The sequence below is a fragment of the Leptosomus discolor genome, chromosome 8 (assembly GCF_034619465.1).
Source record: "Leptosomus discolor isolate bLepDis1 chromosome 8, bLepDis1.hap2, whole genome shotgun sequence".
NCBI lineage: Eukaryota > Metazoa > Chordata > Aves > Leptosomiformes > Leptosomidae > Leptosomus > Leptosomus discolor.
Window position 1 is genome coordinate 19,269,268 of NC_141398.1, and position 266,278 is coordinate 19,535,545.

The 266,278-nt window shown below is 40.8% G+C and overlaps 2 protein-coding genes across 2 annotated transcripts; one reads left to right on the top strand and one right to left on the bottom strand.

Moving 5' to 3' along the window:
- Window positions 1-32,004: 32,004 nt before the first annotated feature.
- On the top strand, window positions 32,005-170,271 carry FBXL7 (F-box and leucine rich repeat protein 7). The gene is made up of 3 exons (XM_086469440.1): window positions 32,005-32,086; window positions 164,092-164,703; window positions 169,535-170,271. The coding sequence occupies exons 2-3, from the start codon at window positions 164,106-164,108 to the stop codon at window positions 170,269-170,271; spliced, it is 1,335 nt and encodes a 444-aa protein (XP_086325566.1). The 5' UTR covers window positions 32,005-32,086; window positions 164,092-164,105.
- Window positions 170,272-201,596: 31,325 nt separating this feature from the next.
- On the bottom strand, window positions 201,597-235,521 carry MARCHF11 (membrane associated ring-CH-type finger 11). The gene is made up of 4 exons (XM_086469432.1): window positions 235,216-235,521; window positions 233,850-234,005; window positions 208,862-209,054; window positions 201,597-201,919 (listed from the first exon to the last, which is right to left on the bottom strand). The coding sequence occupies exons 1-4, from the start codon at window positions 235,519-235,521 to the stop codon at window positions 201,597-201,599; spliced, it is 978 nt and encodes a 325-aa protein (XP_086325558.1).
- Window positions 235,522-266,278: the final 30,757 nt, after the last annotated feature.

The following is a 266,278-nucleotide window of genomic DNA, read 5'->3' on the forward strand; positions in this document are numbered from 1 at the left end:
AGTAGGAATTGGAAGAAAAGGGCTGTATGGGCAAGATTGTTCTCTCTAGAGAAGTTCCTGGAAATACCTTTGCACAGAGCCTGAAATACATGTGCTGGCTGAAACAAGAGAGCCCTGTAGCCCTCCGCAGTACAGTAATCCCTAGTGAATCTCGAAAGAATATTTTAATTGAATCACATGAAGAGTTATGTGACACCTGTAAGCTAGAATTGTTTTTAGGGGTGTTACTGATATCTGAAGCAGGAATGAGAGACATGGGTGTGCTTTTCTTGTTAGGTCTTCACTGTTTCTTATTTGAAAAATGACAATGCTACTGACAATGGTAGTCAGTAGAAGTGAAAAGCTGTAGTCATATTTTGTTTAAAAATTAAATCCTGCAAATTGTGATCATGGATCACTACAGTTATCTGAAAATGTCTGTTTCTGACACCTTGTGGTTGAGCTCCAGAGCAGCAGCAATATGAGAAATCTCACTAGAGAGGGTGAGCCTGTTTATTCCTTGCTGTATAATGCTGATTTTCTAGCTCCACACCAAAAGTGCAGCCTTGTATGTGACAATGCATTAACCTAGTTGTGTGAAAAACTACTCTCAAGACGATAAAATTAACTGAAGCTCCATGAATTTTTGTTGAACTATGAAGGACTGTTCTAGGGTTCTGGAAATTCAGTTTTGTCACAGGTATAGTACATCCTTAACTACTGGATTTATGGACCAGAAGAAATAAAGCTGCCTTTTTCCAAGCTTTTTATTTTTCCTGCATAAGCTTTTTTATTGTTCATCTGTTTTCAATAGCTCTCAATAAGGGATGGGTTTTATAAAACATTTTTACAGTAAAAGCTTTGAAGCATATCGTTGTTTGAGTTGATCTTACCCTGAAATAGCTTTTTCTTAAATACTTTGCATGTATCACATGGGAGTGCTGTAGCTCCAAGTCCTGGCGTGGACTTGATGGGTCTAACTGGGACAACTTTCACTGAGAGCGACTCTCTCTGCAAATCTAAGCCTCTGTTTGCATGCAGAAGGTATGCATGTTCTTCTGGGAGTCTTTACTTCAGAACAATGGGGTCTACCTTTAAAACTTGGGGTAAACACATAGTGAGAGCTAATCTACCAGCTAGGTATAGCTGTAAGCTCTCTTAGTTTAGTTTGGCTTATACAGGGAAAAGAGCATTTTCAAACGTAGTCTATGATGGTTTCCTCAGATCAGGTGAAGTACCGTTGGGGAATCCATTTATTGCTGGTATAATTGTCTAAACTGAGATCCTCATCCATGTAGAAGCTTTGCATGGGAAGAAATGCTGTTGATAATGGACGCTGCTTCTTCAGCAAAAGCTTCTTGAGTTGATTTGGTCTGTGAATTTCAAATAACTTGTGCAGAATTCCTTTATGGATTTGAAGCCATTCCAGGGGTTTAAGAATAGGATTGTAGGGTCTACATTTCCTCCTTGGGTAAGGATAGAAGACAGACAAATGGACACATTTACTATCTGTGATTATTGGCCAAGTCCTACAAAAAGCAGATTTTGTAGCTTGATAACAGCTCTGACTCGAAGCTGCGTAACTTGCATGTCTCTGTTTGTAATTATCTAATCCTGCTTAGGCTTGCTTTTCCTGAATACTGTTTTTTGTATAGTGAGTATTTCCTGCAATACAGGACTTTGGTTCTTTCTCATCACAAGGTAGGATACTCCGTATCTAAACAAATGTCTGGTAGTAACAGCTTAATTTTTTCTGACTTACTCTGTAGACCTAATGAGGACTATTGCTTTCTCTTAAAAAGGATCGTAGAATAGTTTGGGTTGGAAGGGACCTTAAAGATCATCTAGTTCCAACCCCTCTGCCATGGGCAGGAACACCTTCCACTAGACCAGAATGCTCAAAGCCCCATCCAACCTGGCCTTGAACACTGCCAAAGAGGGGGCAGCCACGGCTTCTCAAGGCAACCTGTGCCGGTGTCTCACCACCCTCACAGTGAAGAACTTCTTCCTGATATCTAATCTCAATCTCCCCTCTTTCAGTTGAAACCCTTACCCTTCATCCTGTCACTGCACTCCCTGATGAAGAGTCCCTCCCCACCTTTCCTGTAGGCTCCCTTTAAGTACTGGAAGGCTGCTATGAGATCTCCCTGGAGCCTTCTCTTCTCCAGGCTGAACAACCCCAACTCTCTCAGCCTGTCCTCAGAAGGCAGGTGCTCCAGCCCCCTGATCATCTTTATGGCCCTCCTCTGGACCCGCTTGAACAGGTCCATGTCTGTCTTGTGCTGGGGGCCCCAGAGCTGAACACAGCACTGCAGGTGGGGTCTCATGAGAGCGGGGTAGAGGGGGAGAATTGCCTCCCTTGAGTTGCTGGTCACACTTCTCTTGATCCAGCCCAGAAAGCCAATTGCATCCTGGGCTGCAGAGTGCACATTGCTGGCTCATTCAGTTTTTCATCCACCAACACCCCCAAGTCCTCCTCAGCCGGGCTGCTCTCAATCCACTCATTGCCCAGCCTGTATTTGTGCTTGGGATTGCCCTGACACAGCTGCAGGACCTTGTACTTGGCCTTGTTGAACTTAATGAGGTTGCATGAGCCCACCTCTCCAGCCTGTCAAGGTCCCTCTGGGTGGCATCCCTTCCCTCCTGCGTGCTGACATCACACAGCTTGGTGTCATCAGTGAACATGCTGAGGGTGCACTCAGTCCCACTGTCCATGTTGCCAACAAAGATGTTCAACAGTGCTGATTGCAATACCAACCCCTGAGGAACGCCACTGGTCACCACTCAGACATGAAGCTGTTGACCACAACTCGTTGAGTGTGATCATCCAGCCAATTCCGTATCTATGGAGTGGTTCATCTGTCAAATCCATGTCTCTCCAATTTAGAGACAAGGATGTCATGCAGGTCAGTGTCAAATGCTTTGCACAAGTCCAGGTAGATGACATCAGTTGCTCTTCCCTTATCCACCAACACTGTAACTTCTTCATAGAAGGCCACCAAATTTGTCAGGCACATTTTGCCATTAGTGAAGCAGAGTTGGCTTCACTCATTGTTTCCCATGTGCCCTAGCATAGTTTCCAGGAGGATCTGCTCCATGATCTTGCCAGGCACAGAGGTGAGACAGATTGGCCTGTAGTTTGCTGGGTCTTCCTTTTTTCCCTTTTTACAAATGGGGATTATGTTTCCTTTTTTCCAGTCAGTAGGAACTTCACCAGGCTGCTATGACTTCTCATATGATGGATAGCGGTTTAGCCACTTCATGTGCCAGTTCCCTCAGGACCTGCAGATGCATGTCATCAGATCCCGTGGACTTGTGCACCTTCAAGTTCCTTGGATGGTCTCGAACCTGATCTTCTTCAGTAGGTGGTTAAAAGAATGCAAAGTACTTGAAATATTTTAGGCATTTTACTAAAAGCCAAATACTGTCAGTGTCTACTGCTCTTCTCCAAGGAGTGTTCTTGTACTGGCCCATTTATTCATGTTTTATGTCTACTGGCAGTAACAGCTTCTTGTAGCTGGATGTCAGATACCCGCAGGCGTGTCATCAGGGCTCTGCTTCCCATGTTGGGGAATCTGTGTTAACGCTCTGGATTAAACAGAGCAACTAGGACCTGGAAACACTGACTGTTCTGCATGCCATGGACCTCCCCATCTTAAATTAGCAAACAGCTGTGAAAGGTGATTCCAACTGGGGGAAGCCCACTTCAGGGAAACTTGTTCTGCAGTTTCCTAGGCCTGAGGAATTTTTTGATCTACATGTGTTGAATTTTAGGTATGCTGTTGATTATGTAATCCTGGAAAAACATAAGCAATCCAGTACTTTTTAGTTAAATGTCAGGTCTTTATTAAAAGCTAAAGTAGTTGCATCATTTACCATTCATTAATTGAGTAATATAAAAAAAAAAGTTTTAATAAAAAACACTCCAAAAATGTAATAGTAAGATGTGGTTCTCCCTTCATACACAAATCCAAATTATTAAGAAACATATGGAAAATGACAGCTTAAGTAGGTATAACAGTGTGCTCCAAGTGTGGCTAGGTCTTCAGAAATTTTTCTGAGCAGGCATTCAGACTTCCTGCCATGAGAAATTCAAGGTAAATATTTTGCTTGTTTTTAACAGCAATTCATATATTCTTTGTGTGTTATGCTCAGTTATGCCTTCTGTTAGGGGCTCCATGCATTGAGGTTTGCATTTGTCATAAGTTTTCTGCTTCTGTTCATATTCTTTTCCAAATCGTCTGCAACAGGCACAGGACCCAGAAGCTTAAGCAGTCTGTCTAGGCTGTTTTAAGACCCTTACTATTTGAGCTAACAGCAGTCTGTGTTAAGCTCTGATAAGTTGTTGGTATTCCCAGGGATTTGCTTATTCAGTTGCACAATTGAACAACGCATCAAATATTGTCTAGTAGTCATGGCTGCCTCTCTTTTTTTCATAGAGTTTTGCCCAAAGATCAGGATGGTGATAAGGGTAACTACTATTGACCCCAGTATTTACAAATATGACAGAGAGCTCTATCTTAGTATACATTTTTCTGAAGCAGGTCTGCTAGGCAGTCAAAGTAGTTTACAGGGAACATTTAGCATTCATTGCAACAGTTTTCACTTCTATGCGGGTATTCTTGGGTAGCTTTTAATGTGAATGTTGTTGCAGAGCTCCTAAAGGCTATGTGGACTGTGAAGCATTTGTAATACTAATTCTCACAGTAATTGGCATATGGTAACCCGGTTATGGTTTAGAAAGGTCTGGTTAAAAATTGCTGTCCTTTTATGAAGCTATTGGAACTTTTGACATGAAAGAAAAATAAGCATATAGATTCTTTATGTTAAAAACAAAATCTGACAATGGAATGCAAAGAGCAACTGTGACTGCTTGAGTGAGTTTGGAAGCCAAGTGGGGAATGCCTGACATTAAGCATATATGGTAACCCATTATGAAGTCAAATTGTAGTTAGATCTTTCAATGTTTCTTTGAGAATCCTGACTCAAATGTAAGTACTAATCAAAAGAATATAGATATATTGTGAGGTACCCAACCAATGCGTATCATTTACCAGTACATACTTTTTTGATGAAAGGAGGTTGAGAGGAGGAACTTTCTGAGATGACATCTGACACCTCTACCTTGCTTGGCCCTAAGTGGCATAAGTTTTTGAATAAGCGAATGTGTTTCTTTGTTTTAATTCAGCTGTGCTCTGTTTTGCCTCCCTGCCACAGTACTTCCCTCTACTCTAGACGTAGCAAGTTAGTAGTGGTCTTTGGTAGAAACACATTCCAGAAGCCTCATCTAAAATGTGGGTGTAGAGAAAGAGGTGTTTGCTCAAGGTCATCAGGACTCCCACTGCCTCCTGCTTGGGTAGAATGGAAATTGCTGGCCTAGTCGTAGCCATGACCCAGGAAATACAGTTAGTATTGGTTTCAAACAGATAGAGAAAAATAATCTGCTGTTATTAGTCTTGACAGTAGAAATTGCATTCACAATGCATACCAGCTTTCAAGGTGTCTTTAATTGTGTTTTGAAATCACTGTAGTCATATGAATTTTGACAGCCTTTAGGCAGCTGGATTTTTGTGGAGAATTTTAGCCTCCATTTTTAAAAAATGTTTGTCTGTTCAGAGCTAAAATGACTACACATACAAGAACTTAAAATCTGATATGTCATATGGGATTAAATTTGAAATTTAGTGTTTGCTACTATAGAAATCCAATCTTGGTATGAGAACAGTTTATCATACCATGCTGCAGCTATACAGTAGAGAAACTTTTAAAAGGTTCCAAATTCCTGTAAATTTTTGTTTCAACATGCAATGTGCTTGTAAAGACTGTCCAACCTCACATCTTCCTTGTAAGATACTCTGTGTGGAAACTGCTCAATTTAATGAGTTCTCATGCTCAAACATACAAAGTTTTCCATACATTTGGAGCACTACAGTGTTTGTATACCAAGATCAGGTATTCTTGAAAACATGGGTTAGACTTAAAGCAAGTAGCTTCACTTTCATAGCATTTCATTTGTTTTAGCTGCAGGTATTATTGCTGTCATTGGCTTGTTGGTGGGTTTTTTTTTTTGTTGATTTTGTTTGTTTGTTTTTGTGGGAGGTTAGCTTTCAATTTTTACATATGCAAGTATGAATCTTAGTTGACTAACTTAGAAGTCCAAGTTCATTTTTATGGTGTTTGACCATAAATCAGCCCTATGAGTCTTCACTTGACCTTGGTGGCAACTGTTACATTTTTTTTGTTTGTTTTTTAGATTGAATAGACTGAAGTTTGGCAAAGGGCGATGAGACCTTTGAATGGGTTGGTCATATATTCAGTGTCTTATTCTTCCTTTTCTCTCCAAATGCTATCAAAGTTTAATGATTAATAGCTCACAGATTGGAAACTGTAACATTTTTGTAATGCTTGTGGTAATGGTTATCATTATGTTGAACATGATGTTTCTAGGTTATATATTCAACTTGTCTTTTTGTCAAGCTGAATTTTAGTGTAAAATTGTATCAAAACCAAACCTATGTCAGTTTTAGTTCCTTAACAAAAGGAAGCTCTGCCTTAGGTTATGTTTAATGCTTACTTCAGAAAGGGCACGCATCTTCCAAAGGACAGTGTCTTTTCTACTGGCCAGTACCTACAGGGTGACTGCAGCTTGTTGCAACCTCGTCTCCTTTTCCCCTACCACCAGAGGTCCTTGCAAACCTGTCCCCTGAGATGAGGCGTTAGCCTCTGAGCATGCAAGTAGTCCGAATTTTCCCAAGTAGGGAGGCCAGCCCGTGCAGATCCTGCCTGTTACAGCCCTTTCAAGGGCTTAAGGAAACAAAATTCACATGCAGTGTAACCCTTCAGCCCTCTTTCAGAATCCCCTTCCTGCCTGGGGTGGTAATCCCCTGTTATAGAGGGCCAAAGATTTCTTTACAACTGCAAAGAAAGCAAAACTGTACAGCAGCAGTTTTCTGGTAGCTTATTAGGTTGGGAAGCAGATGGTGGTGATTTGAGTGGAGAAGGGAGAAATTAAGTATTCGGTGGGAAATAATTGATTCAGGTAGTTGGCCTGATATTCATCTTCTCCAATTCTAGGAATTTTTGAAACAGAGATCAAGCACAAGATTAAATGTGAACTAGGACGAGAGATGCTATCTTGGCAAAGATGGGTTGTTTCTAGTTGAAATGTAAGACGATTGATTACATCTACTGCATTAGCCTTGCCTGTGTAGGTTTAATTAAATCCTTTGATATAGCTTACTGTTGGGGAAAAAAAAAGGGGATTGAAATGAGACTTGGTTTTAAGTGAACAAAAGCTTGGCTGATGGGAAGAGTATAAGAAGTTGTTTTCAAGAGGGAGTTACCACAATGGAGATGTTACTGGTGCTGTTCCCTCAGAGCCCTGTCTTGACTAACATTTTCATAACTGACTTTGAACTAGATGAGCTCCAGCAATTTTTGAGTAACAATGGGAGACATCCCTACTGCAAAAGGCCTAGAACATACTACAGTGACAGAACTTTGTGAAGTGGGAAAAGTAGAGATGGCATGAACTCAGTGGTACAAAATGCTGAGGAGGAGACCATTACAGTAAAAATTTTAATAGGCACCTTGTTGTTTGGAGGCAGCTCAGGGGACAGATCAAGAATGTATTGCTTGAGTCTTAACTGACTGTGTGTTGTCAGCATAGCATATAGCTGGAGGCAGGGCAATGGCTACTGTACATCACAGAAAGTATTTTTGATAAAAGTATACTAGAACCTGTGTAAAAGATCCTATTTAGAGGACCAGAATGACAATATTGATTTAAACCAGAACATCTGCAGGAAATTGCTATTAGAGTGCTTGGAGAAAGTGGGAACTCTACCTTCCATGTAGACTTTCTTTAAGACTGTTATGTTCAGGACTGTGAAACTAGAAACAGGTCCCAGAGGTGGAACAGATGTTCTAGGTGGATGTGCTTACTCACTGTGTGCTTCTGGGGAGTCATCCTTGGTTCCTCTACAAATGTTCAGAGCGATATAAATCAGTCATGGGGAAAAAAAAGGCTGAAACTAGAACTTGTAATGCTTCATCACAGGAATTAAAATTATCTTTCAGACGTGGCAGCAGGGCTAGGGATTCTATGTTAAAGCAAAATATTTTTAAACTGTTACAATGGTGCTGGCCTTTCTCTGCAAGATGGGGAAAAAGTCACTTTCTAGGTAAAAATACGTAAAAAAAGTCCTGTCAGGCTTCCTATTTTGTTATCTTCCCGTTAGGCCTGTCTAGGGAAATGTGGTGGCGTGGCTACTCTGCGGACCTTTTCTCACAGGAGAAGGCAATTTGGAAGGACCCAGACCACGTTTTCCTAATACTGGCTGTACAGCTTTCATTTGCCTGGAGTCAGTCAACAATGGTTTTCACTGTTCTCAGAAGATCTGTAGCTTTTGTACTCCTGGGTGTAGACCATCCACTTTAGCCTGATTTTAGGCACCCAGTGATCCGAAATGTTATATTCCTAGTAGAACAGGACTGCTCACAAAGTTGGTACTGGGCCATAGGGAAAGAGCTGCTATGAGGCACATCATCAGGCCTCTGTGTCTCTTGGTCTGCCCTACTGTGGGCTTTGCTTCAAAAAACAGCTGTTCAGTTAAATACCAGGACTCTTGCCAAGTTCCAGCATGATGTAATTAAAACATTCTCCACAGGCAAACTGACTGAGCAGTCAGTGTTGATCGGAAACCTGATGCACCCTGGGGATCATGCTCTTCAGAGGGTGTTCTTCCAGTCTGAACAGAGACTGAAAGGGGATGAACAGATGGGGAGCAACCAGGCTTATCTGCAGTACTGTAAAGTTTTCAGTGAACTGAATCTTTTCTTTCTGCCTGTGCAGAAGTAGTAAGTAGCCATTTGCAAGCACACAGCTCGGTCATCTGTCAGTTACCGATACTTTTGTAGATTTTGACAATGATGTCGTGAAAGTCAGCCTAGTTCAGTGCACTGTATCAGTGCAGAGTTGTTAGATGAAGAGAGTGACATGACCACCTACTTTTATCCTCTGATTTTTACAACTTTTTTAAAGGAATAAATCATTGTGGAAGATAGTGTGTGTCATGACCCTGCATTCCTTTGCAGGGATCCTGTTATATGTCACTTGGCAGTTTGTTTTACCCACTGTGGTGGGTACTTGATCAAATTGCAGAGAAGTTTTTATCCGCTGCTGTTCTTTTCAGTGAAAATTAGAAGATTAACTGCTTGTCCTTGCCAGCAATAAGAGAAAAAGCTTTCCCTCGACTCTTCTAGAATTGAAGTGTTGGTTGGATTGGTTGTTTCTGCTGCTGGAGTGCAGCAATAGAATAGAATTCCAGTCCTCCAGAGTGTTATCTTGTGAGTTGGATATAGAAAGACAGATTTAAGCAAACAAATAGTATTTAATACTAGTTGGTTTAGTAGATATTTGCCTACCTCCTGGCTGACTGTTCAAGTTATGGAGAACTTCAGCTGAGAGACTCAAAAGGGGGAGGTAGCTATAAAGAGATTTGATGAGCTGGAAGGGCACCTTGGGAAAGTGCCTGTGGATGTCACTATGGAGTTGAAGGCTGTGAAGGAAAAGCAGTTTGGCTGGTTTGTTTCAGTTGACCAACAGGCAGGGATGGGTACAGTAAACTGTGAATAAGTCTGAATCAACCAGTTGTATTGTCCCTTGTGTGAGGTAGTGCCTGGGGATAGTTTTCGTTGTGTTGATTTTTAAAGTGAACAACACATGCAATGTGAGTTCTTGCCCTAAGATGTTTTTTACCACTGGTGCCTATTTTGGAAAAGGATACTGCCAAAATGCTTAAGAAAGGTTATTCTGCACTATTGTAGAACAGTGGAGTGGGGTAATCAAAGTTGAGGCTGAAATTTATCCCTCTAAAATAGGGATAGGTTTATGTATTGAAAGGTTGCCTGGTGACAGATCGAGTTTTACTTAATGGATTCCTCAAAAAAGGTTCCTTTTCAAACAGGTATTTACTAATGGCTGTTACATGGTTTTATGGTAAGAGAAAATAACAAGGGCATGATAGTAGTCCTTTCTGAGAGGTGTGCTTTTCTTCAGAGTCAGATATGATAACTGTGCCAAAAAGGCGTCTGCTGTCTGGCATTGTCAGCCAGAGCTTGGAGACAGATCAACCTTTCTGTCTGACCCACTCCAGTGGACACATGCCCAGTATTCATCTTTTCCTTTGTGTGCCAAAAACAGTTTGGCGAAGGATCTTCAGTAGTTATGTACATTTTTAAATGCTTTAGATATTAGATTCAAAATGTATTCGGTCATTTGTGAGTGGACTTACTTACTAAAGATGTTTGTCATTAATAGATGCCTCTGTCTAGAGCTTCAGATTTTATAGTGATGCTTTCTGAAGTTAGATTTTACTACTGTAGCTCAAATTAGACTGTTTTTCACGTCAACAAAGTGTGCTGTATTGCAAAGGAAAAAGTCAAGGAGTGCTGCATCTTAAGTAGTAATCTGTGAGGAAGCTTACTGTGAGGTGTTCACTGACATCTGAAATACAAATCATGAATTTCAGAGTAATGCTGGTGAAGTTGTTGCATTGTACAACTTCAGTTTCTGAAGTGATCTTAAAAATGGAAGCACTATTACATTTCTTATTGATTTTATTCGTCTCTGTGTGTGCATTTATATGCAGAAGTAAAGTCCCTTGCTGGGTTTTCAAGTCATGTGGGTGTTCAAATAGCATTTATTCTTTGGTTTAGCTATGAATTACTAGTTGTGCCATGCTGATCGGTTGCAGCAGGAATCTTTCTTGAAAAGAAACAGTGGTGTTTTACTGTCTAAAACTCTTATTTTCCTATGGCAACTTCCTTTTGGGTAGGTTTTGATTTTTATTTCGGAGGTGTAGTATGATCATTCCATTAGTACAAACGTTTGTTCCACACTGCTGGAGGCATACAAGGCTTTTTAGAAGATATCATTTATATCACCTCACCTCTGCTATGCAACATTTTACATACATTCCTACTTGTTTTATGACACAGGCATAGGATAATTTCACTTCCTTCCTTCCCCTACAGACTGTCATTGCTTATGTTTGAGCAAGTAACATTTAATAAAGTTTTCTGCTTCTTTTCACAAAGGCTATGACAGACAGTGGAAAAACAGGTGTGATGGTTTTATGTATTCTTCTCAGGTCCTCTGGTAACGCATTTATGATGAATGCGCAATTATTGGTGCAAGTGGAAAAATCAGCCTGTTTGGTTTAAAATGCCTCTGGAGCTGCCTTGAGCTAATATAGCAGATTTTTGCACTGAGGCACATACTGTGCAAGAATGTGATCTGCTCCACTTACGTTGCAAGCGTTGCTTACCACCGGTGTGGGTGAGGCAATAGCTGAAGGGAGGGTAATCATAATACGGACTGCTGCTGCACTGGGACCTGGTGTGCTCCCTGAACAGAGTTAGTGGGCTTGATTGTTCCAGTCTGGCGTAGGACTGTGAAGGTCTTCCTGATGCTGTAGGGCTTGTACCAATGTTTAGAAAAATGTCAGCCTTAGATTTCTGTTGATGAAAATAAGGACTACCCCAGGAAATACTCTCATAATGTTTAACTGAGAAATTAGTTTCAATATGTTGCATAGTTTTGGAGGAGTTACCTGTAGTAAATGAGTGCTTGTATTTCAATATTAATACATATCTCATTGGCAATTATTCCCTGATACATGGAATTATTTTTGCATTTCAAATTGATGCACTACATACTAATGAACTGGTAGAAGAGTATCTCAAAACCTTCTGAAGGCCCTCTCTTTCTTAGGGCAGTGGTTTAGCTCATAGACTTTTCCCTGAATGTAGCATGACTGCTCGCCGGAGAATGAGATAAATCAGCAAAACTTCTAACTGGGCTGGACAACCAGTATTGCTCCTTGTTGTAACAGTACAGATGGTTTCTGAAGACTACATTTTAAGAGGAGTAAGTCAGGTTCTTGGCATGGCATACAGCGTTTCTCAAACTGTAATTTTATAGTGGCATTTAGTTAAAACATGTGTTATGGAAAAAAAAAAAATTGTATGAGCAGTTAGCAGCTCTCCTAAGTGTAGTTAGCAAAGTATAAGCTGTCCTTTTAAAAGGATATTGTGGAAATGAGCACCAGAGCAAGCTTCCTGCACCTGTGTCTCTTTGACATCAGCTATGTTTTGATCTGATATGCAGCCATGGGCATACCGAGACCAGAGAGATGCAGGTGTTTCCCTCCGGCTTGTGTAAACTATATGCTTCCCTGGAAATTAAATGCAGCTTGCTGTTGCCTACAACTACAAAAGTAGATGCTTACTAGTTAAGGAAGTGCTTAGGTATAAAAGGTGCCAAATAGCATTACACAAGATTTTTTTCAAAAAGAAGGGAGTGGGAGGAAATGCACAATTGTTGTCAGTTCCCAGGATATAACTTCTCTGCTCCACGCTCTGCTTTTGCATACAAAAGCCCAGACTTGCTCTGTCTGCTAGCAAAAACTTACTAGCATGATTGTAAATTTTATTAAGCTTAGTTGCTAGAAATCATCAGACAGGTTGGAGCAAATACAGGAAGATGCAAAGTAAATCCCAAATGGCTAAATCGTCAGACATCTCTACTCCGCACTTGAAAGTTGCTTTGAGAATGTTTCTTGTCAGACAGATTGTGGTCAAAGAGTTGGAGTAGTTCTCACAGAAATGAGTTAGCAGTGATGACTGCTTTCAGCAAAATGGAGCTAACCAGAAGACTGAATGGAAAAAGTTGAGTTGTATTTTGTTCAATGACAAAAGTATTCACTTAAGTTTGGATTCTCTGGCCTAACAGGTTTGCCATAAAGGCTGCTGTTCTGGACTCTACTTAATTTCATTTGTTTCATCAGGTCGCATCTGTTGAAGTAACTAAGAATAAGGTGCTAACCCTTAAGTAGAGCCAGTTGGGCTATCTCCTTTCATTGCACTGCATAGTAGCATAGTTGGTTTCAGGATGATGCAAAACCCATTAAAATGAATAATTGAGTGGAAGTTTATGCAAGGAAGGAGCTCATAGATAGTGTGCTTGGACCTTAGCCTGTTGACCACAGAGCCTGGTCTGTGTTTTCCGTTAGCCTCAGACTAGTTGACAGCCCCGTTTGGATTTCTGGTTTCATTCCCATGTTACCAACCCAATTCTTGACAGCATTTTTTGAGATAATGAACTGTTTCTTCTGTAATTGTTGCAGTTGCATTGCTATAGGCAATTGTGCCACTTTATATGCCCTCTCTGTACTTGTAACACTCCCTCAGTTATTACAAAGCTTAGCAAGTTTATTGATGGATCATTTTAGAGTTTTTTTTCATATTTTTTTGGTGTGGCTTCTGTTTGTTTTTACCAGTACTGCTTAATTAAAATACATGCATTAAAGTGAGATCAAGAAGCAGAGATGATTTACTGAGGTTACACTGAGTGTTTCATGGTGCTTACATGACATAGTAAGTGTGGTGAAGATCTGGTGTCAAATGACAGAATATTAATGCAAGCATAGTGTCCTCCTCTGTCCCCACTCCTGCTCATCACCTGTACTGGGTCAGAGGAAGAAACTTAGCATTAATAAATGAACATTGCAAGGATCAGTGTGGTGCAGGGCAGGGTGGTGAGGAGCTGGAGACCAACCCTGCTGCAGCGTTGCTGAGGCAGGGAGTGATGGCCCTGGGGGGCCTGAAATGAGGTCCTGGCCTGTGGGCAGTTGGAGGGAGGCCCAAGGGTGGGGTGAGTGGGCATGGACAGACAGGGCTAACAGTGTCCTCCAGGCCATTAAGTCACTAGACTTTCCCCTGGTATGCTTTTTGGTTCCCAGAAACCATCCAGACAAGACCATCTTGAGCAAGAGATTGTTTGGACTGTCATATGTAATGGTCACCAATCTATACCCACTGTGTGTAAAGTTGGTTAACCCCTTTGGCTTCCACTGTCCCGGGCCAACTCGTTCTACACCTTTGCCAAAGGCTCTTCTGATTTTAGAGACCTGATCAATTTCTCGTTATCTTTTCTGCTTTTGTCTTAAATGCAAGAAGTCTAGGCTGGTTAAAGTTGAACTGTATGAGCTACTCTGGCTGTGCCGAACTAAGGTTAAGCAGTTGCTGTCCTTATCCTTCTTCCAGCTGCTTATCTTGGCTCTGGCTATTAGTGGCTGTCCTGTTGTTTCTGCTCTACTTCTGCTGCAGATGTATTCTAGTTTCAATATTTTCTTCTTCTAATGAAGTGCTAATACTGAATACTGCAAGTATGATTTATCATACCTAAGAACAGAATTATTTCTTGTCTGTACTGTGGGAAAGAGGACTGAAGCATGTCTTTTCACAATGATATTGGATAAAACGCTTTTGAAAGCAGTGCCATTCTGAAATTCTTTCATAATTACTCAGTTCAACCTAAGCTTCACAGATACACTTCAGAAATGGGTTTTTTTTTTTAATCCACAAACTATAACCAAACAATCTTTATGCCAGTGGCACACATACTACTAAATAGTGAGAATGAAAAAATTTCAAAATGAATTGCTGATTGATCAACAGGGTAGATATTAGTTGCCTTGATTTTTGCCTGAATGTGTGCTTCGCCCACTAAGTACCTGTGTGGGTTATAAATAACAGGGCCCTGGTGAAAGTCATAGGGCAAGCTAAAAAGTTTCCTTTTGATGCTAGTCTGTTGGGATACCTTGGAGTATGCTGTGCTTAAAAAAGATGGGGAAATTCTAATATCTTGTTGCTGAAGCATTTATATTTAACTCTTCTGAGAGTTTCCATGCCATGTTTCCGTGTCCTCCGAGAGGAAGGTTTACATGCAAGACAGCTGAAATGTAGATACTGCTGCAGAAGAAACAAAAATGCTGAATTGGCACTGAAAGCCACATTATTTCTATGAAGAATTACTATCCTGCTCATATTCTGGAGATAGATGAGCCTCTGTGGTGTGTTGGATAAGCATCTATTCCCAGTGTTCAGGCAGTGACTGCAGCAGCAAATTGTAGTGTGCACAGTCTCTGTACAGAGTTAAGACCAGAAGACAATTAAGTTATGCAATTGAAACTACAGAGTGTGTTCAACAGGTATAATAGAATTATTTATATTATAATAAAATGATTGGTTAAAACTGTGGGTTTTTTTTTTTTTAAAAAACAACAACCAAACAGGCAGATACTGGGGTTTTTTAATTTTATTTTATTTATTTTGCTTGCTAACATTGCCAGATATCTGTGGTTAGTGCAGCATTAGAGCTTTACTTTAGATTTCTTCCTCCTTTTTCTCTGAATTCGGTGAAATTCAGAGTTGGTTGTCAAATGTACAGTGTGAAGCCTTAATTTGATTAATTTTTCTTTTGTAAGCATAGCTTCTTTCATACTCTTAATTGTTTTTAATTTGGTTGTGTGCTGATGAGTTTGGTTTCTGAAACTGCTAGTACGTGACTTGTAACTTTGCCAAACTTGATGGTCAATAGAAAAAAGAGACAGATTTCTCAAGTGTGCAGGTTATCTTATTTTAATTGCCTTTAAGATACCACTTTGTATCACTATATGCCTTTTTCACAAATTTGTTTTATTTAGTTTTTGTAATCCCACAATTTTTTAAAGCCTCCTTTTACTTGCATCCTTGAGTCAGCCACTTCCCTTTCCCCCTCTCCCCCTCCCTGTATCCATCAGTGAAGAAAAGCTGGAAGTGACTGTGCTTATCTAAAGGAGTAAAGTGATCCTTGTCTGTTTTTCCTTAGCTGTCAGATTCCTTTGTTCTTCTTTATTTAAAAAAGTCATCTTAGGCTTTCAGATCTGTACTGTCATCTGAAAGATTTTCACATCGCTTTTCACAGTGTACATTGATACCAGAGTACTTTGTGCGCTGTCTTGATAAAGGTATTTCACTTCCTCACCTCTTTACTGTGAACTCTGGCTTAATCAGCTGTCAACATTCAAATTGAAAATTTGGGGGCTATTGTGAGGTTGGTTATTGTGGTGTTACTATGTACTATGCCAAAAGAGCTGCCTCCTGCCCCCCAGCAGTGCCACAGCAGCCACCTCGAGCTGTGGATTCCTTCTGCTTCCACTGCACCTGACTTAGCAGTCATGCAGTTATGGGAATTACCTGTTTAGTTTGCTGATCCAGCTCAGGACTGATATAGAGGAAAGAGGAATTACTTTTTTTAATCAGATTTGGAACCTATGCTATACCTTGTTGTGCCAATTTTGTATCAGACAGGAAAGTAAAACACCTTTAGTAGAAACTTCTGTGTGAATATTTTCAGCATGGTACCCAAACCGTATTAGATTTCAGATAATAGTATCAAAAGTAGGCTGTGGGAATACTGATACCATGGGAGAGGTTTTGGAGTTCTATTACCTGACTTAAGCACATGCAGAAGCTCCTATTTGGGTGGAAAGACTTCTATAAAAATCTAGCCTTCAGACAAGCTTGGCAGAGGTCATACCAATTGCCTTATGCTTTGTGCTGCTGCTGTGTTTGTTTTGGTAGGCTGAGAATTTGCCTTCAGTTGTCAACCTTTCCCAAGTGGTGTTCTGCAAACTAGTCATGCTAAGAACCAAGTCCACAAGGGAGGCTAAGAGCAGTGCAAAGAGCAGGTGAAAGCTTAGCCAGCCAGGGAGAGCTCTGGTGAAGTTAACAAAGAGTAATGTGTAGTAAGGTTTCAGTAAAGGAGATAAAAGTCAGCTATTGGAAATGGGTTGAGAGCTGGGAAGTGGATGGGGACCAAGACTTGCTTTGGGTCCCCCTCACAGATGAGTGAGTGGAGTTGTGCAGCCAGACTGACTGAGTGACTGTGCTTTTAGACTTCCTTTTGGATGGAGAGATGAGGCATGACTGGGGACTAAACACTGTATTCAAGAAAGGGTTCTGCATGCACTGTAGTTACATCTTTAAGTGATGATTAAAACACCATCTGTGAGATCGGTGATGGCTTCTAAGCTATAAGTAGGGTAGATGGGCCTTGATACCAGAACTTTCACAACTACTTTTGACTGTGAGCACAGGGCGTTTGTTCATGCAGGCACTTTGCATTTTGGTGCACGTATTGGATGCAGTTCTAATAAATGAATGAAAATTGTCATTGAAAATATCGTAACTTTTGTGCTTTAAGTGAAATGAGAAGTAAAACTGATAGTTTAATAAGTTTAATATTTTAAGTAAGTTTAATATTAACCTTTTGTGTTCAGATGCTAGGGCTAGTTGTTTGTGAAAATCTAAATACAGACTTCAAGTGTTAATAGTATTGTTGTGGAAGACAAACATATATTTGGTGGCTTTGATTCTGGTCTTCTGAACAGTATTTTAATACCTAATGAAATTCAGACCTATAGCAAATACCTGATGCGTTCCAGTGCAATGGTAGGTTCTGCAGCTGTTTCAGAATCTATATTGGAGTTTGTCCTCTCGGGCTGCCTCCCCTCACTGGCATGTCTCATGCTAACATGCAAATGAAGCCTCTACCAATTTATTTTGTATTGAACTGAATAGCCGTTGCCTTTTCTGAATATAAAGGATTAGAATTTTGTTTAAATTATAGTGGAGTTGGGGAAAACCAAATTTGAATCAGCCATTAGTGGAGAACTTGGCTCAGAAATAGTATAAAGCCATAAAAAGGATTTTGTTTAGTTCTGACACAGTTGTGTTTATTAATTTCTTGTGGTGGTTTAATAATTATTTTTGGCTGTTGGATTAAAATAGCAAAGGTTAGGTAGTATATACTAAGAAAGCGTTGTTTCTAACTAAAGTTTGGAACATCATATCTTGAGTAAATACCCCTCTTAAAACACATTGGTGGTTGGAAGACAATTTATAAATAAAAGCCCAATATTGAATGAATGTAACAGTTTCTTAGAAACTTCTATGATTAGTAGGAAGGCCAAAGTTTTATTTCCCTGTTTCTGTGGCTCCGAGTAAGAACCACTTTTGGAGTACAAGCTAAGCCATTTCAGTGAAAGGTAGTTTTTAAGATGCAGTCGTGAGATGTGCTAGTCCTGTTAAGTAATAAAAAGAGGATGTTACAGATTTCTCATCTTGTTTTCTCACTTCGAGTTCAAGTAAAAGACATACTTGCATTCTTTCCTTCTTGGACAGCATTACTTAAATAATATTTGCCTCCTAGACTAAATTGTTCATGGGCTTTTACCAGTGTTTGAAATGTAGAGCCCAACACTTGGAGTGGGTGCAAAGTTTGGCTGCAAATTAGCATTACCTTCTGGCGTGCAGGCTGCGTAGTAGGCTTTGAAGAGGAGCCTTGTACCAGAGTAGTTTATAACACATTATTACTTCTTTATAAACGCAGCAGTAGTATGTGCTCTTCATCACTCTGTATTGTGAAATGCTTTTATAAGCAGACGTGTACTATCTTAAAAAATGATGGCGACTTCAGTAGTCCCACTTAGCAGTGCTTAGTTAACCAGCCTCATCAGTGAGTGGTGAAATTCTCTGGAAAAGGGATCAGGATCATCAGCCATTACATGGGGGAGGCAAAGGAACAGGCATGACACAGGTTACTTGAGAAAACTAAAATATGTGCCCTACTTCTTTTTTAGTCATTAGGTTAGATGAGTCCACTTGAAGTCTTCGTTAAATAAAGTCTTCAGCCATTCTGAAATCTTAGTGAGTTATTGGGAGGCAAGATATGAGTTAAGGATGTCACGACTACAAAGGCAGCAGGCTTCCAGCATGGCACAGCAAGCAGAGGCTGTGTCTGTACAATCTTACTTAAGCTTTACGTTTTTAAGCCAGCCTTTCTGAATGAGCTTGCCTTGCTGGCAATAAACGTCATTCTGCTAAACAGCTCTGAAAATTTCAATCCCACGTGTGCGGTTTTATGTAAGTTTTTCAAGCGTGTTGCGTTATAGTGGATTGCATTGTGTCTTACTAGCTGCAGAACTTCCACAGTTGTATTTACATCAGATTTAAATCAGTCCATATGGCCCTCGGTATTACAGCATCACCTCGCAAGTGGTTTGTTGGGTCTTGTTGTATTGCTGATTAACCAGTGGCAAGCCAGTGGTTGAGATAATCACAGAGTCCCTGACGTATGACAGTCTCCGTAATCTGCACAAAGACATTGTATGGCGGGGGTGTGAGGCTTTTACAACCTGGTTACTTCAGGTCTGGGACCTTATGAGTACAGGTGTGCAACTGGATGGCAGTGAGGCAAGGAATTTCGGACCCTTGACTCAGGACTGAGATGTCAATCAGGTATTTGTAAGGGAGGCAGGGACCCTTTCCCTCTGGGAGCGGCTTTTAATGAGTGTGAGAGAGAGGTTTGTCCACAGAGAGAGAATGCAGGAGCACCATCACAGAATGCGCTGGAAGACCCTTGAGGAAGGGATCCAACAGCTGAGAGAAGTGGCAGTATTGGAGGTACTCTTTGGGAGGGATGGACAGCATGGTAATGACCCTGACAAAGGTGCACAGGGCAAATGTTGTGGAATCTGGCAACTCTAGGGCCATCTCAATACGCCACCTTCATTGCAATGATTAATGCGGATAACGACCGAGAGACAGTGGGTTCTGTCACGAGCAAGCTTAGAAATTTTGAAAGCATGATCAATGGCCCAATGCAGGCTAACGTCTCTGCTGTGATTAAGAGCCTACAAGAGGAGATGAGGGAAATAAAGGAGGAGGTGAGCAGGAGCAGTTCCCATTTGGCACTGGTACAAGTCACAGGCCCCAAAGCCGGAGCCCAACGTCCCCCAGCTAGAGGGCGAGGGTATACCCCACGAGCTGAGCTATGGTACTTCCTACGTGACCATGGGGAAGACATGGGAAGGTGGGATGGGAAACCCCCTTCTGTCCTGGCAGCACGGGTGCGTCAACTCAAGGAGGGAAACACTAACCGGGGGAGTAACACTAAAGCGAAGGTAGCCTCAACCTCCCAGGACCGAGCTGCCAGATATTACAGAAGGGAGGATGATCTGACAGATCCCCTTGAAGGAACCTCTAGAATGTATGTCCAGGAAGGAAATGATAACCAGATCTAGAGGGGCCCTGCCTCTAGCCAGGGAGAGGCACAGGAAAACCGGATATTTTAGACGGTGTGGATCCGATGGCCTGGCACATCAGAGCCACAAAAATACAAAGCGTTAGTTGATACTGGTGCGCAGTGTACCCTAATGCCATCGGGACATGTGGGGGCAGAACCTGTTTCCATTGCCGGGGTAACGGGGGGATCGCAGCAATTGACTCTGTTGGAAGCCGAGGTGAGCCTTACTGGGAAGGAATGGCAGAAACGTCCAATTGTGACTGGCCCAGAGGCCTTGTGTATTCTGGGCATAGACTTCCTCCGAAACGGCTATTACAAGGACCCAAAAGGTCTCAGGTGGGCATTTGGGATAGCTGCTGTGGAGGCAGAGGGCATTAGGCAATTGAACACCTTGCCTGGACTATCAGTAAACCCATCTGCAGTAGGACTCCTGAAGGTGGAAGAGCAACAAGTGCAAATTGCCACCTCGACAGTGCACCGCCGGCAGTATCGGACGAATCGAGATGCCGTGATCCCCATCCACAAAATGATCCGCGAGCTGGAGAGTCAAGGGGTGGTCAGCAAGACCCACTCACCCTTCAACAGCCCCATTTGGCCTGTGTGTAAGTCTGACAGAGAATGGAGATTGACTGTGGACTATCGTGGCTTGAATGAAGTGACTCCACCATTGAGCGCTGCCGTGCCGGACATGCTGGAACTCCAGTACGAGCTGGAGTCCAAGGCAGCAAAGTGGTATGCCACTATTGACATTGCCAATGCTTTTTTCTCCATTCCTCTGGCAGCAGAATGCAGGCCTCAGTTTGCCTTCACCTGGAGGGGCGTACAGTACACCTGGAACCGACTGCCTCAGGGGTGGAAGCACAGTCCCACCATCTGCCATGGACTGATCCAGGCTGCACTGGAAAAGGGTGAAGCTCCGGAACATCTGCAGTACATCGATGACATCATTGTGAGGGGGAACACGGCAATGGAAGTATTTGGGAAAGGAGAGCAGATCATCCAGATTCTCCTGGAAGCTGGTTTTGCCATCAAGAAGAGCAAAGTCAAGGGACCTGCCCGAGAGATCCAGTTCCTGGGGGTAAAGTGGCAAGACGGACGGCGTCAGATCCCCACCGAGGTCATCAATAAGATCACCGCGATGTCTTCACCAACCAGCAAGAAGGAAACACAGGCTTTCCTATGCGCCATAGGTTTTTGGAGAATGCACATTCCAGATTGTGAGCCCTCTGTACCTGGTTACCCGAAGGAAGAACGATTTCCACTGGGACCCTGAACAGCAACAAGCCTTTGCCCAAATCAAGCAGGAGATCGCTCATGCGCTAGCCCTTGGCTCAGCCAGGACGGGACCAGAGGTGAGGAATGTGCTCTACTCTGCAGCCGGGAACAATGGTTTGTCCTGGAGCCTTTGGCAGAAGGTGCCTGGAGAGACTTGTGGCCGACCACTGGGATTCTGGAGTCGATGTTATAGAGGGTCTGAGGCCAACTACACTCCCACAGAGAAGGAAATCCTAGCAGTCTATGAAGAAGTCCAAGCCGCCTCGGAAGTGATTGGCACGGAAGCACAACTCCTCCTGGCACCCCGACTACCGGTGCTGGGGTGGATGTTTAAAGGAAAGGTTCTCTCTACCCACCACGCCACCGACACCACGTGGAGCAAATGGATTGCCCTCATCACACAGCGTGCCCGTATTGGAAACCCAAATCGCCCTGGGATTTTGGAGATAATTACGAACTGGCCAGAAGGTGAAGACTTTGGCCTCACTGATGAAGAGGAGCAGGAACAAGTGACGCGGGCTGAAAAAGCTCCACCGTACAACCAACTACCAGCAGAGGAAACACGATATGCTCTTTTCACTGATGGTTCCTGTCTCATCGTAGGGATGAACCGGAAGTGGAAAGCAGCCGTATGGAGCCCCACACGGCAGGTCGCACAAGCTACTGAAAGAGAAGGTAGATCAAGTCAACTTGCTGAACTCAAAGCCGTTCAACTGGCCCTGGACATTGCTGAAAGAGAGAAGTGGCCAAAGCTCTACCTTTATACTGATTCGCGGATGGTAGCCAATGCTCTGTGGGGCTGGCTGGAAAGGTGGAAAAAGGCCAACTGGCAGCGTAGGGGAAAACCAATCTGGGCTGCTGATGAGTGGAAAGATATTGCCACTCGGGTAAAGAAGCTACCTGTGAGGGTCAGTCATGTAGATGCTCATGTCCCCAGGAGTCGGGCTAATGAAGAACATCGTAACAACGAACAGGTAGATCAGGCTGCAAAAATAGAGGTGTCCCAGATAGACTTAGATTGGCAACATAAAGGAGAGTTGTTCTTAGCTCGATGGGCCCATGATGCCTCAGGCCATCAAGGCAGAGAGGCCACTTATAAATGGGCACGGGACCGAGGGGTGGATCTAACCATGAACAGTATCTCCCAGGTTATCCAAGACTGCGAGACCTGCGCTGCAATCAAGCAGGCCAAGCAGGTGGAGACTCTGTGGTACGGTGGACGATGGTCGAAGTACAGGTATGGGGAAGCCTGGCAAATTGGCTACATCACTCTTCCCCAAACCCCCAAGGCAAGCGCTACGTGCTGACCGTGGTGGAAGCAACCACTGGGTGGCTGGAGACCTACCCTGTGCCTCATGCTACTGCCAGGAACACCATTTTGGGCCTGGAAAAGCAAGTTCTTTGGAGACATGGCACCCCTGAGAGAATAGAGTCAGACAACGGGACACATTTCAAGAACAGCCTCATAAGCACTTGGGCCAGAGAACATGGAATCGAATGGATATATCCTATCCCTTATCATGCACCAGCTGCCAGGAAAGTTGAACGGTGCAACGGGCTACTTAAGACGACCCTAAAAGCACTTGGAGGGGGGACTTTCAAAAATTGGGAACTGAACTTAGCAAAGGCCACCTGGATGGTCAATACCTGAGGGTCCATCAATCGAGCTGGTCCCGCCCAGTCTGGACCCTTGCACACAGCGGATGGAGATAAAGTCCCTGTGGTACACACGAGAGGTATGTTAGGAAAGACTGTTTGGATTAATCCCACGTCAGGCAAAGGCACACCCCCCCGTGGGGTTGTTTTTGCTCAAGGACCTGGTTACACTTGGTGGGTAATGCAGAAAAATGGGGAAACCCGTTGTGTACCACAAGGAGACCTAATTTTAAGTGAGAACTCTGTGTAAGGTTTCACTGTGTATATATGTATATATGTATCTGTAAGGGGGCGTTGAGTTGGGTATGGTGTAGATGGTAGTAGAATAAGGAGTGGATTATGTCCTAGGTTACAGTGTAAAATGTGCCCAAAAAAGTATTCTATTACCATCTTCAGGAGCTGTTGAGATCAGATGGGGCGGTGCTCCCTGCCTCCCCCCTCTGGACTATCTCCTGTTCATGGGCACAACAATGCCTTATCGCCTGACCCATCCATAACTCGCTCCTGGGCTATCTCCTGTTAACGGCCCATCAAGGAACTGCCTCACGACTCCCCATCCCATTGTGAGATGCTCTGCCCGGGGGAAGGAGCCAAGCAGTCCATGCTAAATAAAAACTGAGATCTCGAACACCCTAGCAGCCTTCTTCCACTGGATTCCCAGAGGAGTTTCCCGCCCCGCACCCCCCCCCCCCCCCCCCCTCCTCCCCCCGCTGGAGTTCCAAAGGACAAGAGCTACCTACCTACCACTGGACCTTCAGAGGAAGACCAGACCCTTTTACAAGATCGCTGCTTCAACAGAACTACATCCATCGCTTCAGGAGGACTGCAGCCACCATCTTACCCAACTGCTACTGCCACCCTAACAGGGTGTCAGGTTGTATTTCTGACTCTGTCAGTGTAAACCAGTGGGTTGGGTTTTTTTTTCTGCCTGGTGTTATATATATATATACATATATATATATATATATTAGTAAAGAACTGTTATTCCTGTTCCCCATATCTTTGCCTGAAGGCCCCTTAATTTCAAAATTATAATAATTTGGAGGGAAGGGGGTTGCATTTCCCCTTTCAAGGGAGGCTCCTGCCTTCCTCAGCAGACACCTGTCTTTCAAACCAAGACAAACTTACAGAACTGCTGCAGAAATAAGTATGCTATTTCATAGCTAAGTTTATGCCAAATTTCCCAGCCAAATTAAGTGGTCCTGGAAGTTTGAGTTACGATTTAAAAACTAATGTAATAAACGCTTGTAGAGATTGTATTCTGGAGAGTTTTAAGAAATATTGTCCTGAAGTGCCAGTGCTACCTCATATCTGCGAGCTCTTCAATCTTCAGTATGCTTCCTGTGAAACGCTCGGGTTTTTTTCCTTTCTACAGGGTTGGAGTTTGTGCAGATTACTGTTTGTTTTATCATATCATGACAAATGTTGGGTGGAGTGAAATTTGGAGCCTGTGTGTGTTGTGTTGGTACATGTTTTAATTTGATTTGAAATAAAAAAAAAAAAATCTTGAGAACCCTACTCCTAAGATTCTAGGGGAGGACAACATGTATTTGTAAATTAATGTATAACCCATCCTGAAAGCAGTTCAATGAGCGACACCACCTGTAGATAGGTATCTTCAATGTTAAATCAGTGGTAGTTTGCTCAGCAGTTAAGAGTTAACAAATGGAAACCAGTTGTATGACATATAATTTCTATTGGTAGAAATGTAAAGTCCAAGGAGAATGATTGTCCAAAGTGTGTAGTCCAACTTTGCTTTTACTTTGGATAAATGAGTTGATATATTGCATCTTTAAAGGATGCCATATATCCTCAAAGCCCAAGTATCGCAGTGGGCTGCTGACTTCCATGGGTATACTTAAAAACATACGAGGAGTCTGTGGTCTCTGGAGGTGCAGATTGTAAAGAGATGCATTTGAGGTTTTGGAGACTTGGACCAGCATAATGTGTGTCGTGGAAACAGGAGAAGGAAAAGAGGTTTTTCTTTCCTCTTGGATGATCTTTGATGCTTTGAGGTTTGGATTGTTTTCTTTCTGGATCTCTTCTTGATGTAGTTGGCATATATTTGATTAAAAAAAATCTTGTCTGAAGATATAAAAGAGAAAGTAATGATCATCTGGCAGAAAAGCCATATATGCGTATGGCCTTTCATGTTGAGAAGCTGAATTTGACTAGTGTAATTTGTATAAGAATTGATGGCTTAAGTACACAAATTTTTCAGACTTTACATCGAAGTCATAAAAATATAATGCTTTTGGACAATTAAAAAGATTAATGGCTCTTATTATTCTGGGCTTTACTACTTTTTTCTCTTTTTTTTTTTTTGGAAGTACTATTTGTTTTTCTGTTTTGGCATTTTGTCTAATGATTCACTTCAGCATGGCAAATGTGGATTTGATGTGGATTTGGCCCTACTGTCCGTTTAACTCCTGAGGTAACTGTCACTGCTTGCTGAAGGCAGGTGTCATTGGATTAAAACTTGATGTCACGAGTAATACTGCTGTTACTTTCCAGGGTAGCTTATAAGAAGTCAGCCTGTTTGTATGAGATTTTAGAAGGGCATGTAAAATACAGCACAAAAATGCCCGTACATCAGAATCCAAGAGCAAATGTGCTGCAAAAGAACCTAGTAAAACTATTCCAGAGCAGAGTGAAAGGGACTCGCTGCCAGGACACACCTTAATCTATCACATAGGTCAATAAGCCTTTAGTGTCTTATGATTTGCATCATACAATTCAAGCAGCCTTTGTTTATGCTGGCTGGATGTGCAGTAACAATGAGGAAAATAATAAAATTCAACAAAAGAGGTGGCAGTCATACAGTCAGAAACACTGTCCATAATAGGATAGGCTTTGCATATGTGCTTCTGAAAATGGTTTTTCAGTCTTGGATAGTTATAGACTGTACTTTCCTGGGTGAGTTTAAATTGTACTGCTTTTGTCCTGACTTGTGATGTCTTTGACACTTTTCAGCAGTGAGTGTGACTGGCAGAATCCAAAGTTTGCTTTTCACCAGTTCATGCAATTTCCTTTCCAGGGTTTATCAAATGCTTCCGTTTGGCTATGATGCCTTGTGTGTGTTTAGTCTTACTTCTGTCCTGCAAGTTTTTGACTGGAATACATTGGTAGAGGTGTTTGGCACTCTAATCAGTATGCTTTTGGAAAAAAGATTATAACTAGCTATACAAGCAGCAGGGAAAAGCTATTGCTTTTTTTGCAACAATATTGAAATATGGAGTAAGACCACCCAGTTCCATGCACAACCTTCTAGTAGTGTTTCACTGAATAGTCTGTAGCATCTCTCTTATTAATATAGGTATTTATTCTGTTCTGATAGCAAAGCTGAAGATGCTGACACTTTTATAAAACAAACAAACCTAGTGTTTTAGTCAGTATAGCTATCTGTGATAAAAAGAAAATGGAACACATTATTTTAAGAGCCATGACTCAAAAAGACACCAGGTAGATTTAACAGGGCTATAGGGCTATTGAGTACAAAGACATCTATGACTAAAAAAAATTCCTTGGGCTACAAAGAGCTGGAGGCAGAGACAATGTTGAGGGGAAGAATCTGTTATATGCTTACCTTATTCTACTTTCCAGCAGGATCAAAATAAAATGTGTAGGAAATAGCATACTAGGTTAGGTGGCTGGAACTTGTTCCTATGACTATTGTAAGACTTTGGCACTAGTAGATGGAAAAAAATATCCATACTCTTGCTTCTTCAGAAGCAGGTCAGAGACGTGATTTGAATTGCAAGTGTGTAGCAGTGTGATTCTTTGCAGGTGTCGTGAAGTCCATGCTACCTTCACTCCTGGTGGGAATTATATAGTATTGTAGGAACATTGCTTTCTTCTACCATATCTACCCTGAGAAAAGCACTGCAGAAGAACCTTGCCTCAGATGGGCTCAGGTGAGCGTGTGGCCTGAGAATTTATGCTACTTGCTCAATGTTTGGCAGCACCAGTCCCGTACACTAAATCATAATTTGCCTTTTTCATTTGCCTTGCAACATATTTCTTGGAAGGAGTATGTGAGCATCAAATATCGCATGGCAAAAGGCTTCTCTATTGAGTCGGGTGTTTTCTGACTTGAGGACTAGGTGATGTCTCCTCTAACACAGAACTTCGACTTCAAAAATCGTTACTGAAAAGTTCCCAATTGTAACAGACCCTTCTTGATGTGGTTTGCAGAGAATGAGCCCTGGATGATGGGCCTACTTTCGTTCATGTTTGTTTAGTTTTGAGTGTTTAACTTAGTGTATGTTGAGTATCATAGAAGGTGTCTACTACTTTTGCTATTATTCATTACTAGTGCAGCTGCCTACGGATCTTTGTTAAAGAACTTGATTAAGATAAGCTGTATAAGACAAAAAAGGCTATTTTTGCAGCTATTTTGGATATATATTTGCTGGATATATGTTTGTAGTGAGTTGCATAGTAAGACCTCATACTTTAATATTAAGTTGCTACTAATAAATGTAAAAAAATGAAGTATGGTAAAACCTGGTGTACTCAGTTAGAAAGGCATATGTGTAGTTGTCCTGGTTTGGGCTAAATCAGAACTAATTCTGTTTTAGTGCTTTAACTTTTCAGTTAAGTCTCCTCTAACTAACTGCACTTTCTGAAACAGCAGCATGTTTTTCCAGACAGTGACTGCTCCTAGCAGTGATAAGGTCTGATGTTTATAGTTCGTACCAAGGAATGGGATGCAGGGAGGCCCTTGCTTATACTTGTTCTTATGGCGACCAAGGTCACTGCTAAATCTTGTACTCCATGTTGGGGTGCCAGAAGTGAAAAGGGTCGCACCTACAGGGACGAGCGAACTGGACAGGTGACCCAAACCTGACCAACAGAGTGTTCCATCCCCTACACGTCATATTCAGTATAAAGCTGAGAGATCACAAGGGTCAACCTCTCTCTTCTTTGATGGCCGACATCTGAGGAGGACTCTGTTCTTCTGCCGTCGATCCCGATCCGTGCATCCCTGAATCCAGTGCCTGAGTCCAGCTCCTGCATCCCGTCCCTGTCTGCTGCCGAGTCCAGCCTGGGACTGCCCCAGTGCCAGCCCTGCAGTGTGGTGGTGACGTATCGTCATCAGGGTGGGGGGAGTTGGGTTCGGTATTGGTTTTGTATATATTTGTACATATTGCATATATTTCATTATTTCCTTATTCTTATTATTATCTTTTCTTTTACTGTTATTGTTTCATTAAAGCTGCTTTAGTTTTCTTTTCCAAACCGTAAAGTGTCTCTCCCTTGTTCTCTCTCCTTTTCCCTTTTGGGAGGGGAGAGGGGTTGACAGAGAACGTCTGTCACTTGTTAGTGGCCGGCCCAGCCTCAAACCATGGCAGTAATTTTCATAGAGGTGCTGAAATCATGGGATGATTAACACAGCTTACTGGTCTACAAAATGCTGCCCTCGCAGAGGTACCTGAATTATAAAATTACAGAATTGTTGAAGTGGAAAGGGACCTCTGGATCATCTGGTTCAACCTCGATGCTCAAAGCAGGGTCAACTAAAACAGGCTACTCATGGCCATGTCCATTTGGGTTTTCAGTATTTCCAAGGATGGAGACTCCATAGCCTCTCTGTGCACCCTGTTCCAGTGTTTGGCCTTCATCACAGTAAAATAAATAAACAACTAAATAAATCTTAGGTTTAAATATAATTTCTTATATTTTGATTTGTGCCCATTGCGTCTTGTCCTGTCACTGGGCACCACTGAAAAGAGCCTGGCTCCCTTCTCTTTGCATTCTTCCTTCAAGTATTTATATACATTGGTAAGATCCCCCTGGAGCCTTCGCTTCTTCAGGCTGAATGATCCCAGATCTCTCAGCCTTTCCTCTTAGGAGAGATGCTCCAGTCCCTTCATCTTCATGGCCCTTCTCTGGAATCTCTTCAGTATGTCCCTATTTATCCTGTACTGGGGAGCCTAGAACTGGACCGGCACTCCAGATGTGTCTGAGCAGAGGTGGGGAAGGATCACCTCACTCACCTGCTGGCTATATTACTCCTAATGCAGCCCATGGTGCTGTTTGGCTGCCTTTACCAGAAGTGCCCATCACTGGCTCATGTTCAACTTAGTGTCCACCTGGGTTGCCAGGTCTTTCTCTGTCAAGATGCTTTCCAGCTGGTGAATCCTCAGCATGCACTGGTGCGTGGGCTTGGTTATTCCTCCCCAGATGCAGGACTTGGCATTTCCTACTGTTGAACTAACTTCCTGAGATTCTTGTTGGTCCAGTTTTCTCAGCCTGATGATGTCCATCTGAATGGCAGCAACCTCTTGATGTATCAACCATTCCTCCATGTTTTGTATCATCTGGGAATTTGTTGAGGGTGCGCTCTCTAGCATTATCAAACCCAAGTTGTTTGGAGGATACTTAGATACTCTTACATGTTAGCTCTTGCAAGTGTATATGAGTCTGCAGTAGCCTATTAGAAGTGAATGGTTTTGTTTTACGTGAAAAGAATAGTTGTAGTGTCTTCTAGTTTACTTTCTAGTAAAATTTCAGTGTTTTTTAAGTATCTTCTGCTTCCCTCCATCTGAATGGAGAGTTTCAGAGTGAACAGTGAGGAAGAAGGCTTGTTTCGGGGCCATATACAGGAAGAGAAGACTAACAGTATCATAAAATACTAAAAGTATAACTGAAGGAAGAACTGGAATCCAACCAAAGCACTAACCACTATGGAGTCTTTTTTCTTAGTTTCTAATTTTAACTTCTCATGAGTTAAAATGTTTTAAAGCTCAAGTAGATTTAAATGGTAAGTATCTAGACTTATATCTAGCATTTTGCAGTTCCTACAGAAGTGTGCAATTGTAAATAATATGCTGCTATTGGATGTACTGGCAATCAGCACCCTACAGCGGGTAAAACATTTCTGTAGTGCTCTTGGAGGCTTGCTTGTATGTGATGTAAACAGAAATTTTATTGATATTAATGGGGGAGATATATAGCTGCAGGAAGCATTCACTTTGTGAAAACAACCTATGCCACAGATGACCAGCTAGCAACTCTGCAGTTGTGTGGTATCACTGACTTCCTTTTCCCCAAAAAAGATTGGTTGGGGGTTTTTTTGTGGGGTTTTTTTGTTTGTTTGTTTTTTGTTTTGTTTTGTTTTAGAGGAAATCCTGTTTATTTGCTTTGAGGAAATAAATTTTTCCACTTGGGCTTTTTTGTTTTGGTTGGGTGTTTTCTTTCTATTAATCTGTTAAGGAATGCTGACACTCCTTGGAAGTTTGTTTTCTGCCTCTGCAGTTGCAGCGCTTGGTACATGAGAAGTTGCTGGTAGTGGCACTACCATCTAAACACCTTTCTTGTTGTTAATGATTTGATTATCGGCTATTGCAGGTGTTTCAAATTCTCTGGCCTCTTCCCGGAAAAAAAGCGTTTTACATTTATCCTTCTCTTTTCTCATCTAGCTTTCTTCTACCACAGCCCTAGTTGCCTAGCTGGAGAGCTATTTTGGGACAGTCATTCCTATAAAGACCGTAGTCCATTACTCCAGCTCATGTCACAGCTTGAGCAACTGAAGTGGTATTCTAGAGGCACTGCTTTTTGGGTTTGCTTAACTTCTTAAAGGAATGTGAAAAGCAGTTAATGAATCACTGAAAATACACTTTTTCTTTTTCTCTTCACCATGCTCAACTACTAGCCTTAGCCCTTTCTTTTTTTCTTCCTTTTGGCCTTTTTAATATCCTTTCAGTCCACAATCATCTCTCAAATCTGAGCATGTTAACTTAAGCAACTTCATGCGGAGAATGATTCTCTAGGGCTGGCTGACAGATTAAGTGGCAGTACCTTGGTTGTGAAGCAACCTACGTTTGCACATTCTCCAGTCGTTTCCTATTAAAACTTAAATCCTTGTTCTGTTGTGGCACCTTTAAAAAGCAGGCCTCCTCCTTACATCTCAATGTTATGAAAACCAGGCATACTGTAACCCAGAACCCCAAGGAACGCTTGATTGAAATAACAGATCAGAAAAGTCTCTTTCTAACATTCCTATGATTATAGGTTTACTCAAGTGACAGAAACATGGTGTCTGCTAGCTTTCTGCATACAGCCTAATTTTGGTCCAAAAACCAACATAGCTCTTAAAGGCCTCACTGATGCAGTGTTTGTGGGGATAGATAAGTTCTTAAAGTGTAACAGTATTCCTTACTTTCCTCTCTCTAGAATTATCTCATGTATTGCTGATTGGGTGTTGGTCTGGTTCCTGCTGCAGAGCAAGAGTGTATTTGCTGCTAGTAGTTACTGAGATTGAGTATAGTGAGTGAAGGGTAACAGAAGTGACTCGTTCTTAGATCCTCACAAGTAAACAAAAAGACAACTTTGTTTTAGCTCCCTCTGCTCCTCTGTGGTAACTGTCTCAGTTAATTTTTTCTTTGTATTTGGATTTCTTCTGTTGGTAACTTGTACCTGATTTGACATCATGCATATAGGTCTGAGGGATTGATGCAGGAAATGCAGGAAGAAGTCTTAAGAAAGAAAATAGGAGTAGAAACATCGGTTGGTTCTGATTTACAGTTAAAAAGTTAAAGGTGAAGAACAGCAACTGTGGAAGTTAGTTTAAAAATGGTGTATTACATTAAGCAGTGAGCATGGCACAGGAGGAAACAGCAGATACCTTGCATCCATTTCCACTTGACCAAGTGACTTGAATACATGATATGAACATGTAAAACAGAAATCTAACCTCATTTAACACATTTTTGAGTTTAACCCTTCATGCTGATGAGGGTCAGTGTCCGTTTGTCCTGATCTGTTAGAGGAATTTGAATTATAAAACTGATTGTTAAAGTTCTCCTAAAGTTGTTAATCACAAACTTTTAATTTACGATGTAGCTTAGCAAGTATGTAATGAGAACCCCTGTGACACAGGAGGCTGTTTGCAGCCTTAGTATGTGTAAAGATGCACATGCTGTAAGTTACAATGCAGTTAACTCCTAGCTCGGTGTGTACAAAATGAACATCAGCTGCTTTAAACTTAGTTTAAAGCTTCCTGGAATTGTTCCAGGTTCTGGTATGGAAGGTCTTTCTGTTTTGCTGTTAATACTCATATTTGGTCTCTCTCCCTCCCACTCTCTCCACCTCTTTCTCCCTTTGCAGGCAAAGGCAGCTCAAGCATCTCATCCGACGTGAGTTCAAGTACAGATCACACACCCACCAAAGCCCAGAAGAATGCAGCTACCAGTGAAGGTAGGCAGCTGGTACTCATTACCCCGGTCAGGCCCCGCAACTTAAGCCTAGCAGTTTTCAGACTTCTGTGGACAGTACCATTGGTGTACTAGAAATTAAAAAGCAGTTCTTCCTGTATACAGTTTCTACTCCTACTTGCTGTAATTTCTGATTTAAGCTTGTGATAAAGGGTTTAAGATACTTCTGCAGAACAAAAATGTAGAGGGTTTTGAGTAATTTTGCATGTTACTTTTTCAGCAAAGGCTTTTATACTCAAGATTTGATGCAGTCTGATTTTGAACTACTTTTTGAAGAATATACTTAATGGAAGGTTTTTGGCACATGTTCTAGGTTAAACCAGAACCGCTTATTTTCATACTATGAACACCATGAAAATGTGAGCTGTTCGTGCCAAGTTTTCAAAAGTGTAGCTATGGACATGAAAAGCTGACAAGGATTTGATTAGATTGACACGCCTCACCTACAGTTACTTGAGTGTGTGATCATCTGGGACTAGATATTTAATGTCTAAGGGAAGGAGATGTCTCATGTGTCAGTATTAATACAGTGTTGTACTAACTGGCCTATGAATGGAGAAATGCTGATCCTTCCCTGCTGCCTTCTTATATGTGAGTAGGTGTGCTCAGTTAAATGAAAATATATTGGCCCTAGTTTTTACAAGAGTGTCTTTGAAGGCTGAGAGGAAGTAATTAAATCTATATGTAGTTTAATGATGTAAGCTGAAAGGATTTTTTCAATGATAAATTTATGTACCTTAACTAGCATTTCTGCTCAACTCTGTTGTAATAAGTTGATTGTACTTGGTAATTATCAAATAATAATTCTGATTTCTTACACTTCTGTCATTATAAATTGAGTTACAAGGTCTGGTTGCTCTCTGGCTTTATTCCTCATGGTTAAAAGAAAGCATAGACTTCGAATAGTTCTAGTTTGGTAGGTCTGACTGTAGAATCTGTACAGTAAAAGCAGTACATGTAAGTGATAAATGACCATATAAATCACAAGAGTTTATTGTTAGGCATGCATAATCCCATATCAAGAATGAAGATCTGGCACCTGTGAATCATGAGAGATACTGGTTTAGAATCTCTGCTTTTTAGTCTGGGTGATAACTTTAACAGTAAATTAATAAATGGTTAATGAAGTTAAGTTGAATAGTAGATTTCATGTTCCTCTAAGCCTTAGATTCAAAAGTTTTGAGATACCTCAAGGAAGTGACTTGGCAAGACACGGAATAAATTTAGGAAACGTATAAAAGCATTTTAACTTCTCCATATGACAGCCAGGGAAAAAAAATAAAAAAATGAAACCGCAAAGGAATAGTGGAAACTCTGAAGTCAGTACTTAAAAATTGCTTTAAATTTCTGTTTTACTTCAGTAAAGCATTTTTTTCCCTTATTTTCAAATCAGATAATGCAAAATAATCCTTTACTAATCTGTAAGTCTTATGTTCTTAATCTAGCTTGTTGTAGAGCCAGTGAATACCAATGTTGACTGTGAAATCTTCACTAGTGGTTTGCAGCTGATTAATTCATTAGTGAGGGAGACTTAAATGCAGGCCAGCAGATGCTGTAGTAGAGATATATTTTTGAGTTCTTGTGCAGATCCAGAAAATGTTCAGAGCAGTGGAATTATGTATTCTATACTTGTAGGCAATTTCAGATTGGAGCCTAGTTTTTCTGTGCCCTAGAAGAGTGTGGTTTGACAAACACTTACTTTGACAACAGCAGAAGTAGTCTCTTCCTCAGCCTGTGTTACTACTATTTTCTTACCAAGTTTTTCTGCTGAGATGTTACTAATGTGGATCAGGTTAATATAAATTGTCTTACTGTGGATTGCTGTATAGTCTGGCAGATATTTTGGATGTCGTAACCAGGGAGCATAAGAGTTCCATGAACGCAAGTGAGCACAAAGACCTGGAAGTGGTGTTGGGGAAAAACACGGACTGTTGAAACCAGTGCTGTTACTGGAAGGCGCATTTATCAACCGATGTGCGTCTGGATTTCTTACTAATGCTGCCTCTTTTCCCCATGTACAGTAGACCTATGCTGTAGGAGGATTCAAGTGAACAGAAAGACATACCTTCTGCAAGACAAGTAGAGTTGCGTACTTACAGGACTGAATGCTTTTATGCTGTTCAGTTACAGAGTAGTGTCTAGGGACTAGCTAAGAACAGGAGCCTGATTGTGTTAGGTGCTGTCCAAACAGTGGCAGTTATGTCTTTTCATTGGAGTGTTTACATAACATTTTATGACTGTTAGTTAAATTTACCTTCATACTTCGTAGCACTCCATGCTCTAGTATTTGCTTGCCATGATACAGTAGTACCTGCCCACCCGAGAAATTGGTAAATGTATTTTGCTCTTCACCGTGAGACTGGTTTATCACAGGGACAGAATACTCCAATTCTGCCCTTTGCTTTAGCCTTGTATTGTAAATTCATAGCACTGTGTGCTGTCCTATGAATGAGCCACTGTGTGTGGTGAGATGTATGCATCCTAGGTGTGGAGTGGGTAGGACTATGAAGCTCTACAAGTGAACTCTTCTTCCCCTTCACTGGCATGTGAAATGATCTTGATTGAACAAGAAGCAGACAGCTTCTTTGCATCCCTTGAATTTCTGTTGGCAGCTGAATTCCTGAGTGCCCAGCTCTGTGAAGAGCGTAGAGTTTGTGTTTAAGGCTGGAGGCCTATATAGCTCCTGCTTCAAGCTTTGCAAACAGACCTAATTCTTTCCAGTTCTGCACAGCATGTCTTCTCTTCTGTTTCTGTAAGACAGTTGACACAACGCTTGTTGGAGTTGAATCAATGAAATGGCTTGAAACAATGAGAAAGGAAATCTGTGGGACTGATTCACACAAGCTCTGTGATACTCTACAGCAGAGCAGCAGTACATCTTAGATGGGTATGGATTCCCAAGGGCTGCAGAAAGGTGTCAAGCAGGGCTCTTGCTTGAAAGAGCAAACCATCTTGGGAAGTATCTGACAGCAGATGTTATCTTGCCATCAGTCTGAACAACCAAATGAACCACACTCTTCATCTTGTTTACTGCAACCATTGTATTTGTCAAGTTTCAGTGTCATGATGTTTCTCTATAGTACGGATACCAGAAATGGGTAACAAGCTGCTTGAAATGGCTTATGCGGTGTTCCAGTCCTAGATATGCTGTTAAGGCAACATCAGTTAAATCTCTTGATGGGAATGGGAGATGCCGTTATGGCCAAAATACAGTACCCACCCTCATGTTGTGGATTATGAACATCTGTAGAGTTGTGGAAGGAGATCCTATGTTTCAAAGAGACAAAACTCTTGTCATGTTATTAAATGTGCCTGGGTGAACTGCACATCCTCTGTCAGTGAAGAACAGACAGTATGTGTAAGTAGCCTCAGTCAAACCAGCTTCGCTCAGGTCTATACTGGGGAGGTAACTACTACCCAGTTTCTGTTGTGTAGAGGAATGCAGGCATAAGTGGCAGACAACGCAACTTCCTAAATTCAAACTTGAGATACCAGTGATGCATCTGAGAGGGATGCAGAGGTGGGGCTGTACTGGTGCAGAAACTGAAGTCCCGTTGCTTTTATTGTGGCTTTCACTTTATGTACTTCGGTAAAGGGCAGGTGGCAAAAAATAGCTGTCTGGTCCTCTTTGAAAATCAGAGAGTATGCTGTAACAACTGTTTGGCTACAACTTGGCTCAGAAAGAAGCATGGTAGACTGTGGATATACATGCACAGTGATGCCTCCACACTGTCTCCTTTTCTGAGGATACAATTTTCTTTAGCTTTGAATATACACTGCCTTTTACTTCTTTTCCAGTCAGACATTGTCTGCAATTCTTTACTCCATCAATCAATTACAGTTAGAAACTTGAGAACACATGAGTTTTTGCTGCCCCCCATTGCTCTTCTGGCAAGTGAAAGACTAAATAGATTTTTGTGGACCATTTAAATGCAATTTGCTAGACATAGTCTCAGCTGGAATATTATTATCTAAAACTTGATTTAGAAGATTAGGCTGAATGTTTTTGTATGGGCTTACCTTGATCAGGGAGCTTTCTTCTAACACTTACCTGCAGAGCATGGAATGTTATGACCAGGCTGGATGCTTCATATTAGCTTGACTGTTTTTCAAATAAAAAAATCAATACTGTTTGCACTTCATGTGTATGGCTGTTAAGCAGTAATCCAGAGGCAGCTTTAAACTGAGAGCTCATGTGTGAGCTCCATGTGTGAGTTCTAATTTATTTCTCAATTTCTATAAAATCAAATTGAAGGATTGTGTCTAAAGCAAAGCACTGTTTTAGCAGAGGGGCTCAGTGCTGAAATATCTCTGAATATATCCTGTTAAATGTTTGTATTTTGAATTTTGTGGAAAAAGAGTTAATTCAGCTGCTGTATTCTGCAGAAGTTAAAATTACATCTGCTTTCAGTGATGTTGACTTTTAGGTACCTTCAAAAATCAAGTATTTAACTTTATTTTTCGTTCTGCAGTACTCTGAGAATTCTAGTCTGACTTCCTCATATGATGTTCATGTACCTTAAGTGTACTTAAAAAAGACCGTGTTTGGAAAACAGACAAGAGAACACAGCTTTTCACCCATTAGAGCTGTAATCTGTTTAGTGTGGAAATCAAATGCATTTGTTTTGGCAGTACCTATTTGTATGCATCTTAACAGAAGAGGTATTTCTTCTGAAGATTAGGTGTGTACTAGAAAAGTCCCCTATTCTCATATCATATCCTCCTTTCTTTTTTTATTTGGGCTTTTTTAGTGTTTCTGGTGGACAAAAAAAAAAAAAAGGCAATGAACAAACAAACAAACAAAAAACAACCCAAAACCCCAAGACAATCAGACAATCACCCCCCCCCCCAAAAACAGACAAAAAAAAACAAACCACAAAACCAAAACCAACCAAAGACAAATAAACTAATCCACCAAAACCCAAACAATACTACCCCCAACCCCCCAAAACCAAACCCCACCACCCCAAAAAACCCCAAAACCTGGAGCTAAGAGTTACAGCTGGTGGCAAGTTTCATGAATTTTGGAGTTCTCAGAGGACTTCTGCTATTCTGAATATAGAAGTACAGATGTTCACTCAAGTTTTCTTTAATTATAAAAATACCGTAGCTGAAACTGGATTTATCTCCAGTTTTACATAAAAAAAAAATAAAACCCAACCAAAGTTGGGTAAGCTTTTCTAAGACAAGTTAGCCTCTATTCATGTAATAATAGCGAAAGTCCTTCATGCATTTGCTGTAGTCTTTTAATAATGTCTTAAGAAAATAACTTTAAAAACCACTGGAATTTGACTACTACTACTGCATCGCTTTATTCTACAAATTGTAAGTGAATTAATGTGTAATTAATATCTATTGAAGAAAGCAGGTACAGGGTGTTCAGCCACACCATTCTTTCTTTGACACTTAGCATATTAAAGTAATTTTAGAAAACTACAGTGAATAGTGAAACGAGCAGATACTTTTGAAACTTTTTTTTAAGTGAACTATGGAAAGGCACCTTGAGCTTTATTAATACGTGAAATCTCTCAAAACAGTCATTTTCCTCTCTGATTTTCTGTGTCTAAGAATGATAGACACTTTTGACCCTGGCTTTCATACTCAGAAGTATAGAAAATTAGTGATAACTTGGCTCTCTATATAGAAAAATTTATTTTCCAGAAAAATTTGAGCTCTATATCCGAAAATGTTTGTCACTCTTCTACATGGGAATATATTGTGACATCTCTTGAACACAGAAAGATTTATTTGCGTTGTGTGCCTTTCACTTCACCTTACAAGTGAGAGAACAAAGTACACATTATAGGATATTTTCAGGCAGGATGTCACTCAGTTAATTTCTCTTGGCTTCATAATCACTTTCTTTCAAAAGGCTGGTTGTCTTTTGGATCTCCAAATAATTCTTAATTTATTCAGTAAATTTAAGAGGAGGGGTCCTGGCGTTGTGCATGATGGACACACGAAAAATTTAGAAAGATGGAACGGGTCCTTTGCTACCGAATGCTTTTGGTAAAGATGCTGTTTTCCACCCAGTTCTTCTTGATGATCCTTTTGGCAGAAAGAGCTCTTTTGGTCCCTTCCTACGTCTGATACTTGTTAAGAAATCTTTTTTAACTTTGGTTCTTTAATATTTTTCCTTTAATTTTCTCTTTAGAATTAGAAACTTACTAACCCCGTATCAGAATTGAAAACCTTATATATGTTCTTTCTGGACTCATGCATATGCATAACTCCTAGTTCTTTTGGTGGCCGTTCTCTTCCTCTTTATCTCTGTCCTTGTGTCTTTGCAGTGTCTCTTACTGGGAATTTGGGCTCTTGGTTCTACTGTTGAAGTACTATCTAAGCAGACTTTCTGTGCACCAAATGATTTCTGAATTTGATATGAATGCCTGAATTTGCCCCTGCTCACTTGGAACTGGGCTGAGATTCAATTGGCTTTGAGTGAACTGTGGCTGTTTTGAGTTGGTAGTGAAACTAGAGACCAGGTGAGTTTCCTAGGGTTTTGTGTTACTTTTCTAGCAGTGGAGTTTTCTAGAAAAGCAAAATGTTGCATTACTGAATGTGCCAAAACAGATTTATTCGAAGCCAAACAACTGGGGAAGAATAAGAGGGGGTGTGTGTGGGGGGGAGGCGTGACAGTTAATAAATCCAAAAATATAAACACTTTGGCAGAATAAACATAGCTCACTATTTAAATTCCTTTAACCAACATATCTGAATGCATACACAAATATAATCACCTCAGGCAGTATGTGGAGGTACAACATAGTATAGAGGTTGTTCTTGGGCACCATTTTTTTGTGTTTAACCACATCTTGTTATGCTTTTGCTATCTAATAGGCAGTGTTCCTGCAAAGCTGTTCTGCTAATTATAACAATACCATTGCAATCAGCATTTAAATCAGAGTTCAAATACAAGGCAAAAGTAGTTGGGACATTGGCAAGGTTAGAGCTGCAAATTGAAACCTTACGTTATTCTGGCTAATTTGTACTGAAATGCTATAGCCAAATGTTTAAAACTTGCCCAAACAATTCTAGGAACAAATTGGAAAGGTGCATAAAACTGCAGTCTTATTTGATCTGCTGCCTGAAATGTGAGACCTACCAGAGCAAATGCACTTACAGTACAGTTAAAGAGAAATGATCCCAATTTAAATACCTGGCATTGGCTTTTCCAAAGTAAGGTCTGATGTTTGGTAGGAGTGATTACGGTTTATTCAATTACCTGTAAATCTGATTTTAAGGAATCCAAGATCCCAAATGTAATTCTTTCTGTAAAATGCTGTGCCGAACTACTTAAATACTGTTATCACAGGGAGGTTCTGACACTAAATTGTTCCTTGTCTCTTATTGCCTATGCTAGCTACTTGAAGTAATTTCCTTCTCTGAAAAGTGAAGAGACATCTTGAACTATCTAATGATAGCCCAACATTTGCTAGTCTAAAAAACATCTTTCTTGAATGGTAGACTGTCTCCTAAGACTGCTTGAAGAATATATACAACCTGATAATGCATTTTTAAGTATGTTGGGCTTAGCCATTTTCCAGAATTTATGAACCAACACTAGCAAGTTCCTCCAGATTAATTCTAGTACTTGATTGAAATAATGAAATAAAATTGGAACAGCAAGTTTTTGCCTTTAACTTGACAATCCCTGTTAAGATGCTGTAGTTTAAATTTTTTGCACAAAATATCCTGCCTTATTTTCCTGTATCTTATCTTTTTATGTCAGCTTGTCAAATGACTGTATAATTTTTAAGACTGATACTGCCAACAGTGCCAGAACTAGCAGCATGCTTGAGAAATATCCACTTAGAGTGCTGACTCATTCTGTTGTTCTTTTCTGACTGTTGTACCGTAGTGCCTGCTACTGTGTCTTTCTCAAGTTACTGAAGCTGGCATCTCCTTGTTTCTGCCAGCATTCCTCAGATTTCCCTTGAGCAGTATGTACTGAGATTGGCTGATGAAAATGGCAGTTTAAGAATGGATGATGGTAATTCTTATGTTCTTGTTAATTCTGACTGCTGGATCAGCATTGGTTTAGGCAGTTACAGTAGACTAGGCTGGAAGTATAAGCAGAAGTTATAAGCATGAGTGTAATCTGGTGATTAGCTGTCTACGTATTCCTCTAGCCTTAATCAGCCACACCAGAACATATAACTTGTGGTGTTGTGTCTGCTGCATGTTTACCAACTGTCCATTGTGATGTTTCCTTTCATATTTAAGGCCAGTTTTCACCTTGAACTGTGATGATGGATCAGGAATTTGTATCTCTTGGACCTCAAAGTATAATTGCTGTTTTAATGGTTTAAATAAAAGAATTCAAGTGGCCAAGCAGCCTATCAGCTACACTGAGCTAGGAGACATACTCACCTACTCTGGCCTCGTGTGTACTTAGGCTTGCTGGAAGGAGGCAGGATTTCTTCAGAGATGCATTCTAAATGCTTGTTTGTAAGATTTGGTCGTCAATTTAGATCAGCTAGTTTGAGTTAACCTCCAACAAAGTGAAGTACAGAGACTTCTCATAGGCATGTAGCCTACCTGTGATGTATTTATGCTGCTTTACAGGTGTGAATCCATGAGTGGGAAGAAGCTTGTTGGCTTTACTGGATGAGTGTAACCTGTCATGCTGCTTGCAATGGCTCAGATATATCATAAATCTTCATTGTAAATCATTATCGGAGTCACGATAGCGGAATTTCAGTTTGTACTAGTGCCTGATCTAATCTATAGTGCTTTCCCTAACATAAAGTCCATTTCCATCTTGTATATCCAAGAGAGTGAAATTATGCAGCACTATCAGGCATTCATTGTTTGTGGGAAGCCTTTTACTTGTTGATAGCAGGAAAATAGTGCTGGGTGAGAATCTCTGAGAGGTAAACATTAATGTTATGAGGTCTCAGGGATGTGAGTAGTAGGAACAAATTCTTCCCAGAAACAGAGGCCCTATTTCTTCAAATTTTGAAAGAGTTCAGTCAACGATTCAGGAGGTCGTGGAGCCTCACAGATATATCCCGTTGAGAACTTTCCTTAATCACTGAAGTATTTGACTGCTTGAGCCATTTTTGAAAGAACTGATTTGCACTGGAATAGGGGTCTTACAGATTTAAAAATGCACCCATCTTCTTAAGAAGTTGTTACTGCACTGAAATAACTCATCAAAAAGTTATTCCTTAAAGGGATGTAGAAAAATAATATCCCTAGAGCTAGTATACAAAGCCTCTATAAAAACAAAATAGCTGAAACTTGCGTGAAAATCTGACGCATGTTTCTCAGCTGCTTTTAACCTCAGGACTAAGGTCATGTTTGGTATGAAATGGACAGCCATCAATGATACTGGTCTCCATTTATGTCCTGACATATTTCTCTCTAGCAATAAAGATATGTGTATTTTAGGTGCTAAGGTGCTATTTGTGTTGGGTTTTTTTATTTATTTGTGTTTACATTCATTTGCTTGTGTCCAGGAAACTAAATTCAAGATTCGGATGAGCTTCAACTTTTCCCATCTGTGCGTGTATTGGAATTTTCAAGAAACTTGACATGGGAGGATGCTCAACCAGAAACATGTCACCAGTCCTAACCTCTTTACACACTCTATTGCAGTAGTTTGCTATGTGTGTTTAGTCATTAGAAAAGCTAGAATAGTTTGTTGCCTTGGTTGCTTCTTGAAAATTAAACAAGTAACATCAATTCTTTATGACTTTATTTTAATATTAATGTGATTCAAATATCAACTGAAAGAATTTCTTTCTCCTTGGACTGTAATCTTGTCAATTCTCACCCAGTTTTGTGGGCACTCTTGTCATGGTCTGTAAATAACTTGCTCAGCTCAGAATTAGATCTTCTACCAGGCTTGGAAGTCTTTAGGTGCCTGTGCTGTTTTATTGACATAGTAGCTTAACTTCCTCATTTGTACATCATGTCTTTGTTAATTTGGTCCAAGTGAAGGACACTCTTGCTCCCAGTTTTTTGGAGCATCATACACAGAACTCTGAAAGTGTGACGTGATGCCTTTGCTCACTAAGTCAGATAGATTTAGGATGATTCATCTTAATGTGGATGTACAGATTAGCTGAAGCTTTTGAAGCTTCAGGTATCCTGGTCAGAGCTGTTGCCATTTGACATCTGGAAATAGTAGAAAAATCAGCATTTTCTCTTTTTGCTCAAGGAAAGAATTGTAGGGTGACAGAACAAGGCCAGGGAAAAAAACAGATGTTTGACTGTGTTGCATCATCTTCTAAATGCTGTTGTCTTAAACACCCAGAGTATGATAGTCTTCAGATACAGGTATTCAAACCAGGAATCACTTGATGACAAATGTTTAAAAGGGAAAAAAAAATATATATAGGTCTTCATACACTTGGTCTGATTCTCAGTGTTTGAACATTGCATGTTGTATCTTGGGCCCGGGTGAAAATCCATGTGGGAAACTTAAACACTGATTTGTAATGGTTTTTATTCCCATCTGCCCCCTGCCTTTTTTTTTCAAGAGTGAACTTTTGACTGTGGAGTTGAATCAGATAACTCATGTTCTTTTGTGTCTAATTTTTGTTTCAGGTTTCATATGTAGGAGTAACACACTGCTAAGCAGTGGTGACAGACTTTAAGGCAGATATAGGCCATTGCATTCCTGTTCTTGTGTCCCTTTACAGAAAGCTTCTGGTGGAAGAACCAACATAATCTTGATAAACTAATATAGAGGTCTAATAAAAGGAACCTTGCCAATTCTAGGTGAATGGAAATCTGGAAATGCTGGAAGACTAGTACACTGCTGAAACAGTAATAGCTTGTGATGTTGGGTAATTTTGAGTTTGTACTCACTGAAGTATCCTTATGTGATGGGCAATCCTTGAAACAAGGTGGTGTCAGGGTGATTGGATTGTTTTTCTTCTTCGTGCACTGGTTAGAGCTTATGGCTGTAGGTATGTACCACTGAACTCAGCTGAGCAAATGCATTTCAGCTATGAAAAATGGCATGATTGAGCTAAAAATCCTTGTGTTTACTTGGAATGAAGTAGAAGGTCTTTTCTGTTGTGTATAGAACATTACTGGTTCAGTGTTATAATCATAATTTTATGATTACATAGAATGGAATGTTATATACATAGAATAGCATATTACACATGTTTTTAGCTTCTTTGTGAAGGACAACTGATGGAGTAACAGTTGAGACTGAAATATGTGATGTTTAACTGAAGTTTGCATTGGAAATGGTGCAGTTCGGAGTTTCTCTCATTGGCAAATCTTATAGAAAATGCTTAATATCTTCTGTAATCTAGCATAATGCTCAAACATGTAAGTCAGACCAGCAAAATCCTTTTGTTTCTGTCTGCTTTCCTGTGGCAACAATATCTATTCGCATCGCCCTGGTTTTACCATTGCTCTGGCAAGCTTTGGAAGACATCAGTAACTAATATACTAGAAACCTGTTGGATGATGGAAAGGCCAAGGGTTGAGAGACCTGTATGCCTGCTGCCACCTCCTCTGTCATCATCAAAGCTTGTTTTGCTGGGCGCTGTGTTTCATTGGTCACGTGGATGATACTGGATATCATCCCTCTTAAGTCCAGCTCCTGGAAATGTCTTGCTGTTTCTTATGCCTACACCAGTCTTCCACTTTCTAAATGTGAGATGAAGCTGTCCTTGCTGCCAGCCTGTTGTTTTCCTAAATATGCAGGCTAGGCTGAGATGATATACATCATATTACAGGCTGCTTGCTGCCAGATTTTAGGCATATATATATATATTGCTCAAGCTGCAAACCTCCAAAGCAAACACAGAGAGGAAATCGAAATTAAATTAATCCTCTCCAAGGATGTATAAAGTATGGCTGCACTGAGGTTTACAAGTTGAGAGTGAGAGGGACCATTGGTCGTGTGGGAGTCGGAAGCCGCTGGTATGCACGACCCCTTTCTATTGCATTTCTTGCCTGGGCTGGAGTTACTTAACATGAAGACCTTAAGGTGTTTTTTAATGATAGGTAGACAAATGACTTTGCAAACCCATGGTTAACTATAGAACCATAGGGCATTCTTGGCAGCTTAAATTCTCAGGGTTAAAGGCAAATGAGTCACCAGTTTCTCTGGAGCCCTCAGAGCTGTGTGTTTGCTTCACGTAATGCAGACAAAGCATCTTAGCGGAGACTGAACAAAGCTCTGGAGTCTTCACTTTTGGACATGGTATGAGGGTTAAGTTGGAGGCCTACTTTCTGTTCTTGGTTGAGAGGACTGGTTTAGGGACTAACAACTTAGTTCTGTTGTACGGCTGCTTTCCTTCTTAATGTTGGGTTTGGGCTTGCCAGCAGGAGGAGTAAGTGTCTCATGAAGACTTTGATACCAGCTATCTCTCAGATGGCATGAGGGGCAGAGGTGTGAAATAGTGGCTGATGCCTTTCATGAAACACCTGATGCCTATACCTGGTCCATTTTCATGTGGAAAACATGGATGAAAGGTGTGAGTACTGCCTGCAGGAGATGAAAATTAAATGGAATTGCATGGCAGAACTTTGTGCAATTGCAAAGTAGACTTGAATGCTGTTTCATCCAGAAAAATGTTATGGGGCTTTTGTTTGGCTTTTTGGGGTGTGTTTTTGTTTGTTTATTTGTTTTATTTGGGTTTTTTTTATTTATTTTTTTTTTTCCTGGAGTTGCAGGCTTTGGATTTTGATAATCTCACCTGAAATGAAATTATATCCCATATTTTATAGTTATTCAGAAAAAAATGCTTTAACAAGCAATGGCAGTCGTAAAGTAATTAATCTCCTTCCACAAGCAGAATAATAGGCTTGATTGCTGAGGTGACAATCACGACTATTCTTCACCAAATATTGCGCACAGGAAGAAGGAAATAAAAACCTTGCCTGTTTTTTCTATAAGCTTAAAAGGGCTTCATGATTGAAACTCAATATAGAATGTCATCACTGATCACAGTGACCTACCTGCTGCTTGCTCTGAAGTTTATTAAATTATTTGGAGCAGTTAAACTGTTGTCTTGGATAATGGGGGGGTGGACATGACGACACTTTGAAAATGAACACAACTGAAGTAGGCGAGTTCAAGGGTTGAAAATATGCCCTGTTTATCCTGCTAATGCAGAGGAAAACGTCTGCTTGCAGTCTTGCGATATTATCTGTTACTGAGACTTTGCTACTACTCCCTGTTGTTCAAAATGGGACTTGCAGAGAATAGTAAAGCTTTTCCAGAGACTTTGCTACTACTCCCTGTTGTTCAAAATGGGACTTGCAGAGAATAGTAAAGCTTTTCCAGAAGAGCTTCTGTGATGGTAAGGTAGTGCTGCAAATTATCTGTCACATCTTTCATAAACTTAATCTTTACACAAATCCTGTATGATTTATTTCTATTAATGGGCCAACAATTTTCCATGGCATCCCTGCTAAACATGTTGATTTAGGTTACTGGTGAAACTTGGATGTCACTACTCGAGCACATAGTGTAGACCTAGAAGGAAGAGTGTAAACTTCTTGATGACTGTACAGAGATTGACAGCTTCCCAAAATGGTTAATAGAATTGAAGTAATGTACTGTAAATGGTAGCTTCTTGATGTGCAGACCTCAAAATTTTTCCATGGAGTACAGAGTGCAATTGTGAACTTAAGCTTGCTGACAACAGGTTTGCTTTTTTTTTTTTTTAAGTAATTAATAGTAAAAGTTCTGAACCCTCAGGGAGAAACTTCTGATGTAATGAGATCTCTGCTGAAAATGGAGCTGTTCTGGGGAGAATCGAGGAACTTGTATGTCTTGCATGTCTCTTGAAGCTCTCATTTATCATTTCAGTGGTATATAGAGAGAGATATATAGATATAGATATAGATATAAAATCATTTATCCATTTCCTCATCACAAATGAAGCAGGGCACCTATCTGCCATTGAAGGCAAACTTCAACAAGATGTAAAAAGCTGGTTGTTTTGGCTTTTTTAAAATGGTGAATTTTAAGTTATCTTACTGACTCATTTACCTACACTTTGTTTTGTCTTATGTGTAATAAAATAGTTTCTAATTTGAATAAACAGGTATTAAGTATCCATCAGTTTGATATTTGATGTCTCCGAATCAAGTTAAGGTTCTGATTTGAATTGTATTATGTAGCAAAAGTTTGGAGCACAAGACTGATTTAGAGTATGTACTCTACTTTATTGTTAGCTGTGTAGCACAGCAGAAAGTACGGTAGGAAGAGTGGCATGTATCTTGCAGTAGTACTTAAAAATGCTCAACGGATTTGGCAAAGTTGCTTTGGCAATTGCACGATCGTAAGAATAGAGTTTCTTCTTTAAAGGTCTGTAAACTACACCATTAAAATTATTGCAAGATATGTTCATCAATGGAGAAAAATTTTAAGATTAAAAATGTCATGCCAGTGGGCAGTGCTTTCTCAGTGCTTTTATATTCTTGCTCTTGCCATGTTGTAGGTATGAGCTTCTGCCAAACTAGACTGGTTTGTAGAAGTCAAATGCATACCCTACTAAAAAGGAATTGTGTAATTTTAGGTAGTATATTTTTCATGATCCGTTAACTTAATTAAAACTGATTGGGACTTAGTTGTGGTTTACTGAAATGCCTGAGAATAAAATGGAAGCTGAATTTCATCTGAGTTAAATTCTCAAACAGAATAAGGATTTTGCTTTGATTTTTTCAAGTTCAATGAATGACAGTGGTTAGCCATTTTTTTTTTTTTCTCTAAGCTGTTATACAATTTTTTCTGCAACTGGAAAGCTGTTCTTTATATGAATAGATACGCAAGTGTGCATATTTGATGATTGTTTTCTGGTAGTATCTAAAGGAAGCTTTGGTATTGTAAAAAAGAAGCTTCCCTTGAAAGACTGTAAAATGAAGCATAGCATTTTAATCACTGTACCTTTGCTTAAAACACAGAGTAATTTTATATTCCTGTTTAGTGGAATTGTGCTGGTTATATAGTATACATTTATTTATAGCATAATTTATAACCATTTTATTAATATATAAATAAAAATGTACATGACTGGAAGCTCTTAGGTCTTACAAGAAGTGCTAGCAACTGCTTAGACAGTTGTAGTAAAGCCCTTAAACTATGGAAAATAAGCATATTTCTCTTTTATAGCTTAACTGAAAATTATTCAGAGATATTATTTTTGTATGATGACTTTTTCACAAAACCAGGTTTCCATGTTTAGCTAACATTGTCTTATGTTAAGTAGCATGGCTTGAAAAGTAGTCTTTTGAGTCTTCAGATTTCAAATATTTTTTTTCCCCTGTCTGCCTTCCACTTTTGTCCTGCATACATAGAACTACAGTGACAAAATTGTTAACAGTATTGAATTGCATTACTTTTTCCTCTTTTTCTCCCTGTCTTATTTTAGAGGCCAACTTAATGCTCCATCTAGGTAGACTTGATAAATGGAATTGTTCCAAGTCCTGTGTGTGAAAACAAGGCAAGGATAGACTAGGGAGTTGAAAATCTGCCAAAACAAACTTGAGTGGAATTAGCTTAGTTTGTCTGGTGCTGCACTTTCTAACACCATGGGGCTTTTTAAAGGTATTTCCGTTCTCAGATATATGTGGTCCATAGGGTGTCGCGAGAGTCAAGTGCCTCTGTAATGAATGAAGTCCGTGTCCTGCAGCACTGCGGTGGGATTTCAGTCATCTTGGTAAGGAAGAAGGGACTGAGCTAGGCCCAGCCATACTGTTTGATGCCATAAAAGATTGAGGTATTTGAAGCAAAAACTGCTATCATGTATATAGGTGGCAACGAGTACTACAGGGCCTTAAGAGAAGGCAAGCTAATGTAAATGAAGTTCTTCCGGAGTTCTTTCATGTTGGCCTTTCAAATGCCTTCCTTCAGCTTGCGAAGCACTAAATTAGAATAGATGAGCTTCTCTTTACACTGAATTGGAAATACTTTGCATTTAAAGCTGCGTGCTTGTTTTTGAGAAGCATCTTGGTAGTTGATTTGACGGTTTATGAGTGTATTTCATTAGAAGTGTAATGATTAGAATAAGTTCAACAGAAAATAAGAATGAACGGAAGTCCAGAAAACCTGAGTGATTAGGGAGATCACTGAAAAATCTGTATTTCCTTGGTCTAGGATAAGGTTGGGAAGGGAGAAGGAAGTGTGTCTTTGAATACAGAAAAAATTATTGCAAAGAAGAAAAGATTAAGATCTTGTCCACACTTGCTATGGATGAGAGAATTAGATTTTAATATCAGATCAAGCTTTCCTATGTGCGTTGAACTAGACCGTGGTAAGTTCTGGTCTCTTTGCTGAGATGTGAAGGAGAGAAAGATTGGCCTAGATATTTGTAGGACTTACGCTAACAGCTAGTGCTGCTGTGAAATAGAAGAACTAAAGATCAAAAGGGACTATTGATGACCTTTTGCTGACTCTGTCCCTTATCTGCCATCATGTTGGGCTTGTTCAAAAATGACCATTTTCCTTATAATACTACTAGTTTTACCCTGTAAATTGGAAACGGGTTGTCATTTATGAATTAAGAGTGTATTCACACTGTGGACAGGCTCTGCCTGCCTATGTGAAAGATAACAACCTTCCAGCTTTACTACAAAATTCTGGATTGTCCCATTAGAGAATACTAGCCTAAAGAAAACAGGGATTTGAATTGCCTCACAGGCTGGAAAAGCATCACTGACAATGTCACTGACAACTGGGAGGTTATTCTCCCCCTCTGCTCTGCCGTGGTGAGGCCACATCTGGAGTGCTGTGTCCAGTTCTGGGCCCCCCAGTTCAAGAGGGACAGGGAACTACTGGAGAGAGTTCAGCAGAGGGCTACAAAGATGATGAGGGGGCTGGAGCATCTCTCTGATAAGGAAAGGCTGAGCGACCTGGGGCTCTTTAGCCTGGAGAAGAGCAGGCTGAGAGGGGACCTTATCAATGCTTATAAATATCTAAAGGGCGGGTGTCAAGAGGATGGGGCCAGGCTCTTTTCAGTGGTGCCCAGCGACAGGACAAGGGGCAATGGGCACAAACTGGAGCACAGGAAGTTTCGCCTCAACATGAGGAAAAATCTCTTTATTCTGAGGGTGACAGAGCACTGGAACAGGCTGCCCAGGAAGGTTGTGGAGTCTCCTGCTCTCGAGATATTCAAAACCCGCCTGGATTCAGTCCTGTGTGACCTACTCCAGGTGAACCTGCTTTGGCAGGGGGGGGTTGGACTAGATGATCTGCAGAGGTCCCTCCCAACGCCTGCCATTCTGTGATTCTGTAACTGCCAAGGTAGTTTTTCTTGGAAATGGCTGAGGGTTTTGTAAAGGGTCTCCAAGAAGCCTTCAGTACTTTTGATCTACCTGTTCTGATGTTGGATCAACTTTTATAGGCATTAAAACTATAGTAAAATCTAGCAGGAGGGCACACAGGGAAAAAAATTATTTGGCCTCTCTCTTCCTAGAAATAAGTGAGATAAAACAGAACTTAGATGTTCTGCTGTGCATGGGAAGGAGTGCAGTATACAAAACTGTGTTTAGGGAGTTCATTGAAAGCATGATGTATGGTAAATGAATAAATTATTTTGCTAGAGCAAAGACGTGTAAATAAAAGCGATGACTATTTGCTATAGATGTGAAGGTCATGAGGTACCCTGTTATATTCTCCACTTCAGGTAATAAAATGTGCTTAGCTGCTGCATCAAAGCTCGTAGGCTCTGACTAAAATAGAGTATGTCTTGGGACATTAACCTCACTGTAAACTTTGATAGAGTTAGAATTTACTTCCAAATTCTAGATGCTGAATGTCATAATTTCTTTCTCTATTACATTAAACTCCTTCCTTAAACCTTGGGATGAGAGGATAATCGATGTAGGAAGGGACAACAGGAGGTTGCCTTTGGTTTCTTGTATAATTCTCTTGGCTTTTTTTTACATGATACTTGCTATCTCATAGTAGCTTTTTTCAAAGCATATCGGTTCACTAAGAAAACTGATAAGACTGTAGGCTTAGAGTATTTTTTAGAGGTGAAATTTTCCTCCAAATCCCTTCTCCAGCTTGGACGTAACATGTATATATGTGGATTCACACTGATGCTATATGCACATGACAGTGAGTATGATTAGCAGGTAGGGCTGAAAAGTGTCTTTCCTGAAAGTGAAATCAGTCAGCACTGCAGCGTATGAATAGTAAATATGGAAGATCCCTGAAGGTAAACAGAACAAGCTTACTTTGAGGAGAAAAATAGGTAATAAAAACCATAGAGATGTCCTTCTATTTTTCAGTCTAGAGAAATGTTTAATAATTTTACGAAGTTTACTTCTTGCAAAAGTATAGCTCTGTTGTCTAATTTTGAGACTGCTAGGCCTGCTAGAAACCAAGAAGAGGTTTGATATGAAAAAGTAAAATAATAGATGAAATTAAACTTGATTTTCTTATGGGAAAGCACTAAGTGTTTTTGAAATATTTCAGGTACAAAATAATACGGTGCTGTTCAAAAAAACCTTTTTTTAATATTTGGTGATCTTATAACAAAATAAAATATAATTCGTTTTAGCAAATAATTTTGGGCCTTTTAAGAGGAACAGTTAAGTTTCTTACAGTTTGAAGCAGCGCTCTCTAATGTGCATTGAAGCTGTTCACCCATTAAGGTAACTTGCACAACACTTTTACAAAAGGATGGCAGAAGTTAAATCACATCATTTCTTGGTGTGTGTGTCTGCGGTATGGGCGGTTGATCTTCAACTTTTTTAGCCTTTTTCATTGCAGCAGATTAACTGTTTCTGTGAAGGTTAATTGGGAAAAATAGTTTGTAATCATATTATGATGTTTGCTGGAGTTTTATTGTTTATTTCTCTAGCTGTGGAATACAGAGTTCCTGGTTTGAGTTAAGGTTGTGTTTGTCAGAAGTATGTACACTTGGGGTGCCTGATCTAAATTACGTTGAGTTACAAACCCTGGAACATTCAGTTTGTCTGTGTTTAATGAGACTTGTTAGAGCTTAGCCTTTAAAACCTTAGGTGTCACCATGAACATGACCTGGGATCATTTGCACAGGTACTAAAGCTGATAAATAAACTGCTTCCTAATTCACCAGAATCATCCGTCTGCTGCTTGTACAGATGCTGTGGTTTGGACTGAGAAAGCAGAGAAAGAAAAAAAGCAAGGGTGAGCAACTTGTGAAAAACAAACAAACCCCCACCCTCCCCACATTCACAGGCCAAACCTCCAAACCCTAGAAATTAGGGGAGACACAGGATGAGGAAGTGTTTGTGTTTTCCAGCCATCTGTGAAAAGGAAGCTGGACAGGTATCTAAAGGGGTAAGGAAGGTAAGTATAAAAGTCTGAACGATAAGAATCCTTGCCTGGTCAGGAAGAGTGGAACAGGGTAGGAAACCTCCAAAGTACATGGCTACTTAGTGTCTTCTGTTTGTAAATGCCTATGAAACCCATTGGTCACCTCACAGTTCAATCTGCTGCCCTCCACAGTGATATATGACAATTGCTATTTTTAAGTCTCTGCTTACTTGAATACTCGAGGTTTGTGAGATGAGAAGGAGATCAACAGTTGTTGAAACAAGCAGGTTTCAATGCAAGACTGCAACATAAAATTTTATTTTAGGTTAGATTTCTTAAAATACTCTTAGAAGTGGTATATGACCTATATGACCTAAGTTCAAACTAGTCAGAGCTTTGAACTCAAGCACTTTATAATTAGGGAATTCCGTAAAACTTTAACTGACCTTCGTCCTGCTTATGAATTCTAACAATCTGCATTTCAGAGCTTTTCTGCCTCAATTGATATTAAGACTAGAGGGTGCTTGTTCGATGGCTACTGTTCATATTTTGCGGTCATTCTAACTGTGGTACCAGTATTTCAGGTATAGCCCTCAGAATACTTTGGATAGAGTGGTATTTGCCTATCTTTCTGATGTATCAAGAAAGCTTTGGGGAGGGTTGTGTGAGTTCTTGGGGCCACAGTGATGACCTGTCTAACAACTAAGTAATTTTTGTCATTGTCAAGTATCTTACATTTTAACCTTAAATTTTACCTTACATGCAAGAATATGTGAAAGCACATTCCATGTGTGAAAAATGATGGCCCACAGCTTTAGGGACTTTGTTAGGGGGATATCTAGAGTCCTGGTATTGGAATACTGAGCATCACAACAGCAAACTCCTATTGTGGATTTTGCTGTGAATAAAATAGCCCATAAATAATCTTACCACATAGTTCTTTTTGGGCAGTCTGCCTTATGCATGTCATGTGTGGGCTTCTCTCTTGAATGAAGAGTGAAAAAAAAAAAATAGTATTTTGTCTTGTAAGTGATTACTGTATAGTATATGCCCACACAGTTAAAAAAAGAGGAAAAACTGATAGGGCTCTTTATTTCCCAAGTCTGGAGTGCTTGACTTTACAACCTTACTAGTATTTTTAAATGCAAAAAAAGAAAGTGTATGATTCCAGTATTGTTCAGTCCAGTTGCACAGGCAACTGAATAGAAGAGTTAAACCCAAACTTCTGGCATCTAGATTCAGCTCTCAGTTTTGCTTCAGAGTAATTCATGTTGCTTGATTTCTGTGACTCTTCCCAGTTTTCACGTGGTTACAGGCTTAGGTTTTTGAACTAACTCTTAATGTACTTTTAAAAAATACATATATTCTGGGTTTCTTAAATGCTACATTTAAAAATTTTTTGGCTACCAGAACCTCTGTGTCATATGAGTTCCTATGACGATTAGGTGCTAGTGTGTGTGAATGCATTCTTATGCTGTTGTAAACAAACAGAACACAAAGTTTATCTGTAAGCTTTCACAGCTATCTTCCTTCCAGTTAGCTATGATTTCCGTAAACCTAGGATCCCATTTGGTGTGACCTCTCTAGGTAAGAGAAAAAGTTCGTAGTTTGCCTTGCTACTGAACTCAGGCCAAATAGTGACTAATGAACATAGCAGATGTTTCTACTTTTGAAGGCTTTTATTGGGAAAGAACTTTATTAACCAATTTATCCTTCCTCCCAGGAGATAACAGGACAGCAGTGTAGCTGAGATCTGACAATTCATTACATAAGTGAAGAAAATATTAATGTTGACCCTTGCTATGTTGACAGTAGAATTTGAACCTAACCTTCTGCTCTTTGTGCTCAGAAAAACACATCCAAGTAGAGTTTTCTTCCAGTCTTTCAGCTACTGTGCTATGTTGTGATGTCAGACACATTTTTAGCAATTTGGAATATAACGAGCCAGATTTTGTGTGCAAATCCAGGGTAGCTGTATTGACTTAATAGCATTACTTCAGATATTTATTCTTCTTACTGTGAGATTGTAATTTGACCTCTGTCTTTGATGAACAAACAGCCCATGTTTGATTTGGTTTGCCATTGGGATAGGAGGGCTGTGGAGCTGAGAGGTTATATGAAGTTCCTTCTCCCCCTTTGTTGATCTCTCAGAGGCGTTCATCTGTAGTCAATTATGTTATGCATGAGAGAGGATGGCTGCATCAAAGTTTCTTACTAGAAAGTGCAAGGAACTTTTTGCAGGCAACCACATTTCTAAAGTTCTTTTTGTGCTTTGGTGGGTGTTCTCCTACCTACCCTTCCTGGCAGGAAGGTAAAGGTAGCGGCTGTGAGGGCCTCTGTGCTAGGTAGCTGGTGAACAGGAGATGGTTGTAGTTGCTTTAGTCATTTTTAGTAGTAGTGTAAGTTATGCAAGATCAGGAAAAAGAGAATACAAGCATGGATATATCCTCATAGTCTTCATTCCTTGCAGCTCTGCCCAGGGACTCCCTCTCTGGCTGAAAGGAATCTCTGCTCCTTTAGTACCTGGTCCTGCTGGGCCCAGGGGAGTGAGTGGCAGCTTCTGCAGACAGAGTAGGGTTTTGCGTGGTTCTTCTCCCTCCATTTCTCTCCATTATCTGCAACCATTCCCCTAATGCCCAGCACCCAGCTCTTACTCCAAACCACTTCAGTTACCTCATCCTGCACTCAAGAGTTCAGGGTGCAAAGATATTTTGAACACCTCATGCAGGTGGTCTGTGTGTCAAGAACTTATGACCTTGAAAACTGGTTTCCTTTGATCATCCTCTGTTCCATTGTTCTGGAATTATGTTTAACTATAAGGGGTGAAGTCAGGAATGATGTAGTCATTATCGAGCCATTAATCAGTACAGTCACTGTGCTTTTCCAGGTGGAAAATACTAACAACAGTTAGTTATGCTCACATCTGCATAAAGTATGTACAATAAGTTATGCACAAAATCAAATGTCTTCTGAGTGAGCAGCATTATTTAGGGCATGCTTCCAGAAATCAGAAAAACCAAACCCACTCGATAAGCAGGTGGTTGCATCATTCCTACTGATTGCTTGCAGATTTCTGCTGAGGCAAAAGACTGGAGCCATGTGGGTTCACAAACCAGTTTGTTCTCCTGAGCCACCCAGTTAATGTAAGAATAGTCTCATTGGAAAGCCTTTTTCTGTGTGTATGTACATCATGATCTCTCTAGCTCGTTCATTTCACTTACAAGATTCAGGAGATGTTAAGCTTAAAGGTTAGTAACTGTTTAGTGCTGATTTCTCAGTTTCAGCAAATCCCATGCTGAGATGAATGTAGGAATTGAATGCGAGCATGAGCTATGCTTAAATTTCTTCTGAACATCAATTTTTAAACGATAGGCTCACACTTATAAAGAGACATTTTAGACCAAAAAGAGGCTGTTCTTGATGTTCAGGTAAATCAGATTTAGTCCATACAATCTATCCATATCTCTGTGAAGCAGTGTGGATTTCAGGTCAGTTGGAAAAAACACTAGGGCACTTAAACTTCATTTCTAAGCAACAAGGGCTGCTTTGCTTTTGTAACTGGACATGTGCTATCCTGTAGTAACATCCCTGTAATGATTTGTGTGTGTGGTGACTGGTCCCATACACAATGTGGGCCAAAGTACTTTCTAGCTGAAAATTCAGGAGTTTCCATCATACCTCATTGTTCTTACATGCAGTGTAGAAGCTTCTTACAGAGCTGATATGTGCCCTGCATAGGCTTGTGGAAGGGCAGAGACAGTCCTTTTAATCTTCTGTTTCTGTGCCAGGATGCTCTGGCTCTGAGCTGGAGAGGGGAAGAACAGAACCAGACCTGGCAAAAACTGAATCTGGTGTTTCAGTCTGTAGTCATTGTAAATAGAGGCTGTTTCAGTTTAATACCTTATGCAATTGGACAGCATATCTAAAAGTGAGATTTTTTTTTTTCCTCATGTTTAAACTTGTTTTGTTCCAGAATATGGTGTCTGCTTATAGGTGGTCTAATAGTAAGATTTAACTGTGGTGCTTCTTTCTTCTTGCTCATACATTGGACTGAGTGTTTATATCAGAGTGTTAAACTGTAATTCTGAGCACCTCCAGTCTGATATGGGCCTTATTTTATGAGCTAGTATATGTATGGGCCACATAGTGATAACTTAGCGTGAAGAGTTTTTGAGCTGCTGCTATTCTTGTGTGGCCTTGGTTTGTTTCATGTGACTTAAGGTGGGAAGGAGGCTCTTGACCTAAATACTGTATCAATATTTCACTTGTCATCTTGGTAGATGTTTTCATGAGGTTGTAAGCATACTAGAAGACAAGAAGCTTAAAGATGAGTTCTGAAGTTGTTTAGATGAACTTGGAATATCTTCCTTGGAGCAAGACAGAGAAGGAAAGAATAGTGGGAAAAAAGCAGCAACTGAAGGGGGGAAAAGCTGGATGGGTTTTACAACCATAAATGGTAAAAGTAACCTTGCTCTGCTGCCAGCAAGCAGAACGATGGAATAAGGTTTTGATTTACAGGAACAGCTCAGCAAGGGCCTTGTAGAGTGCTTCATGCCTGCTATAAAAATGTGATTAGCTATAAAATGGGAGAGATTTAACAAGAGAATTTAAGCATCATCAACAGCGCTGTTTCACGCAGAATGTGGATGCCTGCTTTTAGAGTTCTGGGAATACAAGCTAGTTTGGAAAATGTGAAGTTTTCCAAGAGAGAATGTGGATCATTTTGACTTACTACCTGAACATGTTAGATTTTGGTTCTTTGCCCATTCATCATGAGGTCTCTAAAATTAAGCAACACTTATCCTTGTAATTCTTTCTTCAGATAATTGTCTCCCAGGAGCTAGGCTTACAGTAAGCTGCCTAACGACATACAGGTAGCTGTGAAATGCTTTCCTTTATTTCCATATTCTGTCTTGTTACATAGCCTGTACGGTCTCTCCCTGTCTGTATATTGCAACTTTATTCAAGAAGGTAAATTTGTCAGCTTTAAGCTCATGTGATCAGTTGACCAGTAAAACTTTGCAGTTGTGAACAGCAAAAGCCTCTCCCCACTTTGCTATTCCCCAGCTTCCAGCCCTGGAGTGATGGAAGCTCAATGTTTAAGGTTTCTTAACAGAAGGCTCGTGAGCAAATGACTTATCACCAAATGCACCAAGTGATGTTTGAGGAATGTAGCGGGGGGGAACAGTAGCATTTTTCAATGCCCAGTTCATTCCTTGTGAGGACTCCATTGCAGGGGAGAAGAGAGGAAATGGGAATTTCTTTCTCAAAAGTGAAGCATCAAGTTGACTGAAGAATTAGCTGTCCCTGTTAAAATCTGAGGCCAAATGTTTCCTTTAAAGGACTTGCTTTTAGTCCAGGAGAAGGGGGGGATTCAGCTGCGTATGACTGTATGACTTACGCTGAAACTGAATACTGAGGTTATCTATCACTCTTGATTAAGCCAAGTTAAGCCTTCATAATTTGTTTTAATTGCATCTCAGTGGTATTTCAGATAGTTCAGAAAAAAGTGATGTAAGAATAAACATATCCCTGAAAGTGTGCAAGAAGGAGGATTAAATTATTAATGCCAATTATTTTCTTTATGTTAAATTGGGAAGCAACTCAAAGAACACCAGTGTAATAGAATGTATAGTTGCCTATAAACTTGTGGGTATCTTAAGGTATTATTTAGTTTCTTTTTAAATCTAATAGGAGCTTGCTTGACATCTAATGAAAAGCAAAAGAGGTTTTTATCTTGGTTGTTTGTATGACTTGTCTGAAGACCGTTGATATGAATGCCATATCTTGATAGAAACTTCAAAGATGATTTGAATTTTCATTTTTGTGGTTGGAGGTATCAGAATTACACAGCTGAAAAATTTGATTTAATCTGCCATGCATAAATTCAAAACATCAATGTGCTTTCTAAGTGTGTATAACTGCAAGCTAATAAATACACTAATTTAAACTTAAACATACAGTTTGTGCAACTATTGATATGGTTCTGCCAGTATTTCAATTCTAAACTCTTCCATTTCAAGGTTTTGAAACTCTGCACAGTAGTAAAACTGTGTTCCAAACTGTCTGGAGGACATTATCCTCCAGAGGTCAGGGATAAAAGCCCAGTACTAGAACTATTGACTTTTTAAGTTTTGAAGTATGCACAAAAAACAAATTCAGAGATCCTGAATGCGATCATAGAATCATTTAGGTTGGAAAAGACCTTTAAGATTGAATCCAACTGTAAATGTAACGCAGCCAAGTCCACCACTAAACCATGTCCCTAAGCACCACATCTATGTGTCTTAAATACCTCCAGGGGTGGTGACTCCACCACTTCCCTGGGCAGCTTGTTCTAATGATTGACAACACTTTCAGTGAAGAAATTTTCCTAATATTCAATATAAACCTCCCCTGGTGCAACCTGAGGCCATTTCATCTTGTCCTGTCGCTTGTTACTTGGGAGAAGAAACCAACCCCCATCTCACTACAGCCTCCTCTTTGGTAGTTGCAGAGAGTGATGAGGTCTCCCCTCAGCCTCCTTTTCTCCAGACTAAACAACCCCAGTTCCCTCAGCTGCTCCTCACAAGACCTGTTTTCCAGACCCTTCACCAGCTTTGTTGCCCTTCTCTGGACACGCTCCAGCACCTCAAGGTCTTTCTTGTAGTTAGGAGCCCAAAACTGCACACAGTACTCGAGGTGCGGCCTCACCAGTGCTGAGTTCATGGGAGCAATTACTTCCCTGCTCCTGCTGGCCACCTATTTCTGATAGTGTGATATTACACGTTCTACTAATTTGATTGGAAGAATATTTGCTTAATAAAAATAAAATGGTTTAAAACTTACTTTTCAATATATCCTTAAGAAAAAAATACCTCCACTTTGCACGAGCAATGTCCATTAGAAAACTCCACTAATGAATAAATGAATAGAATAAAAAGAAAAAGTCACAAATGTCAGGCTCCAAATTGACCTAAAATCCCAGAGTCAAACTGCAGATTTTAGTTGGTAATCCACCACAAGAGAGAGTCTCATCATTTTCATTAGTAATATTATCTGGAGAGGGATTTGAGAGAGAACTGATGACTTCCAGACCACAAAGCACTTGACTCCCAAGAACCCACTATTCTGTCAAATCTCTTAGTCTCCTCTAGGAAAGATGCAAGAGCAGAATAGCTTATTGTTCCATGTCAGAGCTGCTCAGAATTTTTACTTTTCCTGGCATGTGTATTTCCTGCTTAGTTACACTCATGGATCTGAGTCTAATCTGAATGGGAAGCACAACTCAAGCTGACAATGTAATTGCTTAATTATTGCAGCCTGCTCACCTTCCAAAACAAACTAGTACAGAAGAAATTAGAGAAAAACAGAAAGCAACTTACTGTATATCTCGTGAGCCAGAGAATGGAAAACAGTGGAATAACACAAATAGGATAACGATCAAAATAAATTTTTATTATAATATCAACCAGTGCCATAGAATTCATCAAAAGTTAGAAGAAACTTTCAGATTAGTATTTCATAGTTTGTGCTCATGTCTTCATTTCCCTCCCCCATCTTGCTCTGTGGCAATGATCATCTGGTTAAGCTTTAGCAACCATAGATGTTATTATTCACCCTTTAAAACTAATAGCGAAAATACAACGTTAATAGTCAGTGCTGTTCTCCTGCAAGTCCTTGACCACAGGAGAACACATCAGGAGTGGTATCTTTAGCTCCATCCTGAAAGAGAAACATTACAGCTACTCACCATTTTTGGCCAATAGGAATGCAAGCTAAGTTTGAACTGCTGTTTTAAAGAAAGAGTAAAAAAAAAAAAAAAAAAGGCAGTAGCTTTCACCATTTCTTCAATTCATGTTAAACAAGGAACGTAAGCCCTAAAATTAAAAACTAGACTCCTTATGCTTTAATATGCAGGACCATACTGTGCAATGTATCTTGCTTCTTTCTTTCTTCTCCCAGGATGTGGAGGGCATTGCTTGTAATAATATTCTTTTGAAGTGCTGTTGTTTACTGAACCATTCTCATTTAACATTTTATTCAAGTTTCTGAAAAATGAAACCATGCTGAGTAATGCCCCATTCTCTTATCACTCACATAGGTTTAAGCTTTTCAAACAGTCAACTCTGCACACTAAACCTGCTTGGACATGAAACTACATTTGGTTTTTATTGTACATCACCTTCAGGAATGGCCAAGGAAGCTAACATTATGCTCTGAGTACTACTTCTGCAACTCCTTTGAAAGCAATAGTAGTTGGCTATATTAAATACATTTCTGTAGAAAATTCTTCCTTTGGCTAGTATAATTAAAAAAAAAAACCTGCTAGCATATATCTGATTAAAGCATCTTTCACTAAGCTGTACTTTGGCATGAGACTTAAGTTATGTTTGAAAAACACGCTATGGTCTTTCTTTAGAGCAAAGCCACTACCAACACCACCCAGCAACCGGGAGATGGCATAACACCTGCTTGTTCAGTTTCAAAACAGCCTGTTCGTTAAGACATTTCCATCCTTGTTGCCCGAAATGATCACAAAACCAGTGTAACACTGGACCTTCTTGCTTGAAGCCCATCCTCCCATGCAGGATAGCAGATTTCCACACTGCAGTTGGAGGAACCAGCAGGTAACACTGCTTTTGGAGCAAGGCACTCAGCAGAGGTCTCAGACTGAGTTGGAGCCACTTCTGTGGGGGGTAGAGGAATTTGATGAAACCAGGCAAATGGTTCTGTGGCCTTTGCTCTTAAAGAAAATAGAGAAAACCCACAGAGGCCTGAAATTCTCACTGGGTGGCACATGTAGCCCCTTTACACAAAGCTTTGTTTTTCTGCTTCAGTAACACTTGAATGGTCAGAGAAAGCAACATGCCAGCAAGGTTTATTGTCCAGCTATCTGATACCCCACACTCACTGAGCCTTCCACTGCGATTACCAAGTCGCATTTTGTTGAGTCTGTAAGATATCTGACTCTACTTGGAAAAAAGCCTCAACAGCGGTTGTTCTTGTCATAGAGAAAAGGTACCATGAATAAATGCCAGGCTGCTTTTTAGGGAAAGTGAGAGATATGAAATGAACCTGATTGGCAGTGTTTTGAAACATCACATCTTCCAATAGACTGGCAGTTCTCACTCAAACACTCTCCAAGCACTCCGCAGTTAGCCAGCCCTGAGATAATTATTCCTGCTAGCTTATGTCAGTGCAACCAGTAAAATAACTTTATTTGAGGCTTCTGTTTACATACAGCCCCTAAGGTATTTTCTTTTACGAATAGGTTGCTCAAAAAGGGCATCGGCACAGCTTCAGCATTAAGAGCTCCTTTTTCAAGCAGGGCTTCTCTGACCTGACCTAATGAAATAACTCATCCAAAAATGCAAGCAGTTTTTATGGAATTCCTGTGTGATCCTAACACAAGAGTCATTTTTCCGTATTTGTAAAACAGAATTTATATTTATTTTAAATGCTTAAATGTATCCTCCCTCCCTCTTCTTTTTGTTTGCAGGAAAAGCCTGTTATTTTCACAGCTGAAAGCAATAAATTCTAAATGGGAAAACATTTCCAAATGAGAAACTTCTGATTATCATTGAGATGCTCAACTTACTTTTGTTTGGGTTTTGTTTGTTCCCCTCCCCCCTTCCCCAAACAACCATCTGCAAAGAGGATGAAATTTAAGGGTGGGTGAGGACACACATTTACAGGAAAGTAGCTCTTCAAAGAGTTTATGGTCTGTCCAAAAAGCACCATTATTACAGTTCACATTTGACACCTCTTCTAAGCATGCTCTTCTAAGCCTAGGACAGAAAAAGCACTTTCCTCCTAGCACTTTCAAAGTCTTATCTGCCGTGTAATAGTGACAATCATACAGTTCTTAATAAAAGTCACAAATCAGAGGCTAGTTTCTGCAAGAACAATCTTTCCCCTAAATGTTCTTAAAAGCTGAATTCTGTTAACTGAAAAGAGTAGTACTGGTTTTACATAGGCTTTTCTCCTCTGCTTATCCCAAAGCCATTCTTAAGCAACCACCAAGCAGCAACCATACAGTTAAAGATTACCTTCAATAAACCAAATTTCTGTTGACAATACTTGTGCCTATACAGATGTAAATATTCTGAACCCCATTCATATTGGAGCAATTGCAAAAGATTCTTGCATTAGTCTAATACTGAAAAGCTTGAATAACTTGGACAACGGGTATCAGAGGGAAAGACTCGAATATAGATCAGTTAATATCATGGGGAAAGCAGAATACATGCAGCTTTCCAGCAAATAATCAGGAGATTACATTAACTACAGTCCTCTTCTCTCCTTGGCATTTCACCACAAAGCAATGACTGCTTTTTCAACTGCTAGTAGGACTTAAATTACATTTCCCTAAATTCAACAGAATGCTAGCAAACTGAATTCAGGTAACAGCCTACATAATCAAAAAGTGTTGGTTTTCCACTAGATATCAGGGAAGAACACAATCCCATTTTCAAAAAAAGATGTTCCAGGCATGGCTTTCCAGATGCAAAGCCTGGAAGGTGGAAAAGTAGAAAACCAGGATGGGCTGTTACTCCCTCCTTTCTAGGAGCATTTGAAGGAAAGAGTTCAAGGATTCCTCCAGCAGAAAGCCAAATTAGAACCATTGTGGTGAGGTAACACTATACTTGTTCTTTTGCTGAGAAATCTGGCTTTACGTAGCTTCACAAATTCCTGCACAAAAAGAAAAATGGATGGAGAGAGGCAAGGAGTAAGAATGGTACAGGGGAAAGACTCCCTCTGCTCGAGTACCAGCAGTGACTAAACTTTGACTTTAAAAGTTAAAAAGCAATCTTTTTGAATGTTAGATCACAGTTAACTGTTTAAATGTCTGTTAAAGGAGGGTTGGTTTTGGGGGGTAGAGGGGATTGGGTGGCAGGGAGTAATAGTTACGGGGATTAAGCCCTCTCTACTTTGTAAATTTTCCCAAAGCCTCACAGCAAAGGATAATCAGAAACAGCACAAAGTTGCAGATTGGGGGAAGGAAAAAAAAAGGGGGGGAAGGTAGGTATGCACAGGAAATTAAATTAATTTCTATAGGTATAAAATGGAATGCAGACAAGAATAAATAAAGTTTGGAGTTTTAAGGATCCAAAAGGGCACAACTAAGTACAGTAAGCATATGAGCTTTAAGGGAGGGAGAAATACAGACAAAGGACATGAAGACAGAGAGAGCAATGTTACATTCTACTTCTCAACACCAAGCTTAAATACCTGAAAGCAAGGGTATGCTTGCCAGAGAGAACGTTTGGTGGTGATGTGAACGACACGGGAAAGGAAATTCAGCATGTGGAACCACTCAGTAGTTTTTACACGGTTAGTAACAGTTTTCTCCACCCTAAGTACTCTGTGCAGGTTCCAGTGGAATTAATTCCAATGTATTTAGAAGCAGGTTACTAGCCAGAGGACACATCTTAACTGGGTTAGGATAAAAGCTGGACTTTGGGAGAATTACCAGCAAGTCTCCCCCAGTCTGTCCTGTAACAAATTCTCTGTAGGGTTTTGGAGCTCTGCAGAAGCAGCTCCATTCACTTCAGGTTCATATTCCTGGGTCCTGAGGATGATCATCACTCCTTTTCTCTCCCTGCATACTAAACAGGAAAACAGGTTTGCTAGTGGGTACCTAGCCATACATTTTGTGGCCCAATTATAGTGGTACAGTTACACACACAACAGCAAAGTAACTGCTTTCAGTAGACAAGAGTGTTGATGGACTATCCCCCACCCTGAGATGTAGCCATAAAATGGGACATTCCTTACACAACTGTTGACCCTCATATCACTGACTAGGTTTGATTAAACCTATGACAGAAAATCTGTATTTTACACTGAGCCAAGTCCTGTGCCTGCAAATAAGTTGGTACCAGTGCTTTTTGCACTTCCTCCTAAACCCATGTAGGAAAGTAAAGAACATGTTCTCAGGAAGGACAAGTACTTTAGCTGCAAATGAGGCACTGACCCGCTACTACCTACCAATGGGACCTCCTTCAGACTGGAAAATGTGGAAATTCTTTTTTTAACCCAAATGGTTGAACTCGATGATCTCAAAAGTCTTTTCCAACCTGAATGATTCTATGATTCTATATATGTATATGTGTATACGCACCCAGTCCACCCCTCTTCTCAAACACAAAGCCATCCTCAGGTGGTTTCTTCAGATCCTAATGGCATCAAAATACAAATACACAGAAACTCCAAAGTTCAAATACAAGATAGTACACAGCCAATACTGGAAAAAAGTATTAAATTGGAGCAACACAGCTGAACGTCTCTGATCATCTGGACTGATGAATCATTAAGTCCTGCTTCAGTCAGTAGGTTTCTCTGTTCAAATACTGTGTTGCAATTATTCAAGCTTTCACTGGTGATGAGTTGTCTTTGTCAGATAAGAAGGAAAGAGAGCAAAGGAAGCATCAAGCTCTCTCCCTTTTTTAGCACAGGAGGAGATGCTCTCTTTTAACCCCTGAGAAAAATGAGGAATCATGAATTAGTGCTACCCATGCCCCTAGTGCATTTCACTAATTTATATGAAATGTCAAGTATGTGCTATTGCTCACAAAACATTTTAAATATTTTAATTTGCAACATTTTAATATGTTGCACTATGAAGCAGTATGCTATGTTCAGAGCAAAAATCTCAATCCACAGTGCTAAATACATTAATAAATTGAGGCAAATTTGTTAAAAGAAGAGCACAAGACTGAGTCCTAACACTGGGCATTTATGCTGTGTTTTCTTTGTGTGGGATGGCATTTTCCATTGTCTGAAAAAAATTACATTTAATCCTTTCTAATAAAAGCTTACAAATATCTTTTGTCTTTTGCATTAATTCAGCTGACTACTAGGCAGATCACTTAATACAAGCATGAAAAATATAGAGATTAATGCTTGTGTCCCTGAAACAAAATCATTAATTAAATCCTAAGCAGGACTGCTATGCCAAATAGACATTTTTGCCTGTGCAAGATATGTCGAGTTATTTTTGTCTACATAAGTAATGAACATAATATAATGGGAAGTCAGTGCTATTTAAACCTTCACTGCAGTAGAATAATTCTGAACTCTCTGAAACAGTGATTCTCTGTACTGATACTCATGTTGACAAGGATTAGTCAGAACAATACATTTAAGACATCAATTTACAGTTGAAAAAGCAGACCCAAAACATTTGACAACACACCTGCAAAGATACAAAGAACAAGACAAGTTCAACTTACCACTAACATTGGAGAACAGCATAAGTCATGCTTTAGACTTGATGAGACAACCATCAGCTAATCAGAACATGCAGGAGCACCTCCTTGTCTGTAAGTAACCGTCCATCTTAAAGTCGAACAGTTAATTATTGTTATTTCAATATTTCTTCTGTATCGAGCAGGGTTGAGATTTGACCATACATTTATGGAAAGAAAACTGCACCAGTGTTAAGAAAGTGCTGACAAGGAGCACAATCTTAAGTAGTTGTCCACACTGCAAGATTCAGCTCTGATATTAATGACTTACATTTCCATTTTGCATAAGTCAAGATCAGGGGAAAACCATTTACTTACAGAGCTACAGATAAAACTGAGAAGATGCAAAATCTTTTTACTCTACAGAGACAAATCATCTTTAGACCCTACACTATGAATACCAGAGAAAAAACAGCTGTTACCATAGTATGACTATATGCTTCTCAGCCAGTCCTGGACACCAAAATGCACAAAGCTAACTCAGAGCACTAGTAAATCTGAAGTACAGGTGTCAAGCTTTGAATTGCTTTGCAGCTTTTTATTTCTTGGCACAAAAAAGAATTAAGGCAAGGAGATTTTATCACAGTTCAGGAATTGCATTTTCTGTTTTCCACCTGTGTAAACCTCCGAATTTGGGTAAGGCCGAAGTTTTTTAACAGCTACCTCCTTAACCTGAAGTCTGACCTAATGCCACTTAAGGTCTGTAACTCGATAGGGGAAAGGAAGAAATCACTGCTAAGTAACTAGATATGCTTCTTAACCTTGGGGAAGAGGTTTTCACATTCCCCCTGGGGAAGCAAGAGATCAGAACAAGAACATGGCAGATCAAACTCATGGTTGCATACAAGACACTCACAATATAGCGAGGAGTCACTTACTGTAATGCATAGTAACAGTATGACTGTCCTTTTCAAGGTACTTCTCCATTTAAAGGCAAAATGAAAAGTATAATTTTCCCACCACAACATCGTGATCAGTGGGGGAAAAAAAACAGAGACAGAGCTATGCATTCCTCTCCCTGGAGATGTGACTAAACTAATATGTTGTTTGAAGTGGATGCATCCTCATTTAAGATTTCAAGTACAAGGCCACATGCAAGATATGGGGCGTACACTGAGATTTCAGTTAACATACAGCAACAGTGCATATGCAGATGCTGACAGGATTAATCTGTCATCATATACAGCCGTGGGATCTTGGCTCTACTTGGGATGTACCTTCAGTTTTGGACATACTGATGCAATTTTGATTTCTTTTCCAGTTTCCAAGAATTACTTTCCTCGATAGGTAACTAGCTAATCGTTTGGAAAAGCCAACCATTCATCTCAGTCACCAGTAGGTTAAATCTTCAGAGTTAGCAAACTATCCAAATTTTTAACCTCTTTCTACTTCTGAACTATCAAGAAACGTCACTGACCTTGAAATTTGAACTGGTTAAATACTTCCCTTTTGTGAGGGTGAATGCACTGCATTCAATCACAATTTTTCTCCTGGTTAAAACCAGAATTGTATTCAGAGCCTATGTAAAATGGTGCCCTGGTTTGGCTGGGACAGAATCCCAGCCCAGCCATGCCAGGCAGGCTGTCAGCAGTTTCAGGTCATCCAGGGCAGCTGACCTGAGTGAGCTACAGGGGTAGCCCATCCCATCATGGCATGGGCATTATAAAGGGGGAAGGTTTTCTGAGGAAGGGGAGCTCCTGTGGGGTTCCTACTGAGGTTTGTCCTCTGGCTACTTCTGTGCTTTTACTGCCTTCTCCCAAGGACTGCTCTCTGGTCAATTGTGATGACTGGTTAGTCATTTGGCTGAGTTTAACTCTCTGTAACTCTGTTGGTGTTGGTTGTGGTTTGTTAAATTTGTTTCACTTCTACTCATGGGTCTGCTCTCCTTTTCCTGACTCTCCTCCCTGGCTGGTGAGGGGTCATCAGATGATAGATCAACTGTTATAGTTCAGCCCTGAGTACAGGCTAAACGCAGACAAGTGGCTTTTTCGGATTAAAAAAATAATAATTGCTCAGCAACCAATTTCACATCTTTGGGCCTAATTTTAACTTTTCAAACCTTTGGTATTTAATGAGTACGTAATCCAGGGAGGAAAGCTATGCTTATGCTTTTGCCAAGGAAAAGGTATTCTAAATTCAACTCTGCGTTCTGCATCTGTATCATAACCCCGACTCTGATGTATGCATACTTGGAGAGCCATAAAATTGTTACACTGTGATAGTTTCTCAGTATATCATGATACTAATGAATAACACAGCAACTGCAGTGGAGAAAAAAAGAAATCTTTTTATCTTTGAGAGATTTGGGCAGTCCTTTTCACCAAAACTGGTTGTATGTTAAATGTAATACTACAGAAAATCAATACTTTCACTATATGGATCCTCTCAGTCTTTTCAGTTAAGGAGAATTTTTATTTAGTGGTTTTTAAAATAGTGGAGTAGTGTTGTGTCATTATTTGGGTGCAGATATAAATGATAATTGTAGTTGACAAATGTAGTTCTTGAACCACTGGAAACTGGCATGTTTCACTAGAAACTGTTGCAAAGTGTAATGAGAACGTTCGTACCATCAATTGAACACAACTGTTAATGAGTGTAGGGTGAAAAAAAACGCAAAGAATTCCAATGATATGGAATTACTTTACAAAAATTTCTTAATATGACAACTCTTATTCATGAGCACCCATCTACACACTAGATTCAAAACAGGCGTTGTACCTGAAGACTCCCAACTCGGACGCAGGGCTTTACGTATTTGTTTTGAAATCGTGTCTTAGTTGTACAGCTAGAAAACTGTTTTGGTTTAAATGAACAATATTGCTTTAATAGATGAAGTGCTGTACATAAAATGTTTGATGTGTGGCTTAGCTTGGAACCTATCTTTATACTTTCTGGTGTGAAGTTAGCATTATGTGTTTTCTAAAAGCACGGCAGCAGCTTGTAAGTGTAGAAGAAATGCTGTTTGGATTATTATTGATGCATTTCTCCTATGGTGCACAGCATAACAGATGTTTTTTGAGTATGACAGCAGATGATGGTGCAATAGCTTGGTAAGAAATAAAATCTGCATATGTTTTAAGCAGAAGAAATAGTTGAAAATCTTGTGTATTAGTAAGCTAAACTCTGATTTTGGATAAAGATTAAAACAATTTAAATGCAGTATTGTCCTTAAACAGGTTTTCTGCCAAACATGATACATTATAATGTAAAAAGTGTTGCTTGTCTGATTTCTAGCTATTGGTGTGATGCAGGTTTTGTTCTGGGGATGTTCAAAATATTGGTCCATGGATTGGGGGGAGGTCTATCAACGGAATTGGTCAAAAGGCAGTATCTTGAGTTATCTTTCACTGTAAACGTGGAAGCTTAGGAAAAAGGAAACATCATGAAATGATTTGGATTATTTTGGTAGGATTGGTTGTGGAAATGTGAAAGAAAAGTTTAGTGACTATGGTTGTTGGTTTTTCCTCTAAGATCACCTAGAAGTTATGAACTCTTCTCACCCCCTTCTTGCAGAGGATTGTTCAATATTTTATAGAAGTTGCTGTACAAGACCCCACAAAGACCTGTCATGTAGGATTCAATCCTACTTGGAATGAAGTGTGCCTGTAAATTCATTGGTTTTGGTCAGTGTTGCTTCTAACAAAAACTCTTTTTGTCTTAACATGGAGACCTATGTTACTGAATGTGCATCAGCCAGATAATGCTTTCTGACCATATATAGTCTGCCTGAGAAAATGTACTTTAGTGAAGAGTAGTATAGAAGCTATCTAAACATAATCCTCTGGCTTCAAGAGTCTTAGCTCTTCATGTTGAGAGTGCATACCTGCTCAAAAATTGGCAGATAACGTGTTTTCTTCCAGTAGCACAGCTGGCAGACTGTTGGCTGATCACCAATATATGCAGTTACTTGGTTCAGCTTTGTTCATATTCTCCCAGTTTAACTCTGGGCTTCCAAGACATTGCTTTGATGTGAGAGCAGACCTTGACCCTTACCCTCAGGATGATGGTGTTCACTCTCCTTAATTCTGCTTAGAATTAAGATGTACCTAAACATTGGCTATGTATTTCATAACTGTATGAGATAAATATTAGATGGAAACCATGAGTGATAAATACAGTAGTGCAGAAGAAAAGTACTGTTAGGCAGAGAGATTTCTTTTTTCTAGCACATGACATTTTTGTTTCTTACAAGGGTGAATGATATGACTCAGTAATGAGCTGTGATTTATTTAACAGTGATATATAACTTATTCTCAGAGGGAGAATAAAAGAATATATAACTTATTCTCTTGTAACAGTCAATGGGTGGTCACAAGAGGAGGATTCTGTTTGTGTAACTTTGTTAATACAGAAATTTCCCAATGAGATGTTGGTTTATTGATCTTAGATCTATCTTATACCTAAAAGAAAGTACAGTATGTTTCAGGTTTAGGCACTGATAAGCGCCAGCCTTTTTTAAGGTCTAGATCTGATATTCCAAGTCAAGCACTGCTTTCTGTGTACCGTGATAGTAGTCTGTGTTCATCAGCTGATGCAGTTTTGCTGTGTTGTGAAGTGGTGAGCAATGCATTGCTAACATCTTTCTGTACATGTAAACTATGTAGTGACTGATGGGTCTTACTTCACTCACACACCATAGTATTTCTGGTTGTATTTATTGAGAAATAGACTGCTCTCAGTAGTTTCTTGTTCATGGAGACTGGTCTGTTGCAGACTTGAAGAGTGATACTTGGGCTTCGTAAGAGCTTTCTGTAAATACCTTGCCTCTTTATTGGGAAGAATGGATGGTTTTTCAGTGTTGACATGGATGCAACTAACATTCGAATTTAGTCTCTTACAGGTTGAGCGTGCATTTTGTTTCAAGTTCTTCCTGACTCTAGGAGGAGTGAATTTTGCAAGGCTGCCTTAAGGCAGGAGATGTTTTGACTGAGTCAGTAGGAAATGTGACGGAAGACAGCGGCATTACCTGCACTCCTGGTACTTCTAATTGATGTGGGATTTCAAGGAGACTGGATGCTTGAGGACTGCAGTACTAAGCATGACTAAAGGTTGGAATCTCCAAACAAGTCTTGAAGTGGCCTCTGGGAGATCACTGTAAAACCAGATGCCCAGGGTAACAGGACGCACACTGGCAAGTTGCCTTGTACAGATAATATAGACCTCAGTTTTAGGGTGAAATCGTTACTGGTCAAAACCTGCTTGCCATGTGAAAATGAGTCGGTCATAGGAATGCTGAGTGAGCACCATAAGATCTCAACATTAATGAAACATCTAGTGGACAGTCTGGAAGTGGTTGAATTTAAGAATTCTAGGAACTGAGCCTTGAAAGAGAAAATAAAACTGTAAATCATCTGAGGAGAAAAGCATTCAAAATCAGCATAAACACAGTAGATCATAATTCTCAGTGAGTATGTTTGCTGCATATACAGTATTAAAACCCAACACTTAACGTTGATTTAGAACAGTCTTGTGCAGTATAATCATATTTTTATGACCTAACAAGTATTGTTATGTTTCCTTATGCTGAAATATTTCTCTGCAGTATTGGCTACTCAGCCAGAAGTGCAGGTGAGTGAAGTCCAAAGTCCAGCCCCGTTCTTCTGCTCTGGTTAAAGAAGCAGCAAAAAGTAAATGAACTCTTACAGCACCAGTATATTTCCATTTCAATACATTTAGATTGATCAGCTGTTAGCCTTGATATTGAGTTTCAAAGTACTTGGTTCACTTATCTATGCCAAAAGTTAAGTCCTTGACATATGTTTGTAAGCTCAAGCATCCAAGCATCACTTACGATATTTTGCCCGTTAGTTAAATGTTATAAAAACATCTTTACAAGCATTGCAATTAGTCTGCTTAAAAATTTGGTGATGACAATAATTCACCTGTGGGCTTGTTTTATTACAGAATTTGGCTATTTAATGACTTTAGATTGCTTTGAAAATTCTAATGTAATTGTGCTGCTGCTGTGTGGAATTAACTCAGGTTTTAAAAAGCACCTACTGTTCTCAAATATGGAAACATGGTTTGTTCCAGCCCCCAGCACACCCATTTTTATTTATCCTAGAAAAACTTTTCTCTGAGTTTAAACCCATCAAAAGCTAACCCTATCTGGTACATCTAGACAGAGCATCCTAGAAATATGGAAGGCGAACTAAAGGAAGGATTCACAGTCATGTTTTTGACTGCCATTGTCTTTGAGTGTGTTTGATTTCTGTGTGAGGTGCTCTGGTTCTGTTGCCTGTAACTTTAAATCTAGTCTAGTCTAGGTCTACTTCCGCAGCTGGTAAACACTTCTCTTTTACAGCACTGTAGTTGTAATGAAATCTTCTCGAATTCCTTCTTAATGCTGCCCTACATGATAAGGGATGGAGCTGTGGTGCAGGATGGATGAAATAAAAATAAATTCCATGTGTCTGTCTTACCCAAAGGGTGAGTTTTGTCCCTGATAGACCTCAGCGTTTTTACTTGCCCTGTGCTTTGAGAGGTTTCAGGAAGGTGCTCTCGGAGTATGTTGCTGCTAGTTAAAATTCAGCACTGTGTTCTTGTTGCAGAGCTGTTGAATATAGTGAGGGAAAGGGGTGAATTTGTTTAATTGGCATGGCTTTTTCTGGCACACTAGCATGTTCTTGATGATGCTATATATGGTTGTCCATTGCCAGAAATAATGTTCATGTCAAATTACACTTTATGCTTGACAAAAAATTATCTCTCCACCATGTTACCATACTTAAGCCATTTGTTCGCTCTCTGCTGTTATTTGTTGTTTTAAACCCCTTTGGTGAAGCTTTTAAAATCTTTTGCTTCTTCTGTATTTTCTTTCACTCTTTAGAAAAAAAAGTTATAGAGCTATAATTCAATATTGGAAGGTTGGTTCTGGCAAATGTAAAATAAGAATTCTAATTTTGCAGCTGTTTGTTTTCTAGATCTAAACTGCTTTTTCTTTCTCTGACATCAGTAACTCTGTAACTCTCCCACTAGTCAGCTACTGTTCCTTTTGTTATATATGAATAGTTTTTCTGACTAGGAGCATGCATTTTTCATGGAAAGAAGAGAGTTCTTCTTTGTTGTCCAAACCAAAAGAAATGCAGATTTCAAGTCTTAAAGCACAGATTTATTTTTTTTATCTGAATTCCCAAGTTTCTTGTCTAGTGGCAGTATTCAGCTGGCACCTGTGTTGAGCAGCATGTTCTTCTGTGCTGTTTGAGTGGCCAATATCTAGTCTCAAGATGCTATGGATTGCATGTAATTATCAGGTTTTCATTCAAATCTTGTAGTTGAATTTTGATGGGGACTGTGTGTTTTTTGTGAAAATGAGCATCTATTACAGATAAGCTGAATTATGATGGAATCTTGTTTTTAAAGGGAATTATATCCCTATACACCTTTCCAGATGTCATCCTGGGCATATCTGTTGCAAATATGTAAGTTTGTAAGGAAAAGTAGTGTTCTAACAGTCAACACCACCAGCTGCAAGCAGCTGTCTTGTTTTTTCTATGTCTACAGCTGCCTGTATTGGGTAACCGGATGATTTTTCTGTTCTCACCTGTTTGTGCATTTAAAAGTTCTGGCTCCCATGCTAATCTCAGCCTTCTTTCCACCCCCTGCAGGGTTTGACCATATGTGGTCATCAAATCATAGTGGTCAGCTGCTGAGAAGGATTAAGTCATTTAGCTCTTCAGGTCTGAAATAAATTAAGCAGCATGAAGTTAGGCCACTCTCCCCTACACAGTTGTCAGACTTGCATCTCTTTCCAGAAGAAAGACATGTTATTTGCTTACATAGTACATCAAATGGCAAATATGCTAAGATTTTTGTGCTTGCCTTGGAACGGCTGCAGTCTTGGAAGGGCTGGAAGAACAGTGGGAGCCAAGTGAATTACCCAGAACTCCGTGGGACTCATTTTTTGCAATTCATCTAGGAACTGGAAATCAGATCTGCAAGGCAAGAGAAACTTTCATTGCATGACAAGACTCTTGAGGAACAATGCTATGCCATGGCAATAAAGCTACCCATAGCATTTTTTACTTACAATATGTTTCCTAGCAGTTTAGTTTTGGTTTGGTTTGTGGTTTGTTGGTTTCTTTATGTGGGGCTGTTTTTGTTGTTGGATTTTTTTTGGGGTGGAGTGGGGTGATGGGGGTGTTGTTTGTTTGGACTTTTTTTTTTTTTAGAATAATGGGAGACATAATCTTAGTTCATTAGGATATACAGATACAGGTATTCTGTGGCAGATTACCTCTATCTAACCAAAACCATATTAATAGCAAAGCTTTTGTATCCTGAGGCAGACTTTGCCTGTTTGTTTGAAATGGAACAGCTGTCTGGAAATGTGCAACTCATTGAAATCTGAAGTGAGGGAAAGATTCTTTTTGCTTCACTGCATGCCAGACAGTTTGTATTTTTCTCTCCTTTTTTTTATTTTGTAGGTAAAATGTGGAGCTGCTTCTAAACTTTACTCTTTTGTTTATTCAGTGTTTGTATGAGTTTTTACAAAGAACAGTTTTGTGTCATGTTTTCAAGAAAAATGCCATTATCTATACTGTAGTATTATCATGCTATCCTTTTCTCCTTTCTACAGGGGAAAAACTAGCACATTAATACATTGAAATACCAGCAATAATCCCATCCACTGATATATCACTGAACTGAAGGGTAGGTCGAATGATCATAAGAATATAGAAATATACGCCAGAAAGATGCCTTATGTGTCACAAGAAATTTGGTCAAGAGCGCACCAAGCTATGCAAGTCTTTCACAATTGTTTTTGTGTTACGAAAAAACCCAAAGATAAATAATTTATGTAATCTTAACTAATTTGTAGGGTAGTTAACATCTCACTACTACATAATATTTACCCATCATGACGATGTAACTTGCAGGGATAAAATAATAAAATAGTATGGTTGGAGATGTGGTGGAGTTGGAATACATGGCTATATTTAACTCCTTTTCAAACTCGCTGTTAGTATTTCCTAATGCACTCTCATTTGTGGCAGCAATATTTTAAATAAGTGGCGTGCTGTTACTGATACCTGCACCTCCTTGGTGGCAATTGCTTAAAGATTAGCATTGTTTACTATCCAACTTCATTTAATGTCCGAGTGGAACAATGGCAGCTCCACAAATCTGATGATAAAATATATTATAGGAAAGCAGACTGGGTAGTAAGTAGATAAATGAAGGACTTAAATTTGCTAAACAATTTGCAGATGCTAGAAGCACAGGGGACTAAAATGAGAACAGCAAACTTAAGACTAACAAGTATGCACACTGTGGGCCAAGTTTGCAGAGGCCTCTACTTGGCATCTTACGTGCTATTTGGTTACTTCCACCCACAATTGACTTGTTGAAGCAAACTTGGAGCCACAAAAAACAAAATGTGAAGTCCTCCTACCATAATGTGCAGAGACAAACAGCGCCTGTACCCATAAATCAGGTGTTTAACTATCTGCAGTAACTTGAATCTGCAAATGATTGAAAGCTTCCCCCTCCCTCCCATGTGATGGAAGTAATGCTTTTTGAATGTTTTTATGCATAGAGTAGGCAGCTCAAATAAAGGCACCTTGTCACCTTACAGAATTGCTAGATGTTATTTCAGAACTGCAGCTACACAGTATTAAGCTTGAATGCAGTTGTGGCAAAAAAAATAATATTTTTTTGCCGTTCACACCTGCACTTAGAAGTGCAAGTCAAGTCCTGTTGCAGAATAAAAATCTGGAAACTGGCTTTCATAACCCTGATTCTAAAAGTACTATTGGGGTTCTAGGAACCACCAGTGGGGGTGTGCTCACTGTAATGCTGAGCAATGTCAGCTGTTTGCATTTCTACAAATTCATATTGTCAGATATGGTAAGTAGAAGCCTTCTCAAAATTGAGATATACTGATTCCTTGAGCCAAGGGACAAAGTGCATTTATATTAGCAGTATCTTGAGACTTGCAATAAAACTGAGTTACTCGTGTGATGTTTTCTGGCTGCAGATATCAGACTCTTGCTAAAGTGTGTTCATTTGTTCAGACATCTTTCTGGAAGATTAGTGACAGCTGGAATATTCCAAAAGTGACTCATTTATCTAGATAGCTTCCAAACTGTAGTGGTTGGTCGAAGAGTACAAATGATGGAAGTGGAAAATCTGTGGATTTAGGAATCTTTTGGAAGTCCTTGGTCTGGATCTTTTTCCTTCCCCCCATTTCCAGTAAAAGTAAAAGATTGTTCTGTCCCCAAAAGGCAACACTTTCATTGAGAGTAAAATATGGTTTTCTACATTTATTTTCTCTTTTAAGGTAGCACAATGTATCACCAAATGCTATGGTATAGGTCTGTTGCTAAAGGTTGTAAGAATCAAAAAAGCATAGAGTAGTACAGTAGGATGATACCTGGAACCAAATGCTACAGTCTGTTTTAATCTCTTCCAGAATAATTTGGTCTACTCCTTATGTGTTCCTAGTTAACTTCCAGAGTGTAGACTTATCCTTAGTGACTTTGTGCTTAATCATGTGTGCTGTAAGCACTTTTAATTCATGGATGTTGTAACACTTGTAGTGTGAAGTTTGTTACAGAGTTTTTTTGTGGGACCAAGACCTCAATAGTCAATAGTTGGCAAACTGAAGTACTAAGTTGAGTCCAGTACTGCCTGTGTGAGGTAGTAGTTGCCTGACCTTAACCTTGTTGTTAATAAAAGCAGACAGGAGGGAGATCCTAAATGCATCTCCTGATAGGAAGCCTTTGGACAGAGCTGACTGTAATGCAGCATAAAGGGTGGAATCTAGTGGGCTGGATGGGACAGACCTTGGTCCTGTTTTTTGATCTACAGTATGATTGGGATGGCTTGTTCTTTTCATATGAAATAATTAGCTGGTTTTTATATGGGGCAATAGTATGAATGTTTTAATGTCATGAGGCACTCCTGAGTTTGTTCTAGATACTTCTGGGAAACTTAGGTGGTATTTTTTTTCGTTGGTTTGGACATAGGTTGTCCATGCTGGGAAGAGCTGCTTTGGAAAAGTGTGTGAACATGTAGCTAATCTCTTTCAGGTCATATCTTTCATTATAGTGATTGCTATAAAAATCAATAGTATTTTCCAAAATTACAGAATAATTCAGGTTGGAAGACGACTTCAGTGGACAAGTCCCAACTGCCTGGTCAGAGCAGGGTCACTTATGTCACACCAAGTTCCCAGTTCTTTATCCAATTAGGTTTTGTAAACTCCAAGGACAGTGGCTGCACAATCTCTGAGCATCCTGTTCCACTGCTTGACTTTCCTCAGTGTAAAAAAAAAAAAAAAAAAAAAGGCTTTCCTTCTATAGCGTCTGGACTTATGCTCATTGCCTCTTGTCCTCACAGTATGCACTTCTGTGAGGAGCCTGGCTCTGTCTTCTTGATGACTTTCTTTCAGGAATGGGAAACTGCTGTTACCCCTCTCCCCCCCGCACCTCTCCCAGCTGTCTCTTCTCCAGGCTGAAGCCCAGGTCCCTCAGCTTATCCTCACAGGGTAAGTGCTCCAGTACCCTGACCACCTTGGTGGCCTTCTGCTGGACTTGCTCCAGTTTTTCAACATCTGTCTGGTATTGGGGAGTCCAAAACTGGAAGCATGGGAGATGAAGTCTCATGAATGCTGAGTAGAGCTCTTAACTGGGCAGTCTCCAGCCTGTACCATTGTGTGGTGTTAATCCTACTCAGTGCAGGACTTTGCACTCGTCCTTGATGAATGTCATGAGGTTCCTGTTAGCCCATTCCTCCAGTCTGCCTAGGTCCCTAAGGATGGCAGCGCTCCCCAGTTTGGTGTGATCTGCAAACTTGGTGTGTACTCTGTCACGTCTTCTATATCATTTATAAAGATATTAAACAGGAGAGGTCCCAGGATTGACTCCCTCTGGTGCTGGTTACTAGCCTGCGTAGAGTACAGCCAGGGAGTCACTGCCTTTTGGGACCAATCATCCAAGCATTTTTTTGCCCATCTGACCTTGATGTACCAATATGGATACAAGAGTATTAAAGAAGATAGTGTAAAAAAGCTTTAAAAAGCCAAGGTCACTGAAGGCAGTCAGGTGGGTCAGACATGATTTCCTCTTGTTAAAGCTGTGCTGACTGTTCCCAGTTACTTCTCACATTTGCCCAGAAATGGATTCCAAGAGCAGACCCACTTGAACTCTGAAATCTGGGTCACCTCTCAGATGGGAGAGGTAACTTGAATAGGATTTGGATGAGCCCAGTTCAAGAAGTTGTTAATTGCAGGACAATTATTCTGCTGCAGTTTCTCATACCAAGGACTTTCCCATGTAAAGATTTTCATATGGGTCGACAGAGCTGAAAACTCGATGAATTCTTCTGCTTCCCATAGCTAATACAGATTAACAGCACAACAGGATTGAATACTGAAATCGTTTTGACACAAAGCATCACTCCAATACCAGACCCTAGGCTGACCAAAGTATTCAGTGGAATGTCTCATTAGAAGATTCTTTGTGGGGTGAAAGAAACAATCTTTTGATGAACTTTCAAAACAACTATTGAATTGGCTGGTGGTTTCCTAACTGCTAAGTAGGTGTTAAATATCTGGCAGAGATGTTCCTACTGCCTTTCAGGAGGCATGAAGAATTTCCTCAGCAATCACTCCATTGCTATTACTTATAGTCAGTGCTTGGCTTTGTCAGCTTTGTTCACCCTTTCTAGGTCTAGCCTTACCACTTGCTTGCATGGGGGCTGCTTTCCTGCAAAGGCATCCAGGCTCACCACAGCTTCTGCCAAGTCTTCTCTCAGTGCTCCCCTGTGGCTTTGTTCCAGCAGCACTAGAAAGGGGCACTATTCATTCTCCTCTTCTGTTGGTATTCTTGTGTTTCAAATGCAGTACAAGGTCCTGGAAATGATAGATTTTGGCTGCTCAGAAGCTCCTTCCTCCGCCCCTCTCCCTGGTTGCCTGTGCATCAACTGCATGCCCGTGTGGGGTGTCATCCCCATTCAGCTGTGGCACCTGGCAGCTGGTGCCCCCAAATCCTGTGTCAGCTTTCCTGCCTCTCCCGTCTGCTCTGTCAATCAGGACTCTGAGGCTGATGCCAGTTTTCACCATGGTGCTTGTGTGCCCAAAGTGGGACTTAGTATTTCCAGCAGGGATGAGTGATTTATTCAATTTGACTCCTCTACAGGCCCTGTAAAGTCTGTTGTTGGTTGTTGGGTTTTTCTAAGCATACAAGCAAGGAAAGACTTAGTTGGGGTTTTTTTTAATGCTTTTGATTGCTGTTGGCTGGCTGTATGCAGCTGCCTAGACACTGCAGTTTTAATTTTTGCTGTGGTTTATACAGATTGACGTATCCCAACGAGGAATGTAAGCCACAGAAAGCTGAAGACGAAACCAAGCAGGGACTATTAAACTGGTAGCAGCGAACAACTTAGTTGCAGTTTAGAATAGTATTTAATGTATGGAGGCTTCAGTTGCATTGTTCTGGTTTTCAGCAGCTGGAAACTTTACATACATGCTGCAGATCCCTAGACTCAGCTCTTCCTGCCTATATATGTATTCCTTGTAGCATTTTTGCTGCAACAGAAAAAGTGGTACATTCCTGAAGACTTACTCCATTTCTGCTTTTCTTCTGAATTCTCTATTCAGTTGACTAATTTAAGTCTGTATTTAATTGACCGAGAGAGTCAAGTTTCTTGACTGTAGGGGGGAGAGGTCTTCTCTATGTTCAATTTGTGTTTTCATTATAATACATCTAGTAAACTTTTACAAAAGCAACCTTCTGTCTTAACTTTTTACAAAGGGTTGAGGGATAGTACATGTTTAGAAAAATGTGGGGTTTTACACAGTCTGGGAATGTAGATAATAGTGAGACACAGGTCAAAATTTGCTGTAAAGATAGTTTACAGTATAAAACTACTCCAAACAAGAAATATTTTTCATTTGATTGTCAGAATTTTCAGTTGTTTCCCATCAGTTGAAACTTTATTTCTATTTTGACTTTTAACAGTGTTTTCCTAATACTTGATGCAAGCGAAAGCATTCATTTCACGATGAAAAAAAAGTGACATTTCTTTCTGAAAATCTTCAACTATTATGCTGACTTCTTAAAATTGAGTAAATGATTGGCCATTATACCAGTCTTCTGAAAGACACTCACTTCAACAGAAGCACATCTTGCCAAAGGACTTCCACTGAAGCTTTTCCAGCCATTTTTATGTAAAACTGAGTTGACATTGACACATGTTAACAAACTGTGCCCTGAGCATGTCTCAGAATTGGGACCAATGTCATTAGGGATGGAGGAAATGCTTTTCATCGTCTTTTCACTTGTAGAGTAATTTGGGGTTTTAGCAACCTTGATTTACTCCCATACAGATCAATCAATTTTTGGAGAAGGATTAACTGTATGTGGGGGAGAAAAAGCTGTGTAGGACAATGCTTCAAGGCTTTTGTTCTTTAGCACTAACACTCATCATTTCTTCAGCTGGTGGTTTTTTTTTCTGCACATAGTGATGAAATAACACGAGGTTAAAAAAGGTTTGCAAATCGTTACAGTGTGTGAATGTCATACTGACTATTATAATAAAGGTGGGCAAGGATTTTACTGGTTTTCTCTGGAGGAGAACAAAGGATTTGAAGGGATTCTTCGGACACTGGGACCAACTGCTTTGCTGTTGGAGCAACTGCCTCATGCAATCCCTTTCATTAATTCATTGAGCCTTTCTTAAAAGCACTTTGTCCCCTCCCCTCCATTTCTGTGGGAGATTACTTCAAAGTTTTATTTCTCTGAGGATCCAGAATATTTCTTTCATTCAAAGGATAAAATTTTTCAGGGCCAAAATGCCTATTTGCTCTTAAGCAACACCCTGCAGTTAAAACGGCTCTTTTCTTACTGTTGTATCTTAGTTATCAGGCTGCTCCTGAATGATCTTCATCTGCAGTTCTTTCCACATAGCATCACTACTACTTAACTTTGATTTTCTTTTTGTCTTTTTTTTTTTTTTTAATATAGCTAAAGAACTTGATTTTTTTGGCAGTACCTGTCTTATCCCTGTGCTTCTTGACTGACCAGTGCTTCCTTTGTTTCCCTGTTCCTTAACAGCACCCTCCTGTATTCCAAGCAGATGCCTAGATGTGCTCTTTCAAGGAAATCAGTGGTCCCTTCTTACATACTTCCTTCCCTCCAGGGCATCCGTCATGTGGGATAACTTCCTGCATTCAAGCACTTATGAATCTGAGCCAGCCCTCCTTCTGCTCTGTCAGCTGTCTGAGTAGTTCTCTTATTGTGTCATTGTGCATTTTCAAACTGAGCACTGTCCTTCCAGGTTGACTCATGGCATATCACTTTTTCTTGGGTGGCTGTAGGAGCTTGTTGGCTCTAGTCTGGATGGAGTATCACTTTTCCAGGGACCTATACTGTCAGAGAGCTTTGGGAGCTGATGCAGATTCACTGGGATTTTCAGCAGAGTCCTACTATAGACTGGGCATGAATTTGATGACATCAGATGTTTCAAACAACATGCTTTGAGCTCAACGTCAACAAATGCTCTTTTCCTATGGTACTGAGTTAACCAGAAAAAAAAAATTAACTGGAGTTGTAAAGTTCATTCTGGATTTATTGCATTCCCAACTGCAAGTTCTGAGTCTTCAGCACTGGAGTTCAAGCCTAGTCTTACCTGTTCAGGTGTCTCAAGAAACTTGTGGCAGAATGATGTGTATCATAAGTATAAAGATATGGCAGCTTTTAACTACTTTGGACTCACCCCTGTGTGTGTTGCCTGTCTTCAAAGAGCAATGTTTAACTTTCATTAGAGTTCAGCTCAAAAGGCCTTTCTTTTCAGTTTTGTATTTGTCAAACTGAGAATGTTTTTCCTGCTAGCTTTTTGTGGATATTGTGGTAACTTGTATTTTTACCACTTAACCATTAGGATACTGCCAGAACCATTAGGTTAATCTTATTAAAGATACTTTTTTGAAAAGCCATGTTTTGAGCTTGGACTAGATGATCTCCGGAAGTCCCTTCCAACCTCAATCATCCTGTGACTCTGTGATCTGAGTGTAAGTAATATCCATTTTATTTTTCTTACTGTATCTGTTGGTTGTTAGAATGAGTTCTCAAATATATTGCTTCTGATTGATATTTCAGATGTCAAAGTGGCATCCCTTGCATTCCTTTACAAATTACTCCTATGATCAAATCAGCTATCCTCTTCTGATTTTAAAGTGTAATCAGTGATTTTCTGGTATGCTCTTTGTGGATTTGTACTTTCCAGTTTTATCCATTGTGTAAAAGCTACTCTAATAGTGACTTGATAGAACTAAAGGTCATTCTAGTGTCCTCTGAAATGAAAGCCAAGGACAAGAGACATGTTTCAGAGGACCAGGTTGTTCACACTGCTAAAGACAGTGATTGTATGATTGTTTGGGGAGGTGAGGGAATATATTGCAGTCCTTTTTTGCTAGAAGGCACCATTATAGCAAAAATCAAGCAGTAACTTAAGTTGCAAGCGACCTGCATACAGTCCTCCATCGTGCTCAAAGCAGGTTCAGCTAGATCAGCTTGCTTCAAAGATGAACAACCACCCTATGTACCGGTATAGGTTGGGCACTGAGCTGTTAGAGAGTAGCGTAGGGGAAAGGGACCTGGGGGTCCTGGTGGACAGCAGGATGACTGTGAGCCAGCAATGTGCCCCCATGGCCAAGAAGGCCAATGGCATCCTGGGGTGTATTAGAAGGGGCGGGGTCAGCAGGTCAAGAGAGGTTCTCCTCCCCCTCTACCCTGCCCTGGTGAGACCGCATCTGGAATAGTGTGTCCAGCTCTGGGCCCCTCAGTTCAAGAAGGACAGGGAACTCCTTGAAAGAGTCCAGCGCAGAGCCACAAAGATGATGAAGGGGGTGGAACATCTCCCTTATGATGAAAGGCTGAGGGAGCTGGGTCTCTTGAGCTTGGAGAAGAGGAGACTGAGGGGTGACCTCATTAATATTTATAAATATGTAAAGGGTGGGTGTCAGGAGGATGGAGCCGGGTCCTTCTCTGTGATGGCAAATGAGAGGACAAGGGGCAGTGGGTGCAAGCTGGAGCTTAGGCGGTTCCACATAAACATGAGGAAAAACTTTTTCACTGTGAGGACTGGAACAGGCTGCCCAGGGAGGTTGTGGAGTCTCCTTCTCTGGCGTCATTCAAAACCCGCCTGGATGTGATCCTGTGTGATCTAGTCTAGGTGGTCCTGCTCTGGCAGGGAGGTTGGACTAGATGATCTTTCGAGGTCCCTTCCAACCCCTGACGTTCTGTGATTCTGATTTCACAGCCAGTCCAATGTCTGACCACTCTCATAGTGGAAAAAAAAAAACACATTTATTTTTCTGTTTGAAATTTCATGTTTTGCTACTCGTGCCCATTGTATCTCTTCCCATCACTGTGGGCTTTTGATGACAGCCCATCTGCATCTGCCTCCTCTGTCAGCTGCCTCTGTAGGTCCTGTGCTCCATCCGCCTGTTTACTTGGGGGGTCTTCCTGGGTGCTCATTGCAGCTTGGTCATGTCCTTGTTATGGGGAGCCCTGAAGTGAACCCAGCCCTCCCAGTGGGCTCTGACAAGAGCTGGGCAGAGGGAAAAAATGGTTTTCCCAACTGTGCCAACTCTGTTGTGGCTTATACAGCATGATCTGTGAGTAACCACCTTTGCTGCCAGGGTGCACCTCTGGTGTAGAACTGGTTGTGCATTGGGCTGCCCAGGTCTTCTGTGAAGCTGCTGCCCTGGCCATGTGTGGTAGCATCCCTGGGACAGGACCTGATGTTTGTACTTGATGGCATTTGCATTGGCCCAACTTTTTTCAACCTGTCAAGATCCTTCTGCATACCAGTACTACCCCCCAGCACGTTGGTTACTCACTCTGAACTGGTACTGTCTCAAGACTGGCTGAAAGTGCGCTTGCTCCCATTGTTTGATTCCTTAGTGAAGACGTTGAATGGTATTAATGTCAGTATTGACCCTTGAGAGTTTTAATTTTAAATTATTTAGCTGAGGAATTGTTTACTCTTTAATTAATAATTAATTTTAAATAATTTAAAATGAGAAATCAACGTGCTCCATGTAACTACAGGTGAAGAATAAGATGAATATAAATTGAAGGATTAAACTGCATGATGCCCTCAGTCAGAGCCAGCTGGTTGCCCAAAATATTATCACATTTTTAGTAACACTGCAGCAATAAGTGTTTATAAGGAGTGGACAAAAGCTATTTCCTGCCTATGCAAGGCTAAGAGGAATCACTTAAACTGTGGCAGGTGCTGGTTTATATTTGCTGTTGCATTGGATGAACTGTGACGTTTCCTTGTGGCTTACTGGGAAAGTATGAAATTGGATTTGATAGGGCGCTGTGCACTTGAGGTTGTTCTCCACTCTTTGCTGCCTTCTGGGGAAATGCTGGAAACTAGTCATCCCCACCCTGCCCAGCCATTTTTCATTCTCTTGGAAAGAACACAGACATGCATACACATACAGTCCTTTCAACTATTAGGCAACAACTTGTTGCATAAGATACCAGGCCGAGTTGCTCAAAGTTGCTTAGAGGGTTGAAGTGGCACTGTTTCACACACAAAAAAAAAAAAATAAATTTGCAAGCTTTTAAAATGCAATTGTTTTAAACAAGTATGCTACCCCTGTTCTCTGTAAAATCCTCTGATAGAAAATCCCTCCACCCATTTCCACGAATTATTTATACAAGCTTCAAGCTTCGTATTTAGCTTTGGACAGAAATGGAGCTGCAGCTGTTCACAACTTTTGCTCTGGAGATGCTGCTGGTTTAGCCCGCTCCAGGCTTAGACCTCAGTGCCAATTTCACCTGTATGAACAATCCCTCCTGTAAAATCCTAGTGAAAACTAGGCAATTTTGTTGTGTAGTCTCAAATCCTACTCCAGAGCTGGTATCATCCAAAGAGCTGCTTATTGTTGGTTCAATAAGCAGCTACCTGGACAAGGTGAACTTTCTCCTTTCTGTTCCTTGCTCCCCATTCATTTTTTCAAAGGAAGCAGGGAATGTGCAGAGATGTCATGAGAAAATGTAAAGTGCACAACTGCAGATCATGCAAGCAGTGAAACAGAGTTGGTTTGTATGCGATTACATATCTCCTTCAGAATGTTGGAACTGAAAACTGTATTACTTAGTTCAGTATTTTGGGCAGGTACACAGAAGGTGCACACAGAGGGAGTAGGCGTTATGAGAGGTAGTGTGTTCTTGATGTTGAAAGGAACATGATTATTCAATTTCCTTTCCTTTGTTCCAGTGTGCTGCTGAGTAATAAGCAGCATTAACTTTTTAGGAAGGTAATTTCCTTTTCTCTCCTTTTTGAAATAATTGTTGCAGAGTGTGCACCAAAAATATTTCAGCTTTCTGTCTGGAGTTGAGATGGAAAATGGCACTGACCTACCACAGCTGTCCAGCACAGTGGCAGCAAGAATTACTTCTGTTGTGTGTAAATGTAAATGGGACTTGGGTTATATGGGAACTGTTTTCTACATCAGAAATAGCTTGAATTATGTGGAACGTGCATGCAAACATTCATTTTTCTAGACAGTGAACCCAGTTGACTTTGTAGTAAATCAGTAGCCTACTGCAGGTTGTGTCTAGGTATGACTTTGGCCCACTGCCTGAGAGCAAGCCCTGGAATGCTTCAATTTATGTGTGCGCTGAGCAGTACAAGTTCCTATTATTTCTCGCATCTGTGTGAGGCTGCACAAAGCTTCAGGAAATCATTTGCCTTGCTCAGAAGCAGGCTTACAGGCTGTTAAAAGCAAATTCAAGTAAGGCATTGGTCTACATCAGTCTACTCTTCTGTAGGTATCATGCACTTTTCATATCTGTTTAAACGAAATGGATATTCCAGGTGATTTTCCTTGTGTTAATAAGAACTAGGAAACTTATCCTTGAGATTGCTACTGATTTTTCCTGAGCATGGAGGGAGAATATTCTCAGACTTAAAGGAATATTATAATTGGGATTCAAAATGAATAATTAGGTGTCTTATTTGGGTTTTTGTTTTCAGCTTTGTTCTTACCAAATAGTTTGCAGTATGAAGACAAGAACTCCAGATGTTAAAAACTTGAGTTCCAAGTACACTGGGGAAATTAAGAGTGATCAAGAAACTGATGAAAATAAGGGTTCTTCGTAGCACTGTCATAAAAGATGAACTCTTCTTTGGTAACACATAATATATTTAGTTGGTGAATAAAAGAAGCCTTTCCTAATTTTGAAAGTCATCTGTGTCTTGAAATTTGGTGAATCCTTTTCATAACATGAGGTAAGCATGAAGGCCTCTGTATAAATTAGTTTAAATTATTTTTGTTCACCCAAACCGCTTTCTGCATTTTTTTCATCAAAAGGCCAAAATGAGTAAGCCTCTCCCGAATCAAGAGTGGCTGAAGGGCTGAGGTAGCAGATTACAATGTTCTTATAAATACCTTTGTTTATGCATGGCCTTTTGCTCGTATGTGCTCTAAAGGGTGATTTTGAGGGGAAAAAATAATGTGCTCCCAGGGCAGCAGAAGAAAAACAAAAGCTGGGAGTAAAAGATTTGCTGCTGAGTTAGTGTAAGCATTTGCGATATTCCTTTCATGTGAATTTTCTGCTAGCCAGATGCATCTAGAGGATATACTGCTTCCTGCTGCCAGGGTGACTGTTATAGTCTTTGCATCTCTTAGGCAAACAGAGATAACTATTGCTTCAGGGAGACAAACTGGTGGTGTTCATCTAAGTAGGATGTTCATAGAAAAACTACCAAATACCTGTGTTGTGGTATTTCTGAATGTAGGGTAGAAACTTTGTTGGGGTAGGTGGGGGTATCAGTTATAGTTTAGAGGAAAACTTGTCCTGATAGCATTATAATTCTGGAGTGGTCTATCAACTCTGATCATGTGTCAAATTTCACTGTCATCTTTAACAGGATTATTTCAGAAAGGTGGAGTTAGGATGAGGGTGAAGAATAAGCTCCTGATGCCAAGGTAACAGTTGGCAGCTGGCCACCTTACTTGATGTTTTATTTCCTTCATGACCTATTGTCTGCCTTGACCTCGGTTTGAGCTTTTAGGCCCTGGCAACAGTGAGATCAGACTAGGTTAACTACTATATTTAAAAATCACTAGACTAATAAATACAGCAGTCTTCAGTGTAGCTTTCTAACTAAGATTTTCAACCAAAACCCAACCTGACAGGTGGTCTTCATCATTTGCTTCATCATTTCACTCCTCACTGCTACAATAGTGTAAAACTTTCAGTGGATTTTAGATTTATACTTCAAAGTTTAAAACCCCTTGATTTTTGTCCTAAGCACCACTTGTTAGTGTCAAGGGTTTCATAACTTGCGTCTTTATTTTGTTGGTTGCTGGAAGGTAATAAGCTCGTTTTTAAAAAGATGTGGTGTAGAGATTATTCATCTTACCATAAATTACTATCTTGCCTGTAATAAGTGTAATTCTTCATCGTTAAGCCAGAAAAAAATATATTGCCAAATTCTGCTTTGTTATTCCAGTGCAGTTACAGGGTTCTGTTGCCACGACATAGCTGAGAGCAGAACCTGGGTAGCAGCAGCTGCTGTCACTGCTTAAAGAAAGAAAATCCTTGAATTTCCAGTAGCACTTCTTTTCACAATACATTTTGGAAAAGTTACCCAGCAATCTGGGGGGAAGAAGTTAGTAAACATAGTGATAAGAGACAAGGGTGTATTAATGAGAGATGCATTTCAGAGTTTGAGAGAAATTTTTACCAAGTGTTAGTGTCTTCAGTGTCACTAAAAGCAGAGAGGAATGTTTGAAGACTAGTTTAAAAAATAAACAAACAAAAGCCATTACCAGGCTCTGTGACCAGGACTTGAAAACACTAAAGGCCTGTTGCTAGAGGCCTGATGCTGCTGTTACAACTTCAGTCTTGCAGTAAGCTTGGGTTGGCAAAGCTGTTTAGCACTCCTAGCCTCACCCTAAAAAATTTAGCAAAATAGACATCTTGAGTAATGAAGCATTAAGTCCTCTTCCTTCCCCCTAATTTTTAATTTTGCCTGATGCTTCAGAACTGATTTTTTTCCCATGTGGTCCCTCTTCCTGCTATGGGTTATGTGGTAAGGGAATGCTGTAATTTAATTAAGTCTTGAATGCACTTTCTTTTCAGCTGAGGCTGCCGTAACATTCCTTCACTAGTAGGCAGTGCCTTTTAATTGATGCACAATAGACTCAGGATCTGAAGTGATGGAAATTCTGTTGCCGATTCCGTTATTCATCATGGGCTAAAGTGGTAGGCTGAGTGCTAAGACCCGATGACCTCACATTGTTGGGATGTAGATTTTTTCCTAATTAATAGTTTTAAATTTTTTTTCAGTATCAATGACTGGACATACCTAAACCAAGTCTAACTCCTGTCCAGTGATAACTCCTTAACAGATTGGATGAAGTAAATGTTTTTCCCTGCAAGACTCCAAGTGTTGCGTGAAGCATACACGCTATGTTTTGTACTCCTTTGTTGGGGTATCAGCACTTCACATTTTCTGTGTTGTACTGCAGTTTCTCAGTGTTGCTAGAGCGTAGACAACCAGCTCTGTGCTCTGTGCTGGAGATTGAATGTAGTAAGCTTTCCTGACAATTTGCGAAACCCACTTAAGTATACAAATCAAGTACTGATCAAAAAGTTAATCTATGCAACATTATTAAGGGGTGGTGTACACTCTGGGTGCACTGGCATTCTCTGCTCCTCCACTTTGAATGCTACGCCATGCCAGGAAATTTCCCTTCTGAGATGGTGCTAAATGCACTGGCTGTCAAAGTAAATGATTGCAGAGAAAGGAGTTACAAAAGAATCTGATCTTATATTACAGAGAATATGATTGGACACAGAGTGTGTAAGGCCACCAGCGTAGGTACTTGGGACCTGCCAACATTTCATGTGAAAAACAGCACAACACTCGTTTCAGTCAAAGGCCATCCCTGCAGGATCATGGCTGGTTACGTGGTAACTTGGCAGCGTCAGTATGGTCCTGGTTTGCCCTGTGCTGTTAAACTGTTAAAGGCTGTACAATTTCTCATTGTCGCTAAGAACTTTTCCCATTGTATTGTTATTCTTCATCCTCTTTGTTTCTCATGGTGCACCTCTTGTTTTTATAGCTCTTTAATGGAGAGGTACTGTGTCTTCTAGTCTGTTTCTATAGAAACACCCAATTAGAAGAGTAATTTCAAGAGACACAGCTGCCAAAACTCCTAAAGAGAAAGGAGGAGGGGGAGGGAAAAGGGGAGAAGATTTGGGCTGGCAAAATGCAAACAACATTGCCTGTCTCCTGCCAGTTATTTCCTAACACTCATCTGTAAACTCATATCTGACTGTTAATCTTGTGCCCATTTGGTTTGAGCTACATCTGTAATGCATTTTAAAAGTATAATTGAGTCTGGTGCTCAGCACATCTGATGTTAATGCTTGGAAAGTGAGAATTTTTTGTTGTTGCATTACTTCTTTCATATGTTTTTTATCAGGCAGCGGCCAAGGCATTGAGATCAAACAGGGAGGGGCAAAGAATTGAGGCATCTCCCTCTCACCGATGCCTCGCATATATACACGTTGAAAAAGACAGTTTTCAGTCCTTGCTTTGAAGCAGAACAGGGTAACCCACGTATCTGTGATTCCATGGATCTCAAACTATTTATAAAGGGAAAAAAAATCCAAACATGTTCCACTGAGTCATTTTTCTGGTGGTCAAATGATTAGGTGATCTGCCTCTCTTCTTTTGGCCAGCTGGAAGCAGTCAGGGATTGAATCGTACTAGAAAAGGAGAATGGAAAGCAAAATGAATGAAGCAAAAATAGAGAGTATTTTTTTCCCGTATTGTTTGCATATATAAAAATGTAGCCTTACCCCAAGAATTGTCTCTATATTTAAAGTGCAACTTGCTACTGCCTTTCACATAGGAAAGAGGATGAAGATTTAAATCTGTCATGGAATGTTAGACTCTGCTCATACATGTTGAAATCAGTACCTTAGCTTGCACACATCACTTTAATTTTTGTTTTCTCATACAGTGATGGGGCTCTTTCAATATTTTCTTTACTAAGTATCATCTAGACTGACCAGAAAGTTCCTCGCTTTCTTTCCCGACTATAGGTCTGCCTTCCAAGACTCGCAACAACAAAGACAGACCACCAAACCAATTAAAGAAACACAGAACACACACACCCTGCAAAAAAAACCCGACCAAACAAATCTATATAAAGCCCACCCTCAAAACCCGGCTTTTATCAGAGATGCTTTGGCACAGGAACATGTTAGAAATCTGGCCATTTTAGGGAAGGCAGTTGCAGAAGTGAGCTAATACTCATGGTTGAGTCTACTCAGATCTTCAACAAGATAACCAGGGTGGTCACTTGAAGACTTTTGGCACTCAGACTTCCAGCCTCCTTTGGAAGCAGCAGCAACTTCAGCCATATTCCCATTTGCTCCGCCCTTTGTGCAGCTGAGCAATTAGATTGGTGCTATCCAGTACCTTTCCTTCCTCTTCTGGTTGTGTCTGACAAGTTGTGTACAGCTGGATTGTCAAAAGTTTGCACAGTGACTGATATATCACCGTTTGTGAGGAAGTGGATTTCGGAGTACCTGACATGGGGATCCCATCCCAAATAGCCAGCGTAGATGCCACCTACTGGTTTCACAAGTCTTGCTGGCAACCTTTAACGAAGCCTTGTATGGTCACGTTGAAACGGTTTGCCTTGCATTCCCTCTGTGCTATCCGAGTACTTGCTAAGTGATAGAAGAGTTGCATGTAAAGCGTGCAGATTGAAGTCAGTTAATGACAACACCCTTAGATGCATAAGGAGGAGAGTGAGAGCTTCATGACCTGTATGTTGAAGTGTCTCAAGCAAGCTGAGTGTTCTTTGATGCTTACCTCATCCTACCTCTAAACCTTCATGAGAATGAGGTGATTTGAACAATATTTTTAAAACCTTAATAACTTTTAAAAATTCCTGACTGTTCAGGGAATTCTGAGGCTCATGAGGGAGAAGGGCCTTGGAGAAGGAGGCAGTGGGTTTATGATGGTTCTTAACACTCGAGTTAGTATATGTTAAAGAATTTATTTGCAATTTGTTTTGTTCAGCTGGTGGGGAATCAGGATGGCTCCTGGGTTAAAATAGAGTGGGGAGGAGAATGTAGAAACCTCAGTAAAGTGACTTTGTCCTGTGTTTGTGTCCTTATAGAAAAATGGGCACGATGTTGCCTAAGAGCATCACCACCTCATGGCATTGTGAGGCCTATGTAGGACCTTAACACTTAGCAGGTCAACTGCTGCAGTGCCTTCTTGGAGAAGTTGCCACTCTCTTTGCCATACTGTCAAACTGCAGTGTTTGTGAATATTTTAGATCTGATGGGTATCTTGTAACTGATAAAGTGTGGTGGTTTGGGCCTTCAGGAAATGCTTTGTGGGTTACTAAAACTTCCTAGCCAATTTCATTACGGAAAGTAAAGACAATATAGTTTAACATTTGAAATTCATTTGAACGGAAATGTTTCAGGATTCTCCTGTGACTACCTTTTGCCAACCAGGTACATGTTGCATTTAACCTTAGGGGAAGCAAGGATGCTCTATGAACTTAGGCAATGTAGTATTGCAAGAAAGCAAACACTTTGGGTTGCTAACTGAAGATTAGATTAGAAAATTGCCGTTCAGGTTGAGTGACAGGCGGTTTGTGATGAAGATGTTGCTGCCTTTTTGCTGTAGAAAAGATGGGAGAGCAGTCTTTTTCTGTTTAGGTTTACATGCAGATTTTCCACAGAACAGTTTCTCAACATTATCTTGGTGGAATGAACAGTCTAAAACAAAGCAACCAACCACCCCCTAAGAAACAAACCCCATGTGTGTCGTGTGTCCCCATCCCCTTGTCCCACCCCCTGGCCCGCCCCCCCCCCCCCCCAAAAAAAACCCTATAAAAACCACTCATTCAAAAACATCTGCAAGAAATATGGAGTCATGGAGTGAACTGACAAACTTAAAATCTTCTCTTAAAGGAGATTGACAGTATCATGTTTAAGACCACATGTTTATATAAATGTGGATATGTATGCATATATACCCTCATTAGCCAGCAGCTCTGATTAATATTGAGCACTTGAGCAAAGTGTTGACTAGTGTGTGTAGTTAATTTTATGTAAGCATCTAATGGACCCCTGTCAACAGTTGCTTCCTATTAAATGGTTATCTCTATTACAGAAACATTTTGCTACAGTTTTCTTTCAATGCTAGAGTTAGAATATATGTATTAAAATTCTATTTGTTGAGTAAATTCCAGGTGTACTTTGCTAAATGCTACCTGTTTTGAGAGAAGTTGATGGTATAAAGTTTGGTTTAGTGGCTTCCAATAATAACTATAGCTAATGCCACTGGTGTGTCTGGCAAATGGTGATTTTCCTAATGCGTCGAAGTCTAGACTGGACATGGAGAGACTGAAGTGCTACGAGCCTGAGCAAGTAACTTTGCCTTTCACAAAGTTTCTTTTTGATATCCCTACATTCAGTATGGACAATCAATGTAGCTTGGCATTAGAAAAGCTTTTTGAAGGAATTACCTTGTTATACTCAGTTTTTTTGTGATGCTCCTTAAGTACTTCTAAACTTACAAGAAAAATATGGTTTCCGATCTTGGTGTCGCACCTGTAGCAAAGCAGGAACTATGAAATAGTTTCTTGTAGTTCAGCCAGCCAAAATTTGCAAAAACACACATCTTCCACAAACAGCCAATTAAATCCTAAAAAGCAAGGTACCTGTTATGACCAGACCTTTCTAGAATGCTACTGTTCTGTTTGTGTGATGTATCTTGATAGAAAATACTTATTTTTCTGCTTGTTGGTCTTTAAGTCTTTGCAAACGTATGGCTTAAGCCATATCTCATGAGCTGCCTGCTTCCTGCTCCTTCCTTTTTATCAGCAAGGGTTGTGCCAGTGTCATTATTCCAAGTTTGCTTTTTCCCTTCCTGGTATTCTGATTAACTACAGCTCTGCTGTTTTGGGTTGGGGTTTTTTGTTTGTTTTTTTGTTTTTTTGTTGTTTTTTTTTTTTTACAGCAGTTATTACTGATGTTTTCATAATGGAAAGTTTATGGTCTAAAATTAATTGTTAGATGATTTTATTTGCTAACAGTGATTTTCTGCAAAGTTCCCACACAATTTTGGGAGGCCCCAAAAAAACTTGATTGTGCTATGTTCATTAACTCTTTCTCTGTTGTACAGCTGCAGTATTCTTTTATGGGTTCTTTGTTATGAAATAATAAAGTGTCTGTTGTTATGGAATCAGTTTGTTTTGGTGGTTTTTTTGGTAATAATATTGTATTTAAACAAAAAGACTGCTTTATGTAATAGCCTATAGTAATGTTTTTTTTAGTCCTCACTTCTAAGGACAAGTGAGGAAAGCAGCAGGAGCCAGACTCTGAGTTCTAACTTTGAACTCATTTTCAGCATCTGGTTTTAGGATTTGATCCCAGTGACATTTCATGATGTCCTTCTCCCAAGCTGCCTTTCAAATACACCTTGTGCTGGTTTTCTTCTATTCCCATTGATGGGACTGAGAATACCCTTAAGCCTTCTCTGAATCTTGAGTGGTATGAGGAAGTAAATTATGAATGAGACTTGTAGGACAGGAGTCTTAAGCTTGTTGCAGCCATTTTTACACCATGTACACACCCAATTTATATCTAGAATGATCTTACCTAGTATGTGCCCACTCTTTGCTTACTGTGGAAAAATAAAGAAATTGCAAAATGCATTGTAAGAAATTGGCTGATACAGTCCTACGCACCAACAATAAGCCAGAATTATAATAGTGAAAAGCATGAAGTTTAAAACTGCCTAGAATGGCTATTTGAAGGGGAGTTTATAGATTGTCAATTCTTGAAGTCTATTTTTTGTCTTCAAAGCATTTCTTTTTGCAGGTGCTGGAAAAGACATTGAGTTTATCCGATGAGTGACCGTTATTTAAAAAAAGTCACGTGTTAGAAAAGCAGGCGCCACTAAACAAGAAGACTTGACAGTTTCATCTGTAATGTTTTTGCTGGCAAAGTAAATCAGATGTTGTTCCAAGGTCTGTACAACGCATGCTGCAAACCTCTAACACTGGAAAGAACTTGAGAGTTTAATGTGTTCTGGCTTCATGTTACATAAACAGGGGTCCCCATGGTCCTATATTGATTGGGCTTGTGTTCCACCACTGTTTTTGCGGGTATATGCTAGCCCATAAAATCACATTTTTGTTTCTGCCTGCCAACTCTCTTCTATTGCTTTGTCTATTAGGCTGCAGTGGTAAGTGCTACAGCTGGTGTGCTGAGGGGTCCAATGCAGAACAGTCAGACCACTCAATTTCAGCTGATGAGCCTTGGAGAAACCCTTGCAATTTGATAGTACAATTAAATGCATGTCATGAATTGTCAGAATTACTTTATACTATTTTGAGGATGACAGTGTATCCCCTGGTATCAGCACACATCACAGGCCCTACAGATACTTCACAGCACATCTCTAGCAGACATAGCCTAATAAAACAACTACTGTTTGTAACTCGGAGATAGTCATATGAGGAGAAGACCCTGAAGTGAAAGATCACATTTAGTATACTCCACTTATTTACTCTGTTCCCTCTCTTACCCTTCAACTTTTTTTTTTTTTTAATAAAACTTTGTCATCCTTGCATGTGAGTGTGGAACATAAACTTTTAGTGAAATCAGGAAGCATTCCTAACTTTCTTGACTGGTTGACATTTGACTACACAGTAGCATTTAGGAAGTCATCAAACTTCTAGGAAATTAATTTTTTTCTTTAGCAGGCAGCAGTCAAACTGACTTAATCCTTGTACAAAGGAGACTGCAGCTTCCATTGTCAGCTTATATGGTTATGTGGTGTATTTAGACTTCATTAAAATACCAACTTAAAATAATGATGTCTGACACCTGTGTGGTGAAGGACACTGCAAACTGGCATCCTTAGACTCAGGATTCAGTTTATGTGGCTGCCTGCTGCTTTCTGTCCCATACATCTCTACATCTACATGTACATCTCCCTCTCTCTGATGGGAACAGTCTTTTTAGCAGGGCCTGTAGGTATAGGACAAGGGGTACTGGTTTTAACTAAAGAGGGGAGATTCAGACTAGATAGGAAGACTTTTTTTACAATGAGGGCGGTAAAACACTGGCACAGGCTGCCCAGAGAGGTGATAGAAGCCCCATTCCTGGAAACTTTCAAGGTCAGGTTGGATGGGGCTGTGAGCAACTTGATCTAGTGAAAGATGTCCCTGCTCACTGCAGGGGGGGTTGGACTAGATGGCCTTTAAAAGTCCCTTCCAATTCAAACTATTCTATGATCTCTAGAAGAGTAGTGTAAAACCTTTGCTTAGTTTTGCACTGGCTTGCAATCCCTCTTTGACACACATACTTAGTTGTATTTTCTTTCTTGTTTTGCTTTTGAGCACTTCAGCTGCAGATCTTCCTGTGATGCGCTGTGCCTGCACCGTTAGTTTGGTGGTGAGGATCAGGCTACATTTGTATAGTAGGGTTTAAATTTAGTAGGGAGTGACAGGGTGAGGAGAAAGAGCATCTTTTTATTAAACCTTCATGACTGTCACTAGTGTGTATGTGAGCAAGGTACTTATAACCTTAGTTTTCCTGCCAAGGAATGAATAACAATGAGCTTAGTTTTCCTAGCTAGACAGTGAAGTCATCCTCTGACCTTCAGCTGTTGGTGATAGAGAAGTCATTATGACTAGCATGCTTATTTCTCTGTAAATTTCCCTGTGCCAGTATCACTAGGACTTTATCCCTAAATAATCCATTCTCTGTCTTCTCTTTGTGAATGGGAAAAATGCACTGATTGGGGAATATGATTATTTTTTCCCTATCTGCAGCTTCTGTCCTTACTATTCGTTCCCTTTCATCTTTTTTCACAGTGCTCCCATGTGCTGTGCCATGTGAAGGTAGTGATTACTTGACAGAATTGGACAAAATTATGCATGCTGTTCTGCCACAAGTTAAGCAAAGATTCACCAGGGCTGTCTGTCTGGAAGTTATGAACAGCGCATCTTAGCACTGTGTAGTGTACCATCCCATGAGGTCAAATCTTTCTTAAACATCTTCTGCCTCTTAAGGAAAGAGGATTTTATTGACTTCACTGTGGAGTTAGTGTAACCTTACTAGAGTGAGATGATGTCTATGCAAAACTGAACTGTTATCTGAGTGCAAGAGGCAGCTGCTGAGTCTTTGGGCCTATTAGTAAAACAATTGCTTATGCAAACTGTAGAAACGTAAATATTGGAATAATTTAAAAATAAACTAGAGGGTGTGTTTCCAGCATATTTGTGCACTCTGGACTTCTAGTATGATGATCATGCCATAAAAAGCCTTTCATTCAGTGACTGTCATGAGTTTTATGAAGCCAATAGTTGAGAGGCCGAGAACCAGCATGCATTTGGTCATAAATTCTTTGAATTTATGATAATTGATTTTATGTTGCATATAGCTTTCAGATTTACTTACTTATAACTGAACTTCATCAAACTAAGTCTGCGTACATTTGCATTGCAATATTAATTCAGAGTGGGCTGACAGAGGAAGCTATGTGAATATTTCCTAGGTCAACTACCACTATTTATAAAGATGCTGTTTGCTTTCTGGTTATATTTTGTGCCAAGGATTGCATTACAAAAGTCATCACTGTAAGGAAAATGGCACTTTAACAATATTTGCCAATGAGGAACTCAAAACACTGGAACATCATTTTCTGGTGAGATAAATATGATCCCTATAATGATTGCTGTAGTTAATAAGTACTGTGTTTGTCACTGAAGGGAACGCACTGCGTAAGGAACAACTAACCATTGCCAGGTTTGCTCGTCTAAGGCAATGCTTTCACTCTTCCTTTCTTACCGCGGCACTATACTGTCACAGGATCAGAAAGTGGCAAACGTACCGGGGTCCCTACTGTGGTAAGTGCTACGTAATACTAGTGAGACTGTTCCCCCAAACAGTTTTTAATTCATCTGGGAAAGGTAAAGCTGAGGCAAGGAAGCTAAAATATTCACAGTTAAACCTCCATTGCGTATAGTTTCCTTAATGATTAGCACAAAGATCATGTCTTCTGGTTGTTGATTTCCTTGTAGCAACTCCTGTTGCTCCCTGCCTTTATTTGTCAGATCTTAGATGGGTTTGCGTGTGATGATAGCATGGGGTTGCTGAAGAAGACAGGCCTCCATGTGAAACACGCAGTCTGAAATCTGGGACTCATTCAGGTCTGAGGGGCTTTAAGTGTCTTATTTCTGCTTTTAGCTTCCTTAACTTTGCCAGATCAAGGCTTTCTTTAATTTCTGTAGGAATACTGTAAAATAATTTTTAACGTGTAATTTTACTGTAATATAACTTTACACCATTTTAAGAGCTGTGTCATTTTTGGACACTTCATCCACCTGAAATTCTCTTTGAACTGATTATTTTGTGTATAGTCCTGACATGCTTTCTTTTATTTTTCATATGCATCCTATAGCTGATGTCTAAGGTGTGGTAGTTAATGTCTACTGTAATGCTGTAATTCCTCATCTGTATGTTGCCTAGAAAATAACTGGATGTTAAATTTGAAAATCAAAGTATTTTACAATTTCTTATCATCCTCATAATATCTATTACTGAAACACATTAAAATATTTTGTTAAGCAGTTTTATATAATAACTGGAAATACATTAGTATATAAACAATCATTTTCTTTAACAATATTTGGGGTTTTTTTCTGGTGTTTTCAGTTAGTTATGCCAGGCAGGTTAAGTCTATTTGTAGTTGAGTAAATGCTTAGCAGGACAAATTCTATCATTTCATCATGATCTGAAGCAAATCTAGGGGCTCCTCCTGAATATGGACTGTTTATTTTTACCTCTGTGCTTGGATTTTTGTCTCAAGAACAGTGGTGTGTTAGAACTACTTTAAATACACTTCTGCTCCATGTTTTGTGTACCAGATCAGTAGCATATTTTATATGAGGTATGATTGAATAGTTGAACATCAACAATACAAGAGGTAAATGTTCCACCAGTGTCTTGCAGGGCAGGAGTATTGCAATGTAAAGAACTGAGATGTGAAAGATGTGAAGAAAATACTAGCCTGTTCCTCTTCCTTTTTTAATTTTTTTTTTTTTTTAAAGGAATGGGAGAGACACATCACCCCACCATCACCCCCCAAGATACAACGAATACAGTGTGGAGTTCAAAGAACATCAGTCAGACTGAGGTTGAGTGATATCTATTGCAGAACTGTACTGAATTTAGGGTGAATCTTCTCTTCCCCAGCATGTGAGTCAGAGACTGCTTCAGATCACCTGAGCTGTCAAGTTAGAGCAGTGCAAGTTGAAGCAAGCCTCTTGTTTTCATAGTATATTTGGGTTTCTCACTGGCCATTTAACCTGTATGGCTTTGCTGAATGGAACAGGCGGTCTTTAGCATGCTTGGTCACCATGTGCAAAACAGGCCTTGCCTAAAATGATCATCTCTTCATCTAGAAATAACAGATGCACTTTTCAGCAAAGGCTTATATTTGTGGTGAAGAGTTTCACTACTGAGCTCGGTGTGTAGTTTACTTTTGCAAAGTGAAGGAGTAGGGCTTCTAGCAGCACTTGGCAGCCCTGCTGTGACATTTGGTCAGTTAGTTGCAGCATAGCGGTGGTAGCAAAAAGTTGTCTAAGGTGGACATCATCTGGTTCTCCCTTTATTTTTTTCAAAGCGGGACAATTTGCTGTTATGAACTAACACCACAAAAATTTCCTACTTGCTTGTGGGACTGACCCACTGAAAACAAAAACACAAGCACAGCATATTATCATTATATCTGCTAGTGTGGTTGAGTGAAGCAGCTAGTTGAAATCCTTTGATGCTACAGAGAACAGACACAGCTGTAAACCAGCTGAAAATCTGCACAGAGACTACTGCTGCTGCATACCCAGAAGGCTCTAGTTGTATTGTAACCAGACAAAAACACTTCTAGAAAAGTGTCTCCATTTCTGGAATGATACTTCTGCCTTGGCTTGTAGAGTAGATTTGTTACATGAGCGTCCTCCACGGGGACTATGTGATCTGGAGCTCAGCGCTTGTAGGCTGGACCTACCTCAGAGATGCTGAGCAGGGCAGCATCTGAGTTTTGGAGCTCAGGCAGTAAACTGCTCAGTGTCTCAGACCTTCCTTCATGTTCAAGGAAATAAAGTCATGATTATTATTACAAATGAGTGTTCCTGATCTAGGTCAGTGTTCTCATTTCTCCTAAGAATATTTATGGTCAGAGTAATTAATCATTTAAGCAGTCAAAATTGACAGCAGTCATTTAATGAAGGAAATTGCACAAGGAAAGAAGAATTGGCAAGAGATTGTGGGAATACTGAAGTGGCCTTCTGCATTGTTGGAAGTGACAATTTTGTTCATTGTTTCCCTTGGACCGTCCTTTATCTTCTCACTAGTCAGCTGGATAGCTTTGTGCCTGCAGTGTTTCGGAAAGGTTGGGACACAGGGTTGTGCGATGATCACACAATTGTGCACGGAGCTTCGGCTCCTGTATTCTTGCCATAGAACAAAAAGGCTATTGTTTCCAGCCTAATAATAAAGCAGGAAAAAAATCACAAAGGTCTTTCCTCTAGATAGGAGGCTGGCTTAGCAACAGGCGGGATAGAGCTAGCAAGGAGTTTATCTGCTGGAAATAGCTTCTCCAGTTTCCATTTTTGTTTCATCTTGTTTTACTGATGGCTGGAGAAGACACTTAATAACACAACTGCAAAATCAGGTAGGGTAGATTTCTGACTGTGAGCTGATGATAGGAGTGGTCTAGCACTGGAAACTGGGGGGGGTTCAGGCTGTGTCACAGTTTAGTTTTTAGAGTCATAAAATCCTAGTGGAGGAGCAACCATGCTTTTGTGTATGTGCATTTCCCTGTCACATTGAGGGGCCTTTAGACACTTGTTAGGAGCAGCATACATCAATAAGAAAATACTTAGAGACTTGCCAAAGTAGAATAAATAGTACACATTAGTCCTTTCTGGGAGGCACATTCTGCTGAAGTAAACTAGGATATGAAGCCTTTTGTAGGAAAATCCCCTCCTGGAAGGTATTGATGAACAAAATACCTCAAATGTCAAATTAATTTTTATGGGTCAGCACAACTCTGAAAAGAGTGGCTGGACCCCATTTTTTTTTCGTTTAGTGTCAGACTTGGCATGCTCTCCCTCATCTCCATCTCGGTTCAAAGGGGCTATGTGGCAGGCTTGAGTAGTGCTACATCTGTGGAGAGGTATGGTAACTTCTAGGGTCACCTGTAGGCAATGGGACTGCAACTTCACTATTGATCCACGTGTTGGAGGAAGCAGATACAGAAACTACCTTCCTGTGGGGGGTTGACTCAGGCTGGATGCCAGGTGCCCACCAAGCTGCTCTATCACACACACCCCCCTCAGCTGGACAGGGGGAGAGAAAATAGAACAAAAGTCTCGTGGGTTGAGATAAGGACAGGGAGATCACTCATCAATTACCATCAGGGGCAACACAGATTTGACTTGGGGAAAAATGTAATTTATCACCAATCAGATCAGAGAGGAGTAATGAGAAATAACACCAAATGTTAAAAACACCTTCCCCCCACCCCTCCCTTCTTCCTAGGCTTAACTTTACTCCACCTCTTCCCCCTTAGCAGCACAAGGGGACAGGAAATGGGGGTTGTGGTCAGTTCATCACACATTTCTGCTGCTCCTTCCTCCGCAGGGGGAGGACTCCTCACGCTCTTCCCCTGCTCCAGCATGGGGTCCCTCTCATGGGAGACAGTCCTCCATGAACTTCTCCAATGTGAGTCCTTCCCATGGGCTGCAGTTTTTCACAAACTGCTCCAGCGTGGGTCCCTTCCAAGGGGTGCAGTCCCTCAGGAACAGACAGATATCTGCTCCACCGTGGACCTCCATGGGCTGCAGGGGGACAGCCTGCCTCACCATGGTCTTCACGATGGGCTGCAGGTGAATCTCTGCTCCGGTGCCTGGAGCACCTCCTGCCCCTCTTTCTTCACTGACCTTGGTGTCTGCAGAGTTGTCTCTCTCACATATTGTCACTCCTCTCTTTGGCTGCAATTGCTCCTGCGCAATAACTTTTTCCCTTTCTTACTTAAATACGTTATCACACAGGCGCTACCACCATCGCTGATGGGCACGGCCTTTGCCAGTGGTGGGTCCGTCTTGGAGCCAGCTGGCATTGGCTGTATTGGACATAGAGGAAACTTCTAGCAGCTTCTCACAGAAGCCACCCCTGTAACCCCCCTGCTACCAAAACCTTGCCACAGAGACCCATTACGCTTCCTACCTCTGGCCTCCTGCCGTTGCCAGTTTGGACTCTTAGTAAGTCTTATTCTGCTGTCAGTAGCACTGTCTGGTGTTGGCACAGTGCTTGTATTAGCAAAATGTAAATCTATGTTACTGTTAATATATAGATATATAGATACACGCACATATATAAAATATGATATAAATAACAAAATAATTATTCTATAATTTCTGTACAAACACTTGCATGTAGACGCTTCCCGTTCTAGATGAGATCACTTGTGGCTTTAATCAACTGCCCAACAGGTAATACAGTCTTCAGAAGTGCCTATATTTAAGAGCTGTTAACAGTCTGCCTTCTGGCACAAACTGAATTTTATTGAATGTCTTGAACTAACATGGTAAGAAGTGACTTGTTCCTAGAGATGTACAATATTGAAAGCATAAGAAAAGTACTACCACATGGGGAGTAATAACAACTTTATGGGGAGTCTGCAGTCATCAGTGATTTCCTAGTGAAACTGAACTTCACTACTTCTAGAGTGAGAAAAATTAGGAATATTCAATTATCAGATAGAAAATATTGCTTGATAGGTTTAGGAAATAAAGGTGACTTTTTCTTTTAAGTGCTCTCAAACATACTGATTATTGCAAATAGTCTTGCATTGCCAAGTAAGTTAGAAACATGTTATTTTTTTCCCGTGTTAATTTCTCTAACAGAAAAATAGAAAATATTCATTTTGATACTAGGTAAATGAGCATTATATGCGCAAGGCTCAGAAATGCTATTTAAATGTAGTCAATGTTATAATGGCACAATAATGAAGAAATTTTAATTTCTAGAGGAAAACCTGGAAAATGGATATGCCCTATTATACATAATGATGATGGTGATAATACTTAATTAGAAGCACTTTATTAAGACCATCAATAACTTGGCCTATTGCACATAACAAAGTTTTACCAACACACTTTGTTCAAGTATCACAAACAATTCCTGCCACTGCACAGGGAGAAAGTCTTTGGCTATTTAAACAGTACCTACAGACTGCCTCTTGGCAGCACTGCTTTATAGGAGCTGCAGCTGATGAATGCTATACCTTGAAATAGAGTAATACTTCTTGAAATACCCACTGCACTAAAAATTTGTTAGCTTTTTTTTAGTGTGAAATCTTTCAGAACAATTTTTCCAGTGTTCCAGTTCCTCCAATTTCCTTTTTCTCTCTTATTCCCCGCCCCCGCCATCAATTTAATTTGATTAGGGAGTGGGTTTGGACTCCCTAATCTCTACGTGCTGCCTTACCTGAATATTCCCAACAAATGTGGTAGAGCTGGCGTTTTTTTAGGTAACCGGTGGCACGCCCCAGAAGAAGGAAACAAAGTAGCCAAGACAGGGAGAAAGTTTATCCTGAAATTTATATTCAAACACTGTAAACTTGTAAACAGAAAAGCTGAACCCATTATAGGAAGTAGTCTGAAAACCATTTGCAAAAGGAATTTGAGGCAGAGATTCACAAATCTACCCTTGAGATGGTGCAATGAGCAAAGGAAAGTCTTCTGAAATAGGAAATGTATCAGAAGGAAGAGTAAGGGTTTTCTTCTGGAAGGAACCAAGACTGCCTCTCAGCTTGGCATGCTGTCATCTCCAGCCCAGCTGGAGAGCAACAAGCACTGTACAGACAGATGGAGGGTGCTGTGGCTGGCTTACTGCAAACATGCTGCCCAGGCTGCTGGGGACTCCTGGTCTGTCCCTCTTGGAATGTGATAAGTCAAGTGATGATGGATTCCTGTTGGTGCTGTTTTCTGGAAGTAAAGTCATTGATTTACTTCCCTTTGTAAGCAGGAGGCCAAGTCACCTGATACCTTCACATGGCTGCTTGCTTTGTTGCGCTGCTGGAGAGGTTTATGCAGATGAGGAGTGAGTTCTGGCATCAATTCCACCTTCATCTATGAAGTGACTGGTCTGTGCCATTGGCCCTACTGACTCTTCAGGAGAGGCAGAGCCAGTTTATGGATAGAATTTCTGGCAGTTCCCCTATGGACCGAGGGAGATAACAGGACGGCCTTCCCTTTGTCCTGCTCTGTTACTGTGGGGTAAGACTGGGCAAACTTTCAGCAGTGCTGAATTCCCCTTTGAAACAGAGATGAGAACTGCTGCATATGGACAGCAAAACACTGGAATGTCTGCTTATTCACTTCCTCCCAGAGAGAAATTATATCTGCCTATTTTTCTTGGGTTTTTGACAGTCATTCAATATATTGAACTGGCAAAGGGACAGCGGCACAAACTGGGTACATGATGTATTTTCCAAAGAATCATAGAATGGTTTAGGTTAGATGGAGCCTTAAAGATCACCTAGTTCCAACCCCCCTGCCATGGGCAGGGACACCTTCCACCAGACCAGGTCACTCAAAGCCCCATCCAGCCTGGCCTTGAACACTGCCAGGGAGGGGGCAGCCACAGCTTCTCTGGGCAACCTGTCACAGTGTCTCACCACCGTCACAGTGAAGAACTTCTTCCTAATATCTAACCTAAATCTACCTTCTTTCAGTTTTAAACTGTTACCCCTCGTCCTATCACTATACTCCCTGATGAAGAGTCCCTCCCCACCTTTCCTGTAGGGCCACTTTAAGTACTGGAAGGCTGCTATGAGGTCTCCCTGGAGCCTTCTCTTCTCCAGGCTGAACAACCCCAACTTTCTCAGCCTGTCCTCAGAGGGGAGGTGCTACAGTCCCCTGATCATCTTTATGGCCCTCCTCTGGACCTGCTTGAGCAGGTCCATGTCCTTCTTATGCTGGGGGCCCCAGTGCTGGACGCAGCACTGCAGGTCGGGTCTTAGGAGAGCGGAGTGGAGGGGGAGAATCACCTCGCTCGACCTGCTGGCCACGCTTCTCTTTATGCGGCCCAGGATGCGGTTGGCCTTCTGGGCTGCAATTGCACATTGCTGGCTCATGTTGAGCTTCTTGTCAAGCAACACCCCCAAGTCCTTCTCCACAGGGCTGCTCTCAATCCACTTATTGCCCAGCCTGTATCTGTGCTTGGGATTGCCCTGACCCAGGTGCAGGACCTTGCACTTGGCCTTGTTGAACTTCATGAAGTTTGCACAGGCCCACCTCTCCAGCCTGTCAAGGTCCCTCTGGATGGCATCCTTTCCCTCTAGAGTGTCAACCACACCACTCAGCTTGCTTATTCGCAGGCTCACTGAGGGTGTGCTCAATCTCACTGTCTGTGTCCCTGACAAAGATGTTAAATAATACTGGTCCCAATACTGAGGGACCTGAGGGACCCCAGTCATCACAGGTCTCTGCCCAGACATCAAGCTGTTGACCGGAACTCTTTGAGTGTGACCATGCAACCAACTCCTTATCCACTGAGTGGTCCACCCATCAAATCCATATGTCTCCATTTTAGAGATAAGGATGTTGTGTGGGACAGTCAAAGAAGGTGATATGGGATGGTGCAGGATGTAACTAACTCAGTATCATGGTTTAACCCCACACTGAAACCAGGACACTAATCATTCTTGACTGTTAAGAAATGATGTTAAAGGTGCCATTTAAAAAAATGATGGCAATGCAGAGAACTGAAGTTATTCTTTATGCATGAGGTTAACCCAGGAGTTCTGAAATTTTGTTCAAACTTAAGTGGTGAAAAACAACGAAACATGTAAGAAGCAAGATGCTACCTTTGATGCCTGATGGGTAGTGTTCCACTTCCTTTTGAAAGAAGGAAAGGTAAGAAATGAGATAACTTTACTTTGTCACAACCAGGTTACCGAGAGAAAGTATTTTGATTGAAATGTGGTATACCGCAGTGTAGTGGATTGAATAATCAGGCTGTAACCTTAATGCTGTTACACACATAAAAATGGAAGTATAGTGGGCTATCTGGAGAAGGAATGGCTGAAGGATGCATCAGATTTAGCAAGCAAGGAATTTAGATAATGCTAGCAATTTCACTTTGGAATTTAATTAAATGGTAGTAATATGTCTTAATTCTTAATTGAATTACTTGTTTCACTTCTTCCTTTTACTTTGTATGATACAGTTTGACTGGATAAAGTGGAATAGTTAATACAGTATATTGAAAGATCAGGATGAAATCATCCATATTTTTCTAAATTAAGTTATCAGGACTTGGTTTAGACTATTGGACTGTTTAAGGCAGATGATTTTCCCATGTTTCTGCAGTTCCTTGCACACTGCTGTTGTCATTCAAACATCCTGTCAATTTAGGTGATGCACTTAATTTGACATAGCATCCAGTTCTCACTGGTATGACATGTGGAAGCAAATGTTTTTGATTTGGCATTAGCATCTTATCATCGCAGCCAGCACTGCATTAACATTGCCTGTTGGGTTTTGAAAAACAACTGTGGAGGTTTTGCATAGAAATGTTGTTCATGAAGGGATATGTAAAGAGGTTTGGGCCTTGTCTCCCTGCTGTTTAAGCAGATTTTCTGTTTGGTTTGAGTGTGCTTATTATTAAGATGGCTAGGAGATTGAGCTGGTTATTCTAACTTAATGGATCACCATTTTTCTATTTTTTGTGGTACCCTTTGGAAGTTTTCTAATGTCAATTTTTAATCTCATCCTCAAACATCTTTGGTGTGGGCTGGACTATGCAGTGGGAACCTGAGGCCAGTCATGCGTCATATGCACGTCCTCCTGAGCTGGTTGCTAGGAAAAGGAATGAACATAGCAGCAGCGGTTCGTAAGTGGCTGCTGTTTTGGGAAAAGAGTGCGAAGAGACTGTGTGAGGCTTGACAGGGCTGTCATAGGCACATGTGAATACAACTCCAGTGCAGACAAGCAATGTCATTTTTGTGAGATACCTAGATATCTGGAAGAGTTGGACAGAGAAGAGAATGGCCCACAGGACACACAGTCCAAAAACTCCAACCTAGTCAGTCTCAGAGTAGTGGAGCAACTGTCAAATAACAGTCACTTCCTTTCCTGCTATTTGTTTTCAAGTTCTCAGAGTTTTTTTCTTTTAACTTTCAATTTTTCATCCTTTACTGCTCCAGCCTCTCTTAAGTTTCATTTCAAGGACAACAAAGTTTAGTGCATCAGCAGAGGTTAGCTTACCTACTAAACACGGATGAGACAGGCAGTTGCATTTTTGTTTGAGGAAAAGAAAAAAGTTGTTATAACAGAAGCAAAGACTTTCTGATAATTCTGAAAGAGTTTCTCCTACAGCTGAGTTTCATGGAGGGGCTTTATTGTTAGTTTTCTTGGGTTTGTCTGTTTTTTGACAGATGACTAGCCTGAGCAATGTAGTTGGAAAGAATTGGTTAGATATCTTACGCTGCTTTACAGCAAATATTTTACTTCTAACTCTGTTAGAACTTACAAAGGCAAGATGCTAATATTTTGTCCTGCCTAGTTCTTTCAATTTGGATGTGGACTAATGAACCTTGTCTGTAGTGGTGCTGAACTGGCCTTTAGTTTCCTTTAATAGCAGTTTTCAGGTGACTGCTTACAGTTTGTAACTGAACAGACTGCACGCAGATGCTGATCTTCTGCTCTTTTGTCCCTGAAAGACAGTTTGCCCATATTGTGCTATTACACCAGCAGGGTTTTAACAAGTTTTTAACATGGTTTAGCTGTCTAAAGAAGGCCCTTGTCTTTCTGCTTTGTGTGTCTTAATGGAAAATTTCATCTGCTTTCACATGAACTTTGATATAGTCGTGGACAGGAATTAGGTGGTATTTTGGTCTCCTTAAGCTAACAATAACTCCAGCCATTTTTACCTTTTATCACCTTTGACTATTTTTAATTGATCCTGTACAGGTTGACCACGCAGAAACAAAAAGACTATACTTAAACTAAGAGTTCATGGCTTGTAAAATGATAATCAAAGCAAGCCAATGAATATGAAGAGCTGCTAGATTTGAAACTTCCTTTTTAACATGCTCTTAGTATTGCTGTTAAAATCTCTTCTGCAGTTTTTTGGTTGGTTAGTATTATGTTGTGAGAAACCATAGCATTTCTTTGTACTGTTCACACAGTAACTGTTTTGATAAATTATTATTTTATTAAAGGCCCCGGAGTTGAATACTAATGACTGAAACCTTGTGGGTTTTCTGCATGCGTATAACAAATGAATTTATCAGTATATAGTTTTCAATAGCTAGGCAGGCAGTTGTTCCACAGTGAGAAAGTGAAGCAAGCAGTTGAACAAAAACCCTGCTGTCATTTGGCAATGCTATCGTGAGCAAAACCTGTAGTTATGTTAGAGACCACTAATGTTTGGTATGTTGTTGGCAAACTTCTCATTTTATTTGTGATGGCAGATCCCCAAGTGTCTGTGTGCTGCAGCAGAAAGCAGTAGATGTAGCCAGAGTTCACATACACACAATTCTGCCTTAAAGCACTTTCTCTCTGTTCATAGAGGGACAGTTTAGGATAGGAGCTCTTTGGTTTATGCTTCTTTTCATCCTGTCATATTCCCTTCCTAGCTCAGTGTATAATTCCCTGGCCTTTTGTCTGCAGGTAACAGACATCAACACCTCTGCATTGTTTTAGTCTTAATTAAGTACTGTTGTTTTTATTTTGGAGGCAGGTTTGTTATTTTTAAATGTTTTCCCAGCATCACTGCTTTTTTGGAAGGTTTTAAGAGCCATTAGTGACCTGTGATAGCAGTGGTTCTGTAAAATGCTAACTGCAATTTTCTTTTCTTTTTTTTTCTTTTTTTTTTTTTAATTTTTAAGGTAGTTGGGAGTCTTGAAGGTCACACAACAGCACTGAGAGTTTGCAAATGTCAAAGCTGAAATCCTGTAATTATCTTTGTCCTTAGATGGTAGAAAATAAAATCTAGGGTTTTTTTTTTAAATTAAAAAAAAAAAAGGAAAGGAGCTTTTTCAATTTGTAGCAATTCATAGACCCAAATTCTGCTAAACTGAAATGTGGTGGTACTAGGTGTTTTTGTCTCTCCTTGCACTTGAAAGAAACTGCATAGAGGGGAATGAATACAAGCATCAGCCTGGTCTCCAATCTTAACCTGAAACTTGGCCTAGGAACAGAAAATCCCCATTTCTCCAAAAGGATTTTACAGGATCTGTGCCTCAGTCAAGCTCTGAGAAATTAGGTGACTAGTTCAGTTTCCACCTTAACCATACAAGCCTGTGCATTTTCACGTCTCTGTGACCCTTAAGTCAAACAAAACTAGGCATTTCTGGCTGCTGCTTTTGTGTTGTAATGCAGGTCAGAAACCAACAAACTTCTGGGAGTCGCAAGCCTGTGAAGATAAACCTTGCCAAGTTCCTCACAGTCTTGATATGAGCTGCATATGTACACTGGTGATCGAGATAAGCACAAACTGTCCTGGGATGCTTGTAGGAGAGGAGGGAGTTGCTGCTTTGAGCATGTAACACTTTGTAGTTGCAAGATTCTCTTTTCATGGCTTTTTGCTCTAGAAGAGAAGGAAGACAAACATAATCAGAAACCTGTGTTTATAGGGAGGGAACAAAACAATCTAATTTTCAATAACCATATGTTGAAGATCATGGAAAGCAATTGCATCTAAAAAGCCTTCCTTAGACACTGCTCTGAAGTTGCATTTAATCCATTTTCTTGACAGTTCATGGAAACTTAGTATGTGGCTTTGCATGGTACTGATTCAGCTGCATAGCTGTGCTCAAGCTAGGGTTTTGCCTTTGTTTTGATCCATAAAGTCAAATCATCCTAATCCAGCTATGTAAATTGCTCCTTTTTCATCCATTGCATACCCAAACTGTCTATGTTCATCTTTTCAATCTAGAGTATCACAATATGTTGTGTAAAGCAGCATCCTTCTACAAATTCTTTGCCAGTCTTCCCATATGTCTATTGAAGCATCGTACACCATTTTATAGCCATACAGGTTCTTTGTCACGTTCCCAGTTATTTTTCCCCATCTCGCTTCATTGTGTCTTGGCTAAAATAAGAGGACAAATTCTCTGGGCCAGAGCCTGTGTTTATCTACTGCACTAAAAAGAGGTGCCATAAAATAACCTAAATACCTGAATCAGGAGGGTAGGTATAGATGGATAGCTTACGGGACAAAGGAGACTTTCAGTAAAGGAATGTTTTTAATCGCTTCCTTTGTTTTAGTGGAATCAGAACAAGTTGGGAGCTCTTCTGGAAAAAATGTGTGATCTTAATAAGGTATCTCTCGATTTCTCTAGTTGGCTAGTCATTTTTTGTTTGGGAGGCTGAAACTGCTGCAGATAAGAATTTGTGATTTAGAAAGAGTTGGTCCTCTGAAAAGATTTGAAAATTGCTTGGCTGAATTTACAGCTCACCAAGGACTACTGCAGGCTTGCTGGTACTGGCGAGGGAGACCCTGACAAATGAGCAGGCTTCCAACAGCCTTGATCTATAGCTTTAGCTTGAGTATCAGAAACTGGTGCCTAAATAAATTAACAGTGCTTTACATAGCCTTATCTTTCATCAGTCCAGGAGAGACTTGTTGCGATATTAACAAATTCTTTTAGGACACTGTTTTGTTATTTAACACAAGCTTGGCAGAGCATCAAACAAAACGGTTCTTCTGTTCCCCCTGAACTATTGTTCCTTCCCTCTAACCTTCCTCAAAGTCTGTTACAGGATCCCGCTTCTCTTCTGCAACTTCTGTCAGTCATTTCTCAAAAAAACCACAAAGCCAACTACCCAAACCAAACTAAAACCAGAACACCCTGACCCCTAGCCTACCACATCTCATAATTGTGTGGGCATGGTGCTCAGTTCCATGCATCATTCCCTGAGATGGGGTCACTCTGAATATGCATGTGGTTTGGTCATCTTTTATTTCATGACTTTGTTCTTAGATAGCAATAGAAGTGTGTATTTTATGTGGCTATAATTTGCACCAGTGCATACACTTATCTAGAAAAGCTATGTGTAGTTTGTCACTGCAGCGTCTTTCTGCTAGTGGTGCTGGATGTGCCCTTTCCATTCCTAGACCCTCACCGGTTCTTTTCCCCACCTGTAATGGCTCAAGACACCACCTTGTCTTCCTTGGTATTCAGTACCACTGCAGCTGCTTATCTCATTTTGTGAATTAATAGAAATGGATGTCAGATGAGGGAAGAAAACATTAATTAACAGCACTGAGTGCTTTTTGGATGAGGAATAACTTTGCTCCATGGAAAGCACATTCCTCAGTAACTCCATTATATATGCAAACTTGTTAAGCTCTTTAAAAGGCTGGAGCCTGTGAGATGCCTAATGCTGTGAATTTCTGTGGAAGTCATGGGGAGTTACAGCAGGTGTTCCTTGCTGGCAGGAGGCATTAAAGATCCTAGTAGATGAGGGAAGGAGACGCTTGCATTTATTAAGTCAGTTAACAATGTTCAGGTGACTGTTGCATATTAAATGCATATTTTAAGCAAAGCAGGAGATGGATTAATCTCTCCTTAATTACAAATCTGGTTTGGGAGGGAGTGAGGAAAAAGGTTCTTCTGTTGAGTAGCAGCAAGTTATGCTGTTAGCACAATTTACTATAGAAGTCTGGTAGTTAAATCTCCCAGATCATAAAAGTGATAGTTGAGGCCACAGAAGCAGTTGGAAGACTTCTTACAGATCCTGTATTTTCCTCTGGGTGCGGAAATATGGTCGTGTCTCTTTCCAAGCTGTACAAAGAGCTTGCTAACTTCTGTTAGCTAAATGCACAGTAAATGGGTTTGTTGACTTAGTATATTTTAAGTGGCAGTTGCCAGCAGGTAGTATAGAAATAAATGAAGAAACAAAATGTGGTTGTGGTGAAGGATATGAATTTCATGTAGCATTAGGTGAGTGTGGGAACGTTTGCCTGTAAGATAGCCACCAATAAGAAGAGAAAGTAGGGCAAGATCTAAAACTGATCGTTTGATGCTTAGCTCCTTTCCCAGCATTTTGGGCACTGCTGGTGAGGTCTGCAGGAATTGCTGAGCCTTCTCTCAAGCTTCACAAGGTGTATAACGTATCCACTCCTAAATCTGAAGGTCTCCAGTGAGCTTGAAACTTGAGTGCTCTAGGAAGTTTGTGCTGGTGTTTATGCTCAGCCCAGGTCTTCCTATAGTGCTGCAAAGGTGTGGGCTTTTTTATTTTTAACTTTTCTTTTCTTTTTTTCCCAAGTTCTGAGCAAGAAAGTTTTCTGTCAATCAGCGTGAAAGTCAGGTGATTGCCATAGATCATCTGTTTATAGCAGGCAGTGAGTTAAGCTGCTTGCAAATAGTGTTTCCATTGCCCTCTCCACATCTGCCGTGGCACAGACAGATAGAGGTAATGAATTCGAAGTCTGTATAATCCAGTTTCACATCACTTGGATCCATGCCCTCTAAAAACATAGTGTATTTTAATTTCCCGTCTTCCTGTTTTTTCAAGGATTTTTTGAAACTGTGTATACGTGCATGTACATTTAAAATAAAAACTACATGCACACGTTGTATATGTTTAATCACCTGTGCTATCAAAATTCATCACTAAGACTTGTCAGTAATATATTGTGAAACTGGAGATGGGAGAGACCAGATGGTTTGCACTGAAACACCTCTTGCCTTCTGGATGGACTTAACAATACAAGATTTGGATGCAAAGTTATGGTGCTTGATCCTAGGGCTTAACTCAAAGACCTGGCCACAGATAAAGCTGAGCATCTCGATTCAGAGAGAGCGTGTCTGTGTGTTGCTGGACCAGGCTCCTGTTTTTCCATTCCCTTCAATCATCTGAAATTTAATAAGGTAAGATAAAGCACTTAAGTAGCCTAATATTTTCAGAGATGGATGTCAAAGGCACTGTTCTGTCTATTGACACTGAGAATGTTTCTGATAAGAGAATTTTTTTTTTAAAATGCTGACTTGTTGGAATTAAAGCTTTTTAATATGAATGCATGCATCTGGGGAAGCAGAGGTACCATCTGTTCTTGAAATGGCCAGAAGTTCAGTTACTAAAAGCATTTGTCTGAGACATGGGAGACACGCACCCAAATCCAGTCTCTCCTTCAGTAAGGCAAATCCCAGTTTTCAGGAAAACATCTTTGAAGATACAGGTTTTTATCTTAGTGAGAAGTAGAATATTCTGTTGACTAAACTGTTTGCTGCGACTGCTCGGTATCCAGGGCAGAAAGCGCACCTTGCAGGAAAACAGACACTGCGATATGCCTCAGCAGAGCTATGCTGTGCATGTTTGACATTCTGTGGGTTTTCAACCAGCCTGCAGACATGCGGCTGCAGCGGAGCCAAGCCACTACACCACACGTGCAGTGCCCCGGAGGTGCAGCACTGCACAGTACCACTTAGCCGTGATCTGTTTCAGTGCTGCCACGAGCTGCAGAGATGCCTGTACCCATTGCACGGATCAAAAGAGTGGTTGCTGACTGCTTAAAGGTGATGGACTCTCAAAGGAAATCTGTCTTCCTTGCAGCTTCCTTCTGCTGTTTCATAGCCTGCAGAACCACAAAGACAAATACCTTTTGTGCGCTCCTGCTGCTGGAGGCACAGGCCTCGCAAGTCTGTCTCTGCAGTTTGAAGCAGTGGGTTTGCTAATAGCACAGGTTCTCTAGTGTTGTTTGTACACAGTGGAAGTGTATTTCTGTAGAAATATCCACTATAGGTAATAAAGTTAATAGCTTTTCATCCCATCAAGAAGCTCTCTGGCAGGATAAGCATATGAGGGGCTGGATTAGAAAATCTAATTTAATACTGAACTGGAATGGCTTTGTATTCTAACCAGGTAATTCATAAGTTCACCCTAACCCTTGCAGGCATGGTCTGTCAAATTTTTGAAGATTAAAAACTTAATCATTATTAAATTAGTTTCTTCTCAGTAAGAATCTCTCATACTGGACATCAAATACAGGTCTCCCAAGCAATGTTCAATGGCAAACAGAACTGAGTGGGAGTAGGTTTGTTTGCAGCTGAGAGCAGAAGTTCTGCATGTGTAGCATCCTGCTTGTAGAGAAAAAGTTGTGGGTCTAGACAGTCAGGATTTCTGTCCTATGTACTCCACTGTACTGGCTTTGGGGGGTGACTGTGAAGCTCTCCATCTTTCTGTGGTAATTGTGTCAGACCATCCTAGAGCTTGCACTTCCAACAAAGCAACTCTAGGCAGCTCTTAGTGTAAATCATTCCCTGCAGTATCACTGAAAGTATCTGCTACTTAATGGTTAACTTAGAGCAACACAAAGAACTGAACTTGTGCCTCGTGGACTAGTAGTTCAAGGAAACAAGCTTCTCTTAGGATAGGCACTGAGTGGTTGTTTACATTCCATTTCTAGGGCTAAACTATAACAGTTGCTTTATCATCTGATGACCTCTCACCAGCCAGGAAAAGAAGAGCAGACCCCTGGGTTGAAGTGAAAACAGATGTAATGAAATAGCACTGATACCAAGGTATACAGAGTTATACTCAGCCAAATGCAGATGGAGCATGAGGAACCCCACATGAGGTCCCAGTCCTCAGCAAACCTTCCCCCTTTATAATGACTATGACATTATGGGTTGGGCTACCCCTGTAGCTCACTCAGGTCAGCTGCCCTGGCTGACTGAACACTGCTAACGGCCTGCCTGGCATGGTTGGGCTGTGATTCTATCCCAGCCAAACCAGGACAAAGGTGTTTTCATAAAGAAGGTTTTTTATGAACTTTATGAAAATTTTTTTTCACACTATAAAATGCATTTCAGAAGCAAGATTATCCGTTACAATATGAGTCAGCAGGTGATCAGCTGCACAGAGTTCAACTAGCAACCAGTTACAAGTGGTATCTCTTGGGGGTTGATACTGGGGCCAACACTGTTTAATATCCAAGTTAATAACCTAGATGGTGGTATAGAGTGTGTTCTCAGCAAGGTTGTGGACAACACCAAACTAAGTGGAGTGACTGACATGCTTGAGGGCAGGGGGAACATCAACTGCCTGGAAAAATGGCCTGAGCAGGACCTTACAATGTCTAGCAAAGATAAATGCTGAGTCCTTCAAAGGAAGAACCCCATGCAACAGTACAGGCTAGAGGCCAAATGACTAAAAATCAGCTTTGCAGAAAAATGCCAGAGCAGAAGTGGAGGACACCAAGTTGAACACGAGGCAGTAGTCTGCCCTTGCACTGAAGAAACCCAAGAGCATCTTGGGCTGCATTAGCAAGAGTGTGGCCAACAAACTGAGGGAAGTAGTTATTTTTCCTCATTTGGCACCTGTGAAGCCACGCTTGCTGTACTACCTTTGGTTGAGGTCCGCAGTCCAGGAAAGATATTGGCCTAATGGAGTCAGTCAAGTGAAGCACCATCAAAGATGGTCAAGGGCTGGAGCACTTACCTGTGAGCAAAGGCTGAGGGAACAGGGCTTGTTTTGCTTGCAGAACAGTCTTGGGGAGATCTTATTGCTGCTTACAACTATTTAAAGAGTAAAGACAAGATGGAGCCAGACTCTTCTGGACGTGCAAAGTAAGGTGGGTTAACCTCAATGTGTGCTGTTGCACTGTACGCTTGGCTCTGCTGTTGTTTCCTCAGGAGCAGAGGTTAAATCCTGCTGCCCGACTTTCCATCACTATTTCTGATAATTGTAGTACTAACTACCCCAGAAGTACTTTGAGCTGTACCAAAAGGTTTATTCAGTGACAGTCATAAAAATAGCAGCTATATAACATCTTCTGATATTGTCATGCTATTCAAATGTGATTTTGTATATTCAATCAATGGTCTAGTTAGTTCCTAGGAAGCTTTTAACTTTTTGACCTTGAGTGAAAAAAATCTATTACACTTGTGTATTTGTGGCATGAAAGGATAGCTCTAGTGTAAAATCTTGATTAGAAACAGAAGTCTTCTGAAAACACTAAAATAAGCTATAATTGATCAGTCCTTATTCAGGTTAGGTTAGATTTAATGGATAGAGGAAAGTAATTAGGCTATTTGCATACAGCTTGCATTCTTGTAGCTAAGCATGCTGAAGCCAGCAGATTTGCGGAGACACGAAGTGATGCCATTTTGTTAATGAAGGGGGAATAGAAGACCTTATCCAGCAATACACTGAGTGTACAGAGACTATTCAGGAAAAATCTGATATCCTTCATTGCTTCTCAGAAGGGATTTGGCACCTCGTAGCTTTTGCTGTTCAATGAGCTCAGAGGCCATGAAATTTGCAGGCTTTGAACCTCTGGTACCAATAGTATGACCCAAGTACTGTATATCAGGCTCTAAAAATTAGAAGATACAAAGAGAAAGATTCTGGCTAAAATTTAATCCAAAAACTAGCTTGTCTTTACTGAGGTTCAGATCTGTAAATTTCCTTGTGAAATACCTATCATAATTACTGACTTCTTTTTTTTTTTTTTTTTCCTATGCTAATTGGGATTCATTCTGGAGTTTTGGCAAAGGGTTCCTGTCACTGAAAGCTTATGTGCTTTGATTCTGATTCAGTATTTATTGTAGTAATTATCTGGGTGAGTTTTGGGGCAGAGGGGGAGGTTTCTGGTTTGTGTGTGTGTGTTTTTGTCTGGTTTGGGTTTTTTGAGGGCCTGGGGTAAGGTTTTTCTAGGGTTTTTTTTAACAGAACTTTCTTTCTGGCTCCTGTTCCAACAATGTGCTACTGCTGTATAGTTATGCATGGAAAAAAAGAGAATGAAGGAGATTTGGGGGAAGGAACAACATCTAAACATAAATTTTTGTAGGACCTTCAAGCGAGACAGCTTTTACCCAACCCTTGGTAAAACTGCAGAATTGTAGAGACGAATCAAATGGTAAAGGAGCAGCAGGAGTGGTGCTGGAAACATTATTAATAGCAGAATTGTCATTTAGTTTACAAGAAAGAGAATCTTGCTACCTAAAGCTGTCCAAGCAACACACAACTATCAACTTCTTTTTCAGTCACAGTGATACCACTGAGTATTATTAAATCTGCCAAGTAAATTGATTGCGTGTACTCAGTTAAACAGTAATTGCTTTGGGTAGGAACAAAACTCAGGGCAGGAACTTGGAGTCAGGTCTGGATTTCTTCTTTCAGATCAGAAAGATGAGTGTGAACAATCGTGTGGGTAGGGTCATTTCTAATGTATTAGAAATGGTTTAATTTCAAACCTGTTTACATTTGACCTATTAGGCTGAAGACATTCTTTCTTCATTAGTCTTGGCTTAGGAAGATAAGGTTCTCTGTTTAGAGATTAAATGAACTGGAACAAATGAGACCAAATTGCTTTTTCCAAATATTCGTAGACTGTAATAGTGCATGCTGTCATCTAGAGAACATCACCTGCACTTTTCTTTAGTTTGAGTTTGCTTTCTTCTACGGGTTTATTAGGATCTTGAAAGTAATGGTTTTGTTTGTGCTTTGAATGTTTCAAGTGTCAGGGCTCTAAGTAGTATTTTTCAACAGCATTCTGCTTCAGATAGTTCTGTAAGACCCTTCCTATATTTTAATTATTTTCTTCTTCTTCTTCATCCTCACAAGTTTATTCCCACTTCTGAAAAGCCTTGTGAAAGTTCTGGCAATTCCAAATTCATTTTTTGGATCAATTCTTCCATCTTAAGACTTTGGCCCTTTCATGTCTGTTCTATTACCCATCTACTTCATAGCATATCTGTTGTTTCACAACTGGAAGGCCTCTTTTGGTATCAGTCCTCCCAAACTCTCAGGAGTTCCCACCATATCAGTCCGGGGGGGTAAGGGTAATATTCTGGTTTAAGTTATACTCCCAAGATTTTTCTTTTAGCTAGGGGAGGGAGGATCAATTTGAAGCATGTGTGTGGTGGAAATTTCATAGTCACTCTGCCTGTGAAAGGTCCTTCCCAGATTGCTGCTGTTGCTCTTTTTAAAGCTAACCAATTGGCAGGAAGCAGGTGCTGTAGGAGTGTTGATGAAACATGGAGGCTTTTGCCTTTAGGTTGCAGGCTCACATTCACAACTTTTGTTAGAACCAGGGGGTGATGACTAGTGTCCCATGTGTTGCCTACCATATTTGTTGGCTACGCGTTCTCCTGTCTGATTTCTGGTGGAAGGATGGCCAGAGTGTGGAGAAAGATTGAGCAATATTTTGCTTCCTTGGCAAATTGGCATAAAAACTATGGGAACAGAGATCTAATATTTGTTGGATAACTCAACAATGAATTTATGGCAGAAATACCACTGAAGAATTTCAAGTTAAACTGTTGTACGCTGTCCTTTGATTCCTTGCTAAATCAGATTACCTGAGGTCATGGTTGCTTTACAGAGGCTTCTTGACTGATTTCTTCTTAGAAGTTCTTCAGTAATTGTTAATATACACAGTACAGAAAGCTGACTCAGGAGAGCTCTCTTGTATTCTCCACTTCAGTAAGAAAACCTGTCAGTCTCTCTGCTAATTGGAAACCTAATTGCCCTTTCATTCACCTTATTCCTTAGCATCTTCCTCTGGATGATGTAACACTGGAATAAGTATGCAACTAGAGCAGGTAACAAAGAAGTAAAACATAGAACATGCATTTTCTATCATGAATTGTCTGAAGTTTAATGTCCGTAAATTAGCTGCTTCATGTAATGCTAATTCTTTCTAAGCTTTCTTAATTGAAGTGCTGATCACCTGTAAATGACAGAACACCTTGAATTCTCACTTAGGGGCTAACACTTACAAAGTTAATCCCTGTCCCTGTGTGTATGCTTTCTAGACAACTTCCAAGGCTTCACAGGTGCATTATGCAACGCACCAGTCATATTTTGGCTTGGAGTTGTTTTCATCTGAGATACTTACATTTGGTGCCTTTTGCTGAATTTAATTATTTTCCCTTGCTGATTGTCATTAAGGTTGTACATGTCAGTTGCCTGCAGTGGGTCGTAACACAAATTAAGAGGACATGACTCAGCTGCCAAACTGCACAAGCAGCATGAAGGAATAGAAGGAGCTTTCAGTTCAGTAACCTCTACTGACTTGGGGAAAACATAGCTTGCTTCTGGCTCTTTGGTTTTCAGAGTGTTGCAAAAGCCTTGCAAAGGTTGTTTTGCTTGTTCTGTTCCAGACCAACGTTTTGTGATTGGTGTTCTCTTGCCACCGTTCTCCAAGTTCAGGTATTATAGCAGAGGAACATTAGCCATAGAATTGTAAAGCTAGTTGCAAACTCCCTGAAGTTCAGATTTCTTGACTGGGCTTTTGGTTCAGGTCTGCTAATTTGTTAAGGTCTACTCTTGTTTTAGGAAAAAGATTCCTGGAACATACGAAAACACATTACGCTAGGAATAATGGCAGGAATAAGACTTTTCCACTCGCAAATGAGCATGTTGGTTACTCTTGTCATACACATGGGTTTAGATGCAAAACAGTTTTAAGTTGCGCTAATTCTCTATATATGAAGTATAATGAAACTTAAGTGAAAACAAAACCCTGCTGCTGTTTGTTTTGTTTGGATATTGGCACAGTTCGAAGCATGATTTTTCTTCCTCCTTTCATAACTATTTCAATAAAGTGCAGACAAAACTAACTAAGAATTACTCTGTCCCCATTCGTAAGTGAAAACAGGCATCTCTGAATACTCTGTCTATTGTTAAGGTATGCACAGTATTAACATAGAATGGAATATTTTGTTCCTGCTATGGAACTACTTTTTGCAACCTCATTTTTGGGGAGTTGAACATGGAAGAGTGGTTTCAGGTTTTTCTTTAGGATAAAGAATTTTGGTTTAGAAAGAACAATTAAAGTAAGTGTGAAAAGGCTTTGAAGGTAGCATATACATGGTCAGATGTCTGAAGAACTCCAAAATAAGAGTATTTTATCAGCATCGTCCACGTTTTTTCTCTTTTTCTTTCCTCTGTCCTACTGCATCCTTACCTGAAATCTCTGTTCTGAGTGAAGGGAAAAAAATCTGTCTACACTACACGCCGACAGAACCTGAGAGCCTATCGAGCCAAAGTGTGAAAAAACTTCAGGTGTTGAAAATACTTGCTTTAGTATTTTGCCTGTGGCATGGTGTCTTCACAATAGTTTTCATTTGCCTTCATACTCTCAATGTCTGGTTGCTCTGAGCCCTCTGAGATGGGCCCTTTCTGCTTTAATAGCGTGTTCAGTGCTGCCTTGCATTACCAGTAGCTCACATAAGTTTCTTTCAACTTCTTCCAGAGTGGTGGATCGGCAGTTGAGGTATGTCATTGCTTAAACTTTTTGATGATGAATCTCTCAGTTAAATGAGAAGCTATTACCTTGAGTCTTACCTTAATGGGGTATCATCAGATGAATCTCAAGGTGGTGAGTCATCTCACAAGCTTGAAGACGCTATCTTTTAAACTGCAAAATCTTCTTTCACTGCTTCTGATATCTTTTGAATTTCTGGCATTATTTTTGTCTGGCTTTTCTGTTAGTATTTTATTTCTTTACTCGTCACCCTTATGTCTGTCACCTTATAGTTTTGATTCCTTTGAAGTTGCAAGTAAATTCTTCCACAAATGTTTTATTTTCATTATTGTAGTGAGTAAGAAGATATAAAAACAAGGTACACTCGCTGCAACTGCTGGAGCCTAGTCTTGAACCGAATGCTGTGCTGGAATGGTGCAGTAGAGAATCAGGCCCAAAATAATGATTGATTTTAATTTATTGTAAACATGGGATTTTTTTTCCAAGCAGCAATTTTTTTTGGATGAAAAGTACCCAGAATGTCTGAATTGACTGTAACATTACAGCCATCCAAAACATTCATAATAAAATCCAAACCAGCTCAAACGTACTTGGTTTTTAGTGTTTCATTATAAACCCTTAACTCAGCCAAGGTTAGCAACCCCCAGAAAACCTGGCCAGAACCGTGAGGGAATCTAAGAATGAGAGAATCTAGGTCAGTTTATTCTTTGTGGATGGAAATATGTAAAACTTGACAGTTTTACATGGTTTCAGCTTTTTAACCAGGCAAAAATTCAAAGTTGCGTTAAGCTCCAAGTGAGCAGTACAGCTAAAATGAGTGGCCTTCTTCCTACAGTGTGCCTACATGGTCCTCCCCCCATGCCTGAGCTGATTCAGGTTCAAGTGCCTTACATTGGGTCCGTGAAGAAGAGGATGATGCACATTGCTCATCTTCTATGTGGCACAAAAGATATCTGTAATTGTAGTCTTTATTTGGGCTTTTTGGGCATTATTTCAGAGCACAGGGCAAACGGGAGAGAGAACTAAGGGCAGATTTTCCAGGAGAGGACAATGGGTTGACCCTCCCATTGGCAGTGCTGTCTGTTGCAGTATGTGTCCTCCAGAATCACAGGATATGGGAGGGAACATTTCTTGGAGCCATAACTCTGACTGTATAAGCAGAGTGCACTAGCCAGGCACATGAGAAAAAGGATTTTCTGTTTCCAATACAGAGTGCTCATTTATCCCCAGCCTTGGCATGTTTCTGGTGGGTCTGAAGAAGAGGGGAAGAGTGTGCCCAGTATGTACACTTAGCTGTGATCTGGGGAAAAGGCTGTTCCTAGCTGAGGTAGTGGAACATTTGATGTCATCAAGCATAGGATTTGGTAGTGTTTCTTGTAGTCTTCATCTTTAAGTGTCAGGTATGCTTTAATGGGTAGGTAAGTTCATTCCCAGAAGGATTAAATTCCAGTGATATGGGGCCCCTTTACTGCTGACAGCCTGTTGCTGGTTCAAAGGCTAATCAAAGCTGAAACAAGCCTAGTGTGGAAAATATTGGTGGAAAGGGTGCTGCCCACATCTTGCCTCATACCTGTTTGGTCCTCTCCTGTATGAACAGGATGTCACAAAATTTCTAAATGCAATGTATGCTACTATGTGGCTACCCAATGGTTCTCTTCCCTGGCCTCCTAGACATGTTGTGGGCTATGTCATGTGGCCTCCTGTGCAGAGATATTTTCTGTGCCAGATTCTTAACAACTGATAAATCTTTGCTTTTTAATAGCTTCCATTGTAGCTGCACTGTGGCTGGGAGAACTGAGGAAGTTTCACAACAACAAAAACTATGATTATGAAAGCAGCCTTTCAGCGGGATCTAGACTTAAAACCATCCCATATCATAAATCACCAGGCTAGTAGACAATTCAAAGTACCAATTATATCCAGAATTATTTTGGGTGTTATGACATTATTAATGCTAAACTTGATCTATTGCCTCAGCCAGCAGAAATTCTGAACAGGTTTTTTTGTTTGTTTTGTGTGTGAGGGGGTGTTTGGTTTCTTTGTTTGGTGTTTTTTGGTACATATGAAGCAAACTCACCTTCAGTGTTTGTGTCAGTCGTAGTCGTCTGCAGACTCATAGGACAAAATGAACATCTGGATAGAAGTAAAGAACATGAAAATGAAGTGTGACTACAAGACATCCTGGAAAAGTAGTTTGTTTTATCAGATGAATATAAATATTCTTCATAATGAGAATGGTGATTTTACCCTTCTCACAAATATGGTGGAGGAGAGAAAGCATTAGAAAAGGAAAGTATAAGAAATGAAAAGTCATTGAAACAGAGGTTGGTCTTTCTGATCTGGTTCTCAGTATTTTAGTAGCTCCTGTGTAACTGTAAGAATGGTCAGAACAGAAGTTTGTTTCTGTAGGCAAATTATAAAGAGAAGAATATACTACATCTTCTTTGCTCAAGTACTATTTCCAACTTAAAGCAGCTATCCACAGAATTCAATTCTCCTTAGTGAGTATTAAAATTATTTTAACAAGGCCATTTACATCTGATTAGATTGATATATAAGGTAAAAATACAAGAAAAAGAGAAGGTAAAGAGGCTAAATAGCAAAGTACTCCTGTCCTGACCTTACCTTGAGAAAAAGGAACAGAGCTGATTTTCATTCAGTCCCTTCAATTAATTTTATTTTAATTTCTTTTAAGAGATTGCTATTTTATAGAGGTGGGTGCCAGATCTATAGGTTGTAGTCAGCCTCCAGGTTGCTGAGGCAGTGAAGGTGTGGACAGAGAGGACTGTGAAGTCTTCTGAGGTGTCCCAGCCTGCCTTTTACAGAGGCCCCCTGTTCTTCATGGAACCCAAAAAGCAGAATTTTCTCTTGTGCTAGAGGAGCCCGGCAAGTGTGCCTGCTGATCCCCGGGTTGGGGCCTGCCTGCTTGCCCGGTCATGCCCTGTCAAGCACTCACAGCTTTTACATCTCAGGGGACCGAGCAACAGTGCGTTACTTCTATGCCAGGTGCACAAGAGTTGCACAGAGCAAAGGGACTAGCTGTTGTGTGCACGAGTCTTGAGAGTCACTGTAAGAGGCTGTGTGGGCTGAAACTTGGGTAATTCAGCTTAAACATCAAACTGGTGGTACCACTGCTGAAGGCTGTGAGTGTGGGATGGTGCCCTGAAGTGAAATGAAACTTTGCTGCATCTTTCTGTGCTGTTTGGACCATTGAAGTACGTAATGAACATACTTTTCACCTTCTAATTCATATATGAAAAAGTGAATATTAATTCACATATGAAGAAACTGAAGGTTACTGTTTACACTTTAACTAGTGATGCTAATTTTCCTGAAATGCATATTGAAAAAACTCAATGGGAGCTTGAGAATGTGGTTTATTTAAACTGCTGCTTTTCACTCCATGTATTGTTTTTGATAGGGGGGAGGGGCTGGTGTTGGCATTCAAGTACTATTGGCTCCCTCTGGTGGCTAATTTAAAAAAAATACATAAAAATACATCAGTCTTAGTTCTATTGTTGGGGTAATTTTACTGTGCAGGTTTTAATGCCTGTTAGAGACAGTGATTTTTCTGTATCTGAAACCTTTCTAAATGCTTCCCCTGGATGTCCTTTAAATGTTTAACATGGAGAGGGAAGGCACAATGTAATAAAAGGCTGCAATTAAGTGGTAACAGTTTAGTTCAGGTACAGGTGGTCATCTGTGTTTAGGCAGGTTTCAATGCAGGGAACTACTTTTCTGGGGAACGCTGGCTCTTTGCAAGCAGATACTCTTTACCTCTGCTCTGTAACCTAAGTATTTCTGTATTTCAGTGTTTTCACATTTACCATATATAAATATGTATGTGTATGTTCGTGTGTACAGAGTTACATAAGATTGCTGCTTACATTTCTGATCATGTTTTTAGTACATCACCAAAATTTTCACTTCCACAATCACTCAACTGATGAGCCTGCAGCTGCAATAGAAAGTATAGTTGTGTGGCTAGCGATCAAAAGATTTCCTTCGGATTTTTCTAATGAAATAGCATCTTCACCTGTGGTTCAGTGGCCAATATCTACTTCCTTTGTTTTCTGGCTCACTTTTTTTACTATCCAAATACTAGCATTTGAAGTGTTCCATAATAGAGTCGCAGAACAGAGCCTGTAGATACCACCACTCTATGTATGAGGCTAGCTTTTTTTTCCTACATGCTCCATTTTCATTCACTTCAGTTAACACTGAAGGGAAAGGTCTCTGAGGTTACTGTGCATTTATGATGCTTCTCTGCCTTGTTTAATTTTTTCTTCTGTCTAGTGATTTACCACAAGTATTTTAATTGCTAATATAGATTCTGTAATTTAGGATATTCTGCCATCAAATCTCTGTTGTTAAAGGCTTAATTTTTACAAGTGCCTCTTAGTGGCCTGGCATGTTTTTTTTACTCCATCACAGCAACATGGGAATCTTTGCTCTTGCTAGCACATGTTCCCAGGCTGTTCCAAGGCACTTCTTTCTCATGTCATTAAACTGCATTATCAGATAATTAATGAATAGATTACACTGCCTTTGTTCTTAAAATGAAGGATTAAAACCACTTTGTTCATCTGGTTTTAGAAACAGTTGTCCCTGTGACTGAAGAACTTGTATGCTTAAAGGAAGTTGTTAAATGAAAAGTTACATTGCTTGTTACAGGACTTTCAACTTTTTTTCTGTGTGCCAGTTAAGAGGCATTTAATGTTAAGTATGAAAAGAACAGATTTTTTCCTGCTTTCTTAAGGACTTGTTTAAAATACAAAAGACGGAAAATGGTTAGTAGAACTCAACTGGAGTCACTGCATTTAGCATAGTTTAACTGCAGGCTTAATCATGGAAGTACTGAATTGAAAACATGGAGGTCATGGTCCTTATTTATCTAAGATCATAGAGTCATAGAATAGTTTGGGTTGGAAGGGAAGTTCAAAGGCCATCTAGTCCAACCACCCTGCAGTAAGCAGGGACATCTTCAACTAGATCAGGTTGCTCAGAGCCCCATCCAACCTGACCTTGAATGTTTCCAGGGACGGGGCTTCTACCACCTCTCTGGGCAGCCTGTGCCAGTGTTTCACCATCCAGTGAAGATCTGGTGATCAGCAGACATACAGATGTTTCTTAAGGCCACCCATTACTTTAGTTTTAGTCTGAAGCCTGCCTGCTGAAGTTCTCTTGTTCTGTTCTATCAGAGCACCTCTTCTCTTATGTGCTGTGCGCAGGTGCTGGTTACATTTGTTCCAGTTGGTGACTGCTACTAATCTGCCTCGTTCTGAAAATTGTTTGAAACACCTGGTGTCCTGAAACACATGCGAAGCTGGTGGGAGCTACAAGAGGAGAGGGAAGCTAGGAGCAGACATTTACTCCTCTCACATACTTAGGTATACCGCTGTTCTGTATTAAATACACCAAAGCACTACATGGCTTGGACAGCCCCTGGGATGTGTCTGTAGGTACCAACATCAAAAACTTAATGGCTTAGGCAGGAGGGCACAATGCAGTAAAAGCTTTTATCAGCTTTTACTTTGATTTTTTTCACAGCTCAGTAGTAGCACCAAGGAAAGAACATCACCTCAGTTGGTTTAACGCTTCAGGTTTTGCCTCCCTGTCAGCTGAGTTAGGGATCCAGCTGAAAATCTTCCAACTCGTTCCAGCTGGCCAGTGTCTGCCTGGAGTAGAACCGCAGGTCTGTTGATTGATTTTGGAAACTATTGATTCTCCAGGGGCTGTAGGAGACAACTGCTTAATGATTTTAAAGGATTTTGGATGTTCATTTATTTGCAAGAGGCCCAGTTGTTTAACCTCTACAGCCCATAGTCAGACATATTTCAGCTTCTGAAAATGCACAGACTTACAGTCTAAGTGTGAGCAGACACACTAAGATGAGTAGCAGTACTCACTGCTGCTGCTTAATGAGTCGTGAGGCCTCCTTATCCTGGCAGGGAGCAAACCACGTGTTCCTCTAAAGTGCTGCTCTGACTGATAGATCTGTTCTCTGCTGGAGAACGCTGCTCCCTTTGAAATCAAGATGCAGCACGAGATGCTGGTGCTCCCCCACCTCTCACTTCAATTTGGGAAGCGAATGTTTCGAACAACAATGAAAAATTTACTTTTAACCATATTTGCCACCCGCAAAATAGTTTTTGTTTTGGAATATCTTTACAGCTTTTGTTGTTCTATGCTCTAACGCATTATCAACATCAGAACTAAGCCTATAAAAAACTGCTTTAGACACCTTTCTTTAGAGAATATTTTTACACTTTGTTAAAATATGAAATGAAGCTGAAGTTTAAACTCTTAAAAACTTGTATTTGTTTTACCACATATTTTTCAGGGACACTAATTTTCTGTATTTTACTGTATTCTAAAAGTAACTGGGATTAAAAATTTAGCACCATTATATCTTCAAAGGATAGGTGTTTATGCCTGGCTTCTATGGAAAATCTGGATATACATGTATATGAAGTAAATTCTGACTCATCACCCCGGCTTTTGATAGTGTAATGCTAGATAAGCCATTTAAATGCCAAGCCAAGTTACAAAGTGGGCTTTGTCGTATCTGGGATTAGAATGAATGTTTCTGGCTTTTTGCTGATTATACCATCAAAGTAAATTCTGAAGCCTGACCCTGGTTAATAATTTTCTTATGTCAGTAAGTACTTAATGTAGCTGTCTGTTGGGCAATAATAGGGAAACATTTATTGTGCTTTCCATATTTTTTATTTTCATGGCACAATGTTTTTTTCCTCACATTGCTCAACAGTATCACATACTGTCTCACACTTTGGCATGTGTAAATGCTATGGTAAAGGAACAGTCTAGGTTTTAACAGCATGTATATTTTTTTTATTATGAACTGCAATGCATATGTCTTAATTTCATGAATCAGGCTGTGTTGTTTTTTCTTTTTTCTTGCTCCTTTGTAAAACTCTTACATCATTCTGAAAGTGGTCAATTAAAGAACTGCTCTCCCTTTTGCAAACAGGCTTGTCCTGTACAGATTTGTTTCATACAGAGCACAGCTTTTGGAGCTATTAGACATACAATCAGCAGGGATATGTTTCTCCCAGCTCTTTCTTGAGCAGAAAGCTGCCAGATTATTTAATAGTCTTTTTTTTTTTCTTTTTTTAGTTTGTATTCTTCAAATTGTCCATTGGATTCTGAATAGGTGAAGTAATTTCCACATACAGATGGTTCATGCCTTCATACATGGGCCTGCTTGTCTCTTCTGGATTCCTACAAGTGAATTAACAAATGAAGCTGTAAGCCAGTAACTAGCCAGCAGTATGCTCAGCTTCTCTGGTCTATTCTAGACTCCTCCTGCTTTGCTCAGTCAGTGGCATCAGGCTGTGGTCCATGTTGTGCTGGTGGGGAGCTGGCTTCGCAGGGCTCCTTTTGGCTTTGCATGACACTGGTGGAGTCTCCATTTATCTTTTATAAGAATGCATGTCTTCAAAGACAGCCAGACCTCACCAAGTGATGGTATTTTCTCTTGTACTTGGGCAAAGAAGCTCCCTAGATTGGAAGAGAGTACCAAGCTGGGTGCTTTCCCCAGGTGTTGGGAAGAATGCAGATAAGCAGCTACATCTTGGCAGTCTCATTGGTGTGGTTTCTGCCCTGGGTGCACTCCGAGTCTCGGGGGAAGGTGGCAGGAGCCTACAGCCCATCTGAGAACAGGCATGCAGCAAAGCAGAGCCTTTGTCATCTTCACTTTTCTTCCTTGTACTCCTTTGTGTTATGAATAGATTCCAGAATTTTCGTTGGGTTAGCTTGATGTCTTGGGTACAGTTATTAATAAATTTGTTGCTGTAAAGGAAGTCCACTGATTAGATGCTGTGGACATTGTGGAGCACCGTCAGGGGTAATGTCCTTCTTTTGCTCTAGCGTGTCAGTGACCTCTCTGATTTTTGCCAGTATATTCTGTTAAGATCTAACAAGAGACTGATGAGGTGGTACTGTGTGACAACAGCTAGCCATAGGGGCGGGAGTTTCTGCTTTCATTCTGAGACTTCTTTTCCCGTTGAGCTTAAAACAGGTTTCAGCTGTTGATAGTTAGTGCCTCTGAGCCATCTATTATACCTGTGAATATAATGCTTCGAAATTTCCCCTCCAGGGAGGACATATTTGAAGCAAGGAGTGCTTTTGGTGTGCCAAGGGGCTGCAGGAGGCCAGCACTGCGGCTGTGGCAGCAGGCTGCCTCTCAGGAGCTGCTGTCTTGCAGCCAGCCAGTCCTAGGCACATCTTTTAGCAGCAGCACCGTTTCCTTCCCCGCCAGAGGCCATGGCAAGGTGGCTCATGTGCCGCACACATGTCATGGCATCTCAGGCCGTGGAGGAGGGAGGCCTGTTGGCAGTCTGCGGTGTGGTTGAAGAAGATCAAACCAGAAGAGCACACTCCTTTTCTGTGGGTTAGTCACCAGATGGTGATGTTGCATGGCACTGTGCAAGAGCAGGGACATGAGCAGCCAAAGCTCTTCAGATACTCCAAAGCAGCAACTTTGCATTCACAGAGAGGAAGTCAGTGCTCTGCAAGAGCAGATGAGAGGATGTACACTGGCTGCAGAGCATTTGTGTTGGGGATGTTTTGGTTCCTGGAACCAAAGGCTCCAGCTATTACTGAGCTATAGTGTGAATTAAACGCTACTCATTCCTTTCTTTGGAAAAGTTAGCAAATTAAATGATTTAATGATATGGGAGATGCCCTCCTTGTATACTAGCTCTTGCATTAGGCAGTTGGATAATAAGGTATTGGGGTTTTTTCCCCAGTCCATCATTCCTGTTCATTCTTTGTAGTTACTCAGGGATATTGCTGAAGTGGTTGCAAAGATGGTGGCAGAATAATTTTTCTTAAAAAGTTGAAACTGAATTCCAGCATAATGGTAATTATTTCCAGACCTAACTGGTGGTGATTCTAAAAGAAGAAAAATATCTTCAAAGATGTTGCAAAATATCTTTCAAGTTTCTGTGAATTTAGTCATTTCTCACACCAGAAGGGGCTGTCATGAGAGCATTTTACCTCCTGCATGGACAGCAGCCACAGACCTTCTTTATATGACAGTTGTCTTGGTTTGGGCTAAACCAGAACTATTTCTATTTTAGTGCTTTAACTTTTCAGTTAAGTCTCCTCTAACTAATGGCACTTTCTGAAACAGCAGCATGTTATTCCAGACAGTGACTGCTTCTAGCAGTGCTAAGGTCTGATGTTTATTTTTCGTACCAAGGAATGGGATGCAGAGAGGCCCTTGCTTGTACTTGTTCTTATAGCAACCAAGGTCACTGCTGAATCTTGTGCTCCGTGTTGGGGTGCCGGGAGTGAAAAGGGTCGCAAGCACGAAAAAGGTCGCACCTGCAGGGAGGAGCGAACTGGACAGGTGACGCAAACCTGACCAACAGAGTATTCCATCCCATATACATCATATTCAGTATAAAGCTGAGAGATCACAAGGGTCAATCTCTCTCTTTTTCGATGGCCAACTTCTGAGGAGGACTCTGTCTGTTCTTCTGTCATCGATCCCGATCCGTGCATTCCTGAATCCAGTGCCTGAGTCCAGCTTCTGCATCCCGTCCCTGTCTGCTGCCGAGTCCAGCCTGGGACTGCCCCAGTGCCAGCCCTGCAGTGTGGTGGTGACGTATCGTCATCAGGGTGGGGGGAGTTGGGTTCGGTATTGGTTTTGTATATATTTGTACATATTGTATATATTTCATTATTTCCTTATTCTTATTATTATATTTTCTTTTACTGTTATTGTTTCATTAAAGCTGTTTTAGTTTTCTTTTCCAAACCATAAAGTGTCTCTCCCTTGTTCTCTCTCCGTTTCCCTTTTGGGAGAGGAGAGGGGTTAATAGTGTCTGTCTGTTGTTAGTGGCCAGCCCAGCCTCAACCCATGACACATTATGTTGGGTTTTTTTAGAACTCTAAAAATCAGCTAAAAAAATGAGTAGAGGGAATCCATCTCATAAGTTGTTTCAGAGCTTCATTGGACTTGAAGTTTTTTTAAAAAATATAAAAATCTTATTTTCAATGAGAATGTCTACTGCAATTTCCAAACGTTATATGTAATTATATGTTTTATATCCAAAGTTAAGTGGTCCTCTGTCAAATCTGCCTTTTCCTACTGGAACTTACAAACAGTTATCCTGGACCTTCTCTGTAAGATAAATATCTTGAGCTGCTTGAATTTCCTAGTCTGATGAAATAAGTTTTAGTCATTCTTGTGGCTCTTAGTGATCTCTCTCCAATTTTTCTGTACTATTTGTGTTGTAGACAGCGGAACAGTGTGGTATGCTAGCAGAGGTTACATTAGTGCCAATAGAGACAGTGTTATCTTCCTGCTTGGTATTTCCTTATCCAGATACCAAACCACAACTCTGTTGCCGTTACTCATGGAAGATGCTAATATTAGATTATATACTTTTTCCACAAAATGTGAGATAAAAATCTAGTACCTTTGCCGTTGCCTTCTGATTGAACAGCAGATCCCCTTAATTAGAGTCTGTAAAAGATGCTTATCTTGTATGTATTGTGTAAGGATATTTTTAGGGCTTCTTTACTAGGTTGTATTTCATGGGCATCCAAAGAAGGGTATTAGGATATACGAGAGGCAATGTAGCTTGAATCCTTATGAGGACCACCTGCAACAGCTGCCACCTTGTCTGATGACAGAGACTGGGAACTTTGAGAATTAAAACTGATATTTTTCCTGCACTGAAGAGAGAGGCTCTGTGATGAGCTGTGGAGGTTCTCTGTGGAGGTGGCGGGCAGGGAAATGTAGACTGTTTAAAACAAACAGACAAACAAAAAAAAAAAACCAAAACCCCACAACAATGACAAAGAGAACTGATTGCATCCCATCTTGCGTGTCAGAGGGTATCCTGGTGTGTGTGGTGCTTCCATTTCCCATCTGAACATCTGAAGACAACTGCAGGCAGCACTAAATTTCCCTTACGCCTTTTAGAAACATTGTTGGTTTTGACTGAGTGGAACAGACAGTGTCTTGGTACTCACTTGTATCTGTACTGCAAGGGCTCCAGAACAGAGGTAAACCTAACAACAGAGCAAAGGTGCCTGAGCTGGATCCGTGGCAGCACCTTGGCAGTATCTCACTTGGGCCCAGAAGGGCCTGCAGCACCTGAGAAATGGGTTACATTAGCTTTGCCAGGTGGGAGCTGCCTCTCTTGCTGTCACAGTATGATCCTCTCTCTTCTGGGGTATGTGGATACTACCTCAGTGCATCTAAAAATGCAGACATTCTGAGCTTAATTATTAACAAGTGAGATAGACATGGAGCACAATAGAACAAGGTAATAGATAATGAGGGGAAGAGAATTGGCAGAATATGTCAATTTTTATTTCTTTAAACCATCAAATTGTTTTTTGAAAGGTTAAATGAAATGAAGCAACCATATGAATACCTTTTTTAAAAATTAAAATAAAAAAATATTTATTACATTTTTTTCAATAAGTCATGTCTTCCTAAGAGATTTAAAATCTTTCTTACCACAGACTTATTTGACAGTTCAGTCACAGTTTGGCCACGGTCTGATCAGTATGGTTAGCCAAGAGCATCACCAGCCTGGAGGATGTTGTTGATATTTGATGCCTTAGTAAACAGTCTGGGGGCTATGAAAGGAAATGTAAACAATAGAGAAGTTTTTAGTGTAAATATAAGCACAGAGAATAACCCACATTCCTTAAAGACCTTGTGCCCTTGTGCAGGATGAATCATTAGCATTGCTTAAGTAAATCACATGGAGTTGAGGAGGGCCTGCCTGGCAGCATTAAGTAGTTAGGGATGGAGAACAGTCAGAAATGACTGTTAGCAGATGAAGGTAAGGATGCTGCTGGCTTGGAGGGCAACACTGAGCTGCGTCTTCCTGATGCAGTTTTGGCAGCACCCCACTTTGCTGTGGGCAGTGTGCTTCAAGTTTCACAGGCAGGATTTGCAAGGAGAGGTAATTTATTTTTTGGACCAAATAATATAATGTTAATAGGTGGGAGGGAATACAAGTTTTTGGACACACAAGCTATTCTGTAGATCCAAAATAGCTGCAGCAGTCTTCACAGCTCATTAACAGTTTAACAACTGTTTGGAGTGTAGATAGACTGCATTGGTCCAGCCACCTGACAGCAGAAGTGATGGGTGACTATAAAGCAGGAGGAAAGGTGGACAAATGCTGGGCTTTTACGGAAAACAGCATGACCTGAATCTTATACTGCCTGTGGATTGTGGAGAGTCTGTCTGGGAGGAGGGAGGGGAGTTGGAAATATCTTAAGACCAGTATTCCTGTTGAGTCTGTAATTTTGTTTATTTTATGTTTTGGTGTCCAGTAGAACCTATATGAATTTTTGTTTCCAGATTCTTTTCCAAAGGGATCTTATACATTTCTTTAAAGGATCCAGACTGAGCAAACACAGTTGTTTTTTTTTTTTTCCTATGGTAACTGGATATTTCTGGCCTTTATCAACTATGAGTTCATTCAGGCATCTACTGGCTGCAGTTTCTTACCCGCACAGTTTCCCCGAGGGCATTTTGTCCACCAGATGACATGTGTTGCTTATTGGGAGGCATAAGCCTCTGCTCCCATCATGTGCTGATCGTGTTGTAAGGGGGTTTACCGCCATGGTTGTGGAAATATGTTGGAAAAACATGTTATCCCAGGCACAGGTTAGTTCCCTTTTGTACACACAATTTAAAAGCATTAATACGTTCCTGATATTGTATGAATTTAGCAAATTGAAGGCTTGTTTAAAAGTGTAATTAGAGATAGGGGAAGGTTTCTAGGGAAATCTTTCCTTGAGGCCACTATGGGTTGTGGTTGCCATTCAGCTTAGCTGAAGCAAACTGGCAGTATGTCACCACTTTGCCAGTCAGGGGTGAAATGTTCAGTCTGCTTCTTCTCGGCCATCACCTCTTTTGAGTTACCCAGCAGACTGTGCAGGGACCATACCTGTATTTTGGCGAGCAAAACGTTTAAACTCCATCCTTATTCCCTCATGTTATGTTCATGTGGATATGACCAGAAACTTGTCCCTGTGTTATTTTTTGTTATGAGCTCCAAACATTTGTCTTCTGAACAACGTCTTACAGCTGTCCTTGTTCATAAAGTCTTCATTTTCGTAAGACATGAATGCGTGTCTTATGAACTAACTTGACTGATACAATGTTATTGTACTATGGAGTTGAAAAACAAAGCCAGCAATCCTGCTTCTGTGCTGTAGACAGAATATTATGATGTTATAAATTGTATTATGAAATTATATTATTTAGAAAATTATGTTTTGTCCTGTATTCTGTTCAGTTCTTTGTAGGTGTGTTATCCGCTTATATGTCCAATCCAAAAAGTTCATACAATGGACCCATTTATAGGGCAGTAAAGATTATTTGGAAGTAATGTGAAGCTTCATTCTGGAACTCATCCAGCAGTGTAGAACATGGGCTCACTAATTAAGACTGGATTTAAGTGGTTTGTGCTTAGATTTTTATGCAGGTTTTCTCTTTTAATTCTACTGAAGCAATTGGGATTTTATATACCATGTTTCAAGAAAAAATTATGAATATAATTAGAATTCTGTTGTAAACCATGTAATTTTCTTTGCAGTCACATTCAACATGGGAGCGTATTTTGTACTAAAATGAGAACGGAGCAGGAGGGCAGAAGACTTTATAAAGATTTAAAAAAAGGTGGCAGAAATGGTTGCTCCTAGCAGTCATCTAAACCCATTAAACAATTGAATTCGTTTGTGAATAGCAAGGATAGTGTCTGGAGTAGTTATATGGCAACAGCATGAGTACTTAGGCATTTATCCCTGTGGATAGTTCTCAATGGTTCTATACTATTCATTTGAAAGACATTTGCTTGGGAACAAAAGTATATTATTTCATATATCTTACAAGCCTGCAGAGGCTGAGTGGTTCAGAACCTATACCTTCATCTCTTTCCCAACGTCTGGGTATTCTGTTTTTGAAAGCAAAGGTTAAGCGCTGGAAATCTTTTGCCAGATGTCTCTAAGTACCTTCATGTTACAGTTTCATTGTCATGAAGTTAGCTTTCCATAGGTCTCTTCAATTAGTTGATTTGTGGGTCTGGCTGAATCCTTTTTCATTCTTGCTGCCTATATCCCAATGGCAACATGCCTCACTAGTGATGAAGGCACAGTGGCTGTCATACCTTGCTTGAGCTTATGATAGCAGAGTTACAGATCATGTCTCCCTGCAGCAAACCTTGGGGTTTCGTTGTGACCCTTGGAAGAAAACTCTCCAGTGTGTGAGATGATGTGGAGCGTCGCATCTATTGACATTTCAAAGGGCTGCTTTTGGCCTCTTAAAACTGGCCTCATTTTGGCTGCAGTACAGCACATCCCACCTGGGGTTCACTGATCCATTTCTTCTGGCATGCAAGAAAAGAGACTGTGGTGCTGCCTTCCCAAAATGTGAGCTAGAGCCAAACTTCTGAGAGGCAGGACTCAGCTGTGCGAGTCATGCAGTGCTGTGACACAATAGGATGCTCTTACGACTAGAGCATTTCGGCAAACCAGTGAATGATGCGGCTCCATGTGGAGTCGCACCAGCCCAGCTGACAGGGTGGAACCTCCTGTGTCTGGCTTGGCACTGAAGAAAATGTATCTTGTAACTGTCCTGCAGTGTGACAGGTTTGCAATATCCAGAAGAGCAGAAACAAGCTGTTAATCAAGGGCAGCTGCTATTTTGGTGCACTAAGAAAGTGTTCTGCGAATAGTGAGAAATCCCCTGGAACATTTCACCTTGTCCGTCCCTGGGAGCTTGCATTAAATTCTGCAGAGTTGCGTTCTCTAAGAATAATTACTTTCTGTTCCTTAACGCTCCTGGTTTTGGAGAGCCTTTCTGTCCCCACGTGTGCCTAAGTAATACCGTTGCAGTTCCTTCAGCTTGGCATGTAATTTCTCTAGTCTGAGTAATCTTAAGAGAATGCGGAAACCTGTGAGCGTATTAAATTATTGGAAGCACTGGAAATGTACGTCTGAGTCGTTTAGACTCTCAGGTAATGGAGTGGAGGAATTTCTCAAGAACTGGTCATGTTTTTCTTTCCAGAGAGCATGAAAGGGTTGGTTTGTGTCCATGGATGATGTAGTATACTTCAGAGATAAGCCCATCAATACATTACTTCACACACGAGTTTTGTGTCCTTTTAGAACTACGGTAGCTTTTAGAGTGGGAAGATGCAGTAGTTTTGCATTTTTTTCCCTTTAAAGTTACAGTATTCATTACGAGTAATTAAAAAATTTTCAATAGCTGCTATAGCTCGTCAAAATGTGTGTGAAAGGATAATTTTGTGACGTTACAAAAATGTACATATTTTGTAGCCCCCGTACATCTTTGCAAATAAATTAAATTAGAATTTCCATAGGATAGGTACTGTATTTAGGGCAGGCTCTTGGTTGCAGCTGCACCAACATCAGTCTGTGGGACTCTTTCACCATTATCAGAACTGATGGTGAGACAAAAGTGCAGAAGATTCAGTAATAAAAAAGTTGTGTTCCCAGAAAGTTTCTTGCCCTTCATTATTTCATGACAATCCATAGGACTCCAAAGATTAGCCTTGCGTATGACAGCTTTTATTTCCCTTCAAATATTTCTATGTTTTGGCAAAATCTCAACCACGCAGAACCCAAGCATCTCTTTTCTTGTGCTGTATATGCAATGCTCAAGCTGGACTCTGCAGGGGCAGGGGTGTTCTTTTTTGCTTGTACAGCAAAGTTGACTTCAAACTGCACTTGTGGACCACAAATTGCTGTTTTTCTTGACTCTCTTCAGCCACACAAAGTGGAAATGTTACAATGGTAGAGCAGATTATGCTTTCATCTTCATTCTCTTTCCTATGCCCTATTGCAGAAGCTCAAGCAACTGTTCATGGTAAGTCTGGGTGTAGTCACTCAAACTGAGCATTTGGAACTGGTGGCTCCCAAAAACCTGAGTGCTTGCACTATGTATGGAAAGCTTGGCTCCACACAAAATTTCCAAATGGGCAAGAGCTCTTCCATGTGTTCTTGGGAAAGAGATGTAAATGGCATCCCTGAAAAAGTTAATGATGAGCTAACTTAGCATATAACGTTTATGGAGTTGCCTTTAAATATGCTAAAGACATTATGGACAGAGAAATAAGGTAATGACTCGCAAATTACATGTTTGCATGTAAAGAACAATAGTGTCTTAAAACAGAAAGTATATTTATGGGACAATCCAGGCTGTGCACATCTGTGTGCTGCAAATGCTGTGATCAGGGCGGAGTGAAAATGCCCTAGAGCATTTCTGGAAACTTCAAATGGAAAGATGAGGAATAAGTGCGGCGGATGATAGTGTGTAGGAATACAGTGTAGAGCATTATGGAGACTTAAACCAAACGATCAAATATAGAGACCTATGATCAGCTTGTATCACAGTTATTTTCTTGTTGTCATTAGAGAGAATTTGGGCCAAATTATCATCTTGGAGTAGTGTGACTCAAATTGCTACTAACCCAAGTTTCAGAATGGCTTTCTTGACAAATTCTAATCTTTCACCTCTTACGTTAGTATCTCTGCTTCTCAGATATGGAATCTTGCAGTAACCAAGGAAGAATGCTTTTCTTGGTCAAGAAAAAGTTTCCTGGAACTGAGGAGAGTGAAGGCATCAGTCCAGTTTCCAGCAGAATCTGACACTTTCATTGGCATTTTTTATCTTATTTGGGGCATGAAATATTCCAAGAAGCAATTGGACAAACTGATTAAAAATTGAAAATGAAACACCTGATTTTGGTGCTAGGATCTGATTAAGAGTTATTGGTCTTACAATAAAGTTTACTGTTTGAGAAATGCTATTAAAGGTAAAATTGAATTTTCACCATAAAGTTTATATAATCATGTTTCTTAACGTTGTTTTCCCTAGAGTCACGTATATTTTGTTTGAGTAAAATACATAAAAAGTTAAATACTGGTCTGGCTGGGTTAAGGCGGTTATATGTTAGGGTCCTTTCCTTTCCTCATTACATTTTTATGAAGATCAAAAGTTTCTGTATTGGAGTTCAGGGAAACTTTGTAGTCACATCAAATCAGAGTAAAAATGGAATAGTTTTGCCTCTTTAATACAAGCAATGCTTTCAGAACACTGCAGTATGAATGTAAACTTCAGAAATTTTGAAGAAGTTGCGAGTGTAAATACTGAGATCCAGATTAAAACATGTTTTACATTGGCATTGTGTGGGTCTTGTGCAAATATATTAAGAAAAACCCCACTTACTAAATATTTCTAAGTAATTTTAGCCTATCACATAAAGACTGAATTCTGTGAAAATAAATCACCAACACAATAATGTCTACATTTCTAGCTGTTAAGTTTGTTAGCTTCTCCTTCTAAGTCCATGATTTGTGTACTTAATAAAAATAAAGGAACAAATTCAGTTTTAAATTCTTTGCTCTCCTCAGCCTTAAACTCTTGATTCTTTTATGTTTACATTTTTTAATATACTATCACTTGTTTTTTTTTCCTGTAGACAGGGTCAAATGCACTTTGTTTGACATTACATTGCACTTTCCCTTGTGCTACACAGAAGAGGCTTGCATGCAACGAACGCTTAACTTCAGTGGGCAAAATGAAATTTTTGATGCTGAAAACCAAAACTCTAAGCATGTCTCTTGAAAGTTCTATTTTGATAAAAAGGGTGCTGGCTAGAACTGCTGTACAACACCACCTCTTCCTGCTAAGCGACGGGCAGGAGAGTCAGACTCCAAGAGCATGCGTGGCATTGTGTGGACTGTTTTGGTTAGACACAGCTATTTGACTTTGAATCCAGTGCTACAGACCACACACCTTTCGGCTTTGTTTTCCTTCTTTGTTTCTGACAAGGCAAACGTTTTCCAGGCTGAGGGTGTTTTAGGGGAGCTTTTTTGACTTGTATTTTTTTCTTCTTTTTTAAAAAAAAATTTCTTTTAAAACTGGTTCATAGTTAGACTCAACCTATTCCAGGGTTAGTAGAGCTGTTAACAATGTTTACTACATAAGATGGGATACTGCCTGCCTTTTTCTGTAGTAATTTTGTTTCTCCGATCAGTTCTGTACTGTTTGCTTTCTGAATGTGCAAAGGTGATGGAGGCTATAAAAAGCTTATTAGAGTGTAAAGAAGTGGGAATGTAAAACAATACTGATCTCCTTCTCCTTCTGAAGGTTTGCATGAGAAAAGATGAGGATTCGAGAAATCTCCCTTTATTTTTTATGCAGAAAAGCCAATGTATAATATTTTGATGCTCAGTATACCTTTCCTGACAGCAGTATAGGTTTTCTCTCAATTTACAGCGTTTTTTTGTGTGTTGATAATACTGCAGTTGTCAGCCCAACCATGCTGATTTGCCTCACTGATAATGTATCATATAAGTGACTGAAGGGAGTGGCTTTTTCGTGTTATGGCAATGTGCCTCCTTACCACAGGTACTGTATTTGTAGTGATTCACACTGACCATCCAAACATATTTCTAATTATTTTCTGATGCTGAGTCATGAATGTGTTTGTTCCTGCTTAGTTCAATTCCCTTTTTCTTAATGCTCTTAACTGTTCCCTACAGGTGTTTAGTATACTTAAAAAGCTGTAATAAAGTTGTTAGATGATACCCATTCCTTTTCAAATAGCCTAAAGTGAACTTAGCTCTTACCTCATTTATTTATGTGGCTCTTCATTATTCCTGGAGTACAGCAGACCATTTCAGAAACAGCAATACTGTTGAAAAAAAGGTATAAAATTATGTGAAAACTGAACTCCAGTGAACTCTGTGCATTATATGTTTTGTTTTGCTGCTTTTTCATTAAGTTGCTTTCTTACCTTCTTTCTCTAACCAAACCCTTTAAAAACACCTTGGTGGAGTTTCCTTGTTTTATCAATTACAGACCTGCTGTGTTTTCAGCACTACTGTTAAAATACTGTTTTTGATAGAGTTGCTCATTATTGCAAAAGTGACCTTTCTGCCCTGGTAAAATTAGGTCAGTCTCAAAGGTCAGCATGAACAATTCACTGAAGCAGCTTCACTTCAAGTTGTCTTCCTTCCTGGGAATAAACCACTGGACAGGAGTGCAGTCCCCCGGCTCTTAGCAATCCAGCTCTGCTCCAAAGCAGTACTCACAGCTGTAAGGCAGCAAAAGCTGCTTGCTGCTGCACTTGGGCACTGGTTAGGGCTGCTTGATGTTATAACCACATGCAACTAAAAGGACACTGTAACATAAGTACACTCAAGGAAGTTTAATCATGCTTTGCCTGGGTGGTATTTGGTGTGCACGATGGAGATAACTGCAAGCCACAGTACTGCTTGGGAGCCTTTCTGTAGTATTCTGGGCCTCTGGGCCCTGGGGAGTGTGTCTCTCATTACTGCAGAAGCTCAGGCATGTGCATGAGTGGAGAGATGCTGAAGGGAAAAAAATATATTCTGGGAAAATGGCACTTCCATGATTATTCTGTAAATTGTGCAGCAACACCACAACTGTGGCTTAGGCTGCCTGATAACTCTCTCTGCAGTCCCAGAGCAGATGTGGTAACTTGAGGATCACTCTTCCTTCCCACACCAGTGTCCTTTTCACTTTCCTCAGGTGACAACAGCAGCTTTTGCTTCTTCATTCACTGAATATGAATTCCTTTTTCCACATCAGGCATCCCCAGGTTGGTGATTCTGTATGTGAGCTGCTTGTGCGAGCCTGTTCCTCTGCTTCTGTTGCCTCTCATGCCCTGAAGAGGGGAGCTGTTTCTTCTGTATTACACTTTTTTTTTTTCTCTGACAATAACAAGCAATCCTTTTTTAGATCCCGCCAGTATTAAATCTTGTTTTTCCTTGCCATATACCTACTACAGTTCCATTTACTCATTTTGAGATTTAGACAGCTGGGAAAATATTCTCCTTTCTTCCTTGACTAGATTTTAATAAAAGTATTGTCAAATACCAACCATTTTTTGGATGTTTTTGTCTTGCAGGACCTTCTGGGGAAATAAAATTTCCCTTGTTTCCACCAGAGTTCTTGTATAACACTGAAGGTGGTCAAACATGGATCACAACTCTCCTATATGAGTTTTACAGATGATCTTTGCCTGAAATTGTAAAAAATCTGACAAGAAAACTCAATGACAACTTTGCAGAACTCAAAATTCATTTAGAGTAATGTTGGCTTGAGCCATTGGCCAGTATATAGGTACTGGGAAGGTTGTTTCTAAAATTAGTCTAAGAATTATTCTCCTGGTTCTCTGAACCTCAGGAAGGCCCTAGCACAGTTAGGGGCAAGCAGAGGAGCTTGCTTACACAGTACACACACCAGTCTTCTGCGTTAAGTCACTAGTTCCTTTGTGTGTTACCTAGGTCTACCTTTCCTTTGGGCTGTTGTCAGAAAATGCCCATCTCCTGCTGTGTTTTTTCTTTCCCTTACCTTCAGACACATTTATTAGGAAGCCTCTCCTAATTAGGAGAGGACCAGGACTGCATACAGTACTTGAGTTGTGTTTTCGCTCTGTGATGATGATTGCTTTTTCCCATTTTTTATTCTTTTGTGAGAGTTTTGCTTTTGCAGATTTTTTTTGTTGGTTGGTTGATTTTTTATTTGACTGTCTATAGCAATCCCAAGATCTTACTCCTCAATAGTAATGGTCATCTCAAACTCCTTCACTTAATATGGTAAATTGTATATTTATGTGCATGCCTGAAAGTTTATCCAAATGAGTTTCGTTTGTATCTACATTAAATTATTTGACTATGTAATGTCCAATAACAGAGTGTGATTAAAGCTTTTCTGCAGTTGTTCAGAGTAAGCCCTCATGTTTATCTCCTTGAACAGTTTAATGTATCAACAATCGTATTCGTTGTTTTCTGACTAACCACGTTTTCTGTATGACTTATGAGCATATTGAACTGTCCAGATCCTTCCTTTAATGGCAAGAAGCAACTGTTCTCATAAAGAGTTCACCTTTGAGATCTTCCCACTTCTCCTTTTCAGTGCCCAGTTTCTTTCAGGACCTTCCAGGTAGACATTAATTGAGCATCTTCTGGAAGCTGAAGTGGACTATATCCACCAGACATTTCATTGTCCTTTTAGTACTTCTTTTTGGTTGAGGCTGCTGCCTGCAGAGGTTTTGTTTGCCACCTTACAAGTGACCCTAGATTTTCCATATTTTGGCTCTCTAAGCACTCGATGCTGACCTGTGCAGTAGGGGTGAGAGGCTTTCTGACTGAAAAGCCAGTTTATACAGCTCGGTAATCAGGCAGTTTCTCTGCTTTGTCCGTAGCTGGTGAAATTTGGGTAAATTCCCCTCTTCAGGTGGATAGCTTAAAACCTGCAGAAGGAGATGCTGGTATCCACACTCTGCAGTCCAGCAGGATTGTTTAAAGCAGTATCAGTGGGAACAGTTCCAGGTTAGCCTCTGCAGCACAAAAGACCTACTGTGAGCCAGATCTGTGTCCAAGATGTATTCACATTATGCAAGTATTTCCTGTTCAAGATGACTATTAATCAAACCAGACAACTTACAGCAAAAGCTTTCTATAAAATTCATATTTAGGACATGGCGTAAAGTTACTCCATAAAAACAGTTGTTGATGGTTAAAAAAAAAATAACAATTGGGGAGTAAAAAGACTGCTTCTGGAAAGTGGAATGGCATTTAGCTCTTGTATGATCTCATCTTTATGCTTTTCGTGATTAATACTGCATATTTCTATCAAAAGATGACTGTATTCATTTAACCTTGAAAGTTCTACAAGAAGGGGAACTTGTGATACTGTTTCACAGGTGCCTTGCTGAGAGTGTAATGCATCCTGCATTATGAAAGATAAGCTCTTTTATTACAATTTGACAAGTGTCATGAACTCCCATTACAAGATCTCTGCTAATCATATTGGGGCATAAAAACTGTATTAGGGAGTGTCAGTGACTTTGGCTTATAAAGAGCAAAATGTACTTTGAGCCTGCAAGTGACTGGTGCTTTCCCTTTTCTGTATCAAAACATTCAATTTCAGTGAATAAAAGTCACCTAGGTGATGGGTGACTGCTACATGGAGAGTAAAACAACCATTGAACTTCACTCAAAGGCTTGAGTTTTCCCTGTCATATGATTAAGAATCCCCTAAATTAGAAAATGCATTTCACTTCTGAAGTATCTTCTCAATCAGGCTTTGTTGAACAAAACAGCTGCCATTTTCCTGAAAGGCTTTTTTCCATGCTGCATTTCTGTGCTCCAGTGGCTGTTGGTTGCTCTGGTGGGTTGACCCTGGCCAGATGCCCACCAAAGCCACTCTATCACTCCACCTCCTCAACTGGACAGGGGAGAGGAAAAAAAATATAACAGGCTTGTGGGGTTGAGATAAGGATAGGGAGATCACTCAGCATTTACTGGCATGGGCAAAACAGACTCGACTTCAGGAAAATGTAATTTATTACCAATTAACTGAAAGAGGAGTAATGAGAAATAAAACCAAATCTTAAAACACCTTCCCCCCACCCCTCCCTCTTTTCCCAGGCTTAACTTTGATCCCGATTGCTCTCCCTCCTCCCCCCTCAGCGGTGCAGAGGGGGAACAGGGAATGGGGGTTGGGGTCAGTTCATCACTCAGTTGTTCTTGCCGCTCCTTCCTCCTCAGGGGGAGGACTCCTCACACGTTTCCCTGCTCCAGTGTGGGGTCCCTCTCACGGGAGAAAGTCCTTCATGACTTCTCCAGTGTGAGTCCTTGCCACGGGTTCAGTCCTTCATGAACTGCTCCAATGTGGGTCTCCTCCGTGGTGTGCAGTCCTTCAGGAACCAACTGCTCCAGCGTGAGCCCCCTCATGGGGTCTCTAGCAGCAAACCTGCTCCGGCGTGGGCTTCTCTCTCTCCACGGGCCACAGGTCCTGCCAGGAGCCTGCTCCGGTGCAGGCTTCCCACAGGGTCACAGCTTCCTTCAGGCATCCACCTACTCCGGCGTGGGGGCCCTCCACGGGGTGTAGGCAGTCATCTGCTCCACCGCCCATGGGCTGCAGGGGCACAGCCTGCCTCACCGTGGTCTTCACCACAGGCCGCAGGGGAATCGCTGCTCCGGCGCCTGGAGCATCTCCTCCCCCTCCTTCTGCACTGACCTTGGTGTCTGCAGGATGTTTCTCTCACATATTCTCACTCCTCTCACTCGCTGCAATTACTGCTGCGCAACAACTTTTTCACTCTCTTAAATACGTTATCACAGAGGTGAAAAACGCTGTCGCTGATGGGCTCGGCCTTGGTCAGCAGCGGGTCCATCTTAACGCCGGCTGGCTTTGGCTATATCTGACATAGGGGAAACTTCTAGCAGCTTCTCACAGAAGCCACCCCTGTAACCCCCCTGCTACCAAAACCTTGCCACGCAAACCCATTACAGTTGCACAATGACTCTGCCCACTGAGTGGCTTTTCTTGCACCCGCCAGCCCTGTGTTCCCTTCTGTTGACCCACTTCTGCAGTGCTTGTTTTAAAAATCTCCCCTTCTTCCCTGCCCCGCCCCCAAGATAAGGCTCAGCTACTCTAAATCTGTCCCATCCTCCTCTCTCAGAAGGATCTCTATGGAGTTTCACACTTTAAAGCCTAATGGAGGGTTTCCCCTACCCAGGGCATCTTGTACTAAAGGACAGTCTCAGTTGTTAGTGAGGGTGAGGAGGTGTGTGGCTTAGGAAAGGGGGAGCCACATCACCTTTCTGGTTCCTTTCCCTACTGCTGCTGTGGCATTCCAGGCAACTGAGCTTTCTTTTCCCTTAAGTAGTTATTTCAAAAGCTCAGTCTGGGTGTTGCCTTGTGTAGCAGAGGGTGCGTGATGCAAATTCTGGAGAGGAAGGAAGAACAGTGGTCCTCAGGGAGCTGGTTGGCTGCAAGCCACAGGGCTGTTTAGATCTTGTTGGAGTTATAGGAATGACAGAGCTGATATCTAGGGCCATTTTTCGGAAACGGTTAAAGGAAATCCATCTATGCTTGGTACTTGACAACTCACTGGGAAGCACAGTCAGACAGCCAAGTGCGCTTGCTTGCAGACCTCAGATGTGTTTTATGTTGGCAGTATTAATTCTGAATAGAGCAGTGTTACAAAGATATATTTTATTCTTTTGGAAGTTATAGTTTAATCTGTTCTCTAGGGATGACATGTTCTTTTTAAACCCCCAGCAGTGAGTGTTCACTTTCCATCTTATCTGGACAGACTGCAGAAGATCCAGTCAAATGTTCAAACCCTACCCTGCCCTAGTGCATAGTGAGGTACTTATTAACTGATGCATACTATGATTTTTAAATTTTTTTTTAAAGCAAAACCAGCCCAACTTTATAATTACTTTTATAAAGGTGTCAAAGCAAAACTTTACTTATTCCTGGATACAATTCCCTTGCCAAGCTTTCAATTGAACTGGAGCAAGGCTTCCTCCTCGCCCCATCCAATGATTATAGCAGAGATTTCCTCTCATTAAGTGAACTTCAGATGCAGCCCACCCTCAAATAAAAGTCCAAACATTTTGCTTTGTTTTGGGCAAAGGAGGCAAGGAGGAATTTAAAAGACAGGAGAAAGACAAATAGCCTTTCTAAACAAACAAAGGATAATTGCTCTCATAAATGGGGGTCCTCATAATTTAAGAGCAATAGTTTATATACTTGGTAAGCCTTATAAACAGAGAAGGGAGACAAGAGCCGGAGTTGTGTTCAATAAAAGGTCCAACTCAACAAGGCCCTTGATTGTGAAGTTGTGTATTTTGTGAGCCTCCGCGAAGTTTACTCACTAGCAGCACTGTGCTGTGTGTGCTGATAGCGGCACACAGGAGCAAGCTCTCGGAATTTCTCTGCAGAGGGTCTGAGGAGTTGGAGAGTGCTGTGGCTGAGAGAAGATAGAGGCACAAACAAACCATCCTGTGGATGCAAATCTCTGTTGTGATGTGCAATGTGATATTTTGGGTTTTGCAGGTGGAAGGCTCATAGCCTTCCACAAAGCTTAAATCTAATATGTGCTTATAGTACAGTATATAGAAAACTCTGTCATATACTGGCCAGATGATAGAGACCAGTGGTAAAAGTGTTGGTTTTTTTACGTGACATCAAGTCTTTCTTCATAAGATTTTGAAAAATGAATGTTAAACAGTCTTCCTCCTGAACAGCCTTTTTGGCGGTTATTGATTTACTAGCAGAATCCTCATAGCATGTCTCAGCTTGGATATGTTCTGCATTACAGGTAAACAGAACTTGAACTGAAAACTGAAACTATTTCAAATCATGACCTTAGAGTTGTCAGGTTTTTTAGAGTTGCTTGCAAGATGCTGATGATTCCAAACTGCATAGTACAGTGGTGTGTCCAGAGAGTTGTATTTCAAGTCTGCTAGCATCTCTAACTTGAGGTGTTTCAGAAGTTTGTGTTGTATTATTTATTAGCTTCTTTCTAAACCACCTGGAATCTGCTTGCTTTTTGCTTTATTTTTCTTTAAACTAGAACACTTTGTGTCTGCATACTCAGATTTTGTCTGCTGCAACTGCTGCCTGTGATGGTGGACAGGTTACACCTGGCTCTGGTTGCATCGTTTTTACTGCTAGTGCTGGAAAACAACAGATTGCATTTCAGCAGCCATATCTGAATGCTCAGAGTAGTAGAGGGACTTCAGGACAGAGAAAGATGCATGGCAGGGTAAGCACAACTGTTAGATGAATTGCTTCCTGTGGTTTCCAGTATGTCATATTCTGCAGCATCTTCATGAGATATCTAACACAGTCTGGTTGGTGCTACCATGTGCTCATGCCAACCTGTGATATTCCTGTGAGGCAAGAAATCTTTCTGTGGCTCTGTGAACTCCGCTTGCCTTTAACGCTCTGGTACCAGAACGTGCAGTTACCAGGAAATGAACCTCTTCTGTGACTTGCCATCTGAGAGCTGCTTCTCAGGACGCTAAATGATTGCTGGTGACTAATTAGATGTGATAGAAGTAAGCTGCCAACACTGTGGTGGGGGTTTCAGGGGGCGGTTGGTACTGTGGCATGCTCACAGATTGATGTAATTTAGGTTCCTGTCAGCTGCTTTGAGAACACAGGTGTCTCAAAGTGCCCTGAGGCTCCTTTGTTCCTTCCATGTTACCAGGAGCACTAAGTGCCAGTTGCAGAGGAAGCTGCTCTGCCCTGCTGCCTGCTGAAGCTGGAGAACGCCTGTGCCTGTGTACTGATGGGGAGCATGGAACCGAGCAGCTGAGGTGTCCTGCTCATCTGTCAAAAGAAGACAGGCAATTTGTCCAAGTAGCGAATCTGTCAGATGCATCAGCAGCAGCATCAGGTCTGTTGCTTAAGCTTCTCAACCAGTCTGACTCTTAAACTTTGCCTGGATGTCAAAGCACATGCTGGGGGAAGTCTTAACAATACATTTGATGTAGTGTTTCGTTTGGATACAGCCTTTTGAAGGAAGCAGAATATGAATTTACATCAATGTTGCTAAGACATCCAACAGCATCTGATTCTAATTTGAAATCTAATAGGTTAGTGCAATAATTACAATGGCTTATTTTAAAATATATAATTAAGTATAAACTGAATTTCCTGATCCAGTTTATATTGGTTAAAACATAAGAATAAGCATCTGGCTCCATCCTTTGGCTCCACTCATCATTATCTGTATGACATTTTTTACATCATATTGTGCAGCAGAGTTGTGGGTTTTAACAGAGGGCACACAAAAGAGAAATCAGTGAAATGGCAACACTTTTACACTGTCATACTGAAGCCAGCTCAGTGCACGTGGTATCCTCTGAAACCACTGTGCTTCCCATAATTTGGGAACATGTGCTGTTTCTGCAGCATGGCTCCCACAGCTGCAGCTGCCCCTGGCTCTGGGCCACACTCCACATTTCCCACAGTTGGGAGTTCTGGTCCTGCATTAGGGCATCCCCAGGATGCATCACCCCTCTGGCTGCACTGGAGCTCACCTGAGGACCAAATCCAACCCAAGGTTTATCGTGTCTGTGACTGTGCCACTCTGCTGAGAGGGGAGATGCGTTTAATATGGGAGAATTCATTTAAAACATGGGTAGGAGCCCAGAAAAAACTGTAGGGTAGTACAACTCCAAGTAGCATGACTCCCAGGAAAGTGAGAAGGGCCATTGGCTGTGTGAGTTACAAGGATGCACTGGACACATGCTGGAAGCTGTTTCCCTTGTGGTGTAAATTTACAGTTACAGTATTTTTGTAGCTTGGAATCTCTTAAAGTTTTACAGCTCATATCTGTCTGTTTTCTGAGCAGTGTCATCACAAAGTGTCTCTGTTTTAAACATAGCAAATGAAACCTATGTTAAGTGCCCCTTACTGTAAAGGTATATCAGATACTTGTCAGAAAAACATTCTGTGGCTTAACTAATTAATTTTTAATTCATTTTAGCATAAGTTAAATTTACATCAGCTTAAAAAGTAGTCATTGGTGTGCCTCTGGTTCTTTTTTTTTTTCATATATATAATTCTGCAAAGAAACTCATCTATTGTAATGTGCAAATTCCTGATCTTAAATATTTTAAGACAAAAAATAAGAAAAGAGAGAAAGTTAATAGGGTAAAATCCTTCTGTTTTAATTGTGTGATTGCAATATCCTCATAAGGAATTTGACACCTTTCCCTAGAAAAAAAGTTTTAAGTAATTTATCTGATTGCCTTTAATTTGGTTTCTTAATGATATTAGGTATATGTTATTAAGTTTTCCCTGGCACATGCTTTTATAAATGAAAAGTCAGCTTTTCATTCAGTCATAGCACTTCTGTGGTTTCCAGCACTTTCCATACTTAGTAGGATGATTCAGAGCCACTGTTTCGTTTCTGGCCATCTGTAATTATAGTAATCTGCCTATAGATACAGCCAAATATAGCTATATATGGAAATAATACACATACATGTATGGAGAGATAATTAGATTATACCAAGGTTGTGATTCCCTGCTGGAGAACCAGAGTCTGAATCAGCTGCAGTCCTTGCCAAGGCAGAACATGATCCCTCAGTGCAGGTGTTCAGCATCTCCCTGTTGCTCCACTACGCAGCGCTACCAGTGCTCCACAAAGCCACAGTGAGATCCAGGTTGCTTTTGGAGTTTGTCCGCACCTTTTCTAAGCAATGGCTTTTTGCAGTTGGCTAAACAACACTCTTTAATCCCTAGCTTTATTTTGAAACTCTTGTCGACACCTGCTATAAATCAGTTTTCTCATCCTTAAGAATATAACAGAAACTGCAGTGAATGATGAGTCTCAGCCATGTGCTGGAGTGGAGTACTATTCAGTTCACGTGGATTAAACTAAAATTAGGATCAAAGTAGTTTAATAATGACATGAAATTAATCAGTAGTCAATGAACTGCACATTTGGGTTCAGTACCAGTAATGTCACGGATAAATCACAGCACTGAACACTGAAGAAATGTTAATAAACACATACAAATAAGCAGCTTTAACTAATGCCCAGAAGTTCTAGTCTCTCTTTCACAGGTGCACCCACATCCTGCAGGAGACATGAGTGCTCTCACCTCATGGGGCCTGTACTGCTCCCTGCAGCTGTTGAGGCAGCACCCACGAGCGCGCGTGCACCCTAGGAGGTATGGGTCTCTGCCTGCAGCAGCCTGCTTGAAAGTAGACAGCTCGTGGCCTCTGATTGGGAGGCTGCTCTGTCTGTCTGATGATTTCTTCCTCTTTAAGGTGACTGGTTGGAGGGTGATGATTTTCTTCCCTTTTAACATGATCGGTTTTGGGAAGAATCCTCTCCTTTTATGCATTTTTTACACGTGCATACCAGAAATGGTTCACTCGCATTCCTGTCTTAAAGGGTGGTGTCACCTAGACCATTTACTGAGGTTGGGCCATGCCATCATCATAGGTTCCTAGATCTCATTTTGGTATCAGCAGTAATCTCATGCTGCATGGGCAGGGCGTAGGAGCACACGATCCATCCATACTTTTGTGTACAACAAGGTTGCTAAATGCAGTTCAAGTGTGATGAGGTTGCTTCGTGTTCTTGACATTTTGGAGTTTTTCTGTAAATAAAAATCTAAATTCCCTTCAAGGATCAAACAGCTCTTCACAGAAAGGCTGAAGGGCTCGCTGCAATGTACTGCGGGCAGATGAGGCTTTATTGTGTTACAAGGACTTAAGCGATTTGCCAAAGGAGCAGGCTCTGCCAGCTGTCATCTCAGCTAAAATAACTTATGCTGCCTGAATTGTTCCCCAGATATGGCTGCATTTGCATGAAACTCATTATACTCAGTAAAGAAGACCCAGTAACATCACTGGTGAGTGCTGTAGATACAAAAAGTAAAGAAGAGAAGTGACCAATTCGCTGGAGTCTGCAGGAGCTATGGCTCAGTCCCAAGGCAGGCATCCCACCTTTGTTTTGGAGGAAGGAAAAACTGATGTCCATGCCTAACTATCAGCACTCCAGTGGGTGGAGGCACTCCCCATCTTTCTGAAGCCTTTTCTTATTGTATGGTTTTCAAATGGCTTCTGGCTGTCTTCTGACATAGCAGATCACTTGGGAATATAGGCTGCTCTCCTTCCAGAGTTTATGAAATAGAGATTGCTAAATCAACAGAGGCCATTCAAGATAAAAGCCTTGTGAGTCAAATATCACTTTGGCAAGGTATGTGTTTGTTATCTCATTTCAGTAGACTCAAAGCCTTATAAGGTGTTTTCCTTAAAAAGGCAGTATGGTCAAGACCAGGTTTTGTTCAGTAAGGGGTAACACTCCACGTGAACCATACAGTCTGTCCATTAACCTTGCGCTCTGCTAATGCAGACCGTGGGAACAGACACCTTTCTGTAAGGTATGAGCTACTTTCATGCTAGGGTTTTATGCAGTTAAATCACAGCCTGATGCTGTGGTGGCAGAATTCAAATACTACAAAAGGCATAAGCAAAGAAGCTTAATGGACAGCAGATCATTGATAGCTTGGTTTCCATCTCCAGGTTCATGTACAGACATCCCATTTCAGCAGGTAGTGAACAAAAGACCCCCATTTCATATGGTATGGAGATGCTCCTAGGGAGAATTTAACTCCTGGGATTAAATTGGAGGGACTTTAGTGCTCTAGTACTAGAAAGACCTCTGTAAAACACAAGCTGCCACATGAACTCCTGTCACTGAAAATGCCCTGCTTCAGAAGATGCACTACTTTTGTCACCCCCATTTCCTTCCATGTCTCCTGGTTTGGCTGGGACAGAATCACAGCCCAGCCATGCCAGGTAGGCCATCACCAGTTTCAGGTCAGCCAGGGCAGCTGACCTGAGTGAGCTACAGGTGTAGCCCATCCCATCATGGCATGGGCATTATAAAGGGGAAGGTTTGCTGAGGAAGGGGAGCTCCTCTGGGGTTCCTGCTGAGGTTCCTCCTGCTTCTCTGACTTCTCCTAAGGACTGCTCTTTGGTCAGTTGTGACAACTGGTTATTCATTTGGCTGAGTATGACCCTGTGTATCTCTGTTGGTATTGGTGGTGTTTCATTAAATCTGTTTCACTTCTACCCACAGGTCTCCTCTCTTTTTTACTCAGCTCTTCTCTGTGGCTGGTGAGGGGTTGTCAGGTGATGGAGTGACTGTTATAGTTTAGCCCTGGGTAGAGGCTAAACGTAGACACTGTGTCAAAACAGTCAATCCAAACTAAACAAGATGGATGCCATGTGATGCAGACACCTATTCCCACAAACTAAAAGGTGATCAGAAATTGGCAACAGATTTCACTGTCTTCCAAACTGGATAAGTTATTAAATAGTGAAACCTTCAAAGTTTTGTACTAGTTCCTGAACAACCCTCAGGGCTGCAAAAATATTTTCCTGAGTTGTATGTAATACCAGTATTATCACTGCCTTGCACATGGCTCATGTTCTGTAAATGGAATTAAAATGAAGGAACAAATAAATGTCACTATAACTGCATTATAGTAGCTCAGTAGCCTAACATTTGCAATCTCATCTCACTTCTTAATTCAGCATTTTTCATACTGACACTTTCACAATGTCATGTTACTATACATGGTACCTGCTATAAATAGTCACAAACACAGAATGAGTAGAGTCTAGCTCAGTATAATGAAATGAGGGGAATACTTTCCAGGCAATTACTGGTGTTAGAAGAGTAGTTTTGCCACGAATAGAACAGGGAGAGTGAACCAACCCGGCAATGTTTCAGATTTAGTGGGGGATGAGAGGAGTTGTGATGCTGTGAGATGCTGACTGCTCTGAACTTACAGTAGCCACTGGTACTCTGCACATCCCAGGATGTACTCAGCATCCAGATACCGCACAATCAACCTCTTCGCTTGTAAACCCAGTGAGCTGGAAAACGTGAAGTCACTGCAGGTTTCTAAAACATTTCCTAATATAAATTCTTTTTACCTCCTCAGTAGAAGTTTTTAAATGGGACTTTGTGATCTCTCTTTATTGGCTGTGCTCCATGTTTCCAAATTATACTGAAAAATGCTAGAAATACATTTTTATACATTTCTTTTTGTGTGTTAGACTCTTACTTGAAGTCTTCTCCAATTAAGAAGATGGTGAAGTCATTACTATAATTTGTCCTCCTGAAACTTCAGTTCCTAGTGAACTGTAGCACAGTGTTAAATGTGTTTTCTAGACCCCGAGGCCCATTGCATGTACCTTAATTTACATCACACTTCCTGTAAACACAACCTTGTCATTGCTGTGCTGCTCAAATATAATAGTACATCAGTTGGACACTGCTTTGTTCTCTGAGCTGCTTAACAGAGCATAACTTTTACCTGTACTTTGTGTCAATCAGTCTAACTTCTGAAGTTGGTCTTATAAGGAAAAGTTTCTGTTGAACTGAAGGTAGCCTGAGTGTGAATTCATGAGGATTTTAGTACCAGTTTAGTAGTCCAGGTAGTCCTTGTCCACAGGCTTAACATGGTACATCCCACCAAGAAATCTGTAGCCTCAGCTCTGCAGAGAAGGAGAACACATGCTACTTTTTCTGCACCGAGGAGGAAGACTAGCAATGGAGTAGGCTGCTCAGGAGTCCCAGAACTGAGGCTAGTGAATGCTCTCTCTCAAACTCAAGTTGTAAGTTACAAAGATCTTCAGTATATTCATTGTATTGTAGGAAGAAAAGAGAGTATCTTGAGGAATTTTCACTGAAGCGGAGCAGTCTTATCAGCCCACATAAGCACCGTTTAATATGCTTCTGTGGATCATGTACACTGCAGCGAACTTCATCCTCTGTTCTCCCAAAGTGGAGAATGGTCTGTATATTATGAATCAGGAGTACAAAATCTGTAAAAGCGTGTACTGAAACAACCTTAAAAAAGTCGTAGCAAGGGCATTGCTTCTCAGCACAGTATCTTTGCCAACCTGAAGGAGAAGAGTGGCACAGCTTTACTGACAAAAATAAGAATTGTTTACTGACTGTTATTCTGTTCTTCATTTTTCATGCATCCTGACAAATTCTTTCAGTAGGACTTCTACATCTCTGTTTTAGAAAGGCAAGAATGGCTGTCAAATCAGGGCTGGCTGATCATAAAGGATGGGAAAGTTCTTGGGTCATCTTGTTTGAACAGCAACTTAAAGCAGAATTTTCCTCATAGATAAATTCCTTTATTGTTGTGTTTTGGTTCTTTTTTTATCTCACTGTTTCCTAGAAAGCTCTAGATGTCAATCCCAGCTCACCCTCTTGGCAGCCTATGCCTTGACCTAATTGTGTACTGTGTGATAAATTTTGACCCTCAGCTACAATGCTTTCTCTTAGTCTCAAACTTTGCTACTGCTCCTTACATACCTTCCCAAGTACAGTAACATTTCCATCGCCTCTGTCTTCTATCTACATACATTGGAGGTGATGGTATATGTTAGCATATCCTTTTGGATCTTCAGCTACATAGGTCAAGATTACTTAACCTCTTCACTCAGAACTTGTGAAGGAACACATCTATTACGACATTTTCATGAGGGTTTGATTTGCTTTAATTAGGCATAGTTTGTTCTTCTATACGAGGCCTCAAAAAGAAGAGGCTTGCTGAGTTGAGTTGAATTGGTAGTTGCAGAATAGTTGAGTTTAGAAGGGACCTCTGGAGATTTCCAACCTCTGGCTCAAAGCAGGGCTGAATACAGCACGTTGCCCAGCACTCAGTCTTCAAGGATGGAGACTCCACAACTTAATTCTGTGCTTGACCACTCTCAATTTTGTTTAAATAGGGATTTCCTGTATGTCAGTTTGAACCTACCGTCTCTCGTCTGTTCACTGGATACCACTGAGAAGAGCCTGGCTCCACCTTCTTCACACCCTCCCTCCAGATGTTTATATACATTGATAAGATTCCACTTCTTATATGTCAGATGCTGCAATCCCTTAATCATTTCTGTGGCATTTCTTGCCAGTATATCTGTGTCTCTCTCATACTGGGGAGCCCAAAACTGGACACAGCACTCCAGGTGTGGCCTCACCAGTGCTGAGCAGAAGGGAAGCAGCACCTCCTTCAACCTGCTGACAACGTTCCTCCTAATGCAGCCTAGGATGCTCTTGGCCTTCTTTACAGTGAGGGCACATTGCTGTCTCGTGTTCAACTTGTGTCCACGAGGACCTTTTCTGCCAAGCTGCTTTCCAGCTCGTTGGCCCTCAGGCTATGCTAGTACATAGGGTTATTCCTTTCCTGGTACAGGATTTTTCATTTTGCTTTGTTGAACTTTGTGATGTTCCTGTCAGCCCATTTTTCTCCAGCCTGTCGAGGTCCCTCTGGACAGCAGCCTGACCCTCTGGCATATCAGCTGCTCCCCCCAGTTCTGTGTCAGCTGCAAACTTGCTTGGGGTGCACTCTGTCCCATTATCCAGGTCATTAATGAAGAGGTTAAAAGGTACTAGCCCCAGCACACCAGCAGTGACTGGCTTCCAACTGGACTTCGTATCATCGATGGCAATGCTTTGAGACCAGCAGTTCAGTCAGCTTTCAGTCCACCTCACTGTTCACTTATCTAGTCTGTGCTTCACCAGGTTGTTGATAGGGAAGTTATGGGAGATGATTCCTGTGTAAAATAGCTCAAGAGGATTTTTTTTTTCTGCCCATAAATCACTAACTTTATGATCCGGTAAACATGGTATTATTTGTCACATGTGATGGAAGTTTTGGGGTAGACTATTTTTTCTGTGAATTCTGTCAAAAAAGTGGCCATCCTGTCTACAGGTATCAAGAGCCAGTGCTGAGCTTCAGGGAATTCTCTGGATGGGGGGCAAACACTGCAGAACAAGTATCCCTTAAGCCCATAATGGCTCTGTTACCAGCTGGCACTATTTGCCTGCTTGAGCTTTATCATTTACCGTCTCAGTCACAAAAGGTCTTTTTTTTAACAGGAGGATCAGGCACCAGTTGAGATGGAGCTTGACTTGGTGTAATGGAAAACACAAACTCTGCAAGACCCCAATGATGTGAGATCAGATTTGAAGATGCCTGGAACCATAGTGCAAAGCTTCATACAGTGCCTGTTTGGAAGTGGGACTTAAACTTCATATGCTCTTTGCAGGAGGTGTATTAGAGTTATTGCATTGAATCACAGAATGGTTGAGGTTGGCAGGGACTTCTGGAGGACATCTGGTCCAAACCTGCCACTCAAGCAGGGCCACCTAGAGCTGGTTGACTAGGAACATGTTCAGGTGGCTTTTGAATAACTCCAAGGGCAGAGACTCCACAACCTCTCTGGGAAACCTGTGCCAGTGCTTGTCACTGTCACAGTAAGAAGTGTTTCCTGATGATGTTCAGAGAGAATCTCCTGTATTTCAGTTTGTGCCCATTGCCTCTGGTCCTGTCACTGGGCACTACTGAAAAGAGTCTGACTCTGTCTCCTGCGCACCTTCCTATCAGGTATTTATATATATTGATGAGATCATCTTGGCAGGTTCACTTTTTTCTTAACCTTTGTAAAGAAAAGGGTCTTCCTCTTTTGTCAAGATGCCAAATATTTCTTGATTCCAAATGCTGCTGCTGCTGCTCTCCTGTCTTTAAGTCTACTCCCTGAGGTATCATCCTAAACTGGTGATATTAAATCTGAGGATAAATGTGAAATTGCATATAGAGCTAGAAGTCAGTCATGCTGCTTAATATAATTAGGTTAGGTTACTCTGAAAAATAAGAGGCTGAAGGATTTAGATAATGCCAAAGTTCTTGCTTCGAATAATAACTTTTAGCAATTGTGTAGATGTAAACATCACATTGTCTTTTTCCGCATATTGATTTTGATTTAATGAAATAAAAATGACATGAAAACAATTGGTTAATAATATTGTTTATCTCATTTCAGTAAATTGAAATTGCAGTGAATTGCGAAGGAATAATTACAGTCAGTTAATGTTTTATGCACAATGAAGCAATTATTTATCATGGCTTTCAGTAGACTGGGAAGTTATTGAAGTTGCCATAAATATGGAGTGCTGAATTCTTGATTTACTTGCATGAATGTACATCTGTGATACTCTGCAAATGTCAGAGTACCATATGCTATTGCATATAAATAGCAATCTGCAATTTATACATGACAAGTCAGACGCAGCAAGTGGGACCTCAGACGGCAGGGCTGGGTTTCAGAGGATGGCTAATGCACTGATTTTGCAGTTGTAAGTACCATCTGTTTTTACACAGTCTGGGCCTGCTTCACACTGGTGGTCAGGAATCCACGTAACTTAGTGCACTTGGGCTTGAGCCAGTTACATTTTCTAGTAGGAGAAAGCTGCCAGTGGCCATGTCTACTTCCCAGCTTAACTCCGCATTTCCCAGAAACAAAATTTTAGTCCTTGTGGTTCTGAATAAGCACTATGTGCTTGCTCAGTGCATTGTTGTATGAATATTGCATGTGTTTGTAACAAAAGAGGGGACTGCTTACTGTCACTCCAGGGCGCTTGTAACGTCAAGTGTTTATTATGAAAAATCCTCGGTTTATGTATCTTTCTTAGAGAGAGATACTGCATAAGTTAGATTGTGCTGGTGTCCTGGGTTTCTGCTTTGGAGACCTTTGTTTCTTTTCTTTCAGCCCCTCCAGAGTCTTCCTCTCACCGAGGTCCCAAAGGTGATTTGTTGGGGAACTGGCTTTGGCCAACTCTTTGCTGAATTTATTCCTTTGTCTGTAAGCGTAGTGGTAGCATTGTGGATTTGCAAGAAACATAAAACTGGATTGAGTGACATTTTTCTGCCATTCCTTCAAAAATCCCTGGAGACCAGCTTTCCTTTCTCATTTTGGCCACAAGTCAAAAGGGAGGAGGGATGCCACCCTAGAAATGAGGTATTTGCCTGCAAAGCAAGAGAATGCTTGCCAGGATGCTAGCGGGTGCTTTTGAAGGAATCTCATTGCTGGGTAAGAAAATAAACTTTGGAAACTGAAGTGTAAATGTATATGAGCTGATCGAGAGCAGGTGTTGCAGGTTGGCCTTCGGTTCAGAATTTACACAATTCTGATGATTTTCTGTAATCCGCAACCATCCTACAGGCTCTTGGTGCAGTCCCTCCTGGTCTGCAAAAGCAGTAGTCTGGGAGTAAACACTTCTGCTGATTTGTAAAGCCTGGAAAACTCTTACTGCCGTGGTGTAACTGTCCTACAGGATTGAAAAGAGCTCACCACGCCCATCCTGGAGTGAGCAATGACATGGTAATTAATCATGCAGTTTTTAAAGGGGAGGGTTGTATTCTCTTCTCTATTGGCAGCTTTTTTTTGTCGTGTTGTTATCACTCCCTTACTGATAACTTACCTGGTAGAGGGATATGGCATCTGCTTTGATGTACGACTCCTCAGCTGGGACATCAGGTGAGCGCTTGCAGGTGTCTCACAGGACAATCCAGAAGGAGCTGAGCTGAACCAAGCTGAGCTGGGTGGGGATTTTTGTAATCTAGAGGCCTTCTCTTGTGCTGTGTACAACTCTGTCCCATAATTTGGAGGGTTGTCTTTTCCCAGATTATCAGCAAAACCTATGTTTACAAAGCCTCCATTTATTTTAGGAAGGATATTTGGGCTTTCTAAATTACATTGATTTAATGACTCCTTTGCATCTAAACTTGAGTGTTAAGAGATGAGCACAACTTCGTGGCTTTCGATCACTTGCCACTGTTCTTTCTTCTGTTTAACCTGTTCCTTACCGTTTATTTCTCCAGTCTTGGAGGTGAAATCCTGGACCCCCTGTTAATTTGAAAGTCAAATCGTTTCTGAGAGATGTGGACTTTTAAAATGCCAATATTTGATTATGAAAAACAATGTTCTTTTACATGAATAATTCGCTCTTAGTGAATATGCTGGAAATAGTCATTCTTGGGGGAATTATTTGTCTGCTGTAGAGTTTGCTACCAACTGGATGGAAGTCATCTTGATTACACAACAAAGTGATTATGTTGTCAGCTTTCCCCTGAGACAAGCATTCCTCTGCTTTGTATATTTCTGTCAGTTTAGAGCAGCGCACATCTATCAGAACTATATTTCTGGGTTCTCCAGGTCCTCTTGGTTTTGATCCACGTCAGCAAGTGGGGGTTTTGAAAACATTTCCCTCTCATAAATTTATGTTCAGCAACTTATCTTGAAGTTCTATAATAATGTAAACTGATACAAATTCTTCCGTTTTTGAGAGCTGAAATAGTGGAAGAGCCACACCTGACTGAGGCAGCTGACTGGATTAAAGCCTTTTGAAGTTGGGAGCCATTACGCATTTTTTTCCAGTTTTCTATATAAATTTCAAAGATACTTTTGCATCAACAGGAAATTCATGTCAGCATATCATTCAAAGACAGAGTAGGATCTGTTTGACCCAGTTCAGTGTCACTCTAAGTGGCTGGTTCTTGACAGGTGTGTATAGCTTGAGAACCAGTACTGAACAGTGTGCACTCATCTTACCTGTATATATGTAAAGTGGGTTTTAAATCAAAAATTAAGATCAATACATAAAAAAGTGGAACATGGAGATGTAAATGTTGCCTCATCAGGCAGAAAAGTATTTTGCCTGACAAAATTTTGACCTTCTTGTATCGCAGAATAACTCAAAGAAAAGGTAGAATATATTTGTAAGCCCATTTCACGAACCAAATTGTTCTCTGGATGAGTTGGAAAGGTTTTTTGTATTCACCAGGGCGGAGTTCCTGGGTTAAGACTTTCTAACAGCTTGCCAGGTAGAGAGAGAGAGAGAGAGAGAGAGGATGGCAGGCTTTTCAGTATGACTTTGAAATTAAGCAAACTTTTTGTTGTCCTACTTCTCTTAAACCATGGAAGTATACAGAAGATGCTTATGTATAAGCATCTTGTAAGTGCTTATTTTCATTTTAACCACAATTGGTTTGCACATTTCAAAACAATGCATTGAACAGCAAAGAACTGGATCCCCATAGGTGTGGTAATCCTGAAAACAGGGGACAGTGCAATGCAACGTGTCCCATCCGTTGATAATCCAGTCCTGAGAACCCAGCAGGGCACAGAATGCCTCTCCTCCAGGTGGTACAGGTTAGATTGGGAGGTGGTAACTCATGATTTGGAGGAGGTGCACAGAGGGTTCTTCACTAACCAGTGGGTTCATCTACGTTAGCATTTTTGTTTTGGTCCAAAGCTCACTTCTGAAACTTCTCTCCCCTTAGTCCCTGCTCACCATGTTTTAATTACCACCAGAAGGTATATGAACCCAGTTACTCTCAGGTGAAACTATAGCAATAAACATGTTCTGGCAGGACAGCTAAAGCACCAAAGGCAACCGCTACTGAGTATTCAGGTTTGGGGATGAAATTAGACATTGGCCAAAACGGTAACAGCCACTTCGCAGGCTTGTGGATGTTGGGTTCTCAGCAGTAACAGTTTTGCTCCACAGAGCTCCTCTTTCTGGGCTGCACTCCTTGCTAGTGTAGATATAAACTAGCTCAGCTGGAGGAGCTCCCTAGCATACTGCAAGGAGTTGGGAGAGGATCTGACTTGAAGGGGTTTAAGAAGAGCTTGTACTTAAGCATGTATGGAATTTATTTTGGGGTAAGATATTTACTGAACATGGAAAAAATGCACCATCCCATCTATCTCTATGTAATTTCCCAGCAATTAGGCACTGACGAACCCTTTTCTCAGAACTGCTGTGCTAGTATCATCAGGGGTACCAAAGGCAAATTTAAGATGCTTTGATTTCATCAGTTAGTAGGTGGATTACTTTCTTTCTTTTTTTCCCTTCAGTCTTCATAGTTTTAGCTTTGCTCAAAAATATGGGGATAAAATTAATTCTTCCCACGTGGCAGGGGACAAAATCAGTAGGGGGGAAATTAGTTCCAGCTTTTGACAAATACATTGCAAGAAAGAATTATTTGCTTAATAAAACTGTAATGATTACTTCACTTGCAGTGCAGTTTGACTTTAAGCATCTAGTGTGAATATGCCAGAAATACAAGATCAGGTCTCCAAATGTATGTGGAGGAGTTTATGGACTAAAGAAAACTGGAGCTCAACATCGCAAGGAAGTTACACCAGTATAATCCAAGGTGTAAAATGTCACACAGAAACTACTATGAAATGGCTTCAAATTTAAGTTAACATATCCCTCTTCCACATGGTCTTGTAACAATGCCTCTAGTCTTGTACAATAGGTACAGTTTCTTATTATATTCTATGGGAGGTTTTTAAAAACTATAAAAGGTTATTTTGAGTTCTGTGGAACCATTCTTTCCAGGAGCATGTGGATGCAATTACTTCGTGAGCTCCAAGACTGCTCATTCTTACACTGAAAAATAGAGCTTTATCACAGGTCTTTGCTCAGATTATTGCACAACCTGCAGGATCTCACAGGATAAGAAATAAATTTTCATCTTTGCCAAAGTGGTTTTGTTCCTTTGACCTTACTTTTCAATCTGATTTTCTGTATTAGTAAGAATAAATTGTCTGGTGAAAGGGAAACAGTAGCTGTAACTTATCTCAGGTTTATTTAGACTTTTGTGTGTCTGTGTTGGAGACAAACCAGTGAAATATGGACTAAATAAAATCATCATAAGGTGGCCACTGAAGAGGAATAGTATATTGTGTAGTTATCACTAACTGTCAACTGTGATCACGTTTCAAGAAGGACCCTTTCGGGATCTTCCCTCCTATACCTTAACAGTATTCATTAATAGGTTGCTAGACTTCCCATCCCTCTCCAGAAGTTTGAATTGAACTGAGACACAAAACTACCAATACACAGAGGAATGGGTTAAAATTTATGACACTGGACCTGCGGTATATTTGGAAAACTGAAAATGAGCACTATTTGAGAAGGTTGCTCAGTACTCAAAATGCTCTTGAAAAAATAGAAGATTAAGGAGAGAGAAAACATACCATTCTCTAAGGAGTCAGGTGTGGGGAAGATGAATAGTTTATATAAACATGAATGAAGAAAATAAATGGCCAGGCAGCTGTATGGCACATGGGAATCTGGGCAATACATCAAATTGCATACTGAATGCCTCATCCTTCTGAGACTGTTGAAATCTGGAAGGTTGACAATGTGGGTTCCATGAAATATAGGTGGGAAGGATTCCACTTTAGCTGCTGCTGGTGAGGTGCGGTGGTTTGTGGTACTCAGTTCAAAGCATTGCACTTTAAGAGAAATGCACACAGATTGGAGAAAATTTAAAGGAAGAACTAGGAGAAACTGTGAATATTAGTAATGTGACTAGGAAGAAAGGGCTGAAGTTTGAGCAAAGGTACATGAGAAATCCTTGCAGAAAGAGTGCAGCCCTCTCATTCTTTGCAATTACTAGGAGAGGGGCAAGAAACAGCTTCTTGTATGAGTTGGGTAAGAGGAAAAACTTAGAAACTTGATGTGGTGACAACACTGGAACAGGCGCCTCAGTGAGCTGAGTAATAGCTGTCCCTGGAAATTAAGAACCGGGCAGACATGCACATCGGAGATGGTTTAAGTGTACTTGATGTACTTGGAGAGAGACAAGAGAGCTTATCCAACTCTGTTTCTCATTCTGTATGTTCCTGATTGCAAAAGGTTGCAAAATCACGTAGATAATCTCTGCCGGGCAACCCTCGCCCTCTGGCGTACTTGAACACTGCAGCCCTGCGCAACTTTGCACGGTGAGTTTTGTTCCAGCTGCCTCTTTGCTGTCACGGGCTGTCTGATTCCTCCCAGCCTCCTCAAGCTGGGAGGGTCTGAGGTCCATAGGGTAACAGCCTGAGAGAAACACCTGAGGAGGTTTGCACTGTGGAAAATGCTCTTTTGTAGATATCACTTTTTCTGGGACTTTGTCCACATACAGGGCCTTAGAAAGCAAATGGCCCTATTGTAGCCTGCTGCCCTAGCTAACTCCTTTTCCTAATCTCCTCTAAGGGCATACAGCCATATTTGACATCTGTCTGTCAAATTTAACATCTGTCTCTCCTTGAATCAGCCCGCAATGTTCTCCCTGTAGAAGCCTGTCAGCTGCTTCTGTTCCCCTTTGCACTGTGGACTGTAGCTGCTACAACCATTAAGCTCTGACTTTCCCCAGTCTCTGTAAAATGAGTACTTCCTTGGCATGCACAAAGTTGATGGTATCCTGGTAAAACTGTGAAGTCTATATCCACATTGCGCTTAGTAAAATATGTAATATCTATGCAGCAGTGTTACTGAAGAGGTGCTAGGTAAGTGGTGTTTCTGTTCTATGTGTAAATGCTTCTTGCGCACATGCTTTTGCATCTAATATTTTGACAAAAATGCCAATTGCTTTTTATTTTTCTCAGCTACTCTGATTTTTCAGAGCCTGAACATAGTTTAGTTTAATTCTTGCCTTAGTGTTGCTAAAAACCTCAGTGGTGACAGCAGATCAACACGAAGGATCCTTTTTAGTTGTCAGATAAGATTCTTGAGGTTGGATTGATATTTACCAAAATTTTCATTTTAGTTTCGTTAACTTGAGGAGCTAGGATTCACTTTTTAAAAGGCACACTAGTACTACCGTAGTGGAAGCTGCCATTGAATGGAGTCACTCTAAGCATGGAAAATAGTTCAATCTTAAAAAGTCCGTGCTGGGGTCCGGACATCAAGTGTCCTCGGTTAGAGTGCATTGCTGAACTAGGGCAAATACAACATTTTTTTCTCTCTCTGGTTCTGAAATCAGAGACTGCATATTGTTGCCAATGCCAGAAGGAGCAGAGACTAGATCTTGGTTTAAATAGTATATATTTAAAGCCTCTTTTTCCACAGATGTATGTATTAATTAGGAAACAAACTAGGGAAAAAAGAAAACTCTTGAAATAAAGCAGATTCCTAATGGAATAAGAAAACTCCCTCCAGTGCATTTTCTCCCTCTGTGTCAGCTTTTATAGTTCTGGCACAGATCTTTTGAGATTTCTTTAAAGATTGTTAAGAAATTTTCTCTTACATCAACAAACAGTTCTCAGAGCCTGAGCAAAGCTTTAATAGAAAGCATCTTGCACAGAAGACTGGTAATCAGTGGGGAAAGGGGCAAAAGAGGTTTTAGGGAGGGAAGCAGAGGGCTTCTTCATAATTTGTTTTTTACTTTCTAAGATCACCAAAATGTGAAGCTACGTTTCAGGCTTGTAAACAACATTTTTTTCCAGGAAAATAAATGCTTGTATAGGGCATGTGTGTATAAAGATGTGTGTTGGAGAACTACAATCAGGAACTTAATTTGCATGTGCAGGGTTGTGTTTATTAATGTTACACTCATTAAGTTGCCCTGTCTCAGACTGACTCAGCCTGTTAGCCAGCTCTCAGTAAATGGTGAAGAACAAAATTTGAAGGAAATGCTTAGCAGTTCGGATAGCGCTATAAGCCTTTCCCTACAATACTTGAAAAGCCTGGAAAATGTGTAGTGGACCAAGTGTTTTGCTGAAGCTTTAGATGCTAGCAAAAAGCTCTTGGACTCACCTGCTATTTTTTTCTTTTCCCCTTAGGGGTGTACAACAAACAGTAAACAGGAATACCTCTGTACGGAGTTCAGCTGAGCTACCAGCAAAATTCCTATCTGAGAGTGTATTCCATTGCAGGCTTAGCATATCAGTAATGCTCTCTTGACTCTCTTGTTTCAACATAGTGACGACACTCCAGTCTTTTTCCAAAATACTTTGGAGTGTGGAGAGAGGGTGCGTGCATATGTATGGGTGTGTGTCTGTCTGGAAGTCCATGCCCCAAAGGTGGAAGGTTCAAATGACGCACCTTCTGGATTGAAGGTAAAGGAAATACAGGGTGCACATCTGGAACTGCAATACTAATGAGAGAATTAAGAGAGCACGAAGCAAGCATGGAGCATACTCATAAAACAGGAGGTCAAACTTTTTTAGCTCTAGGTCTAAGTTAAAAACCACATTTTGGTAATTCACTGCGCACCCAGAATGTCTAAGGTATTGATTATTCACAGAGTGCCCAGAAGGGGTGAAGGAATGCCATTTGTGATCCAGAAGGAGCAGAGGTTAGCCATATTAGCTTGGTGCTTTGATCACCAGGGGCGGGGGAGGAGAATCATGGAGTACTGAATGCTTTTTTATACTTAAGTAGGAATGGAGAGTGGGGAAGAATGTAACCGTGCAGAGATTTTTAGGTGTTTTCAACAATAACTGACTAAAAATGTATGTTTTCAAAATATGCTGGGACACTGTCTTACAGGAGGTAATCATTCCCACAGTACTAAAAACTGCTTATAGCAGATGTTAAAAAATGAAATGCTTTTGATTTTAGTTCTGTTTATTTTTCGGTGTAGAAACAAGTGTTTGTTCTGTGGATTTTATTTATATAATTTTGTTTTCCCTTTTTGTGCTGGTTTGTGTAAAAACAAACAACAAAACAAAAAGCCCAAAACAAATGAAAAAGTAAAAGGAAAGGAAAGGAATTCACAATACCAAGTATATGTAGTAGTGGAAGATACGTCCAGCACTTGAAAAAATGTGTATTCTTTTATATTAGCACTATCCTTGTCTTAAAATCTCGAGAAAAGAGCAAAAAGTCTGGCACATCTTCTGCATATGTTTAACTTCAGGCACTGTCATTTGGTTTGGTGGTAATGTGAGGGAGGTCAAACATATGGTAAGTTCTTGCAAAAATTAATCTAGGGAACTGTTGATTAAGTGGTCTGTGGAGTCAGTGCCTGTCTGCAGGAGCCCGGCAGCTGCTGATGGGTTGTGTTGGTTTTTTTTTTTCCTCTCCAGCTGTAAATCTCATTTTTAAAATACCAGAGTGTACCAGACTCTTTCCAAATAACACTCCTCGATGCAATTATTTGCAATAGCTGCCAGGGGGGTATGAGGAGGTCTCAAAGGGGAGCAGAGGGTCTGCAAAACCCACTCTGCATTAAGATATGGTTCTTGCTCAAAAATACCCAAATCCCTGGGTTAGGTCTATGTAGCCATAGCATAGACTCAGAAGCCTTGAAGAAAATGTTTTCCTTGACACTTGGGAAGTACTGAGTTTCTGTCTAAGTAAAACAAGATACAGAAGAGCAAGAGGGAAGGAGCTGGGTAGTGTAGATTTTTCGTTCACAGTGTGAGATGATGATTTTGATCTCTCTGCAACTGAACTAGCTGATCTTGGGCAAGCTGCTGGACTTTGTGTGGGTCCTTCAGCTAAGTAATTGTGCCTCTGCCTTGCAGACATGCTGTGAAAATGCAGGGCTGTGGTTGCTACTGTTGTAGCTGGTGAGATCGGAGCATGCCTGTCCTGAGCTAAATAAAAGCTTGGTGGGGAAATTCATGTGTAATACACTGATCAAATTCATCTGATTTACTTATATGTATGTACTTCATTTAAAAACTCTGCCTAAACCCAGATTTGTGCAGATTTGTTGAATGCAGTTCTGGCTCTACTCTGCTTAGTGCTGTCACAGTTGCAGAGCTGTAGAATCAGTGTTACTTAAGGAGATGGCTTTGCACACTTCCCTGAAATGTCTGAGCACTGATGTGATAGCAGAAGATGTGGAGGAAAGCTTGGTGCTCTAAAACCAATGTTCTTATTCCATTTGTGTTACTTGTTATTCTACTGGGCACTAAATTATGGTTCCTGTATTTGTCTCTGGATGGTGCTTTTCTTCATGAAAAATTTCTGTTGAGATCAGCATTGAGAGCTTGGAGATGGGAGAAGTGTGCTCAGCAGCAGCATTAATCTCTCATACACTGGCTGCATCTTGTGTAGCGTACTGCTAAAATATCTCAGGGTCTCTAAATGTATTGCCCATGACATTTGCTTGACTACCAAAATTACATCCTGATTGTCTTCCAGTCTTTTACTTGCTTTGCTTGGAGAGCTGAGAGCAGGAGTGGAAATGACTCATAGGCAGCAATGTCAGCACAGAGGGAAAACAGTTGAAATAATCTTACAGCAAAGACAGCCTTTCTTAGTAGCAGAGGCCCTTTGTTTTTGTGCCTGCTTTTTGGCAGTAAAGTGACATAAAGAAGGTAAAGAAGTAGCAAATTGTTTTGTGTGGGGTTTTTTGTGTTGACTGCTTCCAGTGTGACAATTGGTCCTAGCGAAACCAGTGTGTAAATGTTGTGCAACATCTCTCTTTCTAGGCATGCTGTTTCTTTGCCACGTACTTTTCTGGGCTTGTTTTTTCAAATCCAGCTGAAGTTCACTTCAGTCCATTGGAAAGGAGTGCACAGCCAACCCCCCTTCAAGTACTAGTCACTGGCCTTTTGGTTGGACTGCTGAGTCCCAGCTTACATGAATGAAAAATGAATTTCTTTAATGACACAATGAAAATAAGTGTATGAGATTGTGCTTTTCCCATCTGCCCAGGTCTGGTGAAAGAGGTAGCATTTGACTTGTGAGCTCTTCTTTGGCGTCCCACTGAACGGCTGAGGGAGCTGAGAGGCGAAGGGCCACAGTATTCCTCCCCTAACAGCTCACAGCTGCCTCAGTAGTGCCAAGGTTATGGGCAGTTACTCTGTCAAAAAAAGCCTACGACTCAAATGTACTCATTTCTTGCAGTGTTTAGTTGAGAGTGTAAAGAATTAAAATCCCTGGACTTCAGCTGCTGTCTCCTCTTCATTACGGGGCTCAGACCTGCAGCCTCTCCTTTGCTAGCATGGCTGTGACAGCATAGCTAGGGGTGCATCTCTGCCATGTACCCAATACTAAGGTGAACAGTGTTTTCAGAGTATACTCTAAGATAGATTTTGAAATGCATGTTTCCTAACTCTCACTGGTAAAAATGACTGCTTAACCCTCAACAAACCCCGAAGCCCATCGTGCTCCATTGACAAACGGGCTAGCACAGTGCTGCGCTGTGCAGAGAGCTCCGTGTCCACCCACCACTTACTGAAATCGTGTGTTTTGTCTTCTAGACTCTGACCTGAGCATGCGGACACTCAGCACACCCAGCCCAGCATTAATATTTCCACCAAATTCCCCCGGTTTCCAGAATGGCAGAGGGTCGTCAACGTCTTCATCCTCAGTCACTGGGGAAACGGTTGCCATGGTCCACTCACCACCTCCAACCCGTCTCACTCATCCTCTCATCCGGCTGGCATCCAAGCACCAGAAGGAACAGGCCAACATAGACCGGCTGCCCGACCACTCCATGATCCAGATATTCTCCTTCCTGCCCACCAACCAGCTGTGCCGCTGTGCCCGTGTGTGCCGCCGCTGGTATAACCTTGCCTGGGATCCCCGACTTTGGAGGACTATTCGCCTGACCGGCGAGACAATCAACGTAGACAGGGCTCTTAAAGTGCTGACCCGGAGGCTTTGTCAGGATACACCCAACGTATGTCTCATGTTGGAGACGGTAATTGTTAGTGGCTGCAGGCGGCTCACAGACAGAGGACTCTACACCATTGCCCAGTGCTGTCCAGAACTGAGGAGGCTGGAGGTATCTGGCTGTTACAACATCTCCAATGAGGCGGTCTTTGATGTCGTGTCACTGTGCCCAAACCTGGAACACCTGGATGTGTCAGGTAACAGAAAATACTTAAATATTAATGCCTCTGATTCTAAGAGCCTCGTGCTTGTCAACCCCTGGCCCCACAACTGCACAATTTCCCTTTCTGTATTGTCTTCCAAGTCATATGCCAGTCTCCTAACACAGTACTGGTGAGACAGGCACCGCTCAAGTCTCAGTGCCCCAGATGCCAGCAGCACCTCTTGAGTGCCTGGGCCTCCTCCAATGGGGAGGAGCTAGCAGAGATGGCCCATTCCAACAGCACAAGTACTTTTTATAGATTTTTGCGCAAAGCACCCTTACAAGGGCCCATGTTGCAGTTAGTGCTGCGTCGTACGGTGAAGGCTATTTACTTCAACAAAATTTATCTTTTTCATATACATATATAGTTTATATGTAGATTTTATATATAATGTATATATCTGTAATCTGGTAAGTGACTTGAGGAGGAGCTCAGAATCAGTGCTAGACTTTTGTCTGGGTATAAATACCAATTGGCATCCCTAGCTAAACTTCAAGGACCCCCTGTTTCCGTTGCTATTTTAACCAGACCTAGTTAGCTTGGACTTTTTTTTGTTTTGTTTTGTTTTGTTTTTTAAAAATAGTGTATTTATTTGCTTAGTTGCTTTCTTCTTTTCCTCTCGCTCAGTTACAATGTATCACTGCAGCTGTTTAGATCAGCAGAAATGTTTTAGACAATTTTCCTCAGACCTGCTCTGGAGAAACAAGATGTTTTTTCCCAAGGTCAGCCACATAGAAGTTCCTCTCTGCAAATAGGTTGGCACTTGTGGAAAGGATGTTGCCAAGCAGAGCAGTGAAGTGATCTCACTTGTTATTAATCAGCCAGACTAGATTTGCCATTGCAGAGGCCTAATGGTAACAAGCAGGACGAAGTGGGGATAGGAAGCAGCGCTATGGAGTCACTGGTACTGATGTAAACTGATTTTTCCAAGGTTGTCTGTCTGGAGTACACTGATTTGCTTTCTTTTTTCTCCCTTTTATTTTTTTAACTGGTTTATCCAACTCTTTCACCTAATAGTCCTCAGACGGCAGAATATCACAGAAGGCATCGAAAAAAATAGTAAAAAAATCAGAATTATTCACTTTTTGTGATTGCTCTCTGAAACCACCAGGTGATAAGGAGTCTCTGTGAGAGTCCTGTCCCATGGAGTCTCACATGCTATTCACAATGACCTTGCATAAGAATTACTTATTGTTGGTACATACTGACATTCGTTCAGGATTGCTAACCACACATACAGGTTGAAGCCTCTCCAACCCCAGGAGAAAATTTGTGTGCCTGTGTGATTTAGACCTAGAGCTACCTATCACTTTGAAGGCTGGCTGTATCCCTAGCATATTTATGCTTTTCTTACTAAGTCCTCTAGGGTGGTATGGAGAGTTGAGTGGCTTAAAAATCCTGTGCCTGGAGTGACAGGAGAAGTAGAATTGCTGAGCTGAGGGTGAACTGCCTTGGCACACCACTCTGTTAGCTGACACCCTGAGTGCACTTGGGGGCTTGTAGGTGGCTGAAAATGCTTTGGTCCACAGCTTCTACTGATAGATATGCTATATACCGAAGGTGACTTTTTCAAAAGCAGGGAAAATGCAAAAAAAAAAAAAATTATACTGGGTCTTGAAATAGGTTCTTTTGGGGTCTGTCTTCATTCGTCATTTCCCCAAGCCTGGTTCTTTCAGGCTTAGAGGATGGTGTCTGTCCCCAAGAGCTCGTCAGTTTCGTCCAAAGTGTGTAGAGGCCAAGTAAAATAACTGTCTTGCATGAATTTTGTCTCATCAGTGGGACAGCAAAGTAATTTTAATATCACATTTCTCTAAGCTGTCCTTTCTTTTTGGAGCAGGCAAAGGAAAACTCCTGGTTTGAACATACTCAGAAGTCAGGGTGTTTGGGTTCAGACATGGCTTTTGCCGCATGTGCCTGCATATGAATTGAGGGTAATTGATCTTTGGAGTCTTATTTTGAGTCCACTTTTTTCATTCTGTTGTGGGTAATTTTGGAGGATGTTTTGGAAGCGGGATTCCATTTTCCCCTTCTTCTGTCTGTAGTTAAGAGGACAAGGCTTGCACCTACACGCTCAAGCAGTTCTCAGGACCAAAGTGGTTCACTGGTTAGGTTTCATACTGGGCAAGAGAAGTTGGGTACATGTGCTGAGGGATAGTGCTGTACTTGTAGCTAGTTAGTTAAAACCCAGTTCACAGTTGTACATCTAGTTGAATCTCCCTCTGCTTTGGATGGTTACTTGGAAGCATTAATGTACCAAAATCTTTAATGTCAAAACCAGATGTTGGTATTAACTTTAAGAGTTTTCCACAGTGTAAGTTCTGTCACTCTCAGCATCCACTTTGTGGGCAGGTCTGAGATATCTCTAGAAGTTGGTTGAGCTTGACTGCAAGTTATTATCTAACACACTAGCCAGCATTTTTTTCAATCTGTTTGGAAGTTTCTCCTCCGTTTTAAAAATCAGTTATACTTACTTATGGAAAATCCTGCTACAAGAGCTTTGTTTTTACATTTTTTATTATTTAGGACAGAAAAATTGTTGCAGACCCAGGAACGTGTCATTTTGCCTAAAAGTCAAGCAGTTCTATATCAACATGGACTCTTTTTTTCTGGTGAAACCATTTTGAATATCCTTCCCATGAAATATTTTACAGTGTAGCCAAAGTAACTAGACAAGCCAATGCTGACCTTGTCAAAACAATGATCACACATTAATGTGACTCCAACCCTGCTGTGAGACTTCTGACCCATTCACTTTCTAATTGTGGTCATTAAAGCATTCCCCCTTCTTGGATCCTCAGCAGACAGAACATTCTGCTTGGCCTTGTAGACCCTTCATTCTCACTTAGCCAGACTTTAAAATTGAATTCTGGTCAGCATGTGAAATATCCAGACTGACTCCTTAATCCAGCAGTCTCCTCAGGCAAACGCAATAGCGACAGCTACGTCAGGTCCAGCAGAACTCTGCCTAGGTGCCAGCTTCTTCTGTGGAAACCCAACTCAAGGATGGGACTCCTGTCATGCATTTTTTATCACTTACTCCAAAGAACATATTAGAGGTGACATTTTTACACCATTAGTATTATACTGCTTCCCTTTAGAAAAGTCACTTTGCATTATTGAGTGTGTGTCTAGTACTTCTTTGAAGACAACTCTATTTCCAAAGATTGCACCATAACATAGACAGATCTGCAACACAAGTCTGAAGAGGAAATAGCAGAATTCAGTTTTAAGAAGATGTTGTTTGTTGAACAAAGTACCTTGCTTCAAGGTCCCAGAGCTTCTGCGATCTGTGGACGATTTGCCCGTTTTATTGTGTGGGGCCTAAACTTTGCATCTGTTCAAATAAATTTGAAGCCTAAATTAAACATCCAGCTGCAAATTCAAATGATGAATGTAGAAATCTAATTGCAGGTGGCAAACTGTTTCAAGTCCATATCCTGTGCTTTTTACAGCATTTGTGTGAGCCCACTCGATTACCTCAAGGGATTTTTTTTCCTTTTTGTTTGTAAGAACCGAAGCACATTCATACCTTCCACTAAGCCTCTGAATGAGAACCTGTTGTATCAAGTGGTATGGGTTTGGATCATTCAAGTTTTTGAGGTGGTCTCCTTACATAGTCATGCTCTTTACTTCCAGACTACAGGATTTGTGCAGCATTTCTGATTCATGGAGCTCTAAGGTCGTGATCCTAACTTTTCTGGGTTTTCACAAGTCACTGCATCACCATTAGCCAGTGTTTCAGCAATACATAACAGCTCTTTTTATCCCTACCTGAGGGCACCTCTTTAGGCATAAGCTGCAGAATTTGTCTGGGTAGGCATTTATGGCTAAAACTTGAACACTAACAGGTAGACCCTTCCTTCTTCCTTGCAGCTGTTTCTAGCTATGCTAATGTGATGTGCCCAGCTGAACTTGGCCCAGATAAGAATTTCCTTTCAGGAGCCTGAGACTGCAGTTTGCAGTGCAGCAGAAGCAACTTTCCAAAACAAGCTTTCATTCACCAACATGCACAGAGAGCAGGTTAAAAATGGGGGAAGTCTGTAAGCATGTTTTTCCTTTTAATCTACCTCTTGATATTTCCTTGCAAGATCTGGTGTTTCTCCTCTAGTCTGGTTACCTCAATTCATGGCCAGACTTTCTTACTTGAAACAGTCCTTTTCTGCATCTGTCTGTGTCCTCCCATGCCCTTACCAGTCTGTTTGCTCCTGCTGACTCTCCCCATTCTCCTTAGGTTACCCGAATCTCCACCCTTCTGCAAGCACATAGTCTTGCCATAGTTTTGCATCCTTCTCATACTGCAGGCTTGGGGCTGGATTCACATCTGTTCTCCAAATGCTTTCTGGAGGGTGGGTGGGGTTTGTCTTTTTTATAATGGGGCTGGATGGTGAAAGAGCCTCTGATGTTGGTTCGCAAACTCAGCCAGTCAGCAATGAGACTGCCTCTGATCAAAAAGCTCCATTGGTTGTCATGTAGTACCATTTTCTCAGATTGTCACTGGATTTATATTGCAGTAACAGATCACAGGCTGTCCCTAGATAAACCTAGGACCGTCATTTCACATTTGGGATATGGACAAAATTGGCCTGTTGCTTTGCTGGTGCTCCAGATCCCAAAGCAACCTCACTGACTCCAGTGGAGTTTGTTATTTCCCCTGGTGTAGGGACACATCACAGCAAATCCAGACTAGTCAGTCAGGATGATTCTGCTCTTGCAGCATGAAGTTATCTTCATCACTTCCAGCACACAATTTCATGCCCACTTTTCTGGTCTTGCTGTGTGATTGATTTTTATTGCTTGCTTAAATTCGCTGTGTTTTCCCATTTAGGCTGCTCCAAAGTAACATGCATCAGTTTGACTCGCGAAGCCTCCATCAAGCTGTCTCCCTTACACGGGAAACAAATCTCCATTCGCTACTTGGACATGACAGACTGCTTTGTCCTGGAGGACGAAGGACTGCACACCATTGCCGCTCACTGCACTCAACTGACCCACCTGTACCTGCGCCGCTGTGTCCGCATCACTGACGAGGGTCTCCGCTACCTGATGATTTACTGTACGTCCATTAAGGAACTGAGCGTGAGTGACTGTCGCTTTGTCAGTGACTTCGGCATGCGGGAGATCGCCAAGCTGGAGTCACGCCTCCGATACCTTAGCATCGCTCACTGTGGCCGCATCACGGACGTGGGCATCCGTTACATAGCCAAGTACTGCAGCAAGCTGCGCTACCTCAACGCGCGGGGCTGCGAGGGCATCACGGACCATGGTGTGGAGTACCTCGCCAAAAATTGCACAAAACTCAAATCTCTTGATATTGGCAAGTGCCCTCTGGTCTCAGACACCGGCCTGGAGTTTCTAGCCCTTAACTGCTTCAACCTGAAGCGCCTGAGCCTGAAATCGTGTGAAAGCATCACTGGGCAGGGCCTGCAGATTGTAGCTGCCAATTGTTTTGATCTGCAGATGTTGAACGTGCAGGACTGCGATGTCTCTGTGGATGCTCTACGATTTGTTAAACGACATTGCAAGCGCTGTATTATAGAGCACACCAACCCTGCCTTCTTCTGAAAGGACAACCCACACCTGTTGTTACAAAGCAGTATTAAAAACACTGATGTATAAACACACGCACGCTCCCATATTCAGTAATGCTGTCTTTTTTATAGCTCACGGGAGTCAGCTTTTCTTCTGTGTTGTGGGTGAGGGGGGTTTCTAGAGGACTATTTTGTTTGCTATTTGTATGATCACTTTTTAAGGTGCAGTGATCTCCATGGAGAGGCTGCCTTAATGCAAAAGCAATGAGTGCTCAGCATCCCCAGTGGGATGCCATTTCCATAACAGCCGTGGTCTTGTCCCAGGCTACCGTAGCTACCTCCAAAGGAAATAGCACATAATCCCTCCTTTGGAAATGCTACTAAGCTGTGTCAAATACATCTGAATTCCAGCTGTGCTCATGAAGCTGACTATGCAATATGTGTCTGTGTTCCCCAACTTCCTCCAGTATGGCTGATCAAGCATCCCTTTGTCTCTAAGTAGTTTCTCTTTGGTAGTCATCCATTGTAATGCCTCAAGAAATACTGGGTAATGCTCTTAAACATACTTGATTGAGGCAGGATAAGATCTGTTGGCCATGGCCAAGCACTCTGCTGAGTGAATCTGGAGATCGTGCCCGTGCATCAGTTCTCTTGGAAAGCCCACCTCCAGGTCACTCGTGCATCATTGCTACTTGCCTTCATTTCTAAATCCACCCTCTCCTGCATGTGTAGTACCACCCTCTGGTAGCAGATAGGGACTTCTGTGTCTGATAATCAGCGACATATTCAGCTGAGTGAAGGAAAACAGATGAGATATTGGCAGCCTGGCAAAGGGAAAAGAGGGCAAATGAGCCTGAGAAGCTGTTGTAATTCTGCAGCAAGGTGAGATAGCACTGTAGTATATGGGGGACTCTCTGAGGTGTTGTGGAGAGCTTGCGTGGAGCAGTCCCAACTGCTGTGCTGCATGGCTGTCACCAGAAAGTCTGTCTTTGTTCCTTCACTGTGTCTCTTCAGCAGCTGTGACACCACTGCAGTTGACACTCCCTGAGCAAACCAGGCACGTGCGTTGAGGTAAATTCAGTATGTGCCTTAATACACATAGAAACCCGGCCCTTTTCTGTGGCCTTCCAGTTCAAAGGATAAATGGCTGATGTCAAGGCTTCAAAGACATTAGTCTGATGTTAGATAACACCCCTGGGGACAGAGGGGCTTAGAGTGTTATTCACATTAGATTTAGATTTTGTGAAACCTTGTCTATGTGTGTTCCCTTAGGTTGGAGAAACAGCTGCTGCTCAACAAGGAATTAAAACGGCAGTGTTGCCCTGTGACACTGAGAGCCTCGTGTGCTCTTATGGTCACTCTTGCTTATGCAAGAGCGAGAGTGGTTTGGAGGTTCCCCCATCTCATTGCCTCCTTCCCCAGAGCGTGTGGCCGTTTCATGGTTACTTTCTTCACAATTTTCTGGCAGCCGTTTCTCTGCATTTTCACATGTAATGCTCAGATCTGAAAGCCAGACACATTAGGGGTGATGATATTTTCAGGCAGGTCCCCTGTGCCTGACTGGCAGGTGAATTCATACGTTCAGCTTGAACACTATAAATGTCTTGGTAGAGAACATAAGAAGGGAAGCACCGTGTCTGGTTTTCATAAGCAGTAGTTCCATCATCTCCAGACAACACTAATAAAATCATTGATATGAAGTGAAAATCCGTATGCTCAAGAAAAATACATAACTGCTGAGGAAATGCTTGTAGCAATGCTCTCTCAAATTACAAAAAAAGCAATGGTTTGGACATGTCCCTGCAGAGGGAACTTGTCCTACTGCTGCAAAAATTCCTGTAAATTATGTATGTTCCTCCAATTTTGAGTTTCTTAACATGCAGGATGTCATCAGCTCTGAATTATAAATCAGATTGTACTAAACCAAAGAGGGCCATGGAAAATGAATTTGTCATTGCTACTATTACTGGTCAGTGACTAATAAGGGCTGATACCATTCTTTGGCCAGTTAATATCACTGTAGTTTTCCTTTCTGTATTTTTTAAATTAGAGATTCTTCTCCAGCAAGTAGTACAGTATATTTTGTCCGAGCCAGCTATACTCTCTGTTTATCCTTTATCTCACAATGGCCCCAAGAATAGTTAAATGTTAAGCCCATTCCTGAGGATGGTGGGATTCTGAGCCATTTGCACTCATGAAATACAAGGCCTCATTAGTAAGATTTAACTTTTCATTAAAAAGAAAAAAAAGCTACTTTTCTGGCTATGCTAAATTGAGTGAGTAGTGCTACATGATTTTTAAGGTTTCTAATGTTTAAATTGGCCTGTACTGTACAAATCTCACTATAAAGCCTTAATTTGCTACCAAGAAATAAAGCAATATATTGGTAACTGATGAGCATGCATCATCATTTGCACTAATTGATTAACTGGTGAAAAAGAAAATATTAAATACTTGTAAAACTTTTCTTGAAATGTAGGTAGTTGAATGAGCACATCAGCACATCAGGTAGGTGGATGACTATATTAAAAAAGGGAAAAAATATTTGTTATAGATTATGACCTTGCCTATCTGTCTCTTTAAAATTTTATTTTCCTCATGTGGTTCTTCTTGACCCTGAAACATAATCAGTAACCGGAAGTGTAAGTAAAAGAAAAAAGAGTATATAAAAAGCACATGCATAAAAATTTCAGGAGGCCCTCTGCGTTGGTTTAAAGGCAAGTTAACATATTTGATGTGAAAAATAAAATGGAATGACTGAAAGGGTGGAGCACTTGCTAGTGCAGCATTGCCTTTTGAATGCTCTAAAAAAACCCACTCTGGGGGGCACTGGTGGAAAATGAATAAAGGTAATTTTTCTAACCCAAACATTTTTAAGTATGTAGTCTTACGTGATCTGAGTTGGCACTCCGAGACTGCTACTTATTTCAAGAAAATTTGAATTTAACTTATTGATACAGCTTGCCTGTTTTGACTTTTAACCTTTTTCCTATATCTACTTGCAAAATGACACGACCAGAAAAGAAACTGAAATAGTGCATGTGGAGCTGAGTTTGCTGGAGAGGTTGCAACTGATGTGTCTTTGTTCCAGTTTGGGGTTGGCAAAGACTATAAATTTCCTGAGCAAAAATACTGTTGATTCTTGAACCATAAAATTCAGGCTCAGGCACTGAGGCTTATTCTGCTCTGCAATAGCATGTGGTGATCTCATCAAAGCAAGCAGCGATGAATCACATCAGCCAGGCTGGCATTTTGTGTATGTCTTTGGAATAACTTGTGTCTGTAGAGAGAGGTCTTTCAGAAAAGGTACATCTAAACTACCATGCGCTGTGATTATAGCCACAGCTCTGTATCTAGGTACTCATCCTTCTCGTTCCCTTGGCTTTCATAAAAAGCAGAACTGTATTTTCCCCCTTGGCAGCGTGAGATTGATGTGAATTGCAGTGACATTTTTGCCTTTTTGAGTTACACTCATCTGGCTTCCTGCAAAATGCAGAACAGCTTCTGTTGGGTGTCTTGGACTCAGAACCGTGGTCCAGACTGTAATCTTCAGTAGTGGCTTATGTGGTTTCTGAAAACTTCTAGCCTTTGAACTGGAAAATTAAAAAGCTGGTAAAAGACCTAATTTTAGCACTAGGCTTGAAGCAGGTCCAACCTCTCATTAAAAAGAAATACAGTGACCATTTGGACTGCAGACTGGCTGCCCTGCAGCTGCCAGTGTTAGTTTGAAGGGGGAAGGTTCTCTGAGGTGGTGCATGGCTCCTCTTCCCCCAGCATTCCCCAGGAAAGTAACCTGCCCTCATTTTTTGATAACTTTGTCAATTTAGCTATTCATGCTGAAGCTTCACATGCTGGGCTTTGAAAATGTTAGTTGAAATGGTTCATCTGGTTCTGTAAATAAAGCTAGGAGGAAATGTCATTTTGCTCATGTTAAACTCCTGGTGACCTTTCCTTTGAAAATGGTTCATTGCCCTTCATCTCCTCTAAGGCCTTCAGAGTGAAAGTGTGAGCCTTGCCAGGAGGTCAGCCTTGGGACAAGGATGTGTCTTACTGATCTCCCAGCTAGAATTCACCCAAATCTAGTTACATTACATGTCTTTGAAAATCTGCAACTGCATGACCAGGGAGAAAAGGGGCATGCTCAGATCTTTTGGAGCTTGTAGTCTGGCAAGCCCGAGATTTGGCAAAGCTAAAAGGTGTTTATCACTCTGGCAGTGTGAAGGAGGAAATGACCTGAATTATATGGAAGCTGCCTGGAAAGTCAGGGCAGGGTTGAAAGATGGGGTTTTGAGAAATAGGACAAGAAGGATGAAGGAAATTTCCTGGGCAAGAGGGGCTGAGACTGAGATTAGAAGAGATTGAATGATTTTCAGCAAAGAAACTAGGTCTGGGGTTAAAAGAGGTGGGTTTTTATGACTTGTTGAGCAGGGAGAGTTGGGCCAGAGAAAGTGAAAGTATTGAAGAATAAAGTGAGGCAGGAGAAGAAAATTAACTGACCATCTTGTAAATACAGTACGCTCCCTCAGGAAAGGCTCTGAGAAAGGCTGACAAACTGTTTCAGTGAGGGTGACTCAAATTTGAAAGAGATTTTCAAAAATGTAATAGTAATTTTGCTTTTAACGCATCCAGTATCTACCCTTTTTTATATTTTGTGAAGCCAGAAGATCTTTACAGGCAGAACTTCTGCTTTCACCAGCAAATGTCTATGGAAGCCTGAGACACTGTCAACCTCTGAGTCTTGTTCCTGCCTTTACAGCTTTGCACAAAGCAGTCTACTGAGAAGAACAAGGCAAGGCAGGTTTGTAACATCTATTCTTCCTTTGGCATTGTATTTCAGCAACACCAGCTGTTTGACTTTGCTAAGGTGCAGGCGTCAGTGTGGAGCCAAATTTGTGCCCTTTTGTTGACTGTTAAAGGGCATAATAATAATAGGTTCAAGTTACTTCCAGGCAGTAGACATCAGAATTCAAACTTAGCTTAACAAAAAAACATTTAACCGAACAGCATTACTGCATGCTATTAAACAGATTAAATCAGTTTTCTCTATAAAATAGCTGAGGGATGTTTATTTTCATGCACCCCTGCTGTACAGCTGTATGCTTCAGAGCAGGTTTTTTCTCTATTTTTGTCTTCTGTGAAAACTGGACAGAAAGGTCAGGTCATTTTTCCCTTGTCCTCTGGATGATCATAGAGGCGTGTCTGAGACTTAAACTAGTTAATGGAAATCTCTTCCAAGTAGGCTCTGCTAATACAACTTTAAAAAAATATTATGAGTGCAACCATCCAGTTGGCCATAGATATGTCGAATTAAGCCATTATAAATATTAAAGTTACTAAACAGGCACCAGAGAGAGAACCAGAGGGACCAGAAGGAGGGATCTTTTCAAAAAATAAAAAAAGCTGAGCTTTTATAAATGACCTTGATACTTTTAATGCAGAACAGAAATCTTAGCCATTCCTTCTAGCACTAAAGATACTGTGTTCTTTGGGTTAGAATAGATTGGTTTTCCTTTGTTTTTTAAAGAAACATTGCATGCTGTAGCCCCAAGCTCACATAAATGGTAGAGATGGAAAAAGTCATCCTAAAAAATGAGAGAGAATGCAAAGAGGATTTGTGCCAAAAGGAATGAATATTTTTAACAGTTTCATGTTGCATTGTCTGTCTTTTATGGCTCCTAAAATATTTTTTTAAAATCAAGTAATTGGCCATTCTTGAGAAGTTTCCGTTACTTCTTGAATATACTCCATTCACACCATTTCCTCAACAGATAGGCATCAGAGCTTTAGAAAAACTGAATTTCTAGCTATCAAAAATAAGTGTAGCTAATTTATTGTTTATAATTTGCCCTATCAAATGTTTTCACATCTTTATCACTTGTCATATAAAAGATATATCCTAAGCCTTTATCAGGACAACTGAAAAAATATTTCTATATATTTATTAATAACAAATTATGGTTTTCTGATGCCCAAATTTTGCTCTAGTCTGTTACTGGTCTATTGTATGCTGTGAAAATACTTCAAAGAATAGAGCTTATTTGTGGACTTGAATTACACTGTATTTGATTACTCTGTGGCTGCTTTTGTGTCTCACGTGGTATTAGGGTTGTTTGATATGTCTTCTGTGACATGCCACTGCAGAATGGCTACCTGCATCTCAGCGTGGAAATAGAATTGCCTCACACATGACCTACGTGATACATAACTGTTGTCAGAGCTCAGATCTCATGTGTGCCTGGCTGCTGGGGGCCTGAAAATACACATCCACAGTAGTGTCAGCAGTTTTGTAGTGATTCATTCCTTAGCTGCATGAAGCACCTGTTTTATTTGGCATCAATTACAGGAGTAAACTCTTAATTTCAACACCTGCCTTGGTGAAGGTGGTAAAGCTGCAACCTTTTCTCCATACTGTCCTTTCCTGTTGTCTTCTGCCCTCAGAGAGTTACCCAAGCTCCTGCGAGAGTCTGAGGTATTCTGCCTATGTAGTCATGGGTAATACAAATGGTGAATGTCTCAATGGCTTGTTATTAATAGGATGATAAGGCCATTTACTTGTCAGGTAGTCCAGGTGATGGACTGAGGAGACTGACTGCAAGTCAATGACTGCTCAGTGGCTAAATCTTGCTCAGATTGACAGACCACCTCAGTGGAGGTGGAAGTCCGTGCATGAACGTCAGTAAATATGATGCTTTCTGACACTTGTTCTTAAAGTGGTATGTAGAACTACAAGATGAATCAGCTGCGGGGGGTGGGAGTGCCCACGTAATTAAATCATCAAAATCGTCTTTGTTAAAGTAGCATAGTAGAAAATCAGGTATACATCTATCATGAGCCACGATGGCTTTCACCAATTGCCAGTATAAGACTGAGCTGCTGGTGAGTTTTTGCAGCACAGCAGGTCATCACTCTGAGACACTGCTGGGGCAGCACCGAGTTGGATTTTTTTCTCTCTGGTGTATTCCTGTACCTGCACAGCATAAAAATGGCCCAAACTTTCTCTCTCTCTATCTGTCCCCCAGGTGACAGTATGTTTTGATGTTTTGCTTTTTTAACCTCCCATGAACTCCTGTCCTGCCCCTCTCTCACCAGCTGACGTGCTGGGGAGCCATCCCAAGGGCCCTCTCTCAGCGGGATCTGACCAAGAGGTACTACCTCTGCTACTCCCACCTCCCCACTTGGGCTGACATCTTCTCTAGCTGATGAAACTTGAATCCCTGCTGGTGTTCCCTCTGAAATATGGGTGCCTCTCCCTTTTCCTTTCCTTGAGATACGTTTGCCCCAAAAAGCTCCCTTTCACACTGGCAGGGGAGCAGGGGTGCCGCTGCAGTAGGACCCATTGCGGTGTGACCCGCTGCATTTTCCAGAGTCCAGAAGGAAGGGAAAGCTCAAGCAAACGAGGAAGTGCCTGGTGTATGACAGTAACAGCAGAGCTGAGCAGCTGAGGAAGGGAAGGAGCAGCGAGGCACTTCATCTGTCAGGACAGAGAGGAATGTCCTGGAAATACAGCTGCCTGAAACGGCCTGGGGTGCAATGGAAAACTTGAGAAGGGTTTTGCAACAGTACCTTCTTGCTGCTGTGGCATCACAGCGTTTGCATGGTTGTGTGTGCAGGGAAACCTGATGTCTTAAAGCAAGGAGCCCACTATCAACATCTCATCAGTGAAAAGGAGGAAGAAATGCCATCCTTCCCTGTGGAGCCAGGTCTGGGAGGGTGGGGAGCTCTGGCCAGTTGGGAGGGAGCTCTGGGGTGCCCCGGGGCATGCCGGGCCTCGGGTGTTTGGCAGCTTGGGTCACTTTAATTTAAGTACCATTTGTTAGATAATGGAATTGCAAATGAGTGAGAAGTCTGCTTGGTGTGGTGTGGCTGGGTGAGGTGTCCATGCTGCAGGGGCTGTCAGAGCCCTGTCGTAAGCCAAGGATGGAGAGGGGAGAAAAGGAGTCAGGGCTCCTTCTGGAAGTGTGCATTTTGCAGCAGAGGCTCTACCGGCATCTGGGCAGGCCTGATTTTCTCCAGAGAGTTTATGCTGTGCAGAGAATGCTCAGAAGCTGCAAAGGGAGCTGTGACAGGGCAGAAGTGACCATGTCCTGATAAGGTCAGGAGAGGTTGTTGGAGATGCAACACAGGCACATGTTAAGAGACTCCAGGGTCTCCAGCTTGGTTTTGTAAAAAGAGGAGGAGGTGGGTTTTTGTTGGTTTTGGTTTTGGTTTTTGGTTTTTTTTTTTTTAAGAAACGGTCTTTTAGGGTTGCTTGGTGTTTACCATCTGTAAAACAGAGACTGGCTTATCTTCAGATCAGAGGGGTGTCTGATTTCTGAACATTGGTTTACTTCTTTGAAAGGCAAATTGATGAAGGCACAAGAGGGCCTTGCAGCCTGAACTTTGGAATTCATAAACCTCTGGCAGGTTAAATTTGAGAGCATGATGAAGCAGCCTTCCCTTCCTCTGCCAAAAAAAATAAGAAAAAGCAATGGAAAATTGCATCAAAACACCAAATAAAGAGAGCAAAGAAATTCAGGGCTGAAAGCTGAATGGTAATGTGTAGCCTCTTGCTTAAAAGATACTTTCTCCCACAGGAGTCAAGTATAGTCCTGTGAAGCTGGAGGGTAAATTAAAAGCTATCGTAAAGATTACATACAGTGAGCACAACGGATAAGTGTGGCAGTAGGGAAGAATCGACAAAACTTTTCTACAAGAAATCCTCCCATGGTGTTGCAAATCTGCAGTGGTAAGAAAAACTTATCTACACAAAGTTAGATAAGCAGAGACGTCCTTTATTAACGATGCGCACCGGGGACATGGGATCCTTCCCAAAGGTGTCCACCTGCACATTGCTATCAACAAATATTTATATATTAAATTCATAGGTGTTCAGTCTATACAATGCATATTTAATTTCATCCTTTCAATGATTGGTTCTTCTTTTCTCACTTCTGATGTAAATTAGTGCGCAGCCTCTGTCGTAGCCTTCTATTGTTCTCTTTTGAGTAGGTGGTATAATTTGGGTAGGTGGTCCATGAGTCGGAGGGCTTGACCACTCCCTGAATTGACCATGTTTGGTCAAGGAACACGTCCTTGGCTCATAGGCTCTTGGCTCATACCTACTTCAGTCATGATTCAACGATTATACACAATGGGTACCATAATAAATCCTGTCTTGCAGACATCATGGACTACAACATATTGTCCTTGTTTCTGACCACTAACAGATTATTGGTTAATGAATACCTTAGGTCTGGAATTTTACAGGAGTATGCTAGCAGCATTGGCAATACAGATTTTGTTTTATATTAGATCATTTATTCCATTTGAGACTTATTTTCTCAATATAATCATTAGTCTGTCCTATTAATATTCACTAATTAGAATTCTTGATGTTCAAATCAAACTGGGAAAAGTAAAGGGATTTCTAAGCAGTATCCTAAAATCCTAAATCTGATGATTTCTGTAACAATGGGGTCAAAAAATACATGGGGTGAACTTGTCAGGCTGGGGTGCTGGGAGCACCAGAAAAGGTTTGAGGATGGCTTCTGTGTCTGGCGTCGCAGTGTGGGCTAGGATGCTTCATCTGGAAAAGAGATCACTAAGGTGGGATATGACGGGTATGGCCAATGTCACTGAATCACGCATAGCCTAAGGGATGAAGGGACTGGATGTTCACTGTGACTACTAGTTTAAAAAAAAATAAAAAATAAAAAAATTAGGGGACATCAAGTGAGCAGGTAACAGATCCATAGCAAATTAAAGTAGTTCTTTGTTTGCCGTGCGTTAAAGCTTTGGACTCTTGCCACAGGGTGTTGCGGGTGCTAAATGTTCACATCATTTAAGAAGAGACTGGACAAGTTTGTGGAGGAGAAGCCTGTGTGCAGCTATTAAATACAACAGACAACCTCTGGCTCAGGAAATGCCTGAGGCACAAAGTGTTGGAGGCTGGCAGGCTATGCTGGGAAAATACTCTTGCTCTATTCTTGTGCTTCTCTCTAGGCATCTGGGTTTTGGCTACTGTCAGACATACTGTTCAGTCACACAGACCTTTTGACAGCAGCTGTTTTCATATTTTGATATTTGTCTCAGCCGGCCCCTGACACAGAGCACATACTTGCTTCTTGTTTGCAATGCCGTTAGTCAGAGTTGCTCAAGGTCCTCCAAATTAAATGATTTTTGGCACCTTCTTTTCTAAAATCTTTACGTTAGAGAGTGGAAAACCCAATCTTGTCAGAACTATCATCCTCATCTCTTGACTCCCATGGGAGTAGGCACTTGAAATTTTGCTGGGGGCTTGGTGCATATTTAGGCCCTATTGCTGCAGGCTGCAACAGAAGTGTGTTTGTATGTGGAAGAGAGAGCAGGGGAAGGAGAGCATCTTGTGCTCCCTCAAACTCCTGCAAGTCGGGAAGCTGTCACAGAGACACACTGCTTTTTCAGGGCTCTCACTTCTCTCATCTACAGGGAGAATTTGGGAAATCAAGAAACCTCTTGATTTCTTTAAGATGGCTGTTCTGCATCTTTGTAATCAACGCCAGAATTTGCCTGTAGCCTCTGCTCAGCCAAAGAAGTTTAAGCATCTCTACTTCCCTTTATTAATTCTTAAAAGGGCCTGCCAGTTATGATGATAATTTCAGATGTGAGAGGCTGTATAAGGGCAGTTGATTGCTCAGTCAGGTATTCAGCAGTATTCAAATAACTGGCTCTGATGCTTGACATCAAAATTTAATCTCCTTCAGATGCCTGGAAGCTAGAACATGACCGGTGAACATAGACTTGGTACAAACTGTACTGTCACGAAGCGGCAGTACATGGGGGGTGTGATTCCCAGACTCATCTGGAGGAGGCAGAAATGCTGTCCAAATTGGCAACCCAAAGTCCCTTCTCTGCTTCTTCAAGCCCTTTGCCTACTTCTGGCCCTGGGCCCACACAAATACCCAAACATAGCGTGGAATATAAGCTCGCAAGGGTCTCAGCTTTCATAATATGACTAAGTTGTTTTGATTTAAGAGTGCTTGTCTTGCCAAGATTGGAAAAAATGAGTCCATTCTCTTCACGGCTGGATGTCAAAGTACACCCAGGTTTTCAGACAAGTGCCCCAAATGTGCTCGCTTAAATGAACAACTGTACCAAGACTTGAGTGTCATAGAACTTAACTCTCTACAATATTTTTTTTAAGGAAACCTGGAGAAAAGTAGGAAAAGGAAGACCATTATCAGCCTAAGTTAAAAATATAGGCAAGAAGATGGGGAATCACGTCTTTTCCTTATCATTCCCTTCCGAGACCAACAGATGCGTTTGGTTGCTCAGGATGCTGTTCTGTAGGGCACAGAGCATCAGCAACGCCTGGGAGCAAAGGAGGAGGAGGAAACTATGGCATTTTGAACAGGTCAAGTCCTTGCTCTCTGCATGTCTGAAGTCACCCAGGTTAAACCAAAAAAATGAGAAAAAAAGTGCATACAGAAATACTGTGCTGACTTTAGAGTACTGAGACACTATTTGGGATGCTCCTGGACTTCAATTAATTTTCTCCACAGAATTTGCCTACAGTGCTGCAATATTTCATGTATTTAAGAGCTTTGCTCTATTTGCCCCTTTAGTGCAGGGTGCATCAATAAATGGTAGAAACAATACTGCTGATATTTAAACATATTCTGGGTGTTCTCTAGGGTCATCAATAACTATTCCTTGCTGCATAATCTCAGCCTGCCTTTTTTTTTTTTTTTTTTTTTTGATGAGGTGTTCTTCCTGTAATACCCTTACAGATTAATGTAAATGTAGACTTATACTGGGGAAAATCATAGCAGCGTAGAGTAGCAGTTTGGAGGGAGACCTGTCACTGCGAAGGAATCCACGCATTTGTGGATTCCTAGCACATTTGCAGGCCTACATTTATTGCTTATTAGAGCCAGAGTTTCAGGAAAATTGTTAGACCAGAGGCTCAGTTTAGTTATCAAAACACAGGTATTGGATGCCGTTAGAGATGTGCAAGGGTATCTAAGACATCCACAGAAGGCTGGCAGGGATGAGACAGTCCATGAGGAAGACTTGTGCCCTTTTGCATCAGCAGAGGGAGGCCAGGCAGATGCCATCAGGCATCGCAAATGCCTTTAGTTGTCCTTACTTAGGCAAACATCCTTCTGAAAGTTATAGGGAAGATGTTTGTGGTTAAGGTCAGACAGGCTGTTCACTGGGCCACAAACACACAAAAAATAAACCACAAATGATTGACTATGCAGGCAAGTATAGAAATGACTGTCATGTGAGGGTTATGATCCTTTTGTAATGCTGGCTGCTGCAATTTTTGTGCAAATATTTATTCTTGGAGAAAGGACAGTTTGGGCTTCCTTTTCAAAACTGAAATGTTTCTGATGTTTGGAAAAAAAAAAAAAAAAGGAAAAAAAAATAAGAGACATCTTAGCTTCTACAACCTGGGCTTTGCTAAGGTCTCTAGTCCCCTCTCTGGGATTTGAAGGAAGAAGTCATCTCAAACTGCAGCACTGGCTCCATCCCTGGCTGAAGGGGAGGGGATGTTGTGTCACAGTCTAGGAATCACAGAGGACATCCTGACAGCTAAAATAGCTGCAAGGACACAGCCCTGCTCTGCTTTCATTCTCCCATTTAGCTGCCAAAGAAACAGCACCTCGCGTAGGGCCCTGGGGCCATGGGAAGAAATGTGGAGGTGGCTGCACTTTGCAGTTACATCTGTGCCCCTCTCCAGCCCTACGCAGGGCTGGTGCACAGCTCGATGTGCCTCGCCAAGGGCGCTGCGAGGGATGGGGTGTCGAGCAAGACCTGCAGGGCTTCTCTGACTTCTGGCCTTGAGCCCCAGAGCCTAGTGCAGGAGAGTCCTAACTCATCCCCTAACTGGGGACCTCCGTGCGGCGAACTCCAGGAGGGCTCAGTGTCCCCTTCCTCCCTCCTTTCCTCCTCCACACATCCCAGGTGTGAGTGACGAGCAGAGGGAGGGAGGGATGAAGACCTGGAGCCCATCTGAGTTTTTGAAGCAGGGACCGTAGTGCAGTCTCCAGTGCTGAGGGGCTTTAGCTGCCAGCAGCTGCATAACATCTGTTTGCAGCACACCCAGACACTTTAACGTGTTGCAAGTGTTGTCCTGGCTTTCTTTTCTTGCATTATGTTCTACAAGGTAATGACAATTTGCACTGCTGTCCGTTTTTCAGCTCTAAATAATTTGCTATTAAATAGTCTCTTTGTTCGGTCTGCTTTTTGTTCCTCAGTTCCCTAGGGATTCTTGCTTTGTTCCCCCCACCTCCATCTTCCCTACTTCTGCACTGGCTTTCATACCCTACCTGCTTCAATTTGATTTAAAGTCATCTTTTCTCTTCACCTATCTTCACCATCACCAGATGCCCTGAAGGTCTCTCAGAAATCCTTTTTTTTTTTTTATTTTTCCTCTCAGAAAGCCAAAGTAGGAAGATCTTACCATAAACAATTAACTGCATGTACAAAAGAGGAGCTAGAGCCTTGCTTTCCATAATTTCAGACTAATAAATTCTGAAAGCTATCCCTCAAATGTTTTGGGTGTTTTTTTTTCCAGTAGCTACAACAGTTGATAGATCCTTTGCAAGTAAAGTCTGGCTGGTGTAGAGAAATCTGGTAGCTGATGACAGCATGAAATTAATTTACTTTTGTTTTGCACATCAATGTTTTCCAGTAAAACGGTCATCCTGGATCATTACCCAAGGTGAAATGATAAATGTTTGCACTGAATAGCAATGTTTGTCATACTCACTAAAGGCAATATCAGCTCTCATTGCTAAGCAACAGTGCTATTTAAAAAAAAAGGTAGGGATGCCTTTTCTATCCTCGTAACGTGCAGAAAGATTATTTATGGTTTATTTTGTAACAAGGAGGTGTTAAGGGGTTTATTCTGCAGAGAAAATTTCCCAACTCTCCTCTTTGTCCTTTCTAATAAGATTAAATTGTCTTAATGAACAAGGTGATCAAATTTCTATTTCACTTAAGTAGTAGAAATTCCCCTAAATAAAGCCACATATTGTCACAACAGTGTTAAATTAGAAGCTATGGCTCCTGTAACAGTTCATTCTCATATTGGGAAGTTTAAATCACTAGGAAAAATCATGTCATCCATGACAAGATACCTTATATTTAAAATACCAAATTGTAGAAGTGCCAAATAGCAAATATAATAGATACAAGAAGTATTCTGGTTGCAAGGCTCCTAAGTGTTCATGTCAATTTTGAAAATTAGGTTCTACTGTTTATATTTCTTTCATCTTGCAAAGTTAGTCTGAGGGCCTTCTGCTGCCTGTGTCTTGCTGAGACAGACAGCGCCTCTGAGAGCAAGGGAGACCTCTTCCAAAGACCTGCTGTCTGGACACAGTGGTCCTTGAGTGGATCCTTGCTGTCTGAACAACCTTTCCTCTGCTGAAGATGTGTTGGTGTGCAGTGGTTCGTTTGAATTCTTTGTCTCTTGAAGAAAAGGAGTACATGGGTTTCATCAGATTCTCTCAAGACAAGGTTCAGGTGAGAACCTGTGAGATTCAGTTCCAAATCAATGAAGAGTTTATGGGTTTGTATCATAAATAACCAAATATTTTTATAGTATCACACAAAGGTTCACAATTGCGGCGTCTCTGACTTCACTGCTCACCCAGTGTGAAAGCAGTGTATTCACTATGTGCGTTTATCTTAATCATATTTTCCGAGTAGTGGCATTAGTTAATGTGACAGCTCGTGATTTTCCTGGAATGCTGTCATGTTTGCCCATAGCCTGACCAGATTCAAAATACAGAGGACTCTCTCATACTGAGACATGTAGTTATTTCTTGGTGTACTATTATTGATAACATCTGTCTCAGTATTATAATCTAGTTCTCTGGTGCACTGGCAGCCAAGAAATGTGGTGCTTCGGGATCAAAAATACTGCTGGTTTTGTCCTTGAAAAAAATTTTTTTTAGATGAAAACATTTAATTCCCGGTGAATTGTGAAATGAGATCAGTTTCACTGACACAGAACCAAAATATTTTGAAAACAACTTTAAAACTTTTTTTAAATGCTGGGCTTTTCATTTTGGGCTGGATAAAACCTGTGTTACATTCCTGTCCTTCTGAGTCTGACCTGCCTTCTGACCAACCTGACCAGCCTCCCACCAAAAATGTCTCCGTTCACTGTTCAAACAAAAACACTTAAAAACAATTCAGTGAAATGATAGCAGCTTCCAAATAAAACATTTGGAGTTCATCAACATGTATCATTTTACTGGGTTTAGCATGATTCATTTGGATGTATAGCTCTACTCTGTGAACATTTTTAAAATTGTTTTCTCCTAGTTCAGGATAAAACAAAATTTGAAACCTGCAGTTTTTTAGGGGGAAATAGCATTTGCAGATTTGTGTTGGCGCTTTCCAGGAGACATGGCTTGCCGTGCTCAACCACTCACCCTTCCTCTTGTATGGGTGGCAAACCGTAACATGCTCCTCACCTGTACAAGCAGAGAGTGATCCATAAATAAGTCCTAAAGGAAGGTCAACTGCTAATCATTTTACAGGTTCCTACGGAATGGGATCTTTTCTTGGCGAAAAAAAGAAACCATGGTTACTTGACAACTCTGCTTATATACCTTTAATATCTTCTCAAGTCCCTCTGTGATCCTGATCGCCCCTTAGGCCATCAGTGAGCTGCCGCAGGTTCCACTCTACACTTCCCCACCATCCTGGCTTCTCCAGGAATTTGCTAATAAAACCAGCTCATTTAATAGAAATCTCCCGGGATGAAAAAAAAAAAAAAAATTACAATCTGATAAGTCCAAGGGAATGAGCAGCTGAAACCCGACTCTGCAGCCGAGTGGCTTCCCCGGGCGTGGGGTTCAGCCAACGCGCAGGGCGGCTCCGCTGCAGCTCACTTGAGCAAGGGCTCCATCTGCAGGAAAAGGACCAGCATCCTTGCCGAGGAGATGTTACATCCTTGTAAGAAGGGGAAAACCCTCAGGCTTTCTTCTCCAAATGCATTGTGAGTTACCGTTTTGCTAGAATGCATTGCCTGCAAAACCCACCCGGTAAGATTAACTCTCTGAATCCATGTTCAAGCAGTGAGCAGAGCAAGCCAGGCGCTGCTGAAGCAGTGATGCCGATGGGTAAAGATTTGGTTTCTCTGACATTAAGTTACTACACCTTTAGGGCTTGCCTGGAACCAGTACCAGTACAGGTTATCTAAGCATTTCATGTGTGAAAGCAAACTGAGAATGCTCCTGTAAGTGGCTCTGTGTGTGTACATGTGTGCGTGTGCACGTTGCTCCCTCTCCATCCCTTTTTTTTTTTTTTTTTTTTTTTCCAGTTTGCTGTTGCCATACATGCAGAGCATGGGCATTTGGCATTGTACCTGTCAGAAGGAACATGTCTTCTGTACATGTTCCATGCCGTGGCCGAGTCTGTCCAGCCTTGCTCAGCAGCAGTGGCAGCAGCTGTCGTTCCTAGATAGTTTTACAGTGGGAGAGCAGCTGAATGGTGATGCTCCTGGAAATGCCTAGCAGGGTGAACATTTTCTCACAGCTCTTGTTCATGACAATCCAGCAGGCAGTTCCCTATACCTTTTTTATTACCTCATGTAATTTGTCTGCGAGCTGTCATCTTCTGAGTTCATATACAGCAAAGTGTTCAGCAAGGGAGAAACGTGGCTCACTGACAGCTGGGGTCTCTTCTGCTGTTGTGAAAACAAGGGTGTTTCACTTCTGAGGACAGAGACCTCCACTTCATAGCTGTCATTTGTTATTTCTGTCATCAGCTAGTGAAAGGTCCCATGCTTTACCATGCTGGATGGTCTTAATGGGATTTATTTTTTTTCTTTAGGAGGTCCAAGAGAGAGGAGGTATTGTTCAAGGTCCTCACACGTGGGCCTACATTTTGCAGTCTGGGCTTTGCAGGATACCCACCTGGCTTGTGAAAATTATTCCTTTGGGCCTTAGAAGCTATGAATCCATATCAGTGATCTCTTCGTATGGGAATCCCCCTGTAGCTTGGCAAACAGCTTAGCAGGAGACCAGCAGGTGAAACATGAAACACTGCTGTAAATTTGCTTTATCTCAGTCTGTAAATTTTTTGGCAGAAAAACAACAAACCTATCAAGTAAGTGTCCTTATAGCCACAGGCAGCAAAATCCACAGCTAGCATGACTGAACACATAGAGGATGTTCAGTTCTCAAACCACATCATCTCGCCTAGCCGGTGCTGTGCCACCCGAATAGAGCCAGCTGTTAAAAGCCCAGGCAGACTTTTTGCCCTTGCCCTTTTTCTAGGAGGCTACACTGCTCCTCTTCCTCATTCAGCTCTTCGCTGACCAGCCTGGTGATGCTACACATGGCCTCCTGGCAACCACTGATCAGTCACGGGGCAGGATCCCATACAGACACAGAGGGGCTGAGCCACTGTTTGGCTTTGGGGTCTGTGCGAAGGGCTGCAGCACATGCTGTGTTTCCATCCATTTCTCTGAGAGTATCGGTGACTTGCCCAGGAGTTGGATACTGAACTGAGGCTTCCCAGACCTTTGTTTCAAGAGGATTTTTCTTTCTTTAAGTATATCACGCATTTCTACTAAAAAGAAAAAGCTGGTAAGTAGCCAGGGTTAAGGCATCAAAGTGGTAGTTTTTTACCTGAAGCATTAGCAAGAAGCTCTTGTGCTTTAATAGCAATCCTTTTTACTCCATGGATTATTACAGCCAACCAAAAGGTGTCTCCTCCTTATTAGCCATATACAATTCTCTCTGACTTTAATAGGAAAAGGTCTTTCCTTGCTATAATAGATCAGCTTCTGAATTGTACTGTGTGTTGTTTTCTGGTTTAAGTTTTCTTATGAGACTCATCACAGAAGAGGTACAAAATACTTCTACTGCTGTCCCTCTCTGTAGATAACTGCTTACTTACCTTGTAAAACATCAAGGCTATAACCATTAGCAGCGTCACTGCATCATTTCCCCCGCTAGTGTTACCGAAGTAAACATTTCCATAATAGGTATCCCCAAAGCTCCCAAGGGAAGAAAAGTATGTGTTGTAATGCAGGAAGGTTTCCTTTGCTTGCTTTCAGCACTGTTAACATCATGTCCTTGCCGCGCTCTGATTAATTGCTCTGCTTTTATCGTGATTAGCCCATTTACCATTAGGCTGGCCAGCTGTCTAGCTAAGCTCAATCTCAGCAGACAAGCACTATCTGCCTTCATGATTTTACATTCCTAACTGATCATCCCAAGAAGATATAAAGCCCAAATCTCCCAGCCCTGCTTATTCCAGGCAGGAAAAAAAAAAAACCAAAAAAACAAACCCTTTTCCCTGCGTGACTAATGGTGCTGGTTTAATTATCCTAACTTGAAGAGGGCATTGCACAACAGCAGAATTGAATCCATTTTCTTTTTTTATTTTAAGAACAAATTGTATGCAATTTAGATAATGGAATTGCTTATGCATCCAATATTCAATTATATCTGGCTCTAGAGGAGAAAACACTTATTGGACAAATTGGACATCACTTTGCCTACTTCAGTATCGATGTGCAACAGGAGGTTGGGGTGCAGGGGAGAGGGAGAGGGGAGCTGGTTTTCTTGCAGGTCTTTGCATCACTACATATCACTGCACTCTTACCATGGAAAGAGCAGACACAGCTGTCATCCAGAAGCATCATTTGAAAAAAAAACCCAACAAAACTTAACCTCCCCCTTTTTGGTGGTGGGGAATGAATTATTTGTCTTAACTGAGACAATCCTGCTGTGATTTGAGAAAGTCTAAATCTACAACATTAGGTTCCAGCCCATGTATTATGCAGCAGCTTGGCACAGATATGCTTCTTTTACTTTATGGACCACCTCATCTGGTGCTGCTTCACTATGTTGCTCCTATGGTTTTTGTCACTGCCAATAGTGATCTAATTCTTCTTTTCAGGCAGAATGGATATTGTGGTTTATCAAGGTTACGTTTTTTTCAAGATTTCAGGGATAAACAGATGCATGCATGTGTACACTGGGAGCTCAGTCCAGATTTCATGAGGAACTCCTTGGTCATCAAGTGACCTGATCTGGTTGCAGACTGCAAAGAGCTGAACTTTGATTCAGAAATAACATCAATGAAGAAAGCTTGTTTGTGGAACATGACCCATTCTGCTATCATCTGTAGCAAGGTTCATATCTACACTACCCAACATCCAAATACCTATATAAAAGAGCTGGTTTATGGGGCAGGGGAGGAAGGCCACAGCACATCTGCTCTTAGGATATTGTTGTTGCTTGCTGTCTACTACTTTCTCTCTTCCCCTACTAAAATGTGAGCTCTGTAGGGACAAATCAGTCTCTGACCACTGTGCATGAAAGAATAGAGTTTTGATGCCAGAGCATTGAGCAGCAATTACAGCCTAGGGCTAATGATTTTGACTTCTAGAGAATTGATATAAGTGGATTGAAACAGCCTAAAAAGTGTAGTATCATTGATGTAGCACAGCTATTTCACTGTCCCAAAGTAGCTGGTATACAGGGAGCTGGGTTTTTACTATTGTTGCTTGGTAGAAGTTATTAAGACCTGAGCTCATTGCAACAGACAACTGATGCTCTCTCTGACACTTGGATGTGGCTGACATGATTTTTACAAAGTAAGCCCCATTGGGAGCATTTTCTGAGTTAAATAAGCCAGCGTTTTGCCCTGTTTGTCACTACTGAAAGTAATTTTTTTTTTTTCATTTTTGGTACATGCCACCATTATGATCATCTAGATTCAGGCATTTTAAGCCTTTAGCTTCCTCCAAAACCAACAGCCAACCATTATTGGTGGATTTGCAGTGTGCACAGAGGGAAACTTGCATGAGATGCTTCTGTTCTTCTTTTCTCATGGTCAGTCAGAGTCTGGCTCTGAGCTCAGGTTCCTACAAGTGGATTTCTGTATTACTTGGTCCTCTTTAAATAAAACTTGCATTTAAATATTCTGTGATTTAATAAAGGCTCTCTAGAAAAAATCTAACCTCTCCTCTGTAATATTTCTCTCTTCTGCTCTGATTTATCCTTCAAACAGCCATATGCAATTCATTTTGAAATCCTTCAAAAGCCAAATGCAGTCCTACTCTGTGGACTTTACACTGCAGAAGAGGACAAATGATGACTGCTCACAAATAAATATAGTAATCCCCTTTTCCAGATACCATCAAGGCTAATACATCTAACTTGCAGATGAGACCAAGGAAAGGTTAGACCACAAGTGAGAATGGATTCTCTTTTATACAAGTGGAAAAAAAATATTTAATCATAGAACGCTTCTGCTTTATGGGTTGTAGCATTCTCAGTACTCTGGGTTAAAATAGCGTTATTGCTTGCTTTTGTACAACAGCAGCATCCCCGGCTTTAGTTGTGCGGCGGAAACTTCTACATCACTGTTGATGCTGAGATAGTACATGCAGCATAAATCTAAGACTAGTAGCCCAGAGCAAGCATGACTGCAGAGGAACAACGTACTAAAGCAGAAGAACAACATACTAAAGCAGACGAGGAAAGGTTGCATAGAAGAGCCAAAGTGCTAATGTTTCTATGATTAATAATCATCTACTGCCTGTTCCACTTTACCAAATGCCACTGAAAATAATGACGTACCTTCAGCATAATGAATTTCCCCAGCTCATCTGAAAGTCTCCTTATCTGGGTATTTTGGCTGTCCTCCACTTTGGCTGAGTAGAACTGTTTCATCATTGTGAAACCACTTGAGAATTTGAGTTGAACAGGATGAAAGGAAAAAACAAAAATCTGAAAGAGCAAATGGCAGCTCAGTTTAAAAGAGACTTCATGTAAGCAGAGAGGCCCAGTCTGGAAAAAGCTAAAATGCTACAGGATCTTAAGTTTCTTTGTAAAATCTGCATGATAATTTTTTCACAAATATGCCTTTTCTTTTATAAAGAAAGGCTCTATAGAAATGTTGGGGGTTTTCTCCTTACCAAATATGGCCTCAAAATCTTAATCATTGGCTTTATATTTTCTCTTTAAATTTCTCCCTTGATCAAAATGATCAGCTTTGAATATGTGCATTAGAACTGGTGTTTCAGTACACCTGTGTTTCTTTAAATATTTTCCTGGAAACAATAAGTCTGTCTTACTGAATGGGCATATGGTTTTCCTACACTGTATCTTTACTTACCAAATTAACTGCATTGATGCCAGCATCAAATGCTGGATTCCTATTTAGTATGTGTGAAGTATTGTCCTAGAGACTTAGAGTGAGGATGCTGTTATATTACATTATGTTACACTTAGGCCCTGCTGGAGAGCAGAGGCTCCTGGGATATGCTATATGTATGCACAGCGAGGAAGATGTATATTAAAATTTTTAAAAATGTCAGAATCTAAACTCTAATCTAACTACGTAAAGAGTGAGGAGGATCCAGGCAGAGAGAAGCAAAGTGAGTGAAAAGTCCTCAGCAGAGCCAGGACGAAGCCTATGTTCCTGTTATCCAGTGTCCCTTTCTGTCAATAACTTTATTTTTCCTGTGGTACTTTGGCCACCTACCAACTGAGCTGAAGAGACTTTGGGCTTTATCTGTGATTTCTTCAACCAGTTGGTTCACGCTGTCAACGTGCTTGAGGTTTTTTATGAATGTGCAGTTACCAACCTTACTAGAAAGTTAAGGATGGAACGATGTTTCTTTTTAAAAAACAGTCATCAGATGATGGGCATCAAATGGCTTTCAAATATGAATGGGAGTACTCTATTTTTAGAAGTGGTTTCCAGCTCCGTGGTGTTGACATCTGGGTATCTTTATAACAATACCTATAAATACCTAGAATCAATAATGTGGTTCTTCAGAGTAACGTTCTTATCTAGAAGGATATATAAGGAGCATTATTCACTATGTGGTTAGTACACGTTCCTCAGTTGCAAACAAACTGTAGGTAAAGAGATCGTCAGACAACAAAAACTAAGTTGCAACTGGACCTGAAAATGAATCACCCTGCCTTCCAAAGGATTCATTTTATTAGACATGAAGAGGAAACAAAGAAAAAGGGAAAGAAAAAAAAAAGGCAATATAGAAATATAAAATGCAAATCTAAAAGGACTGGGAATCCTGCAAGTTTGGAAGCTCCTGTGTTTGGGCTGCCTTACACCCTACTCCAAAAAATGGACATTCTGCTGATACAAAAAATTCTGCGTTTTTCAGATAGCTCTGTCTTTTAATGCATACTACAAATTGGAGGGCTAGGGCCACACAATAAATCAGGTTTGTAGCCTGGTAGTTCTCTGAAAACCTCACTTCAAAATCAATTTTCCTCTGTGTGAAGGGGTGTGATTTGATAGCTTGCCTCTGTTTCCCATGGAAAAGTCTTTTTATAATGCAATGCTTGACAAAGCTTCGTTTCCTTGCTGAGAACATACTCAAAATTAGACAATCAAGAGTTTTATGCAATGTTAAGGTAGCAACAAATTGGAGAATTCATAGAAAACCTCTCCTTAAATATCTGAATTAGCTTTGCAATAAATAGTTCTTCAACAGATTTGTCATGACATTGGGGTTTATTTGTGGCTGAATACTTGGATGGCTGCACTAGTTGCACACACCCTGTTCATGGCCTGGCAACCTCCAGGGCAAAAAGGGAAAGCTTTGCAGCATGTTCTCAGAGTTCTCAGCAAAAGAAGGAATTGAACCCCAGCCTCCATGGAGGAGTCAACTGATGGCGGAGCTGCTGAGTGTCCTTCTATCATGCTCAATCTAGCAGGCAGACTTTGAGAGTATTTACTTCATTCAGCCCTACATGTGAGGGAGGGAGAGGACCAGCAGCCTGCAGTTCGCAGTGGGAATTATGGATAAGATTTGCTGTGTTGCTGTTGGTAAGTGATACAATTTGGGCAGCTTTCAGTGTGTAAAGGGACCTCCCAGGCAGTGACCAAGGCAGCTCACAACCCTTATATGATGGCTGAACTGAAACCTTTTAGACCTTTATTAAAACAACACGACAGACTTAGCTACCCGCTGCAGCAGTATTTAGGCACCTGAGATAATTAGAATCTCTCAAAGCTCATTATGAGCAAATCGGGTTACCTTCATGACGGATGAGCCCTAACATTTAGTACCAGGACCAGGGAGCCTCCTATAAACCTAAACAACACAACAGGCAGACTTGCTGTGGGGGTTCACTGTCCTCTGGGCAAGGCAGCCACTAAGTGTGGGAAGAACCTGAAAAATTGAAAGGTTCTTGTAAGTGCAGGAGTGGAAAGGGGAAATCAGGCTTGCACTAGCTGTTAGGAAGTCAGGTGTGAGCAGTAGTGGTGAAGTTAGAAGAGGAGATATGTAAGAACAAAATGCTAGAAAGAGACAAAGAAACAGTTATAAAAATAACATGATGTATAATCAATATACACAGCTAGAAAATCAAAACAGGTTCTTAGAACTGCAGCCTCGGAGCACAGCCGATTCTCACATGTGCAGGGACCATTTACTATGGTCTACTCAAACACACCCTGTTAAAATGATGGCTGCTATTATACCAAGGACAACAAATAGTCAGGAATTGTCCATCTTGAACCTGATTCCCCCAGTCCTTCTCATGATGATGATTCAGACGATCCAGGACATCAGGAGGCCACTGTGATGGCCACACATGTGGACCACCCCTGGGAGGCCCCATGGACACAACTGTGCCACTTCTGCTCTTGTGCTTGGTGTAAAGCAAATTGCAGCCTTCGGGATCAGGAAGGAAATTTTCTCAGGTCACAGTGGCTGGGACAAGGCAGGTTTTTCACCATCCTTTGTGGTGTGGAGTGCCAGCTGCCTGCCACCATCCCTTGGGTCCAGGTTCTTTGAGTCACGTCTTGTCTAGGCGGGCTCCTTTTGCCCTGCTCTCATTTTGCCTGGCCACACCTCCTACCTCTGCCTGGGAAGAGATTTTTCTCTTTTTTTTATATTTTATTTGAACTGAATCAGTTAAGAGTTTGTTTTCATTCTAAGAGGTTTGCACTGTCAATATAAAACACTGTCTGAGCTTAGATATAAGAATCCAGTGGGTAGTGCCAAAATGTCATATATCTCTCCTTGCAAGCATTACCGTCAGCTTTAAGGGAAGAGCTACCGTGACTGTCAGGAGAATTAATTTCTTGCACTCTGATGCCAGAGAATGAGGATGGGAGCACCATAAACCCATGTCCCATAAGGGCAGCAGCATGGAGCTCCTCAAGAGAGCTTCTCCGCTCTCACTGTGGGTGGGGAGAGAGCTGAGCCCAAGGTTAGGAGGTTAGGTGTCAAGAAAGGCTGTCTGCTAGGCTTATCAGGGTTCACCTCATTCAGCCTTTTTCCTGGTAATCAAGAGTCCTCAAACAATGGGAGATTTCGTGTCCTCCCATGGGTCACTGGCAGAGGCTTCTTCCTGCCTTCTTACACATTTTCCTTCCAATAAAGGAGTGGAAGATAAATCAGGTTTTCCATTTTGGACAGCTGGAGGATGTCTTTTAGAGGAAGCAATTCTGTATTCCAGAACAACACCCTGAGTGCAGCAATACCTTTTGCTCTTGCCAGGATTATCTCCAAAGGCTAAAATTTCCCTTGAACTTGAGGAGGGAAACAGTCAGTGAATGGCAAAAGATCTTAGTGGTATGGCTATGATGAATACCCAGAGGTATCTCAATGTGATGACTGGCAGCTCCATAGGTTTTGCCATTTTTGAGCCCTCAAAGCTGGCATTCCAGTGAGGCATTGGGAGGGAGAAAGAAAATGTAACAGGGGTAAGTGGGACAGTGTTGGGCACAGACAGTGTGCTGGCAGTGAGCTAAAGCTTAGGCATGATGCCAGGCCCATATTCCCACATTACACTGAACATATGGTATGTCCTATAGTGACCACTGGCCATTGCTTTCCCCACCCAGAAGTGAAGGAAAGGACAGGTGGCATCCAAGACCCACAAATGCAGGTGCTTGGGAGACGGTTGTGACACTTCACAAACAGATTCAAGGAGAATAGCTGATCAACGCCTTTTCGCTGCCTGTTTCCACTCAGGACTAATCCTAATCTACTGCAGCCTTGTAGCAGTAGATTCTTGTAGAAGTAGCCTCTGCTGGGATTACTTCATGTCCCTCCTTCTGCCCCCCTACCTCTGCCTGCCCAGACATGGCCTCTGCTTCTCTGCACATACACTCATTTCCAGGTGGGAGTTTGGTAAGTGCCACCTGTGTTTTCTGGAAAGCTGCAGTAGAAGAAGAGGTGAAGCTCTTTCCCTCCCTGCTGGAGACAGTCAGCCGAAGAGGAAGGCTCTGCTGGTGGCTGTGCCCCAGAGCAGGGCAACATGGGGGGGTGGGGGGGTGGTCCCAGGCACTGGGAGAGGGGAGGCCAGCAGCAGAAAAGCTGGCCCATGCATGGAGGGAATGAGGGAATATTTGGGCATCCTTAGGCTTGGAGTAGCTAACGAGGTCAGAAAGCAGTCTGTCCACTGCGAGGGAGCTCAGTTTGGCCTTCCTAGCAGAGCATGCCTGCCTGCGGCTGGTGGTGGTGGTGCAATCAGATCCAGCGATGTCCTGAGGACTGGGTTTACATGCACTCCCTCTCCTGGAGAGCATCATCCTCACAGGCTGTTTTTTTTTGAGTTCACAGAGTGCGGCAGTAAAAGGACACAGCGCTGCAGCCGTCACAGCGCCTTCTTAGTGCTGCTGAAGGGCAGCACGTAATAGATGCTCCTCGGGAAGAGACTGTCTGACCTCTACTCTGTCTACCAACAGGGTGAACAGGCAAGAGCTAAATACTAGTTTGACCTAAATGGTGAGTTTAAAGCTGTTCTATCATGCAAAGGATACACCTTTCAGTGTGTAAGGCATGGGGTGTCTGAGGATTTTCTTGAGTGATTGGTTAGAAACTCATAAAAATCACAAGAATTTGGGAAAAGGACAGAAAAACTAATTTATCCTTATGAATGACTGGAAATGGTGGAATGAACTTAGGGGTTGTTACTTACCATGAGACTATGTTTGCATTTTGTTAAAAGTGTTTTGATTGATAAGCAATATGAAGCACACTTTTCTCCACTGAAGTAAACAGATGTTTTATTAAATATGTAACACCTAAATTAATGTCCTACGAAGGTGATAAACACTTGATGTGAGGATAAATGTTGAACTGATCTCTTTCTTGTTTTATGGACAAATGCCAAATTGTCATTAGTGGCAAACTGGGATGTGGATAAATTACCTTTACATCTGGGAGTGAGTGATAGCTCAGATTTACTTAGTAGGAATGAACGCGCCACCCCAGTGTGTGCTGAATGTAGCTTCAAATGTATTGCTAATATCACGTACAGAAAAGTTTGCATTTCAAAGTGTAACAGTTTATACAGCCTCTTTTCTGATGTTCATTAATACAAGCTGAATCTGCCCGGGACAAGAAACCCTACCAGACAGAGCCAGTCTGTGCCTGGATGACAGATCTCCTTGTCTTGTTAGATAAGTAGGACCTACTGCACAGTTTGGGAAGCTGTCTCTGAGGGGACAAAACACATTATACTAAAATTATTTGAGGCTTATCTGGATTTAATTGCTTGCTTTATAAGAGAGATGAAAGAGTTATGTTCAGGGATGCTCTCTGATAGGAGAAATGCAACAGGCCCTGACTTTGTGTCACTACACTGGACGTTAGCTACCATTCGTTTTGACTGGTTACACCAGAAAAAGCAAAGCCAAGTATGTGCATCTGCATAGGAGGAGTTTGTACGTTTGTGACTGATGGTAAAACTGTTTTGCATCTGCAGGTTGCTGCGTAGTGGGCAGGAGGGAGAACAGCTGCCTGTTTGTCAAGCCCTGACTGCAGCTCTCTGGCTGAGCTGCACTTGGGGAAGGGACACCTTCCTCCGGGGCAGTCCTGCTGACAGGGATGTCTGAGACGGAGCAGAAATGCAAAGAGGGGCTGAGACCCACTGCAGGCGAGGACTTGCCAGAGGCCCCTGCTGGCAGCAGAGAGCAGAGCCAAAGCCAGCCCCAGTGGTGATGGAGCCCACTGAGACTTCCCACGGACTGTGCCCAGGCAGCTGGTAGATGGCGCTGCATTAGGTGAAGCCTTACCACGGGGGCATGGTGAAGGGGGAACAGTGCTCACATTCAGTTTGTCTCCTACAGTAGAGTTCAGTTTTCACCTCTTTGAAGACTTAGCTGCTTCAGTTCAACATTTTGAATTCTAGCAATATTTGGATGAGGAGCGTGTGGTGACTTTGATATGCTCCCTTAAAAAACCAAAAAGTTCCCTGGTTTTGGCTGCATTTTTATCCCCCTTTTTCAAAACCAGTAGGCAAAAGTTGAAAATAATGCAGGGGAGAAGTAGTCTTTCATCAAGAGCTAGTGGTGTTCCAGCCTAGGAAATGGGACCTGTGGATGAATTATTCAACATAATTTTTACTTTTAGAAGCTTGGCTATTCCTCTTGCAGCTTCACGTGTAGGATAGAGAGATTTTGGGCCAGGAAGGAGTTGTGGAAGCTGGAGGAAGTTCTCTGGGTCACCAAGCCATCGCTGTCCAAGCCCCTTTCATTCACCTTAACTCTTGCTATGGCAGTGACCCTGGTGCCATTTCTGGTCTGTGCCCATGGCAGATCCTGAATTCTGGCACTCTGATGGACTTGCCAGCATGGACTTGATTCAACAGAGTTTGCTTGGACTGGTGTTAAAACGAGTTCTGTGGCTGGCTCCTGTCAGCCGCTTAATGCTGAAAACATCATTTTATGAGGCTTTTACAATTTTTCAGCCAGCTGATACATCTTTCAGCCTTCACAGGACAGCACCTGAATCCCACTGCCAAGGTCTTCTGAACTGAGGGTGATGAGTCAGGGTCAAATTCAGCTGGAGGGTGTACATATGGAGACTCCAGGGGAAAGGATAGTTTCAGTTTGTCAGACAAGAACTCGTTAAGCAGGAGGAGGATCACAGGTTTCTACATGACTTCAGGATAGCTGACTGCTATCACAGCAGGAGAAAATTATGCTACCGATTACTATTTTTGTATTATCTGTGGGGGATCTTTGAAAGGCGTTTGTTTGTGCTTCTCAGGAGCCCATCTCCTCATGTTTCCTTTTTATTTTTTGCCATGCAACTGGTTTTAAGGTATGCATCACCTTTAACTCAGACTGTGAGTGCATTGTAAGTATCTCTTCTTAAATCCAGGAGAAACGTCAGTATCCACCTGACAAATTTCTTAATGTGGAAAGATCTGAAACTTCATCTCCGATTTTAATAAAATGAAATATAAGTATTACCAGTTTTTAAAGGTATTTCTGGTGTTCTAATGTAGCAAGTTCAGCCCTGAACACTGCTTTATCTCCTCTTACACAAGAGCTAATAGGTAATTCTAGTAACTGGGTTTTTTTACATTGTTACAAGGTTTATGAATATTAATTCATGTAGGGCAAACAAGAAAGATTAAATGTTTTAAAGTCCATCTTAATTTCTCTTCAGAAAACCTGCTAACAGTTCATATTTTTCAATCATTAGAAAATGTTCCTGTTCCCTAGTACATAACTTCACAGGGGGGCACTATGGGAGAATGAGAGACTATGGGCATAAGCTGGAACAAGAGAAGAGGTAGGATAGAAGGAAATACTTTTTCACTCTGGGGTCAGTCAAGAAGTGAAGCTGGCTGCCCAGAGAGGTTGTGCAATTTCCATCCTTGGAGGATTTTAAGACCTGACTGCTTGAAGCCCTGAGCAACCTGGTCTGACCTCAGAGCTGACCCTGGAGCTTGGAACAGACATCCTCCCACAGGCCCTTCCAACTTCAATTGTTGTCTGTGATTCATTCAATTAATATTTTAAAACTACCTTGAACTTCCAGATAAATTTATTTATGATCTATTTGTGTCCTTGAGTTCTTGTGCTTCTTAGGCTTGTTCTTTGCCTGAAATTAATTGTATTCTGCAATGTATTAACTGAGAATTATAACATTCATCTTTTGTTAAGCTGCACAAGCCATGTTCTTTTAATTTCCTCATGTGAAATACAGTCCCTACTCCTTTTTCATCCTAATATCCCCTCTCTGCACCTGTTCTGATTTGAATCCATCTGTCTTGCATGTCAGCACTTGATCACAGCACGGCAGCACTGCACAAATCCAAATACAAGGTCAAAAAGAAATATTCATATCCTGCACTAGGCACTCTTGCTACTGAAAATACTCCACAGGACAACACAGCCATAGATCTCATTATTTTTTTACAACTGCACCCTGCCCATACTAATCCTGCCACTGTTTATCATTTCCTGATATTGCTTTCTACATATAGAAACACATAAATGCAGATATATATGCAAAATTATTGTGCCATAGAAATTATTAATGATGATTAATCCTACTGTTAAAAAGGCTTTTCTGATATTTGCCCTAAACATTTCTCTCACTGTTAATTTTTGTTACTCTTAATTGAACCATTTTTTTCCCTCAGAAGCTGTAAGTGTTCTGGACCCAGGTATCTTTCAAATATTTGTACACAAAACCCCTGTTATCTCTTAAAATTACATCTGTTGATCTTTCCTGGTGAGGTTTGGTTTTTTTTTTTCTTCCTAGCACAGTTATTATTCAGATATGAATGAACAAGATTTCTTTACAACAAAATGTTTTCATACAGTTCTCGATTTGTTTTTAGGAACCTGTAAAAGACCACTGAAATATTCTTTAAATCCCAGAGATCACAAGAACCTAAAAGGTGTGAGACATAATCTTTTAGGAATATTGATCACAGAATCCCTTATTCTCCTTGTATTACAAGTGCTTGTTGAAAAAATAACTCTGATCTCAATTCGGTCATGTGGAGTTGAGGTCCTTCTGGGAAAGCGGGCTTCATTTAAGTAGTAATCAAAACAAGTAATTCCCAGTGACACAGCAGGTTTCCCCAGTCATAGTTTCTCTCATCTTGTGTTTCTCCACATCTTCTGTTTCTTTCACAAATTCCTCCCCATCCCTCTGTGCTGCTTGGGGGGAAGAGGTAGAGGAGTTGGGAGTGAAGGGCTGAAGGTGAGCCTGGGAAGAAGGGAGGTGGGTGGAAGGAAGGTGGTGTAAGTTTTGTCTTTGTTTCTTACCATCCTACTCTCTTTTAGTTGGCAAGAAATTAAATTAATTTTCCCCATGTTGTCTCTTTTTTGCTTGTGACGATAATTGGTAAGTGATCTCCCTGTCTTTATCTCAACCCACAAGCTTTTTCACCTTATCCCCCCTCCTCCCCGTCCTGTTGAGGAGGGGGAGAGAGCAGCTGGGTGGGCATCTGTCAGTCAGCCAAGGTCAGCTCGCCACAAATTGTTATAAGTAAGCCATCACTCTCAGAGTCATTTCAGCCTTACTTTTTCATCTTGATCGTCAGCAGACTTAATTATTAACTTGGAAATTATTTCCATTTCCATTTGACTAAATGATATCAGAATTTTTGCCATGAGACAAAAACAGAGAAGCAAACTTCACAGCATCAATTAGCTGTTGTGATAAAGATGAATATTGGCTCATTTTTAACATGATGATTCAGTACCTGGTAAAATTAAGGCTCTGCATTACTTCTACTTCAGTTTCCATTAGGATTTATTATTATTCCAGCAGTTGTAATGTACATTTCTTCTTTAAAAAAAAAAAAAAAAAAAAAAGGGATGTCAATGTCCTGTAGTTAGAATGGCACTAGAAATTCTCAGGCTGCTAAATTCAGCACCACTGCCCGGAAGGCAAGGTCACTTCTGTGCACAGGCACAGCACCAGCACTGCAGATCTTAGAGACTTGAGAGGAAGGGTAAGGCTCTTCCCCTGACTGTGTCATACTTGTGCCTGACGTCTTGCACATCATGTGCAAGAGCTAAAAGAAAAGAAGAGTTCACATCTTCCCTTATGTTTTGTAGAACACCCACTGGACTTCCTGCTTAAAGGCAAGGGACAACATATCCCTTACTTACTTTCGTACACCTGAGCTGAGCTACAAACAACAACAAAATAAAGACAGAAAAAGGAAGAATACTTGACTAGTGTCAAGACTTTTTCTTTTTGGAAGAAGGTTGTTCAGTTTAATCCTCATGAAAGTGGGAAAAATAACAGAAGTGGGTTAAAGCCAGTTTAAGAAAATACATGTAAATATTTTTTTTTTTTACTTAAAAATGAGTTTTCTCATCATTCAAAGACCTAAGAGTTAAACTATATTTAAACCTGTATACACCTCAGGTACAAACTGACAAAAGGTCTAATAAACCAGACTATATAAAAAGCAAGAGACTTTTTTTTTTCCCCCAGAAAAATGTATTTGTGTTTTAGCTGATCATATAAAAAAGCATTATTTTTTAAAAAAATGTGTATATATTTTTCAAGTGTTAATGGTTTCACCATTCATCATAACTACATTCCAAAGTCCTGTAACATCAGGGCACATTATCCTTATCTGCGTAGCACAGCGAGCATAAGCTTTACACTGAGGTCACTCTCATCACTACTTCCCCAGAGCCGTTATCCTCTGCTGAATCTTCCTGAGGTCTCATGCGGTTGAACAGATGTAACAACACATAGCCACACCGAAATCTTGGTGAGGTCAACTGTGTAGGGTGAACTAAACTTCTGTTTCTAAATGCAGTCAGTGGTAACCACAATGTCCTTCCTGATGAGGACTCTCCTCGATTGCTCTCTTCTATGTCTGTGGCTTTGTCATAATTTAACACATCCCAGTGTAGATTCACAGCTCTCCAGCGCTTAAACACTCGATAAACAGATGCACCTTCATGTACGATCAGTCCTGAAATTAAGAGAAAAAAAAAAAGTTTGTACAAAGTGTCAATGGATACTATTTTGAGAGCAAATAGAGATTAACACATTGTAATGAATCTGGCAATTGCCAGAGACTATTAAATTACTCGTAAATTCTGATAATTCAAATAAGTTGTACAAATGCAATATAACTGGTTATTCATGTGTTTAAGATTGGGAGGCAGGAACATGCAGAGGAAATAAAATTGTTCTCAATGAAAGCTCAACATAACTAATACTGGAACAATCTGAGCATGCCTAACTAGATTTAGGTAAACCAATATAAAAGAACCTTAGTGGCAGATTTGTAAATTGACTGTTTAAGCTGGTGTTATCCTTGTTCGTGGGAAGTACTATTTATTTGCTGAAATTTGTACTGGTTTATGTAGATCTTTGAGTAGGTTAGACCTTCTGAAATGAACAGGAAGGTCTTAAATTTGTTTAAGAGTGTTCTGTAGAATTCAGTAAAGATACTAACAAATTTAATTGTTTTCACATTCTTAGTCCAACTTAGGAGAACAGAAGATTTATGAAAACCTGAAACAGTTGTAAGTATAATGGCTTTCCTGTCTTGTTTCAGTAGAGCAAGAAGAAATTAAATGTTATTATTAACTACGACAAGCATGGCAAGGATGGTAGGCTTTCTTCTTTGTCTACAAAATTCAGTAGACAAAAGTTGAGAAACATCTTTTTTTTGTTGAGACCTAGGAAATCTTTTAAAAGGTTCTTCAAGGAACATACAGATTATCTGGAGTCCTCAGACCAATCTGCTTATGAACTTCCATGGAGCTAAGGTTTATGCTTGTTGTATGCATTCAAGTAATTTATCTACTTGAGTGAAACTCTTCATTTTTGCTATGTATGCATATTTATATGTAGATATATTTATACACACACTCTTTATGTGTAAGTATTTCAAAAATGGATTTACTGGGGAGATGCATGGGGCTTCAGCCTCTTATTAGGTTTTTCCTCAACCAGCCTGGTAACTCATATGGTTCTGAGCCATGTCATATGTTTTCTTTGCCTCCCTGCTTTGGGAGGAGAGCACTTTGCCTAGCCAAAAACATTTATAAATGTTTTGTCCAGTGTGTTTTGTGCCTAAGATTTTACTATGCATGGCCACGTCTATAATATGTCCCAGGTTAGAGCCCTTTATCCCAAGAGATTGTGTATCACCAGTTCCTACACAATGAAATTGTGATTTAAGTGTCTGAGGTCTCTTAGCATGGTTAACTGATACCAGAAAGGAGACATTCAAAGAAAGATGACACAAGCAGAAAGGACAATAAAAACATTTATATGAACAGCAAACCTCAGATTCAAGTGCAATGATTTGCAGATAGCAATGCCTACTCTAACACATCTTTAAAGATCATTACACTGAAAGATGGAGAAACACAAAGAGTGCTTTCAGAAGGACATGACAGCAAATGCAGCACCTCTGTAAGGCTTTCAAGTTGCCTAGAATTCGTTGAAGCATCCGGTACAGCAAAACTAATATAATATAAACTTAAATGTTAAATATTCTAAATGTATTTTATATCAGCATAGCATTTTAGTGGAAAATTTTCTTGATTGCAAGACGTCTGTCTTCTCAGATATATATAAAGCAACCTAAAAAGTTAGCGGCCATGTTAATACATAAAGGCACCTTCAAGACTGGCTATACTGTCTTAAAAAGGATAAATGTGTTTGGAATCTACAAACCAAACAAGCCATGGTTTTATTGCTGTGACAAAGGTTCCCCCCTTTTTTTTTTTTCTGTTGGATTTCCTATAGAATAAGGGAGATGAGCGTAATTTTCCCTCTGCCACTGGATCATAGTATTCTTTGGTCCAATTTCCCTCAAGACTGTGCTGAAGCAAAATTGAAAGAATGTATTTACCCCAATGTAAAGATTTTTGATAGCTGCCTGCACTCCATTGGAACTTGAACAACATATTTCAGAATAGAGAAGGTAGCAGTTGAGAAAGGATCATTGATGTACATGAAGTACATTTAAACAGTCAAAAGTATCCTCCCAAAATTATGACAGAAAATTTGTGGGATGACTTCTTTTAGGGAGCCCTTCTTTACTGTTTTTGAGCTTTCAGGATTCACTGAAATCATGTTTCCAAAGTTTTCCTGACAGTGGCAAGGAAGAGAAACTTTCTTTAAAATGGAAGCCATTGGTCACATACACTCTAAAAGAGCTACCTAACAAAGGATCCTATGTTGCAAGGCTTGAAATAAAGCTGTGAGATTTGGCAATGCTGAGGGAGAAAAGGAGCATTTTCACAATTCCTCCAATCAAAAGCTTTATTTCCCATCTGGTAAAACTACAGATTGAAAAAGACATATGTAGAAAATGCAAAAGAATTCCAATAGATCTTTTGTCTCTCTGAAAGATATTTTCCAGGGGGTGCGGGGAAACCAGCGGTTCCAAGACTACAAACAAGAGGAAATCTCGGTAAGGTTTAAATGCTGGAGATTTTCCAGGTCCAGACAAGTTGTGGTGCTCAAAATATAAGTATTCAGTCACTAAAGTGAAAATGGCAAAGAATCTCCTTTTTCTTTAGAGTTCCACAGCAATGAATGAGGATATGAGAGAGAAAACGAGGATAAATCCATGAATAATACTGACTTGTTCCAAATACCATGATTTCGACAGCACACAGGACCTAGCTGCACAGTCCTGGGAAAAAAAAAAAAATAAATAATTTGACCCAGATGATCCCAAGAGGAAATGTTAGAATTCCCTACTGTTCACTGTCCAATTAACATCAGTGAGGAACAGTTTTGGAATGACGGACCTGGCAAAATATCCTAAAGCTCTAAGAAGACTTTACCTGCAGGATTTATTTCTAAGGTGTAGGGATTGTAGTGGGATCCAGACCACAGGATTATGGAGAGAGCATGGTTTTCTTTTCTTTTATTGCCAAGAACTATTAGATTCTTTCACTCTAGCAAAAGGATTTCTTATTGAGTCACAAGGCCACTTGAAATTTTTCATACTAAATGTCTTTTCAAGCAGGCAACTTGTCTTAGTTCATTCAGATTTAGTGGTATTAGGTACCAACATTGTTGTATTTATCACACCAATCTTACTTAGAATCACTTAAGAGTGGTCCTCCCAGAAACATCTTATTTACCAGGGAATAAAAGACCCTTTTCAGAAACTGACTTTAACACTGGACAAAATGCCACGTCTTAATACTATTCTAGGGCCCACAGATACTAAAAACAAAAGCAATAAATTGCTCAAAGCATTAAAGTGAAACATGTCCACTCTAAAAATAGCAATATAACTCTTTCTAAGCTATTTAGAATTATATCTAATGTGGAAAAAGAAATACTGAGTAGAGAAATATTAAGTGCAGCTAGATGTGAGTTCATTGTAAGTAACTTCAGCCTGTACATTTTTACAACTAAGGAGTTACATGAATGTTGCTAGGCATCAGGTTCCTTAGTGGGGAAGAAAGAGGCTTTCAGAGGGCTCTTCACACCTCATATTGCCCCCCATCTCTTGCTCCCTTGCCGTAGTACTACTGGCACCACTCATGTTTCTAGGGCAATGTTACAACTGCTTTTCGAGTTCTAAAGGAGCTGCACTGTTGTTCTGGGATTGTGAGTGAGCTGTTATTATTTGTGAGAGATTTTGTTCATGTTAGAACCATTTATGACTACTAGTTATGATTAGATTCCAGTGAAAATATATAAAATTATATGACTCCACTGTTATGAGAAGTAATTGCTAGGTCTACAAAGTAGAACGGCGAAGCCTTGGTGTACTAAATAAGGGGTTTATATTATTCATTCCTAGCACTGTCACTGCGTCAGCTCTGGGTTTCACAGGCAATTCTACTTGAATAAAATGTTCAAGGTTTGCCTTAGGAAAACTTCTACCATCATCAAGTTTCAAAGAGAACAGCTTTACGCCCAGCTTAGATGCAGAAAAGTACAAAAGAGTGACTTGTAGAGTTAAAGTTAACACTGATAAGTAAAAACGATCATGTTAGGAAGAATTCTGGAAAAAATTAGAGTGGAACAAGGAGAACAATGGATACCAATAAAATACGTACACCGGAATGAGTAGAAGATAGTATATTGGTGATCTGCAATCTTTGTGATACTTCTTTTGGTGAAAAGTAAAACAAGATCAAGAATTAAAATACCAAATTAAATGTAATTTACCTGATAAGAAAGTGGGTGCTATGCTACATATGATATATAAATCAGTCATTGGGAAAACAAATACGTGCAAGTTTTCAAAGATGTCATATAAACATGTCTGCACCTTTAGGCAAACTGCTTTTAAAAATAATGACCACAAAACGTTTCAAAAAGTGCAGATATTCATATTGTTTATGCAAAGATGTAGGGAGGGCTAACTAAAGACAGTTGTAATAAGTCTCGGTCATACCACCAGTAGCTCAAGCACTTGTCTTGAAATATGTGCTGCACAGGAAAACCTGTATGTCTGCATAGATTTTTCATTGAAACAAAGAGATTCCAGTGGGAGTACGGGTATCCACTCACTGTAAATCCTGCTGAAAACTAAGAGAATGCCATGGATGACTAAAGACAAATGAGAAGAGAGGAGATATTAAGTGAGAACTGTGGCTGGCTGTGAGCATCACAAGCTTTATGATATAAGAGATTATATGTAACATGCAATGGTAAAATCGTATGTTAATAGCTCTGGGAAGTCATCAGCATAATGGACAGTGTTGTTTTTTTTAAAAAAAAATCATTAATGAGTAATAATTATATCCATCTCTTAGAGAACTTCGTTTGAATGTTTAAACTATCAATCTAAAATGCCTCACTTTATGATGAAAGAAAACAATAGAATCGAATAAAGTTGAATACGTTAATAAATATTTTCAAGAGTTACAAGACGTCCTGGTCTTACAAGCTTACAGAATTCGGATTACTTGAAATTATATGCAGAATAAGCAGACTGAATGAATCTGGATAATCAGACTTCTGCAATTACCAAATCTCCTTTATAGTTTTCTGAATTTCCAGATACAGTCTGTAAATTGTTAAGTCATACCTGCACTGAACTTCATAATTACAAAACAGTGTCCAAATATGTTTAATTATAGTCAGTTTTACATAAAAATTTTCATGCATTATTTATGATCAGACAATAAAATATGCATTTATGTAATTACAGGCAAGTCAGTTTCTCTGGTGGGTGAAGAAAGCTGCACATCTACTTTGCTCCTGCATGGTGCCAGTTAGGCTACAAGCTCCATAGTCATGTGAGGTACATGTAAGTTCAGTAGCTTCCAGTCCAGAGGTGGCCTGAGTCTGGCTGGCTTGAAGGGCAGCTACATAACTGCATGTACCGATCTATTGAAGGTTCGCCTTCCAATAGTTTACTTCTATAGATAAATACACTAACATTTCTGATCACCCACAGATGCTCTCAATTGTTTTTGACATTAATTTGGTTTAGCTGTTTTAACAGTCAAACAAATGGAAAGAAATGGAAATAGTTTGAAATAACAGGTTATTCCAACTAGCTGATGCATACGAACATAAATTTTTTACAATTTTAATCTTTGTGAAAAAACCATAATTCCATATGTTTAGAATGCCTGAAGCACATTTTGTCTTCACTTAATGTTTTTTTAAACAAAAGCAAAACCCTCAATATTGAGTGTTAAGCCAGAAAAAGTGGTATTCAGCGTGTAAGAGGACATGTAGCTGAGCCCTTTTTTTCATTTAAAAGCGAAGTGCTTGTCCAGAGTATTAGAGACCTAGATTCTGTTCATTTTTCTGTCTGAGGAGATTTGGGTTCACAGAAGAAAGTCTTTGTTCTAAAATATTCCAGATCGGGCTTCTCTTAGAAAAATTACAAAATAAATAGAACTGCTGATCCAGCTGAAATATAAATGCTTTCACAGTAATGCGATGGTTTCAATAAAAGATGATATGGCTTTATGGTTGGAGCAAAAGCCTTGATATTAGGAATCACTCTGTTTCTTTGTGCCTTATTGAGCAGAATTCAGCACTGTCCTTCTGATTTCCCATATATGAGACTGGGATAACATCAACATTTATCACTCAGAAATCTCAAAGCAAATATCAGATAGCATTTGACTTCTGGATTTTCTTGGAATTGCAATTCTAAGAATGTGGTTTAATGTTTACTGCAGTTATTAAATTTTCTCTGCAAATAATCATAGCTATTCTAACAATCAATTTAAGGTTGTTTTATCAAATACTAAAGGAATTTATATTTAAATGCTTCTGGGTCCAGCGTATTTTCAGAAATTTCAAAATTGGTCAAAATAGCTTTGCAATAAATTGTGTTTTCTTCTAAAAGATATCAGCCAGAGTTAAATGACATGAGACCTTTCAATAGTAAAGTAAGTTACTACAGTTAGTAATATTAGAGTGTTTCATAACTGTTTATGATGTACAAAGAACTCATGCCTGTCTTCTCTGTTCTTCTCTGTTACTACCACAGTGACGTATATAAGGCTCTGCAAATTTATTTTGGATATGTAGTTTGATGACATCCTCAAGGGCTTCTTCTATGCTTCATGGTGGTACAATCTAATGCAAAATGGCATCAGTAGAAGACTTGACAACACACACTTTTACTAATTATTTTAATAATGTCTTTGTCATTTTAATCTGTTTAACCTCCTGAACTTTGCTAGCCATCTATTTTTTCAAGAAATCAAAACTGATCCTGTTCTTACCACTAAGACCTTGGGGACACACTTTGATGAATCTGAGAGTAAAGCTTCTTTAGTTCTTTTCTCTTTGCAGTACTTGTAACACTGTAAAAAGCAGTATTTGCCAAAGGTATCAGCTGAGAATAAATCTGCAAAGAACTGGAGTGATCGATTAGCGTGACCAATTAGAAAAATAGATATAGTCACAGTCTTAAACAACAGTCTGTGCTGTTTAAAGATTTTGAGCTTACCTATGCATACTAGATCCATAAAACCATACATTCCATAGCAGATTTGAAAAAGGATGTCCTTTCTTTGCCATACTGCATAAGGGCTGAAGGCTGACCATAGAAGCCAAGTCACACTTGCTACTAAGAACAGAGATCCTAGGATTACAGCAACCATCTGCACTTTCTCAACCAGTGTTATAGTAATGCTTTGCCACTAAAAGAGAAACAAAGTTGTATAAGATAAAAATGTTATTTTCTGAGATTGTACATTCAACTCCACTTTTTTCCTGAAATCAGAGATTATTTTCATATTTATACATATCTTCATAGATCTTTACTAATATCTTTTATACTGACATTTTATGTTTGGTTTTTTTTTTTCTATTTCACTTTTAGTTAAAGTGAAACTAATAGTTGCTTCCCCATCTCTTCCAGAATCACTATCATAGCCGTGAACTTCAGAACTGTTTTGAATATATAGGCAAAAAAAGGTTTAGTCTTAGAAATGCAACTCAGCCTTTTGTATTTGTAGGCTAATGAACAGAATAAAAAAAAAACTCTCGGGAAGACAATCCTGACTATGTTTTATGTTAGTGTGACAAGTTGAAAATGACAACTTTCCTCTCCATCCCGCCCCTCTAAAATCTGAAACCATTCTCCACTTTCCTGCTGCTCATCAAAGAAGTTCCAGACATACCAAATAAGTTGGCTTTCTCTGCATAAACCAGTGTTAAAAGTACAAAGAGACACCTGCAGCCTAGTGTGGAAGCAACCTGAAGACTCATGAGGAGCCCTGTATATCAGTAGCACAAACATTTCCTTTAAGTGCACCTCAATTATGTCTGCCTTTCCAGGGAAGGCTGTATCCCCTGTATGTGAGATGACTCAAATTTATGACATGACAAGACTTAAATATAACAGTACGTGCTTACTGAGTTCTGTCAATATAAGAATAGAATTAAATTCTGTTAGAGAGTCACAAAAACAAAACTCAGCATAAGGAAAGAAGCATTCTAGATTACCCTTAAAATATATGGTCTTCCTTGGCCGTAATTCACAGAACCACAGAACGTTAGGATTTGGAAGGGACCTCGAAAGATCAACCTGCCTGCCAAAGCAGGACTACCTAGATCACGTCACACAGGAACGCATCCAGGCGGGTTTTGAATGTCTCCAGAGAAGGAGACTCCACAACCTCTCTGGGCAGCCTGTTCCAGCGCTCTGTCACCCTCACAGTGAAAAAGTTTTTCCTTAGGTTTATGTGGAACCTCCTAAGCTCCAGCTTGCACCCATTGCCCCTTGTCCTATCATTGGACATCACCGAGAAGAGCCCGGCTCCATCCTCCTGACACGAGCCTTTTACGTATTTATAAACATTGATGAGGTCACCCCTCAGTCTCCACTTTTCCAGCTAGAGAGACCCAGCTCCCTCAGCCTTTCATCATAAGGGAGATGTTCCACCCCCTTCATCATCTCTGTGGCTCTGCGCTGGACTCTTTCCAGCAGTGCCCTGTCCTTCTTGAACTGAGGGGACCAGAACAGGACTTGTCTAAATTAGCTTGGCAGACTCCCCACTCTAGCCACATCACCTATTCCAGAGCTAGTAGGCAGACTTTGTAGACTGACATCTTTCCTGTTCCTAATTTTGAACATACCTGCCCCCTTCTACAGCTGCAATAGGGAACAGGTGGAGAAAGCTACTGCAGTAAGGGCTTTATTACCTCTTTTCCCATCTGGCAACCATTTTTCCTTTTTCCTGTTACTTTATGAAAGCTTTCTCTTTTTACCAGCGGTTGGGTATGCAGTACTGCATGCTCGTAGAATGATAGAATAATTCAGGTTGCAAGGGCTATGGGAGGTCTCTATTTCAGCTTCCTACTCAAAAATGGGGTCAGTGACAAGATCAGACCATGTTGCTCAGGGCTTTATTCAGTAAGACCTTGAAAACCTCCAAGCATGGAGACTGTTCAGTCTCTCTGGAACACCTGTTCTACTTCTTGACTTTACTTGGGCTGAAAAATGTTTTTCTTAAAAAACATTTTTCCTTATATCCAGTCTGATCCTCTTTTGTTCTAACTTAGGCTCTCTTCCTCCCATCAAGTACTACTGTGAAGAGCCTGGGTGAGAATGAGGTCCTCTGTTCCTTTCTTCCAGCTTTTTCCATTAACATTTCTACTGTTGCCTAATTTGCATATCTGGTGCTGCATGCCTTCTGAATATAATAGTACAAAAAGATAGCTGTATAACAATCTGTAAATTGTTTATCTTGAAATACCGTCCTTTTATAACGAACTTATTAAACTCATACTAGCTATTTCATTGAACTTCAGGGTTTGGAATGAGGCTATTCATATTAAATAATACCTTTTTACGGTAAAGCAACTATGGATACTCATTTCCTTTGTCAGAATTTTTTTTTATAAGGTCAAGAAACGTCACTAATAAGTGGTGCATGACAGAATGGTGTGAGCTTCTCATGACTCAGATGTTACTTGCATACAGGATTTAAATGTCAGAACTGAAATGCATAGAACTCTCTTTAGACTCTATAGGGTTATGCTCAACAAAATTATTTTTCATTTCTCAGCTGAAGCCACATAGTATGGCCTGGCAGAAAAGTGTAAAAAATGTTATTGGCTACATATTGCTTTCCATCTTCTTTCATTATTGTTGTGAGACAGACCTGTAATAAATTTGTTCAGAATGCCTGAAATCAAAGTACATTTGCATAAAGTAAAGCTTTAACTGTCACAAAATATTAAACTGTCAAATTCATGGAAGAAGCTGGCAATAAATTGAAAAGACTGTTATATCACTGAAATAAACAGCAGATCTTTCAAATGCAATTTCAGCAACACAGAAGTTCCTAAACTCACTTCAGCTTATTTTGATTTTTTTTTTTAACTCAAATTGCTCAGAATTATTCTGCAAAGATAGCACTGAACAGAAGGAAAAGTAGTCGAAACATTTGGGATAAGTAATGGAGCATGCAGTCTAAATATAAAGTCCATCCCTTATTCTGGTGTTGTCTGACAGCAAATTTCTATTCCTTTCTCCCACTCCCAACCAGAATCAACCACTCCTACTGTCTTTTTCCATTTCTTAAGTGCTTTTGTTGGCTTTCCCCAAACTTTTTCTTTGTAGAAAATCTTGACCTTGAAACATCCTAAGAAACATGGATATGATCCTCATCTCTTCCTAGCATCTTCTCAAGAATGTATTCTAGTTATTTTGCTATTCTCCTGATCAGATGAATTGTCTGTCAAGAATGCAGGCAATTGAATCTCTCAACCTCAATAAATTCAGGAGTTCCAAAGATTCAGCATATTAGCATGCTATCAACCAGGAAGAGGAGCCACCCTAACTACTGAGAAAATGCACAAGCCTTCCACAGGTTGTAGTTCCTAACTCCTTTGCCTTTAAAAATCAAAGAACAGTTACAAAACAAAACACAACAAAATAAAACAATCAAGAATCTCCAAAGGGGAGTGGATGTTTTCTTCTATTACTCATCTAATTTGGCCTTTGTGGCATTGTTCTACAAAAGAAACTGTAGTCCTCCACCTTCCTCAATATGAAGGTCAGCAATAACCAAGCAATTTAAACATTATAGGAAAGTTTCCTCCCTATTAGTGTAATCTGTAAATTAAACTAACTGATGAGATCCCACAGTAGACAGAGGAGGAAGAACTGTGTGCATAAGATGAAAGGCATTCAAGAGGCCCAGAAAGTTTTATGCAAAACTGCAAACTTGCCTCCTAGTGCTAGGCAGTCTGCCATAAGAATCCAACACCCTAAGAGTGATAGGGTGGGATGGATTGGTGTTAAACTCTAACATGTGATCACTTTGGGGACTTCTGTTTCTGTGCATCTCGCACCTCAGTGCTAATGGCAAGAAAACGGTGGATGTTCCTGGTGGCTAACTTACCTCAACTGAAATTTCCTCCTCCTTGCCCCCCTCCAATTGGTTTTGATTCAGAACAGTCTGAGATTGCCTCTTGGGAACTAAATGTCTTGATTTTTTTCCCCATAATTTGCTACAAATCATAAAAAGTGAACAGATCTTACTGAGACAGGTATTACTCACATAATGCAGAAGGTATTCTGTAGTTGTGATGTTATTCATATGCAAGTAAGTTTGGAAGGTTCAGTCCTTTACTTAGCCATGGACAGTATTAGCTGTTGGGCAACGAGAGGAACTACATGGGACTGTATTGTCTGGTGGCATTGCATTTCATAACAAGGCTTGTGAAGAGGAACTGGAATTGTGGTCACACTGTTTTCTTCTACCTGAAGTCTTACAGTACAGCTAATATGTGTGAGCATATAGTCTCTTTTTCTAAGAGTAAGATTCTTTTTATAGTATCAAGAAGCCTGTTAAACTTTATCTGATTTCTCACAATCATTTACCTTATTGTATGCCCTGTTACATGTTATAATCACTTCACCATTTAATGTCAAATTAATGGCTTACATTAAAGAGGTCACAAAAATAAGGTAGTGAAAATAATTCAGTGATAGTTAATGTTGAGAAATTGCATTTAGAATTCATCAGACTGAATTATTTAACATCCTGAATTGAATGATCTCATTATTAGTGTCATAACTTAAGTCCACTATTTCCATAAGTGTTTCCCTTTTTCCTCACATAACTTCTCACAACTCTTAATTGCTCATGATAATAAATTACGACTTCTTAGTTTGTTTTTGTCATTTGCTGACTATACATTCCATAATCAGTAACGGTTCTTTTAGCTAAGTATTTTGCCAAGTCAGAAAATATCTATACAGATTTTAGTGTCAGCTTCTGTAAAGTACATGACCTTGAAAAAGAAATATTGTAAGAAAGGTTACCACTTTAACTTAAAAACTAGAAACTGAAAGAAAACATTAAATATTTTGTATCTAGATAACTAAAATAATACTGTGAGCAATTTTTCAGACCCATTCATAAAAAAATTCCTCATTTAAATTTCTATGAAATAGGATTCTGTTTCATATTCCTTCCTATCATGTCTATAGTGTTATGATGTACTATGCCATCTTTGTTGCCCATTAAAAGAAAACATTTTACTTTAATATACATTCATGACGAAAATTCCCTTTGAAAATGGTGCCTTTATAAACAAAATATAATTCATGCTTCTGATTTTAATGTAATACTGTCTGTGCCTTGAAAACTTCCTTCATTTTTACTTCTACTGACACTTCATTATGTTTGGCTCTTTTAATTTTTATTTACCACTGGTCTTCCTTTAATGAACCATTGGGGCGTCTAGTATATTAATGGTACACTATAGTTCTAAATCTGACCCCAGAAACATTGCTCCTCTTTTATTGGCTCTGTCAAGCAGAAATACTGCATAATTTCTTTTTTTTTTGAGGGTGAGACTTCCATAAGTTGAAAGAAACATATTGCTTTGATGGATTAGTTGTTAAACAATAAAGTTAATAGTTATATGCATGTCCCATGAGTACTGAGGGAGCTGGCAGATGTTATTGCTTAAGCCGCTCTTCGTCATTTTTGAAAGGTCTTGGCAAACAGGAGAGGTACCTGAGGATTGGAGGAAAGCCAGTGTCACTCCAGTCTTCAAAAAGGGCAAGAAGGAGGACCCAGGAAACTACAGGCCAGTCAGCCTCACCTCCATCCCTGGAAAGGTGATTGAACAGCTCATTCTGGATGTCTTCTCTAAGCATGTGGAGGAAAAGAACGTTATCAGGAGTAGTCAGCATGGATTTACCAAGGGGACATTATGCCTGACCAACCTGATAGCCTTCTATGATGGCATGACTGGCTGGGTGGATGGAGGGAGAGCAGTGGAGTTTGTCTACCTTGATTTCAGCAAGGCTTTTGACACTGTGTCCCATCACATCCTCATAGGTAAGCTTAGGAAGCACAAGTGGATTGAGAACTGGCTGAAGGTCAAAGCTCACAGGGTTGTGATCAGTGGTGCTGAGTCCAGCTGGAGGCCTGTGGCTAGTGGTGTTCCCCAGGGGAAAGTTCTGGGTCTGGTCTTGTTCAGCATATTCTTCAGTGACCTGAATGGACAAAGTGTACCCTCAACAAATTTGCTGACAATACAAAACTGGGAGGATTGGCCAATACACCAGAAGGCTGTGCGAGACCTGGACAGGCTGGAGAGCTGGGCAGAGAAGAACCTAATGAATTTCAACAAGGGCAAGTCTAGGGTCCTGCACCACCAGTACAGGTAGGGGTTGACCTACTGAAGAGCAGCTCTGCAGAGAAGGACCTGGGAGCTCTGGTGGACAGCAAGTTAACCATGAGCCAGTAATGTGCCCTTGTGGTCAAGAAAGCCAATGATATTCTGGGGTGCATTCAGAAGAGTGTGGCCAGCAGGTTGAGGGAGGTTCTTCTCCCCCTCTACTCTGCCCTGGTGAGGCCACATCTGGAGTGCTGTGTCCAGTTCTGGGCCCCCCAGTTCAAGAGGGAGAGGGAACTACTGGAGAGAGTCCAGCAGAGGGCTACAAAGATGATGAGGGGACTGGAGCATCTCTCTGATAAGGAAAGGCTGAGAGACTTGGGGCTCTTTAGCCTGGAGAAGGGCAGGCTGAGAGGGGACCTTATCAATGCTTATAAATATCTAAAGTGTGAGTGTCAAAAGGATGGGGCCAGGCTCTTCTCAGTGGTGCCCAGCGACAGGACAAGGGGCAACGAGCACAAACTGGAGCACAGGAAGTTCCACCTGAACATGAGGAAAAACCTCTTTACTCTGAGAGTGACAGAGCACTGGAACAGGCTGCCCCTGGAGGCTGTGGAGTCTCCTTCCCTGGAGATGTTCAAAACGTGCCCGGATGTGGTCCTGTGCAATCTGCTGTAGGTGAATGTAATTTAGTAGGAGGATTGGACTAGATGATCTCCAGAAGTCCCCTTTGTCATCTTTGAGATAAATCCATATTAACTTGGCTTTTTTTTTAATTGTGCCTTGCAAAAGCCCATTGATTATTGTAAAATACACAGCAGAAAAGTAATCTAAGAAGTACTGACTGAGACTGCACTTGTACTTCAAATACATTACATGAAAAATGTCTGGAATGAAACTACCAGTTTTCTTACATCCTTAGTAAAGAACATACATGCAAAATTTCCTTATGGCTCCCCAAATGTGTACAAGCTTCAACTGTTCCAGTTTGTAATCCATCAAAATTCCTTAAACCAAAGACATGTTGAGTGTTACCCAGCTCTGTTCTATCAGAAACACAGCTTACTATAGACACTGCTGACTGAAGCCTCTCATTCCCTCCAGTCATGCTGGAATGCATATTTTATACAAAAGTAACCAAAAATAGCTGGCAGTGACCTATTATAACATGATTAACCTGAAGATATATCAATTATATGACTTCAAAAAGTTTTTGTTAGATTGCTCTGATTGCTACAATTGAGACAGCTCTGAAAAGTTCTTTCCTACTGTCATTCATTATGCATAATAGGATTTGCAATCTGTGCACACAGGAAGAAAACTCTCACAGAAGCAAAAGATCACAATCATTTAGGTCCAAACAAACCATTTTTAAAATGCCTGTTCCTTCTTTTCCCTTGTTAGTAGTCTAGATGATTAGATATTTAAGTTTTCTAATGTGCTTTGCAGTGATGTTGTTAACTTAATGTCTGGCCCAGATAGAAAATGCATAGTTTTGAGTACACACAAACATCTGAAATGTCATTTTTGGCTATAGCTTCTATTTTTGTATCTTTTTTGTAAAAAGAATCAATGCTCAAAAATTGCAGCTCACCATTAATGCTTGCCTATTTTAATAAATTATTAACACATACACTGCCTGTAGTCATAATGCCCATTATCTTTTCATGTCTCAGAGAGCTCATGAATACAGGTAATTTGGCTTGTAACTCCTCAGTCTGCTTGGAAGGCCGCACCAGTGTTTTGCTTGGGACATTCTGAAAGCCTAACATTTACTGTGGAGTTACTGTCCACCTGCGCATCACACAAGCAATTTTGTTGATAGTTCCTGGAAGTGTTGGCTTATTGCATGTACACTACTGAGTAGAACATCTCCACCTACAGTGGATACATCTCAGATTTGTGAGTGCCCAAAGCCTGAACATCCTGCACAGTGTACAAAATCTTCACATTCTATTACATTCACCTTTCAAAAGTGTTACTATTTATTAAGCAGAATAGTTTAAGTTTTTATCTTATGATTTTTTTTAAATTGTGTTTGAATCAAGATCTGAGACCACAAGCAGAGCTGTGATGAAAACTGTATTAGTCTTAAATTATTTTTTCTCCGAGAAATTATTAGTAGTTCTGTTTCACCATTGGCCAAAAAATAGAAGGAATGAGGCAAGACTGTGGGACTGCGGGACCATTTCCATCCTCTTAGAGAAAGAAAGTGGGTATTTAGTTTTAATGGTAGATGGAGATGAACACCCTCTCCTCTTTGAAGCACCCAGAGTTTCTGGAAACATCAGCTCCTGTTTATTAAAATAAAGATATTAATCCTAAAAGCATATGAAACAAAAATATGGAATCTACTAAATGTCCTATTTGTACTATTTTATTTTATTTTTTTCTAATTCCTGATTTCTGCTTTTCATTAAGAACTGCCTGTCAATCCACCAGGATCAAATTCTGCCCAAAATATATATCACAGAATACTTAAAAGTCATGGTGCGTTGCAGAGATGTATCTCAGATATGTAAGGTTACAGTGAATTATTCTCAAGTCAGATTTAACTCTTATGAGACTCTAACCAATTAAGTTTAGTGGCTTAGTTTTTCAGTATTTTGAACATTCCATGGACATGTGTGTATTTGGTGAAAGCCAGTGAATGAAAATTACCATTCTCTGTGAATAAATACTATTTCTACTGTAAAGTAGGAACTGTTCAATTTATGTTGCAGCTTTATTGGAAATACTGAGTTTCATTGCAATATAGCTGTACTCTTGATAGCATTATCTGAAAATTAAATATGAACGAATGAACAAACGAAGGAAATGAAAGCCTGTCATGGTTGTTGCATTCTCTGAAACTTAAAGATGATCTGCAAAATTAAACTGAAACCTTCACTCAAGAGTAGACTGTCTGTTATGGATAGGTCCATGTTCCTGGAAGAATACTGAGGAAAAACCCCCACATTTTTTGTAATTACTCAGGGGAAGTAAGTCTCAGCAAGATTATAAACCAGCTGTGTGAAGGATGTATTAATGATTTTCATGCCGTCTAGTCACTTAGGAGGGTTAACCACGTTTTGCTTATACAACTCTGTACTTCTCTTTGGACACAAACAGACAGTATCAAAACGGGTTCTGGAGCTGCTTTTTCCTTCTCTCCTGAGAATTTACTGTTTGTAAATTCTAGCTAAAACTCTTGAATACTTTTAACTCAAAAAAAATGCTGATCATGAGGCTAGATTGTGCAGCTCATTATGATATTAACACACTCTCCAAATATGTGTAAAAATTGCTCAGCATGGAGGAATAGAACAAGCCTCTTCCACAAAACTTCCCTGCCCCCCTGTCAGTATATAAAGGGATCATACATTCTTGATCATTTCTGTTGATGTGTCCTTGCTATCTTCTTTGAAGTATTCAAGTATTAATTCCCGTTCATTTACTGAAACTCACATTTCATCTGCTAGCTGGACTTTCTGAAAGTGTTGGCTACCATTTCTCTGTCTTTTTGACTCTATGAATAATTAAATAATTTTTACAGCCCATACAAGAGGAAACACAGAGGGTTTATCTGAGAACATTCTACACCTTAATTGTTGGTGCATTCCCTTGTGAGAGACCTCAATTCAAACCGATTTTTCACCTGAGTCAAACCAACGTTTTAAACTTCCACCTCTAAAGATACTATTTTAATAACCGAGATTTACATGCTGTTCAGGCTATTCAATAGTCCATCTCCTTCCAGGTAATTTACTGGAACACTTCCAGTTCCCATACAACAGATAGATGTCCACTGAACCAAAGAGAAAGCAAATGAAAATGATTCCTCTATTCACATCACCTCCATAGGGGGTGTACCATAGGGGTGTACTTTAGTATGGTACAAAGCACCAGGAACTATTCTGACACTGGCTTATTTCAGTGGGTTCTGCATGCTGAAAAAGAGGCCATGGAAAGGCCTTTTCTGGAAAAGAACCATGTAAATGATGTAAAGATGGAAGAAATGCTATACAATTTTAGAGTTCAAAGTTACCAGTTTACTGAAAGAAGACTTTAAGTACTGTAAAAGGGGTTAGAAAATGCTAAGAATGTGTTTTCCCAATCCAGGCACAGCACAAAATGCTGGTTAGATGATAAAGCCAAAGAATGTAGATGTACAACCAAATTCAACTGGATATGCACAGTTAAGAAGCTGTAAAGCATCAATTACCAACGTTTTGTTTGAAGTACACAGTATTAACTGCTTTCCATTGTCTGCTTCTAGGCAGTCTATGAATCCAAAGACAAGAAATCAAGTAGTGCATCACCACCTATTGCCATGGGATTCTCCTGCATCCTGCAGCAGCATTATTCACAGCTGAGAATCAGTGACTTCACAATAGTTCTGGCACAAAACAACTCCGTACCCTTAGGCACAGGACCTGAAGAAGCACCTTCGCTGTCCAGTCTTCTTCCTATTGCTATACAGCAATGATGTATTTCAGCAGTGAAGGGTACAACCTCACCAGAAAAAATGAGTACAAATATTGCCTCTGGTCTTTTCAGCCCTGAACAAAAACTAATTCACAGAATGGGATTAGAATTTTTATGTGAAAATCCAGAACACGCACAACATGAGAAAAAAGACAATCCTGATTTCATGTGCTTCTTTGCAAGATACAAGACAAAGAAAGCTTCAGGTTTTGAGGGCAACAAAAAGACTAAAGAAATACATCCTGTGTTCAGAGTAAGGTTGTAGCCTTGTCTAACCCCTAAGCAAGATTACATGGATGTTAAAAAGCAGGATGTTAAGAATACCAAGGTGTTCTTTACTAGCGTGTAGTCATGAAGACGGCAATCCTGGGTTCTAGCTTGTACAAAATCTGGTAGAGCCTGCTCTAAAAGCCAGTTAGAATGTAATTTATTAGATTCATTCTGTAATCAATTAAATTAGCAATAAATCTTCACTTGAAGACAATTTGTCGTAACTATAAAATTTCAGACCGTGCAAATGAATAAGGTAAATAGCATACTGCTTGAAAATTTGGCCTAATGGAAAATTAACTTATTTACAATTGCTTTACATATTACATATTATGTATAATAGTTAAAACTTGATACAGAAATATGCACAATACATTTGTAATTATAAGAATTAATATAATGTATGCTTACTACAGTTGATAATAACTATTTTAATAATTAAGTTATTAATTAAAAATCTAATGAACAGCAAAATTTAAAAAGTCAATTGCCTTAGTTTTTTCAGGTACTGCTACATAACCACAACTACAAACTCTAGGTATTGTAGTTTGAATCAATAATCAAATTTTTTGTAAAAGTTTGGGGTAGCCATGGTTTTGATCACCCAGTTACTTACAAGACTCCATTTTTAAGATTTGAAAACATTTAAGATATGGTGCTTAATTACAAAAAGTGCCAATTTAGATGCTAATTATCATCAAATATGATATCTCTATCTGTAAAAAAATAAAATAGTTGCCTTTATAGTATACACTACGTCAGAAACTCTGTATTTCTCTCTACCCATATCATGAATATGTCCGAAATCCCTTGGAGTAATTAAGTGACATTATATTGCACAATATAATTGATGCTTTTGAACATTGAAACTACCTGGCTTCTGACTTGTTACATTGTGCACCCGCATTCACAGTACTGCAAGAAGCAATGGTTATAATATCAAAAAGCTGCAATATCCATTCATATCCTTGTGTTTGAAAGTCCCTAAACTATAAATTGTTCTTGGCTTAATGGTGCTTATATGACTTACACATAACCCATGTACCATCTCTTGCAGTATAAATCAAGACATAAAAATAAAAACCCCTCAGTTTCTCTCAAACGTAAGAAGCCCAAAGAGAATGAAAGATAAGTACATGCTGTCCATATGGAAAACATACTTATCAAAGAACCACTTACTCTCCTGCAAATTGTTACTTTTCAAGTTTATGTCTATAAACACATTTTGTTTTCTTTAGACCACAGACTCCTCTTTACATTCACTAATGACATATGATGGAGGTATTGGTCTTCTCTTCAAAACAGCAGCTCTCAGATTGCTTCATCCTACAGGCAGCGCTACTTCATAGAACCATACAACTTATTCGGTTGGAAGGGACCTCTAAAGGCCATCTAGTCCAACCCCCCTACAATAAGCAGGGCCCTCCACTACCTCTCTGGGCAAACAGTTCCAGTGATCCACCACCCTCATATTAAAGAACTTTTTCCTGATGTCCAACCTAAATCTACCCTTTTCTAGCTTAAAACCATTGACCCCTCATCCTATCGCTACAAACTCTTGTGAACAGTTCTTCCCCTTCCTTCTTATGGGCCCCTTTCAGGTATTGGAAGGTCGCTATAAGGTCCCTCCCAAGCCTTCACTTCTCCAGGCTGAACAACCCCAACTCTCTCAGCCTGCCCTCACAGGAGAGGTGCTCCAGCCCCCTGATCATCTTCCTGGCACTCCTCTGGAAACGCTCCAACAGGTCCACATCCTTCTTGTGTTGGGGACTCCAGAGCTGGATGCAGCACTCCAGGTGAGGTCTCACCAGGGCAGAGTAGAGGGGCAGAATCACCTCTCTGGACCTGCTGGCCACACTCCTTTTGATGCAGCCCAGGATGTGGTTGGCCTTCTGGGCTGCAATTGCACATTGGTGGCTCATGTCCAGCTTTTCATCCACCAGTACCCCCAAGTCTTTTTCCATAGGGCTGCTCTCTAGCATATCTTCTCCCAGACTGTATTGATGATATCAGCAGTTGCCCCAGCCCAGGTGCAGGACCCTGAACTTGGCCTTGTTGAACCTCATGAAGTTCACCTGGGCCCACCTCTCCAGCCTGTCCACATCCTTCTGGATGGCATCCTGTCCCTCTGGCATATCGACTGCACCACCCAGCTTGGTGTCATCAGCAAACTTGCTGAGGGTGCACTCAATGCCACTGTCAATATAATTTTCTGGATTCATTAACAATATTAAAAATAACACCTGAGCTCTGACAAAATTAGTTTAGGGCACTCTTGGAAAATCACCCTAGTGGTCCTATAGGTTGTAAGTCCTGACTCAACTTGCTACCCATTTGGAAAAACTTTTGCAAATGGGTAGAGACTGCTGCTCTTTTTTACCTCTCTGGAATGGATAGAAACAGGCAAGGAGATCTTCAAATGGCCCTGATTCTGCTACTGTAGCAAGACAAAAAATTCTTGATATCCAAAGTTTGTGAGCAACTCATCCTTACAAGGATGGTGCCCAATGAAGAAAGCAGGGGAGGTTTCTCAATCTCAGGTGGAATTCTCACTCACTTACTCAACTCTGAGGAACATCAAAACTGTAAGCTGCAAAAACACAGAGCATCTATGCAGACTGGTGACTGCAGACAGATCTAATGGAACATGTCTCAGCACTGTGAAACAGCTGGTATAAGATCTCATGGCTCAAAGCACACAAAGATAACTGGCTCAGACATCTGGTGAGGGGAGGACCTAATACTCTTCTTCAGGTAGTTTTTGCCCAGTCTGACATGGCTGACTTAGTGACTTATCCAGCATCAAAGTCTGAAGTAGAGAATATCAACTATGGCCTCAGTATCCTAAAAAAACTACACACACAAAAAAAAAAATTAGGAAAACGGCCAGTATTCTGACACTGACACAAGACAACTTTTGCTATGCTGTAATGAAGAGAACCATTTCTGCCATATTGGCTTTAACTCATAGAGGATTCTAAGGGAGAACAAAGATTGAAGGAAGAAATGCATAATTTCTCCAGTCAAGGAACTGGGAATGAGTGAGCAGCCTCAGTGCTGAAGGAAAATTTGGGGACTTTTTTGCAAATACAAAAAAAAGCCTCAGCAAATTTCCAATAGAAGAACAATGTTTAGAATGTCACTTCTGAGTGCCTGCTCATGGTCCACCAAAGTGAGGCAGCTCAGGCTCTCAGCCAACACACTAACCAAGACCAGTAACAGAATTCTCCAGCAGGCAGCTAAGCAGCTGCTACTTTGGACCCACAACATCCTGCAGAGGTGCTGCGTGCCACAAACAGACTGAGCAGTAGGATCATAGCTTTCCAGCACATACAAAACTTTTCAGAAAGTGCTTTTCTTTATTAATTAATTTGCATCTCTTGTGTTTAGTATAATCACCCTTTTGGAGCAATGCAAATTTCCAGATGAATTTGTGTTTGTAAATAAAGTTATAAACTTTCAAAAGTAATTTTCTTTTTCCTATCAGAAAACATTCTACAAAACCCTCTTCCCCTGGGTTTTGTAGAATAGGGAGCAGAGAAAGCTTCCTTAGCATGAAAGTAGAGAAGGCATACTGAAATTTACTCCATTTTCTCCAGATACACTTTCCTAGATGCCAATTTTATGGAATTTGCCTTTTTCAAGATCCTTGTAGCACTTGGAATAACCTTCTTAACCTTCTTCCAATGTTAGCAGAGTAGGTAAATACACACAAAGCTAGCAAGTCTTTCATCTTGATGGTAAGGTTCATGACTTCCTGAAATTACTAAAGAATTATTTTTTATTATATCTGTTCTTTTGGCATAAGAGACAATAAAAATGGGCCTTAGCTCAGGAAATAGCCTCCATGCAATAATATAGTTCATGTGGGTATCAATACAGCGTATTTCTGGACTGGGAATATGCTTGTCACAGAAATAACAAAGTTTAATACTGCCCTGGAGGGAAGGTGCTGCCAGAAAAATATGCAAAAATATGGGGTGGGGGTGGTGAATAATAGGAGAAAAGAAACAGCATGCGGCTAAAATGGGAATACTCATTCTCTGTCAGCTTCACTGAAATGTAAACAAAGGTAGCATGAAAAAGATGTAGAAACAAAGAAAATTTTAAAAAGATAAAATAAATTAAAGCAAAAAGCAAAGAACCCTGTGGAAAGAGATTCATGCAGGCAAAACTCACAATGAGGGTGCTCTGACTCAGACAAGTACTTCAAGAGAATTACGGTCAAATTGTACTTTCACTGTTGCACTGCTAGAATGAAAGGAGGCAGGGGCTGTTCCTCTGCACATTGCTGAAGCAATAAGAAAGATTCTTCAGTCTGAATACCAAACGCCCAATTTGAATCTACATATGGGACAAAAATTTTTTAATATATTAAGTGCAACAGGTGCAAAAGCTGTATCCCCAGCTAAACAATTTAAGAAAAAAGTATGTTAACATGACTGCCAGTCATTTTGGATGAGGCACTGAAGACTTCAATAAAAACTGACCAAGATTCACAACCAAGAAACACTAAAAGGAAGTTTCAAAATTATTTTAACAAAACTTTCTTTGACAAATTTCATTTGTGGGGGAAAAAAAAAAAAAAAAGCATTGGCACTTCACAGTTGACACAGCATGACTGACAGAGAAGCTGGGAGGTTCTGAGGTTCTGACAGTATTTGGTGCTCAGGTCAGGCTACTTACATCGGCAAATAAGCACAAGCTAAGGAATCACAGCAGATATATAAAAGCAGAACACTATCATTTAATTTAATTGTTTCATATTAAGAAATAGAAGAAGCATGCCGAAACAACCAGTATTTGGTTGTAATGTCTTTCACTAATCTCTGTTGATAGGAATTAAAGTCCTGAATAATCAGGATTTTGGACATAAGACAAAAAGACAAAAATTTGTATTTGAAAAACTCACAAATCTTTCATTGCTAAATAAATTTCATCATTTTTAGGCTAGCAGATCAAGCTATCGGGAAAATGTCCAATCAAACAGACAAAAAAAAAAAAAAAAAGGACAAAACTCTAGTAACTCAACGATTCCTGAATGCAGGTCCCACACATTAACGTAAGTCTTGCATTATTTACTTAGATATCCTAAGCATTTAAAATGGCAGTAACTATGTATGTAGTAATCTTGATTCCCGTTATCACTGCCCTTTACTTTTGGATGTATTTCTCTAATGGGAATATGCAACTTAAACTTATAATTCCAGTAATAACTTTTAATCCAGATATTTCTTCTGAAAAACAACCTGGCACTGTGTCCCGTGTTAGTATTTTTGCCCCATGAAAATCTCAGGCTCAAAGGAATCCACTTTTTTTCCTTGAAGTAGTTAACCCACTATTTAATGCACCAAGATAACGACACTCTTTAAACCTATACCTGTACATTTTACCACTAGCTCAAGATGACACTTGTAATTAAAACTTTATTTCCAGGTACAGTTCACAGTTTACATTGCGCTAACTGTTGTTTCATACCATTCAAGCTGTCAAACTGCCCTGAGCACAATTTACGCATTTCACAAAACAAAACAAGAAAACAATTGCTTTTTTAACAACCTTCAGGAAATAGAAGGGTAACATATGAGAGGCACACACCCACATATCTTTAATACCATTATTTTTTTAAAACATGCTCCATTTTATTTGTTTTGCGTAAATAGTTGATTACCTTCATATACACTTTAGAAGTTCAACAGAACTGCCTAAATGAATGCAAGAGAACTAGCTTAAAATCACTATCCACATGTTAGTACAAAATTATTCTCTAGCTATAATGACCTTTTCTTTACCTAATTATTTTTTATTGATAATCCCCCATCTTAAGTACACAGATATGAGCACCAGAGTGGCTTGACTATCTCCCTGAATGCTGTGGCTGATGCTTTGACAAGAGTAACAGATTTCCCAAGTTCTAACAGTTGAGATGCCAACTTTGACCAAATGTTCCATCTAGCAAAGTATGAACACACAGAGAATCAGGAAAGCAGATCTCAGGTGTTTGCTGGTAGCACTTGAACCATTATAGCAAAACCCCAAATATTAACTACACGTTCTAGATCATCACTTCAATCTTGAGCCATTCCAACCAGCAAGAAAGCATAAATTTTGCCATACAGTGTTAAAATCCTGACACGACTAGGAATATCCAAGTTTCTGAATGAATCATAGGTTTCAAACAGTTGGTTTCCAAGTTTTGGCAGTTCTCACCCAAATCTTCACCTTCCTCACTCAGTTCTTTCACAGGACTCTCTGAAACAAAAAAAATCAATCTCCTCCTCCTCTTTCAAGCTTCTGTTTTCTGTGCACTTAACCCGTTTCTACGTGATCTTTCCAATTTCAATTCTTGACTTTCTTTATAATCTCCCATGTGCCTTCCTGATGGCTTCAGCTCCCATTTTGAGGACCACTCCGACCTCTTAGACGAATACCATCTCACCTTATTGGACTTATAAATATGCTTCGGTGTTTGTAGTCAACAAACAGCCATTCACTGCTTTGATCAGCTTTTCACGTAGCTCTATGTCTACTTTTAGCCTGTACCCAGGGCTAAATTATAACTTACTATCACCTACCAACCCCTTACTGACCAGGGAGGAGAAACAGGGAAAAAGGAAAGCAGACTCATGGGTGAAAGTGAGAACATATTTTAATGAGGTAACACCAATGTCAACAGAGATATACAGAGTTATACTCAGCCAAATGAATATCCAGTCTTCAGGAGCAGGGAAAAAAACAGACAAGGAGAAGAAACCGGAGAAGAAACCCAAGCAGAAACCCAACAGGAGCTTCCCTTCCTCAGCAAACCTTCCCCCTTTATAAGGACAATGACATTACGGGCTACACCTGTAGCTCACTCAGGTCAGCTGCCCTGGCTGACCTGAGCCTGCCTAGCATGGCTGGGCTGTGATTCTATCCCAGCCAAACCAGGACAGCCTGTATCTAGTCTTTTGGTATTAGTTCTTTTTTATCCCAACCCAACTATCATTGTGATATCACTGTGATAAAATGAGTTCATTTGTTCACATAAATTCTTCATTATTTCATGACTTTCAGATCATTGGTACTGATAATTCTTCCATCCCCTGTGCCCTCTTACCTGTCGTTAGTTACCAATTCTGTCCATCCTTCTAAAGCTTCTACAGTTTTGTTCCTCCTCTCCACTGTAACATCCTTCCTGCACTCCTTCAGCTCTGTTGTTAACAGTCACATATTTTGCTCCTAGGATGCTAATAGTGCACCACTGGTCTGCTCACTTGCTCCACGACAAATTCGTTCTCTCACCTGAATGGCTAACCTAATGTATTTCTCAGGCTTAACTGACTTTTGTCTGTGTATCTTTTTGCTGCCTTTATTTTCCAACTCTCTACTCCTTTTATCTCTGAGTCTCTCTGTGTATTAATTACAAGAAAACAAAGAAAATATAATGCAACATGAAATTCATTATCCCCTTAGCATTTTCTCTCTTCTATTTTTCTATTTCTGGCCTTTCCATCAGTGGTGAATTTTTACTGTCCTCTCTCCATCTATAGTCTTTCTACTTTGCACCTGATCCACTCGCTTACCCCAATTCTCCTTTTCAGTCTCTCATTTACCTTCAGATCTTTCCCAGAAAATACACAGGAAATATACTTTACCTTTCCCACCACAGAATAAAAACCACAGATTTGACACCATTGGCCTCTCCAACAGCCCTGATATCCTTTCATTTCTAAACTCACACTACTCAGAACTGATCGTAATCACCAGCAGCTACCCAGTGCATGTCACTGAAATGACTCAGAATGTACCAAATCAAAAGGTCTATCTAGTCTAGTAACTTCTCCCTACAAGTGGCCACAAGTAGATGCTTAGGAAAAGAAAGAGTGTGAGAAGTACAGCTACCATATTTATGCTGATGACTGACAGATCTACTTTTCTCTTTCAGACATCTCTCCTGTCAAAACTAAAATATGCTTCTGTTTCTACCACCTTTTGTACACTTCTTACCACACTTTTAAGTTCATTAAAATCTCTAGGATTTTCCTGTCCTAGCCTTCCTCAAGCAGTATGGATTTGTCCTCAATCCATGAAATCTGTTAAGCCAGGAGTTATCTTAAATTTAAATATCATAGAATCATAGAACCATACAACTTATTTGGTTGGAAGGGACCTCTAAAGGCCATCTAGTCTAACTCCCCTACAATAAGCAGGGACATCTCTAACTAGGTCAGGTTGCCCAGAGCCCCATCAAGCCTGACCTTGAACGCCTCCAGGGATGGGGCTTCCACTACCTCTCTGGGCAAACATTTCCAGTGATCCACCACCCTCATATTAAAGAACTTTTCCTGACGTCCAATCTAAATCTACCCTTTTCTAGCTTAAAACCATTACCCCTTGTCCTAACCACTACAAACCCTTGTGAACAGTTCTTCCCCTTCCTTCTTATGGGCCCCTTTCAGGTATTGGAAGGTCGCTATAAGGTCCCTCCCAAGCCTTCACTTCTCCAGGCTGAACAACCCCAACTCTCTCAGCCTGCCCTCACAGGAGAGGTGCTCCAGCCCCCTGATCATCTTCCTGGCACTCCTCTGGACACGCTCCAACAGGTCCATGCCCTTTTTGTGTTGGGGACTCCAGAGCTGGATGCAGCACTCCAGGTGAGGTCTCACCAGGGCAGAGTAGAGGGGCAGAATCACCTCTCTGGACCTGCTGGCCACACTCCTTTTGATGCAGCCCAGGATGTGGTTGGCCTTCTGGGCTGCAATTGCACATTGGTGGCTCATGTCCAGCTTTTCATCCACCAGTACCCCCAAGTCTTTTTCCATAGGGCTGCTCTCTAGCATATCTTCTCCCAGCCTGTATTGATATCAGCAGTTGCCCCAGCCCAGGTGCAGGACCCTGAACTTGGCCTTGTTGAACCTCATGAAGTTCACCTGGGCCCACCTCTCCAGCCTGTCCACATCCTTCTGGATGGCATCCTGTCCCTCTGGCATATCAACTGCACCACCCAGCTTGGTGTCATCAGCAAACTTGCTGAGGGTGCACTCAATGCCACTGTCAATATCGTTGATGATATCAGTTAAATATCTATTTGGATCTTCCTGTTCACAATATTTCTAAAACTTGCAGATGCTTTCTATGTATCATATATAAAAAATTAATTTCTCATCATCACTTTCATCTTACATCTCAATTACTGTAACATAGCTTTTAAACTCATGACAAATGTAATTTTGTCAGCGACCACAAGAACTGCTTCAAATACAATTTTTTTTTAGTCCACTACTTTGACCATGTTACTGCCCTTCTTTCTCTACTATGCTGGTTCCTCTCTTAACCATTACATCAAATAAAAAAAGACTTGACTTGATTTTTGAAGTCCTTCCAGGCTTTTACTGACATATTAATTACCTTCTAATGACTACTCAGACATTGAATCTCATCTATTCAGTTCATGATACCTACCTCAGCCAAGTATTTTATTTTCTAACAGCTTTTGCACACTGCCTTCACATTCAAAGGGTGCCTGTAAAACTTCATGATTTTCTTTTAAGAGACATCTTAAAACTCATCCCATCTGAGGTGCCAAAACTCAATGACAGTTAAAAATGGTTAGTCTACGGAGGCAGCTGGTTTTATACATTCCCATAGACTTGCCCCTTATCTCTTGCTCAAACTTCTTTGTAAATTGTCCAAGATTGGGACAATCCTTTTTGTTCTTGACATATGGATCAGCACTATGTATTCTCCTGGATCTTCATTACAGGCAATGGAACAGCAGCAACACTAGTAGATTTTTGTTAGCACATAGCGTAGTTTAAAAAGCACAACTGGAGATTTAAGCCTTCTCCTTTTCCCCTTCTTAGTTATGCCTACAAAAAGTAAATGCTTTCATCCAGCTGAGCATAGTTATTATCAATAACTTTTACTAAACATCTGCTACACATATCGTCTGGACACTGGCCTCCAGAACTTGACTTTTGCAGTTTTCAGTATAACGTGTGTATACATACATGCAGTCTGCTAGTCTTGCTCATGCTTATCTAATTGATGCCAGTGAGATTACTCAAATGAGTGAGGACTACACACATTAATAAGACTTGAAAGATTGAACCTGTAATTCATGAGAACTCTTGAACACAGTCATTTTTATGCTGAATATCTCAAATGTTAATAATGACAATTTGGACCACTGAAAAACACTGAACTCATGAACCACATTCCACTTCCAGTAGCTACATACTTGCTTAAATAATACTAAATACAACCTAAATTTTTCATGTATATTAAGAAATTAGACTTAAGAATTTACTTTTTTTAAACATTTTTTTGGTGATTTTTCCTGATGTCAGAAAAGGTGTTGAATTGCCACGCAATTAGCTTTTCAGTTAGCACACCAATCTAGTGTATTGCTTTTGGAATAGGTCCAGTTCACCTAAAGTACCAGAGTATAACGTTTTAATGAACAGAAGCACAAGTATGTTAAACATCTAATATAATACTACTTTATGACAGACTACAGTAACAGTCTAGAAAAGGCTATTCTCTAAATATCTTTCTTGCTCACTTTTATGGAAATGATGGAATTTAGCACCAAAGTACATTTTCTCAACCTTTGCATGACTATATTCCGCTTTTAAATACTATTTCTGAATCTTACAAGAGAATTGACATTCCTCAATATACATTCATGCTTAACTGCAAGTCTAGTGAACTAATTTGTTAACAGCTTAGTAATTAAATGGCACAAAAAAAAAAAAAAAAAAAAAAGAAATCATTTATATCTCCTCTAGGAAGGAAATCTGTACAAACTATAAAGCTTAACAAACCAACATAAAAATATTTCTGCTTGTGCTTTCTTTCTCTTTTTTAATCTCAAATGTAATTCTAAGTGGGTTTAATTTCCAAATCAGACATTTAAATTTTCTCCCCCGCTTTTAAAGTAATTTCTAAAACCTTCCAAAATTCCCTGACCAAAGCAATATTTGCTCCATCTCCCCTCATTATAGTTTGGGGGGTTTTCTAGTTATTAATGCAACCTTGTCTATTATACATTCAAATTCCACCCCACCATAAGGAGCACATCCAGCAATGTGCTTTCGTTAACGGACTAGTGCAAAGTTAAATACGTCTTTCTGACATGATCCTGAGAAGGACGCTGAAAAAAATCCAAATTTACATTTCTCTGGGAAACAGCATATGAAACATCATCAATTTGTTTGTGCGCTTACCTTCCACTATTAGCCTATTGGTTAATTTGTTATTTTTTTATGTTTTAAGACCTATTCCTGTATTAAAAGTCTAGATGTTTCCAGGATTGGCTTCTTAAAAGTGAATTAAGGAGTAGCTGCTGAAATACACAAAGTGACACTGGAAAAATTTCTGTTGGAATAGTCACTTACCATAGTAAATTTTGTTCCTTGAATGTACTGCCTCCAAAGAGGCCCCACTTTGGGATTACTTTCCCTGCCATGAAGCAACAGAAACCATAGAAAATGTTAGATATTAAATGGAATATTCACATCTATTCCAATGTTCTGGAAGAAAACACAGAAAATTCTCCTACTTCTTAACTCCCGATGCATCGTCACATTCCATAAATACATGATGTAAAAGTAAACCTGAGGAGCTGGTGTAAATCTGCACAGACAATTCACTTGAGAAAAAGTTATTTTGATAAATAGCATCCTTTTTCTCGCTTATGACACTGCCTACACAGATTGAGTAAGTAAAAGACTGGTAGAGACAATTCTCAGAACATGGACTGAGGCTGGCTACTAGTTGCAGAGAGAGTAAACTACTCTGGTCCAAATGTTGTATCTAACGTAATGCAGGAAGTTCTCCTTGCTTGGGAACTTTTAAGTACATCAGCTACCTCAATGGAGATGTTGTAAACTACTTCTATATTGAAATGGTCTAGCCCTCAGCTTTTCACCAAAACTGACCAAAAAGTTACCTTAAAAAAGGTTTTTGCATAGGCAAGCGATTCAGAACTTGTCCAAACCTTAACCAAAACAGCTTCAAATACAACCAAGACAGCTGTTAAAAATGGCCAATAGTATTATACTCACGAACATGGATGAGTAAGGGCATTTTAAGACTGATCACCCTTATAAAAATACACAGACGATTGCAGTTTTGAGAATTCCTTTTAGATTCTGTAACTACAAGAGGAATACTCAGTGTAGGAGAATAAGAAAGCTACTACTGTACCCCTCCTCCAAAGAGATGCATGACCTTTTGGGTGTCAGGAGTTTGACCCCAGGAATGTTATGTCTAACTTATTATTTGAGTATGCAACTCCGTGAAATCTTTTTGTATGCTCTTTTGTCAAGAATAAAAAAGGACAGACTTAAATTATTTACATAAGAAATGAAAGATAGGGTTAAGAATAAATGAGATATTTTTTTAAGCTATTGAAGAAGAAACATGAGTATTTTTGACCATGTCCCCCTGCTCAAAACAAGTGACATAACTCGTGAAGAGAATGGCATTTAACTTTTGGTTCTTCAATTTCTTTCTACTTCACTTGCAGCTTGGCCAAGCATTGTTGCCTACTGTGTCACCTACTGACACTTTCTTTCTTCTTTGCTTCTGTTTTCCACAGAAACTGAATAGCTGTTCTTCAAATTGGGGCTCAATTCTGCTGTCCACAGATAGGTGTCTAATGACATTTCAGATGCCCTTTAATATCCCACTTGGCCTCCAGCTGCAGTTCCAGAGTCTCTCATAAGTTGTGTCATATCTGCTGTCCTGTGAAAATAGTTTAGCTACCGGGGGACATCTCAAATAGTACTAGATGCCTCTTTGTGGGCAACTGTGTCATGTCTTTGCTGTCGAACAGCTATTTTCAGAGGCTACCATTGCAAACTGTTGATAATATAACCTTTGCTAGGAAATGGATAAGACTGTGCGGATATACAGGAAATAAAGATTTTTAAAAGGTTAAAAAAAGGCAAAAGCATCAAACAGAATCCCATGCCAAACCACCAAAGTCTGTGTAGAAACAGAATCTACTACCTTCGTTTTCCGGAGCATTTTACAAATCCATTACTTTTTCACATCATAAAGGCTCTATCCAGGAAAGCTTATTAAAAAGTTTCCTTTGTGGATTCATAAAGAAAATCTTGAATTCACAACTGGCTCTGAAAGTACTTGCACCTAATCTGAACAGCTGTAAGCAAATACTCCAGACAGCCTACATCCATGGAATGCTTATCATGCTCACACAACTGCCATTACCATCCAAGCACGTCTTCTTTATAAGACTCCAATCAAACTCAGATGCAGAAAAATGACCCGAGTGCTCTTGCCTTTGAGAGCTCCATCATCTCAGAGCTCATAGGATCAAAACTAAAAAAGGATACAATTGTCTTACTAAATGTGTTCCTCAGATGTTATGAAATACCATTTCTAGGATGGAATTTTAAGCCTCTAAAGAATTCTGATATGCAAAGTGGTATTAACGCTTCCTTAACAGATCTGCTGAAGATTTGAGTTTCCCCTCCCTCTCCCTGAACACGCCACCACTGTAATATTCCAACTTCCAGATGCATGTTGTGATGCTGATAAAAGGGAGCTGTGAAAAATGCTTCTGCACGTTTCAGCTCCTGAAGCAGCTATTGGTGGACAAAACTTAAAGAGTGTTCTGCTACTCTGCATTGTGCCAAGGCTGAAAAGTCACCTCCTTTTGCTTTTTTACAGTAGATGAATACACAGGCAACTGAAGTTTTCCTTGGCTCTCTCCTCTGGACCCCAAGCTTGAAGAATGAATGAAATCAACCTTTGACTGAGTCTTTAACAAACTACACAGACATGTTTAGAAAGTGAATCAGGGAGATCCAAGTTGTTCTGTCATGTTTCAGTACGACTTATCCAATTACAGAGTTATGGTCTGAAGACAACTTCTATGGCAAGCTCAAAGCTAGAAGAACGTAACAGAATCACATGACTGCACATTTTAATATGTAACTGGTCTTAAAAATTAACTTCAAGTGTGTGCAGGTGCTAACTGGTGAAGCATTAGGCTCTTCTGCTGTATTTTCCAAAAACCTTGAAATAAATTTAAGAATAATTTTGTTTTTAAAGATGACGGGAAAGAAATATTTTTTAAAAACAAACAAAAAAATTACCTGGCAAGGCTTTTTCATTTTAATTGCTATAACATGGTATCTGTAACAGCAGAGTTCACAGGTCCATGACCCTCTCTCACTTATCCACTTTAACAGGCAAAGCTGATGCGTGTATCGTACTGACCCATCGCAGCGGCAAGGATTTAACAACTCACCCTGAAAAGGCAACACAAAAGTGTTAATTTTAAAGGCATCTTTTATGTACATGTATACTCGATACCAAAATATTTACAGGTCTGTAACAATGATGTGGTCTCAATTTCAGTACGTGAAAAAGCAGATATTTTTGGCTATAAGAATGCTCAAAAATTAAATTGTCTTAAAAACATCCAGGTGTTTCTAATGACACAAAGCCAGGTAACTGCCTATGCATGTGTACATATGTATGTTAAACAAGTGAAAGATTACAGTGCATTAAACAACAGTAGCATTAGCCCTTTCGAATAGCTAAAATGGTACCGAAAGTGGCTAGAAGCATTCCTCCAACAGTTATTTGCAGTCACTACTAAGAAAGAAACTGGTGACGTCACAGAGAACCATGCTCTTGGAGCAGGGCTGCGCGCTGTCCAGCTAGCCGGAGGTCAGGCAGGACCTTAAATAAGGTAAATAAATACTTCCCCCAGTAGTTCACACACTTCTGTATTACATAAATAAGCTATCCTCTTCTTTCCTTGAAAAGGCTTTTGTTTTAGCTAAACTATAAGACAAGCTATACAATGCCCATTACAGATTCATTGCTGATATTGCGTCTGGTAATGTAATGACAGAGAAGATACCTGGAGGTCTTCTCAACGCTACCTGTAAGCTAACACTCTCGTTTTAAAGTCTAATAGAAACCTGAGAAATTCGTACTGTTTAATGTCCCTGAGGGGAGAGCCAGCGACCGTGACGGCAAGAGCCCGTACCGTGTGCAAGCCAGCCATGGCAAACCTGATTTTCCCTAAAGCTCTGCGCCGACTCGGAATTGCCCCAGGCCTCTGTCACCGCCGCCTCGTCAGCAGCTGATGCTCGCTATACCCCTTCCGCCGCCGGCACAGAGCAGGGCTATTCCTGCCAGGCGCCGGCCGCCGCTCGGCGGGCAGCTCTGCGAGGGGGGACGCCGGGCCCCCCTCTCTCTGGCAGCGGGCAGCGGCACTCGGCCGCTTTACCGCGCCGCCGCCGGGCAGCCGGGGCAGAGGGGGCGGGGGCCGGGCAGGCGCGGCGCCGGACCCGGGCAGGCGGTGCCCAGCCCTGTCCCTGGTGCTGATCGTTCCCGCCGCCGGCCCGCCCGGCCCCCGCCGCGTCGCCCCGCTGCCTGCCGGAGCCGGGGGGTTGCGTGAGAAGGGGGGTCGGTCCGCTCTCCCGCCCGCCGCCCCGCTCTCCTCACCTGCTCAGGGCCCTGGAAGCAGATCTTGCAGATGGGGCCGGCCCCGCCGGGGTGGCTGCCGCTGCCGCTCTCGCTGCTGCACACCGAGCGGGTCTCGGGCTTGTCGCCGGCAGCGGCCCCCTCCTCGGCGCGGCAGCTCTCCAAGCCGCCCCTCTGGCCCTCGCCGGCGCTGGGGCTGCCGCTCTCTCCCTCCTCTGGGGTGTCCCCGCTCGCCTCCCCGGCTCCGGCTGGCAGCTCCAGGGGGGCGCCGGGGTCTCGCTGCGGCTCCCTGGCAGGGAGGACGACGCTCCCCCCGGCGCAGCTCATGTCCGCGCCGGCCTGGGGCACCAGCTCACCCGGGGCGGGGAGGGCTCCCTTCTGGCTGCCGGCGGCCGGGAAGGTGACCCGGCGTGGCCGCCTCCCTCCGCCGCGATCCGCCAGCCGGGTCCGGCGCCGCGCCGGCTGCGTTTGCGTGTGAGGGAGCGCGAGAGTGTGGGGGCGGGTGCGTGGGCGGGGTGGGCGCGCGTGCGGGGGTCCGCGCGGGTCCGGAGGCGGTGGGGCGGAGCGCGAGGGAGGGGCCGGTCCGGCACGCGCCAGTCCGGCTCCGGCCGCCCACGGCCGCCCCCGAACGGCCGGGAGAGCGCGAGCGCGGCGGGGCCGTTATTTGGCGCGAGCCGCGGCGGGAGGGGGGCAGGAGCTGTGCGCCGGCGGCCGCCGAGGCGCCTTCCCGCTTTCCCCCGCGGGGTCAGCCCCGCTCCGGGCCGGCGGGCGCGCAGGGAAACCACCGCCCTCGCCAACAGCCCGGCCCGGCCCGGCCCGGCCCGGAGGGGCGAAAACCCCGCTCCTCCCCTGGACGCCGGAGTCGCGCCTGCCCTGCCGCCGGCTGCCCGCGTCCCTCCCCTCACCACCGGCTTCCTCTGCACCCCAGCGGCTGCGGCACCCCCCGGCCTCACGGGAACGGCTTAGCCCGGCGCACTGCCCTTCCCTTGGTGGCCGCCCCCTCGCCTCCGGCTCTGGCCCAGCCGGGAGCAGCGGTCGCTGCTTTTCCTCTCCTCGGCCGCGGGCAAATCCCGATCCCGCTGCCGGTCGCGGCACTCCAGCGCTCACGGGGCTCCTTAACCCTGGCACCCCAGGGAAGGACCCAGCCCTTTAAGGGGCGCTTACGGACCTTTTTACTTTATTAGTTTTTTCGTTGCAGAAGATTGCACTTGTAAAAGCTCAGCAGAACGAATATTCAACAGTTGTTCTTTGGGCGTGGGACTCTAGCCCTCCCAGTCTTTTGTGGCTGGGTTGCTTTTTCTTTTTTTTCCCCCCAAATTCATTACATCACCTCATTTTCAAAATTAAATCTGCTAAAAGCATCATGATCAAATATCTCCTAAAAAAAACCCAAACCCGCAGTGGTTAGAAATTCTTTAAAGTTTGGCTGGGGCTGCTGAAGGAAAGTATGTGTGAATTTCAGCATCAAGTATAACACCAGTGCACATGTCATCTCGTGAAAACGACAGCAACTGTCTGCGTGGGGAAAGAAAAAACACCCCAAAAAACAATTGTGGAGCCATATGCTCTTCCCTAGCCACATTTAGATGCGGTGTGATGAAATCGCCCGTCTTCTTCATTGGCTGCTTCGTATGTAGTCCCAAGATGAGGGTGCACCTGGATGAGCTCAGCCACTGCCTTCACCAGCCGTGCTTTGATAGTGTGGCCTCCTCCGTGTGGACATTTTATCAGAAGACTGAAGAAGCACACAGAACGGAAACAGCAGTCCTTAGCCCACGATCTTCCAAGCTTTCTGGAGAGGCTTGCTGAGCGTACACCAAACACACGGTCCAACCTTTCGGCCTGGCTGGAGACGAGCTCAGGCAATGTGCCATCTGCAGAAAAGCAGCAGCCCCATATTGCAGGAGAGTGACATTCAAACCGATTGGGGCAAGGTGCAGCCGAATCCCTTTCGGTCCTCCTGCAGTCCGCATCTATCACAGAGGCCATGTGACAGACACATTAAGGACGAAGAACAACACTGCGGTTTGCAGCATTGCTCCAAAAAAGTGCACATTCAGAGCTTGTCTTCCTATGGTGGAATAAGAGGTATCATTATACCTTTTCTCATCATCCACTAGTGCCTGTTCTCATGAAAACCTTTGTTCTGAGGGCTCTGCATCAGCTAAGCCAGCGCTGGCCGTTTAGCTTGGAGTTACGACAAGATGCTCCAACCCTAAAATCACTTTTGTTCACAAGGTGGTTGTTAAGTAGGTAAGTAACGTGGATTCATCCAGATTTGGTAAAGTAAAACAAAAAATGTCACATTGACAGTGGCATTTTGATGAAATGAAGACACTGTGGAATTAAGAAATTCTTCTATACTTGCCATTTTTTTCATAGCAGAGTAATACCTGAAGGGGTTGCTGGAGAGACTGAAGAGAATTGGAGACAGAATTAATCAAGTAGACTAATTCTGAGGAAAGAAGGGGTAATGACAAACAACGAAAAAACCAGAAATTTCAGAACAAGCAAATACTGAGTAGAAGAGAACTAAAGCAAAACCAGAAGGAAAAGACAGTGGTCCTAAAGTAGCGAAGTGAGAAATGAATGCTAAAACGTTACTCATCTGCATCAGGGGAATACAGCATGCACTTGCCACTTGCTGTATGTAGGGGTTTATGCCATTTTTCTTTTCCCTTCTTTTGTTAGTGAAAATTCAATAAATAACACGGCTTTTGGAAAGGATATAAAGAGAAGATAAAAATGTCAACACAGAAATGGAATGACTTCTTAATGACAGGAAGAGAAAGATGTGATTGAGAAAATAAGAGTGTGTTAAGAAGGGCAATATTTTCTACTTGATCTTGCCCAAAATAAATGTGTAACGTGACTCTTAAAAGGGAACACATCTAATACAAATTAGAATGTTTCTTTCACACGTATGTAATTGACTTGGAGAGCTGACTGTGAGCGGGTATTTCGTAGACATGAGTTTTTTAACACAGCACCTGTTTGCATGCCTACCAACTACTCAGGCACACTAGCAAAAATACAATTGCAAGGCTATCGATCCCCGCGTTTCAGAGTACATCAGCATTGTTTGGCATGCCGGGGGGGGGGGGGGGGGGCGAGATGCCGACAAAAGAGCAGGAGGGGTGGAGAGCATTATATAACACAGCCTCCCACCGAAGCAGCGTTCAGCCTTCTGCTGAGCGAGAGAGTGGGACAGGAGCCAAAACCAAAGACTGAAACAAAAAGAAGTAAAATTTAAAGCAGGAAAGGATATTCTGCTCTGTAACAGCAGTAGTGTAGGTGGTTGGGAGAAAGAAAATAAGAGGAGAACCAGGAAGAATTAATTTGTGGTTAAGACAGTCAATTCGAGCTCACGGGTTTTATGTTCAAGCACAGCTTTGCTATGCACTCCCTGAACAACCTTGAGCAAGTGACCTCAAGTGGGCTGGGCAGAGGCGTCTGGTACCCTGAACCCAGGCAGCTAGTCGTGCTCCCAGCCGGGTGTCCAACAGCCTCTGGAGGACTGTGGCTGTCACATCTGCCATCTCTTTGGGGAACAGTGGGACATTCAAACGGGCAGGAGACTCCCAGATGCAGGCACATCTCCCTTAGTCTTTCTCTGTCTTGTTCTCTATGTAAAACTGAAACAATAAACTTTGCTTTCTATGTTTTTATTCCTGTCTCTTCCATTAGAATTTGCAATATTTCACTGTCAGAATCAGGCCATATTTGTGCAGTCTTGATCTTGGCTGAGGTATCTTGGCATTATAACAAGATAAATAATAAGTAACAGTGGTACAGATAAAAATAACACCAAGGCAATAAGCCTGTGGGATGGTGAAATGGATTGCATTTTCAGCAGGCCATGGAAAAGGCAGAAGTACAACCCCTGAGGGAATGGAAGTTGTCTCTCCTCTATTTCCCTCTCAGTTCTGCTCCAGGTACATTCTTTTTCCCAGTGTGCCAGCTCAGCACTGTGCAATTTTTTCCTCCAAATCAACTAAAGGAAACTCAAGCCCAGTTTTTACCTGAGGACAATCATCTATAGGTAGATCATCCAGGAAGAAAAAACAGAGGAAGATGTTTGAATGGATGGGAAATGTTCAGGGAATGGATAGAACAGGGTTTGGTTTTTTTAAATGATGGTCTATCAAGATAAACACTGTAAGAAAAGTTTTCTGTACAGAAGAGGTTGCACAGAAATAACATATGCAGGTAACAACCTGCTCAGGAGATATTATAAGAATGGAAGCACTGTGTTACTGCGCATCTAGAAACCAACCCCTGGTCTTTTTTTTTTCTCAAACAGTTTCCATAATGCATTGGCCTGTACCATAAATACAGTAAGAGAACAGCTCAGTGATGGGTTTGTTCCATTCTGCTATTTCCTCTATCTCTGAGGAAAACAAGATGATATAGTTTTAAAATATTTATAAAGGAATAAAGAGAGTAATTGCCAGTCTATTACATTCAAAACAAAATACTAATGAGATAGTAGAAAGTGAAATCTACTTTAATAATAATACAGCCACAGTATTATTCTGTTTATGAGCATCATATATGTTTCCCTTTCAGAATAAAACTCAGGTTGGTGGAGATCACATGTAAACAAAAATAAGGCATTTTGGCTTTAAACAAATGCTTTGGTTTAATTTGAAATGTGCTTTACATGTTTAATGCAACATAAAATGTGCTTCTGAGTAATATCCCCATCTGCTAAATTTCCATGTTCAACTTTATTACACTAAAAGATCTGTGCAGATGGTTAATAGCCGTGCTAGTGTCTCTGTACTATTTGCTGGTTCACTGAACGTGCCTGATTTTTGTTATGAACACACACTCATCCTGGAGTTGAAGCTTTTATGGTTATGTCAAACAATTAAAATTTTGTGCGAATGAAAACCTATTGTCTAATGAAAAGCTTTATTTTCACATTTCTCTCCGGCTTTTTTGGAAATGTGTACTTAGGTTCTCATCCAACCCCGTATTGCTCAACACTGGTACATCTCTAAGTAGAAAAATGTCTAGTCTCAGCAGCTGCTGGTTTCTTCCTCAAACTTTCACGGGGTTTTCCTGTCCATGTTGGGGCCCTGAGCACATCCCTGCACCTGGAGGGTTGGCTCCCAAGGGCTCAGGGCTAGCTCAGGGACAGGGCAGCCACAGGCTGTCCCCTTCCTTCCTTCCATGACGGGGGATGGGGGGCAGCCACAGCTGGGGCCCAGCCCTGCCTGTGGGAGCTGCTTTTAAGCTGAGCCTCTGCCGTTTGGCCCCTGCCTGAGCTACAGCTCCTGCCACGTCACAGGCCATGCCTAGCCATGACCACACCAATCTGGGCCCACCCATGGGGCCACATCCCACCCTGGCCTCATCCCCATCCCCAGGGAGGTGACAGATGCCTGGGGCTGGGGCTGCCCCAGTGCCCCCTCCTCTGCCTCGGCCGCCGGGCCCTGCCATCACCCACCCGGCGAGCCCCTAGCAGGCCTGGCGCAGAGGCCTGTGGTGCCTGTAGCGCCTGTTCTTCTGTATTGTCCAAGAAATGGCGATTGGCATCCTTTTCCTTCTACGGGAGAGTTATGAAAACATGCATCCACTAACTATTTTAATGTGCTTTCAGGTGCTTTACATGGATGATGATACAAAAGTTTCAAATTCTTATTTTAAAGTAATTTTTCTTCTTGGAATATTACCATACCATTCACAATTACTGTATTTTACTGAATTCCTGTCTTATTTGCCTGTATGCTGTTTTTCTTCAGAGCTGCTAATTTATTTTTAAAACATTTGAACCTACCTATGATTAATTTTTCTGCACCATGAAATACAGTTTCCTATGAAATATAGTCTCCCTTTTGATCTTTAACTCTTTGGAAGTGTTTTTTTAACATTTTTCCTTGTAGCCGTTGTTGGGGGGGGGGGGGGAAATGGCTTAGCATGGCTTCCAGAATGAGGTAATCTTTGTTTGCAAATAAATTTAGTTCCGTGGTTTATTTTGGAAACAGATCAGCTATCACAGATTCTAGAGGGTGGCATCACTGAGTTCAGTTTATTGAAACAGAAATGACAGAATGTCAATTAGCTTTTCCATTACATGTTATATGAACAGAAACTACTGTGCAAGGCCAAAGTGAATTTATTTTAGCATCAGCTGTACAGATCCCCTTTTATCTGTTTACAAAGAAAATAAAAATAACCCTTTTTTTTAATAAGCATTTTCCTTGGATTTCCTTGTCTATAAGCGTCAGAACGACCGCAGAATGTAGTACAGGCAACCTCAAACCTTGAAAAGTAGTGATGAGACATCAAAAATAATGGAAGAGCTTTCCAAATCCTTATCCGTTGGCTTTTAGTCCATTCTGTACACCTCCGGTGTATATGTCTGACAACTTAAAAAGTTGCAAACTGTCCAACATTTGTAGCAAGCCAGTGAAATGGGGCTTCTACTACTAAACACCTTCTGGGGGATACCACCATGATCTGAACCCTGCTTTTCTGTTCAAATAACACCTCGGTCTCTTTACCTTGCTACACACCAGCCCTCTCAAAAAAGAAAAAAAAAAAAAAAAAGAAAAAAAAAAAAAAGAAAATACTGTCTCATGAGATTGCTCATGTGTATCAGGAGCCAAAATTCTGCTTCTTGTGATAAATTTGTAAGAAAGTATATAATTATCACCACAGGCCATTCTGGATTAGGTTCATCACTGAAGAGGGTCTTCTAGTTCTTACTAAATCCACTGTATTTGCCAGTCAAATAATCTAGTTTTAGAAAGACAGTTACATAAACTAGAAGAAGTGACATCTTTTATGCTTCTTAAAGGGGAAACAGTAAATACTTCCTTCTCGCTGATCCCACAGTCCTGCCAGATGACTACCTTATCGAACAGAGATGTTAGTGAAATATGTCGTTTCAATTTTTTGTCTTCATTTTCTTCCTCTGAAGAATCTTGCAGAAAATGTGAGGTAATGCAGGAGCATGTCATCTGGTGTGTGAAAAGAAAAGGAAATGGTTGGTTTTGGTGGAAGCTCAGGAGTGTTTAATCAAGGTCTGTGGCCTGAAATCTATAGTAAAGGAAATGTAGGATTTCCTGTGCGTTTGTGATCAGTCCTGGAGGTGAGTGTTGAGTAGAGGTTTATGCAGAGAGTGAAGGATAGTTTTTAGGAAGGATTCTTTATTGATGGCACTGTGGTACTTTGAAAGAAAGGTAGGACAAGGCAAGGACAGAAAAGTGAACCACGGACATGCCTACAGTGCAGTAACACCCAGAGCTGGAGTGTGGCAAGAGTTACTGTCTTTCGTTGAATTTCTTTCATGGGCGTACTCCTAACGCACTGTTACACAAAGGGTAGAGCGCATATCCATCGGATACCTGCTTCCTTCACTGCACACTTTTTGCTTTCACTACAGGAAGACATGCTAGGGACAAATGTTCTCACTAGCAGATCACAGAATGTCAGGGGTTGGAAGGGACCTCAAAAGATCATCTAGTCCAGCCCCCCTGCCAGAGCAGGATCACCTAGAGCAGGTCATACAGGAACACGACACGCAAAGTCTGCGACGTTGCTGAGTTTACTGCAAAGAGGAATTGGACAAAATATGCTGAAGAGCTGCAGAACACTGGTGGTTCATTAGCTGCCCCTCCCTGGTGAACTGTGCGTGGTCCAACCTGAACCTGAACACTGAATTGAACAAAATCTCCTGCAGAGATGAAGGTGTGTGTTAAATGTGACCCATTTGAAGCACAGCTGTGGGAAGAGGATAGACTGCAGGTTAGTCCTGCAACCGTTTTGAACATTCCCTGGCTGCTAAAACTGCAAAATGAAACATGCCTGTGTGATACCGGACATTGTGGAGGCAGTGGGACAGGAGTGGCTTCAGTTCTAGTGGCAGACATTTCAGTGACAACTTGAAGCATGCTCATCTGAATTCCATGTCCTTTGGACACAAGCTATCATTGCATTCCTCTGAGACATTCACATGAAGCTTGCAGACACGCCATAGGACCTATAAGAAACCCATGGCCTTCTGGGGCAGCACCTGGAGATCAAGCAGGATACCTAAGGGCATTCAGAATGGCACCAAATGCCTATGTGCATGCAGCTAATTGAGAACTGAATCAACCACATCCAGAGAAACAGGAGTGGGGCAAAGTCAGACTGCACTTAAATGCATCTCAACCTCTCATTATCTCTTTAGACTTCTTGAGAACTAAAGACTTACCACTCCCACCTATGTTTTGGCACAGTTCCTTTTCTCTCTGTCATTTGGGGTGGCAATGGTACAGAAAGAGATACGTGGGCAACACTAAATTGGACGAACAGATCTCGGATACAACTTTAAAATGTTCCTAGATTAAGCCTATTGCTAATCATGAATCTACAGTTAGTGAACCTGACCCTTGTTCTCCTGAAAACAAACACTTCTTTCTGGAACAATTGCCTGAAACAGCAAGCAATTACCTTCTTCTGTACATTTGATTACTAATTTCTTACCAGAACAATAAAAAATAGGCCACTTCTCTTCCAGTCCTCATATTATAATTTCATTTCTGCTGCCAAAGCATGCCTGGCTTCTGCTTTGTATATCTGATGTGCAGCTGTGGTAGGAAGCCGCGAATAGCAGCACAGCGTCTTTGAGAGCTGTGCTACCAAGGGTAAAAGGACCCTGCAGGGCAGCTATTCTGAGGGAGCCATCCTAACTGTTTGGAAAGCAGCAAATCATGTTGTGATGAGGAAGGTGCAGAATTAACTAGAAAAGTGTTCTTTTTCCAACTTTTCCTATTGCGGGAAATAAAGTGGCTTTCGGCCAATGTACACAAAAGAAATCGGTACCCTTTCTCACCAGTTTGAAAGGCAGCCATGGCTGCTTTAACTGCCTCATATATTTATGGAGGCACGACACAGTATGCAAGTATTATACCATATATTGCTGTTGACTTATTTAACTGCTGTATAGGTGAGAGATACTTACAGAGCAATCAAGTTGTAGGATGACTTAGGATTAACTAAAAAGGGTTTTTTTTGTCATTTACAATAAAGATAGACACACGGTATTTGTTTAACTGAAGAACATTATACACTTAAGAGAGAAAGGGAAGCATCCTTAAGCTGTGCATACTAGAAACTAATTACTACTCCTTATTGAATTAGAATGCATGAATATTCATGTCTGTCTTCAGGTGAAATAGGGCAGCCTTTATGAAGCTTACAGAACTGGCTGTGAGCTTTTCAAATTCTGCATGTCCCAGAGCCTCCTGTCTGTTTTTAGCCAAGTGCTTGAAGCATAGCACTACTTGAAAGATAAGCCTGGGCGTTTAATTAAAATCTGAAGAAAGGTGTTTGAATATGTTACCTTAAATTTCATCCCTGCATCTATTTTATTCTCATAGATGCTTCTCCTGACAGCACTAGCTCTTTTGAAACTGGTCAGTCTTTTATTTGTAATAAGCATTCCCAACTCTCTCTTGGTAATATTTCAATGAATCACTCAGAGAGCAGAGTGAGTTGGATGATTTGGTCCAAAGTAAATCATGATACCCAGTGACTTTTATCTTTTTATGTCTAGGTCATGTTCACCTGAAGCACGGGGAAAATGAGTTTTAGCATCTTTAATAAAAATGCTCCCTTGGGATGTACGCGCTATTGCAATGACTGTCAGTTACAACAGCTGATACAGATACCAGAAGTTACCAGGTAACCTTAATTAGCACTTTAAAGCTGTAGATCCTAGGAACAAAGTTCAGCAGTACAATTAACTGATCTTTCTGCCTGTTTATATACTTTATCTTCTCATGCCCATATACGTTCACTAGTAACTTCATTATCAAACAGAAACCATTATGCATACATTCATCTCCAATTGCATGCCATTATTGACTTGTTATCAAATTTGATGTTTCATTCTGAATAAACATGAAACTGCAGCATAAAAACCTGTAAGAGATTCCAGGGCAAGTACATGAACAGAAGCCTGTAGTAACTTTAAATATTCATAGGAATGTGGGTTTCAACAAGCCAGAAAACATCAAGAGTCTAAATGCTGAAATGTCCTGCCTCTGGCAATGGTCTTTAATTATCTTTCAAAGAAAATTTACATGGCTTATTTCCACACTGGGTCAAGCCTATCTGGGTAAAAACATATGTTCAAATGCTAGTCACACGGATAATCTGCTTGTGTCCCAAAGCACTAGCTTTCCTAAGTCGTCCTAATATGAGTTTACTCTTATTGCTCTCAACCACATTCCTTTAATCTCATCTTTGATACTTAGCAGAAATGTCAATCCAAAAAATGAGATTCCTTTAGCTAAGTGTTTCCACATTATTTCCCTATATTTATTTATTTATTTTTCACTAATACACTGGCCTCATTATAGGACATGAAAAATCCTAGTGACATAGAGTTTAATTACTGTACTTTATTCTCAACGGATCTTCATTGTAATCTGTATCACTACTATTACTGCCTTAACTAATAACTGAAAGAGGTCACATTCTAGGTTAATAGCCTGCAGCTGAAATGTAGAGAAATCTGCAGTACTAAATAATGCTGTCTAAATAAACTAGCTGTAGCTAATAGTGCTATCCAACAATGGTGAGCATTTGCACACAGATGTTGACATTAATATCAAGTACCAGCTCATTTCACTCTACTTGAGTTTATCATATTTGCACCTACATTGAAAAAAAAAAAAATCAGGTCTGAAAACAGCATGTTGGTCAAATAATTCTTTCAAGCTGAGGAATTTCTGAAGGTATCCAGCTGCAGATAAAGGTGTCCAAACTAATGAATGGTCTCAGCCATCTTGACAGTCTTTGCTTCAGATACTTTTATACTCACTGTCAAAACAGACTTTGTGAAGACCTTTTCTTCTGTCTGTTTGAGGGAAAATAAATCACAAATCCCACTTTGACTTCAATAATACTTTCAAATTTTTAACAGGGACACTGACAGTGTCCAAAATTGTGCTACACTCAGAACTTGTAGAGTTCAGCATAGTCAGTCTGCATTTCTTTTCCTGTCAAACCTAATAGCCAAATATCTGTATATATCTGCCCAGCTATCAGGAGGGTGCTTATGGTGAGACCTTCATGGAACATGCCCCTCCTGCTCAGTCAAAACAGTTCTCACAGTTTCGTGCTTGTGCCTTCACAATTCATTATTATACAAACAGATGGAGTCTTTGTTGTATAAACTGTACAGCACGGCCACACTAATATAGATGATAAAGCTGCTAACTACTCTTGCGTTTGCATTCCATACATGAGAAACAGATGTAGGAAAGTGCAAGAAACTTATTGGGAACTTCAAAATGAAACTTCTATGCTCATTACAGTTATCCTTTAAGGTGTTTTGGGTTTGTTTGGGGTTTTGTTTTTTTTTTTTGGGTTTTTTTTTTTTTTGGGGGGGGTATTTAGCTAAGAGTTATAGGATTTTTTGTTTACGTATAAATATGTTTTAATGTCTTCTGGGGAAGAACTGCCACCATTTCATTGTTTATACAGGCATTTTGCAATCCGTAATTCCAGCCATAGTGGTGCATCCGGAAACTGTTACCGAGATGAAAATATAAGACTGTTGGAAAGGTACCAGAGAATGGCAAGGAATTAAGAAAGAATGAGATAAGAATGCAAAGAATGGAAGCTATGTTGGCTACGGAGAGGGAGTGGGATATTCTTCACACCTAACAACAATGGTCCTAAATGAGTCCTGTCACTCAGATGTCCCATAATTCTGGATGTCAGCTTTGATGATGATCCCTATACAAGCATGAGAGCCTTGTTACTACAAGCCTCTCTGCAAATGTCTAGCTGAGACTAACCAACTTTGCAGCTCACTGCCTCCCCACACCCCTGCTCAGCTACCATGTGTGTAGCCTGGTCAGAGTCTGGAACTACCTCCAGTTCTGTAGGGGAGACAACTCCACCAGCAGCTGGTGGGCAGACATAGACCTTACCCACTGCACAGTTCCCCCTCCACAGCAGGAGAAACAAGAATGAAATGAATATAAGTAGAGCACTGCACCACTGATTTTCCTTGTCTCCTGTTTTACATGTTGCATTTTGTTACATAAAAAGCACAACTCATTACTGTTTGCAGCCAGCTGATTTGTCTGCCTTGTTCTTTTCCTTTCCTTCCAGAAATTATTCAAGGCACAGAAAACTGTTTCCACCTACAGTTACACCAAAAATCCCCCCCCAATTATTAAATTGGCATTACCCTCTTTGGCAAATATTGGAAAAGAGCAAACATTGCAAGAGCTGGTTTTGTGGCATGCTGTGTAATCAAGCAAGCAAACATGGAGACTAACCTCTACATGAGGTACTTTATTCAAGTAGAGATTAGCATTGACATTGTCTGAGAAGTTCAGAAATGCAGCAGAGAGAATAAGGTATCAAGAGTATCATTTTCCCAGGCAAAGCTCATACAATTGCAGCGTATGCATTGTACCTGGCACAGAAATGAAGACATACAGCTTTGCAAATTTCCCTTGCCCCCCAGATCCTACTGTAATACTATTTATATGAGTACTTGCTGGTTGTACAAATTAGGCTGTCAATTTCCAGAACTTTCACCATATGGAAAGGGTCACTTATAACTTTACAGTTGTTGCACAGAGCACAGATGGCCACACACATAGAAATGGTGTTTGTAACATTTACATCCCAGGTACTTTGGAAACATCACCATCTTGCCTTTAACCTTCAAGATGTGCACTCTGATATCACTGTGCAGCTACTAAAAGTGTAATCAGATTTTCTGTATGTCTTAGAGCGCTAGAATAAGATTTTGAAATTGGTGACAGCACAAAATAGGAGCACAGTACAACATTTTATTTCATAGTTTTTATCCCACAAAATAGTCATGATACTTACTGACAACCTGTTGCATAAAGGTGAGATGGAAAACATCACAGTTTATCCAAGCATGAATATGCCTCATCTCTTCATCATGTTGGTGGCATTCTCTTTACCAGTGAATCTTCTATGAGAACTGATGAGCCTGCCCCTATAAGGTCTCAGCAGTATATTCTCAGCCCCATGCAAGGGCTCAGACAAAGGGCATGAATGTCCTGTCACGTTCACAGCAGAGTTTGAAAACCCTGTTCTCTCTACGGCAGCTGTTATCAGCATGTTTGATGAGCCCCAGTCTGTGACTAAATGAACCTCATTGTATCTCCATGGATCTCCACCATCATCAGACAGCTGATTGACTTACTACTGATAATTAGCCTTGTTAGCTGACTGCTGAGTGTCAAGGCAAGTATAGCACCCTTGTGTCCTAGGACACATACCAAACTGGCTGATAAAATTTCAGCACTGTTAAAAACTACCTTTGACGATTTGTGGAGAATGGGGAGCATTTCACTTAATGTAAACATGTTGTGAGCTTTGAAAAGAAAGGAAGAAAATGGGGCCAGTCAGAAAAGCTTTTGTTTATGGAAATAGTAGTGCAAGTAGCTAGATAGACTTCTTGGAGGTTAACAAAGAGAAAGCAAAAAAAAAAAAGGTCACTTTTTTTGTGAGAATAGATTATATCAGAATAATCCACTTTCCTTCTATGATGGGTAACAGACACTGTAGACAAAGGAAACAAAATTGCTATTGTATTTCTTGACTTCAGAAAGGCTTTTGATGCTGCTATTCATGCCATTCTCCTTAGCACGTTAGAAAATGTCATGTAGATGAGTCTAGAAGAGAGCAGACACAACCCACATTGGAAAAGCCATTCTCAGAGACAGAGAGTCTACTGAGGGGCACAGTCAATGTGGAAGTTCGTATTGAATGGGTTCCATGAGGGTCCACTGATATTCAAGTGATCTTCTGCAGCAAGATACTGCAAATTAGTTCCTTGGGAAATCTTTCCTGGTATGGGTAAGGATAAAGATACTAAATGCCTCTCAAGACAGTGGCATTCTCATTAACAGAGCTTTTAAATAACAAACTGGGAAAAAAAGTATATTGAAAAAAACCACAGGTAAGAAGCTGAATATTGTAACCTCTCTTAACATTCATTTTAACTGGTTGTTTTGGTACTCAGGGACCTGGGCAAATACATTTCAGACCCTCTTAAAGGTTCACTTAGCTTAATGCTCTGACTAACCAAAACAAACAAGGCAACTATAAGCTTACACATAGGCTCTATATATGCCTCTCTTGCAGTATCCCACTTTCTGTTAGCTGTTTAAGGCCTGTTTAAGGGTTTCTCAGGCTGGAGCTTACATCTAGACCTGATACAGCTTCTAATGCCATCATGGATTTTCCAAGACTCTCGTCAACCTGCTCATAGTTTTGACCTAACACCATGCAGTTACTGAAATCTACGGTGTAGTCATGTGAAAACCTATTTTCTTTTGTTTAATGTTAAAACTGCTGCCTGTTACTTTCACTGAAGTCATTTAAACCTTATTATACACAGCAAGTAATAGAGGCATGACTTACCTCAGGGAGAGGCGCTGGAGTTACTGCTACTTACCCCAGACTGGCAAGGTGACAACATCCTTTGTGTTCTGTTTGTTCAACCTTTCAAGAAATGTTAATGCATGCCTGAGGGCAAATGTCATAGTATCAGCTAAAATTGCCCCTAATTTTTCAATCTCATTCTTTGAATTTCTTACTCGTGTTTCACAAATAAAGGGAATTTCACTTTGTATGTCTGCCTCATATTGTCAGTACCAGGCTTTGTGAGGTGATGTAACCACTGGTTGCCACATACAACAACGTGGTCTAGCTAGTTACAAGCCTTCCATGAGTTAGAAAGTGCAGGTGTCTTGCAGTGTAGACATATCCACAGTTTTTGCTTACCACACCCATGAGGGTGTTAATACTTCTCTTTGCATTTATTTTATCTTGGCTTCATTGTATACCTAGATTAAGTGTAACAAATGTGTCACACACTTGCACAAATACTTTTGTACACCCCCTGGAAATATAGTGTCCTGCAACACTAAGCTGGTGTACCAAAGAGTGACCATGCTGCTGCATATTAGCATTTCTTGCAAGTAATTTCAGCAGAGCTGTACAATGGACTTTGGGCCAAGCCTTAGCCCAGCGTTTTGCTCTTGTGCCAATCTATGTGAGGCAGTCATTCACATCAGTAATGCTCTGCCAGAGACTGATATCAATCAATACACTTTCATAAACTTTGATTTATGATTATACGTGGCAGATGTAGGACTGGTCCTGTTTATATTTGCCATAGCTTTTAGCTAAAGTACTAACAAACCACCATCAAAATATCAAACCTTTACGTTCCAGAAATTCCTTCCTGCTTGTAAGAATACAGTGTTAAAACAATAGTAACAACATTCAACAATGGATAAGTAAACTTTATTTCTTTTTGAGAAACCATATTTTGCCACTATTTCAATAAGTAGCTCCTTCTCTAAGAATGGTCCTCTTTGGTTTCATTTTCATGTTTTTGTTTGTTAGTACTAACAGAAAAAATATGCCTCAATAGGCATAGGAACATCAGAACCTGGACCACAACAATCAGTAAGAAACCTAACCTCATTAGAAAAAAAAAGTAAATTGGGATTTGGTATCAAGGTAGAATTTCTCTAAAGCTAGTATGCACTGAAAAACTAATCGTGACTGACATTAAGAAAAATTGCATTTTCATTGTTCTTGCACCCTTACACACTGTAGTTTTGTGGAAGGGTCCATTATAGGTAGAAGTGCTTTTCCTGCACACGTGTAACACGGCTGCTTGGCGTGCTGTAGATCCTGTGCTGTTGGGTGGACACCTAACTCATAGGCATTACCCCATGGAGTTTCACAACATCGTGTATTTCAGCCTAGCAGCCTGAAATAATTAAAAAGACATTACATTACTTTAATTGTTTTGGATCAGCTTTCCTTGTTAATCATCATCTGACTAAACCAGGACTACCCATGTAAGAGTTTGCAGAATCTGCTTTACACAGCTCCTGCAGTACTAACCCTTTGAAGACTGCTGTTGTCAAATGCCATTCCCAGACAACATGGGATAATTAACTGAGAAATGATGGATGAATGCCAGATGACATAAACATAAAGTATCAATAATTTTTTATTCCAGTTTTTGAACCATGTGTTAATTGCAAAAAGATGTGTAAGATTGGTGAAAATGTGGAAAATGCAGTCTGCTGGGCTAATCTGTACACTGATAAAATCTATATAGGACTAAGACATGTGTCTTCATTTAATCTTGTAATTGCCAAAGGCAGTTCATAGGCCCTCTCCAATTCCTCTCACTTCTTTCCCAAAATTCATGGCCTGCAAAACCTGGCATGTTTTCTGTTCTGCCAATTACAGAAAGACTTGCAGAACCTTCATGTTGTGACTAGTAATAGCATCTCATGTTACACTGAAGGTACAACATTTATTAATGCTAGAAGAATGTTGTACTGTCAAATTACATCTTAATTGAAATCTAGATCTTGGTATGTTAAAGTTGAATGTGACATTTGGCACATTTATATCAGGTGAATTTTATATAAAAGCTACCATTCTGACCTGACAGTGTTTTACACAGTCAGCAAGGACGGAGGTAAGCCTAGTATGCACTCATAACTCTTTCACCACAGAAGTTCTCTCTCAATTGTAGCAATACTGGAAATTAGTATGGAAATGAAAATCAAATGCTTTTACCAGACATCTAAGCCTAATCTGAGCACAATAAGACGCAAAGCAGTGAAAGTTTGCAGCAAAATTTATTTTCATATTCCTGACAGAACTAAAAAGTTTAATTTTTCTCCTCTCTTTTTACTCCTTTTAATAATCTCACTGAAACAGGTCTTCTCACGTGTTTGCAGAACCTTTTATATGAAACCCCTGTATCACTGACCCTTTGAAATCTGCTGCTGTTAAAATCAGCATGAAAGGTCTGCTTCTGCAACACCGTTTTTTTTTATTCAGAAGAAAATCTTGTGTCTCCCTCATCATGTCTTTGAGGCCTATGAGCTGCTGTCACCTTCTCCTTCAAGCACCGCTTCTACAGCATGACCCACAAGTCTTTCCTTTCTCTGGCACTTGCTGCTCCCTTTATTACACTCCCATAGTCAGTATAGCGAAGAAATGGCAAGTATAAAGGCAGTGAGCCCCAGGAGATCACTCAAGCATTAAGATAGTGCTGTCTGCAAAGGTGTAGGGAAGTGGTGTCTGATCTCACTGAACTACCCACCTTCATGAGAGAATATGTTTTAGCAATAGGCCACGTGGGCAGGCTCTACCCAGTTCTTTTTATCTGCTTTGTGATCTCTCCCATGTCTCCTACTCTCTTCATTCTCCAAGAGCCAGGTCACTTAGTGTCTTGTACATTCATTCAGTCTTCCATCTTCTCCTCCCTCCCATTCTGCCTCCATCCATAGGACCTCAAGCAGAAGTCACCCGCTCAAATGAGATGGTAACCAAGGGGACGTTTTAACATTATAACTAGATCAGTCTGGTCTGTGATCCTCACAGAATGGCTGAGGTTGGCAGGGACCTCTGGAGGTCATTTGATCCAACTCCCTGCTTCAAGCAGGGCCACCTAGGGCAAGTTGCCCAGGACTGTGTCCTGACAGCTTTTGACTATTTCCAAGGAGGGAGACTCCACAGCCTCTCTGGGCAACCTGTGCCAGTGCTTGGTCACCCTCACAGTGAAAGTGTTCATTGATGCTCAGAGGGAACCTCCTGTGTTTCAGTTTGTGCCCATTGCCTCTGGTCCTGTCACTGAGCACTGCTGAAAAGAGCCTGGCTCTCTCCTCTTTGCACCCTCCCTTCAGGTACTCATTAATAAAATCCCACCCAAGCCTTCTCTTTTCCAGGCTGAACAGTCCCAGCTCTCTCAGCTTTTCCTTATAGGAGAGATGGTCCAGTCCCTTCATCATATTCATGACCCTTAATTAGATTCTCTCCAGGATGTCTATGTGCCTCTGGTACTGAGCAGCCCAGACCTGGACACACCACTCCAGGTGTCACCTCATCAGTGCTGAGGGGAAGGATCACCTCCCTTGACCTGTTGGGAATGCTTTGTCTAATGCAGTCCGTTAGTCACTTTTGTAGCAAGGGCACATTGCTGGCTTGTACAGCCTGGTGCCCACCAGCACCGCCCCCCGGTCCTTTTCTGCAGAACTTTCCAGCTGGGCAGCCCCCAGCATATATTGGTGCACGGGGCTGTTCCTCCCCAGGTGCAGGACTTTGCACTTCTCCTTGTTGAACCTCATGATGCTCCTGTCAGCCCATTTCTCCAGCCTATCCAGGTCCCTCTGGATGGCAGCCCAGCCCTCTGGTGTGTCATCCACTCCTCCCAGTTTGTGCCATCAGCAAACTGGCTAAGGGTACACTCTGAGAGTATGGTCTCCTGGGTACTCCTCAGCTTATCTAGAGAAGATAAAAGATGAAAAATATCAAGTGTCCTTGAAACTGTGATCCCTGGCTTACACGCAATTTTGCAGCTGCTTTGATCAGTAGTTATCCTTCTCCATATTACAGCTCAGTAGATCCTGACCGTATTTCCTCACATGGAGAAAGAAATTTCATCCTTTTTTACTATACTTTTTTCATCCAGTTTCTTTAAAATACATAAGACGACTTTTAGTTACAAATATATGGACAGGAACATATACATAGAACTATGTAAATGTGCTCTCTGAGACATGCAAGAGTAGCTTCTAAAAGCTTAAAAGACACTATTAGGTTCTTTGCTAAATCTCTGCAATTTCAGTGTGTAAGATTACAAGAATAACTGTAGTGATGGTAAAAATCAGCCAATCATATAATTATTGCCGTGTATTTGCTGTATGTCACCCTGCTTAATTCAGTCTAAGAGTAACACAAATACTTCTGCTAAGTCCAGCTATATGCCTATTTTTCACAGAACAATGCTTTGGAGAGGGGCTGTGTGTTCTAGAAATGACAATCAATATTATTAGTTTAAGCTCTGTAACTCCGTGCTACCTGGCTTTAAATTGCCACAATTTACTGATGAAATAAAAGCATATGTGGCTTCCTCAGCTTTTCTTCCAACTTTTCCTCATCCAAAGGGAGAAACACAGTCATCACAATCAGTTTGCCCACATCCTCAGACGTGGCATCATCCTGCCAGGAAACAAACAATTTCACATGAATTATAACTGATCCCATAGCTCAGATAATAAAATCTCAAGTACTTTAAGGCAACTACTCCAATTGCAGTAGGAAGAGGGAGGAAGCAGCGTGATGAATAAACTATCTGAGTGTGACTCTGATGGAACTTGTCACCCATAGCCATCCTGAAAAGTAGATTTTTTCATTGTTAGCAGTGGGACCGCTTACAAAGTAAGGTGAAATGCCACCATAGGGAAACTAGTTGCTTTAGGGGGAATGAGTCTAAGTTATTTTAGTTTGTAAGTTATTCATTATAAATAATTTTCTCAGCTCAAACCGTGTTTTTTATTAGTGCTTCTTGTTAAATCTATTAGGATATTGATATGATGAGTGCAGCACAGAGAGGAAGCAACATGTCTGGTTTTGTTTGTAAAATAAATGCTTTCCAAAGCTCTGTATGTGAATCCTGGAAAATAATGGTTTTGGTTTTCCCTTGAGAAATGGGCCGAAGCATTTTTGTCAACAGGCATCCTTTTCAGACAGAAACCTAATTCATTCTGGCCCTGCTGGATGGTTTCAGAGCCACACACCCTGGCAGCAATAATGCTGTCAGCCTTACTCTCATATTAAATTCACACTTGAGGAGCTGTAGATGATGCATTTCAGATTTCTCTAACCCTTGATGCTGTTTTCAGATTTTGAGTAAACAAACTAAAGCAAAAGCTGCTTGCTGAAGAAGTCGATAAAGAGTGTCGATAAGAATCTAAGCCTTGGGGTCCTATAACAAAACATTTTAAAAAACCCAACGAAACAACTATATAGGAGTTGTATCAATTAATCTACATGTAGCACAATGGCCTTCCTTTAGGCCAGTCTAAATCAGACACTTTAATCTTCTCTCTTTCTTTTCTTTTAGGTGTGTATATGTACTACATTATATATATAGCTCAGAAATCCTCAAAGTCAACCTATGTTAGGGTCAATTAAATAAACCAAGGAGGGACCTGGTAGTCCAAGTCCAGGACAACTAAGTCATTGAAGTAAACTTCAGTTTTAATCCTAAACTTTAGAAAAATAGTATCTTTCAGCAGTCTAGTATGCGTTGATCTCAGTGTGGGGTGGGAGGGAGGCAATTTCTGTGCCTTGCATGTTTATACAATGTCTTGAACATTTAAACAAGAAGATGTGCCTGTTCAAGATGCAAGTGTGAGTGCGTTACACAGTGGCCTTGAGATCTGCATTTACTTTTATGGAGAGAATGTCAGAACGAAAGCCCAGTGGTCAAAGGCTTGTGATCCGTGTAGGAACTGGCATGGTAAGCACAGCATTCAGCTCTGGTGGGAAGTCAGAAAAGTGAGTAAGGGGCAATTCTGGCAAACTCAAGCACAGTTCAGAAACAGATTTTCCAAAGAGGAATTTGTATCCGGTTTAATGTTTTTTTTTTTCTTGTGCCTATTGGCATGGCACTACTAGCCTGTACACAGCTTTCCTAGCTCAGCTGGCATAATTACTCTTTCTTGAGCATAACTAGGTTATGAAAACAGAGGTAAGGTTTTGGGGTTTCTCATTCACCAAGGAAAGCAGAAAGAAAAGACACATTGAGAACATATGGTTACCTTAAGGTCCTGCTCAGCAATGTGCTGTTTTTCCCTTCTCGATACAAGCCACAAACTCTCCCAAACCTTTACAGTGTCTGTTCAGCTGATTTGCCCACCAGAGATTTCTTTAGAATTGAACATTGCAATTTATTACTGGGGAATGAACTCCCCAGCTCTGCCTCGCCATAGGAACATGGCTGGATCTCAAGCAGGTTCTACCTGGAGACTTTACTCTCCTCCTTAGGCCTCTTTCTTTTCTTAGAGCTACACACTGTACCTGATTTACTGGATCCAGCATTTGCATAGACTACACCTTAAAGTCATTATGATGAATGGTACAAAAGTGTTGGTAGGTTTCAGATTGACAATTAAGTCTAAATTAAATAACCCTTTAAGATTCACTATTTAATATGGCTTGTTCAAGAGAAGATTAAAATAAATATGACAACATCATTGCAGCACGATTATAGAGATAATCATATGATTTGTTTCAGTTTTGAGAAAATTAGACTCAGTGGGAGAAGAAAAAAAATCCTCAGCCATAAGAACCAGCTGTAGCACTAAAACATGGACAATAAAATTAATTCCTGATTAAAATAATAAATCGTAAGTATGTGGAGAGATGTTTCTTTCTAGTTTAGGGAGGGAGAGTTGTAGATCTGTGAAGATTGGTCTTTGTTTGCACATCAGGAAGTCCTCTGAAACTATCCCCTTTGAACCTGAAAAAAGCAAAGTGGATGCTTCACATCAGCTTCTGCGCATCAATCTTCATATCTCAGTCAAAGCTGTGATGCTACCTCACAAATCCAGCCACCAAAGACACAAACCCAATGTGTTTCTACTCATTTTAGCCCTAACATCATAGAACTCGGCTCCCCACCCGGGCGTCCGGAGATACCTGGAAGTACTGTTGGAAGATACAACCTTTAGTTGTATTACACGTTTAAATGGAAAACGTTGCAATCCACTCAATAGAAAAGAGAAAGTACATAGAGAAGACTTTTCTCAAAGCACCAGATTCAGGTAGCCCCAAGGTAACCCCAAGCACTGAAAAAAGCTGAAGCACACTCGATTGCCTAAACCTATGTATTAAACCTGGTAGCAGCCATGTTCTCTGTGTACCGTAGACATAAAGATTCTGCAAAGAGAATAAATGTTTCCTATGGTACTGCAGGCAGCAGGTGAGGGAAGCTCAAAACCAGGCATATGTGCAAAAGCTGCACTTGCCAATCCCACAGAAGTCTTTCCTACGCCCAACAAAGAAAATGTTGCAAGGAAAAAGAAATCACAAGAGAAACAAACAGAAAATGTTCCTGTACACTGAGATGACCCCAAGCAGCACCAAATATAAGTTTCACACTGGAGCGCTCAGGCTTGTCATTGGTATTTGTAGCACTTGCACATCAAAAAAATAAAAGGATTTCCTGTCACTGAAATCATTCTAACCTGGGGATGTTAAAGGCGCTCCTAAAAAGCGGTGACACATAGGCATCCTGGGCAAAACTGGTGAAATGCAGCATTCCAGCATTAACCATCAGTGCTGCACAGTAATAACGAGCACAAAACCACTGTATCATAGTTCCTGCTGGGCATTTTTCAACGTGATCACTCATTCACTCTCCTCAGCCTGACTAGAAACAGAAATGGAGTAGCATCAGGACAACACTAACTCAACTGTCAGGTCTTGTTTTGTGGTTTTCTCCCTCTCCACATTTTAGCAATATGCGGCTGTTTGTATTATTTCCTGATCTGAGTCCTCTCTATGTGTAGAGATGTTGCTAATGGCTGATTGTATTCACAAAATTCTAGCAGGGAATTCATTTCAGCATGACATACACTGTATATCCTGCATTTATTCTTAATCAGGAAGCTCAGCTTCTAAAGAAGTATGCTGATACATCTCCTTTATTTTTATGTCTGGCACCTTACCAAAAAAAGAAAAAAGAGAGACTGGCAAGACCTCAGTCTTTACTAGACTAGATTTTAACTCCCTCAGAGCCTTGTGTTAAGGAAAGATGAATCAGTTTGAAGAAAGGTGTCCTCATCCTTCATGCTGTACATACGGAGAAATCTGGTAGCCCTCTGAGAGTGGAATTTCAGAGCAATGTTCTTCCTGATTCCAAATGCAAGCAGGAATTTGAAAATGCAGATATCACCAACCTACTCAAACCCGAAAGGCTGTATCATAAGATTTCTTAATCTGTCAGCTTCTTTTCCTGATCACAAGAACTTGAGTTGCAACACTGAAGTCGATCCACATGTCTACATCTCTTGTGGTTTATGCACCCCTAGAGATGTACGTGAACAGAGGAAATCTATTTAGCTCCCTTTTCAAGTCAGGCCTTGCAAATCTTTCCCAAGGTACTCAAAGACCCGCAAAGTCAAAAATCACTGAATCTTTGCAATTTCACTGGAGCTATGACATCAGATACCAGCTTGGATGTAACTGCTGAGAGAAACAGTTAACATTGGGTTTTGGCCCTTCTGTGGCATGGCACACAGTTATTGAGAGATTAGAAAAGTATTTTTCTTAATGAAGAGGATATCAGGGTAACTCAAAGAATAGGGATCTAATACAGATTCTTCTAAAGTCATGGGGAAATCTGCTACTGATTTCTGTGAACTTCACATCAGACCCTCAGTTAGAAAATAGAAAAAGCAAAAATGAAGGTTTTCCTTCATGTGATGCAATGGGGTAGACCTGCCACATTCTGCATGCACCCACTTTTTTACTCCTCTTCTTTATTAAAAGATTAAAATAACTCACAATTTCCAGAATTTACCTATTGGAGCATAATTTTCCCCACCACAATTCATGTATGAGTCTGACAAATTTCTATCTGTAATATTTGCTTGAAGTTTGTTTTGATTTTTATGGGTCCAAGTTGGCAAAATTATGATCAATGAGTTGTCATATTATGACGTGGACACAGACTGAATTTGGGCAACAAATGTGTCTTTTATTCCAGTGGTCCAGTTCATTAACATGTATTTGCACTGAAAGATAAAAAGAAAGCCACTATTTAATATAGGAAGGTTTGGCAGGCAAGTTTTTAATATAGCTGCTACTTGAAATGAAAAGCTGTTATCTGATGGGAAAACACACGTCTTCTACCTGGCAACCACTCACAAAAGGATACCCCATGTTACAGTGTTGAGAATCACACAAACACACTCCTGCTCTCAGTGTGAGTCTCACCTGTTATGCTAAGGAACTGGAGGTAACATGGAAGCCAGAGTAGCTATCTCTTTCCGAAAGATTTTCTTAAATGAGCTCAAATAACCATCAGAAGAGTAGAAACAAGCCTCTGGTAACATGTCATGCCTCCAGATTCTCAATTTTTGGCCCTGAGAACATGCATGGCAATTTTTAGCTCTGAAACTTTGTGTTCAAGTATTTTTCTAAATGGGGGGTCTTTATCCACAGGCATTCATGAATAGATGAAGATATGTCTATGTTATTAAACAAGACCATACAGCAACTCAAAAAAAAAAAAAAAATCAGAAGACCATTTCAATGCCAGTGGAGGTTGATATGTACGATGACATTGCATGCCACTGTTACCTAGTAAAGTATTTAAAAGCAAGTGAAAAATAGCCAGGAATATACAAAAAACGCATCCTGCATCCAGAGTAAAAGTGAACACTTCATTCATACTCATCACAAAGAATATTTCACAGACTGAACTTCTTTAGGCTACTGTATGGCTTAACAGGTAATCAGTCTCCAGAGAGAGGCCAAGAGGTAAAAATGTGCATTAGAACACAAGGTTATAAATACTATGCTGAAAAACCTGAAGAGTCATGTTTATGGTTCTCAAACAGAGAGGAAAACCCTTATTCCATGAAAGCACGGATAGCAGAAGCCAGAAGGGTTTCTAGGAAAACAAACCAATAATATATGCTGATTTTTTAAGACTCAAAAAAATATAGAAAAAGCCCTTTTCAAAGTTTGTTTATATTAAATTTAAATTCCAAGCAAAATGGTTTTGGGACAGTAACTTTCTGCAGAATTATGCAGCCAGCTCAGGAAATGGCCTAGTGTCTACATTTAGCCTAATGTAGGGCTAAACTGTAACAGCTGTTCTATCACCCGATGACCCCTCACCAGCCAGGGAAGAGCATCAGGAAAAAGGAGAGAAGACCCATGGATGGAAGTGAAACAGATTTAATGAAAACACCACCAACACTAACACCACTGTTATAACTAAGAAGGATATACTCAGCCAAATGAATATCCACTTGTCACAATTGACCAGAGAGCAGTCCCCAGGAGGAGGACAAGGAGGAGAACAAGCAGGAACCCCAACACAAACCCCCCAAAAGCTCCCTTTCCTCAGCAAACATTCCCCCTTTATAATGCCCATGCCATGATGGGATGGGCTACACCTGTAGCTCACTCAGGTCAGCTGCCCTGGCTGACTCCAAACTGCTAACGGCCTGCCTGGCATGGCTGGGCTGGGATTCTGTCCCAGCCAAACCAGGACACCTAGTTAGGACTCTGGTTCAAACCGTAACTCAGATCCGTAGTGTGTACGTGCATATATATGCAACTCTTACATGTATACACAGGTGCATATATTATGCCCTTCAGTGCTGATCCAGGCATGCAAACCGATTGGAAAGCATCCAATCGTTGGATGGAGAAGGGGGGAGCTGGATTGCACAGTGTTACAGTGATGGCAGCTGGGCCACACGCCCAGCTGAGAAAATGCAGGAAGGGAATCAAGTCTCAGGCTGCCCCAGAAAGACACCACAAAACTTATCCTGAGGTCTGGTGTTTAGACAAAAATAATGGGAGATGTAGGAAACAACAGCTCCTTCCCTTTCATTTGCTTAGGGCAGCAGCCGGTCTGAGCCATTGCCTTTTAATTACTTATTAGCGCAGTTTCCACTGGATAATTTGCTGAGCTTCAGTAATGCAGCCACTTCAGGTATATGTGGCGATGCTTGTCATGAGCTCTTCCTAAGCACAGACTGGTGGAGGGGGGGGCATATAGTAGTGCTTGCACACAGTACAGACTGTTACCCTCATAGCTGCTCCTAAACCAAAACCACAGCTCTACATAAGCTATGCTCTGGCTGATAATCTTATTAGTATTTATGGGAATTGCTTTGTAAAGTTACACATGACATTCTTTGCCAAAGGACCAATTTAATATTCTGCCCTTAAGGTGCATCAGTTGTCTGAATAGTTTCCTCTTTATAGATTTGGGCAACATGAGACTGCATTTTCAGATATTCCTGGCTGGGATCCAGTCCAAGATTCACAAATACATTGATTCAGAGAAGGAAATGAAGGAGATGGGGAGGAACAGGGGGAAGTACAGACCTGCTAGTCTGTGTCAGATAGATTGAATCGTTTTCTATTACCTGCATTGGAGAGACTACATAAATCAAAAATATGTTTAAGAAATGGCTCTGGATCACTGAGCTCTGTTTCTAAGTAACCGGGAAGCTTATGTTACTGTGATGTTTATCAACCTTTTAAAATTCTTCTTTAGAAATACAGTTATGACTGTGTCCACTGCTTACCAGACTGGCACCTGTCAAGATGAACCTAGCTTGGGTGTGGAAGCGGGCTCCCTTTTTCTCCCCATCCCATCGTCTTCAAGCATCAGTTTCATTCCCTAGTATTTTTGATCAGTTAATCTACTTGACAACTCTTCCTTGGGATCTGGAGTGCCATTTTTTACAATTTCTCTGCCTGAAGTGGAATCACATTCAAGAATGGCACCCAGCTTGCGTGTCCCCGCTGAATCTAACTTGCCGTCTTCGCTTTTCCCCATAAGTCTTTATCTCGGCTAAGGCTGGGAAAGTCCTGATATTCAGTTTGACTTCCCCCATTTGCACAGTGCCCACAGAGCTAAAAAAACAACAATAAATTTATTGACAAATTAATAAGAGGAGGAGATATGCTGATACATGCAAGATATTTGCAGGGAGGGGAGACTGTTAAGAGCTGCTAGACCAGAAATCAGTCCAGCTAGGTCTGCTCAGAAACAGACATGTTTTCAACAGATTTGCTAGTTCTTTCAGATAGAGATAATTTCTCTAGATTACATGATTTCACTGGAATTTGCCACGAATTCTGCTATAAATTTCTCTGCTTTCCTGCTGTTGTTCTGCCCAGCTCCAGGGTCGCCCTCCTTGTTGATGGGCATGGGGAGAATGGAAATGCCCAATTCTTACTGTCCCGAGAGCCAGAGAGACTTTTGTGCCTGTGGCTCTAGGGTTTTCTTTCCTTTCATAAAAGGAGAGACACCATTTCATGAAGAGATATTGTTGATATTCATCTCTGCATAGGACCACCCCACATTTCACCATAACCCAGCTCTCCATCAGAGGCAGAAACGAATTCTCTCAGCTCAGTTCTTCTCTGTGTCTCATGTCTAGCTCTTCAAAATGGGGGAAAAAAAAGAAGCAGAATTTGGTGCTTAACTGCTTAGAAAGATGTGAGTGCACAGCCAACCCACTCAAGAACTTTGTATTAGTAAGGGAGAAAAAATGAAGAAAGACAAACATGCCAGCTGTTGCTAAATGGTATGTGGAAAAATCAAACCTTTAAGATATGTTTGTGAGGCGCAACTGAGCTATCTGTAATATATACCACATGCTGCCTGACATGGTGCCAAGGTTTTAAAGAATCCTCTGAAAATTTAAGATGATGCTTTTCTTTTTTTCTAATCCATCTGTGGCTCATTTTTCATAGTGGATCAGGTAAAAAGGGGTTTCTACCATCTTAACGTATGTTAGTGGTAAGGGAGTAACATAATATGTTGTCCAAACATCTGATGTATTTGGTATTTGTACTTGTAAGGGTAAATTTCGTACCAGATATTTTCTTTCTCCACGGGTATTTGCTCCCTTACATCTGTGTTGATGTTGCCTAACTAAAAAAAAAAGATATTGTGCAGATGAACACATGCGTATTTCTCCTCTGACTAACTGTTGTTTCCACCAGAGCTGCATACCCACCCTCTGCTGAACTGTTTCCACCTTCTGGAAACTGAACTATCATTAGATTTAATCTTGTGGTACTTTATCCACACTGTGGCTCCCGGAAGGAAAGAAATTGCTGTAGGATGGAAAGGGCGGGACGATGATAAATAGAAATGCTTATAAGCTCAAGGTCTGTCTTCAGCCAGATGACCTCAAAGTGGAAAATAAATGTTCTTTCAGAAAATACATTACATCCTCTCTTTGGTCATGAACTCGCATGACCGCTGTTGTTACATGTATCCACAGTCAACTGGAATTATCAGAATGGGAAGAGCTACTTAAGTTCTGTGTACTGATTGCACCTCACCCCAGAAGCCACTAGAAAAGCTGGCATGCAGTGAGTAAAAAAAAGAAAAAGTGTGTTGGGAGAGATGGTAAAGGAGAAAGAGAACTAGAAAAGTTCATTTGGATTACAAAGTGTTCCTATCTGTTGTTGGGGGTTACATTTCTGACCTGTTGTTACTGACTTTCATGAATGTATATTTGTACCTTCACATGTTGCTGGAAGTCTGTCCTGCCTGCCAGTTCGAAGGAACTTGCTCCCTCTATGACGATGGGCGGAGAGTAGCCCCTCATGGAGACTGCAAATGTATCTGTGCTAATTTCTCCATTAAGTAACTAGATCAGCCTAAGACATCTGAAACCTACCTCAGAAATTGACAAAAATGTAGTACTTCACTAAATTGGCCATATTATCAATGACCTGTTCATCCCCTAAAACATCTGAAAATGTTCTCAGGGTGAACAAACAATTCCAGGTTGCCTTCAACTAGCAGCACTACCGCATGCAGAAATGCTTTCCTTTTTTCTCTAGGAAAAAAAGGCTGTTTTCCTACTCCCAGCCATCTGTTACAATGGCATCCAGGCATCTCAGAAATCCATGGGTTTGTTTCATTGACGTGCATGTGCCAATGTAATAATAATAGGTTGACACGGGCAAGCTATCATAATCCTGCAAGGGCCACTTCTCCTATTGGAAGTCTCCAGGAAAAAACTGCCAACCGCCCGCCTTAGTTTCCTGTGAGGCACTTTGGTACCATGGTGATGAATGCACAGAGAGGATCAAACACTGCTTTGCTATCAGATGAGAAATCAGAATCCTTTCAAGCGAGAAGAAAAAAAGGTCCATACCATTGAAACACTTAAAAAGCACAAGAACGTATTTTCGTTGCACAGTCTGACTGTGAAGCCCATTTACTATTATTTCTTGTTTTATTTGCCAGGATAAGTTCCATAAAATCTATAGTTGCATATAAAAAAAAAAAATATTCCTGAAAAGACTGCTTTGCAATGGCAGTGTACCAAGAACAATGGTCACAGGAAGAACATTTAATAAAAGCTCAGTCAAATGGCACTTTGTATGTACTGTGTCAGTGAGATGACACAGACAGGTCTCTGGGGCAGACCACACGTGTTGTTGAGCAGTGCACATTAGGAACACTGAACACTGGAGAGAACCACCATCGTGTATCCACGTGAACAGAACAGCCTATACAGAAGCTGTTGTTTGAAGAGAGTCAACCCTGTTGACCATGGGTGGTTTATACTGGTGGTTTGTTAATCATGGATACAGATGCTCTCTCACTGGCCCTCTGTGTACCTTTGGTCTGGTCAGGCTTTTTAGCAATTTCTCCAGGAAGGCAGGCAGGCTGGTGGAAGGAAAGATCTACTATCTTTGACGAGATTTTCCTTCCAGCTCATATGAGTGTCCTCTTGCACCAAATACAATCCATCGGGAAAGGGGACCTTCAAGGACAGGAAGAAGTTGGTGGTGGTAGTAGGTTTATTACTGGAAACAAACAGCTGGGTTTGTGGCAGCTGAGAGGACAGCATAGCGACTTGCTAGGCACCAAGGTAGTGAAGCTTCATGCCTAGGGAGGGTAGTTAAGGGTGAAAGAATGAGCCTGCAGGTGTGTAGGTATGCTGATACCAAATGGTAAGGAACAATAGGAAGGGAAGGTAAGCTGTAAGATAAGGTCTGGCTAAGAACGAGACTGAATTCCAAGACCTCTATCCTGACTTTTTCTGAATACTTCTAGTTTCCTGGGAGAGACCCTGAGCTTGCTAAATAGTGTTCTTCATGACTTTTTTCAGTGCCATGTAAAAGGAAATAAGTTAATCCAATTATGCATGAACAAACTTTAAAGGATTCTTGAAACTTGTCTGCGATATTTCCCTTTGCTCCCAATTAAAAAAAAAAATAAAAATAGAAGATTTAGAGGGAGGAGAAGGTGATACAGAGCTGCTGTTGCCGGTGCCTGCCTAGAACCAGACGCCACCAAAACAGGGAACCACATCAGGTGCATCATTGGTCTGTGCAATGTCAACTTTTGTTAGTCTCTACAGTAATGTGAGAAAGATGAAAGCAACCTTTTGTAGTCTCTCTTATGAAAGGATTGAACCTCTTCCAGTGCTGCATCTTCATGTATTTTAAAGAATATAAAGCTCAACAGGACAGATTAGTCCATTAGACAAGAGCATGGAGTTCTTCCCATTAAAAAGGAAAACAATCAAATCCTGAAGTTTGGACTCATCGTTCGAGCTGCAGTACCAATGCACTTTAAAGTAGATGATAGTAAGAAAATGAATATTCCTCTCTCCTACCTTGGCACTCCTCCAATTGCATATTAAGGCTGTGGGCTTGTAAAGAACAGACTTTCCACATAAATATACATCACATGTAATTCAGTATGTGAGGCTGATTCTTCTGATTAACATAATAATTTTATCCTTGTTGATCAATGACCATGTCTCTCGCCGTTCTGCATTATCCATCACTCTCCCAGGGATGTCTGCTTGCCAAATGCAGCTATCAGTAAGCAAAATGCTGCTAAAATGCTGCAAAATGTCTTGGGCTTTTGTTTTTTACTGCAGCCCAGATCTCAGAAGAGGAGACTTTTCAGTGAGGTTGAGGGATTTCCTGTGGATCCTAAGGATAACCAGGCCCTAGGCTGGATGGAGCCATTTCTCCAGTACTTCTCGGTTTCCCTTTCCCAAAAGAGCCCCCATACTGTCTTACATCTCTAGAAACAGTGCAGAGGAAAAGTTAAGGTCGTGGACAAAGCTCTACTGCTGAGTATGGAGCCTGCTTTTCTGCCCAAATAATGGAAGATGCTGTCAAGGATCACAAGTACAGTACATAAAAAATGGCACTGGCAAAAGGGAACACCCAGGCAGCTAGCACCAGCACTAGCACACAACATTGTGCCTACTGTGATAAGGTATTTAGCACAATTCCCATTCACAAATAATTCATGCTGATCAACTGGATCAGCATCACTCTTTACGTTCTGCACGCTCCTCTTCCTCCATTCAGTCATTAGCTGCTTTAAGCTTGTTTAACCATGCTAATAATATGCAAAAAAGGTTTTGATTTACAGGGCTATTTTCTCAATATGAACATTTTAAAGTTCATTATCACTTACAGAATGTGGCTCCAAGTGAGATAA

Coding starts and splice junctions, on each gene's coding strand:
- MARCHF11 (XM_086469432.1), bottom strand. CDS start 235,521: ATGAGCTGCGCCGGGGGGAGCGTCGTCCTCCCTGCCAGGGAGCCGCAG. Junction 234,006..235,215: donor GCTTCCAGGGCCCTGAGCAG/GTGAGGAGAGCG, acceptor TTGCCTTTTCAG/GGTGAGTTGTTAAATCCTTG. Junction 201,920..208,861: donor TATGGATCTAGTATGCATAG/GTAAGCTCAAAA, acceptor TCTTAATTTCAG/GACTGATCGTACATGAAGGT.
- FBXL7 (XM_086469440.1), top strand. CDS start 164,106: ATGCGGACACTCAGCACACCCAGCCCAGCATTAATATTTCCACCAAAT. Junction 164,704..169,534: donor GGAACACCTGGATGTGTCAG/GTAACAGAAAAT, acceptor TTTCCCATTTAG/GCTGCTCCAAAGTAACATGC.